The 288,358-nt window shown below is 41.2% G+C and overlaps 1 protein-coding gene across 4 annotated transcripts; it reads left to right on the top strand.

The window, feature by feature from the left end:
- Positions 1–85,247: 85,247 nt before the first annotated feature.
- LOC115775209 (receptor-type tyrosine-protein phosphatase delta) lies at positions 85,248–224,279 on the top strand. Of its 4 annotated transcripts, XM_030722763.1 has the most exons (36): positions 124,114–124,299; positions 151,043–151,188; positions 153,188–153,329; positions 172,208–172,396; positions 173,583–173,591; positions 174,388–174,405; positions 176,397–176,507; positions 177,775–177,786; positions 180,885–181,154; positions 182,310–182,891; positions 183,165–183,310; positions 183,880–184,024; positions 185,709–186,014; positions 186,960–187,153; positions 187,554–187,580; positions 188,302–188,419; positions 188,827–189,414; positions 189,865–189,965; positions 190,062–190,318; positions 191,464–191,557; positions 193,397–193,606; positions 194,932–195,092; positions 197,660–197,671; positions 198,437–198,549; positions 202,165–202,262; positions 205,314–205,437; positions 208,748–208,923; positions 210,528–210,647; positions 210,761–210,915; positions 217,530–217,815; positions 218,758–218,936; positions 219,110–219,236; positions 219,765–219,890; positions 220,860–221,014; positions 221,245–221,380; positions 221,841–224,279. In XM_030722763.1, the coding sequence occupies exons 1-36, from the start codon at positions 124,197–124,199 to the stop codon at positions 221,907–221,909; spliced, it is 5,805 nt and encodes a 1,934-aa protein (XP_030578623.1). In that variant the 5' UTR covers positions 124,114–124,196; the 3' UTR covers positions 221,910–224,279. The 4 variants fall into 4 exon arrangements, with proteins under 4 accessions (XP_030578625.1, XP_030578626.1, XP_030578623.1 ...); XM_030722764.1 differs by lacking the exons at positions 173,583–173,591; positions 185,709–186,014; XM_030722765.1 differs by lacking the exons at positions 173,583–173,591; positions 174,388–174,405; positions 177,775–177,786; positions 197,660–197,671 and adding an exon at positions 85,248–85,592 and having other exon boundaries at positions 189,868–189,965.
- The last annotated feature ends 64,079 nt before the right edge of the window (positions 224,280–288,358 follow it).

The raw sequence follows: 288,358 nt of genomic DNA, 5'->3' as shown, positions 1-288,358 counted from the left end.
TATTGCAGTGTTATTACCAAGCTGTTACTTAAAACAACAATAATGATAATAATAATAGCAGCACTTTATATTATAGCTCAGTTACCATGTATTTACCATGTAATATACTAATTAATGTCATGCATCATTAATTATATCTAATCATGGTAATAACATGTAATGTTATTGCATGTTATTCATTTCCACTATTACTAAGATATTGCATAATAATTGAGTCCATTGCATAATAACAATGGACTCTTCAGGGTAACAGGCACTTTTATTATTCTTCATTATGAATATTAATTTATGTAGGAAACACATAGTGCCTTCTTATCCTATCTGAATGCTTTTATTCAAGGGAGTGGGTGTAGCATCATGCTAATGTGTACCACTGAGACTGTGGTTGCTGGTGTAAAGCATTCATTAACTTCTAATAATGTTACAATGGACACAGCGTTGTTTTTAGGAAGACACAGTAAGTAATTATTTGCCCATACATTTATATTTTTGCTGTTTTAATGTGGATTTGAGGAAGGTGCTTAGAGGTGATTTAATAGAGAAACTGTGTCATTGTTATTTCTCAACTATTACAGGACCAGAAGTGTTATATCTTCACCACTGCAGATGCTACAAATCCAGTAAAAACCCTGCAAATTGTCTGCATGGTGAATGTATTATACTAATGTTACTGCTATGGGTGAGATGATGTTTTCAGTGACATTTTGAGGAACAGTGTCTTTTCTCTATTACACAACTCAATGCAGAGTTAGGCCCACTACATGTACACTTTATGTAAATGTGTTAGTCACTGGTAGGTAATTATTTCTCAGTCCTCCAATGAAGTTTTATTGGAATGTATAGGTTTTGTTTTTCTTGACTGGCATTCCAATTCTACTCACACTTCCACTCTTTAATTATCGCTGTCATGGTATCTTGAATACCCAGGTTAAACATAATTCAAAAACGGAATGGACCATTAGCTGGCAAATTCTTTTTTGACTCTCTCTTTCATGCACCCCACCTGCCCCCAATGGGACTATCAATCAAAATCTGATTCAGCTGATAATCGCATTCACCGTTGCACATATTTTATTCCTTTTTAAGTGCCCAGCCATCTTTTGTATCAATGTAGACGTGCTGTGATTGCAGTAGAAACTTTTCATGTTTGAATTCAGTGGGGTTTGAAGGACTGCAGATATCAGCAGATTCTTGCTGATGCAGAGGTCAATACCTATTATTGTAAAAGCAGTAGTCATTGTAGTGCTCCCACATTACCAGCTCTAGATGTTGTTGCCTTCAAAAGCTGTGACACTTTCTATAGTGATTTGGTGCTAAATCTGATGGTTTAAGAGCAATGTGATTGTTTCTCTGCTCCATTTTTTTTCTGGAATATGTGAGCAGAAAAATAAAAGGTATGGACTTTGAAAGAGGAGATTCATGTCTCCACTATACATAGAGTAAATTATTTTATGCTTGGCTTTTCTCAAAGTCTAAATTGACTGGGTATTTGCCGTCAATGCTCTTTGAAAGTGTTTAGAATTGCCAAAACATTACCACTTCTCTGTTTTCTTTCTTTTATCATATTTAAGTAATTGTTTTTGGTTTCTGTGTTATTGCAGTACTCTAAATCCATTAGCATAATGGTTAATCGCCAAGGTTGGGTTTGTCAAACACCAGTGAATTACTTTACTTTCCCATCAACCTGCATTTCAAAACGCACTTGAGGAAATAATTTTCCATTACAACCCATCCCTTCATTACTAAAGATCATAAAAGCTTCACTAACTTTTATAATCACATTTAAATTAAATCTCAATCCGCTCATCAATTTACAGTGACTGTTTTGATATACGTCTTGTATCTTGTGACAAATCTCCTACATGAGTAACACAGTGTTTTTCAGGAATATCCAAAAGTGAGTATATAAGTCCAAATTTTCATATAACGGCATTGCAGTTTTTTAAGCCTTACTGCTGCTTCTTATGAGTTCATTGATTTTTTTTTTCTTTTTTTTTCCCAGCCAAACTTTGCGTGTGCAAATTTTTGCTGGGTACCACTACAAATGAGCTATAATCGTTTTACAATAAATTATGCCTTCTTATTGAGCCATACTTTAAATCTAAGATTCCCACTATGAAATTGGTCATTAATAAAAAAAAAAAGCCATTTACTTTTTACAACACTTAGTACAGAGTATTTTTTACATTTCATAGAGTAAATATTACAGTGAATTAACTTATGTCTTAGATCACTTAAAATTGCAATGCCGGTTTACGCCGGACCAACTTACTAGTGAAGTTGAGTTCCTAGCAATGGTGTTAAAATTGATTATTTCAAGATCACGTAATACACTGACTAATTTTCAGTACTAGTATATATTAGATATTAAACATGTTTAACATGTTTTTCTCTAACATTATCAAAGTAGTTTTAGTTGCATATTTGCTGTGAAAACATTGTCTTTTATGTAATTTAGCGAGAGTTGTAATAGTTGTTGTTACATGGGGTGCATTAGTAGTCACAAAAATGGAACCAATTATTGTTTTTTGTGTGTATCACTTGTTAATTCTTGGTTGTACATGGACATAAACTACTACAAAAGAGCAAGACTGGAACATTTTAATATCTGAATGCATTCAAAAAAATTGTTAAAAAAAGGGAAAAGAGAGAAAGAAATGCTCTGATTTATACAAGAGAGCAGGGGAGTGCAGACAAGCATGAGCGACTTTAAAGTTTTTTAAAGGAAATGAGATTTGGAATATGACAGGGCTCCTAATATCCTTATGCACAGCTTCACAGCATGTATGCTAATGTCCTGCCCTGACCACTAATACATAGGAGAAAAAGTGGCTAATAAAATGAAGGTGGGATCTGTGAAATATAATTCTAAACGCCTATAACGACTACAGTATCGGCCGTCTTGGATCTGTACTTCTTCATTCGGATGTTCTCATTTGTATCCACACCTGTGTCATTCACAGCCTTACGTCTTAACCTAATTTCATGGTCTGTGGGTTTGGATGGATGGCTCTGCTGCAACCTTACACTGAGGGGAAGAGAGAGAGAGTACCAGGAGTGTGTGTGTGTGTGTGTGAGCATCTGTGTGAGTGTGCACTCACATAATAGCACAATTGTGGAAGAGCAAAGGAGAGAGAGGGAGAGAGGGGGGGATGCACCGCTACAATAGCACAGAGAATTGTAGTCACTGGCAGATATTAACCTTTTAACCTTGCACTTTCTGTTAACAAAATACATTAAGCTCCTCTGGATAGCTGACAGTGAATTGGGGTTTTACAGACTTTGACTGAGCATGACTGAATGATGAGGTTAATCTGTTTTGTGGTAATGCGCTTTAATTACAGAAACAAGTCTGCTACAAACACATAAACTAAATCGAGGTATATTAGAGAATTTGGTAACAGCAGTTATTCCTGTTCATGATCTGAATGATCCTCGAACTGTGCCCAATCTGGGAAAGGTAGAGCAGGGGAAAAAAAGGACTACTGAGAGCAAACAACATTACACACAGGGCACCGAATGACCTGAGAATCTCAAAGTGAATTTATCGTTGATTGCTGTTGATTAGTTAACAGGTGTTTTTTAAGTAAGTGTGAGTCATTCTTATTAAGAGCTCTGCATCCAAAAACCTTTGGGGTCAGTGCAACTACTCAGGGTATTCTTAAGCAAAATGTCAGCGTTGCCCTTTTAGTTTGCCTGAGTATCTTCTGGTGTGACGGCTTATTTAGCCAAACCATGCATGGCACCAATTATACTGGAGGGAAATCAATTCCAACAAAGCTCTCTGCTTGGACAAACAATAAAATGATCAAAGTAACTGGATGGTTTTTTTTTTTTTTTTTTTTCATTTCTTGCAACAAGCAACAAAATTACTTTGTACTTTAAAGCTTAGTTTTTAACCCAGTCCAAATGTATAATTCTTGAAGCTGTTAAGAGTATTCTCCAGCATGACATGAACACATGGATGCAAAAAAACCCAAAAAAGAGCGAGATAAATAAGCATCAAAAGCAACAGAGGAAAAAAAACATGATGAAAGGAGAACGGTGTTATGTTGTAACAACAGAAGGATAATAAATGCCCATCTTACTGTTTTGTTGCAAATTGTCTTTTCCAATTGAGTTTACAGAGTTCTGCTGTAGCCAGGAGACAACTGTGTTTGCACACAATGAGTGACGTAGCTGGTCACAGTCCATTTCGAGAAACTGCGACACTTAATGTAGATTTTGATGTCAAGTCTTTTCATGTTTCGCATATCTTCAGTTTTGATGCTCTGTCAAGAAAACGAATGGTAGAATAAAACAACAATTAAAAGGTTGTATCCAATAATAATAGTAATAATAATAATAATAATATTATGTCTTTTTGGGTCATTTATTATCAACTTAACAAAACCTTTCACCCTTAATAATAAAAGCAACTCTAAGATTCCTAACCCAGTATGATGAAGCCAGTTCTTCCTGTGCTCGGTATAGCAGCAATGTTTTTCAGCAGATTATTCATGGGTACATTCTGTGCTCAATTACAAATACGCAATTTTATAATAATTAATGGTTTACCTTTTTTTGTTGTTGTTCTAAGACACCACCGCTGCTGGATCTAATCACCTCTTACCTTGTTTTTGAGACATTTCATTTCCTGTGTCGTTGTTATACATGTGCATTTTGTCAAGTTCAGAAGAGAGAAGAAACAGAGTCACCCAGTTTGCACAAAGCTTTTAATTACCGTAGTATCTCACTTGTGCTCCAATGCTACAGTCCTCACTGAAAGTACAGTACTGTGAAACATATTAAAATCATAATGAATATGCAAATTTTTCCTTTATATATATATATATATATATATATATATATATATATATATATATATATATATATATATATATATATATATATATATATATATATATATATATTCAGAATCCAACTGTGGTTTCATATTCTAATGATAAAAGCATCTTTTTATGTAAGCTATAATAAGTGCATATAATTGCTGATATTAGTATAATGGATATCTATGTTACGATGCAGGAGTTCATTATGCACAGCTAAGCTGCAAATCTGCAGCATTGCTTTAATCCATAAACCGTAACTTTAACTCATAATTGACCACATATGAAGTATTATAATCCAGGGGTTTGAATTAAACACCAGGCCAGCACTGTTTTTGATTTAACTGGTGTCAGATTATTTATAAATCTGGCCAAGGTGTTCATCAAGGAGGAAAGATTTTGGAAAGTATGAGAATGTAATGTATAATTTAGAATACAAAAGGCACTCCACTCCAAAAAACAAAAAAAGAAGAGATATTCACTCTATGATTGTGTCTTTCTTTTTCTTTTTTTTCTTACTGGAAGAAAATAATAATAATGCTGGCCAAGGTGAGCATTCATGACAGTCCAGAACCACCCTCAGGACACAAGGAGTTGTACCTGCTGCTCGTGATGGCTGTCCAGTTGTGCTAGTAACTTTTTATTATAAAGACTGTCTACTGCCTGGTGCCATTCTTCAATCTTAGATGTTAGTCTGTCCAAGAAGGACATGCAGTCATGCAAAAAAACAAAAAAAAAACCCCAAAAAAACAGGGCTCCATGAAGTGCTGTGAAAAATACATACACCCCATGACTCAATAGCTTGCAGAATCACCTTTAGTAGGAGTAACTTGAAGAATCATGTGATTTTATCAGTCTCTCACATCATTGTGGAGGAATGTTGGCCAACTCTTCTTTACAACATTGCCTCAGTTCGTTGAGGTTTGTAGGTATTTGCTCATGCACAGGGCTCTTAAAGTCCCACCACAGACTTTCAGTCCAGTTGAGGCCTGGACTGCGTCATTGTGACACCTTGAGTCTTCTCTTTTTTTTCAGCCGTTCTGTTGTAGATTTGCTGCTGTGCTTGGGACCATTGTCCTATTGCATGACCCAGTTTGGGCCAAGCTTTAGAAGTTAGACTTACTTTTTCACAGGATTGTATGCCATATGCCAGAACCACACAGACCATTTCCTGAAGTCTGCTGTGACTGTCAAGCTCCATGGTCCAGGAAAGCCTTATATGTGATTACCTCATCATGCAGTTCTGCAGACTCCCATGTTTGGCATGGTCACAGCCAGAGACCAGAGGCGCCAAAAGCTCAGTTACACTTTTAGGTAGTTCTTGCCAACAAATATAGCAGGAAGTATTTCATATTCTCAGGCAGGATCATAAAATAAATCAATTTTACACTATGTGGATACGAATTGGGCTGGACATGATTTATCATTTTACTGGTGTCCAGGTCATTTTAGGCTAAATTAGAGATTTTGCAATGAGGAATGACGTATTATTTACACTTTTTAAGGCACCGAGACACCCACAAAATACAGAACCAGAAATGCTGTAAATCAGAGGGAATATTTGGAATGTGTGCTCTAATGTCACTACTCAGTCTCATAATCTGTCTCCTGTCTTAACAAGAGGTGTTTGACGCAAGAGTGGGGAAGAAACCCAACTCTCACTGGTACAATTATAGAAGTGCACTGCAGTCACTTAGCCTCCTAATACACGGTGTGATATTAATTACTGTTTGTAAACAATGCACTTTGCAGAGATTATTGCATGCACTCGGCGTCCTCCATTTGTGTTTGGTAATTCTCACAAGTGATTAAGTGGTGCAGCAAGGACAGCTGTTCAAGATGAGTTCATTGGCATGTTTAATTAATTGCACTTGAGATAATTATTCAATCATTACTTTGATTAATTTTCTGCGTCCCAGATAATGCATCAAACGTCTGCTCGATGTCAATAGTTTTGAAAGCACGACTTAAACAAGGCAAACCATTTTAGGGGGTTTGATTTAGGACTACATTCTGCTTTGTTTTCTGGGTATTCGTTGCTTTGCCTGCATGGCTGATCTGAACAATGCTAATGCTCACTTAACAGGGATACCCTAATACCTGTCAAGCCTACAGTACATGTGTCTTAGTGTTTTCTACACACGAGCCACACCCTGCCACTGCTCACTTCTCTGTTTGAAGTCATTTCAGTCTGCGTTGTGTTTAAAACATGCTTATTCTTCACCTCCTCAGCTATGCAGGGTAGTGGCAACATCCAACTGAAGGAAAGCCAGGCAAATCATTTGTGAGAGATCTTGTCAAACAGATTAATTCCCACCCTGGGCCTTGGGGTTCTGGACCGTTTTTCTGTCATGCTGCTTTGCCAGGCTTCCTCTTGATAATACCCCAAAGATAAAATTAATTGTGCAGGGAGATGTGGGATGGGGAGTATCTAAAAGGACCTTGAGCAACACATGAAGCTCTCTTTTCCTCTCCGCTCCTCTGCATGTGAAAACACAGAAACAATCAAACCGTCAAAAGCATGACAGATTGCACCGATGATCGCTAACTTTGTTAGGAAGTTTCTGGAAGTAGGAGGTCCTGACAGAAATGTGAAGGGACAAAATCAACCCTCGTGGAATAGCCTTGTCTTAAAATGTCTGCGCTCAAATTACCATCAAAGTGGAATCCCTCACTTCATCAGCAGTTTACAAAGAAGCATGCCGCACTAACGTTTGCCTGCAACTGTACATCAGCGGGCTTAAGCACATATTCTTCTCTTTTTTGAAACTGACATTCAGAGTTTAAACAAACTAAAGATGTGGCAGAAATTCAGCATTGCCATAGAATCTAATACAAGAATATGAGTCATGCTAACAGCAGCACTTAGGCACATCACTGTTTTGTGTTACTATCATAAAATGTTGCCATTACTAGGGACTGGAGCACTATTATATTTTTGCAGACATTTGGTCAGAAATGTAATACTAAACGAATTAATTTAGTGCTAAATGAAAACTCGGAGGATCATTAAAGTCGTTAGCATACACGCTTTGGGAAGCATGACTGTAAATTTCATTACAATCCACTGGATAATTGTTAAGGCATTTCAATGAAAAACAAACCGCTTAACAGATTTTCGTGTCTTTTATCCCGTCTCTTTACCCTCATTCACAACCGGTCGCAGTAGATGACTGCCCCTCCCTGAGCCTGGCTGTTCCTGTTAAAAGGGAGTTTTTCCTTCCCACTGTCACCAAGTGCTTGCTCATAGGGGGTCATTTTGACTGTTGGGTTTTGTCTGTAATTATTGTATGGTCTTTACCTTACAATATAAAGTGAGGTGACTGTTTGTTGATTTGGCGCTATATAAACAAAATTGAATTGAGCTGAATGTTATAGAAAAAGCCTGAAGACAACCACAGTCTTAGAAACCACCCGCCTTACACCACTGGATATCGTGACAAGCCATCCCTTCATTTTTGAGATTTTGTATCCACAATGCTAGCGTGGCTAAAAACTGTTTCTCTTCTTGATGCTGTGCATTCAACCATACAATGCTGGAGCCAAATGCAGTCACATTTTAAGTGGAGCAGACCTTTCCCACAACCTCCTGTCACCATATACAGCTCACAACATTACCCAACAAATGCTAATCCCTGCTGTGACAGTTTCTCCCTCTTCACCATTGCCCTTCAAAAGCCACCCAAGCCCAATTCAACCAAGAAGAAACAACAGAGGACAAAACAGAAAAGCTGGTAGACTGTGGCAGCTGTACTTTTGCTGAATTTTTTTTTTTTAATAGCCCCTTGGCACTTGAGGTGCCCCTGTCACCTCTACTGCAGATGGTGCAAATGAGCCTTTATATGCTGCTGCTGGAGACTGTGGACAAGGAGCCAAAGCACAATCACAACCCATGTTTGCATGGGGAGATGACTCAAACAAAAGTGTTGCTTTTAGTACTGTCAGAGTCAAAACACGTTTTCACTGCCTGAGGTAAAAAAAAATAAAAATAAAAAAACATGTTACTGCTAGTGCTTAAATCAGAGGTTTGTCAGGTATATTTTTTCCTGTGACAAATGTAGACTGGAGTGGCTGTTGTCGCAGCTGTTTCTGTAATCTGTATATTTTTTTAGCAGCATGTACGGCGATGTTGGTACTGTCAAGAGTTGTAGTACTTTATGAATAAGAAATGAGATCGTTGAACTGCTTGCTGCACATTCGCATCTTTGCAGAGGAATCCGCAAGATAGTCTGACTGTCGTCCGAGAACATGTCTTAACATACAGCAAAACAGTTGCGAGCAATATTGTTTGGTGGTTTCCATGGATGTGCATTTGGGTCTCATTTTAGTAAGCATTTCACACACATACTCTGTGCACATTCACAAAGGCAGCCCTGTGATAACCCTCACAGTCCCTGGGCAGTCCACGTCCAACAGCTTTGAGCTTAAGAAGTTGCCGCTGTCACAGTGTGACATCATCAGCTGGGCTAGCAGTGTCCCAGTGGTGTCCTCCTTTGGAGCCAGAGATATTCTTCGACAGAGCTCATCCTGTGATGCCGCAGTGTCACTCAGGGGCCCAGACAGCCGGGATGACAGCCCTAGAATGAGAGCTCAAGAACAGGTAGAAACTATTGACAGGACCCTGGGGAGCAATTATGAGTAAACCCCATGGGCTTGCTCAAAGGAAACCACAGTTTGTTTAAGTCTATTAAAAACAAACCCGCACCCCTGTTAAGGGATAGCAGTTCTTGCTAGATAGTTGGTCACAAAAGTTTGATGCTCAACTGGTGACAGATTAATCACAAAAACTCCAAGGGGTTGTCAAAACTAAAGAGTTTAGCTTCAAAGTAAATTACACCATTTGGGTTTTCTGTCAGCAAAATCTTGTCAGTCGTCATCTGTGAATCAGTGAAATAATAAATGTAGGGATGTGATTAACAACTTGACCTTTTTGTGGGCTTTTCTACTCCTCAGCACTTGTATTTTTAAGCTTAGAAAATCCAACAGGAATAAATTCAATAGCTACCTTTGACACTCAGCACTTCACTCTCTTTAAAATACCTTCAAATAATCAAGGCAGACAGGTAATGGCTTGGAATAGGACTCGGCTTGCTGCCCTGTGACAGACATTTCCAATTAAAAAGGGTAAATAACTTGAGATTCATCTATTTCACCCTGTCCCAAGATATATCAGTCTATCGTGCTTTAAATCCGTTCAGCCCTGAAATGGTAATATCACAGATTTGGATTTCCTAGGCAAAGAAAAATGTCATATAGTTCCAATATCCTCACACTGCTACCCTGTCTGTGTTAGAGCTTTCACGTGGCAAACGGAGCATGGGAGGAAGCCAGTGATATTACCAACATTATATTGTAGCTGGAACTTTACAAGGAGTTTGTTTGCAGGACTTTTGGATTTGACTTTTTCCAGCAGCAGTGTGCCAAGGCGTACATTGCTCACAGGTGGTAATGGGCTCTAATGCCTTAGCTTCTACAACCCACTGTTTTACTCGTGGGATGCAAACTCCTTGTGTAACTTTCACCAGCTGCTACTATGCACAAGAAGTTGAGCTACTACATGTTACACAAATATGAACATTTATTTAATATTTTCAAAATCCCCATCATTGATGGGGCTTGTTTAATCAGAAAAAAAAGGGAGTAGTTGAAGTTGTGCTTACATAAATTCTTGGTAAATAATATTATTTTGTGTGTGTTGTTGATTTTAGCTACAATTTCTGGTTTGGCTTTATTGTTATTTAGAATTTTCTAAATGCACAAACTCTAAATATGATTATCCCCACTGCCCACCCCGTAACCTTAACTTCTTGTCTGATTATTCAGCTGACATGTACTACACAAACCAACTTTTTCCTGGCCTGAACATGATCTAAATCTGGCACAACTGGTTGCACAGATTAATGCTGCAAGTGTGATGAATAGGCCGCCTTTGGCCCAAAGCTTGCCCAAGTGCTAATAACCGGAGCTGATTTCAAGTCCAAATTGCCCCACATCCACATATGCATACCAAAAACCTGGCCAAATTTGGATTACTGCTGTCCGAATACAAGTGAGCAACATTTAGCCATAATCAGCTCAACTTGGCTGGCTACCTGTGTTACTGTAGACTAGAGTCTCACTGCTTTTGCCTCGATTAACTTCAGCCAGCATTGATGAAACGCAGCATCATGATAGCGGGGACCATCCAAAAGATGAAAAAGTCTCCCTTTTTTTTTTTTGTAAATAAAGTGACATGACTCATTAATGTGATGGATGACTATGCAATTTCCTAGGACCTCAACATCAAGCCATCTCCACCAACCCCCTTCAAGTGTACACCTTGTGGGCCATTCCCAGGTGAAAGCCGGACCTTTAAACATGTCGCTTTAAGCGCTGAGGCAAGGTCTGCTGGCCAAATGATTGCTCTTTTAGGTCTTGAAGCTCCTGAAAACCCATTTAACTGTTCAAAGAAAATCATTATATCCACCTGAGATTTTTGAAATGACAAAGACAGGAGCTAAAAATAAGGAAGAAATATAAATTAAGTTAATTATTATCTGTAACAGCTAAATGGAGCACATTTTACAGATTGAGAACCAGTGGAATCAAAACAGACTCTCACTAGTTTGACTTCATCTTGTGGACCACAAATGTAAATTAGCCAGGGCAATTTTTGTGCATAAAGGAGATCACGGTGCATTTAGCTAATGTCAAAGCCCAATACTTTTATTCTATGGTATTCAAATTCTAATTGCACCTTAGTCGTGTTTTAAATTATCTGATAGCATCATAGCTCGAACTTGAAAGAATTCCCATTCATAAGTAAGCTAAAAAAAAAAAAACATTTAAACCTTTGTCGCAGATTCATGAACATTTCAAACTAATTTGCTTGTTCCATGAAAGGTTCTGAGGCTTATCAAAATAAAAGCAGCCCAATGTGTGTGGCAATTTCAAACTATTTGCAGCAGATGGCGTGCTCATTTATATGCTCAGCCTCTTTGGTTAGAGGTAACTGTGATGCGCACCAGCATCTTCAGATTTCACAGTGTCACAGGACCTACTGCATGCTCACAGTATGTATTACACTACACTTTGTATACAGTGTACAGAAAATTGCCAGACAAAGAATGAGTTTGTAGTTAAATGATCACAATACGTAGGCTTGCGTGATGCATGATTCTTCTTCTGCTTACACTTTTCTACGGCACTAAATGTTCACAGGTCCACAAAAGTCACCTGAGGGAGTATCGATCTATATGTGGCAGCCTGATGTTGCATAACACACTGCCCAAGTACTGATTACTTGCAGTTATGTCCACAGACGGCTGACACAGTCAAATCTATTATAATGCATCCACTCTAAAGACACTCACAGAGTTGTTGTACCTTCGCTATGGTGGCTGACTGGACTTAGTTTCTATGGGAACCAACGTGCAACGCAAACCGGTAAAATGAGAATCCAGCTGTTTGCCGTTCAGATAAACAGTATAAAGGAAAACTAAAGTCAGCTGTAAACTGCTAAAAGCTGAGCAGCTATTATGTTTCAGATCACACTGAAGCTATCCCATCGTTTTTTGCTGTTGGAGACGTATGGGTAACAACAAACAACACTACAGTAGATGCCAAAACACACTACAGATGTGTTTCAATTCCCACTTTTGCTGTGCAGAGCTCTGAATGTTCATAGATAGCAGAGTTGGGTGACAGTTGTTCTTTAGATAGTTTTAAATGGTTATAGTATGAACTTACAGCTACTTGCAGTGCATTTTTCTGGTTTGCGTCACAACTTTTGTTACCGCTTGGCTAATAGTCAGCAATGTTTGCAGAGAAGTTGGTGTTAGCAATATGCTATCAGCCAAAGCAGTCACAAGGAGATATTTGGTGCAGGCCACTCTTTGTGAGGGATTTGCCTCCAGCAACCGCTCGCCAACTGGTCAGGGAATACACATTTTTCCCTCCCAACCAGTGGCTGCCAGATGATGAGAAACTTGTCTCCAGGCATGTGTGACTGGGGGCCATGGAGCTCAACTTTACATCTTCTGACAACTGAATTCTGAATTACTCGCCTGAATTTCCTGTTTTAAAGAAATATTTTAAGAAGTTGTGTATGTGCGTGCACACAACAGCATTCTGGTGTTGATCCTACCATGATTCTACCTCTCCTTCTGTCCTCTTATTTGCAAATATATGTCGTCATGGGAAAATGTGGAATCATCTGCTGTATCAGAAACTACCACAAAAGCAGCTTTGAGGCAGGGATATTTATGTCTCTCTGGATGCCCGTGAACATTTTTTTTTTCCACACACATGCAAATGACTTGTGTAGCTAAGTAAAACTGAATTATAGAGTTCAATGAAAGCCCAAGACCTCCCTGCTATAAGTTTAATCCCGCTGCAAAATTACATCTACATTTATTAAGTTTTTATTACACTGATTTGATAAAACTGACACTTTTTGAATAGTGCACCCTAAAAACATTCTAATAGGCTAAAATGTTATGTGAAATGCAGCTGCACCTATTAATAACACATAAGTGGTGCTTCTTAATTAGTATCTCCAGTGGCCACATTCTTCGCCTCTTTGGCGGTGTCAACATGTGTGTCTCCATATTCATCTTTTTGTCTCTTTTTGATAATCTGTGCACGTGCCTCAAGGGTCAGTCAGATGTTTTGCTTGAAGGGCTGTCTGGTTTTGACAAGTGCCCTACTCACCTGTGTACATGGCAATGAATAGAACACAGAGTAAATATGTCCTCCCTTATGGTAGGTCAGACTACAAGGCAGTCCACATTTTTTCACAGAGAATATTACGGGCCTGAATCAAGAACTGAATTTCAACACAGTGGCATATGAAGCTTTTGCCTCAAGGGCCTGATTTCCTTGTTCTCTGGTGTTTTAACAATGAGGCTGTTCTTGACAGTCCAACTGAGGCAGTCACATTTAAGTAGCTCTTGAGTCCAGCCTGTTTTGTGTAACAGAGTTAAAAGTACCGTAGTGCATCAGGACCAGGGATGTGTGCTTAATAATATTTTCAAGCCAGTCTTTTCAAATGCAAAATCAAAACAAGTTAATAAATAGAAATTACCTGATAGATTACTCTGTTGATCACCTAAAGTTGACTGAAAAACTGCCTTATTAACATCCATCCATCCATCCTCTTCCGCTTATCCTTTCCAGGGTCACGGGGGGGGGCTGGAGCCTAACCCCGCTGCCAAAGGGTGAGAGGCAGGGTACGCCCTGTACAGGTTGCCAGCCTGTTCCACGGCTAACACAGAGAGACAGACAACCATTCACACTCGCATTCACACCTATGGGCACTCTAGAATCACCTGTTAACCTAACCAAATAACTGTACGTCTTTGGACTGTGGGAGATACTGCGGTGTTAAACAAAGGAGCGTGTTGCATGTTTCACAACACGATGGTGTACTTTTGGTTAAAAAGATAATGCTTTTGTGCCATGACCACAGAGCCGATGTGACTTAGCACAACGCTCCAAGTTTGTTTCATCTGTCGAAAGGAAAAACTCACCCAGAAGCACTGTGGCTTGAAGCCCACTTTCATTTAGAAAGTAACATATGGTGCAGCTAGATACTACTAAGCCTCAATCTCAAAAGTCAGCTTGTATCCATCTTGAAGTTTTCTTAGCTTTTAGTCTTGCAGTTTAAACTGTCCTTCTGTTCAACCTGGGGTCAGTTTTCCTCGAGGCCAGAGGTGGGCTATTAATTTCCCCAAAGGGCCACATGAGAAACTAGGAGCTGAACTCAGTCGAGATGAGTTTGAATTAATTTGATGTCTTTATGACTTTATTGTGTTGCCCTGCACAGCAGTCCCAGTTTCTCATGTCCACACGTCCTGGGAATCTTTACTTTGACCATGCATGGTTATCAGAGTTCTAGCTTCTCTGATAACTCTGCTGGATGTTAAATGTGGCAGACAGGATGATAACAAATATCACAATTATTACTTTTTTCTATTTGAATGGGCTGAAGATTAAAACCACATGTTAAACTAATTAAAGTCTGCTTTAAATATCACTACAACATATTATTTAAGGGGCGATTTTGTCCATGCTTTTTTTAGAGCATGGTTCAATTCTTTGCACAAATTCTTTCTTTAAAATGAAAGCAAGCCATAATAATAATATACCTCCTGCCATGCCACTCCACATGCCATAATCCTGTGCCAACCAGTTCACAAAGAAACTTAAAGTTGAACCAGTAAACTCTGGATACTTTAAATACTCTCAGAGTTAGCATTATGGGTAAGCATTTTCATTTCAATATGGACACATATTGTAGATATTTTAAACGCCCACAGGATGGCAACACATTCAACATAAGAGCTTTATATGCATTTAGACATTCAAACCTGCATTCATTAAATCCATCTTTGCCTGTTATCAGCAGTATGCTTCTTGGTGCATTGTTATATTTCTTAGCTTATCTCTCTACCATCCTTCAGTCGTGTAAAATCACAGACAAAACTTTGTACTGTGTCACAAAACATCTGAAGATACTACTCCGTAGTGCAAGTAGTCTCAAATACTTCCCACTGCACAGTTTTAGACTGTAAAATATCTATTTATGCACACTGAAAAAATTGCGCATATAAGTGTACTATCTGATTTTCAATTGTCCTGACAGCATGAATTCGTAATTTGAGAAATTATTGACAAGATTTGAAGTTGCATCATCAAGTAAAATAAAAAGAATATAGCCACAATGGACGAAATCATAATCTAACTTTTAATAGTCTTAAAGTTAATTTAGCTTGGGCTTCTGTTCCAGCTGTATAAAGTCAGGCATATACCCGTGCGTACTGTGTTCCTCCCACTACCAAAGACCTGCTGGCAGATGGGATGATCCTCTTAGTGCCTCAGCAATCTGGGACGCTATTCCCACTTCTTACTTTTGCCAATTTGCTCCTGGAAGCCCCTGAGTCCTTGTCTTCATTAAAGGAGTTCCTCATTGATCAATCACTGTCAGAGGAGTTGCTCTGTAATTGCACTGAGGCCTAATCATGACTGACGTCTCATCCCCCCCGCTCTGTCACAGGTCTCAGGAGAGAGAATGTTCCATGACTTTCACACCTTCAACCTCAAGGTAGGCCTCTCTAAGGATTTTACTCTTCTCACTGGGGTTTATCATTAGATTTATCTGGTTTTATGCTGGTTATCATAACTCATTTATATATTTGTGTACTGTATGTATATTAATGAAGATGGGGACAGGTAAGTTTAGATGGGGAGAAGATGGGATGGATATTTGGAATACGTAAGAGACCTGATGTCATCACAATATGTTCTTCTCTGAAAATAAAATGATCACACTATAGACCAATGATATTGAGGAACAACTTACTTTGTGTATTTACAGCAGAGTATAGTGTATATATATATGTGTATATAAATGTGTGCATATATATGTGTATATAAATGTGTGTATATATATATATATATATATATATATATATATATATATATATATAATATATATATATATATATATATATATATATATATATATATATTGCAGACACACACTATACTCTGCCAATTCTAGATATCCAGAGGTTCTTCACTCACTTGAAGAGAACACTTAGCAGACAACAGCCAAAGCTGATCTTGGCCCCTCATCAAGTTTCTCATGGAGCTAATGTTGTAAGATTAACTGTTGCTATAACCTTCAGCTGTCATTTTCACAAGCTAAAGTGGCTGTCAGCACTCTTGTTGTTTGTAATTGCTGTTCTTTGCTTATAAGAGAGTTTAGATAACCCACTGAAAATCAAGTATTTGTACCCTTTGTGTTTAATCTTGGCATTTACATGCTCTAACTACACAAGCAGGCTGAGATATACAAAATTGAATACATAAACTTCAATGAATAGTTTTAGCTTATTTATTAATTTATTTGATACCAATTTGCAGATAGCCTCTCTTGACATTATTTAATTGTGGTGGGTTTTTTTTTTAAGCATGATGAATAAAGTTCAGAGCTGTATTTTTTTTTAATAAAACATAAGTTAATGCATACAGTATATTCAGTGTTTTATGTGCATTAGCCATCAAATGTTTGGAAAAGGACATTAATACATTCCTGCTCACAGTCAACGTTTCACAACTGCAGCACACAGTCAGAAAGATGACATGAAAGTCTGCCATCAGCTCTGTAGTGTGTGATGTCAAGCCAACATGTGGATTTTTTTGGAGACTGAATCGCAAAAGATGCAAAATGATAGAGTGATTTTCATGGAATCAAAATGATACCTCTGCCATGATATTAAACCCACCAGGATGCAAAAGTTCAGAAAGGATAATATGATTTTGTAAAATGATTTGTCACTCTGCACATTTTTGTTCAGAGGTTTCATGGTAAAGATCATACTCGGTCCTCTCATGATCATGTTTTGTCGTAAAGCTTACAGCCGGTGATTGCCATAACACCTGCTAATGCCTACAATACAGGCCTGTAAGATTTAGCTTGCAGCCATTACAATATTTTCAGTTTTATTCTCATTTTTACATTTAATGTACAGTTCACTTGTGTATCTGACAGCAAGGAATAGCCTCACCTCTGCCCCCTCCCCACAGCATGCACTGTATATTTTCAAACGTCATTCATGTGACAGTTGTAGTACAAACATCCATAATGTTTGACCAGGGGGAGAATTGTAACGTGGATCTCAGTCATTGGGAATTCAGGGCGCAGTCAAAATAAAAGAAGGTCAGCATTGCTGAGCTCCCTCTCCTAACTTTGAAAACACGCTCATGATTGCTGCTGCTGTGGCTAAAAAAAATAAACAGAATACTGTGGAAAATACTTTTTCTCTGGCAAATATACCAGCAGTTCCATTATTTGGGAATAATTCAGCAGTACAGGTATGCTTTAATGGTAGAGGTAGGTGGTGTCAAGTAGAAAAGTGGCTATCTACACATAACTAACACAGACTGCACAACAACACATATAATAATCCACTTGTAACATAATAATATAAAGACTCTTAAAGATTCAAAAGAACCAAAGCAAAAATAAAAGTGTTGTTTTTCACTGCCAGTCTATGCAGGGACCTTGGCATTTACTAAGCCTGCTATGTCATTGTCTGGAAAAGTGTTCAGGACCATGTACGAGGAGGAAAGTTTTAAATTTAAAATGTAATCAGCACAATCACCACAAGCAATCAGTTCCTCTTCATTTCACCTGATCGAGCCCCCTGCTAAAATGAGCCTGTTAAATAGAGCATCTTATCAGGCCTGGATTAAGTTTTGACTTTGATTAACATCTGTAGTCTGAGTTTAGAATGTCAAAGTTCAACTTCGGGAGTTGCGTGAGAAAACTGAAATCATACAGCAAAGCTGGAGCCAGAAGCTAGTTAGCTTAGTTTAGCATCACGTTTTGTATGGGGGGGGAAGCCCAGCTGTGCCCTTTAGTAACAAAACCTGCATGTGAGCTTTTTTAAAGATTGCTGTTCAAAGCTCACTTTGTTATTTTGGTCCAATCATCAATAATTGTGAAGTAACACTGTGTGGGATCAAAGAATGGAAGGTGAATTTTAAAGATGACATGATTACATACAGAGAAACAAGTAAGCTGTGATTAAAAAAAAAACAGCCTCAAGATACTGAATGACATATTTACATAATCTATAAATCTGATGCTAAAGGGTGGGGGGAGGGGTGTACTGGCTCCCTCATTGACTCTGCTTGTTTTCACTTATTGTAAATTTGTGCATTGTTAGCAAACTGCCCGCAAAATCATTTTTGCCACTCTGACGTTGATCAATATCCAGAAAGTTAACTCTCTACCACATTTTGAAAGAGAGATATGAAAAGAAAATGCAGATATAAATAACTGGAGAAATTCATAAGAGGGAGAGTGTTTAAAAAAAAAACATACAGAAAAGAAGATATAAATTAAACAATTAATTAAACAAATAGGGAATTAATGTAAAGGTACATAAGAAAAAAAAAAAAAAAGAAACTACACAGATGCCGTTCCAGGTGCTTAAACTAGCTGCACACTTGCCCATCCAGGAGCTAGACACAGGTGATCGAGTGACACACAGAACAGCGGAGGTGGAGACAATCACAGATTGGTTTTTGTTTTAGTATCGCAGGTCTGGCTTTAGCCTGCTATATTAGGATGGACTCCTATAAATAACATACGGGTGAAATGAGCACTAGCTGTACTTGAATCCCTGAAGTAATGAAACGAAACTCGTTAAACGGGTTATCCAAAGGTTGCTGGTTCAAGGCGAGATGTCGGTACAGCCTCCACTTTCTAACGTGTTTTATTTGGATAAAATAGCTGAAAAATATAAGGAGCACAATCTTAACAAAAGTTAAACACTCAAACACTAATTTCTTTCCTTCCATACATGACTTTGAGCAAATTATGCGTGTGTGATTTTTCTCAAGCAGTGGGGCTGTCTGTGTGCATGCTGAGCCATCACAATGAGCTCTGTGCAGTGGAGGAATCTGCCAGCTTCAGCGCTCAGTGTTTCTCGAGCAGTGGGCATCTTTGAAAGGCCGGCTGCTGGCTGCCCACCCAATCAGAAGTTTGAAACAGACAAAATTTTCTTTCCTACTTCTCCATTGATGGTGCTTTCTTTTTGTTAACTTTTGACTGCGTGGGCAAGCGGCATGAGAGCAACAAAGGCAAACCTTCAATTTATGTGATTCTCCTTTACCAGAGACATATGTTTGTGAAGGTATTAAAATGTATACACATTTTATTATCCTTCAAACTAAAGGGCATGGATTTGTCTAGTTTATATAACCTGCATGATTCAGTTAATGAAAAAGGCCTAATTTTCAGGTTAATTCTTTTTTTGTTTAAAATCTTGATACACTGTGGCAAGAGTTTCACACCCGTTTTAAGATAAAGTTATTTACTTGATTTGCAAAAAAATACAAAAAGAACATGTCTAAGTGTTTGGCGTTGTTCAAATTTCATTATGAAAGCCACAACAAGCTGCACTGACTGACCAGCTATGAACATTTTGTGAATTTCAATGTCACTACAGCTGAGCTCATTTGGGAAAGGCAAAGCGAGCACACGCAGGCTATATCCAGACATAATAAACTGTCTCCCTGTTCACAGAGGCGTGGAAAGGAGAGAACACCACCCCAGCACATCCTCAGACACATCTGTGCCCAATGCCCCTACAATGATGTTTCTTTTGCGCTTGAAATAGGTCAGCCGTGAATACCTGGATCCTTCCATTTCAAAAAATCCTTTAGCACACTTAATTAAGAACGTAACTGTGCGGATTATTGAGTGTAAAATGTAACAATGCCCGACTGTTTTGTTGTTTGAACTTTTAGCAACGCTGAGGAGCTGTGCGTCTGATATGTGAAAGGAGGTGATGCCATTCTCGGGACATTAAATATTTCCATAAATCTTACATTTTATAAGCAGCTTTGTTAGGAACTGCAAAGGCACAATAGTGCCACTTGGCCCAACATTTAGACACTGCAACTTGGCCCTCATTTAGACACTGATCATTCAGATTGCACCACTGTGATTGCTTAATTAAATGCTCGACCGTGTAATGACTTTGCTTGAGAGGGAATTAAATGTCTAAATGCTGCAGAATCTGCGCCGAGCTGAATAGAAATCAATGGGACATAGTGCAGGCACCGAAGGTGTTTTCCGACTTGTTTAGGGTGAATGTTTTGTATTGATGCCATCCCTCAGTCACTCAGTCAAAAGCTCATTCCTCTAAGTCCACAGCATTGATTGCTGGCATACAAACAGTGTGCTTACTTGGTGCTTTCTTGCGAGATCGAGGAAGTCTATTACGTGCATGTCTTCGGCGTACTGTATGTGATATTCGATCTACTGTACATCAAATACAAATTAAGCTTCTTACAACATTGTGCATAATGATTAGGGGGCTACAAAATGACAATATATATATATATAAGAAATGATCTACACTTGCTGCATTAAGTGCAGCAAGTGTAGATCGTTTCATACGCCTCGTTTCAAATGCGGCCCCGGTGATCCTGTTTGTGTCTGTTTATGTTACGATCACATTTCAACTGGTTTGAGTTTACAGTGTGTATTATTCCTCACTGGCTATTAAATGGCAGCAAAACATGTCTGCATTGTTTTTTTTTTTTACTCAAAATAACTTTCAGAGTCCAAAAAATTGTCACTCTTCTTTTTACTATAAAAGCCTAAAGGCAGACATTAAAACCCATCCACATGGAAATAGTTCTTGAAAGGAGTGCAGCCAACTAATCTCACAAACATTTGATTGAACCGAAGACCTTTAGAAACCGCCAAAGCTGGGAAGGGCATACAACTCCTAAAATGACAAACCGATTATCAAACTGCCTCTGGCTCGAGACACTGTAATCCCCCAGATGTTGCAGTCTATGAAATATGAGAGTCTGAATTAGTTCTCTCAAACAATGTCGGCTTGTCTGCATTCGTAAACCCTCAGCATTTAAGTCACAAAATTAAGTTGACCCCGTCAGAAAGCTTAAGGACATGTAACAAAGCCCCCAGCAGTCTTATTACTTCATCTGCTTTCATCTCATCTACTCTGTGTAATAAGTTCCCACTCTAGCAAGACCACTGGGGCTAATAAGGGTTTTATCTGCTTTTTGATATTAGATATTAACACCTCATCAAAGTTAAGCCAGCTGTAGGCTCTAGTCCTCCCTCCAAATTTACATTAGCCTAACAATGTCTCAAAAAGAAATCTTATCAAATTCAAATTAAGGGCGAGTTGAATAGCCCGAAGGATACCGCTACCCATCACTCAAGGAGCGAGTCATTTGTTTCTGCTGCAAAAATACAAGCAGGCTTTGTAAATCACTGGACTTTTCTCTTTTTTTTGTAAACATTAATACTTTAAATTTGCCCCTCACAATCCTGAATCAAAACAGCACACATTTGTAGCAAATGACTGATGAATGCTTAGCCGCCGGGAATGAAAATAGGTCTGACTGACACAATCAGGATTTGCTGTTTTGAGAACTCCATAAATAGCGTCCCTAGTCAGCCAGTCTTTGTGAACTTTACCTGAAGGGGAGATGCATTTTGTAGCACGTGTGTTGTTTTCCTTGTTTTCATCAGATACTCAGTGCAGGCTGTAACCCAGTGATTAGCTGGAATCACCTGTGAACCCAACGCGCTTGCAAGCATCCGTCATTAATCCTTACTATTTCTGCGCGACATATTCGATGAAGACGACGTATAGCTTTTTATGAAGCTCGTGAAGAAAACACAAGCGTCTGAGTTATTTTAGAGGTCTTATTTCTTCAAACATTTCTCAAGGTAAATCCTGTATCTAGAGAGCGGGTGCAAAGGTTTCAGAATTCTTATCATCCCTCGTGGCATCCTTTGTCAGGTTGTGTGGGACAAAAAAAAAAAAAAAAAAAAAAAGAGAAATATTAACTGGAAAATATAGCTCGGAGAGATAGAAAATAAATTACTTCAAGTGTGGCAAGGAAAAGAAGATTGTGAGATTTATCAAGTCGAGATGGAATGCCTGCTAAGTCTGTGCCCCTACCTTGAAAAATTAAAGAAGGAAAAAAAAAAAGAATGCCTCAGAGTGCACAGCGATTGTGATGTAAAGGCATGTATGCGTGCCTACATAGTTGTTTCATATGGAATTTGTTATTGCCTTGCATGTGGCAAAAGATCATCCAGAAGATTCAACTAACACGCACACACGCACGCACGCACGCATGCACACACACACACGCACACACACACACACACACACACAGAGTCCAAAATAATCCAAGCTGCACTCCCCAGTCTTTTAACACTTAACAGATTTGGTGTGAAACAGCTTGACTGGCAAAATCTATAATTGTACAGATAAGTGAACATGTTAGCTAGATAAGGTTAAACTATCAGGGATATGTTCTCCATCCGTCTAAAGCCAATTTTACACATTCAGCTCAAGCAACAGAGGGTGGGAAAGGAGGGGGTGGGGGGGGGTGGGGTAAAAAACTGGCAAGTCAATATTGATTGATCTGGAGCCTTAGCAATTACCTCCATGTGCAGAAGACCATGTTAAGGTCAGTATTATCTTAGCTCATTTTATGGGTCAGTGCTCTGGCTTAGCTGAAATAAATTAATGGGGGTAAACACTTTAGCTCACCTTGATGAAATTTACAGCAAGTGGAAAAGCTTTGCATAGGTGGGAGGTACAGTGCTGCAGAGTGACCCTTGATATTTTCCTGAACCCTCATAGGTAGTAAATCCCAGCATCAAATAACACCTACGAAACCGTGAGGACAATAATGATGTGTTAAGGTGCAATGAAGCTATTAAATTCATCTAGTTTACAGGTTAACCAAACCCGCTCGCTAAAAACAGACAGCAGTTATTGTGATACTTTTAATGAATGAATTTACTCGCATTTTGAAGTTGATTTTTGCTATTACATTAATAACATTATGTAGACTGTTATGATGAAAATAAAACAGCACATGGCCAAAGAACCATGTTAAAAATAGTATTAATACCACCAAGTATTCCTCCTTCTACCTCCTGCCAAGCAAAATAAGCCGTATACTAATGATATTATACAGCAGGGACCACATGGCCGTGTCAACAGCTCTAGTTACATTCATATGCTGTGCGTTTCTTTTATGCATCACTGTGCCAAAGGCTGCCATTATCATTTCAAACTAGGCAAACAGCATCAAGTAGCCTACTGTAAACCACGACTGCAGCACCCTCCATCCATAATAATAGCGGAGTCGTCAACTTTGCGTGTTATTTCTTGACACCTGTGTGTATTTAACTGCAGGGAACGGAGAGCGTTATCAGTCAACCAAACATTCCATCAGCTTCGTATCGGAATTCTCCTCTGGCCTTCGGGCTGACTCACAAACAGCTCTGTTATGTTCTTAAGTCCAAAATAAATTCAATTTCCAATACAGTGATCTCCTTAATGAAAAGTCAATGTCCCTCACTCATTGGCAAGCTCCCACAGGGACAGTGAGAAAGATGAATTTATCAACAGGCCAGAGACTGCACCCTAGGGGACACCGCACCTTATGATCAAATAGAATACCGCTAAGTGTGTCCAACCAGTCTTCCATTATTACCCAGCTTGTGCTTTTAATGTGAGCTGACGACGGAGCGATGACAGTATTGATCTGACGAAAGTGCTATTTATGTACTCACAAATCCTGTAATCAGTGATTACAAAAGCACTCTACCACTGAAGCCAGCCCGTTCTCAGTTTGTTGAATGCAGAGGGGGACATTTTGCTCGTGTCGCATGCATGCGGGGTTTGTCTCAGTATGCCCTGTTTGCAGCATTTTCTCGATTAAAGGTTAGCATACGAGCTCCTGCCACATGTCTGGCTTCAGATCAGCGTCTATTTCCGAACAGAAATCTGAACATAAACCTGATTTTACTTCTGAACACCTTTTCTATCTGCAGCATAGATTTTCGGTTTTTTAGCAATTTTACTGCAAATTCTGCATTGTTGCGCTGCGTTCCTGTGAACGCTTCAGAGGTTTTTGATTATTAATAACAGCGTGTCTTGTCAGCAGCATAACCTCCTGATAAGGGGGACATGAGGTTGTTGTCATGGCGTATGGTTAACAGTATTATAGATAAGCTTTAATCCCCACCTCGGCTCACTGTAATGCATAGCAAAAGTGACAGGAGCAGAGAACCCGCACATGTGTAAACATCAGCCACAGAAGAAGAAGAAGAAGAAGAAGCGAGGCACTGAAATGACACAGCAGAGAAAGGAACATGCAGCCGGCTGCTCGCCTACGACGCAGATTGTAATTCACGCTCATCAGATTCATTATTCCATGAGCGCAGCTCTTGCGAGGCTTTCACTCACATGAGGTACAAAAGTAAATCGTGTGTAGTTTAGCATGCATGAGCATACTCCCACCCCTGACTGCACATTCATGAATAAAACTAAAATATGGATTTATAATTATTGACCTCATACATTTAGGCCTGGACCTCCACGCAGCAGAAAATCCATACATAGTCACTCGCATGAGTCCATACTGTGTTATGCTATAAATAAATAGTGACAAGAAGAAGAAAAAGTAATCAAATTTAAAATTTTTTATCTGAAACTGTGTTTATACAGTGGGTTATGTATGCCAGAATAATTATGCATTCCTTATAAAGTACAGATAAGGTATCATAGTTAGAATATGCTCTGAGGTTTGCTATATTTAGGGTTATGGGATGGCTTTAAAGTTATATGTAGCTCACTTACTGTATAGAATCCAGCTGACACAGACAGCAGCAGGCTGACAAGAGTGACGTGGATGCAGGATAAACAGCTGATTAAAACCTAAATTTAGGCTTGATGAGGGGTTTTTATTTTCCCTGTCTGGGATCCTTCCCTTTACGCTGAAATTGGATTGTAGGACTGAAAGAAAAAAAAAAAAGAAAGAAAGAAAAGACTAGCACATTTAAATGCGCAACATCAGTGATATAGAAAATTAGTTCCGATGTATTTTCTGTTGTCCATTTTACTCGGAATAATGCAAAGTGTAATTTGGAAAGATAAAAACGGAAACTCATTGTGTGAAAAATAAATAAATAAAAAACTATGAATTATGCCCCCCCAAAATTAGTCTGTTACTTGCAGAAAGCTTTTATTGAGATAAACTGTAGAAAACTGAGCTTGTAGCATTTTCATCTTTTTCTGGTTTGTAATTTAGAGTGACAGAAAGTACCCAGAATGGCGAACATTTGTTGCAATTGGTGCAATTTTTACTTTTATTTTTTTATATGTGCACTGGTTTTATTGTTCTTGAAAATCGCTGTCATCGATTCATTATGTTTAGCATAGCACGCACACACTAGCACTCACAACAAATAGTTAATGCATTGCTGTAACAGTGCGCATTCAGTATGAAACTGTACAGTGTATGTAACTTGGTATTTTTAAAAGGAATATTATAGTATCTTTATATTCCTGGGGGCAAATGCAGTCTGTTGAGACTCTAATTTATTGGATCCTTCACTGATAGAAGATCTCTGTTCATCTCAGTCTTCACTGTGTGAGTCTCTCCCTAATGTGGCTGTACTGCCCATAAACAGGCATTGAGTGATTAGCGCTGTTCTGCCATTGACATCATTTGCATTTTAATAGACCATAATTACAACTCAGGGAAAATAAATTGCAGTTTGAAGAATGTTTGAATTACTCCAACTCCCCAGCTCTTCTTGCGAGATAGCAGCGAGCATATGCAGGGGCTGCTTGGATAGTTAATGTCAGGTTCAGAAATGTACAGAGAAGCAGGATTGCAAACTGAACCGAATAGAGGAAGGCATTGTGTTAATGTCACTCGTAACATGAGTGATTTGGAGATTGAACATTTTCCATAATAAGGCTTCAAAATCCAGTGTCAGCAAAGCTGTGGTGAATTTTTTTACAGGGTCTATTTTGAGATATATCACTGTGCAAACAGCTGTTGATAGATACACAAACTGTTTCTGAAATCAAGTCTCTGAGCACTCTGATACTGAACGTGTCCCTAATCACAAAGCCACCCTGCCAGCCTCCTGTAGTTTCCTGGCTTCTCATTAATGCCTGTGATAATTGCAGTTTGTCCATTTAATATCCCCCGGTCTGTCTTATCACCAGACCTCACCTGCTGAGATGTGACACCTTCCTAGGATTTGCCGAGGGGTGTCTAACCCTGGCAGTTAAAGCCCATGTGACCCTGTAAGCAAGAGTGACAACACAATAATACTCCCCACGTCTAATCTTTCATTGGTGGATTATCAGATTAGAGGCCCCAGTTGTTTATGGGTGCTGCGACTATCGAAAAAGTTGATCTGTCAAGTTTATCTTACACTTGTCGTATCATGGCTGTGTTGGTCCATACAGTTGGCTGTGGATGGAAGATAAGGCCAACACAGCTGAATGAAACCTTTGGAAAATGAGAAACAAGGCTTTTCGTTTTTTTTTTTAACTCTGACAACAGTGCACTTTATCTAGTTTAAGAAACGGACCCCTGCAAAAGCATTACTGCTCCTTCGGATTCACTTGATTTCACTGACCTCTTTAGTGTGACAGAGCTGCCCTTTTGACTTTGAAAGCACATATCAGAAATCATCCACCAGTTTAACACTCAGGTTAGTGGTGTGGAATCACAAGTTTCAAAGAGGACATAATCCATCCTCTTTCAAGCTGCCTCTTTGTGGCATTTCAAAGACTCGAACTGATATAGGTTCCCTATCAATCAGCTGTTTTCACAAGTAACAGAGTGGTGGAAGTCCATTGTGTAACCTTTGGATGCGGTTCACTAATTCAGGCTAACTGTTTTCTTTCCATTACAAAGCAGGGACTCTGAAGGTTATTGGCTCTTCAAACAGGACTGTGACAAGATATCTCTGAATACCAGATTCGAGATCGCTATCCTTTTTAATCTGCTCTTATCGGATTTGCAAGCTAGGGTGTAAATGTTTTGACATCATCACCTCTGGTAGGATGGGAAGTTGAGTTTCAAATTTCCGAAGAAACATCTTTATTTGAGCAGAATAATAAACGAGCATATAAACCTTAATGACAGATAAATATTTTGATACCTTTATGCAAACTAGTTGACCGAGGTATTATTTTATATACAGCACATTTATCATAATGTGAATATTCCAGTGTTGATTACCCAAAGTTGAAAAGTTAGCACTGACAAAAAACTTGAGGAAAAAGCTGAAAATCCCAGTTTTACTTCTTTATACGGGCCGTGTCAACAAACGTTCGAGTGGCCTTCATGAGAATCCTGAATTCCTTTTTCCAAAATACTGGGTATTGTGCGTGATAAGTATATGCTTTCCCTAACCCAGATATATATAATTATATATCTGAACTTTATTTCAGCCACATGTACATGGGTTGCAAGTAATATTTCATAAGAAAAAAGTTAAATGTTATAAAAAAAAAAAAATCATTAACTCCGGGCAACCACTTTCAATTGCAAGGCAGTTGCGCAGTTCCCCTGGCGACTGCAATCACTGTCAGACAGATTGGCACTGAATCAGTACGAGTCTGCGACAAGTGTCTTTGCAACAGAGGACTCAATTCAAATGGTTGCCATCTGGTTGTACAGTACTGTGCATAATTTTTGGTTCTGTCATCACTAGGGATAAGTGAGAGCGTCTACAGCTATCCACAAAATACAGGGGAGGCTCTGTCATGGTTTGGCGCTGCATTTCAACCAGTGGTTTTGGAGAACTTGTCAAAACTGACTTTCAAGATTGTTAGAATTGTACAAACTCTTCTTTTGCCTTTTATACTTTATTTCCATGTGTATTTGCACTTTTCAATAAATCGCTGCACCTATTTCCCATTTCCCTAGAAAAATATAAAGAAATGAGTGTGGCTCAAAGCTTTAAAAAAAGTACTGTATTCTGATTCTATTCGTATATAAAAGCAAGACTGCCAAGCGTCGATGTCATTTTGAAGTTTAAACACTGTCCTGCAGCAGCAACATCACTATTCACGATTCAAATCTATGAGGTTCTGGCTTAACGTGAATTTCCGTGCATATACTCGGCAACAGATTTGCGATTTTTGACAGTCTATCACAGTTAATTTCTATATTATCACAAAATGTAAAGTAACTGACCTTATTTAATTGCAAACTAATAGCAGGCCAATAGCAGAATGATTCAGTCTTATTACTGTTTTATCACCATCTTGATGCACCTATGTGTCGCTTTGGCAACCATTTCAAAAGCAACGAGATCACCGCAAGTTCATCGCGCACAGTCGCATTAATTTTGGCCATGCCACAGCCTTCAGTCAGTGTTTTCCCTGGTGTGACTCGAGCATAATCAGCATGGGAACTGCATCACTTTGGTCTGGCACCACAAACTATGTTACTACTACTGTTTTCTGTCTTTTAAGAGAAAAAAAAAACATTGGATTAATCTAACGGCCTTTGTAGATTCAGCACACTCCTGTATCAGCTAACCTTTGCCAGCCATTACCTACAGTCACTGTGTGTGGTGAATCACAGTTATCAAGCAGTGGCTTAACTATTTAGGACTACTTGTCACCACAGTTGTGAATTATCTAAAGGGCCTTTGAGTCTTGCGATAAAGTGCCAAACAGCGTTAGTTAAAATTTATATGTATAAGCACTAGTCTTATATCTTAGACTGGTAACAGCAGAACACTCTCCTAAAGGGGAAATAATATTTCCTCTGTCCCATTCCCATTTTATTTATGGCACAGCACACTGGTTTGTCATTCCCAGCCAGTGTGATTATTCACCTGGTGAGCATATTATTCTAGCAAATACCACAGCTATAAAAATTCTTCATATTTCATTCCAGGGGTTTGATGAGAATGCGCTGAATCCCATTTTCCAAAATATTGGGTATTCTGTGCAACAAGAATATGGCTTCCCTGATTACATTATGCCTCTGAGCTGTGTTTAGCCAAATGTGCATGACTTGCAAGTAAAGTGTACAATAGACTGCTGCTGGGGTGTCATATTAAGGGGGAAAAAAAAAAAAAGGATGGAAATGAAGCAGAACATAGTGGTCTGCCTTCATCAGAGCTTTTTTTTTTACATGTAAATGAAATCCTATCCACAAGTTGATTTTTTTTTCTTTCCCCCATCACTGGAAATTAAAACTGAGCTAAGGTCATGTCTGCTCAGTAACAACAGAGTGACAGCAGGTTGTTAAAATACTTGAAGGTCTTAAATTACTGATTCTTAACTCGGTGTTTCAGTGTGCTCGATATTAAATCAAATACTTAAGCTTCAGAGAATTGTCTCCTTAGTCACAGTGGTGTATTCCCATTTTCTCTTTGTGTGTTTACTCTCGCAGGTCTTAACATCGCACAGAGCAGTTGCATGCCACTAGTTCTTAATTCAATACACGTGCACAGACACACAAAGTCCAAGGTAAAAATCATTTCCACCTCACAAACTGGACCCTTTTCCTATTTTAAAAGCAAGACATTTCAGCTTTAAGAATAAAATCACTCTTTGACACTAAACCGAAAGGACCCAGCCACAACTAGAGGCAGTCTGCAGCACAGATGTCCACCACATGGAGTGGACGCATCTCATTTGTTGCACTTTGGAATTATTTATTTATTTCCTAGGTCTGATATAGGGAAACATCTGTCACCTTTGCCTAAGTGCCTGCTTGCATGATACGCAGACTATGTTAAACACCCTCCTATTGTTTGGCTCTTTAGTCCAAAGCTCAGGTGCAGCGTCCTTTGAGGCATTTGGAACGCCCTGCTGTCGCACCAAAGCATGCACTCACTCCCAAGCTATCTTTGTTTTGCAGCGCTTTTCAATTACATCACTCTTTTTTTTTTTTTGATTATTTTTCACTGGTGTGGTTAAATTAAAGTTGTGGCACACTGGTCTAAGTTATCAATACAAATAAAATAATCATGGTTTCGCTTATAAGGGGTCCTGTTTTGCTCATTTCCAGCTCCATATTTTAATAATTAGACTAGCAAATGTAGATTTGCTTGATTAACAGTTAAAAATAATCCTTATCTAAGGCCATCCTTTCAAGCCACCTTTATTCTCATTGTCTGCCCTTTGCAAACAAATCTGAACAGGAGGTTTGATATAAAGCATATCTGCTCTCAGTGACATCATACAGAGCAAGGAGGGGATAAAACTGCCTGAAATGGAGCATTTAAAACGGCCTGAAGCCTGAGCAGGTCATATTTAATATGAGTACTCAATTAGTCCTATTGAATCAGACACATACATACAGTAAATGAGTGCTATACATGAAGATGGAAACCAAAAGACTTCAGTTTTGAGCGCTGCCAAAAGCCAGCACTTGCTGGTTGGCTTTTCCAGAGCTGAAAAATCCCTAAACTGCTCTTGTGCTCCTTCTCCTAATGACAGTCACCCCACCCTCCAAAGTAAATTAATTAAAATGGCATAGTGCCACACTTGTGAAAGAAAATCTGATGCTCATGTCTGAAGTATTTGAAGTGTCACCCAAGATAATGGATGTAGGAGAGGTTTCTAATTCTCAGAGCCCAGCCCCAAATAGCACCAGTAGCCATCTGTATTCTCGTTTCTGCAGCACTCACTAAATCAACACACTCGACACAAGCCTGAGGATGCCTCCGCACAATCATGCATGACAACATCAAAGCTTTTCTTTATTGCCTCTCCTCTTCATTTTCCCCCTTCTGAGCCCCCCTTAACGACTATCTGGAGCTAAAAGCAGTGGTACCATTGCAAATATTATCTCGAGGTTAGTGCAAACCCTGAAAATACGAGCTGTTACTTGTCAACAGTTTTAGTCGGAGCTGATAGCCGTGTTCGAGGATGATTTCATCCTTTCACAGGTACGACTGTGGGAGAAAGATTTGTTGCCTGATCTGCGAACCCGTGGTCCTCAAAAAAACAACAACAAAAAAACTAAAACTGCTTCTAAACAACAACAAAAAATCACTAAACTCTTCTGCATTCTTTGGGATTTTCACTTAATTGCCTCTTTTGTTCCTGCATCTACAAATTCACACCCATAAATCTCTAAAATGTCGGATGAGTCAAATCCCCAGATTTCCATGAGCAGGATGTTTCAATGATGAGCTGGATCTGTCATTGGGGAGCCACTCAGCACCCACAAACAAATTGCGCAGGCACCCAAGATGGATCTGTCGACACTTCATTCGGCATCTCTCTATTTAATGATATTATATTTCATTTCCAGAGCAAAGAAAACACCATTACCCAAAGCAGCGAGTCGTAACGAGCCATTCTGCCACAGATTCCATTCCTCCTTGGTGGTACAGTAATTGAATTACAATCGCGTATGATAAAAAGTTTGAAAACAATTGCATTTGTTTCCATTTGTTCTTTCCATGTTACATACAAAGCTCAACAGAATTAAAGGCATTGGAGCAGACATAGTTCTGATTTCAAAACATATTCTAAGATCTTGATTGGAAACATCATTCAGATGCAGCCTTACTATGAGCAGAAATTAAAACGTCACATTATCTGTAGTGTGTTATTTGTCCCCATCAGCTTTGAGAGGTGAATACTGTTGATCAACCAGCAGAGAGGTCAAAAGAAGTGTGCTGATTTCTGACAACCCCTTTGCCCATATTGATAACTAACCTAAAATTTATTTGTCTGGTAACTGTGCTTAAGTGCGCTGAGAGCTATCGGGCTCTTGAATGGTACGCCCAATTGTTTTGACCAGAGACTGAAAAGCAGTTATCATTTCAATGCGAGCAATATGCTCTGAGGGGAAAGGACAAAGAGGTCAGCAGAAGTGGAGTAAGTGCTCCCTCAGGCACAAACACTAAAGGCCATTCAAAGAGAGACCAGGGGAAATTGATTTCGGCTTTATTCCTGGACAGATGCAGGACTGTACTGGTGGGTGACCCAAAGATGGACCTGTCTGCTCAAATTAAGAAACCATTTGGAAGATATGGCCACATGTGAATGGCCAGTCACACTCTATGAATTTTGTACAGCGATAGCATTATTTCACACATCAAAACATCTAGAGGTCATCCAGCACTTTTGTTATGCGGGCGTTGATCTTTTTGTTGGGGCAAACCCCATTTGCTAAAGTAGTTTGCGAGAAGTGCACTGCATGGTCTCCATTGGTGAAACTCAGCAGTGATGCTGTAAAATTTCTGGGGCACTGTCAGTGGCACAAATTACATAAAGACATAAAAGCTTTTGCTATCGGCTGCATGCATTTCGACAAAAGTGGGAATGGCACATATTTTTCCCAAAAGATAATGGAGAGTGCTTTGAGCTCCCACCATCCTCCCTCTAAATAAGACAAAAAAAAGATAGACGTGCAGTCTGTCTGACAGTTTGACAGCAGCTGAGTTGGCTGATTTCAAATCTCTGCTTTATTCGGTCAGATACAGTACTGTACAAAAGACTGGAGCCACCCCTCATTTCTTCATATTTTGCTTGTTTGTTTGCTAATCCACATAACATGAACCTGTAAATAATCCAGCAATAGCAAAGGCACCTAACTTAAGGGATGAACCAGTGTTGTGTCTATGCAAAACAGACAGCTTAAACAAAAAAACCAAACAATTTTAAACTGTTCCTAAAGATACAATTTCAAATTAGAAGACAAGAACCCTAAAAAAAAAACTATGTACAGCAGATGAACAAGACTTGAGAGTTGATCCATCTACTGTTTGCTGAAGCCTCTTCAGAAATGGCCTCAGTGGAAGGGTGGCTGTCAAGAAGTTATTTTTAAGGAAGGAAAACAGGGAGAGCTATGTCAAATTGTCATAACCATGGATAATTGAGCAACTGTGAGTATCTACAGCCATCTGTAAAACACAATGGAGGCTCTGTCATGGTTTGGGGCTTCAGTTCAGCCAGTGGTGTTGGGATCTTGTCAAAATTGGTGGACTCGTGAGCACAGAGCGGTATTTGCAGATTTTGAAAATGTCTGATGGGCAATGATCCCAAACAGACTGGCAATGTGAAAGCATACCAGTATACAAAACTCCCACAATGAAACACTGTCAGTCATGGATTGGCCTCTTGACAGAGAACAAAACAAAAGGCAGCAACATCCAAAGAAGAGCTTTGAATGCCCGTCAAGAAGCCTGGAGAACTATTCCTGAAGACTGCTTAAAAGAAATTAGAAGATAGATTGCCTAAGAGGGTTCAGGCTGTGAAATATAATAAAGGTGGTCATACCAAATATTGACTTTCAAACTTGTTAAAATTGTGCAAACTCTGTTTTTGTTTAATATACTGCATTTCCATGTATGTTGGCACATGTTTCAATGGAGCCACAGCACCTATTTCCCATTTCCCTACTAAAGTATAAAGAAATGAAGGGTGGCTTGGGACTTGCACAGTACTGTATTCAGTTATTCACAAGCAAAGAGAATGTTGCACTGGTTTCTTTAGAAGAAGAAAAAACATAATACTTAACAAAGGTTAGGCTCCAGTACTTTTGTGTCTTAGACTATGTATGTATATCAGGGTGAATGCAAAGTGTGCATATGCTGCCAGAACTGCGTCTTTGTAAATCCCATTGATGAAACATCTTCACTTTTTTCATTACGAGCCATTCACCTAATATTCTTCCTCATCAGGATAATTTTCCAGTCAATGTGGTGCCCTGTGGGAGCTCTGTGCTTATAGCAACACACTGTGTATATACTGTACATGATTCATGCATGCTCTGCGGTTATGTTTGCCATGTTTACAGCTGCGCAGATCAGGTTCAGCTAAATGCTGATTTTCAGGCCAAAAAAAAAAAGAAAAGGAGAGAAAAGAAAAAACTCTTGTTTTTCCTGCCCCTTCAGGCGCCATGTTTATACATTATACCACACTATATGAAGCAGGACATGAGCACTGCAAAGGAAAAAAGGGTTGTACCAGCCATCGCTATGTTGCTTCAACACCACGAACCTCAGGGCTTTGCTGACTGCCAAGCTGCAATCACCCACAGAGCCGTGTGCTTATTTTCTCTGCCCTCTTCTTGACCATATGGAGCATAAGGGTCACAGGGACACTGTGTTTCACAGATTTGTCTCTGTGTGTAAGAGTGTGTGTCTACATGTTTGTGTGTAAATGTATTGCCTGCTTGGAAAATGAGCCAAAATCTGCTTGCTAGTGTTTGTGGATTTGGCAGTAGGGTGCACTGATTTTGTCAGCATTTGCTTTTCCCTGCCAGCTAAGAATACTTTTATTAGCTCCACCAATATAGATGCAGAAAATGTTCATAGTCTTTTCACATTCTGCTGTGTTGGAACTCGTACAATGGCAGTGTTCTTAGTGCGCTGGGATTCCTTTTTCTCATTACATCCATAACCAAGAACTGCCAACCGTGTATGAGCTGTTTCTATTCATGAGAACGTCTGACGAGCGTTAGGAAAACCCCAGATGATAAATGTTAATGCCAAAGGTCAGACACACTCTAAAGGTGCATATGATGAAGTATCTTTTACTGCATTGCCAGCTGATATTGGGTCAGCTTGTCAGAGCTGACATGGTAACATAGTAGCAACCTCTCGTTTAATCACCGTATTAATTCACCCATCACAAAGCCCTAATGACACTGCTGCTGGCCGATTAATCTCTGAATTTGATTTAGCAAGTGTCCATTCATCATAACTGACTCTTTCAGTATGCAATCAATATGGCCCTTTTTTGCACTTCAGTCACCTAGACCTCAAGAGGTACACAGTCATGCTGTGGAGAGTGTTATGATAAAATAATGCTCGCCCAGGCCAAAGGGGAGAAGCATCAATCACGCGTGAGTACATTTACTCAAAGCGCTTTTTCCTCTGGTCCTTCTGATGTGCACAAGAAGCAAAAGCCCACTCATCGACAGTCTCATGGACGCTAAACATGTGGCTGACTATTGCTTACAATAAATGACGGTGACGCTTCAAATTAACAATCTCTTCTTAAATGCAAATTGTCAGTTAATTCAACTTTACTAACGTTAAACAATGAAATTAGAATTGATATTAAGTTTAAGTTTTGTTATGCCTGCCTCTTTTAGGGGAAGAGAGATCCACACAGCAAGGATTTAACTATGGCAAAATGTATTTTTAGTAATTAGTAATATATAACCCAAATAGAACAAATTAATTGGTGCCAAGCTGCCAACTACTGCAGCAGAATTGAGTCACAGCAAAGGAAAGCTGAGTTAGGAGCATGAAAGGCATTGGCCTTCCAGGAAGCGTGAGAGCGCTGTGGTAGGAAACCAGCTTATTATAGAATCGGAAGCAAGTTGATAGCTCCTCCCACTTTGATTAAGTGGGAGGGCTAATTATTCATTTTGTGATAAAGCTTTTGTAACTTATACATGAGCCCTTCCTCAGCCTCCCTACTCACACATCATCCTTTAGTGTTGGTCCTACTGCAGTTATCCTCTAATTATCACCCAAACTAGTTTCACCTAAACCTACCAGTTGTCTGGTGCCAAAGTCGAACCAAAAAAACTAGTGAAAGGAAAAATAAATAGAACAATATTAAAACATATTCTCCAGGTTCATGCCCTATGAACCATACCACCTCAACCCACTGCCTTACCTATATACTGTAGATAATAATTCTTCATAGTTGCAGCCTGCTTGCTTGTGGCTCCCTATTTACTTGTGTACAGTTGTTTATATTCCTGTATCTTGGAATAAGCTGTGTTGCTAGTGCACCTTGTCAGTATCCCCACATGCTTGTGCTTGGACTCACACTGGCCCATACATACACGCGGCATCAAGCCGCCAGGCAAGGCAGCTCTGCTCACTCAAGGGGAAAGTGAACAGCTGTGCCTGTGACAGCTGGAGCAGTCATGACATCCCTTCACCAAATATCAGGGATGGCTTTGGACACAATGGCGATCAGCCGAGAGGGGTCCATTTACAACCTGGACGAGATGCCAAGGCTTTAGCCTGCGAGCAGGCTGAGCTCAGTTTTTTCCGCCACGCATTTCCAGTGATAATGTGAGAAGTAATGAGTTTCTCCTTGGTCTGCAGCCCATATAATAGTCCCCCATTTGCTTCAAAACAAGCCCAATGGAGCAAATTAGATAATGTTGTGCCTGTGAAAAATGAGCTGAATACTAATGTTTATTTTTGGACGTCCAGTTTCAGTGATTTCTCATCAGATTCTCACCAGAATCTTTCCTTGCTTACGTTTCCCAACCGATCCTGAGCACCGTGGAGGTAATTCACTCAGGAGAAAAAAAAAAAACATCTGCCAGATGCCTTGAAAATAAGCACTGCACATTTAGAATTAAGTCTGTTTCATTAACTAACATGGGTGGCATGTCAATCATTTCGTCTTACCCTGGAGATACATTAAGAATGCAAATGTTATCGCGCATAAACACTTTCTCTAATCATCCCCGAGTTTGGGTTTTGTTGAAATATTAAAAATGATGGATGTCTAAAATGTGTTAGAACTAGTCGTAATTGTGGAGGCAGCATTAAAAAAAGAAATCTGTGTACTATGCAAATGAGCATAATCACCTTCAGCCCCTTTAGCACCAGACCAATTTTAATTACACCTTAATTTCATGTATAAATACCCCCAATTCAGGCAAGCCGCCGCAGTAAGCACCAGCAGAATAGACTGTGTGGGAGGACTGTATAGGTACAGATAATTACAACTCACTGTTATGGACTCCTGATTATATGGGGTGGTGGCCAACATACTGTCTCCAAATAACACCAAATGAACTTCGCTGAGGTGATAGATTGAAGTATGCCGCAGTTTTGGCAGAGGTGTCATGTTAACTGAAACGCACTTCACAAATAGCGAGGGCAGTGTCTTTTTATCTCGACAATACAGCCCGATCAGTCTGTTTGATGTTAATGCGAGATAACTAAGACAGCAGTCTTGCCACTCCAGCAGCCAAGAACGTATGACTCCAGGTTATTTAAAATTAGAGTTAAGCTGAATCTTGGTTCCAATTGATGGTACAGTTAAAAAAAAAAAAAAAAGTAGCATGGAGGAGCTGGCGTTTCCCCTTGGTATATGTAGGATTGTTAAAAAAAAAAAAGATACTCATACACTAATCAGTACTGAAAATTAATTGGATTAAATACTCATTTGTAACAGTATCAACACCAACAGTGCAGTCATTGCCTCCTCCAACTTCACACAACACCTCTGCAGACAGGCAGCCGCTGCCATAGTTGACATCCATGATACTGAGCAACACTTTTAAAGGATGCTTCCGTTTCAACAACATTGAAGCATTAAACAGTTTTCATAGATGTTAACTTGACAGAGGCACATATTAACGTTAGCCGCTTAACTATTAGCACACAAACCCAGCCGCAAGCTAGTGTGCTTCTTGTGCCATTCCTTGTCCCAAGCATGGATAACTGGGAGGGCTGCATCAGGACGGGCATCGGACATAAAATCTTGGCCTAATCAAACGTGCGGATCCATCCCTTGGGCGGATAGATCCGCATTCAAACATATCTTTATCCGATAGCTACATTCGCCGTCTGTTAAGTTATCATCAAGGTAGTGGCTACGGGCTATGGCTAATAAAAAACAATAACGTTAATGTGGGAGCTAGGCAGCGAATTTTATTTTATTATTTGTGTCTAAAAAGTTATTTTTATGTTTCTACTTACCAAATCTATTTGATCAGCAATGAAAATAAGGTGCCATGTCACCAGTAACACAGCGCTACCTCAGACAATCTAAAAATGCTCTAGACTTCTGGTTTTTTTGGCACTCATTTGTCACCTTACAATTATGATACTTTTTTTTTTTTTTTTGCATTAATCAGACAACTGCAAAATAGTGTTGTCACTGATGTTAATGTTTGTATTGTTGGAATCAGGTTTTTTAATCCCTCTTAATTTTTTTGTCATTTTCTGCCCGTGTGGTTTCAAAAATGGCGTCGAGCATTCTCCTGCGTATTGATAACGAGCTTGAAATTCTGTTATCGTTACAGCCCTAGTCTGATGTTTTGGAAAGTCTTGGCTAAGCAAAATGATGTTGATTTATATGTTGTTTTTTTTTATGTTAAACAGGCCTCTGAAGTTTGTCAAGTTTATGTTGTTTTGTTTTTCTCCCCAGGAGAGGTTGTGTAAAAAAACTCCAAAGACTTATAGTTGTGTTTGTGAGTACATCTGTGTTTCCAATTATGGGCAACTTAACTAGGACATTTCCGGGTTTAATTAACTTGATAACATCAAGCGATTTCACAGCCGTATCCACATGTTTGCTTTTTCCTTCGTTTCCCACACAAATAACAAACAAGTATACATGTATATATCATTTGGTACTTCACCTTATCCATAAACAATATTGCTGGTGAAATGAGCCCACACTGACAGCAGGAGCTACAGTCCGTCTTAAGGAACCATTAAAGTTGGATGAGTGGATTTGCTCTATAAATAGAAGCTTTTCTCCTGCAGGGACTGAAGACTGAGCATTGTTGAGAACACAGGCGCAGCTTGTTGTGGTCTCAGATGTTCCTTAACACTTGATTTCCTCAAGTTGCTGTTCCTTTTTCACCACGCTATTGTGCTAATTATTTTTCGGCACGTTCCACTTGGGTGGCTCGCAGCGCTGACCGCACAACCTCAACCCAACAAGAGTGCTGCTGAATATCTGCCCAAGTGCGTGACAAAATAGTTTCTGAATATTATTGGCTGTTTTTAAATGCTTTATGAGAGCTGATTGAGCATTTTCTTGCTCGCAGCTTTTGCAGCCAAGTAAGATTTCTGTAGAGAATATTTCTTGCAGTGTTGCTCTCACAGTAACTCACTCTGGATATTCAGGAAATTTCCTGTGTACACACACACACACACACACACACACACACACACACATACATATATATATATATATATATATATATATATGAAAATCCTTTTCGTATATGCTGTTTAGGATTATTGGTATGGTATACACTTGAACTTCTACCATGCTGCAAGGCTCAGAAAATATAACCCAAGCGCTTCCATTATTCAGCAAGTGCACTGGTAATTGCTGGAGACAACAGCATCCACTGTTATACCGGCAGAACAGCGATGCAGTCAAAAGAAGAGCGTCATTGTATTGCTTGTCACGCTGAATTTTTCGGCTGTATATTTTTTACATTTTTCCCTCAAAAGCTTCAACTTGCGGCCTGGAGTCATTGCTATCTACCATAATGTGAAATGGGTTTGTACTTTGTGTACACATGTGTAAACCAATGTTACAGTTGGAATCTGAACTCGTATTTTTTTTTTTTATTTTTTATGGAGTGACTTCTCTGTTTTGATCTGACTATAAAATATAATGACTGCAGCGCTGCAGATACGATCTTAGCATGGAAATTTGCACTGAATCTGCCACTCTGTGTGATGATTCTGATCTCTCTCTCATTTTTTTTTTTTTTTTTTTTTTTTTAAATCGTATAAGCAACATGGGGCTGGGGATGGAGATTTTCAGCCAATGCATATTTCAAGTTCTTTTAGGAGAAAGGAAAAGTGCTGTCTGGCGGTTCTGAAATTTTTAGCCTTGCCTACCGAGGTCAGGAGTTCCATGCTTGAATGCTCATATTTGCATCTTTGACTCGGTCTGGCCCAGTGAGGAAGAATGAGCTGTTGCGTCTCCTGTGATGTGCTGAAGTGAGAATGTACAACAGCATTCACTGAACCGCACGCGCTCCACTGATCTCAGCGTGAAAGTATTTCACCACAGAAGGGGTATGCCTTCTCCCAAAAAAAAAAAAAACTACACATATGCAAAACCGCATGAAAATGTGGCCAGGCCTTAATGGGAGCACACGAATAACTCCACTGAGACAAGATAAGCAATATAGTCGTGCAAAAATGTGTTGACTTTATTTATATTTTCAGTGTGGCAGCCTTTTTGCCATTTATTTAGATTCCATTGGTCATGTTCGTGCTGATCTCCTTATCGCCACAGTTTTTCATTCCCCAATTATCATGCAGGATCATAACAGCAATACTAACCACAGGCGTTTGGCGTGTCTGGGCTACGTGACCCTCGTTTGTCATTCCCGAGCTACTACACTCTCAGTCCGTGCAAGGCAAGGTGAAATCTGCATCACTTTCTCATATTTACATATGAACTAATGATTTCCCCGTGGGCTCACTGCAGCCTTCCAAATACTCTGCATGGTGCAACCAAGGGTGATGTATGGTACTAGTGGGCAACTAAAGCTGGTGACTAACTCAGTATGATACATGGTTTCGCAGCGTAATTGCAGCTCCCAGCTGAATAGGCCATAAGCCAACAGAGACCTACTGACCTTGGAAGAAGTTAAAATGGGCCCCATGCCTCTACGTGACCCATTTTGTCCCTGAAAACCTTTCCTGGGCATTAAAAAAAAAAAACTGACAGGCTGCTGTGAATGGAAATATTTGCTTTCAGTTACTACATACTGCAGGTATTTGGGATGTCAGGAAAGTTGCTTGTGCAGCACACTAGAAAAGACATCACACATACATGAAAGTCAGTACTGTAAAATGATGGTTAAATATGGCAGTAGTTTCAAGAAAAGCGCATTAAAGATTATCATGCAGTCAGCTGCTTCTGTGGTCTCTGTACAAACTGTTAGCTCCAGGAAGCAACATTAAACAAACCAGACGTCTGCGTAATTCAGCCAGTACTCGTGTATGCGCTCCTACTTTATTAGACACACGTGGAAATCTGCTCTGGTGGTGGTATGCCACACAAAGATCTTGTCGAAGAATTATACGCCGTCTTTCAAAAAGCCAGATGCTGCCCTCTTTGTTCTCTATCACCCGTCTTCCTACCCCGTCGCCGCTAACAGCTGTTCCCTCAAACAGCAAAGGCAGGAAACAGATAATTGAAAATGTCGATCTCATTAATTATTGTGGTGAAAGTTGAAGAAGCAGCTTTCATTTGGAAATAAGTAGCTCATTCTGATTCAAGCCTGAGTGCTTACAAAGCAAAATCATATTGCGTGGCAAAACCTATACCCAATCCTTTCAGCAATTGCTTAAAGCACCAATAATCAATGCTTTAACATTACATCAAGTGACTGTGTGTGAAAAGGCTTAGTCATACCTAGAGGGAATCACCACCCAACCCTTTATTCCCCCCTGCAGGGTAGCTGCTTTCTGCATATTTTTAGGTTTTAAGGCTTGTTAACATCTGGCTGGTGAAAATACAGTACTGTGCAAAAGGCTTGACTCACCCCTGTATGCCAAAGATTGCACAGTTGTACAGTTAGTATTTTTACACCAATACGTTGATTTATAAGGAGCTATTAGCCAAAAACCTGGCTTCTCTCAGCATAGTGTGCAGTTTGTTCTTTGAGGAAACTGGACAAGTGGAGGACAAAAGATGCAGTGGCAGGCCTAAATATCAATACGTACAGAGGAGGTCGGAAGAATGGTACAACAGTGAGTGTACACAGAGTGTACAGCCATCTGTAAAACACAGTGGCGGCTCTGTCATGGTGTGGGGCTGCATTTCAGCCTGTAGTCTTGGAGATCTTCTCAAATTGATGGAATTATGAGCACAAAAATGTACCATCAGATTTTGATCCATCATGCAACACCATCTGGAAAGAAGTGATCCCAAGCACACTGCCCATGCAGTAAAAGCATACCTGAATAGAAAAACACACAATGAAGCCCAAGGCATGGATTGGTCTCCCCAAAGCCCAGACCTCAACATTACTGAAGCAGTGTGGGATCATCTTGACAGAGAACAGAACAAAAGACAGCCAAAAAATATTGATTTCCAAGGTCGTTAGAGTTGTACCAACTCTCCTTTTATACCACAAGATGGTGAAGGGAGTGAATATAACCTTTATTTAACCATGCAGTTCATCAAGAGCACCTTCTAATTAACAAATGGAGGAAACTGGGGTAGCTATCAAGAAATATGAGAAAGAAAATTAAACAGCACACATATGAAAGCGTCTCAGCGCAGCTAATAAATTTTAGATGAATTTTGTAGAAAGTAATTGCAAGAAGTACCTTTAAAGTTTATTTTATTTCATGAGTTGCTACTATCACAGACAGACACAAACTTCCATACAAGACTTAGAAAACCAAAGATGCAACACAAAATCAGCGTAAGCTAGTGTTCCTGCTGTAATAACATCAGCGAACAACTCCACTTAATGTTAACGGCAAAAGCTAAAGTCTTTTATCTGAGCGCTGCATGCCTTATCTCTGCAATACAACTCTGCTGTCAGAACTTTTTAAAGTTTCTAGCAACTCAAAACAACAGTCCGAAGCATTACTCACAAAGAGAGGAGGATTTTGTAGAAATTTGGTGACTAAGTGGTGCAGATTACAGTCTCTTGCATGGCAGACTTAAAGCTCTCTTCCTGGTCCATTTAGAGAGGTGCCAGCCACTCTTGTACCTGTAACACACACTACAACTCCTAATTGATTTTACAAGGCAGCTTAGGCTCTAATTGCTGATTTGCCTGGGGAGATTCTTGATCCAAATGGCTTAGCAAGTTCTTTTGTGGCATGCTGTTAGGAGATTTTCATTCATGGGAGAGTAGATGGGACGGGGATTGAATGAATGCATCAAGAGGCAAGTTGTGTACTGCATTTAGAGTAAACAGATGCATTCCATGTGGCCTGCATTCATTCTATATCTCATTTGAAAGTTATCTTTTTTTTTTCTTTTTTTCTTGGAGTGACAGCAAATGTAAGATGATGATGATGATGATGATGATGATAACTAGTGATAATTTTCCTGACTGCAAGATTAAGAGAGGAAGAAATCACTGCATTGTGGTAAACAAATGCAAAAATGCTTTTAAGGATTACATTTTGCAAACTCTTCAAGGCAAATCTCCTTGAATCAGAAATTAATTGGCTCGAGTTTAGAGTAAACGTCACTGTTTTAACTTTTGACGGGGCAGATGAGTAACAGGATAACAATATTAAAAAGATCTAAGCGATACAGCACTTTGAATTCCAGAGTAATTGATTTAATTCCCTTCTCTTAATCAGCAGCGAAGCACACCAACAATAAAAATTAGATTCTCTGCATGATCAAAACTTATCTCTGTTTCCTTTTTGTACTTGATGAAGCCTAAATCAAAACACATCAATAAATTGTCTTAATGGTCATCAGCACCGAGCGAGTAAATGCATCAATCGGCATTAATCGCTGCGGCAGGAAATCTCATTCAGATTCACATTACCGGCCGGCCATTAAGCCGATGCAGTTCGTTTTAACACCGCTGTGTTAAAGCAGTCACGTGACGCTGTAGTAGCGAAGGGCAGTGGAGTCGTGTGGCTTCAAACACTGTAGCTAATCCACAGACAATGAGAAGGTGAACAGACGCATTTGCCATTTTCTCTTTTATGCTCGACTGGGCTTTTTAAAGGTCCAGAATTATCAGTGTTACTGGACGGTGAGGCTTATTTTAGTGTAAGATATCAAAAATGCAATAGCACAAAGGTCAGTGTCCCATTTTTTTTTCTTTTATTTTTTTTTACTTTTGAGAGCTGTGGCAGCTTTTCAAGTTATGTGACGTCGCAGTTATAGAATATATATGGATTAAGTTAATCCAGAGTATCTTATTCCACTTTAATATTATGGATATTCCTCTTAGGGTGGCATGGCACTGCAGTGGTTAGTGGTCCTGGCTTCTCCCTGTACTTGTGTGAGTCCAGTCCAAAGACATGCATGTTAGGTTAATTGGTCATTCTAAATTTTGTGGCCATGAGCATGAATGTTTAACTGTATGTCTGTGTTACCCATGCAATAGTATGGCAACCTGTTCAGGATGTACCCCACCTTTCACCCTATGACAGCTGGGGTCATATCATTTAAAAAAAAAAAAAGTATTTTTGTTTGTTTGTTTTAAATATGAAGTTTTTCATATTTATTCTCCCGTCCGTGTGGCTCAGATGTAGTAGGGGCCTCATGCAAGGTGATTTCCTGCAGATAAAACCAGTTTTACCCCGTTAGTTCTGCCCGGATACACTATTCTATTCATGTGCATTTTTATTAGCGATTATCTCTCATGCAGCCATTTTTATGCACAACACCAGCTCAGGCTCAGAATAGAGACATTAAGGTAATTTCCCGGCAAATGAAATTTTTGCAGTGATCTTTTTGTGCAGTCGGTTATACTCCGTGCACTTACTGAAAATCTTTTTTTTTTCCTTCTTTTATAAGATACTGATTAGAAAAAAATCTTAATGAGATCCTATTAATGGACATTGCAAGCAATTAGCCTAGCCAAGCAAATTATGAAACTAAAGGTCTTTTAATTTGCTCATTGGTTTTACTGAAATTGATGGTTTGCCTTTCAAAATAAAATGCATTGCAAGGAAGTTGCAAATATGAACTGGGAGAGGTTGAGGTGATTTTCACTCATGTGAAAGTGAGAATCGCAGTGTTACAAAACTCACGTTAGAGTCCTACGGTTAATAAATATGTAGTTGAACTTGAACATACACATTTGTCACTACTACTACTATAAACCGTATAATCATAGGCATCTTTTTAGAATTGCAAGAACCGTGCATTACAATTTTAATACGATTCAGTTATAATAATGTGCCACTGAGGCTTTAAACACTATTCCAAATATATGCATCACATCACAGGATCAGAAAACCATGCATTTAATATTTTAAGCACAAAGGTCCCCTACTAAATCTCCAGGGTGTAGCATGTCTCTGATCAGCTCACATATCCTGTGTTGTTTTGGCCCTCACATCCAAATCTGCTCCTCAAACAGCCGAGAACTAAACAGTATGGGAATTTGATGGTAGTAATCTGACAGAATATATGCAGTTTCATAAGACTAGCCAGGCAGAAAATAGATTTTGGGGAGGGGGGTTGATTTGGGGAGAGTCAGGATGGGAGGGGTGGAGGTTACAGAGAAATAATGTGTCACTCACAGTGGTGAAACTACTGCTTCTGGAGCCGAGGCTGAGGCATGACCCAGTGCCTCTTCCATGTGATAAAAATGGGGCATCTGTAGCTTAAATGTTCTTACAGAAAAAAAAAAGATACAAGAAAAGAAGATATGAAATTTTATTTTATCTCTAACACTAACGTAATCACAGTGTGTGCTTTGACAGAAGAGCAGGGTAATTATTGAAACATATGGATGGCTGCCCCTCCTCTTAACCCCCTCACTAATGATGCTTGGCTATTACAGAAGGGCATGGGAAGGACACTTCTGCCATTAACTGATATATAGTACCACAAGTCCATGTCTTCTTCTAGACTTGTTGGCTAGAGAGAAGCACTGGGAAAAAAAATGAAGAAAAAAAAGAAAAGACATATACGACCTTCTTTGCGCTCAAAGCCATTCATCAAAAAGGAAAGGGAACCTACATCCTGCATGTAGAAACTTAAAAACTTGTCAGCTGTGTCCCTTTTCATTAAAATCTTGCTTATCATCATGCTGGAGAAGGAGTGTGTTTGCTTGTTAACACCCATAGATTACCAGATCAATATAGCCACAGTCTGTGTACAAAATGAATATGCAACATATATCTTCTACATTAATATATGCTGAAGAGTAACTATATTTTTTACCAATCCTTGATAGACTAAGAAAAGTTTAAATAGGTTGCTCTCAGAGGATGCTGGCACTCTTGGTTTGAACTCAAAAATTACAACTGCTTAATCTTTGCCACATCAAAGCCTTTACATTGGCAGGAGATTCAATTTAACTCTAGACGACCCACTTCAACTCCATTAACTTTCTTTGTTGTGAAAGGGATCGGGGGAAGATGCTTTCTCCTAATGTCAGCTTGCTTAGGGCAATTTTTTTTTCAGCTTGGAAGCTGCAGCTCTCTCATGCTAATGGACCCAACGATTACCCTCCACAGTCCATGCAAAACATGCATACATCCCCCAGGTGCATCGCAGTGTGACCCAGCCAACTGGCGCTTTTGTTCATGCAGTCTCGTGGCTATGGGCAAAAGTGATGCTGCTACACAATGAACTAAAAGCTTTGGCGGACAGCAAGAGTCCCTAACACAATGGCTGAAGCTGGTCCAGAAGCAGAAATTGGAAATAACTTCATTCCTTCAGCAAGACACAGTGACTTGTGTGATTCAGCTAAAATGGATTCAGCAGCAGTTATTTGGAGAACTGGTAAATGTTTGTATAAGACCAAAGCAATGCAATACTGTGAAAAAGTCTTGAGCCAGTCATTTCTTTGTGTTTTGCTAGGAAAATGAGAAATAGGTGCAAAGATTTTTTGAAACATGTATAAACATACATGGAAATGTAGTATGTAAGTCAAAAACAGAGCGTTTATAATTCTTTTATTCTTTTTTCTTTAATTCCTTTATAAGTCTAACAAGCTTGAAAGTCAGTATTTGTTATGGTTGCCTTTATTCTGTAGCACAGCCTGAACTCCGTTAGGCAGCTTTCTTGTCATTCTTTAAGCAGTCTTCAGGAATAGTCCTCCAGGCTTCTTGAAGGACGTTCAAAGCTCTTCTTTGGATGTGGACCACCTATTTTTATGTGCCCTGTCACGATGATCCCACACTGCTTCAGTAATGTTGAGAGCTGGGCTCTGGGGAGGCCAATCTATGACTGACAGTGTTCCATTGTGTGTTCTTCTATCGGGTATGCTTTTACTGCATTGGCAGTGTGTTTGGGATCATTGTTGTGCTGAAAAATGAAGCATGGTGCATGAAAAACTGAGCAGATTTTTCTGTGTTCCATAATTCCATCACTTTTGACAAGATCTCCAACACCACTGGCCGAAATGCAGCCCCCAACCATGACGGAGCCTCCACCATGTTTTACAGATGGCTGTAGACACTGTTGGACCTCTCTTCTGACCTCCTCTGTGCATATTGCTGACAATTTAATCCCAAAGTTTCAAATCAGTATTCATCACTCCATAAGACCTGCTGCTTTTCAGTCCAGATCTTGTTTAATTCAGCATACCTCAGCCTTTAATCCATGTTTGAGATGTGTCATGTGTGTGTTTATATGTGTGCGTTTATACAGTAGGTAATAGACTTTTAGGAATCACCTGTCAAACTGTGTTGTCTTTGGCATTTTTCATAGAAATGGGAACACACGATGTGTTTCTTCGACAGGCTGTTAGCAGCAAAGTTGACCATTAAGTGTAAACACGACACTGGTGCATCCCTTGAGTTGTGTGCTTTTTATGCACACAACTCATAAGTCAGTGTTAAGTGGCTTAACAAAAAATGATTTGAAAATGATCAGGTACAAGGAGTGGACTGAAAATAAGTGAAAAAGCAGCCAGTGTCTGAGACAAACTTTGAAAGACCTTCTTAAAGCCTGAAGCACTATTGCTCAAGACCACTTTTTTAAAAAATGAAGAGATAGTCTGGCTTCTTGGAGGCAAAATATAAAGAAATGAGGGTTGGCTCTAGACTTGAGCACAGTACTATACGTCACTTCAAAGGCCTGTTTGCAGGTGAAGTCTGAGTTTTGGGATTAAAGTTACAATTAGGTTTACATTACAGAAAATACAACATTACTTCAAAATTGTTTTTCTTGTTTATTATGACATTTTTCACCCCAGGGCTGGAAACAGGAAACCCCCATAATGGAAAAAAACTTAAAGCCAAATTATGAGTACCCCTCATCCAAATGAATGCACTACACTTACTTGAGTCCACAGCAATACCACTGCAAAGGTTAAGCTGGACCGAATAAACAGTGATCAAGATAGAGCAGACAGACATGAAGAGATTTTTTGGAATTACTAATAAGAATAATAGGTTTCTAGTCCTTGCTGTATTTAACATGTTCCACTGGCAGACATTACTGATTACCATTCTACAATACGCCTTAAGAAGTATATGTGGAAGAACTAAATATTATTTAAGTAGTTTGCTGCTTATCATGCACTCAGTGCAATTCTTAAACACTCTACAGAGGACTATAAAAAGTCTAAGATATTTAATAAGGGCTGTATTTATTTAGCTGCTGTATGACATAACTTTGACACATGATGTCTTAAATATCCCCCAATGGTGAAACTAGGGGAGGTAGACATGATGACCTTCTTAAAACGCCATCTGTTGCGCAGCACAACCACAGCACGGCGAGATTAGACAGTGAGATTGAAAGACTCGCATTACATGACACCTGCTCTGCCACTGCACTGTAAATGACAAAAGACAGTGTTTTCACTTCATTTCAAATACTGTTGTGTGTTCACAGTGATTCCATTATGAAGCCAGTGGAAACATGTCTACACTTTTGTAATTAATGGAATTGTAAGATTTGATGGGCACAAAAGCTAATGTGAGCTGCTATGAAAAGGAAAATGAGAGCACTGTCCTTTGACATTTTCCATTTGTATCTGGCAGGTGATTAAGCTCCAGAAGAAAGTGATATTATCCTGCTGTGTGTAAACAGCCTGGGAATATTACACTTGATGAACAGAGATGATGTGCAGCCTACCTAAATTACCTTAGTGCTCCATTTATTCCAGCAACATCACCCCACACCATTATTTCACGGCCTTCAATTTATACTACCTTTTTTTTTTTTCCAGGATTTGAAACCTTTCTTTTTTTTTCTCTGAACCTCAGTGTCAGGGTCGCTGTCCTCCGAGCTCGATACTCCCTCTACCCTTTTCTCCCCGATCTCTCCCCCCGCCCTTCTTTCGAAATTCTCCATCCATTGCCCTCCTGACAGCCACCCATCAACCTGGGTGCAATTTAAAAAGCCCTTCAACAGCTGCCATTCCAAAGGACTGGCTATCAGTCCAGCTGCCAAAGCCCAGACAGGGACTCTGCTTCAGCAAGCAACTTTGAACGTCAGGTTGCCCCCCCCCCCCCCAATTCCAAATGGACTGAAGGTGAAAGACTCTATTTCTCAAAGATCGCGTCAGCTGAAGACAGGTTGACTCAGGTGGAGTTTTGATACAGTATTGCTACTTCCTTCCTGACGAGGTAGAGCTAACATGTGGCACGTAGTGTTCTGGTCTGGAGACGAGTTGGCTTCATTTAGACTGATGAATACCACTTTACAGTATCACCATTAAAATAATGCATTGAATTATGTTTGAAAAAATTACGATGCTTTGGGGGAAATAAAAAAAAAGGAAAGAAAGGAATATTCCTGGGAGAATACTGTGAAGAGGGATATTTGTGTTTCTGTAGATATATCACTTTCCTCAATGTCAGGCTCAAGCAGTGTGTGTTTGCTCACTTCCTTGCCTGCCTGCCTTACTGCATGCAAACAACGCATACATTGCTTGTCTAAATGTGCGTGTTGCCGGAAACTATCAAGTGAAAACATCTCAGGCAAGAGGCTGGGCGGCCTGCTGTTGTGCACTCCTCTCCACCATATGTCTTTGTCAGAAATATTTGGTGTGCACCGGATGAGGGATGAAATCAGTCCAAAATGCTATTTTTTTTTCCAGTTGCTCCTCCTTGAAGGTGGCAAAAATTGTACTGATACTTGCCAGATCAGCCAACATTGTCAAATGTAACAACTGGCCGCCGGTGACACTCACAAACAGACCATCTGGTCTCCGGTGTCCAATAGTCGTTTAGGGAAAAAAATGGAACGTCTGAAGCTTTTTCCTATCTCAATTAGCAACTGGGTGAGATGGATGGGAAAATGACTCTGCTGCTGTTATGGAGCACTCAAAGATGAATGCTATGTGCCACTTGGGAAATATGTTAAGGTGCTCCACAGGCACTAGTGGAGTGAAAAATATCACTTAGAATAACCAAACAGATGTACTTGCAGGCTTCCTTTTCCTAACTTTCATCCACTCTGCTGGACTTCTTCTCGGCAATTCACTGCCTGAAGATAAAATCAACAGCAGAGCAAAATTGTGTCAAACATAACACAAATATGGTCATATTGTAATCTTTTCTGAGTTCTTTTAATTTGAGCTTTTCAAAAACTGTTTTTTTAAAGTGGTCTGGAACAATTGTCCTGCAGGCTTTCTGAAGGTTTTTCAGCATTTTTCTATGGCAGCTTTTTCACTCATTTTCAGCCCAGTCCTTGTACCTGACCATTTTCAGAGGATTGTTTGTTTGTTTGTTTGTTTGTTAAGCCACTTAACACTGACCTATGAATCATTCGAGCTTAAAAAAATAAATAAATAAATAAAAAACACATAACTCAAGGGATGAACCAATGTCGTGTCTACACACAACAGACAGCTTAGCAAAGAACTAGTTTTAAATTGTATCTTTAGGCACTTTGTTACAGGACCCTGCTGCAAAATCACGTCAGTTGTTTCCATTTTTTCTACATGTTCTACATTTTGAATCTAAAAAAGATAGTTTGACAGGATAACCCAGTCTGACAGGAACAAAATTGGATATTTTGCACCAACAATGTAATTCCCAAAGAGAAATTACCTAAAAGCTTGGCAAATCTCAGCATAGTGTGCAGCGTGTCCTTAAAAATTTGGAGAAACTGGACAAATGGAGGAAGAAGAAGTGGCGGGCATAAAAACAATGTACAGTACAGCAGATTAACAGTATCTGTCATGGCAGGCCGCCGTGCAGGCAGGAAGGAGGACCCCAAATAGCAGACTCGGGACAGGTGTAATTCATTCACTCGCTTTATTTACCCCAATCTGACAGACATTAACATGAGCTCTCCCTGGCATACACTTAACGGAGAGACGTGAAACTAACTAGACTTGACTTGAGCAAACAGACGTACATGCAGGACAGCAGAGAACAACCATCAATGACGCGACAAAGAACAAAGCAAACCCAGGGGCTTAAATACATACAGAAGGCAATGGTGGGTAACAAGAAACAGCTGGGGAACACAGGGCACAGGTGAACAGAATCTACCTAATCAACAAGGGAAGACAACTAGACAGGACACACAGGGAGTACTAAACTATCAAACTAAAACAGGAAGTAAACAAAGACATAATGCAGACTAAGCACAAACCCATAACCAACTGAAGACCCACATGAGAGAAACCAAACATACATAATCAGAGATAACCAAACATAACCAAAAGAACACAAAGCACTGGGCCACCGGCCCAGGATCATGACAGTACCCCCCCCTCAAGGGCCGGCTCCCGACGGCCGCAACGAAAAACAAAACCCCAACCAGGGTGGGAGGCGGGGGACCAGGACGGAGGGCTCGAGACAATAAGGCCAAAAGGGCAGCAAAGTCCAAAAAACGAACTAGTACAGAAACAAAAGCGGCAGCACAAGGCTGGAAAAAGAGTCCAAAAACAAAACACGAGTGACCAAACACCCCAAAGACACCATTCAGGGGGCCTGCCAAGGAAACCACAAAAGTGGCAACTCAGTCTTGGGGGCCGCCCGCGCCTCCAGCGGCGGCGGCGTGGACGTGGCGTGGCTTGAGGCCGACCGCGCTCCCAGCGGCGGCGGCAGCAACGAAGAGGAGTCACTGGAGGCCGACCGCGCTCCCAGCGGCGGCGGCGAAGAGGAGTCACTGGAGGCCGACCGCGCTCCCAGCGGCGGCGGCGAAGAGGAGTCACTGGAGGCCGACCGCGCTCCCAGCGGCGGCGGCGAAGAGGAGTCACTGGAGGCCGACCGCGCTCCCAGCGGCGGCGGCGAAGAGACGTCACTGGAGGCCGACCGCGCTCCCAGCGGCGGCGGCGAAGAGACGAGACTGGAGGCCGACCGCGCTCCCAGCGGCGGCGGCGAAGAGACGAGACTGGAGGCCGACCGCGCTCCCAGCGGCGGCGGCGAAGAGACGAGACTGGAGGCCGACCGCGCTCCCAGCGGCGGCGGCGAAGAGACGAGACTGGAGGCCGACCGCGCTCCCAGCGGCGGCGGCGAAGAGACGAGACTGGAGGCCGACCGCGCTCCCAGCGGCGGCGGCGAAGAGACGAGACTGGAGGCCGACCGCGCTCCCAGCGGCGGCGGCGAAGAGACGAGACTGGAGGCCGACCGCGCTCCCAGCGGCGGCGGCGACGACGACGACGAAGAGACGAGACTGGAGGCCGACCGCGCGGCATGCGGCGCCGACGAGGAGGGGTCACTGGAGGCCGACCGCGCTCCCAGCGGCGGCGGCGACGAGGAGGGGTCACTGGAGGCCGACCGCGGGGCATGCGGCGGCGGCGACGGGGAGCAGACACTGGAGGCCGACCGCGGGGCATGCGGCGGCGGAGAAGGGCGACCCCGGGCTCTGGTGGGGAACCCTCGGGTGACGTGGAGCGCTCGGACTGAGCAGAGACCCCCACCGGCTCGGACTGAGCGGGACCCCCTGGCTCAGAGCGCTCGGACTGAGCGGAGACCCCCATCGGCTCGGACTGAGCGGGACCCTCGTGCGCGGAGCGCTCGGACTGAGCGGGACCCTCGTGCGCGGAGCGCTCGGACTGAGCGGAGACCCCCATCGGCTCGGACTGAGCGGGACCCTCTGGCGCGGAGCGCTCGGACTGAGCGGGACCCCCTGGCTCGGACTGAGCGGAGACCCCCATCGGCTCGGACTGAGCGGGACCCTCTGGCGCGGAGCGCTCGGACTGAGCGGGACCCTCTGGCGCGGAGCGCTCGGACTGAGCGGGACCCCCTGGCTCGGACTGAGCGGAACTCCCTGGCTGCATTGCAGGGCGCGCAGCCGTCTCCTCCGACGACTGGGGCTGCTTTGCAGATAGATCGGGTGAGTCAGATGGTGAGGATGAGGGTGACAGGAGAGCTGACTGAGGGCGAGCTAGTGCTACAGGAGCGAACTGCGTGGAAGCAGACTGAGACTGGGAGGTGGCTGGAGCTACAGCAGACTGAGGCTGAGGGAGAGCGGCTGGCTGAGAGCTAGGGAAATCAGGCTGCGTGGAAACTGACCGAGAGCTAGGGAAATCAGGCTGCGTGGAAACTGACCGAGAGCTAGGGAAATCAGGCTGCGTGGAAACTGACCGAGAGCTAGGGAAATCAGGCTGCGTGGAAACTGACCGAGAGCTAGGGAAATCAGGCTGCGTGGAAACTGACCGAGAGCTAGGGAAATCAGGCTGCGTGGAAACTGACCGAGAGCTAGGGAAATCAGGCTGCGTGGAAACTGACCGAGAGCTAGGGAAATCTGGCTGCGTGGAAACTGACCGAGAGTGAGGGAGAGCTGACTGAGATGGCTGGGAGTGAGCTGAGGCTGAGGCTGACTGAGACCCTGCTGCTGCAGTTAACGCTGAAAACCGATGCGAAGGCTTGGACCTGGCTGCCCCCACCCGCGGAACAGGAACGGGTGCAGAGGTCAGCCCGTCCGTGGCTGCCCCCACCCGCGGAACAGGAACGGGTGCAGAGGTCAGCCCGTCCGTGGCTGCCCCCACCCGCGGAACAGGAACGGGTGCAGAGGTCAGCCCGTCCGTGGCTGCCCCCACCCGCGGAACAGGAACGGGTGCAGAGGTCAGCCCGTCCGTGGCTGCCCCCACCCGCGGAACAGGAACGGGTGCAGAGGTCAGCCCGTCCGTGGCTGCCCCCACCCGCGGAACAGGAACGGGTGCAGAGGTCAGCCCGTCCGTGGCTGCCCCCACCCGCGGAACAGGAACGGGTGCAGAGGTCAGCCCGTCCGTGGCTGCCCCCACCCGCGGAACAGGAACGGGTGCAGAGGTCAGCCCGTCCGTGGCTGCCCCCACCCGCGGAACAGGAACGGGTGCAGAGGTCAGCCCGTCCGTGGCTGCCCCCACCCGCGGAACAGGAACGGGTGCAGAGGTCAGCCCGTCCGTGGCTGCCCCCACCCGCGGAACAGGAACGGGTGCAGAGGTCAGCCCGTCCGTGGCTGCCCCCACCCGCGGAACAGGAACGGGTGCAGAGGTCAGCCCGTCCGTGGCTGCCCCCACCCGCGGAACAGGAACGGGTGCAGAGGTCAGCCCGTCCGTGGCTGCCCCCACCCGCGGAACAGGAACGGGTGCAGAGGTCAGCCCGTCCGTGGCTGCCCCCACCCGCGGAACAGGAACGGGTGCAGAGGTCAGCCCGTCCGTGGCTGCCCCCACCCGCGGAACAGGAACGGGTGCAGAGGACAGCCCGTCCGTGGCTGCCTCCCCCCGCGAAACAGGTACGGGTGCAGAGGACAGCCCGTCCGTGGCTGCCTCCACCCGCGAAACAGGTACGGGTGCAGAGGACAGCCCGTCCGTGGCTGCCTCCACCCGCGGAACATCTCTTGCATGGAAATGGGTGTCTGCAGTCTTTTCTGTGGCCAAAGTATCAGAAGTAGTTTTATGGGTCTTTGAAGGAAAAGGGAGTTCAGTCCAACTCAGTATTCGCTCTACATAACTATGAGTTAATGGTGGTAATGAGTCCGTAAGCCAGGGGTGTTCTATTATTAGTCCATGAAGTCTGTGTGCTATGGCTTTCCCCTGCTTGTCACAGGGTTGCCGAAACCACTGAATGCACAATTCCAAAACATGTTTACAGGAGTCCTGCTTAAATCCCTCACTGGGCTGTTTACACAGTGGTTTACAACAATCTGGTTCCATTATTTTCTTTTTGGGGTGCAAAGAAACAGGCATAGACAAAGAGTCACTCACGGACATGATTAATGGTGTATGAAGCGGTGACGGCTGTGTGGAAACCTGAAGCTGTGGTGACTGACTCCGCGGCGATTCTCTCCGATGCTGCCGGGAGCTTGGCCTTCCTCCCTCAGCGGCAGGCAGCGGCGAAGCGGAAGCGCTGGGAGGCCAGGGACCCCTGTGTCCCAGGAACCGGAAAAACGACTCCTCCGGAGTCATTCCGGGCGGCGGCTCCGGCGAAAAGTCTCTTTGCTTCCTCCGGGTTCTCGTCCTCCGTGGCTGCGGCGTGGAAAACCGCGGCGTCATACCGCACGGCTCCGGGGACGAATCATGCAGCTGCTGCCAGGAATTCCCCTTCCGCCATGGCTGCGGCGCCCGCTGAGGAGGGGAGGGACCAGTGAGCGGAGTGACAGGTGAGCGAGCGGCAGGAGACAAAAAAATTCCGCCAGTGCGGATAACTCGTGGCTTAGGAGGAGGAGGTGAGTGGCGTCGCCGGGGACCGTTCCAAAAAGCAGGTCCCCCCAGCGCCAGGCGAGTGCCACTGTAGGGGTCGGAGTCTGCGGGGTCCATTCGTGGTCGCGTCATTCTGTCATGGCAGGCCGCCGTGCAGGCAGGAAGGAGGACCCCAAATAGCAGACTCGGGACAGGTGTAATTCATTCACTCGCTTTATTTACCCCAATCTGACAGACATTAACATGAGCTCTCCCTGGCATACACTTAACGGAGAGACGTGAAACTAACTAGACTTGACTTGAGCAAACAGACGTACATGCAGGACAGCAGAGAACAACCATCAATGACGCGACAAAGAACAAAGCAAACCCAGGGGCTTAAATACATACAGAAGGCAATGGTGGGTAACAAGAAACAGCTGGGGAACACAGGGCACAGGTGAACAGAATCTACCTAATCAACAAGGGAAGACAACTAGACAGGACACACAGGGAGTACTAAACTATCAAACTAAAACAGGAAGTAAACAAAGACATAATGCAGACTAAGCACAAACCCATAACCAACTGAAGACCCACATGAGAGAAACCAAACATACATAATCAGAGATAACCAAACATAACCAAAAGAACACAAAGCACTGGGCCACCGGCCCAGGATCATGACAGTATCTGAAAGTCATTTCCTTAAGAAGTGGGAATAACTCCAGCAAAGTCCTGATACGGGACCTGAGAGATGTATCTGACCCTTCAGCTGATCCATCTACTGTTTACCAGGAACGGTCTCAGTGGAAGGGTGGCTGTCAGGAAGCCATTCTTAAGGAAGGGAAACAGGGAGAAAAAAGCTGAGGGATGCCAAATTACACAAGAACTAGACTGAAAATCAGTGGCTCCAGGTCTGTTGGAGTGATAAATCAGTGTCTGCAGCCATGTGTAAAATGCGATGGAAGCTCTGTCATGGCTTGGGGCTGTATTTCAGCCAGTGGTGTTGGAGATCTTGTCAAAATTGGTGGAATTATGAATGCAGAAAAGTACCATCAGACTTTGGTCCACCATACAGTACCATCTGAAAACGTTTGATTGGCGGCAGCTTCAATTTTCAGCATGATAGTGATCGCAAACACTACCAATGCAGTAAAAGTGTACCTGGATAGAAAAACACACAGTGGAACTCTGTCAGTCATGGATTGGCCTCCCCAGAACACGGACCTCAATGTTATTGAAGCAGTGTGGGATCATCCTGACAGAGAACTGAACAAAAGGCAGAAACATCCAAAGAAGAGCTTTGAATGTCCTTCACAAAGCCTGGAGGACTATTCCTGAAGACTGCTTAAAGAAATTAGAAGAAAGCTGTGCTGAAGAATAAGGGTGGTCATATCCAGTATTGACTTTCAAGATCATTAGAATTGTACAAACTGTGTTTGCCTTATATACTTATATACTGCATTTCCATGTATGTGTGGTTCAAGAAATCTCTGCACCTATTTCCCATTTTCTTAGCAAAACACAAAGAAATGAGGTGTAGCTTAAGATTTTTGCACAGTACTATAAAAAAATTGGAAAGTTCGTTGACTAAATGTAATCATTCTGATTGTCTAAAACTCAAAGTGGTTCTCACAAAGATAGCTGAACATGTTTAGATGCACATTTTTTTAAACTGAATTTGCAGTTCTTAAAAATGTGACACACACACAGGTTCATTCAGTGCATCGTTACAGCCATCTTCTCAAAACAGTACCTATAAGGTTCTTTCTATGTGACACATTTAAAGGACATCTGTAAATTGTAGCTGTAAAAAAAAAACATAACCCGGCTTACACTCTATTCAAACAAGCTCTGCACTAACTGCTATCAGTTTTAAGGAGGGAACTTTGGATCGTGCACCATTTCCAGTTTTCTACATGTTTGAAATTTTTCAGTTCATATTTTAAGCATTCCCTCAAACTCTCATAATGTTCTGCAAACCCCACTGATTCCCTTCTATAAGGCTGTGATAGTAAGCTACCTGAGTGGCTGCATTCGTGGACCGTTATTAGCCATAAATCTAAAAAGGGCAGCAGAACCTCTGACAGGTGGCTCTCTTATTGCCTGCTGATTGCTGGAGTGTACCTATTAATCATTTTCTGTATCCCCTCCGGGTCAGGGAACATTTTTAGGTGAGGGATGGATCAGACACAATGAGGCAACAGATTTTCCCTTTCCTAACTCTGTTTTGATTCGCTCTTGCGTTTGCTTCACCCCAAATTATGCTTGCATCAGATTTTTTTTTTTTCTACTGCGAGATATGACTGATGCTGAGAGCCATGCTGAAGAGAGATTAATGTGAAATAGTTTTTTTTTTTTTAAAGATTTGCAAAAGATGTCAGACACAAACAGACATGTAGATCAGTATTAAGTTCATGATAATTGCAACAATGGTTTACAGCTGCTTTTGCATTAGAAAATGTAAAGGACTTGTCGTGTCCTAGAAAATGACTATTTGCTTTTATTCCATTCACTGAATCTAGGCACAGCACCCATAAGCCCAATCACAGTTCCATGATTACACACCAGAGAAATGGCAGCGTGCTGTACATCAAACTGTAGCCGTTTAGTCTCAGTAACTCCATGATATAGCTTGCATATAAACTAGAAATAAATTCCCCTTCAGCATTTTGACAGCAGCTATTCAGACACTTAGCCCTCATACTCTGCAGTCGTGTTCCTTTGCCAGAATCAATTGTTCTGGCAACCATTGCCAAGCCTAAATTTTATCTCCCAGCTGGAAAAGAAAAAAAAAAAATGGGTGGTGGGAGGGAGTACAGAGCTGTTTATCAGTCACACCACTAATTTTCTCTCCCAATCCCCCTTTTGAAAGTGAGCTTGGTAATAATCTACAAGACCTTGAGTGCCTTATGCACGCCATCAGCAGTGACATGTCCAGATTTTACTTTTCTTTCCCTTTGCTCGATCCCTGACCTTTTTGAGCGCCTCCCGCATTTAATTAGCACTAAACAAAAAAGCTGCTCAGTGCCCGTCCTGACTCTCGTTTTCCCCTTTGTTCTCACAGCTCATTTTTTGTGCCTCAATGAAATCCATGGGAAATATACACCATATCCACGCGGTGATTGAATATCAGTGGTGAAGAAGGGGTTTTTGTAACGGCTTGGAAAATTACAAGTGTCAGACACATATGCCTGCCAAATGTAATCAGTGTGTAATAAATGTTTGCCCTTTACACTATAAAAGCAATGGCGGGACTGAATTAGTGCAGCTCAAGGCTGCACATCATTGCGTTGCTGTAGCTCTGATTAAAATGATTTCCCCCCCAACAACAAGACCTACTGTCTTCACCAGATCCTTTTTTTGAATCTTTCCCCAAAATGGCATGAACCGTTTTATAATAATTGCTTTCATGACAAGAATATACTGTATTCTAACATGCTTTTTTTTTTTTTGTCCTTGTTGTCCTGCAGCCCTTGAACTATTTGAAAGTTTGCTTGAGTGCTGAAAGGTAAGCGACTAAAATCAATTCTCATGCAAGAATCACTGAATACATACAGAAGATGGGTTCATTTCATTTTAAATTCAGTTGCATTCTCGGCTCAGTCTCAGAACTGTGCTAATGTTGGTTGCCTCTTGCTCTTTTCTCCCCACTATTTAATTAGCATGGTCTCAGAAACCAGGGTGCCGCTTAAGCAATCACAAATCCTGCTCAGCCAACAAAAAAAAAAAAGAAAAAAAAAAGCTATGTCTGGCAGAGATAAATGGCATACCTCACCCATCTTCTCTGTTACCCATGCAGTATTGCATTGTGGGAAGACGTGGCGTGGCAGAAATCTAAGTGGGCATGTGGGTCATTCAATAATGACAAATCTATGTGGGCATTTTCTGTTTGTTTCTCTCGTTTGTTTCCAAAAAGAACCAGATCTGCTTGTCTTTGCATTGTATGCATGGTTTGACATGTTGACGAGACTCAACGAGTGCACTGTGGACAACTGAGGTGAAAATACACTTCTCTTATTAACCTGAACCACAGTGCTGTGCTGCATTAAAAAGGAGAGAATATTCCCTAATTGAAATGCTATTCATTTGCTCCAGTTCACCCAGATCAGATTCTAGGGCTTGGCTAGTTCAATACATGGGAAAGACTCAGTGAATGATGTATTACATTCTGCTGCTTGATCAGAGAAAACTGAAGATTTCATTAAATAAAGGTTTTTGGGGTGACTGCGAGAAGAGCGGTGCAATCTTTAAACAACCTGTTCATCCATGAAAGACAAGATTAACAGATACATTCCACTCAAATACAGTGTGCAAAATATATACAGTATTGTGCAAAAGTCTTGAGCTGCCCCTCGTTTCTTTACATTTTGCCAGGAAAATGGGAAATAAGGGCAGGGATTTATTGGAACATGTGCAAACAAATAGAAATGCAGTATATAAAGCAACAAGAGAAATTTTACCACTCTGACAAGCTTGAAAATTAATATTTTGTATGACCACCTTCATTTTTCAGCACAGTCTGAACTCTCTGAGGCAGCTTTCTTCTAATTTCTTTAAGCAGTCTTCAGGAATAGTTCTCCAGGCTTCTTGAAGGACATTCAAAGCTCTTCTTTGGATGTTCGCTGCCTTTTGTTCCATTCTCTGTCAAGATGATCCCACACTGCTTCAATAATTCAATTCAATTCAGTTTTATTTATATAGCGCCAAATCACAACATTTGGTGCTGAAAAATTGACCTGTTGCCAGTCGGATCTTTTTCCAGATGGTATTACACGGTGGATTCAAAGTCCGAGAGTACTTTTCTGCATTCATAATTCCATAAATTTTTACTTTCGTATCTAGTGATGACAATTTGATCCCAAACTTTCAAATTTGGATTCATCACTCTATCACACCTGTTGCCACTGCAGTTCTTGTGTACTTTGGCATACCTCAGTTTTTACTCCCTGTTTCCCTTCCTTAAGAATGGCTTCTTGACAGCCACCCTTCCACTGAGGCCATTTCTGATGAGGCTTTAATGAACAGTAGATGGATCAGCTGAAGGGCTGGATACATCTCTCAGGTCTCGTGTCAGGACTTTGCTGGAGTTATTCCCACTTCTTTAGGACATGACTTTCAGACCTTCAGATACTGTTCATCTGTTGTAGATCACTTTTTGTAGCCCTGTCACTTTTTTTGTCCTCCACTTGTCCGGTTTCCTCAGATGTTTTTGATTTTTTTTTTTAAGGACAAACTGCACACTATGTTGAGATAATTGCAGTTTCAGCTAATAGCCTTTGCAAATCACCTTGTTGGTGCAAAAATACTATTTTATTCCTGTCAAACTGTGTCGTTGTTGTCAACTGGGCAGGGACAAATGGTACAGTGTGAAAAGTTATCTTTCAAGCTTAAATCACAAAGTAGGGTAAGAACAGAAATCAGAGCTCCATATACTGAGAGTCCACAGATCTGTCCAATTTGTGTTGGTTAAACTATTTTTAGATCGAGACGACATATAAATTGGCACTGGTGAAATGACCAGATACAAGTTAAAAATGTTAGCATGAATTACCTGCAAGCAAATGCTGCATCCATAAAAGTTTGAACTGATTAGGCTGAGCATAATCAAAGTATCTAGCCCAAACAAGGTCTGCGAGCCATTAAGCTGACCTAATGCAGTTTTATAGAAGAGTTTCTGGATTCATAGGAAATTTGTCTTCCATGAGGATAAACAGTAAGATCGGATCATTCCCGGTGTTTATTTTCTCTCCAGCAATGCACAGTATAATAACAAATAGTAATCTTGCTACATGAAGTAATGCAACATTGCCAGAAAGTAATGTATTGACTATTTATTTCAATCAAATATTGTTTAAGGCAATTTTTTTCACAACATAGCATGAACTGTACATTCAACACGCATTCATACTTACAAAGGAAATGAAACAAAAATAATACTGAAATCAACTTTAGTTTAAATCTTAAAGTTTGCAGTTTAGTGCCACTGGGATCTCAAACTCTTTTATAACGTGCAGGAAAAAAAGGGGGGTTAAGAAGAAAACACACACTTCCCTTATATGGTACTTTGGCAGTATTTGCTGGAGCCTTTTGTTGCTGTCTTGTGTTTCATAGGATCATAGTGAGGAAGCAGTTTGTAGCAGTGGGGGCATAATTAGTGATAGGCTTTGGACATGTCATACTCTGTTAGTCAGCCTTGCTTTAATTCCTTTGTCTCCTCTGTGCTCCGAGCATTTATTCAGGTTGTGTGCCTTTACTCAGGCATCGCGGTGCATGAGCATACTTAATGTATTTAGTAAAAGTTTGTTTTCCTTGTGTCTGTGTAGATTCTCAGTCATCCAGGTCATAGTAGTCTCTGGAGCTTGAAAAAGGCGACTGGACTTCTTTTTGTTTCTTGAAGACAGTTCACCTCTCATCCGAAAGGCTTCTTCAGTTCTCAACCAAATGGTGGAGAGACCCAGGTATTTAAACCCCTGTGGGCGTAGTCCCCTGGAGGTGGTTATGACCCTCTATTGATCATGTGCTTGAACACATGTGCCCAGGTGTGAAGGGGGCGTGGGTCATATTTAATCAGTGGTTTCAGTTGAAACCAATTTAGGACTCCGCTCCATTGTTTCCTGTGGCCTATTGAGGTCACTGGAACAAAGGTGTGAATGGGGGTTGAGACGTCTGGGAAGGGAGCTCAGGACAGCACTGTAAGCGGGGGAAAGTTGGTGACGTAATCCACCTCCTCTGTTCAATGATGGTTGTTCACAGTGGACATAGATGGCTTCTTTCACTCCTCTTTCAAACCATCTGTTTTCCCTGTCCAAAATGTGGACATTGGCATCCTCAAAAGAGTGCCCTTTTTCCTTCAGATGCAGATGTACTGCTGAATCTTGTCCTGTCGAGGTGGCTCTTCTATGTTGTGCCATTCATTTGTGAAGAGGCTGTTTGGTTTCACCAATGTAGAGGTCCGAGCACTCTTCACTGCACTGAACAGCATACACTACATCGCTGATCTTGTGTTTGGCGGGTTTGTCCTTGGGATGAACCAGTTTTTGTCTTAGGGTGTGACTTGGTTTGAAGTATACTGAGATGTCATGCTTGGACAGCATGCTTTGTTTTCCTTATACACTTACCTGCTGCTGAAGTTCAAAGTGACATTCAGAATAGGGAAGAAAGGTGGTTTAAGTGACTTTGGATGTGGCGTGGCTGCAGTGACGTGCGGTGAGGGTCGTGACTGGTGAGGCACTGACGTCATCACATCAGATTTACAAACATATAGCTTATTCACCATTTGATTGGCAACAGTTGTTTTGTTTAACATTAACATAGTCTGAAGCAAACCTTTTAGCTCCGGTGTTGGTCTTCCTTTAATTATTATCTTCTGCTTCGATTGAAAGTCCAGTTTAGAAAATTCTTTCAGTTGAGTTATGTAATCTTCCATGTTGAACATAAGGCCAAGCAACAGGAAAAACTAACTGGCCTTGCTAACTGTTTATGGTAGCTTGCCGCCGAGGAGTCGTAGAGTCCCTGGGATCACCAGCGCCCCCTACCATGAGGCACGAGAACTGCGTGCCTCACCTAGAGTCTCTTCGCAGCAGTTTCATGATCGCTCAACACAAGAATGCATTACACACACATACAGTTGTTAATGAAAAAAACAAAAAATAAACTGTGCATTATATACACCAGCTAAAATATGGAAATTTAGTTCATATAGTAAAAGTGCAGTGAGACCGGAAAGTAATCCGGTCTCACTGCATAGCATGCCAGCACAGTTAGTAGTCATTGGCAATGACTATACTGAGCCGCACCACGGATTGCGCAATCCGTGGTGCGGCTCGCCGGGCTGGTGCCTCACTGTTCGTCTCTTAGTATTTGACCGGCAAATGCGAAAATTCAGCGATTTTGAAAAAAACTAATCTAAAAATGGTGTAGTTAAATGGAAAAGAACTTTAAAATACAAATCACTGAATGAATATAACCATTTAATTTATTTTTTAATTTTATATTTCCACGATGACAGGTGAGGCCGTGCCTCACCTGCCTCCCCTGACTGCACGTCACTGCGTGGCTGTCTGTGTTTCAGAAACTGCTGACCTTCTGGGATTTTCCCACACGACCATCTCTAGGGTTTACAGAGGATGGTCCAGGAAAAAAAATGGTCTCTGGATGAAAATATCTTGTTGAGAAGTCAGATGAGAATGGCCAGACTACTTTGAGGTGATAGGAAAGCAACAGTAACTCAAATAAGCACTCGTCACGACCAAGATATGCAGAAGAGCATCTCTGAACACACCACACATCAAATGTTGAAGCAGATTGGCTACAGCAGCAGAAGACCACAAAAGGTCTTGTCAGCTAAGAACAGGAGCTCAGGCTAAAATTCACAGGGGCTCACCAAAGTTGGACAATAGATGACTGGAAACATGTTGCCTGATCTGATGAGTCTCAAGTTCTGTGGCGACATTCGGATCTTAGTGTCAGAATTTGATGTGAACGACATGAAAGCATGTTGAAATGCCTTGTGTCAACGGTTCGTGCTGGTGCTGGTGGTGTAATGGTGTGGGAGATCTTTTTTGGCACACTTTGGTGCCCTTAGTACCAATCGAGTAATATTTAAATGCCACAGCTTACATGAGTATTGTCACCGACCGTGTCCAAGCCTTTATGAGCACAGTGTACCCATCTTCTAATGGCTGCTTCCAGCTGGATAATGTGCCATGTCACAAAGCTCAAATTGTCTCAAATTGGTTTCTTGAACATGACAGTGAGTTCTCTGTACTCAAATGACCCCCGCAGTCACCAGATCTCAATCCAGCAGAGCACCTCTGGGATGTGGTGGAAGGGAGGATTCACCTTCATAGACATGGAGCTGACAAATCTGCAGCAATTGCATGATGTTATCAAGTCAGTATGAACCAAAATCTCTGAGGAATGTTTCCAGCACCTTGTTGAATCTGTGCCATGAGTAAATTAAGGCAGTTCTGAAGGTGAAACAGGGTCCAACCCAGTACTAGGAAGGTGTACCTAAAAAAAAAAAAAAAAAAAAAAAAAGTGGCTGATGAGTGTATAGTACTGTTAATTTAGAAAATGGAATTTATCTGAATTAATATTTGCTATTGCATGCTCATGTTCATCTTTTCTTTGTCTGTGTGTTTATCTGTACTAATATACCTTTGTGAGTGTCCCTTTGATTTCCAGCTGAGCAAAAGAAAAACAAATCATTCAATTTTGGCCAAGTCCTACTAGCTAGAAAGGCTTCAGTGTTCAGCTGGCTCATGAAGCACACTTTGTCTATAATTAGAGGAAACCTTTTGGGGCTTTCCATTTTCCTTTTTAAGTAGGTCCTAGTGGCAATGAAATGCATAAAAAAAAAGATTTTGTATGATGGCAAAAGGTAGACTGGTGATTACCGTCAAAGGCTGTTTTTTTTTTTTTTGGCATGATCAGCGTGTGACTATGTGTGGAGTTTGCAGAGTGGTTTCTCAACCTAGGCTGATGATGTGAGGGGTGGATGAAAGTTGCTTTGAGGATACAGTATGTGGCTGAGAGGAAAAGCTTTTCCTTTGCTGCCTTCCATTGCGTTTTCTCCAATTTTCCCTTTCTCCTTCATCCCCCTCCTTCATTCCCCTTCTTTCTACCCTCTCTCATTCTCCTGCCACTCTACCCTTGCTATCTCTTCTTGCCTGCCTCTCCCCTCCCTCTGTTGTTTCCATATCCAATTTTCCCCCGTACATCCAGCCCACTCTCTCTGTAGCCTCTTTCCCCTCCCATAGCTGTCTTCATACCTGCACTCATCTGTAACTGCTCTGCTCTGTTTGCTCCCTCTTTCACTTTTTTTCCCATTAATTTCTGACCCCACTTTCCCCCATATGAGGCTGGCAGCAGTTAAGGACACTGCTCACAAATTGATGATTAGACATATTTTTAGAAAGTGAAGATTACACTCTTCCATAATGTAGTTTTTTTCTGGTACAAAATTCACTTTGCACTTAACTCTAGTTTGTGTAGTTATAGTGCAGCATTGTTTGCTCTAAACCTACAAGTCATTTTAAGATGCAGATTTATAAATGTGGAACATGGGGTTCAGGTGCATGGCCAGAGCCATTTTAAGGAATACTCCTGAAGCCATAACACATGGCACCTATGCAAATAATAATCCACGTGCTTCTGCTCTTTCATCACGTTATATTAACTCTACAGAGAGAAAGGAAAAAAACTTGTGTAAGGTCAGAGAACATTCAGATTCTTACTCTCTGCTCTGGTTAACTGAATTCATTACTTGGGTACCGCCCTCAGCAGACCCTATGTTATATGATTAAGAAGCAGCTGGAGTGAAACAGAAAATCATTCTTGCGAATGCTTGAATAGTTAGAAAAATACAGTTTTGTTGCACTGCAGCACGTGTGTAAATTATTAAATAAATCAGGTTTTGCAGCACCTGGATTTTGTGCATAATAATATTATTGTTTAGCATAAACAGAAATGTCATGTAAAAAAAAACAAAATGCATTTGGATTGTCTTGGTATTACCCTAGACCTTTATACTTTCCATTAACCATCATCACAAGGCAGGCTTATGGCTTATTCAGGCTACAGATACACATCAAAGTCCAGTGTTTGCACAAAGCTTTCTTGTTGTTGACTATCTTAAGTAGGACTAATTTTCTCTGTATTCGGGGTAAATTAGGAATGCTTTCAAACTAACAAATATGGCTGACTGAGATAAAGCTCCATGCAGCCAAGCTGGGCTCACTCCAGGGGAAGGAAGAAAAAAAAAAAAAAAAGCATGTCTGCTGAAAGAAACATTTTCAAGTACATTTTAAATTCACTATTTAGCAAAAATGGCAAACCGAAATATGCCTTTTCATTCGGGTGACTGTGGCAAATGACAAATTAGGCTCCTTGCTCCCGCTTTTGTGTAAGCTGTCAACAGGTGTCTTTGATTCTTAACACCGAACAACAGCAAAAAGCATTTACAGGACACAGTAATAAGTTTCCCTTTTAAATTACCGGAAAGTACTGGCAGCTGCATTTGCCAGATTTTAACAATCATTTTTTTTTATTGTGCAGCAACAGTTTCTACTGTCAGCTGTCCGTTCGCCAGGTTGTTTTGATGTTTTTACTGCAGTCTTCATAAAGGGTTTATTACTGTAAAAGTACAGCTGCGTGTCTTTGCTTATGCACCTTTAAATGCACGTTTTCTTGTCTTCTCTTAAACTATCACAATATAGCAGCTGTGTTGAATTACCATTAAGGTATTATACTGTAATAATGTATAGTAGTCTGCCGTCAATATTTTTTCTTCAATGACATCACCATTTACAGTATTGCACTGTAATCCCAAAGATAAATACTTCACTGTATAAAATTCCTCGTGTTTTTATATTAGCAGTTTGTTACAGTATACTACTACTACTAATAGTACTAATACTACTACTACTACTAATAATAATAATAACAACAACATGTCATGGGTAGGCTACATTTTGAAAGGTGGAGCATATGTTTTTATGCTACCAGAAAATGGACCTTTGCACATATTTTTAAATTTCTCACTCAGACATCAAACTCAGGCAATAATCATTCAATAATTCTTTAATTTAATTCCTATGAGGTGTCTCATCAGCCCCTTTAGCTTAAATCTGCATCTTATTCTGCATTCATGGAACACGTTGTAATCCCTCCCCGTCCATTGCCCCCCCCCAAACCTCGAGCTTTATTTGCTTGATTGTAAAGTCTAGGCAGGTTTTACTGGTTTTATTTTGAAGGTTTCTACATTTTAAACTGTATTATATATTTTACTTCTAGAATTTACCATGCACAGCAGAGCAATCGGTTACAAGTACATGCATGAATCAATGATTCCCTGGAACCTGCTCTGCCGACCGCATGCAGTTCAATACCTCCAATTTATGCTTTAATTATGATGATCTACTAAGTGTAGTGAGCTCGGGCCTGCACTCACAATCAGCAGCAAGCTCTTCATATTGTACTAAATTTTACTGTCTATACATGCATATATGCCTGTCCAGACTATGATTTATAGCAATTCCCTTTCACTGGCACGAATACAGCTGATCGAATGTTGGAAGAGATGTACACAATGAGAATTTGGTAGAAAAACTTTGAATACATGGCTAACTTTTAGGAAGCTACGCATGAAATTAGTTGCGCCTAATTTGACCATTTGCTATCACTTGTTGTTTAGAGTATTAAAAAAAAAACACACACAACTGCTCAGTTCTGATATTCTTCTTTGGCAGTGTAGCTCCAAACTGGGCTTTATACCCCACCATGTTTGTTCTGTACTGTTTTTGTTTGGCAGTACAGTATATCATTTAATCAGTTGCCATTAGAAGTGATTGCTTAACTCAATATGCCATATAAGTGGATTCTGGCAAGCCTGGAAGCCATAAATTTTATTGACTCAAGTAATTAGGATAGATCAATAAAAAGCAGTTTCTTTCACAGCCCTTCTTTCCCAGGACTGCGTTTGTTAGTGCATTTCTCTATTTCTTGGTTCCACTGCAAAGCATCAATGCGATGACACCAAACCATTTTAAAAAGCTGAACAAAAGGTTTATGGTGCATTTTATGAACATACAGATAGCGCAAAAACCTTTTACAGTATCAGTCTGAAGTCAGGAAGAAATATGATTCTATTTTGAAGAGAAACAAACCGCAAGGGTTCCACTTTCTCAACTTCTTTGCAATTTGTTGCTGTTGTTTTATCTCGTGCCATTTGCAGACGCTCCACCAGTAATACCTATTATGATACAGTAGAGAAACGGCCCCATAGTGTGTTCCTGTCAAGTCTCTTAAGTTGATAGCTGTGTCTTTGCACACTGCGGGAAGAATCCCTTTCTGTCAAACAACAGCTGGTGAAGACAACATGATGCGGAGGCCACGGACGAGTGAGCCATCAAACCTCCGTCTCTGACAGCATTTTGGCAAGCCACGTTTCATAAGAGTCTGTCTCTCTCTGCTCTGCCTTTATGCTGCATGAAGCAATAATAATTGTGCTGTGTCCTCACTTGAATGGTAGACGCATCCCCCATGTGGCAAAACCAGTCAAAAACGGGAAGTTTTGGAGGGATGTATGAAGGAATACCCACGAATTAGCATGAATGAACTGAATCACAGTTCTCTGGGGATTATGATTCATTAGCTGGAAAATGTTCAGAGGAGGCATGGGTGGCAGCCAATAAAACTAATATAACTTGTGCTTTATAAGTCTGAGCAGCTATCAAGAGCAAGGTTACACTATACATGATGCAAGTCTTTTGCCGACATGGGTTCAAAGAAAAATCTTTGCAAAGCAATGGATGTACAAGCTGTTCGAGCGAGCTGTGTGAATGAGAAAATCCATGTAGGGGCAGCTAAAGCATTTAATTTTTTTTAATCATTGTGTTTCACCCAAGCTGGATAGCATTTTCCATCAGTATGCTACTTCCAGGCTTTGCAGCGAAGTGCTATTGAATCAAACCCCAACAACCTTATCCTCAGCTTCATCAGGGCCTGATTTCAGTCCAGACCAAGCCCCTATTCTCTTTTCCCTTATCCCCTCTGAAAAGCAAAGTGATTAGAAGTAGACTTAAAGTTGACTATAGCAACCCCCACCCCCACCCCAGTGTGCCACCCATTCCCAATAGGACCTCCTTGAATCCCCAAAGCCTTGGGCATTTTATCAGCATCAAGGGATCAGGCAATCTCTCCCACTCTCTTCAAATGGGTAGCCCAGTGTGTTCCGTGGCCTTGTGTGTAATCTCTTTGGCTGTCGACAGATCTAGCAAAGGGGTCAGCTGTGATAACAGGATCACTCAGGTGGAGATGGGGGAGGAGACCACTAAAGAAAGGGACAGAAGCTAAAAGGAGAAAAATGCAGGAAAGTGTGCCAGTTGAGCTCTCCTTGCTTAGTGGGGCTGGTACTTGTGAAGAGAGCGAATGCTTTTTGTGCGAAAGACGCAAAGAAATGAGACATGCATGGAGCTGCCCCCCACCCCCACCCCCATGTTCATGCTGAAATACAAATGAACACCCACAAGGTTGAAATGTGTGAAAAATAAGAAAAAAAAAACACTTGGGTTATGAAAATCTCATCTCGAGATGTTTGCTCATTTTAGACACTGTATAGACAAAACAACCAATCCCATAAAAATTAATAATCAACGGATTAATCAATAGTGACAGTAATACCCAGCTGCAGCAGAATGATCAGCAGGCTTCAGAGCTAAATATAATACAAAAAGCTATTGCTGAAAGAAATACAATCATGTCCAAGTTATTATAGTGGAAATAATAGAAAATCCAATATTTGGTTACAAACTGAGCCCTATTTGACATGGCTGGATGCCTGACAGAGCAGTGAGGCGCCCTGACAAGGCTGTTTGGCCCTGTCTTGCCCAGTCTGCCTCTTGCAAGCACTCTGACCTGGCATCGTACTAAAACTGCTATTACCCACGGACGAGAAAAAAAAAAAAAAAAAAAGAGCAGCAGTGGACAAATAGTGGGGAAAAAAATGGAAAGGTGAAAGTTCGTAGAAAACTCGGGAGCTACAGTATCGATTTTACGCTTGGGCATCCAACAGATATCAAGCAACAAAGACACGTTAGCCATTACTTAGGCCCTATCACACATTCTAGCTTATACACAAAGAAATGTATGTATACAGATGCGAAACATTCACACACACACCCCAGCACCCCCCCCCCCCCCCCCCCTTTTTTTTTACTCTCCCTCTCTCTCTCTGACACACACATGCTGAGAAGCAGCATGGTAGGCAGTGACACAAAGCTAATGCCTTGTCACACAGGCTGTCAGCAGATTAGCCAGTGGATTACACCCCAGCCATTAGATGTGCACAGAGCGAAAGGCCACAAACATGGTAGCAAGAGAGTAGAAGAGGCGAGAGTGAGGCAGAGTGTGAGACTGCCAATGGAAAGGCATATTCTGGCACAAGGCATAGGGTCAGTTAATGGAGGACAATATAAACTAAAAGAAGAGAAAAAAAATAAATGGCGGCTCCAAAAACCAACAAGTGACACACAGTAGATTTTGAAAAAAGGGGGAGGGGGGGGGGGGGTGTAAGGATAAGAAAAAGTGATTGTCAAGAGAATTTGTTGCTAGAGCACTGGTAACAAGATAATCACACAGACAGGACAGAAAAGGTAATAACAATAGTGAAGGGAGGGAAAAACAGAAAATAGAGAGAGGGGTGGGAAAGCATCCAAGAGCACATGAGAGTCCAGAGAAGAGGGAGAGAAGTTGTGTAGTGTGCAGGTGGATGGAAAAAGAAAAAAAGATTAGAGGAGTGGAGGTTATGAGAGAGACACGAGAGGGGAGAGAAAAGGACGCTTGAAAAACAGAATGGGAAGGGAGGAGAGGGGAGGGGAGGAGAGATGGAAATGACAGAAGCAGGAGTAGAGATTAGAGGGGAGAGATGTGAAGCATCAGAGGACAGGGCTGAGAATTCTCTGCAGTATATTAAAAACAATGCAGCAGGCAAGCAAAAGAGATGGACCGTAATATAAAGGATTAGTGGCCAAAAAAATAAAAATTAAATCTGAGTTCACACATTTTTCACCACAAGAGTTTTATATATATTATTATGGCCGGGATTTGGTGTTTTTGTGCAACACATCGCTTACTTAAATTTTAATTTAAAGAGTGAAACAAATCCTGCTGTGAACACCTGTCGCGATCTGTTCATGTCAAAGCGAATCGTCTCGATTGTCACCGTTAGTCTAAAAGACTAAAAAAAAAAAACGGTGGCTGATTTCTGTTTAGAGACATCAGTTTTAAAATCCTGACGCTGTGTCGTACGCAGCGCTTTCGCTCTATGATAAATCAGTTTTTTATGCCCCAAAAATGTTTCACCTATTTAATAACTCTGTCTTTTGTTAAACGAAAGTCAAAAACTAAAATGTGCTAAAGCTGCATTAACTGCAGGAGGCAATGCTGCTTACAGAAGACTCAGTGTCTGAGTATCCATGTTCTGCTCATTTGCAGACTCATAATTGTATTAAGTTTTTTTTTTTTTGGGGGGGGGGGGGGGGGGGGTCAACTACAATAGGTTTACATGCTTTAATGTTCAAAACACATTATTCTTCTCCTACTGTGCATTACTGCGTCACCTCTTTTCACCCTCTGTCGTTAATTGCTGTGTTTCAGTGAGGAATTTCCTGTTTATTTACCCTGCAGAGAGGAAAAAAAAGATTAGTAATGGTATAGCCTCATGTTTGCAGTATTAAATGTGCAGTGTTACGCTCATATTTGCTCTGTTTTTGCATCCACCAACTTCTAACAGTGTGTTTAAGCTTGCCAGGCGTTTGAGAGCTTCAGGTAGGTTGAAGTTCTGAAGCAGAACAGTGTGTCAGGAGTTTGAGTTAGTCTCTGTGTTTTTGTTAGAATGACTAGCTTTCAGATGGCACAATATATATATTAGTGTTTGAGCCTGATATTAGCTATTTAGCAATATATCAGCATCGGCATTTGTAACAGCCGATAAATGAAAACTTTCAAAGTAAAGCAGAGACGGGAGAAACACTCTTCAACCATGTTATGAGTCTTGATATTGTGTACGGTAGTTTGTGCAACAGAGAGCAACTTCCCCGTTGGGGTTCAGAACGCCACAAACTACAACTTGCTGAGTCGGGCAGAGCAGGAACAACTTTGGGCTGCTCCCTTATTCAAAAGGGGTTGCCACGGTGGAGGTTGGGTCCACATATTTGATTCGACTTCTTTCTTCTCTTCTTTCTTGATGCAACAAAAAGGGATTTGTGTCTCCTCCTGGGAATGTGTAGTTATTTATAAGGACTCATAAGCAATTACACATAACAAATGTTAGGGAAATCTGTTTATGTTTGGTGTGTCTCAAAGAAAAAAATATCACAGATTTTTAAAATCACCAATATCACTATTGGTATAGATCTTAAAAATCCTGTATCTAATTAGAGCCTAATTAATTAGATACTAATTAATTAGTGCACTTACTGTACAAGTTTAACCCAGATGTACTGCATGTTACTTGGATGTACAGATCCCAAGCCTCCTCTAGTAGTTTATTTAGAAAATACAAAAATTACCATTTAAAAAAAAAAAAAAAAAAATATATATATATATATAAAAATTGCACTTCTATCTAATTGTAATGATCTGCTGCTATGGATATAATCTGATATGATTTAAAAACAAAGTGGATTTTGATGCAGGGTTGTTTTGTGAATGGCAGTATGACTCTGCCTTTTTTATTTCCTGTTCTACCCCCCGCCCATATTTTTTTTTTTTTTTAAACCAGTCTCTTATTCCTAGTGGAGAGGTGTCAGGCCTCCTCAGTTGGTGTTTCATTTTACAATAATCTACTTCACTGCCCCTACTGCCACTGCTACCTACAGCCCCCCCACCACCACCACCGCCACAAAACCACTTTGCAGATATAATGACACATAATTGTCTGCTGGATTTGCCTGTTAGGGGCTCCGTTTTGAGCTGGTATTTGTACAAGAATGGAAGGGGAGATGTCAAGTTAACAGGGGCTAATGTGAAATTCTGATACCCATTAAGACTGGGAATTGTGTTCAGAATAGCCATAAGAAGTCTGTCATACTGTGCTAACACCAAAGTCCTGTGTTTATGTGTGCTTTGAGTCTCTAGCAGCGCATTTACCAGTTGGTGATTGAGTCAGGAATGGTTTAAATGTGTCCGTGTTTGCATGTATGCCAATGTGTGCATGCATAATGTATGTGCATGCGTGCATACAGGAGGGCATGTTTGTGTGTGTGTTTGACAGCAAGGCTGATGTCATTCAGGACGCTTTAGCTGGTTGAGTGATCCGAACGTGTGCCGTGGAACGAGTTGAGACTCAGAAGTGCCGGAGGGAGACGAGAGGGAAACTAAATGTGTGAAACCCCGCAGGATATTTAGACTGTTTATTATGATAAGCCTCTGTGTGCACACATCCTCTATATAAACATACATAAATACACACATAAACCTGTGACGGAAGAATGAAAGGGAATGATGAAAATGCAAAAAAAAAAAAGGGGGGGGGGGGTAAGGAGACAAAGGAAAGAGGGAAAAGGAGTTAGAAGATGTTCTGAGACATGTGATTCACATTTGCACAGCGATAGGCTCGTAGTTCACAGCCTTTAAAAACTAATTCCACACCAAGCTATCCATAGCTATCTCATATGGGAGCCATTCCACCTTTTAAACCGCCTCTCACTTAAAGCAGGCCCAGATGTAAGTCAAGGGGCTGCTTTGGATTAGCCAGCGAGAAAAACTCATTTCCTTTGCCATTTTACGAGCATTTAATTTGAAACAATTAAGATACTACGCTGCTGCGAATTCACTACACAGGGTGACAGCTGGGAGCAATCCCATAAACCCCTGAACCAGTGAATGAGGCACCTTGCAACTCTTTTTTTTTTTTTCCCTGCTCTGCTCGCCTCCTCCTCCTTTTCCTCCATCTCCTCTGTTGTTTCATTGAAAGTCTTTGGCTCAAGGCTCTGTTCAGGTGAATGCTCTACCTTTGCTTCAGCTGACATCTCGCCACTGCCGCCAATTAATTTCGCAGCTTGTAAATGCACCAGTTGGCTGATGAAAGAATAGCCTAATTTCCAGGCTACGGGGAGGAACAGAGTACAGAGGATGTTTACCTTCTGGATGGCTTTTATTCATCGCGGCTTTCATTACATTATTGAAGTTTTAGCACAAGTTGCCTGCCTCATCTTTGGAGAAATACATGAGAAGAGTGCTAACTACAGGGGGCAGCAAATGGTAAGCTGAGATTCAGATAGCTGGCAGTGTGGTCATCATCGTGTGACAGTGTTTTTCAGATCCCCACCGGACGCATTTGAATCGGAGCACTTGTTTGACGTCATGCAGCTGTTTATTTCGTGGACTTTGATAACACACATATTGATTACCCTCCATGTCCTATCTGTCCTACACTTAAATAACTCTGCCACTCCCCGACTTCAAATTTGTGCGAGCTTTGTCAGCTTTCACCCATCAATTCACCTCCTCCTCCTCCCACCTCCCACACTGGCATAGAAGGGCATCGGAGGTGTGAAATTGATGAAGGTGTGCTTGTGAAAATGTCAGTGGGGGATCACTGGCCAAGAGAGAGTGAGGGAGAGAGAGTATATTTTTTTTAGGTAGTGGGGGTGACAGATAGGAGTGGCAGACACTTCTTTTCATGAACGCTGGACTGTAAAATGGAGGACCTAGTGCAAACAATGGCCATGATCAATCGGCTATGGTGAGAGGCTCCTCGTAAATGCCTGGTGCCCACATGTGCTAAAAGAGAGAGAGAAGGGAAAAAGCAGGATAGAGAGAAAGGGAGAAGGTGACAGAAAGAGACAGAAAGAAATGAGGTATGTGTCACTATTAGTTTGGCAAAGAAAAGTCAGAGGGGTAGCGAGCAGAAGAAGTAGATATAGAGAGCAAGACAGAGAAAGGGCAAATAAATGAGCAACCGGGATAAGATGATGGCAGGAGAAGGTAAAAGGCTTTAGGAGTAAAGGAAGAATTTAAATAAATGAAAAGACAAGGATGGGAGTGGAGGGAGGGGAAACAGACAGAAAAAAGGGGAATGCATGATTTGTCCTCCGACTCACCTATTTGAAAGGAAAGGAAACTCACAGAAATGAAACTGAATAGAAATGTAAAACAACAGGATCATAACTATATCACATTATCGCATCATGATAATACTCATCCTGTTTTAACTCCGTCTCTCTGCTCGGTCCTGTAGATGGTTTGCTATATCAAGAGCCATCCCACAGGCAGTTATTTTCATATCAATGTATGTTTTAGTGATGTATCAATACATAATTTCAATAGAGAGAATTGGTACGTCGGGCAAAATTTTCCAGAGTGCAGGTAATTCTTTGTCGTGGCTGTTCTCAGTTTTCCAATGTTATACAATACAAAGAAAAAAATAAATAATGACACATGACTAAGAGGATTAACAAAACTGCTGTCACTAATCAACTAAACATTGTAAACCTGACTTTTAATTCTCTAATGGGCATTTTAACGTCACCGTCTGTGTGGAGTGGGGCAGTTTTGGATCCACCCTCAAGTGGCCACTCCAAGAACTGCGGATTTTGGCACTTCTGCATTGACTTGATTTTTCAGCAGTTGCCATATAGTGAATGATTACCTGTTTTTTTATGTATATTGGATGCGCATACGAAGCACACAGACCATATGTTCATTGTTTTGAGAAGCTTTGTATTTGCATGAAAACAGCACATAACATAACTCAAAAGCACAACAACTTAGATATCAGTCTTCACTGTGACAGCTGTTTGCCGCTAATGGAGGAGAGCAGAGAGTCCTCACAGCTTACCTGCATATGCATGCCCTCCATGGCTGCAAATGTGACTTCATGCTGACTGAAGATTAGTCAAGTGCTACTGGGGTTAGATTAATTTGAGGGGAAAGCCCCTGTTATCCTCCACCTATATCAGATGTATGAACACAGTATTGTTCATCCAGACTTGTACGGTATCACTGTGCGCAACTGATTTCTCTCTCATAAATTTAGCATACATCTAAATGCAAATTTTAACCGGTTTACTGGACAGTGTCCCGAGCTAGGTTCCACAGAGTGACTCCATCAGGCAGGAGTTGACTCAATCTGTCTAAACCTCTCTCCCTTGCTACCTTTATCTCTCTCTTTGTCTCTCTGTGCAGGCTGCTGCACACCGCGGCTGCTCACGCCATCCCAGTTGATCTCTTAATGGACCTAATTGCTTTTCAGCTCATTGCACCCCATGCCAGCACTAAACTAAATCAAACCGAGGTCCCATCCACAAGCCTCATTGCAAATCTGATTCCGCTTGACATCATAATAAGGTGATATTGACTACTCATGACTCAGCAGGTTCAGAAAAGATGACTAAGTGTGCTTTTCCCATCATGGCATGCCCTGTGAAAGGAAAAACTGTTCAGGTCATATAAGAGTTCAAGTTACCCTCCTTAGGAGTGCAGCCCATTGTGTTCTCATTGTCAATATGCTTGTGACCCTCTGTGCGGAGGGCAATATTTGATGCATTGTTACACACTGAACTATGGATTATACAACTAACGCAATCTGTGCTCATGTGTGCCTCTCTGGTCTCGCTACGGTGGCTTTTACATGCCATTTTGATGCTGTGTGTTGCACAGTTGATAGCAAATCAAAGCATTTGAACCTAAAAAAAAATGTGCCACATGTGTCTGTGAGGTTCGTCAACAGTGATTCAAAATGTGTTGATGTCTTGCTTATGTTCCCTGCAGTGTCAATCAGATCTGATCACATAGAGCCACATACAGCTGTCCTGCTGAAACAGATCAGCTGAGTTATATGTGACTTCAAGAAATCATAATTGTCTCCAACTTCAAATAGGGTTATTACTCGTTTATTCAGGATTATTTAACACCGCAGAGAACTATTTAAAATTTTGAATTCATTTTGAGGTTGCGAAGTTCACTGATTGTAACAATTTTTTTTTTTTTTTTGTGTAGTCATGACTATTCTTTTAAACTAATAATAACACACAAGTTTCACCCTTCATCATTAGACTGCCTTCTTAGGTCAAGGTAATTCTCGAAGGTATTAATTTGAAAAGATAAATAGGGTTAATTTAATGGTCTGGCTTCAAGAGACATTAAAGTGTCATTTGTCCTCAGGGACATGTGATATGACTGTGTAGTCTCCAAGTTATGTAGGTCAGTAAGTGAATTATGCAGGCATTATCTGTGATTGTTTAAGGCTCTGTATATAGCTGACTGGCATCTGACCAGTAAATTAGTTACTTCTTCCAGATCATGTTCAGTACCAGTCAAAAGTTTGGACACACTTTCTAATTCAGTGGGTTTTTTTTATTATTTAAAATTTGACTGCACTGTAGCTTAATACTAAAGTCATCCAAACTATAAAGAAATACATGTGGAATTATTACAAAAAAGTGTTAAACAAACCAGAATATGTTTTATAATTTAGATTCTTCAAAGCAGGCACCTCTTGTTTAGATGACAGCTTTGCACATCTTGGCATTTTCTCAGTCAGCTTTATGAGCTAGTCATCTGCAATGGCTTACAGCTAACAGCTGTGCCTTGACAAGAGTTAATTTTTTTGAATTTCTTGCACTCTAATATGTTTGAGACCTTCAGTTGTGTTGTGAAGAGGTAGAGTTGGTATCCAGTGAATAGCCCTGTTTGAGTAATGTTCTAATCCATATTATGGCAAGAACTACTCAACTAAGTAAAGAAAAAGTTACCAGCCTTAGAAACTGCAAGTTAACAGCATCCCAGATAAGAGCCCACCTAAAAACTTCACAGAGTTCAAGTAGCACTCACATCTCAACATCAACTGTTCAGAGAAGACTGAAGTGAATCTGGATTTTATGGCTGAATCACTGCAAAGTAGCCTCTTCTAAGGAAGAACAACACGAGGAAGAGAATGCCTTCGCCAAAGGAACACAAGGAATGGACATTAGACCAGTGGAAATCTGTCCTTTGGTCTGATGAGTCCAAATTTGAGATTTTTGGTTCCAAAAGGCATGTCTGTAAGACACAGAAAAGGTGGGTGGATGGTTCCTACATGTGTAGTTCCCACTGTGAAGTATGGAGGAGGAAGTGTGATGGTATGGGGGTCCTTTGCTGCTGACACTGTTGGCGATTTATCAAAATCCAAGCCACACTTAACCAGCATGGCTGCCACAGCATTCTGCAGCAACATGCATCTGGTTTGTGTTCAGTGGGACCATTACTTGATTTTCAACAGGACGGTGACCCCAAACACCTCCAGTCTATGTAAGGGGCTAATTGACCAAAAAAGAGGGTGATAGAGTTTTGCGTCAGGTGACCTGGCCTCCACAATCACCTGATGTAAACCCAATTGAGATGGTTTGGGATGAGTTGGACAGCAGAGTGAAGGCAAAGAAGCCAACAAGTGCTCAGCACCTCTGGGAACTCCTTCAAGACTGTTGGAAAACCGTTTCAGGTGATGACCTCATGAAGCTGATAGAGAGAATAAGAGTGTTCAAAGCTGAAATCAAAGCAAAAGGTGCCGACTTTAAAGAATCTAAAATCTAAAACATATTTTGGTTTGTTTAACACTTTTAAGTTTACTACATGATTCCTTATATGTTTGTTCATAGTCTGGATTACTACAGTATTAATTTACAATGTAGGGGAAAAAAAGAAAAACACCGAATGAGAAGGTGTGTCCAAACTTTTGACTGGAACTGTATGTAATTATGGCAATCAATCTCACTCTCAAACTTTACAATGATTTCATCCACATCATAAAAATCTTGTTTTGTCTGTGATGAACTCTTTGACTATTAAGTCTTCCAGTTTTGACTAAATGTTAATTGCTCATGAAGGCACGACTGTATGCTTAGCCATTCATCATGTCTGACAGATTCCAAGAAGGAGAGAAGTATTAGATGTCTCGGCCAAGGACTAGAGTTGGGTGTTGGTTTACATTTTTCGTGCCTTGGAGATGTGTGCAGTATCACCTTGGCATTTGTTGCACTTAGCCCCCACCCACCCTCCTCTCTTTCTCGACTGCTTGGGCAGCGGCCATAAATAAGTCAATCTCCATCCGTCTCAACACATTGGATTAAATTTATCCGCTTAAGATAGATTGTTATCCCAAAGAGCGTGAGTCTCGCTTGATGGGGAAATTAATTTTACGATGACTGGTTTACTTGATCGGGATTGTGGGGGAGGTAGGAGCTGTAAATGTATCAACTCCTGGGCGAGAGGAGCTGAAAACAACAATCCTTGTTTTTGATTCAGATAAGTTGTGGCTCTTCTCTGCAGCATTATACATGGTGTTGTCTTTGGGTCACATAAACCAGAGTAATGATTTGACAGACAGTCATTTGTAAAGTGCCAGCAACTTGTCAAGGGTGAGAAGGCCTGAACCTCGGGCTATGAGAAGATTGACAGTGAAAGATATTGTATGTTTTCTTTTTTTTAAGCCTGCCTGTCTAACATTAAATGTGAAATTCTCAATTGCGCTTGCAGAATTATAAATAAGCCGCATGATCAGAGGTACTCTGCAAATTATCCACAAATGCTATCTGTGGAGGAGTCCTCCCAAAAGTGTTACTGATACAGCAGTTATTGAATTGAGTTGCACTGGAATTGACCCAAACCTGTTGAGCAGTGACAGTCTGTGCCAACAGCAGCCCTTTTGCAGATTGATCTGACAAACATTACTGAGAACCTCTTTAAACAGACCAAAGGTAAAGCTTTTTTTTTTTTTTCACACAACTTATAAAACCACTCATCTAGTTCTTTACCTGTGTTGCACATTTGTTTCTGAACCAGACAGTTTAAAGCTGATACACTACAAAAGAATGTGACTTAAAGGTGTTATCTCAAAGAGATAAACAATGCACCTAGTAAAACGAAACCCATCTGATGAATCAATCTGCTTTGTACAGTACCTTAAATTGTCTACAAGGCCACTGCTGAAGACTTCGCTGAGAGAAAAGGTTTCATTTCAGTATAAATGATCCACCAACTCAAGCACCATGGCACAAAGGAGCTGTCAAGAACTAAGATGGTACACTGTTAAAAGGCAGTTGTTGTACTTCTGATACAGAATAGCTCTACAACTATGCTAGTGCCCCTCTGAGGCATATAGGGACTAAATGCTAACATGTGCAATGCTATAATAATATGCTTGCAGTGGCATGACTAACAGATCTAAGTATCCCAAGTATCAAAATTCAATGTTCAAAATTTCAGGACATTTCAACATCACAGCAGTATAAGTTTGAAAAGTCACGGGGATATCCAAAGTAAGTAAGACTCATCCTGTAAACCAGCTGGTGCTAACACATCAGCTAGTTCTGAGAGCTTTGACTGGATGGGTGAACGATTTTGACCTGTCGGTGAAGCTGCAAGAAAAGTCACAGTCGTCTCGTGGGGGCCGTGAATGTTTGTGTACAATTTGATGGCAGTACCTGCAATAGTTGCAGGTACTGGTACTGGCAGGTACTACGTATTTCAGATGAATTCTGATAGTTTGCATGCTTGTAAGTAGCACATCATTTAAATATCCACAGCGCTAACGCTGCTTATAATTGAATATGTCATTCAAATTATTCAACAGCCTGCTGCTGATTTTTGTCTGCTCACAAAGAAAAAAGAAAAAGAAAAAAAAACAGTTCACCAGAATTTCAAAGTAATGGGAATATTCAATGTTAATTAGTTTTGTAAAGTCAAAAATCATCCCCAAAGATTTACTGTGTGGGTATGTACACAGGGAAGCACATACATCAAAGGATTTATTTACATTATTCATCTAAAGCAAATGCATATTGAAACAGTATAACCTTTAACATTGTTACTAGCATTTGCATTGTATTTACATAGTAAATGTCAATCAGTGCTACACTTTGCATGACCCCCACGCACGTATGAATGTAAATATATCCACGGCAAGATATCAAACACTGCTGATGTACGTAATATCAATGTATTATCACTGCCCTACAACAAAGAAAACATTTTCCATGTTAGAGTCTTTTAAGTACTGTAAGTGGCCCTCTTACTGTCACGAGTATTGAAAGGTAAACTTGCACCGGGTGGGAATGCATTTTCTCAGCTCTGTCTTGGATCCTTCCCATTGAAGGACAGTTGGTTTATAGACTACGGTGTCTTGTTGGGCAACAAAGTTCAGCCACAATAGGCAAGCGAGGCAGCCTCTTGATAAATCCTACCCTTGCCCCCATTTATCAACAAGTGCTGCTGTATTACTGCTAGATGGTGCCAAGAATATAAAAGAACAAGGTTAAAAGCAGAGCTGAATTGTAAATCTGCTATCTAGTGGCACACAATTGTATTCAGAGATCAGGAATATTCTTGAGAGATTTGAAAAAAAAATCCCTTGCAGTCATGCATCAAGTATGAATGTCAACAAAATTGTTTTAGTAAAGCAAACTGAGTTTTATCAATGAAATTCAGTCTTTAAAGGTTTGGGACTGGCGCATCATCTTTACAACCAAAACATTCCTGCTATATAAGAATAATCCAAACAAATGCTGCTGTGGTATCTGCACATTTGTGGTATCAAATATGCAATATCAAGGTGTCTTAAGCTGTGTTGTGCCTTGAGACACAACAGTCTCACTCCCACAGTACTTTCTCACAGCCAGCATTTGAGGCCAGTAGTTCACCTAACAGTAAATTCATCAAGTTTCTCCATTGTTCATTGTCAGAAAACCAACACTTTCTTTTGGCCTATGAATCTACATGCAGAGAGTGAATCAAATTCTGCCCTTACAAAATCCAAAAAATGGGTATAATTTGCAGGTATAAATCACCATCACAGTTACTCAGTCAGATACATGAAGTGTCTGAGTGCAGGTAAGAAAACAGATCTGCTGACTGCAGTAGTCTGTCTCTCTGTCTCTCAGCGTACTATTGTTGGATGCTAGGTGTACGTGTCTGCAGGGCCAGGTTGTTCATCAGAGGTTTTGGCTTCCTGCCATAGAGGCAACTTTTCTCAAAACACTATTGGTCATAGTCATCTGTCTCCCCAGGCCATTGCTGTTATTTTCTTTAGCCCTACATGAGGGGTCCATGCACTTCATTGCATTATAAGGAGCAATATTATCCCTTTGTTGTGCAATATTATGTCTTGTCAGTGACATAGGTGTGCATGAACCACATTTAGGAATTCTTACACAAAATGTGTATTCATTACACTTGGAGGTTTATGATCAGCAGGCTGGCCTTGGTTTAGTTATTTCAATATGTGAAATTTTTAAGGTAAAATTTTAAGATAAATTAATTACAAAAAAAACCCCAACACCTTTTTTGCCCCAAAACATTTATTTGGGTGTTGAAGTTACAAGTTTTCAGATAATTAACTGTATGATGTAGTCATATCAATCAAATACAAGGATGTGAAAGAGTTTAAATTAGTTTTGTCTTAATATTAAGAGCATTGCTTACGTAATACAGCATCTATACAAATATTAGAACAGTAACTTACTAATAAAGAGGTATTCTGCAAATCATTACCTTGACCCGATATTAAAGGTGCAGTGTGTAAAATATTACCACTAGATTGCAGTCAGCTGAACTGTGTTTTCCTACCCCTCCAAATTCAAAGTGCATGATCCTAGCTATGGTGGCCGCTGTAGGACAAACATCTTTTAGTCAGCCAAGAAAGATCAAAAATATAAAATTTAGACTGCACCCCAGCACTAACAGCAATGGCCAGCCGATGTGTTTCCACTTCTGTTTGTGTATAAAAATATTTTTGTACACACTACATTTTAACATATTTGAATAATATCAACAATTAGCAATAAATCAGGAATAAAAGAAAAAATATCTCTCAAATATATATATTTTTTTAATACCTGGGAGCATCTTAAAAACTCTGGCCATCGTTCATCTGTAGTGAGTGTAGGCTGTCAGTTCGCTGTTACCTCAGCTGTCAGTTAGCTAGGTGAGAAGTGTCCACGTCTATTTACTCTGGAGGCAGCTGTAAAACTTTGTGAAAGGAGTCCGACACAAGTTGGTGAGTCAGTGAAGCTCACTTCTGTCTGATGACAACAACAGTTATTGGTGTGGAGGGCCGCACCAATGAGCTGAATTTTAGCTGCTCAGCAGTTCCTCCTCTGTTTTATTGTTTAGGTTTTTTTAATGAGATGGTAGCTTTCGATGGGTGTCAGGTCTGAACTGCAGACAGGCCACTTTTAGCAACCAGTCTTTTAACATGTTGTTGTGGTTTAACATTGTCTTGCTTAAAATAAGCAAGGCCTTCCCTGAAGACAAACATGTCTGGATGGATTCCTCTATAAAGCTACATCCACAGTGGAAGCAATTCACAGGGACCATAGAAAGAGAATGACATTCTGTGACTATGGGCCAAACAAGCAACAGTGAAGTGAAGTGGGCAGGACCCGAGATAAAAATTTCACTACTTCTATGCCAGTGAGTGAAGTGACTACCAGTGAGAGTGATGAATATAATTTGTCTCCATATGACCTGGTAGTATATACACTATATTGCCAAAAGTATTCACTCACCCATCCAAACCACTGAGTTCAGGCGATCCAATCACTTCCATGGCTACAGGTGTATAAAATCAAGCACCTAGGCATGCAGACTGCTTCTGCAAACATTTGTGAAAGAATGGGTCGCTCTCAGGAGCTCAGTGAATTCCAGCGTGGTACTGTGATAGGATGACACCTGTGCAACAAGTCCAGTCATGAAATTAATTACCTCACTACTAAATATCCCACACTCAACTGTTGGTGGTTTGATAACAAAGTGTATGCGATTGGGAACGACTCAGCCACAAAGCGGTAGGCCACATAAAATCACAGAGTGGGGTCAGCAGATGCTGAGGTGCATAGTACACAGAGGTCACCAACTTTGATGTTCGTGACCTCAAAACTTTCACGATGTGGCCTTCAGATTAGCTCAAGAACAGTGTGTAGAGAGCTTCATGGAATGGGTTTCCATGGATGAGCAGCTGCATCCAAGCCTTACATCCCCAAGCACAATGCAAAGTGTCAGATACAGTGATGTAAAGGACTCTGGACTTTAGAGCAGTGGAGACGTGTTCTCTAGAGTGATTAATCACGCTTCTCCATCTGGCTATCTGATGGACGAGTCTGAGTTTGGCGGTTGCCAGGAGAACGGTACCTGTCTGACTGCATTGTGTTTGGTGTTTGGTGGAGGGGGGATTATGGTGTGGGGTTGTTTTCAGGAGTTGGGATTGCCCCCTTAATTCCAGTGAAAGGAACTCCTAACACTTTTGGACATTTTCATGCTTGTGGGAACAGTTTGGGAATTGCCCCTTCCTGTTCCAACATGACTGCACACCAGTGCACAAAGCAAGGTCCATAAAGACGTGGATGAGCAAGAACTTAACTGGCCTGCACAGAGTCCTGACCTCAATCTGACAGAACACCTTTGGGATGAATTAGAGCAGAGACTGTGAGCCAGGCCTTCTCCTCCAACATCAATGTCTGACCTCACAAATGTGCTTCTGGAAGAATGGACAAAAATTCCCATAAACACACTCCTGAACCTTGAAGTTGAAGCTGTTATAGCTGCAAAAGGTGAGCTGACATCATATTAAACCCTATGGATTTAACTTATCATGTGCGTATCGTTCAGCATTACGGGTGCCCTCTAAGATTCAAAGATGTGTATGTGCCATGTGCAGCTCCATACCATAACAGGTGTTCACTTTTAAAGTGTACAGTAAAAAATAAATAAATAGAGCTCAGTTCAGCTTAAATAGGCTGGGACCCAGAAAAGGAAACAGGAAGTTTATGTGTTGCAGGTCTGGGTAGGATGGTATAGTAGAGTTTGACTTGCATTTGTTGATGCAGTAACACACTGTGTTGCATAATGAAAGTGTTGGAGGGATGTTCCTGACCAAAATGCAGTGCAAAACCTCTTGTTTTTATTGTACCGTCTCCTGAGGCCCCAACAGCTACAGCCATTCAGTCTTTGTTTCTGACCTTGTACCTCGTGACAAATTTCTGTGGATTCTCTTAAAATGATGGACGTATACATGCCATACGTGCACCACAGACCTATTTGTTTATTTGCAATACACAGTCTTTGGCTGATACATATCATGCTGGCATCTGATTCAAACAAAGAGGAAAAATAAATCTTTACAACACATTTACAACTCTAAACTAACACAGACACATAGGAGCTAAGACATTTAGCATCTGAAAATAATTACCAGGTCAGACCTAAACACTCACACCCACTCCGGCTTCTCTCTTTCATGCAAATCCTCCTCTAAAATAGCCACGTCCAAGTGGACATTCCTGAAGTGGACTTGGGAGGGAAAGTTGATCCAGGAGAGCTGGCAGAGTGGGACCTCGCCGAGTGACGTCACCCCCACCCCCAACCCCCCTCCTCCCACGCAACTCCCCTAACCCACCTACCCACACTTTCACACACAGGCACACACACTCACCAAGTTCGTGCTCAGGTCTCTGTAAAGAGCGAGAGAAAGATTCAGACAGACGTACCGAGGGGATGAGTGAGGAGAGAGAGAGAGAGAGAGAGAGAGAGAGAGAGAGAGAGAGAGAGAGAGAGAGAGAGAGAGAGAGAGAGAGAGCAGTGTGTCCCAGCCTCACCGCACTCTCCAAACACAACCACAGTCTCGCCACGTTCAATTCAATGAAGATCTAAAGAGCACAACAGAGACAGACCCAAACCAGAGAATATATTATACACGCCCCACGTGCGTGTTTTTGCACCCCCCCCCTACCCTACCCCCAGTCTCTCCCCCCTCGACAATCACTGATGACGGACAACTCGAGGAAAGACGCGAAATAAGAGCGAACGAGCGGGGGGGAAAGAAGAAGAACCTGAGGACGGATTTCTTTCCTCCACGGTATTTTCTCTGGGACTCGATTGCCATTACTGGATGTAAAACAGAAAGAAGAAAAGAAAAGAAAAAAACAAACAAACTCGACTTCTCTTTACACAGAAAAAAGGAGAGTTTGAAAGTGACTGCAAAATGGTGATAAGGTAAGAGTGTGTGACGAGCCTGCGAGTTTGGAGGTTGTGACAGTCGGAACTGAAGTCGCTGCCGCAGTGATTTGAGGTGTGCGCACAGCCTGGCGAAGTTGGTTCAAACATTAGCGGCGTATGAAGACGGGCTTCTCTGTCCCCGTGCTGGCACGCTTAGGGAATAAAGCAGCGCATTCATGTGTCCAACTTATTTAAACCTATATGTTATTACGAATTCGCGGGGCATAATATTGCTTTCAGTGCCACATTACAGTAAGTAAAAAACGCACGGAACGGCACAAAATACGTCCGTTAACTGTTTGAATTTTTATCCTCAGTATGCACCTGCAAGTAAATCACGTGCCAATGTGTTAGTGGGATATTTTTCTCGTTGCGTGGGGTTTGTGTTGAGGCCATCACGCGTATTAACACTTGAATTGCAGTAAATTATCCGCACGCGTAACAAATCGACATTGTTTGTGCTCGTGTCGCTTTTTCAGTGAACTGGCAACTATTTTATATATATATATATTTTTTTTTTACGGCGTTGTGTTATCAAAAACAACAAAAGCCGGCCAGTTCACGCGTTACTTTAAGCGCTTTTTAAGCCGAGTGGCTGTCATGCAAATGCAGTTCGTTTAGTGCATCCTTTTTGGAGTTATGGGAGCCTTTTCAGCGAGTGGATTGTGAGGAATTTTCAAAGTGCATTCTTACAACTCTCCAGAGGTCCCTCATCTTCCGTGTCTTATTTTAGAACATTTTTTCTTTTCTTTTTTTTTTTTTTTTGGTGTGTTTAGTGCGGGTTTAAAGTTGACTCTGTTTTTTAAAGCGCGTATTTAAAAAGCAACAAAACAAGCGTCAGATGCACGAAGAGAGTCGGTGTGTCGGTCACGCAACAATTCTGTCAATCAGGTGAAAGCGAACCTTGATTTCCAGTAGAAGTACATACCACCTGTGCTCAGTGTGCCAGTTGGGCCACTAGGGGACTCATTCTCTCTCCAGCCATTGAGGAGAATGCAGCAGAGAAGGGCTCCAAGACACAAAGAAAGAGCCCTCCTCTTAGCTTAAAAAAAGAAGAAAAAAAAAAAACTTTATATAGGTTTAGGTATATAATTTTAGAAATGTAACAAATGCCCACAGGGTCAGCTTGTTGGATATATATATATATATATATATATATATATATATATATATATATGATCAGCAATTTATGTTAGGCAGTATCATGAAAGGGTACCTTTGGGCAGTGATCGAAGGCGGAGTCAGCTTCTGAGGTGACTGAAAGGCCAGTGTGTGTGTGTGTGTGTGTGTGTGTGTGTGTGTGTGTGTGTGTGTTTAAACATTCAAATTAGAGTGAATGTGGGTGTTTGCTTGAGCATTTTCATAGCACAGAGAGCACTCTGGGAGAGCACAACCAGCATCTCCGCTGTCCTACATGTTCGACTGTTCCCAGCTCAAACAATTAGCCCGATTTTGACACAGCACAATTAATGCTGTCACCACACATTCGAGTTCCACTTTCACCGTTGAGGCAGCGGCACTCAAAAGAGGAGGCAAAATGGATACGCACCAAGGTGGTGCTCTTTTTTTTTTTTTTTTAAGTGCTGCCTCCCAAAGTCGCTGAAGGGAGCAAAGCGCCTCAGTCATCGAAAAGTGGCACTGATGCGGCTCGAACCCTCATCCTTCACCTTCTGCTGTTCTCAAATCCTCCCAAATGGTATATACAGCTCATGAGAGAAAAAATCTGAAGTGGTGAAAACATTAAATGTGTTTGCGGGCACGTGCCTCGGGAAAGGATGCAAACAGTTCATGGCATTCAAGCCATTACACTGAAAAACGATCAGCGGTTAGAATGTGCCTGTAAGGCCATTTTTTTTAGCGTGGCTGACGATCTGCTCTTTTCTTCAGTTTTTGTGCCTGAAGCACATCCTGAAATCATATCCTACATTTTTGACAGTGTCTGGAAGAGACAGAGGGTATTTTCAAAACTTAATGTTTGAGGGAACTCAAGAGCTTTTATATCTGTTACTTTCCCAGCGTGCATTTGCTTATCTTTGTGATTTCATAACACCGGTTGGTTAACTGACAAAAGCTAATTGACAGCAGTTCTTTTAATGTAACAGAGATGTCTGGAAGGACTACAGAAGCTTTAAATATCTCCTTATCCACCATCCGTAACTGGCACAAAGCCGATGCTGGTAAAAAAACAAGTGTGCCTTCTCCTCACACTCCCATTGTCTCAGCACAGCTAAGTAGCTCTGACTCACTGCTTTATTTTCAAGAGAAACAAAAAAAAAGAAAGAAATGCAATAAGAAAAGTTTTTTTTCTGTCATTGTGTGTTTGTGCCTGTGTGTGAGAGGACTACTTCAGGAATTCCAAGGCCAGTGCCCCTATTACAAGTGTGGAATGAGAAATCAACACTTACATTACAAAAATGGATACGTAAACATAGAGGCCGCAATTATCAGGCGCCACGGAGTTGGAACCGGGTGAGATGGAGTGCCAATATGTCTGTTAGCAATCACCCCCCTCACTGCCTGCCCTCTGTAATCCAGTGGGTGTATTCTAGCTTGTGTTTTTTTTTTTTTTTTTTGCCAACAATGGCCCTTAACAGCTACCCACTGACTGGCAGGCAGGCTAGCTGGCAGGGTGGGTGGTTGGTTGGTGGATGCAAGAGAGAAGTTTGATGGGCTCTGAAGTGTACGTGTGAACCTCACGCTGTAGGTCAAACGTCTGTGCATGCATGTATGCATTCTGTATATTGTGCACTTAAGTTTCCTCCTGCTAATCTGATGTGTGTGACTGTGCTTCGGGGGCCTCCTGTCGACTACAAAACCCCACCTCACAGAGGCCAGCTTGATGCATTGTGACAAATGAGAAAGCAGTTTGATTTCGCACAACACTGAGCTGCACCGCGGCATAATGAAGTGATCATGACTTTACCCTTGGTTCACTTTGGCCGTGGTCCCGCGGTGTTTTTCCTCTCTATTCAATCGCTTCACTCACTTATTTACTTGGCAAGCATTTCCTCCCGTAACCTCTACTACTGCATAACTAGCGTCAAGGGTGGGTTGCTTGATAAAAACCACCGCTATGGGGCATTGGTTTTACACATAGGGGAACGCTAGCAGTTTTTATTGATATTCAAGTTGCCACTGGGTTGGAATAATAAGAAGCCTATTTTCACGCCCAAGCAAAAATCACCTCTACTGTCCATCACCCTGTCAGGGCAGAAAGCTGAGGCGTAAATATTTTTGGCAGTGGAGGGAATGGAGGGAAAAGCTGAGCTTGTTCTTTCCCCGTTTACCCTCGTTCGCCTATTTTGTGGACTGATTTCAATGTCTGGGCTTCCTTATTTTCTAATTTTCACTGTTTCAAATTAGGCTCTTTAAAAAGAAGTATAAGTAAAAAAAAAAAAAGTTCCTTTCCTTCCCCATTCTTTCATACTGATTTCGTCTGCCTTTGTAAAATTTACTTGTATGTAAGAGCCAAAAACCTTAGTGTCATTTTTAACAGCTTGGAGCGCCTCGCCTTGAGGCTCTGCCTCCAGCCTTTACATACAGGAGAACTCTGGATGTGACAGAAACATGGAGGAGCGCTTTCCTGTTGCAGCTGTCCTTTGCTTGCAGATTGGGTTTCAAAAGATATGATGGATGCCAAACGCCTGTAGCCAGTTGTGAGGACGTACAGGGGGTGGAAGTATGCGGGCATGGATTTGGATCGGGGTCAGTGGCACTGGCAGGGTATTCTAAATTTGCCCTTGACCTCCATTTTGGATCATCCCCCGTCTAGCAACTAGGAGTCTGTCGCTATCCGCACTTTTGAGAGAGCTGAGGCTAATTATAAGAAAGCTGAAGTCTGCTAGTGAAACATGATAATTCTGGTTTCAAACACTGCAAGAAAGAAGGTGGTGGAGTATAAAATGGTAGCATGGTGATATTTTTAAGGCCTTCATTTTGATTGTACTGCAACCCAAAAACATCATTTCTTTTTATGCCCTTTCTATTGTCTCATTTCCTCTTATCTTAATTTTTGGGAAGGCTGAGAGCAGAATCCACCAAGGTTCATTTGAATAACCGGCAGAATGAGGAAATAAAAGCTGGGGGAAGAAATAGAAGTGGCGGGCGGCCCTGTGCATTCATGTCACACAGCTTTATCAAATTATTCCACAATAGCAGCCACACAAGTGATGGAATTTCAATTAAACTATGACAGTTTCAGAATTTGTTTCTGCTCGCAAGAGAGCTACGTTACATTTCGGGGATTGGGGTTGCTGGAGTGGACGGGGAGCGGGGTCTTGTACAGAAGACATATTTTCCAGTCTGTATCCTCTGTCTACTCACCTCCCTTCTTGCTCGCCCCCTCGTTCTCCATCAAAAGGGGGGAATGACTTAGCGGAGACACTTTTGTTCAGAGGCACTCTGTGGTTAGAGCCTGCAGCCAGGCAAAAAATGGGGTGTTATGATAAAGGTCTTTTGAGACGAAAAGTCAAAAATGGAGGCTTTAGTTGATAGGCTCTTTCCAAGAACAATTACGCTACCTGCTGCGCCAAATATAAGGGTGCAAGAGATAAGTGCAAGGGAGGGGTGCTCAGCTCAGACTGGTGGCTAGCTCATAAACTGGTAAAGAGCTACGTATATATGACCCTCAGGGGTTGTAAACTGTTTCAGGGCTGAGATTGTAACACACGCAAGCTCACAAACACTTCTGTGCACACCCAGACACCTAGTATGTGTATACGCACACACACACACACACATAAAAGCAGATTGTAGAACCCAACCTAAGAATAGACTTGGCATACAGGGTTTATTGCAGCAGCAAGCAGCAGCTCGACAGAAAAAATATTTGCATACATTATGCCACAAATAAAAGAACTTTTATCTTAAATGAAGTTTAGGAACAAAGGGTGTAAAGATTAGAATTTGTCACCCATTTGCATTTCCCGGACTCCTACTGGAATTTGCAAAGAGTGGAGAATTCCATTAAAAAGTTCAGTGACATTGCCACATAGCAATTTCACGAATGAGGAATGCATTTAATAGGGGATGGATTTTTCATAATTTGGAAATGTTTCCTCGATTTGTGCTATAATTCTTGAAGTGACACATGTTTTAGTGGAATCTGGTACCAAGCGGTACGCCCGCGTATGCCTTGTACCTACATGTGTACAGAGATCTCGAAAGATGTGTAGAAATCTCACGCAGAACGTGGTAAATATAGTTAAAAGAGAAAAAAAAGGCAGCATATGTGGACATACTGACATCAGCACTGTGTGAATATTTGCTCTTTATTATTAATCATTTATATTTCTCATTTTAAAGTCTAATTCAAATTCCTGCATCACTGCAAGGTTAGGAGTCAATGTTTAAATTCTGTGTAACCCCGGCATTCTCTCTCTACTCACTGTGCAATTATAGCTAGCTGCTTTGAAGAAGCCAGGCGGAACTAAAATGACTTTTCATGTCCGGTATAATGACTGCCATTTGGAAGCAGACATGGAGAGAGAGGGCGAGAGAGACAGAGCTACAGAGGGGAGAGTGAAAACGATGGAGGGAGGTGCAGAAGGAGGGAGAAAAGGGGCGGGGGGGGGGACAATCAGCGGATGAAAATGGCTTAGGTCACCTCTGGTTCTGCCCAGACGGCCCAAACCAACCACCTTTCATTCCTCACAGTTGAATCAAACATTTTATCACCCCCCCCCCCCCCCCCCCCCCCCCTTCCGAAACTTCCACTCTCCTCTTTCTCTGTCTTCATCTTTCTTGCCATTGGTCACCATTCATTTGCCTTCAACGGAAGCTTAGCAGCTTTAAGGCGGATTACAAGACGAATTGCAAGGAGCTAGACGCTGTATATTCTCTTTAGGGTGGGCCACTACAGCCAAAGGCCAGAGTTGTGTGCCATCACCTGGGCTAGCAGCTGGCTATCTTTTACACCCACCCACACACACACACACACCCTCACTAATGAGGCCAGACAGTTGGGGCTGAAGTTATAGCACAGGCTGGATGCTGTGTTGGTAATCTATTATTTAGACTCTCACGGGGAGACTGGTCGCAGGAATTTCATGCATGCATTTTGCAGAGCAAATGGTAGCCCAGGGGGAATACAGAGCTCTGTGTGGGAAAGAAATGAGTGCATATTAGACATTAATGTGAGCGAGTATTAGGCATTAATGTGAGCTGCAGTGTTTCCTTGTCCTGCCTATTTCAGACCCGCCTAAACCCAAAGGAAACTTTGGGCCATTATACTAGAATAATAATATTGGTTAAACAGATGTGCTTCAGTGGTTCTAGCAATGCTGACAACTTAATTCGACGCATGAGTCTTTTTTTGTCTTTTTCTCCCTTCCATCCTTTATTTCTTACCTCGTTGTGATATTTTAGGGATGACAGATCAAGGTTGTAGCTGGGTCTTCAAACAGCCGACACAGAAGAATGGGTATATCTTTCCGTTCCCTTTTCATGTATATTTTAGGAAGTGTTTCAGAGGGGTTTCGGAGAGTTGCATCACACTGTTATAGATAACACTGTGCAGACAGCCCTTGTTTTTATTTAGTCTGGCTAGAAAACTATGCCACACATGACCCCACCGATGTATTTATAGTTAAAATTCCCTTAGCTACCAGGGATGCATAAAGTCACTTTTAATCTGTTTATTTATTTATTTATTCATGCGTCCCTGAACCATTCCATTCATCTACATCGAGTAAGCATAACGACCTGGAACCAGTTTCAGAATCAGCGAATGAGGAGTCAGTATCACTCCTCATTCAGCAGCCGCACGGACCCTTTGAGCAATTAACTATATTTGGCGCCGTACATATAGAAAATCTACTGGGAGATGAGATGGCAACAGTTAAACATAGAAAGACAGTTTTAGCGAGCGCTGTTTAGCAGACTTGGGTTACTCTTAAATGGAGTTCATGGGGAATGGCTTAAGATACCTGAAATGGTTTAAGAGTGCTACATAGCATAAATAAGCTAGGCATACCAAACCCTGTGAAGTCACCAAGATATCCTTGGGTGCATACATAACACGGCGCTTCATCTTCATTAAAGAAGATGGGTGTAGCGTTCTGGTCCGAGAAGTAAAGCTAATGCGGAAGTGCCTTCAAACTGCATGTCTTTTTTTGAAGACAGCGGGGAGGTGACTCCTCTGGCTCTAAAAAGATTTGTGTTTATATAGAAATCTATGGAAAAACTACCCTTTGCCTGACCTCAATGCTTTCCTGATGAGTTCATGGTCTCAATCACTGGTTTAGAGTATTATTGAACACAACAGGATGTTCATTTTGTAAATGATGGTAACTGTTAGAGTCAAAAAAAGATAAAACAGTTTATGCTTTACAGTATGTCTTGCGATTGGCAGGTCACTAACATGTAATGCACTGTTTCTCCACAGTTTCTCGGGCAGATCCGCCCCTCATTTGTCACGTCCAGTTTCAAAACACCGAGATCAGCTCAAGGCTTTAAGGCAGGACTTCACCAGTGGATAATATCATGGTGGTGCTGCCTGTCCTATAAATTCTGTTCTTGAATCAGACATAGTGTGAGAACTCATGGGGTCATGCCGCCTCACTTAAAGATACAGTTTGGAAAATCTCACTGCTAGATGTCAGTAGATTGCAGTCAAATGAATTCTGTTTTCTTACCCATTCTAATCCTAGCTACAGTGGCCGCTGTAGGACAAACATGTTTAAAAGGGAAAAAGAAGACAAGCTTTCTTTTTTCAAACTTAGTTTGAATTAGCTGTCGAGGAGAAAGCAGAGAGCGACTTCATTTTAAAATCCTTCTCTCTCTCTGCAGCTCCTTCCATCTGGGAAAGGCTACTGTGCGAATATTTACTCTCGTTTTATCCGTACACCGGTCGCAGTTGCGTCTTTGGTGAAGGAGGACTCCTTCTTAGATGATAACACATGGGTATAATCATTCATATCTTGAGTCTGAAGGTGCAGGCACAAATTAAAATTTGCCTCTACCTACGAGTTCACATAGTATGTTTATGAGTACAACCTTCTTTTTTTTCTGTTAAATAATCTAAAAAAAGACTGACTGTGCCTTTTAAAGCATGGAGCATATGGTACCAGCCACACTAACCACATTTTTCAGTTTTATTCATAGGCTTAATAATCTGTTTTCAGGGACGCACTTCACACTGCATACAAATCTCGCAGGAGCGCACCTTTAAGCCATCATCCATCCATGGAATTCACAGAAACTACATAGTACAGTAAGCTGGTTTCTGTGACCTCTAATATAACTGTTCTCCACTGAATTTCTCATGCTGTTCAGGGGAAGTCCATGTCAGGTGTAGGGCACTGTAACTGTAGCTGCCATACTTAATCCTCTACCTACCGCTACCTTGTCCTTGCATGTGTTCTCCTGTCGGGCTACCCTGAAGAAACATTCCAAGAGAGGTTCAGCATCACTGTAACTGGACACCATCGCTTCTCATTCTTCTTTAAAACTGAGAAAGGGAGAGTTAAAGAGCTGGCACGCACAACTGAAAATTCTTTATAGAGTCATAGAGGTGCTGACCTGTAAAATCGCAAAATAGCAAATAAAGCTGTCAGCACTCACAAGTTTGTAAATGGGAGTTGGAATGCTCACATACACCTTTTTTTCCCCCCTTTTATGTCCGAAAGTTTAACATAGCATGGCACTTAAATATCATCCAAAGCAACAAATAAGCCTGAGATCAAGTTCCCCAGATTGCAAAGGCTATAAGAGTCTGTCTAAGATTGGATTTAAAGATCAGCTCTGTGCATGGCTGCAGAGAGTAAAAGCTAGAGACAGCATATAAACATACATAAACTAATCACCAAGACATAACACTGTATTCTTTTGGGAAACCTTGGGTCCTGGCATTCATATAGATGTTGCTTTTACACGTACCACCCACCTAAATGTTGGTGTAGACCAAACACCCCCATGACAAAGGCTCTCCCTTATGGCTGCCAGCTGCAGCCTCCCCCAGCGGGACAAGTGTCCCGCCACCGCAAAAACTGGTCAGGAATGCATGTGTGCGTGCGTGCGTGCGTGTCTGCATTTGTGTGAAGGCAACTCAGGGAAAAGAAGTGAAACCTTACCACTGTGACTGTCACTGAAACCGAGATTTAGACTTACTGTAAAACGGCTTACTAACTATAAGTGCTACCCATGTTTGCTTGCCTCAGGTCTAGACAAGGAAAGGTGTCAATTACAGCACGTGTTATTTTAAAGTATTAATTCTGAAGGAAAGCTAATACATTTAAAAAAAAAAAATGTGTGGCTGAATGGCAATTTAGCTTTTGATGCTGGCCATCACCCCTCTAGCTTTAATATTGCAAATAGATTTTTTTTTTTTTTTTTTGCCGCAGCTGATTCTCATTCCTGTGACAGCCCATGTGTATGTGTGTGTTTGTGTGTGTCTGTACCAGTCTTTTTGTGTCACAGTCTATAGAAGGCTTCATTTGGTAGCCATAAAAACACATATACAATGCAGCCGCTTCTTCCCCTCCCCTCTGCTCCCTCTCCCGTCTTCCCACCCTCTTATTTGGAAACCATCCCGACGGTCTATTGTGATAAGCTAAACACAAAGCTGTGTGGAGGATGTCCTGCGCTAGCTGCTAGCCATATTGTTGTCTTGCTCCTCCGCTTGGATTGCCAGCCTGCATAACGCCGCACCAGGGAATTAACCTCTGCTGTCGTTTATTTCATATTGTATAACTTTTTTTTTTTTTTTTTTTTTTTGCGATGGCCACTCCAACAGAGCCGCGAGGGGAAAAGTACTGTAAATGTTGCCAAATTACTGACAACTCCTCTTGAGCCCGGCTGCATAAATGCACTATGAATGTGATAAACAGCTCAGTCTCTCTTGCTTGTGGCTGCCTCTAGCGCAACCTTTACAGAAATAAAAGGGCACGACATATTTTTTTAAAGGCAAGTTCGTTGACGTGAAAGCGCAAAGTTAAATAAAAGAGAGTGCAGTGAATGAGACATTACTAAATTGTCACAGTTTGTGACCTTTCCTCTTTCTTCTGACAAGCCAGGGTTTCGCTCTGTCAAAATGGCCTATGCCATTTGTAAGCGATTCCTCTCTTCCTGTCCCTTTTTCTTTCTATTTTTTTTTTCTCATATCTGCCATCTGCAGTGACTGCGTGACGCCACAGCTTCTGTGTCATCACTGACAATGCTCACACGCACACTGGGACTAAACAAGAGAGCGGAGAGGAATAAAGTGGGGAGACAGGAGAGACGGTGAAAAGAGAGCTCGCTTCATCCTTTAATTGTAGCTCTGAATGTCCCAGTGGACTTCATTACCAAGGCATCCTAAGAAATCTCTCTTGTTTGCTCTTGGAAATATGTAAAATGTGTTTGTAGTTCTTTTTATGTCTCTATAGCAGCATGAAGTGTTTCAGTCAGGCGAGTCAAAATTTTGCGGCGTATTTCAAGCAGTCAGTAAAGCAAAGGACTTACGTTTAAAAAAAGTAACAAGTTTGATGGTTATGTGTTAAGCTAATGGGTGCCAGGAATTAACGCACATTCTTAATTAACCTGAAATAGTAATTTTAGTTTTTGGTGGGTATTATGTTCATTTCCAGGTCTGTACTTTTATTTTTGAACTCATTATTTACATTATATTGGGCTTTAGTGCAGACCCTTTATGAATGTACTGCCTGAAATGAGCTGCTTTAGCTCCTCTTCCTCTCACATTAAGCCAACTTTCTTCTGATTGGCTGCCTCTTGCAAACAGAAGGTTTGGACAGTTGGTAGGTGGGGCTTCTGTGAGCACAGCTGTGTGCCTAAGATGACCAAATCAAGAGCCCCCCCCCCCCCCCCCCCCCTCGCATCATTCATATCCAAGAGTACACTAGCAATGCCAGTAGAACAGTATGACAGTTATTAATAAGGTGATGAGTTAAAAAAAAAAAAAAGATTAATATTTTGCTCAAAGAAATGTAATAACCTATTCCAGATTTAACTTTTTTTTTTCCTGAATAGGGACCTTGAATAAACTGTCAGCATTTTATGTGAAAATAATGTTTTTCTTTAAAGATTTAAAGAGAAATTTCAGCGTCTGTAGACCTTTACCAGAGTACTGGAGGTAATTTTTGACTTCATTAAATCCAGGGCTAAAAATCTACAGCATCACTGCATAAAAACACAGCAGGAGAGGTGATTATCTTTGGAAATTAGCTCACTCATTTAGAGCTGTGTGGATGCAGATGCCTCTGTTCAATGGAAGCCTATTATTCCAAACGACTCTCATTAAGCCATAGTGAAATAAGGCAAGCTGTGGAAGCAGTGAAATAAAATCTTTAGACTGGCTGTGTAGAACTCGGCGGCAGTGAGCTACGCTGTCTTCATTAAGGGCTCTGACGTCAGGAGTGAAATGCCGAAAACGATCAGTGTAAAAGGAAAATTGTATGCAGCTGATTTCTACCTCTTATGCCCTATAGGTGGGTTATTTCGCGTTTGTGCTCCGAGCCGAGGGAACCGACAATGTAGTCTGAGCTTAATGAGTGACTTTAATAAAAACCTAACACTGAGGAGCATGAGTCATGGCTGATCTGTAATTTCTGTATCTGAATGGGGTGTTTAGAAGCCCTTTTAAATACCATTCCTATCAGGGCCCCTTTCCTGGTTAGTCAAGATGTTCTGTGCTTTCTTTTATATGATACAAAACAAACCAGATCACATACTCTCATCATGGCCTTTGACAGCTGTTCACACAGAATGCTATGAAAATCCCCATCCACTTTATTGCCACTCATGGTCTCGCTACAGAAAACACCACAGAACCTGTTTAAGGTACACAATAGGGAAAAAAAAAAAGCAGAAGCCTCTATAATGCCTTGGTTAAGTGCTGCTTGTGCTGAGCTAACAGCATGGATTGCAGAACAGGGTCATCCGCCTGCTTTCTTTTCCAGTGACCACTCCCCACCCCCTTTCTTCTTCACGGCACAATTTATGTGCATTAAGAGCCAACTGAGGTCAGCCTATCAATAAGTTAGTCATGACTCATTCCATCCATACATGCAAGTGCACAAGTTGATTAATGGTGCTTTGTTTGGGATGTAATTAACATAAAAACATACATTTCACAAATGTTGCTTAATGCAAGTGAAGGGTCCTCTAGCTTGAAAGCAAGACAGGTTTAAACCAAGCCCCACTTTAGGGGAATGAGTAACGTCAAATCTCAGTTTGGTCAGTTTGCAAAAATTTGCATGAGCTTCGAACTGCATCGAATGCACTATTTGCATGAACTAAATCTATATGGTGGGAAAGCAAACTTTTCTTTAGTCCTAAAACGGACAAAAAGTATCCGCTAAAAAGTAATCAAGCTGGTTTGATCTGTTGATAAAACACTGACAAATTCTGTAGTTAATCTGTTTATTTTAGGGCGCACAGCTTAAATGGCAGCAAAACCAGATGCTACAAAGCAAAGTGGCGTGGGATTATAGAACGTGGACTCCCAGGGATCTGTTTGTGTTTTTTTACACCAGGGGTGCACAGTTTGAGGACCTAGCGAGGAGGGGAGAGTCGATGGACTTGTGTCAAATAAGGAAAACTACTTGTGGGTCTCAGTATTCCCCTGGCCACAGCCGCACAGCAGGCGGCCGTCATTTGCATCTCCCATGAGCTTACCTCCGCCTCCTCCGTGTTGTGTTTATTTATTAAAATAGCTGCAGGAGGAAATCAGTTGACTGTCAAATCATCCTGATGTCTACCAGTGTTCTATAACATGTGCCCTCATACATATATACACACTATAGTTGGAGCACACAGGCGCTGCACAGTGCTGTTTATTATTGCTCTATGATAACCTCCATCCAAAGATTCATGTACTGTTTGGCTGGGGCCCTAAACATCAGTAGCCTGTATAAAGTGATGGAACGTGCACATTAAAATTCGATCTCCCGCATCAGTACATCCAGTGCTGGTCGGAATGGCAACTATAAATTGCTGGCCATTATTTTCGATTAACCAGGCTGACACTACGCCCCATCACATTTCTTCCCATTTTTACCCCCTCCGTCACAGTTGCACCATATTTCCAGCGCTGTTTCATTTTAGATTGTCCCGGAGCACGATAACACAGACCAGCAAACCTCGGGACACGAGCTAGCAGACGATCTTATTAATAGCGGAGCTGCGATAACGGTAGCTGTCAACATCCTCAGCTGGTATCTCGATCTTCAGGCACATCCTTTCCGAAGGCCTGAAGAGCAGAGGCGTCATAGTGGGTGCAAAGGGGCAACAACTTGGCAGTTTATCATTGATGTTGTGGGAAAGTTTAATTCCCTGCATTTCAAATACAGCAAACAGGATTCCCTGAGTGATCGTGGGGAGGGAAGGGGGGGGGGGGGGCAGGTACAAAAAGGCTGTCTTGGGTAGCAAATACAGTTTGAAGTTTCTTGTAAAAGATGTCCCGAAACAGACACCAGTGCACTGGTGAAGGAGGGGGTGGGGAGAGTAATTAACATAAAGAAAATGACTAAAATAAATACAGTTAATTGCTTTCTGCCAGATTTCACAACCTTGAAAGCTTCATTTCATATTAAACATAAAACGCAGACAGGATGGAAACAGCTCTGCTGGTCGGCTGCCAGCTAACATCAGGCGAAACAGATGCGCAACACAAGAGGAGCAGATATATGACATTGTTATCAAGTGCTCATTCTGTGAAATAATGGCCACTGTCTCAAAGCAAGAAATCACTGTGCTGTTGACTTTTTATAATGTTAGGTCCGTTTACCTAATCGTCTAATGGGTTTCGTGTAGTTGGGGGCAGTTGCAATTAAAATTGTTAATGCGGAATGGATCCATACGTTATTTTCCAAAACAGTAAACTGACCCAGTGAAAGCAGTCTGACTGCTAAGCTCTTGTTTTGACAGAAACGAATTGATGTGTCTGGCAGAAAGTCCTCCTCTTAGTTCTTAATGAATTTATTGGTAATCGATATCCTTTACTTGTTCGCTCACTCGTGACACTGAGGCTGTGACCCCCCCCAGACGGTGGATTTCAGTGTGTGAGTGACGACTGGTAGCTGGTTTTTCATACTTAGGCAGGCAGGGATTGCCCCAGTTTCACCTGGGTGAGATGAAGGCTAAAAAAGTATCTTTTGCTCTGTAGTAGCTGGAAAGCTCGAAGTCTCTCTTCAATAAAATAAGACTGCTGCCTTTCTTATTTGGTTCTGTCACAACTTTAATTTCCTTCACGACCTTACACTTCTACACTCGGTGGCACATGCTAACTGATTTGGCTTGGGACCGCTTCTCTGAAAGAAAACCTCCTCAAAGAGCTGGTTATGCATCCCTGTCAAATACTGCACAAAATGCTAGCTTGCCTGTCAATCAAAGCTTCTTAGCGGAACCTCTCTTGCAGCGATTCTGTGAGCATCCTGCTGATGCAGGCAGTTTTGTTTTTGTTTTTTTTTTTTCCAGAAAGACGGGGCCTAGCCTCCCGGTGGGGGTCAAAGCGGTTGACCCTGCCCTGGCAAGCTCTCAGTCTGTCTGCAATGATTTTATTCAGCCCCATTCAGTATAACAGCGGGGTGCGACCCAGATCGATGTGGCACCGCCAATGCTGATTCCATTGAGAAACCCAAGGCCTATTGAAAGGCGGTGATCAAGGGTGCCGGATGTTTTTGCTTCACACTGTTGAGTCTCTGTGTATTCAACAGTCAAATCAGTCTGCTAAAAGTGTGTCTCTTAAAACGTATGACTCAGAGGAGCTGGCAGAATGTAAGGGAGCTTTGCTATCTGCAAAAAAACTATATAGTCCTCCCACTATGGTTGTGTGCACACATCATTCAAGGTCTGTGTCTTTTTGCTATTATTTAGCATCATACAAAACAGGATAAAGGCAGGAGAGAGGAGGATATCTGGCAAATGAAAAACAATTGGGCCAGATGCCAGACTCAAATCAAGCATGTGAGCTCAATAAAGCACACGGTATCGATTTGCGAGTTATTCATTATTTGTTTTGGATGTAGAGAAAGTTCTTTGGAGAATGATTTTGGTTTGCAGTCCAGACTCTGAAATAAATGGTTTGACAGTTCATCGATGACCATAGAATATGATAGTAAATGGCCTGATATTGATTTATTTCCCAATGCCCTGCTTCTTTTTGCAGCACTTGTTGTGCTTAAAGCAAGACCAAGCACTCTCCTGTGTATTGGATTTTTGTCCGGCCTGCTTTCAGATGTGAAAATGAGGATTTATTTTGCCCTCCTGCCTGACTGATGCTGGTAAGAGAGCATGGATTTGACTAGATAAATTGAGACAGAGAGAGGATATACATCACACTGCATTTAATAGCTCTCATGACAGCAAACAGCCTCGCCCACGGTGATATGCAAGCATATAGACCCCCCAAAATGCAAAAATGGCAGCTTTGTTTACTGCATTCAAAATAAATGGCTTAGGCCCCGCTGTCACTCACAGATGGCACTTCCTTTGAGGAGAAAAAAAACCACACACACACACACACACACACACACAAAAAACAAAACAAAACTGCAGAGCCAGTGACACGTAATAATGCACTGGCATGGCGGCAGCCATTTTGCACAACCTCCGGAGGCACTGAACATCACAGAGAGGCGTTGGCATTGTCTTGGCATCGGCCCGACCCCAAGCCCAGAGTAGTAACTGATAGCTGAGCTGAAGCTTGTCAGGCCTGGCACTTATCACTTTTGACATCTGTCCACGCCATCTCTCCTCCCTCATCTGTAGCTGGCCACTAGAACGCTGACCTTGGGGGGTCTCTTTCTCTGTTGCTCCCACGCCCCAAACTGCTCTCTCCCTCTTTCAGTTGTCCCCATTTGGCACTGCTTCAATTTTTGTTGTTTTGAGACTTTCATTTACCCTTTTAGACTTTGTGTTGTGGTCTGACATGACTTGTAAACTGATACACAAACGCTTCCTGTTTGACTTCTGCGCTTATGTAATATAGAGTGGAAGTAGCCGATGCCTATAGAAAGTACTTTCTAGTAGGTCAGGGCGGTTTGATTGTTAAGGAGGGTCCTTTGTGATACATTTCACAAATGAAGTCTTAGACACACAAAAGAGATGCAATTACAACAATAAAGAAAAATACAGTATACACACTAAACTGAGTTTTTCCTGCTGATTGCGGTTTTTATTGCCGCTTTCGTCTACATTAAAGAAAGAAGAAAACAGAAGTTAAACTGCCAAACACATTCCAGTTTTGACAGGCCGGCAGGAGATGTCTGACACCCGGTGTTGTGACAACGCAGTGACAAGGCAGTTTGCCAAACAGTCACAAAGTTTCATCTATTCATTGTTCTTCATGGACACAAATTGTAGAGCCTCCCCCTCAAAGTGTGAGTGATGGTAGCAGTGACATAAGTCACAGGCGCTTCACCTAAGGCGCTAAAGTTTGAGCCCACCGTGGGACTGCTGCCTTCACACTGGTTCACTGCATTGACTCGCTGTTGTCAGGCAACAGTCTCCCAAGAAAAATGTGTTTTCTATTGCTACATTAGTTTCAAAATTTGGCCATCCACAAGACCAAATAGATCTTGTAACCATTTCCCAAATTGCCATGAGAGCAGAGCTGGTTGCAGGGTTGTTGTTCAGTAGCCTAAAGAAAGGGTCAGCGAGGTAAACACGTCCGGACACATGCTCATTATGCATCCTGAATAAACATGTTACACTTGACAGGACACATGGAGAGCCTACCAGTTTAGAAACTCGTGCTGCACCCCCATGTTGTAACGAGTCAAGTGGAGTCTTGTTAGTTTGTGTTTGCGCAAAGCAGCTGAGATACTGAAAGCGCTGGTTAGACTCCCACACTGCTTGCAATCACAGATATTGTTTTTTTTTATTATTATGAATCTTTCCATCCGAGTCACCACTTTTATCAAAATCCACACACCAGTTACATTTACAGCATAGCTTTACATTTTCCCATGTAACACTGCACATCCTTTATGCCCCTGTGACTCAACAGCAGCCCTCACCCCTGGCCTCACTTATGAGGTAATTAAGCCCCTGGTTGTTTGTTTAGCTGTCTGCATTTGTGTCCTGTATAAAACACTGGGGGGGCATATGTTCTTCCTACCATAAACCCATTGAAACAGCAGGGCATGAGTGGTGAGGAGGGGTCGACTGTGCATGCCTGTGTGAGTGTGTGCTCTAATTAGGCAGGCAGAAGTGTATTAGCCTCACTGGGCAACAGCCAGCTGGGAGCATCTGGAATCGTCTTTCATACTTACCAACTTCCCCACTACACACATAGTTGTCCACACACACACACAGACACATGCGAAATTAGAAAAGATATCTATGGAACAGCAGTGTGATAAGAGAGTGTAGGTCAGGCATGATGGGTCATATGAGCAGCTATTTAAGTCTGCCAGCATTTTAAGCCTCCCTCACATCATAGCCAGCGACCGAACCCCAGCCTGGAGTCCTTGTTTTAGAGGTGCCACTCTCACATCTCTCTCGAGATTGGAATGCCAGCAGCCAAGAGGGGAGGACCTCATCCATTCCCAACAGCTTCTGCACCCAAGCTGCATCAAAGCTGTTCCTAAGAATACAAAGAGTATCTAAAATAATCCAGTGCCTCTTGTAGTCACTCTGCACTTTTATTAAGAGTTAAGAGTCAAAAGAAGATTATTTTTATCAGTCATTTATATTTGGTAGCACGGCTCTGTTCTGGGACCTCCCCGACCTTTTTGTGTGCATACATGGGAGGCTTTCCATGCATGCGGAGAGAGCAGCAGCACGACACTGTCGGAGCAGAGAAGGCATCAGTGGCAACAGATATGACACATGATCGGGCAGATTGAGGATGAAAGGAGGAGCTGGAGTGGAGGTGGGTTGCAAAGCAGCATGCATATGCGTAGCGACTGTGGGCAGGCTAAAATAGCTTAAATAGCATATATGACTGCTAGTTGGATGTGTAGAAGGGCGTAAGCCGGGCCATCAGCTGATGGTGGCTGGCACTGAGATCAGCTGATTTGCCTGATCTCAGTGGGTATGCTTGATTTACTGGAGACAGTTATTTGAGTTGCCTCTTTATATATTTCTTTTTTCATAATTGAATTCTTTTGGAATAGCTGCACTGTTTGCCAAATCTTTGGAAAAGCTGTAGTCCATCCTATATGAACAACAGAGCCTTCTCTTGTTAATATCAATGACACACTTCAGCTGCTCCCACCCACTCCCTTCTCTCTGAAGTCCAATTCAGGTTCTGCGTAGGTGCACACTCACCACTTCACAACATACATCACTTCCTGAGTTTAAGCTAAATATATTAAACAAAATACTGCTGTCACATGCTGGGGAGAACAAAACAAAAAAAGAAAAGAAGAAAAAAACAGTTGAGACCAAGTTGGCACTCGTGGTATTTCTCTCCTGTGCAGAGAGCTCAGTCAGCCAGCTGAAATAGTGTTTCTCTGTGCTATTGATTAGCTGGTTAGGCCATGAAAAGCTGGGGACAAGACAGCCACTGAGCTCTCTTCCTACCAGTGGATGCTTGTATGTCTGTTTTTTCACTTTACTCTTTTTTTTTTTTTACGCTCCCTCTTTTTTTTCTTCTATTTATCGAATTCCTCTCCATGTCCCGAATCCATCGCCCTCATCCTTGCACTGTTCTTATGTGTTTACTATTCTGCTCACAGAGAAAAAGGCCCAGCAAGCAGCTTGTCGAGTTAGATCACAGGATCCCAGCTGTTCGCAGTCAAGGGCCGCTTCTTTTATTAGCCGTCAGCAAGCCGACCTGGTAGGGCAGTAAGAGGGAGAAAGAGTGGGTGGCAGGAGTGCAAGGGCAGTAGGGGGGCACAGATTTCCCAGCTGTTAGTCCGCAAGCTCTACCTCTCTGTCAGAGATTAAGTAGATCAGCGGGAATGCAATAGGTGAGACAAGACAGCTCAGAAAATGGATTGAGATGGCTCTCTTCAAGTGTGATAGTAGCTGCACATGGAACACCCAACACTTGAAGTTGTTTGTAGGATGAGGACTATAAAGTTTTGCACACTGGGCCAGTGGAATGTGCAGTGGGATAAGGCACAAGCCAGCAGGCGCGCAGTGCCTTAATACCCCTACAAATCCCGTTCTCCTGCCTTGCGCCCCTTTTATTTTTCCCCACCATCTCACAAACCCATGCCGCCTTTTAGTCTGTGGAGGACTGTTTTACTAGTGAGCGCTGGCCTGGAGGGACGCAAAGAACCTGAGTGTAAAATTATATTTCAAGCTACTGTATATAACCAGACCTCCACTGTAGCATTTTTATGATATTATTTTCATTGAAATTGCAGTCTTCTCTCTTTGTTGTCCCCCCCACACCCCCCACCCCTCCTCCCCCAACATATCTGCTTCAGTTCTAACCACATTGGAAACACAACCACTCAAAAGAAGTGGCAGTGATGAGAGCAGCACAGAGTGCTCCCATTTTTGTATGATTGAATTTACTGTGACAAGCAAGCATGCTTTGCTTTGGCAAAACATGTTGCTCTGGGAACCTCGAAACTTCACAGTTTGTGAAGAGCAGTGCCCCACGTGAGGCGCTCAGTGGACTTGAGATTTGAGAAGGGGTCTTCGGCAAGTCTTTGCCTAAAGTCACTTTTTTTTTTTTCCTCTCGAAGTACTCAAGATGTCTGTATTGTATTTGCATATTTATGAGAAATGGGTGTCACAGTGATTAAGTTAACTGGGAGCCAGTTCTGCAGAGTGTGGATAATGAAATCATATAAAATGTGAAAGTCAAAGGACGTTTTCTTAAAAATATCTTTTAACCTTTTCCTGACTTGGTAAAGTCGGGTGAAGAATTGGTCCCTTGTATTCTGGGAAAAATATCAAACTATGAGTCAGTAACTGATTGTAAAATGGTAAAAAAAAACAAACAAACAAACAAAAAAAACAATATCCACTTATACATATAGTTTAAACTATATGTGTCTGTGCTTATATTAGCTTGAAAATCTATTATGTTAATTTCCAGCGCCATATTTTTTTTTTTTAACTTTACAAGAGCACATTTGCATCATTCATAGTTCAAAATAACCCTTACTATTTAATGTCTGTCCTTGGTGCTGCCTGTCGATGCTTCCAATGCCTGAAACAAGTCATTTTAGCTCTCTTCCTCCTCCATTTAAGCAAGTTTTTCTGATAGGTTGCCCCTCGCAAACAGAAGGTGCAAACAGCAGTAGGGTAGAGCTTCAGAGCTATGTACCTTAGAGGACCGCATTAGCAATATCTGTACATATCACAGATCAAACAAACAACAAAACTTGAAACAATGAGTACAGAGATTGAGCAATCAGGATATTCATGTTGTGTTTGATAAACATGGACCCAATATGGACTTCATTACTAAGTGCTCAAGACCAATGTAGCTTTGTGGCCCCAGACAAGTAATTAGAGTTCACACTGAGGCTTGACTCTAAAATACAGTCATTATCGCAGCAAAAAATACAACCTTTCCAGGTCACATCACTTTGTTTACAGCAGTAAAAGTAGTTTATTTCTGTATTGTGCCACCATTATAGTAGCCCCAGTCCACTTGCCAGCATTTTATGGAGCACAGAGTGATTGGGGGCGACTGAGAGCTCCAATAAAAATGTGGTAACACAATTGGCCCAACAAAAGGTAACTGAAAGCGTGACAATTTTTTGTGTGCAGTTTGTGCTTGATTATAGCATAATTTTATATACCAGTGTATGTGATCCCTGCACGCAGTTGTTGTCATCACCCGAATTTAACAAGTGTCTTGTGACTGAAGCCCCGAACCAAGGCACCAAATCCTTTACAGTCCCCCTAAGAGCTAATCAGCCATCTCGCAATGAAACACACAAGTTTATATTGGCTTTTCTCACACAATAGTCCCAGTGTATGCTTGTTGTTAAGCTCAAAGGTCCTGGCAAGAATAAAACTCATCCTGTTGCTGTCATGGTGATCACTGCATGTGGACAGGGGAAAATAATGCCATAATCTGAGAGGAACACACACACGAAAAAAAGGGGGCCCAAGTATTTTTGCCAGCTGCAGGATGAACAAAAGTTTCACACAACCATGACTAAATGTCCCTTGAAAAAAATTGTCCTTGGAATGTGAGCTTACAATCAGCCGGACTCTCTTCCTGCACAACTTCTGATTCAGCAAAAACATCTTGTAAATATGATGTCAAACCATTTTTCAGGGGCACAGTTTGCAGTGAGCTTTGGAGTCAGATCTGTTTTCTGTTTAAAATGTATGATAAAGGTAAAATACACAAATCTGTTCTATTTGTGTTGAGCTTAGTTCAAAATGATACCTGTATAATTATTACCTCACCCACTGATTGGTGGATGGTGGTTGTTTTTGGTTGCATTGATCTGTCTGTTTCTCTGTTAGAAGGATAACTCAGAAATAATGGATTATAATGAAAATTTCTGGAGTTGTTGGGGTTGGTACAAGGGACAATTGATCACATTTTGTGGTGATTCGGATCACGATCTGGATCCAGGATTTTGTGAATAGATTCTTTACCATTGTGACATAAGGACAATATTCACATGTTTGTATCTATCCTTATGAGGATAAGTCAGTATCCTCTAAAAAGAGTTAGTGTGCAACATGACCATAAAAGTTGTCATATAGCAAAGTTTGTTCATGATCGGAGGAGGAATCTGGATCTAATGATCCAGAATGCTAAAAATTATTTATGATGGAGTATGACAACATTAGGTAGTATCTATTGCAGTGCAGGATCAACATAGAAAATTTGGGGTGGGCGAGGTATGCACTCTATTGAGTGCCCTTCTAGATTTAGCTCAAAAAATTAGATAAGTTTCCCATAAGGGTTCAGACTAAGCCACTAAAGATCATAAAAAGACATAATGCTGCTTAAGCCTTTGGTGATTCTGGCCATATTGAGCATTTTAGTCTTGGACCAAATCCAATGATGTACTCCCCCTTGTTTTTCCCAAGAGGCACCACTTGAATGAGGACATGTGGGAGGAACCTGCTCGAAACTCTGACTTTCGGCATGCCGAAGACACGGGCTGTGCTTTCCAAACCTATACACTTCATCAAACACACCAGTGAAGGGGAAGGGGAGGATGACCCTCCTCACATATACACAACACTCCTGGCACCAGCACCAATTTATCACACGTAATTTCCTCAGCTCTTGACCTCTGACCCCTCCCTTCGGGCTGTGTTTGTATTGAGGGCAAGGTGCCACTGTCTGAGCTGTCTGTCTGAAATCTCTCTAGAGGGACCAGCAGTATTTGCAGGAAAAAAAAAATGCCGCTTAAGCCACCGGTGGTGGATCCACCCTTGTGCCCAGCATGTGTTGATGTCTCTGCATGTGCATGTCTGTCATTGTCTCCTGTGTGTTTTATGCATGCTGCTCATTAGCCAGACAATGGCTACTTACAATGAAATACCATTCAGAGCACTGTGTCAGCTAACCCCTGGGATGAAAGAAGGAAGGGCGGCAGGAGAAAGACATGTGCTCAGAAAGAAAGAGGGGAGTAGAATAAAAGAAAGCAGAGGTGCATGTGACAGGAATGATGGGGAGTGTGTGTGGAGAGGAAAATGATCAGTGTGTTTAACAAATGACGAGTGGGCCTGTGTGTGTTTTTACGTTTATAGAAGAAAGGACCAACAAGACTTCAGTTCAACCCACCACCCTGCCTTTCTGCACAGCGATCTTAGAAGCGAGGCCAATGGGTCAGACTGCTCTGACCTTGTGTGCTTGTGAGATGTAGCAGAACGAGACAGTGCCGCTGCTCCGTGCATGCACCCGCCACGCTGCTGCAGCCCCTAACTGAGGCACTAGCTCCATCCAGTGTATGCTTGCTCTCTTCCTCTTACATCACTGCGTCTGGAGGCAGAAGGTGGGGAGGGGTACAAGATTAATGATGGTGCTAACCGCGTATTTATCATCCGACTGGAGAGTAATGTGACACCTTTCTAATCTGAATATATTTCATTGGGCTGTTATGGCACTCAGCCCTGGGCCGCATGTATGTGGGAGAGTGTGCTTTCAAGCCTTGTATGTGTGTGACTCGAAGTGTATTTGAATGTTAATCATATCTGCATGAGTTGCGTGCGTGAGAATGCGTGTGCTCGTAAAAGGCACGAGATACCAAACAGGCCGCCATAAACGCTCGTGCTATCTACCCTGGCAAAACAGCCCTGTGGTAATTAGATAAAGATGAAGTTCCTCTTTCCGGCACGCTTGGGCCACGCTCCCCAAGATCTTCTCTTCCGATTCTGAGCTGCCTTATCACCCTTCTTCCATTCTCCTCTCAATCTCTCCGTCTGCTTCTCCTACTACTGCTTTTTTGGCACTCAGCAAAAATCAAGATAGATGTCTCCCCAACAGAGATGGAGAGATATGGAATGCGCAATGCCAAGATAGGTCCTGATAGGACCCACATTGGGCCTCCCATTGGATTGAGTACACCGGGGCTGCCAGAACTATTCAGGAACTTTGGAATAGAAACGGCCTATTTTAGAGGATGCTCTGCGGTGGGCGTTTTCAGATGGGGAACACAAGTTGAGTAGGTAGTTTGTCCACACTTGGGATGTGCACAAGTCCACACACAAATGTTAAATTATACAACAGCTTGGCTTTCTTGTTGTGTGCCATATTCAGTGTTACTCTACTAATCCATTAATCTAGAAGAATATCAAAAAGAGGGCAGCAGATGAATGTCTGAAATCTCTTCCGCATTCATGGTCTAAATCTAACCAGGTGTTTGGGCTTGCTTGTGGGGTAAAAAATGTGGTCACATGCACATGTGTGATAGGATTAGCTTGAGGTGTGTTGCCAGTCATGGGAGGAGAAAATAAAGAGTTGAAGAATTCAGTGACAACATTCAGCATCTGAATAAATACTGATACCAAAAATTAAACATGTCCATGGCCTAAGCACAATTAGGCACAAGGTACAGCCTTATACAATCTGTTCTCTCAGGATTTTAGTATCTTAAGGGAACATACAGAGTATACAACCTTATATTCTATTCGACAGTCACTGCAGTGACATAGCTGTCAAAATTTTATACTGGAAGGAAATGCACACATGGGCACACTTTCTTGCACAAAGAGCTTTTCTCTTGGAGATTATGACTCTTGCTTTCGTGTGTAGCCTTTGCCAATCTGCCATTTATGTGAGTGAATATATTTCAGACTCCGAAGCTTATTGCGCGTTTCATTGTTCGCGCTCATTGTAAAGCAAAAAAGGCAGAGAGAGAGAGAGTCGTACGATGATTCTTCAAGTAAAAGATTTGGATGAGGCGTCCCACAAACTAACCTACCCACTTACCCAAGCTTACATTAAAGCCAGCGCAGAAAAAAAAAAAGCAGCACCATGCACACCAGCTGCAAACTCCAAAAGATTATTAACCAAGGTTATGCTGACAGCATCCACTGCTGCTGAGTTTGCCCAAATGTCCTTATTTCTTGGGATTAAGTCCAGGTCATCAGAGGTTGCTAAGATAAAGAGAAGCTATTATCCTTTTCCTAATTTTGTGTCATATAAATACTGCTATAATGGCAGATGCTCATATGCAACATAGCCAGATTTTCAAATAATGATCCCATGCACAATTAATCCATATGAGCCAAATCTCAGGTGTCAGTTGATCTGAATGCTTCGTTTCAGATTGTTTTGGCTCTGTACAGTGTCAATAAGAGTGGTTGTCTCGTGCACACAGCTCTGCCTGTAAGCACGCCCACGTGATGTTAAAACCTTCTGTTTACAAAGGTGAAACCATTCAGAAAAAATTGGATTAAAAGAAAGAGCGGGTTTGAAGAGATGGGCAGAGGATGAGCTGAGGGGCTGCAGTAAGGCTCGGTGTAAGATAAATATCAAGGATTTTGAACTGTGAATCATGCAGAGGTACTTTAGCAGAGTCCAAGAATAAAAATGTGGTGTTGGAAGTGAGCATAATATGGCTCTTTTAAAGAAATGGCTTTGATTTACAGTGGCTGAAGATGCCAGAGATTCATTATTATTAATAAAAAAATTTTTTAAAAAGGAAAAGAAATTCCAATGGCTTTGAAGCAGTCTAACAATGACACTGATATTGTGCAGATTTCTGAGTTTGTTACCGTTGGTGGTTGAGCAACAGATTAGTCCTCAGTCCTGCACTAAATCCTGGTTCCTTTTCCGTGTAGCACAGGAACTTTTTCAATCCCTGGCATGTCCAAAGAAGAATAGTAAAGTCTGGTGCTTTCCCAGCACAGACAACACATTATGTTTCAGTGTCATCACAGCCCTGAGCATATTTGGCAAGACTTCAACACATATGAATCCCGAGAGGAAGGGACGGTTTATCTGTTGCAGTTAGCAGCTGGTGTCTCCCCCAAAGACTCTGACAGCCTCCAGCCAGCATTGCCACTTCAGATGCTAGTCATTTAGCAAACAAGTCAATCATGCACAAGCAACTGCTAGTGACTTGCCAGCGTCCCCAGTGATCCCCGATATAGCGACAAGGGGGCAAAGCAGAGTTGTGGCCTGCTGGGTGATAGAAATCAGGTCAAACTGGTCATCAGCAAACTGTTTGGGTCTAGCATTCTCCGCTCGTCATAGTCACTGTCAGGGGCCAGTACAGGATTGTAAAGCTCATATTTACAGCCTGATTATGATTCAGACTGAGATTCATATTTCTTTTTTTTTTTTTTTGCCCCAAGACAAAATGAGTAAATAAACTACAAATGAATTGATGGGCCACCCAAAAATAACTGTTTTATATGCAAAATAATGCCGCTCTCTCTGCTCCAAGTGGTAGTATTTTTTTGTGTTTTTGCAAAATACTTAAGGTAGAAGTCCAACCTCAACAGCAGAAACAGAGTTTCAGTATTAAATTGAAATAAAAGGCATGTATGTCTTGGATCTCATCTCTTGCTTGACAGAGCTGCCACTGGGAATCTAGGAGCTGGCACGAACTTGACAGCTGACAGTGTTAATGGCAGTAACTCATTTACTGTCTTTTACTGTTGGGATGAAGGACATTGAATATGAAAAAAAAAAGAAAAATGAACATGCACACATATTTGCCTTGTATTGGATTCAGTTGGCTTCTTAGGAATCGTTATAGCTTTGTAGTTTTTCTCTTTTATCACGTGTTTCAGATCCTGGTGTTAGCTGTTAGCCTTTGGTTTGTAGCTTTATTTGCCTGGCCTTGCTGGTGTTATCCCAAAATAGAAGTTGGAACAACTGGAGCAGAATTTGCATTACATAAATACAAGGACTGAACAAGTTTGCTTTAACTCGAGTAAGAGGCAAATACTCGAGTCTGTCACCTGTAACAATATAGATTCTTATTGATGTAAATAAATTATTAATTTGTGTTTGCTTACTGTTGAGCAGCAAAGTATCTATTTATCCACTTTACTCAATTATGCTGTAGACAAGCAAAGTTCATTATCAGTAAATTACGGAATAAGGTGATTTGTTGAATCAGGTGGGTTCACAAATATCTTCATTTTGTATAGTCCAGCCAAATATCCATTTCCACATATTCACTTAAAGCCATCTAAAGTAGCACTGTTACATAAAGATGTAATGCAATGTAGATTATTCAAGGTTGAATAGTACTCTTGAATGGAAGGGTGAGTGTCTCATGGATATTCTTGCACAATCGTGTGGCAAACAGTCCTAAGTGCAATGTAAACAAAACTAAGTGAGAGACCTTGTTGCTAACAAGGTAACCCTTGAATTCAAGGTTACAGTCTGCTGTGGTTCCAAAGTGCACACTCAAGCATATGCACAGCAACGTCCTCACACACACACACACACACACACACACCCACACATACATACACATCAGTACACAGCATGCATGCGCAGACAAATACATCTCTCTCCCTGTAGTGCCCTCCTTGGCAAAATCTCAGTGCCAGTCTCTTAATGAAATGCTCAATTAGGGTCTTTAAATAGGTAATTATGCAGAGCCTAATCCCCTAGCTCCTAGGCCCTATCTCATTTAGATGACACTTGGGCAGGCGAAATGGGAGGGGCAGGCACTCGGGCCTTAGTTTCTGTCATCAAAGCCCCTCCGCGGTGGCACGGGCGGCCCTGTTAATGATAAGGCACATCCAGGCAGTCAGTCAACAGTGAGGGCCACTGGCAGCACGGGAGACGGCAACGTCAGGCTTGACAGTGTCTTAATCATGTTTGTGAGTGTTCGGGGGTGGTTTTGTATTGGGTTGGGGGAGCTTGTATAAAGGTTTCTGAGAGGGTGTTGGATGGAAAGTGAGAGCGCAAAAGATTGTTTGTGTGGCGCGGGTTCAAATGCAAATCTTTTTCCGGACAATTACTAAGTTAATTTTATATGAAACAAAGACACGGAGAGAGAAAATCACTCCCAAATGTCAAACTGTGCTTTTGTGTGTGTGTGTGTGTGTGTGTGTGTGTGTGTGTGTGTGTGTGTGTGTGTGTGTGTGTGCGTGTGTCGCTTGAATCCAGGCATTGACAGAACAGTTCTGATTTTGTACTCTGACATTTGTTTGAAGGTGGCATTTGATTTGAATTTCAATCTTCAAACTGTGGCTAGAAAAAGGATTATCCATTTGTTTTCAGCAGCATAATAAAATGTCTCGTTCCAGTGCTACAATATACCATCACTGACAGGGAACTACACTTTTTTTTCTTTTTTTTTTGGTCTGGTAACATTGCAATGGCAAACATTTGTCTTGGTGAAACGACAAAGGGGGAATTGTTGCTTTTGCCTTGGGGTGAAACATTTCTTTCTCTCCACTGAGGTGCACGAGCAGCCTGAACTGCTTTTCATGAGAACAATAGCTTAGCTTGGCTAAAAACACCTTTCAAGGGCATCCAAGAACTAATAAAAGTTATAATCAGCAGCTCCCACATCAGAGTGCTCAGTAAACTTTAGTAAGGATACTTGAGCCGCAGAAATATTGAAACAGCTTTCTAAAATGATGTTCAACCACCCCCCACCTAGTATGTCCTCTGACAGTCTTATCAGGATATAGATGGAAAGGCAGGAACAACACAATTTCACCCCTATCTGTGTATTCAGCAAAAACATTTCATATCTGTGATAATAATTTTTGGCCTGTTGCCCTCCGTATTGGCGCTGATGAATTTTCATGCAGAAACACTTTGATAAGCTGCTGGTTCTGATGCTTCCTGCCTGTTCTTTTACTTGTTGACTCAGGCTTTCTTATCAAATCTGAGTCATGGCAAAAGCACCATTGGCTAAAATGCAATGAAAAACAAGAATGGCTCTCAGCTTCGGAAACACTCAGCCTACAGTCAGGCAGGGGCAGTGTCTATGTCTTGTTTGAAGCCTGCAGTTTAAAAATTATAGCTCAACAAAATAGCCACCATTTACTTTCGAAGTCCACGTGTTTTTCTTCTTGGATGTACTCAGATATGCCTCACTCATAATTAAAAATAATCCTTATCGTATACTGGGCCTTGGTGCAGCCCCTCATTTCATCCACTGTCTGAAATAAAGCATTTTAGCTTCACTCCCTTGAAGGCCAACCTCCTTTTAAGCTAACCTTCTTCTGATTGGCTGCCCCGTGCAAACAGAAGGTTTGAAAAAGCAGTTGAGAGGGGATTATGCGCACACAGGGCAGTGCTGTGTCCCTGAGATGACCATATCAGGGATATCTGGTGTAACTGACATACAAAGCTGAGAGTAGAAAAGCAGTATTTGAAAATTTGTTTAATCTGAGCATCCACCGCTATAACACACTATATACATTATAGTAATATGGCTTTGATCATATATGCATGAACATGCCTACATGTATGAAAAGAGGTGCCAGGAATCGACATGGATTTGTGCAAAGGCACCTTATGTTTTCATAAGCCTGGCTCTTCAGTTCTGAAAACATCTCACACTAGGTAAATGTTAGTGTACAGTGCGCTAGGCTAATTGAAGGGAAATTCACCCATCGTCGCCTTATTGCACAGCCATAATGTGGCGTTACATTTTAGCTCAGGGTAAATCGAGGCAAATTAGCATTTAGATAATGGAAGACACTTGGCATTTTAATTATTTTGCTGCCCTATGAGTATAGCGTGTATGCCCCCAGCGCCTCCTTGCATCCTTCATGTACGCTTAAGTAGTGTATTTACATACCAAACGGCTTGGCGTGTGTACAAAAGCTACTAAAATGTCACTCGTGCACAATGTACCTTGGTGTTTCAATTGTTTTGTAAAGATAAGGAGGCACATTGCTGTTGACATACGCCATATGTATTAGGGGTCAACACAATTCCCGCACTGTATTATTCAGTTATTTTCAATAGGGCTCTGTTCTAATGTTTTGTGCCGTGTCGGCGAGTGGCAGTGGAATGCTGTTTTGTCTGTTCGAGGGCTCTGTACTTTCCATAAAACGACATGAGCTCGGGCTGGGAACAACCTCCCTCTCGCCCTCCTTCCTCTCTCTTATTTCTCTGCCTCACGGAAGTGAAATTATTCATCCTCCCACAGACCGTTGCTGTGTTGGGGGTAGATGTCAAAGTGCCAGGAGCATGCAGTGCAAAGGGTATGCGTGCCTGCGCTTCGGCTTGTATGTGTCTATTTGGGCACATGAATGCCTGAGTCCACATATGTGAGCATGTTTGTGTAGGAGTTGTGCATTTTAAGCTGCATCAATTTGTTTGGACGTGGTCCTGAATCGGAGTATGCGCATTTGAGGGTGAGAAGAGTCTGCCATGTGTTTTATTCACATTTTTTTTTTTTTTCCCACCTACTGTCATCTGTCCAGTTCCCTCCCTTCAGGAAACAATACCTTTACACTGCCAGAGTGGTCTCGCAGCTACCTCCTCTCCTCATCAGCATTGCCCGATTTTTCCTCTCCCTCTGTCTCTCATTCCTCTCTCCCATCTCCCTCACGCAGTCTCTGTGAGGCGTACAAGCACAGACGGAGTGTGAAAAAAGCTGGCAGTGAGTTACATTCCCTTGCTTCCCTCCCTTGGTCTCTGCCTTTCCTGCTCTTTACCCTACAGCGTGCTTCATCCCCCCCTTCCTTGCTTCCTTCCTCTCCCTTCTCTTGCCACCTCTCTGCCTCGTTGCTCCCCTTATCCATTATATTTCCAGCCCTCTGCTCCGCCCTCTTCTCACTCCCTCTTCTTTTTTTCTGGTTCATAATATGTAACATGATTTAGCCCTCCCCAGTTCATGCGGCGTAAATTTAATCCCATCCATTCCTGGTTGGCTGCTGCTGCTCCTGCTGCTGCTGCGTCTACTATTTTTCTCTTTTGCCTCCCTATCCCGCCACACTTTCTGCACCCAACACAATAGTCCCCTCATGATTCAGCCTGTTTGCATGATAACAAGTTCTTTCCCTATGCTAAATGCTGATATGCAAGGTCAAGCACAACCCAAGTGGCACATGCTTGTACTATAGAAGGCGCCCACGCTGTGACAAGCAAATGTAGCACAAGAGAAGGCCTCCCAAAGAGCTGGCAATCATTTGAATAGTTTACGCAGCTCACATGCTCCCCAAAAGGCTGATTGTACTCTGCTCTGGTTTTATATGCCGCCCATTCAAAAGGCATTAGTGGCATCCATTAGCGTTCAATAGAAAGTGTGTTTGTTGTGTCAACAAGGTCAGCGGAGGTGATCCAAAAATGCAGACAAAGATGAAATAGATTACTTTGGCTTTTTGTTTTTCCCCCTTTGAATTCCCCAGTGTCCCTCAAGCTTACCCAATAGCTCCATAACCTTGTGTGTGTGTGTGTGCCAGCGTGTGCGTGCACTGTGTGTTGGTATGCGTTCAAAGAGCAGCACAACAGGGCACGGGGATAATCAGTCACTAGACTACAGGTCAGGGTCTTGCACTGCTGGTACCATCCATCTGAACCAAACAGCTGCTGGGAAATGTGGCGGGAGGAATGAGATGAGAGAGAAAGATGGGCGAAGAGGGAGAGGGCGAGAGAAAAAAAGTAGCGAGGTAGATCAGGTGGAGAGAAAAGTCAAGGAGAGGCTGTTGAAAACAAAAGGAGCACAGACAGAACGAGCGCAGAGAAAGAAAAAAAAAAAGAAAAACTAGAAATATTCCTGAGCTGCTGTTTTGTGCTCCTTTAAGTCGTACCGAAGTGTCAAGGTCAGTCTGGGTGGGCTGAATTCACACAATGATAAAAGCTTTCTCTTGCACCCAAACAAGGTAATGGTTTTAAAACTGCAGCACCCCGTCCTCAGCTTTTGCTTTCATCTACCGGCTTACGTTAAGTTTTTTTTTTTTTTTTTTTTTTCGCTCAATGAAGATGTGTAACCGCTCATTTCAGTGATTAACGTAACAGAAAAACAATCACAGAAAAGGCCCAAAGAAATCATTTGTATTTTACACTATTTCTGGTGTGACATTTTAAAAATCCACAATCATTTTGCTGACAGAGAAGGTGGGGGGAGGGGAGGGGGGATTGAAATCTCCTGGAAGTAATTTGCCACGGACACACAATTGAGATGGGATTGTGATAGCTTCAGTGTCCTACAGCCGCAGCAGGTGCTTTTAAACCAATTATTAGACAGACAAATGTCATCAGACCCAATTAGCTTCCCGCTGTGCATTTCATGTTGGGTGATCCATTCACAGGAAAACAAGATATAACCAGACATTAGCTGCAGCACTGGTAGCCTTTTGCTCATTCAAAAATGAGTCAGGCTTCCATGGCAGAACAGTAAACCCTTATTTTCTCAAGCAAAAAAAAAAAAAAAAAAGTCCAGTGGAACCACCCAAAGAATAGTTTATGGCCGTGAGAGGCTTGTTTGAGGGAGGCAAGAGGAAAACAAATAAATAAGTATGGAAAATAAACTCCTCTAATGTGTAGTTGTCAGGGTCTTTCATGTGGAGGCTGCACTTGAGGGCATAGCTTAGCTTAGCTTGAGGAATGTTATTACACATGCCGGCTGATCGAGAGCGATGTGTGAGAAAAGGCCTTGTCACTCGGTCTTAAATCACATCGCGGGCAGAAGAAAAAAAGTAGCAGTAAGGGGGGGGGGATCAGGAAAAACAGAAAGCAAAAACACAAGGGAGGAATGTTTATGAAAAGATAGAAGTGCACATAAGAAAATGGCTTTTTTCCCCTTTCCAGCAAACAGAGACTTAAAATTTACAGTCTTTAAAGACGGGGGGCATGAGAGAAATATTAGCTGTATAGCTGTGCATCTGGTCATTTGATATTTGGAAAAATCCTAGGGGCACCTTTCACAGCTATCCGTGTTTTTCTCTACACCATATTAAAGAAGCAGTGGTGCTAGTTCACAGTAGCTTGTGATGTTTTATATGCCCTTTGACAATGATGCCGATATCACTCCTGTATATGCTGCTACTCCACAGGGCTTTTGTGCTTTTGCTTTAACTGTTATTTACTTCTTAAAAGGGAGCATATTATGCTTGTCGTTATATATGATTTGACAGTGGTGGATGATAATATCAGGATGGCATGGATTGAAATAATGACCCTGGTCTATGTAAAGGTCATCAGTATGAGACGTATGAGCAGTTTCTACTTCTTTCAGTTCCTACTCTTAGACCTGTGTGATGTCAGCGAGAGAGGATATCCCTAATATGGTCATCTTATGTGCACAGCTTTAGCTGTGACTACAGATGCCCCGCCCATCTTCTGTACAAATCTTCCGTTTCCAAAGGTTAGCCTTATTAGAAGCTAAGATGTATCATTTTCGACAGTGGATGGCGGGTACACCAAGGGTCGGTATGAGCTAAACGGGTTACTTTGCAAAGCTACTCTAGTCAATTATGAGAATATAAGCATGTACCTGGAAGCTAGTGTAGTATGCCCGCTTTGAGCAAATTTTATTGCCATCCCTGCTATCCTTTGAGCCATCTCAGAGCAAGGGATCTTCCAAGTGTTCAAAGAGAGAAATAGGTCACAAGCATTTCCACAGACAAAGCAGGAGAGTTGTGCTTAGCGGTTATATGTATATGCTTTGGTTTAAAGTGAAATTCCATGCTGAATTTTATAGGAACTGACTTTATTTTGGGCTAGAGCATTCAGGAACATACATTATCTTGCCAAAAGTATTTGCTCGTCTGTCTTCACACGCATGTGAACTTGAGTGATATCCCATTCTTAATCCACAGGGTTTAACATGATGTGAGCCCACCCTTTGCAGCTATAGCAGCTCAAATTATTCTGCGAAGGCTTTCCACAAGGTTTATGTGAGTTTTTGACCATTCTTTCAGAAGCGCATTTGTGAGGTCAGACACTGATGTTGGATGAGAAGGCCTGGCTCACAGTCGCCACTCTAATTCATCCCAAAGGGGTTCTGTCAGGTTGAGGTCAGGACTCTGTGCAGGCCAGTCAAGTTCTTCCACACCAAACTTGCTCGTCCATGTCTTTATGGACCTGCTTTGTGCACTGGTGTGCAGTCATGTTGGAACAGGAAGGGGCCATCCCCAAACTGTTCCCACAAAGTTGGGAGAATTAAATTGTCCAAAATGTCTTGGTATGCTGAAGCATTAAGAGTTCCTTTCACTGGAACTAAGGGGCCGAGCCCAACTCCTGAAAAACAACCCCACACCATAATCCCCCCTCCACCAAACTTTACACTGACCAGTACTGTTCTCCAGGCACCCACCAAACCCAGACTCGTCCATCAGATTCCCAGATGGAGAAACGTGAACCACTGCATCCGACAATTTGCATTGTGCTTGGTGACGTGAGGCTTGGCTGCAGCTGCTCGGCCATGGACACCCATTCCATGAAGCTATCTATGCGCTATTCTTGAGCTAATCTGAAGGCCACATGAAGTTTGGAGGTCTGCAGCGATTGACTGTGTAGAAAGTCGACAACCTCTCATTCTTTCACAAATGTCTGTAGAAGCAGTCTGCATACCTAGGTGCTTGATTTTATACACCTGTGGCCAAAGAAGTGATTGGAACACCTGAATTCAATGATTTGGATGGGTGAGTGAATACGTTAGCAATCTAGCGTAGTGTGTGATGCACTGATATATCAGCCCAACATCAGTATTGACCAATAGTGGTAGAGCTCAACCGATAAAGGATTTTTAAGATTGTCACCGATATTTGTCCACATTAAGATATTATGATATTGCAGTTTTAAAATATTCTTGTTTTATTATCACAACAATCATGGATTATTCGTTTGCACACTGGCCAGCTCTGCACTGATCAGCTGGTTGTCATGTTTGTGGCGTTCCAAACTTGTAGAGTGGCCAAACTATGGAACATTAACACTCACAACATGGTTGAAGGGTGTTTCTCCCATCTCCTTTACTTTTTAAAGTAAATTTATTGGCCATTATAAATGCCCATATAGCATCAAATAGCTAAAATCACCCCCACTAATATATAATCATATACTAATACTAATTAGCGGCCTTGCTGACTGATATGCCACATCAGCATTCTCAGACAAATACCATCCTGTCAGTATCACACCAGGATTTCATCTCTAGAACTTATATTAGACTGTGTTTAAGGGAACCACACTATGCCGTATTTTAATTAATATCTAAAGTAATACTGCATGCCTTGTATATAAACATATTGCAGATCATTCTGTTGAATACCAATGATAGATTAATGATGAATAGGTTAAAAATCACCAATGACATGGCTAACATCGGCCATTTCAACACAACTTTATCAAAACAAAGTATTTGCCAGAATTCTTTGAGTGTTATTCCCAGCCATCTATTATGGCGCCTTCTCACAGTGCTGGAGCATATTTTACTTGCATATTAAAGTCAATAGGAATTGAAGAGTGGTGGAATATGTGTCTTCTGCAATTCTGACTCCTCTCCACCTTGTGTCCCCTTCACTGCCACTTAACTTCACAACAAGAGCTAAAGCAGTTTCTGAGGCGTGGGTTGTGTCTCCTAGCATCAGGGCAGAAATCAGTGCAGCCACTGCAGTTATAACCCAGCAGTTTACCTCAGCGTTCTCACTACTACAGCCCTGCATATCATTGTAGTTTAAAAGTGTGGCTGTGGAGGATAATTATTGCATTCTTTAACTTTCTCAGTCTGGAGGGAAATAGAAAGTCCTGCCTCATAAAAGGAAGCCCATTCTTATTTGCTGTGCCTGGCTGGGTATGATACTACTTTTTATAACCCAGTGCAGTTCAGTTCACATCCGTCGTAGTTTTGCCGTGCTTTGTCCTTGCATGTGTTGAGCTAATTACAGAGGGATTGGCCTTAATAGATTTGGTGGCATTTTTGTGGCTGCTCTGGTCTGTTAGGATAACATACCATAAGTCTGCTGTTTCCTTTGAGTTCAATTCAGTCTGTGTATGAGCCTGAAATTAAAAACACCCATTTAAATAGTCTACGGAGCAGGCCAAAGTGAAATTAGTCCACTTGCACCGAGGATGAGCATAATAAGGTCCAAATGCTACGCTCAAACTCATGTTGAAAATGTTTAAAAATTGCACCCTTCTCACGTCTGCTTCGGTTTTGCCCTCGGTTTGTATGGAGCACGCTAAAATAGTAAAACATGGTGGAGAACACGCAAAGGCACATTTGGTGTAACGCTGATGTTATGAACCCGCTGTTCTGAAACTCATAAACTATTCTGCCTGCATTTGTTCCTATAACAAGTTTATTGGAGTATGGCTGGAATATGAGATAAATATGACAGATTCTTTGTTGTTGTTGGTTTTTTTTAAACCCTTAATAATATTACTTGTCTAAATAGACCAGAATACCAAACAGGCATGCTCAAATGAGAATAGAGCGCAGCCATTAAAGAGAATATAAACATCCCACCCTCCTTCTCTTTCACATTTCTGATAAGGATCATGGAGAAGGAGAGAGAGTAGACAGCTCAACAGCCCCTTTCTTTTTCTTGCCACACACTCCCCCCTTTTCTAATTAACATTGTGCATGTTGTCAGGCTTTGTTTAATAATGCATGATTGCTATCAGCAGCAAAATCCTTTGAATGAAACACTACTGAATGAGAACACAATAATACCACCGGGGGCTCAGGAAGAAAGACAAGACTGCCCCCCCCCCCCCCCCCCCCCTTTCTATTGTAATAAATGTTCAATGACAAGCATCAGTGCCACCAAATGTATGAAACTGAAGGTGTAGACAGCGATGCTGAATGGCCACGTCAGGGATAAAATGGGCAAAGGTAGTGCTGCCTTTGAGCGACCGTATACAGAGAGGCTGATGTGAACTTGCGTGCGCACTCATATATGTAATTGGGGAAGCTTCCGCTCAAAAAAAAAAAAAAGAAAGAAAGAAAGCTGCAGTATTTAGGCTAAATCCATTGTCGGTTAACAATGCAGTTGGCAAACTGCTGCTTTTCTGCCAGGTCTGGCAGGTGGCTCGTCACCCCCATAGCACATTAGGAAGGAATCTGCAGCACAGTTTACTTGTAAAAATGAACACTACAAATCAACACCAATTATAATTGCTTTCATTGTTGGTATAAATTATGGCTGCGCTGGGTGCATTTTAGCCTACATTAGCTTCTCCTTCTATTTATTCACATGGCATCGCCTCTCGGTTGTCTCAATAGTGGTTACACAACATACAGATGGTTTTGTTTGCCTCTATCAGCATGTGTGTGTGTGTGTGTGTGTGTGTGTGTGTGGAAATGGGTGTGTATGCGCACAGGGTGTGAACAGAGAAGTGGAGGGCTGCCGAGTACTGTTTCTTGTGTGCTACCTAATGTCATGTCATTATGGAAATTCACACTTCATTAATTAACTCAAAGGCTATCACTTAGATTTGGAGGGGCAGATGCGTGAAACAATAACCGGAGGAGACAGACAGCCGTGCCCGCGCCGCGTATGGATCCCGCTGCAGCTTCAGCCCCTCACACCGCTGCTCAGGGCTTCTCAGTCCAGTTGATTCTAATCAAATTCACCATCGCTACAAACGCTGCTCATGTGACAGTTCTGTCTAGTGTTCTCAGATGTATGTTATATGCATACACATTTTTGTTTGTGTGTGTGTGTGTGCGTGTGGTGTGAGCGGGAATGAAATCGCCTCAAATTGATTCCCTTCGCCACCCTTTCCCCGCTCTTGCGCTTGCTACTAGCCCCGCGGTGCTTGGAGACAGGTAGTCGTGTCTATCTCCCCCCCAACACAAATCGAGTGTGACAGGTGTGCTATCTTCACATCTTTTCTGCCATTTACAGCCCACAGAAATGAAAGAGGGAAGGCTAAGAAGGAGACAGAGGATGATTGGTAACAGGGAAATGAGGTACTTTGTCATCATCGGGCCTAGTGATTGGGCTTAGGGGCTGTGTTTTTCCTTTCTTCCTACTAGCAAGTGGCGGTCAAATCTGCAGATAAACACCCCAGTGTAATAATATTTCTAGCAAAAGCATTTATGTGCACAGTTATCTAAAGTAAAACAAAAACAAAAAAAAAAACCCCTTGGCGATCTGATCTCAGGGTGCATAAAGCGTCTGAAATTTCTTGCTACACATACTGTGTGCACATCAAACTCCATCAGCCGCCACAGCTGAAACAACAGCGGCTTCCTGCAGAACAATGCAGGCGGACGAGCTAAGATGCTAACCAGCAGTACAGTATGTCATCAAAGCTCACACACTCGGATTAGCCGGGAGCCGTGTTATGAGCCGAAGACTACCGCACAGCATCCATCACTAAGGATCAAGCTCCGGCTTAAGCAAATGGATGACAAGGGATGGAGCCAGTCTGCGGCTAATACTAGCTCACTGTATCACATTGATTTTCACAGCCATGTAGTGGTCCTGAGATAAAAGGCTGAAACATGAATGGCAACGGCTCGCCGCTCTGTCTTATAGATTTTATTTGTTGTTTGTGCGGCATCGGATGAAAGACCAAGCGTGTGTGTGTGTGTGTGTGTGTGTCTTAAAGTTAAGCTACTCCGCTTTGTATAGGCACTTAGAGCTATTAAAGAATTGATGGAAATGCTGTGTATGAAGCCTTGTATGGGTTACAGATGAATGGGTTTAGTGAACATGTACAAGATACCACAATGTTGTTTACAGACAACTTTTAATGTCTTGTACTGTTAAAAGTTTAAGCAGTTTTACTTAAACACCCAACTGGATAATAAAAAAAAAAAAAAAAAAAAAAATCGCTTTTAGAATTTGGGATTATTACTGTTTTTCCTGGCTCTTCCTTTATGGAAGAGAGGCGTTCCTTACGTGAAACAGATATCACTTGCTGATCTGAGGCGGACTTAGAAGGTACTCATATTATGTAGCATATTTAATTGGTGCTCGTGACCGGAGCTGTGAAGACAAAATCATATTAACTCGCCCTTTCATCTGTGTGGTTTCTCCCTCTCTCCTTCTCTCTCGCTTGCACTCTCTCTGTCTCACTCCTTCTCATGCACACGTGCACACATATTGTGTGAAGTGACTATTCCATTTAGAGAACTGTCAGAACATACCCTGTGAGCACATCAGGCTCTTCCTATCCTCTGTCAGCTCCAGCCGAGTCTGTGTGGGGGTATGTCAGAAATGTGCAGGAATAGATAAAACCCGTGGAGCCAAACAGCTTTGTTTCATTCATTCTCCTCTCTCTCTCTCTCCCTCTCCTTTTTTTTTCTTCATCCCCTCCTTCTTTCTCCCTCTTCCTATCCCTCCTTGCCTTGCATAGGCTGTGAATACCCTGCATCTGAGAAATCAGACCAGACTGACTCACAGGGCTCTGTGAGCCAGTGCCACCGAGGCTGCCAAAGCATGCTGGTGCCAAGCTGTCCCACCATGCACAGAGCCAGACCCACGCTGCTGCTGCCGCTGCTGCTTGTCCTGGGTCTGCTCCTCCACCTCGCCGACGCTCAAAGTAAGTACACCGTCCGCTTTCCCGTGGGCCTCAAGTGTGGCGTCCTGCTGGGTTGGGGACAGGATGGCAAGGGTGGAATTGGTTTTTTTGTGTCTTTTCTTGTAAGTTTTACTTTCTGTTGAGCATCATTGTGGGCATAAATACTTCATGTACAACATGTGCAGCCTCAATAAATACTTAATGAAATACATAAAACCTCTTCATGAAACACACAGGCCCAGGTCTCAGAGACATGTGCTGGATTAAGAATGCCACCATCACCAGAAGTTAGTGTCATACCACAGCTTTACTAATAAACACTTTTAAAGATAAGAAATTCAACTATAAAAGCTAATAAATTCTTAGTACTTTGCTGTGATGGTCCATTATAAACCTGGTATAGTTGGAGACACTGTTTTTCCATGTGCTATGATTTATTTTAATAAATTCATTTGGAGAAAGTGGTATTTTTATGTCTTGAAACATATTTACAAGATATTTAAAGACACTCAGTTAATATCTGGAAAAAAAAAACTTCCTCTTGTATCAATCCCACCTTACTGTTCCCCCCATATCTATCCCTCCTTCACACACCCCTATCAATCTCTCCATCTCAAGTCCGTATTTTCCAGCTACTTTTTTCCTGCAGTAAAAACCAGAAACACTCACGCCTCAGCCAAGAATCTCACAATGAGAAATCTTTGGAATTGAGTTACTTGACATCAGACACCTGCCCATTGATGTGTGACAGCCGTTTTCAAACCTCATTGAGCTCTGGTCCTACACCAAAGACTCCCCTCCCCATCTCCCCCTCTCCCACCTTCTCATTTTTTACACTAAGATCCATGAATCATTAGCTACTGGAGTCACAGTGAGATGAATAAAAAATTTTATCGCTCCCTTTGCACTGCCTGAAATCCCCTCAGTTCAGCTGAATATCTCTGAATGAAGGGATCGCTCACCCAAGGTCACACACAACGGAGCCACGCAAAGTGAAATTGATGGGCGAAATTTTCAACTTTGTGCTTGAGAAATGTTCCCTGCAATCTGCTCGAATGTGTTTTATTTTTCTCGTCTGCCTCCCGCCACATATGTCTCACAGCAGGGAAGAGGCAAATAGAGAAAATTTCTTCCCCGTTTATCCCCCCGTTTTATGTGCAGCTCCAGGATTTATTGACACAATTTAATTATGGCACCTTCCCAAAATGGCATTAACGGTCGATAAACGTTACCATTGAGTGGGCTCTTCAGAAGCCATCTTTTCGCAAACTCCCATCTTCCACGGTGTAGTGTGAATTCACATAACATTTGCTGAGAAAAAAAAAAAAAAAAAGTCCATTGCAAAAATCTTCCCTCAGACAACTGCCTCGGCCAAACTTCCAGACATTCCACAGCAGCCCCCAAATCTTGACGCCTCGGTGCTCTCTGCCCCCCCCCAATTAATTCCCTTCCTTTGGCCGTCTGGTTGTTAGCAGCTGCTGCTACCCCATACCCTACTTAAACAGCTGTGCGGGGTCATCATTTCAAAGCCAAAACAAACTTATCACGAGGTAGCCGCAGTGCCTGTCTGTTAATGACTAAAGGGGTGTGTGGTAGCCAGAGAGGTCACGGAGACGTGGTGCTTGTTGTGTCTGCAACCGAGGTGTGCGAAAAGATGGCTGTTCATATCCAGAACCACTTCAGGCAGTACATATTAGCTCTGGGATTTATATTTGCTCCTTTCTGTTCCTGCGCTGCCTGATCTCCCACATGCACGTGTTTGTTCCTTTCTCTCCCAGCTTCTCTCTACTGTTTTTCTTCCTAATCGCTCTCTTGCCAATTTACTCCTCATTTCTTACTTTGGCTTTTTCTTTCTGCTGCTTTTTTTTTTTTTTCCCCCCCTTTCTCCTGCCGGCATCTTTGTCTTTTCCCTACCTTCCTCCTTTGCTGTTTGGAAGCAGTGCAATAGCCCCTTCCAGCGCCTCAGAAGCTCCTTAATTTCCTCCACTGTGCCAGTGCTTGTGCATGCCCAGCCCTGACACTCTAAGGCTCTCCCTGCATGTGCGGTGTGCATTGGGGACCTCAGTGCACATCAGTTTACTCCATTCCATACTAACCCCTCAGCACCAAAACCCTACTGTTTCTGCTCTGGATCCATTTGGATGTGAGCTAGCCTCCGGCTGTGGACATGGTGGAGGATATGAGACACACGAGTGCAGAAAATGGCTGAGTCTGCCTGTTCAACAGATGGCACGATCCTTAGAGCCAGTCCTACCTCTTTAAGAAAATTGACAATATTTACTCCTCATAAACATACATTTCTCTTAATATATACATATAAAGAGGTATTACCGTATCTGTTTCTGGAATATGCTGGAAGAGGATTGTCTTGCTGTGTTTTGTCTGTTTGGTCTGTTATTGTGTGTTCAATCTGTCATTGTTTTGTCTTTGGCCTTCTCTCTGTTGCTGTCTGTTTTCTCCTTCACCTTACCCCCCCCCTGCTCTTCAAATGCAGCCCGTTTAATTTGTGTGGCAAATTGGGCTTGGCAATAGTTTGAAAGGATGGGGGTGGGAGGGGTGTGTGTGTGTGTGGGGGGGGGGGGCATAATTGTCACTGGCGAGCCAAGGGGGGACAAAGTGCGAGAGAGGCAACAAACACTTTTTCTGTCTTTCACTGAGCAGTAATACGAACAGGACTCATTGGAGATGAGTGGAGAGCCTCAAGCATTAAACATCTCCACCTGCGCAGGGATGAAGCAAGCTAAAATTTTGGTGTGGGCACCAGAACGAAATAACTTGGATGTTCTTTAACTCGATAGAGCGTTTCCTTCATGAGACTGACACCAATATGAAGCAAAACCAAACCTGATTTTGTCACCACAAGATGTGGGATTTTGCTACTGAGCAACAGTAAAATCAAGTCAACATAAACTTAAACTACAGAGAGGACGCAGAGTGAAGCAGCTGAACTGTTCAATAACAATTCACTGCTGGCAAATAATATACAACAGTATATAATATACAATAGAAATATCCAACAATATTCTGTTGTACTGTAACAATATACTGTTGTAATAATATTGTAATATACAGTAGAAATGGTTGTATATTACAGTAGCTGTGCTTTCAAATGAAAGTGCTCCTACTGTAATATACAACAGTTGCTTTATTTAAAGAAATACTCCACTAGGCTATATAGCTTTACTATATAATACTTCCAGTTTTGTTGTCATTATAATGTTATTTTAATATTTATACTGTCATTTCTGGAAACAGATTATTACTGTAAAATGTAACCACATGTACTTGCCTATAAAGTCAGATGTGTCTATTCTATATTTGATGGTAAAAATATACAGCAACTAAATATCTTAGATATCCAACTAAAGAGTCCTAGAAATGTACATTTTAAGGCATTAGCATTAACATTGCTCAACTGTGATCACATACAGCTATATGTTACTGTATTTTTACAGCAGTTTGTTGTATAATATGTAAGATGATTTAGCTACATTTGGCTGAAATGCAGATGTGTCAGGGACATCTGTAGGGAAATCCAACGCACACGCACTCTAGCCCATTTTTAGCCCATGCTGTGTTGGCCCATGCCAAACCCTTGGCCTAATAGTGTTTTAATTGATTGCTCCCGTTGCTGGTGAATGGCGTGGTGAGTCACAGCGAGCCAGCAAAATTCTCTTTAACACATCAATTGAATATCGACAAGTCTCCTCCGGCCTCTTTAAACACAAAGATGTCAACACCCAAACTTCACCGCTCTCGCTCGTGCTTATTTACAGGCAGCTGCATATACAGAACCAAGCGCGCCCAAGCACTAACAACATCCACAGGCACCCAATCTACTGTACGTGCAATCCTTTTGAGCCTGCAATCAAAGGTGAACCACATGGGAGGAAAACAGCACATCATCTATTGATGTGGTGCTCCTTGTGAGCTGCTGCAGTGTGGAAAAAAAAAAAAGAAGAAGAGTGAACTGTGGTGGTGTGGGGGGCAGTATTAAACAGAACAGCATCCACAGGCAGCCATGTTTCCATGTTAGCAGATAATGTGAGGAATCAGTTTACCATAAGTTAACTAAATGTAGAAGCAAGTTATGATCCAACGGTATCTACTGCTCTGTGACAGCAGAAGAGAGGATAAGTGTCACTTGTTTAGCAGTACTGCAGCAACAGAATGTGAAAAAAATGAGAGGCATGCCTGCTGGGATGGACAAGTTATACCAAATTATGCACACACACACAAAGACACACCGCGAGTGTTAGAATGTCGTGAAATGCAACAAAGCCGCAGCAGTAGTGATGCACACATATAAGGGGAGACGTCCTAATGCATACATCCACCCCACATACCCACTAAAAAGCTTCACCTTATTAGAAGTCCAAAAGCTAATGATACTCAATTCCCCAGATGATGTTAGGATGTAATGTGTGTTTTATGCATGCCTGGCCTAATATGAATTATTGTAAAATAGTATTGTATTTGCATATAAGCTTCCGGGCTGTACTGAAATTAGCATTTTTACAACAGCTCAAATTAAATCCGTCTGCTTAATTTGCCTGCATGCTAATTTGATTTAAATTGAGTCTATTCCATTCCCTCTTACAGTCGTACCCACACAGCGCTAACATGCAAACCAGGCGCGCGCACATGCCAACGCACAGCATGCACTCTCAAGAGCTGCGGCCTTACACGCTGCCGTGCACACATTGAATTAAGCACACAAATAAGCGCGCGCAGAGGTTACGTGTTTGTGTAGCCACATGAAATGACATCAAAGCGGGAGGAGAGCCGTACTCGCAGAGGGGGTTTGATCCAACTTTAAATCACTGTAATTCTTCAAGTCTACCACCTCGTTCATCATTCTGCCGGACGCTGCTCATGTGGAAATCTCATTGTTGGCTCCACTCGTTCATTTCAAAACGTATCTTAGCGCAGTACATCCTTAAAACTAGCGTCGATATCTACAAGGGGGAGAGTATGCATCATGTTCACACTTCAAATAAATGTGGTGAGAACACCTTCGGCTGAGAGTGCCAGCATTTAATTACCATCTAGTTGTTTGGATGAAGACCTTGTGACAAGGCTGGGAATCTGAGATAAAACAATGTTATCAGTGCAATGCAAGATGCCTCTTGCTTGCAGGTTGAACTAAATGAGTAAGAAGTCATTATCATTTTCTTTGGCTGTAAAGGCTTGTACCAACTCCTTGTCAACAATGTGCTATGCAATTATGTGTAAAGGTTGTATCAGGCCCATTATTAACTCCATGAATGCCGATTTCTCCAGCAACTTTGCCCAAGTGTATTATTTAAGGCCATTAGCCTCATCTATGGATCGCAGTCATTTTGCCTCGCACTTAGACCGCAGAATCGCACAAAAGCCGAGCAATTTTCATCACACCCCTGACCCTCCCACTCTCAAGAAAAGCAGATAATCACGTACGATATGGAGATGTTGTACAGGCTCAGATGAAGGTAATTAAAGGCTAGTCCCCGATTACCAATGCCATATCTAAGTGCACTTATGTCGTTGAGAAATAACTGACTTAAAAAAAAAAAAAAAAAAAAGTGGTGGTGGTGCAGTGTAAGCGTGCTGTACCATTCACGCCTCAGAGTGGGAATATTGACAGAACAAAAGCACCTTAATCCAAATTGTAAATCCATTGGAGTGGCAATCAACAAACTCCCCAAATCCCTTTTTCTAATTCCACATATTTAAATACATGAAACGACAGGGTCTGTCATACTGTGAAATGGTATGGATTTCAGTCAGCGTGGCACCTCCTTATCTGTCCATTGAGCATTTAGGGTGTCAGGAAAACAATGGAGGGCCACGTTAACACAGTGTGTCATACTAGGGTTTTTTTTTTTTTTTTTAATTCTTACACAGTCTCTCTCCTTTCCTCTCCCTCATACACACACTCTCACTGAAAGGGTACCTTGTAGCACGTCTTTGAAGCTGGGATCAGCCGGCGAGGCGAACACAATGCCAGCTGTTCTGCATCTGCTGGGCTTACGCTTGGCACGATCCTGGCTTTGCTGGCGCACGTACTAAAATCTGATCACCCTTCACACGCTGTGCCAGTGAACTGTATAACAATGCAGGTGTTTCATGACATTGCCACAGTGACAGCGCAATTATTAGATTGATGCTGTAGCAGCGGCGATGGGATTACTCGGCTAGTCAAGTCTGAAATGCACGAGCATTCGCAGACCAGGTGACGTTTTACTGCAGTGTGCGGTCTGAACAGTCGAAGAGGGAGAGAGCAAAACATCGGTGCGTGCGCGACAGTCTGAGACGGAGTCTTTACTCAAGATCTTTTTATACTCGTAGCACAGAAATTTGCATTCAAGTCATTTAAAAAAGAAAAGACAAGTAAAAATGTTTCCATATGGATTTGAACCATAATGCTCCCCCAGAACATGCTGGAGATTGCCTGTTGCCCATATGGTACCCGATTTATCTCCCAACTTTGGATTGACTTGTTAATGGAGAGAGATGTCCTTTATATGGTCAACTCAAGCACACAGCTCTGCCCCCACCCACATGCTGTTCAGATCATTTGTTTGCAAGGGGCTGCTGATAAGATGAAAGTTAAAGAGCTGGGATAAGGAGCTAAAACAGCTTCTTTCAGGCAGAGAATGAACCGAGGGCCTGCACCGAGGTTAGAATACAGTTACGCAAAGCTGCAAACTGACACTGTGTCGAAAACATTTTCATTTTGAAATTTCAAAATCTACTTCTGACACGTGACTGGGCAGCACGGTGGCGCAGTGGTTAGCACTGTTGCCTCACAGATAGAATACCATCTGGAAGGCCTGGGTTCGATTCCACCTTGGCCCAGGCCTCTCCCTCTCTCTGTGTGGAGTTTGCATGTTCTCCCTGTGCTTGCGTGGGTTTCCTCCGGGTACTCCGGTTTCCTCCCACATTCCAAAAACATGCACTTACTGGGGTTAGGTTAATTGGCTAATCTAAATTGCCCATAGGTGTGACTGAGTGCGTGAAAGGTTGTTCGTCTCTCTGTGTTGGCCCTGTGACAGGCTGGCGACCTGTTCAGGGTGTACCCTGCCTCTCGCCCTATGACAGCTGGGATAGGCTCCAGCCCCCCCGCGACCCTGACCAGGATAAGCGGAAGTGAATGGATGGATGGATGGATACTTCTGACACGAACGCTCCATTTTATAACAATTCAAACTATTAAAAACTGAACTAGAAGGAAACTTTCTCAAACAGTGAGAACTAAAGTGAAACGAACTGCTCTGGAAACGAACTGGCAATAAAGTGATTTGAAAACAAAACCTCAGAACAAAATTTTTAAAAAATGGCAACTAATTAGAGAAAGCAAAATTATAATAATTCTGTTCTCTCGGTACTAGATCATTATTTTTGAACTGTGAATCATGCAAAACTCGTCTAACGGAGTCCAAGAATTAAAAACGTGGCGCTGGAAATGAGCACTTTTCTGGATACATGTTTCCCAAGATAAATGTTCACTCAATGCGATACATTTGGCCAGACTGCTGCTTCGTCTACTCTACATTCATGGCTTGTTAGTCAATTTAGCACTACCAAATCAGGCCAATGTGATTACCAACACTTTGTGATTTACATAAATAAAAGTATGCGTCATTAACAGCAAAATACGTCCTAAAACCTGTTTTTAATTTGCCATACATAAGTCAGAAGTAGCTCTACACTAGGACTGCGCCTCAGTTACAAGATTTACTTGTCATTCCATAAATTGTTGTTCGCTGAAAATAAAATAGATGCTTTTGGTTGCACCCTTATTTCCCAAGGGTTAGCAACAGTGGATGGATCTGCATATTTGATTTTTGCACAGTTTTTACATCGGATGCCCTTCCTGACCCAACCCTCCCATTTATCTAGGCTTGGGATCTGCAATGGGAGTACACCAGGCTGGGTTTGTGCCTCCTCGTGGTCTCGAACCGGGGGATCTTTAGTGTGTAAGGCGAATGTGTGAACCACTTTACCTAAAAATCAAAAATTCATTCATTCATTTGTTTGGTGAAACACAATCTCCCCGATTGGTGAGGGAAGAAACCCCTTTTGAATTCTCCACATTAGAACCGATGCTTCTGTACGTGTGCGGTTTGTGCTCACAGGTGTAACACTCGGCCCTAGGCTGGAGCTTTGGTCTCACACCGGGGGTCCTAACAGTGCGACGTATTGCACTGATCTCAGTGCAGCACTTTCGTGGGCCTCAGGGGTATGTTGGGATTCTGCAGTGGGGGTTAATGGTCTAAACCATTCATCTTCATGAAGCGCCTCTGGCCAATCTCTCTGTCCTAGCCAAAAAGCTTACATCTCAACCGTCTTACCTACAGCGCTCTCCAAATTTTGATGCAGATTGGGAATCTTTACGCCCCAAGCTCCTCCTGTCACAGCTGATTTACATTCAGTGGAGTGATGGAGTGAGTGCTCAAAGTCCGTCTTAGGAGAGCCATCCTTCTCACCTAATACCCTCTCACACACACTACATCTGTCAGTCTTTTCCGTCACTCCACCCTCTCTCTTGTTTGTGTGCTTGCTCACTCATTAACTCACTCTGGCGCACACTTACTCACACACCCCGCGCCTTCCACTCTGTCTCTCTCTTTGGCTTCTCTGCACCGGCAAATGAGTCATGCCATTTGAGGAGCTGAGATTTATTGTGACACACTGCTTTAGTGTGGTTTATTAGTTATGGCAAATGAGAGTGAAAGCCTCCATTGAGAGGTGAAAATGCTCTCACGCCACAGCCAGACCCATAGGCTTTTCAAGTTGAGCCTGAGCCAAGCTCTTGTTTCTAATGGCAGAGCACTCTAAGTGCCCATCCCATCACATCATATGTATTCACACAAAGAGATACACACACACACACACACACACACACACACACACACACACACACACAGAATTACAGACGGGTCCCTGGACATTTATGCAGTGTTTAGACAGCATTCATCATAACATCCATAACCAGTCTGTTTCCCTTTAGTTTTAATACTCCCTTGGTGCTATCTTTCATGTCATTCATCACCCTCTCATCAACTAATTAATTACCCCCAATCACCTCCCATCGCTTGAGTCATGATGAAGGATATTTCAAGTTAAGTGCAGATAATTAATGCACAACAAAGAGGTAGGAATGACCGTGGAATCCTGAGCCAAACGGCAGGACCTTGCTTTTACAAGCCCCATTAAGGTCAACAAACAGTTCAGCATATTTCATCAAAAGATGCTGGACCGCTTCAGTCCTCCTCAATTCAACCTCGTTCACTCCTTTCCTTAAACAGTCCTCCCTTATTCTACTCATCCCTCCACTTTTATCTTTCCCTCAGTCTGGTAGTTAGTATCAGAGTGTACTCTCTGATGTCAGGATTTGTGCCTACATGGATTTCTTTAAGTACACTTTCCAAATAAGATTTTCCCACTCTGACTCGTGCCCCTCGGAGAGACGAAAAATACACGATCAGAGAGTCTTGCAACGATCCCCTTTTCACTCCTTCGCCCTTCTTTCTGCAACTGCCGGAGTGAGCCAGAAATTGCACACCGCATGATCTGTTGCCTCTCATTACACGGCACAATTTAATTGGCTGTGCTTACACCCCAAGCCCTCATTGCTGTGATTCAGGAGAAGAAGAGGCTTTAGTTTTGCCATCAGATCCCATGAAGACATCCTTATTTGTGTATCTGGACAGTTTATTGCAACTTCACTTGTAAAAGAATGAGAACACCGACATGAGAGTACTCAGGTAGCAAAGTGCCAAATAATGACCTGGTTAATTAGATGCAGCAAAAAAATAAATACATTTAAAAAAATGCACACCAATCCTTGTCTCTGCCTTATTCCCAAGCAGAGTATTTGCATGGTAAGTCAGAGAAAAAAAATTAAGAAATTAAATACTGAAAATAAATTAAATTGTCCCTATGTAAGTACTGTGAAGGTGTGTACCTGGGGGTGTGAACTCCATCTGTCATTTCATTTTCTTCCACTTGGGGCGGAATTAATATCCCTTCGCATCTGGTTTCAGAAAGTGACTTCACTAACCAATGGCTGGCGTCACAATAGCTGTACAGGTAGAGCCTCTTGATTATGTAATACCATCTGTTACCCTCACCTGTTTGCTAATTTTGAGGCTGCAAGGTGGTCTTCATGTCACTGCTTCATTTAGGCCCCTTGGCTCACCTGTTTTGTCCATTTTAAAGCAAAAATAATCCGTAATAGGTGTATTCTTTTTTGCAAAACACTGTGCAGGGAATGGTAGTTTATCGGCTCAGAACACATTCCCCAACCCTAACACTCATTCCTAAAGCATATGGTGCTGGACACAGCTGCTGTGCAAGGCTGAATTACACATATTCACACTCTTGGTGACTTACGTGTATATAAAAAAGACATTTTCTCCACACACGCATGCTAGACAACTAATGAAATGGACAGTATGCATAAACTGCCAAAGAGCATTGCAGATCAGATGGTGTGCTAACAGTGTACTAATGAAAGAGCAGCTTATTTTTTTCCAAAGAAGGAAGATAGATAGATAGATAGATAGATAGATAGATAGATAGATAGATAGATAGATAGATAGATAGATAGATAGATAGATAGATAGATAGATCAGTGTTTTAACTGCCACAGAGATGAGATGTCAAAGTGCCATGGATGCTGAGCGATTACAAGTTGGAAGACAGAAAATAAAGCTATGGGAGAGAAAAGAGCTTAGATGAAGATTAAGTAAAAGAATGGGTGGATTGACTTTCAAAGGCATTTGAACCAGATGAGGTGATAGGAATGAAGTGAAGGGGAGGCTAATACAAGTTACAGGGATTTCTTTCACATTTCTTCACTGCTTAGTGACTTCTTTTTTTTTCTTTTTTTTTTTTTGCAAAGCTCAGAGATAATTTTGAAAAAAGTAATCCTGGAGCCTACAACTTTAATCCTGCCGATATGATTAGGTTCCCGGCATCTTATGAAATGATCTCAACCCTTTTTATAGGGATCTGAAATTTGGTAATGAAAGTCAAAGGTAAACAGATTAAAGATATTGCAGTTTGGATTGAATGTCACATTTTGATCTTATTTTAAGTCTCTTGTCATACACAATGAAGGAAAAAAAAAAAGTTGACTTTTATCTAGAAAGTATACACCATTACATTTAACTTCAGCCAACTTCTGTCAAAGCTGGGAGTCAACACGGCAACACTATGTGAACTGAGAGAGTTTTTATTTTCGGTATTTGCACAAAGAGAAGCACTTTGGCTTGTGGTCCTCTTGGCGTGTTGCTGTATTTTAGCAAATATACATTGAAGCATTACAGGAAAAAAAAAGATAAGAGTACTGCAGGTTTGTGATGTGTGCTGGGTAAGAAAAAGTGCTCTGAAAATGCAGCTGTATGCCAAAATAATAATCCATGGCAACACACAGTAAGGCAGTAAATAGTGAAAATAACCAAGGTCCAGGCGACTTAGTAGTAATCAGTTGGCTGTGTAGCTGAAGTGATTCAGTGATGGAGATGGGAGTTACAATAATAGCAAACAAAAAAGCCAAACCAAACCATGGGAGGGTATTCTTATCTCAGATGGCTGCTATCTCATAGAAGACAGCCACTTTTGTTTTGCCATGCCTCATTGTGTGGCGTCTTTGAAATCCACAAGGGCCTGTTACACAGCATTCATTTTGTTTCATCACTCACACAAAGCCTTGACTGACAATATTTGAGATAGTTTGTTTCAGGTACAATGAGAGTAATTATTCTGGCTACACTGAGAAAACAGAGTACCAGCAGAAAGTAAGCAACATTACTGGCAATGACACAATATGACAACAAATTACTAGTAAGAGCTGCACAAATAATGACACGGGGCTAGGGATTGAGGGGGGAAAAAAAAAAAAAAAAAAAAAGGGAAGAAAGAAAACAAGCAGTCAGTACACCGCTCCTGTGATGCATTGGCTTTCTAAGCTTTGCTAGTTTATGACAAAGTTTGAGTCGCGCAGGGCTGTAGTAAACACAAACGGAGCCTCGTCTTTGGTCAAGGTCACTTGTGATAACAAGATTAGAACAAAAGAAAAACGTATGGGTCAGATTATGAGCAAAAATCAAAGCACCCACAGCTCCTGGGTTTCCAGGTGCTGTTATTCTTTTATTTTTCCCTAAAGTATTCAGGTGCAGTGGAGCCGGTGCCCGTCCCTGGGAGAAGCTGTAGTGTGTGCCCTGGGTCGGCCATGCAGAGAAGCACTTTGTTGTTTACTGCCACCCTGCTACTGTTCCCAGCTGCCTCGTTTTTTTTTTTGTTTTGTTTTGTTTTGTTTTTAATCCAATAAAAGGCTTCTCAAAAGGCGGATCTATCCATCGAGTCACTGCTCTACATCTGTACAAGATCTGGAAATATTGATTAGGTGATAATTAAATTGTCCACCCCAGCTTGATATGGATTAATAATTGTCCACTAATGCCCTCCTGACATTTTACTGCATTGACTCAATACTGTTTGCAGGGGGTGCATCGATAATTTTGATGATTAGTATTCTTCATTTTGTCCCTAATGAGACCAATCAGAGTTGGCTCGACTTTTGCCTAAGAATTAGAGAGGAGTGAGAGGGAGCGAGAAGGAAGGATAGATTTTCTCTTAGGACCCATTACTCAGTGCTTTGGGCCTTATCACAGATATATTCCCTTGCTTTACAGGAACATTTCTTGTCTTACAAACCCAATTCTTGATGCGTAATCGGTGTATTGTCAGTCTAAATATAAACTGTCATTCTGTGTTGATCCAAATCACGTAAAGAGGACATCTTTGGACAAACAACAGCACCACTAGGAGTACTATAAATACTGAGATGAGAAGGTGGTATGGGCAGTGTGCCACATCTCTGCTTCGACTTCCTCGCTGCCATCTGTGAGTGTTCCTCCTCTGGCATTCTCACAAAGACCTTTTGTGAATTTTTTTTTCCCCCCTTTGTCCCTGTTTGCTAGGTTTAATTAGGTTATTTACTTGAGCTTCACCTCCCAGTGTTTCATTATAGTGGGCATTGCAGATAGGGCTTCACACAGGGCAGGGGCAGATAAAAACTTAGGACAAAAGATGATAAATGTCGCGAGCGGGGACTGGAATGCAATCTGGCCGCCACGATGCAGAGATGCTCTAATGGCTTCCCAGCAAGGAAGGGGGAAGGCACTGTCGAGATGGCACCGTGATAAATGGCACTGGGATGGCTGTAAGGACTGTAGGCAAGACAAAGAAAAAGAAAAGAGTCATGGAAGTGGGGGTAAAAAAAAAAAACAAAGATGACCGCAAAATGGAATCTAATTAATCTGGACTTGGTTCCCTCTCCTGACAAATTCCGCGCAGAGGAAGAAGAGGAAGCGAAATTGTTTTTTAGGGATGTGTTCACCCGCCGCCACCCTCCTTTCCATTCTACTTTCCACCCAGGTTGAAAAGGCAAAGGGACGTATGAGTTCTGACAATGCTCCCGCACCTGTGGAATGATTAATGACAGCTCGCTCGCCTTACGTGCCGCAGAGTGAAAATATCCATTCCAAAAACACAAGGAGAACTCTGCTATAAACATAATTCTTCTGCTATTTACCGGTACATTACACAAACGGAGGTTTTAGGCCTCCTTTAAAGGCAAACAACATTCATTGCAGGCCTGTTTTTTTTTCCTTATAATGCTGCATTTTCTGTACTGTATTAACTTTCCGCATGGTTTCTCACTGGTGAATATACTACATTACAACGGATTCATTTATTCTTAAAGCCATCTATACTAATGTATGATGATTACTATAAAAATGGATGGGGGGAAAAGTGAGCATGAGAGAAGAATGGAAAGAAAAAGCCTCTCACACGGGCATGAATGAGTGGATAAAACTGCATTAGCACTGATATCTCATTCAATGAGATGCGTGCTGAAGTGATGTCAGTACTTTTTAGATACACAAGTGTTAGGGAAACTCATTTACAAGCTGCATTCAAGTTTTATTCATATGCGGAAAGCTGTGGTAGCCCAGAGAATTTATGGATGCGGTTTGTAACTTTGACTATTAATTGCAGACACTTTATATCCTTATGTGATCTTACGCTCGAATCGTATCCCTGTAATGAGTTAGATAACTCCCATTTCATGCCATTATAAAGGACACTTGTTTGATGCGGTGGGCTCAGCACTGTGACCAACTACCTCCGCATCAGTTCAGTCCTGCTCAGTTTGACAAGTCACTCACTTTATGCCCTCAAGTGCACTAGATTTCCTGGAGTATTCACGGTGTTCACACCAAGTCAATTTGTAGGCTTACTATTTATCCTTTAATCAATGCGAGAAGATAAATGAAGTCATTACTTACCAGGGATCATAGTACCTTGTGGCATTTTGTGACAGCGCCATTGGCTTTTAACTTTCTCTCTCTCCTTGGCGGTTTCACTTCTCCATAATAAAATAACTCCAGTTAATACTCACTTGTGCTTTTAGAATGATTCGGATACGAGTGAAAAAAATGAATGGCAGATTTAAAAAAAAAAAACAAAAAACTTTTTCACAAGTACTATAATAAAAATTGAAGCCCAGCAGAATCCCGAAGAAACAAAAGTCAGAGCACATTTCAGCTCTGATATTTAAACATTATATATAGATTCAAATAAGGTAAATAAAGTTGGACATCCAAACTTTTATGGCAAATAATCCTCAGTGTGGAAAATACAAGTGATACAAAACATTCATAAGAGTTAGCAACCTATATATTTTTTGTTTTTTTTGACATGTTGTGTGGCTCTGTCTTTCTCTTTCAACCCACCAAAGTTAGATTGGCCAGATGTTTGGCCAGATCATAGTTCTTACTTTTCACCTCTTTAGAAACTCTTGTGATTTTTGGCAGTCTGCTTTGGCTCATTAGATTGCTGGAATATTCCTCTTCTTCCTGGCTTCAGGAAACTGAGAGGAGTCTCGTCAGGCATTAGCTCGGTGTATTCACAGGGATCCGTGGTGCTGTCTGTAAATGTGATCGCACAACACCTTTTGCACTCATTCAGCCCTATTGCATCACGCTTCCACTTTCCTACCTCACTGCTGGGATTATGTATTCACTGTGGTGGTCATGCCAGATATGCTGGGCCCCATCTGAGCTGAATTCATCTTGGCACCATCCAATCAGAGAATGTCCTCAACGTAGTCATCAGACTTCTTTTCATGATCTTTATCAAAGTTAGTCTTGCGGTTTTGTGCCACAGAGTAAGTTTTTTCTTTTTTGGTTTGTTTTCCTATGCGCAGTCTGAGCTTTCACAGAAACCCTGATTTCTTTGGCTGACCCTCGTGACGAGTTTGAGGCGCTTGCCCATCTGATTTTAAGAAGTAGGGCACAGTCCAGGGCATCACTTTAGGGGTATGGCCTCCTGATTACTGCTACAGTTTTGTTTGTGCTGATTTTAAAGTTGGTGCTTTTCCATCTTCATTAAAGAGAAGGATTCTTTTTTAAAATTTATCTGGCACTTCTTCACAGATAGAGGTACAAGGAAATAATCCAGTTAAGTTAGAAATGCTTTGATTGAAAGGATCATTAAACATTTAAGTGATATTGCACAGGGGTGTAAACACTTCAGTTTTATGCTGTACGATGAAAAATACACAAGTACGTAGTCTAGATGCACAAGTAAATGTGGTCTGTACAGTATTTATATTCACAGACACTTAAAACACACATTAAAAAAAAAACAACCCACATTTACTTGCCTAGTGGACTAAAGCCTATTACTGCTGGCAAACATTTGCACTTGAGGCTGCGCCTTTGTGTGCTCTCTCACTCTGTCAACTGAGGCTCAGTTTGGCGAAGGGTGAAAAGGACCAAGAAGAGAAGCGTAACCAACTCCATCAGTCCAGAGGCCACATCTCCGGTCCCCAACGGTCTTGTGTCCCGCGGAGGCTTCAAATCTTTAGAAATCTCCTCCCATATTTTTCACATTGCCTCCAAGAAAACACCACAGAATATTCTGCTAAATCAAAACAAATATGAAAAGACATAATATGCGCAAACTCAGAAAAGCTTTTGGTTTCGTATTCCTATAAAGCAAATGATTTTGTTTAGTGTCCTTTTATTTTGTTTCGCTTCATTCTTTCCTTCCCTTTCTTTTTTTTAAAAATGTGATTGCTTGTGTAATTCACCACTTTGATCGTGTCCATTTTAACCACCTTTAAAGTGATGCAAATATTTCCAAGGTTAAAGCAATTATTTGGGGGGTAATCACAACATCCAAGTTAGGAGTTCAGGGGAAAACAGACTCGTTTCAAAGCTTGAAACAAGCAAAACATTTTGGAAGCAGAAGTGTGATGAAGTGCCACGTCACACAGATATGTGTGGCAGCAGGTCGGTGATTATATTAAATACAGATACTCTAAAAGCAGAGAATCCTGTAACACACACTCACTGTAAACAGACACATGAACACACACACACACACAGAGCCATACCCTTTACACCTCCCTGTGAATCTTCACCCTAGTGCCACACACACACATCAAGAAAGAGTCTTTCCAAAATGATCTGAAGAACTTAATTTTAATGGATTATTTTAATTATGCCCCCCGAGGGTTGGTGTTTTTTTGCTCCTGGGGTGACATTGCACTGTTTGTTTCCAAGTGAAAAACCCCCATTCGCTAGACTGACCCTGATACCACCCGCCCTCATTTGTTTCCCATCTGTAGCTCTTCAAAGAGTTAGACACACACACACACACACACACACACACACCACAAGCTCAACTGTTTTCTTCAGGGCTTCGCAATTAAGAATTCAAAGACCTCATCTTAGATTTACTGCATGCGGTTTAGCTCGCGACATATTAATAATGTGTAGCTGACAGGAACAATCCACTAATACACAGCTAATGTGTTATCCTGCAATAGGGTATGTTGCTAAGTTAATCTAAAGCAAACTAATTATAAATGCTAATTATTTTGGACAATAACGTACCAGTTTGACGTATACATATGGGTTAGTTGTACTGTAAGCATACGTCTCACACAGTAAATTAAGCTAATTTACAATTTCAGATGGTTCATTATCTGTTGGATTCTAGCGTGCACAGTTAAAAGTTCAAGGTTTCCAAATCTGTGTTCAGATTTTTGGGTTTGTTTCAGCCCAGAAATGCATGTCATATCTCCTTTCCATCAATAGTACAATCATTTCCTTAGATTTAGACAGATGCCAGGACCAAAACTGGGACTGGTGTGATAGTAAAACAAAACAAAACAAACAAACAAAAAAAAACTCCTGGGCCCAAAATTGGTGAACAGCTGATGTGAGCGGCTTTGGGAGCTGATGTGAGCACCTCCCAAAGCCGCTCACATGTGAGCGGCTTTGGGAGGTGCTATCAACAGGATTGGCAAAGGCGGCCAACAGATTTTGTCCGCTGTGATTTTCTTCTTCCAATAAAATGACCCCAATTACCCAAACCTGTCAAAATGTAGACTGGTCCTCAAAAGGCACCAAGGCTGAATAGGAACCAGACAGTGCTGGCTTCTGCACCACAGTGCTGGTGCGATCTTATAGGATGCAAACTTTCTGGACATCTCAAGCCGTCTGGCTCTGGTTTACTGAAGGTTCCTTAAGTTCCATAAACACGACGCATGATGATACCTTAAGTTTCCACTCTGCTCACATGAAGAGCAAACTACCTGAAGATACCAGAATGGGGACAATACTTTTACATCTTACTTGAAGACTCACCTGCTTGCAAGACTAAAGTTGCACTTTGTCTAATTTAAACGTATTTTTAATGCTTCACTACTCACTGATGCTTGTTCCTTATGTTCCTCTGCTCTGTATAAAGCATATGCTTGTTTATGAAATGTTTTACATGTATAAATAAAGTTGCCATGGTTTCCTAGGAGGGTCACGACACTGACAGCATGTTTTTATGCTACTGGACTCTGACAGATCATACTCATTGTTGGCTTCATAAAGGAAAAGGTGATTTTCACCTCAGAACCATTTCTCTTACTGCCATTTTTCTTCCTCTCTTTTATATGCAATACTATTCCTTCACTGCTGCATAAAATTAGTGGCCTGTGAAAGGTCACTTTGGTCCTTGAGTGACTGTTTGTGGTACCTCCCCTTCATATTCTTTGTCCCAGTAATAGGTTTTTGGTCTGAGGATAGCCATTAATACAAGTGGTTGCAGAGAACAGTGTTCAGACAAGTTCATTTGGATTTTTTCAATGTAAGGAATTGTATTTTATTTTAATGAGAATGCGGAAACTAGCAGAATGTGATGGTTGAGTGTACAGAGGATGTAAGGAAATGAGTAGAAAAGGTCTGTTTATTCTTCCTACAAAGCTTGCTGTTGGTGTAACCTGGTTTGCTGAACTTAGGAGCAATTGCAGGATAGCTGAGCTGCTGAAAAGAAGCCAGTTGTCATCATGCAGGATTGCTGGAGCACGGGCTAGTTTGCCTGTAAGGCGCCTGAGAAAACATAGTGCAGGGGAATGTGTCACTTCTTATGGCCCGACAACTGGCATCCATCGGAAATGGCTTGGCACTGCTTATCCATAAAATTAGAGTCTGTTTAAATATACAATGTTGAATCCGTGGAAATGATTTGCGCCATAATCCATCTCCGCTCCTACGGAGACAAATATGAGGCAAGCTTTTCCGCTCTGTGGTTGAGGGCAAGACAATTATGTGAAGTTTATGCTTTAAAGAAAGAGGACAGGCCCAAGAATAGTGAAATTCTCTCTCGATTAGAGCCAGTTCAACATGGTGGATATTTGATTTCCTGTGTATGTCTTTTGATGTCTGCTGTACGTAGTGGAAAGCCAGCAGCTTTGGAGATTGGAGTCTGATGATATTTTCTTATCATGCTCATCGTGCATGTGTTAGAAGCGTCAGGATTACATAAACATGTTCTCTTACTATCACACGTGTCAGTATATTGACAATAATCTGACACGGTCAAAGACTGTTTATCACTTTTGCCATTTTTTTTTTTTTAAACATCTTTTCAAGTCTGTGCAGCCTCAGCATGATAACTACTGGCCATTTTGGTGCAGCACTGCCATTTAATGAATCGTTCCATTGCCTAGTGGATAACAGAATGAACGAATGGCTTTCTGTGTTAGTGGCTGCCACTGCCTATCCTATCAGATAATTAACTTTTTGCAAATAGACTGCGCTGACTACCAAACAGAGTAAGCCTGCACAATTAGAATTGCTTATCTATGTTCTTTTCTTTTCTCTCTCCCCCCCCCCCAGACGTTAGAGGGAAAAACAAACAAGACAAACAAATTTCATACTTCTTGCTTGACTGTTTTCTTCTCAAATGGTCACACACCAATTGGCCCTAGATTTGTGTATCCACACACAAATGAACAAATAATGAATGAGCACAGATGAAAATGAAGTCTTATTGAAAGTGAAGCCTCTGTATTATTTTGCAGTGGCGTTTGACAACCTCAGCCCAGATGTTCGGAATTTCCAACAGGGGACTCGAGTGTTTTCCACACACACACACACACACATACACACACACATCCCAAGCCCCCACCTCTTCTTCAGCCTTTTTCTATTTATTTATTTTTCTCACAGGCGGATGGTCTCGCACCAACAGCGGTGCAATTCAATATTTATATGTTTCCTTCTGTTTGGTTTCCACTGCAAAGGGAGGTGGGCATTCCTGTGTCTGATTTTTGCCTCAGCAGCGATTCGGTCCCAGGCTTTAAAGCATTGGGGGGGGGGGCCGTTTGAACAAAGCCATCTGTTTGAGTGGGCCGTTTTATTAAGTGACAAACTGGATCCCTCTGCCTTGCTAATGTGCCCCTTGGGAGATGGCGGTGGCTTGTTTTTCGTGTGCGTGTCTGGTAGAAAGATAAGCACAGGAAGAGACAGAGCGGGTACGAGTTTTCCTCTGCAAACATCGTAATGTACCTCAGAAGAGGCAACATCGCCAGTGCAGCTGTCTTTCCAGAACTGAGAGGTTTTTGCCTTTATGAATCCACACTGATAATTGAACAGGGACCCTTTCAGCTTCCATCTCATCCAAACTTGCCACTCTTCAATATATAACCTTTTATACTTATTTAATGGACCCCTCCACAATTTTCTGTTGTCCCCACATCAGTCAATTTATTAACATCAGTCTCCCATTTGCAGCGCTTCCGCCATCCATCAAGAATATTCTAATGCAAACTATTCAAGTGTGCGTCTGTGCACATGCATCTGTTCACATGTGTACATGCACATGATAGCTTATGCTTGTGCCCCCCTTGTCAGAGAATCTATCAGTGCATTGAATGTGGGACAAGAGCATTACCCATTCTTTTTGAAGCTGTTGCTGTTGTGAGTGCACAAGTGCCCTTACTCCAGCAGAGTTATAGCCAGAATCTCAGACCTTCCATAGGAGCGCCACTGAGCATGAGTAATACACACCGACTGGGGTTAAGAAAGTCCCATTGGAATATGTTTTTTTGCAGCATTAGTCACTGGGTTGAGTATTTGGCAAGGGTAGTTGTATATTATTATGCATACTACAGTTTTTATTCTGGCTTTAAAACCGCGTTCTGTGCAGTGATATACATTTATTTATTCATATCAGCCTCTCTTTAGTTTGTGAGCCAGATAAGAGACCATGACCCTATCACAAATTGGACCTGGAGTTCTGGTATCTATATGCAGTCTCTATATTAATGTGTCATTAGGCTGCATTTTTGTATATTCTATTGGATTAGTTTTACATAATGACTGTTTGAAATTTTGCTTAGAGAGCACATTTAAGCAGTGGAGAGGGCTTGGGGGGGGGGGCAGTGTGGGAGAAGGCTTGTATTATGAACTTCATTATATGTGACAAGCAGCACAATATTGATGGAAGAGTGGGTCCCCATCATTGCACTGCATTAAAACCTCTGCAGTGAATTAATGTACTATTCCTGATCCAGTAATTAACAATCATTCAGGGGCCATATCCCTTCTCAAGTAATCACTAATTGCAATAAGAATTTCAGATTCCATTTAAGGCAAGATTACCGATGAGCATGCAGTGCAAATCAGCCAACAGTTCTAATTAGGCTCCAATTCTTTCTTCTTCTTCTTTTTTTTTTCTGCCGAGATCCTTTGTGAGCACACACAATGTGGAGTTTGTTTCCTCTGCATTATAAAAGATACATTTTTATCATAATGCTGCAGATAGAAAGCTGTGAAGTACCCAAAGAAAACGATTTCTGCTTTTGTTTGTTCCATTGATTAGCATGTGTGGTTTATCTTGGTCCCCCTCACCCCCACCCACCCACCCACCCTTTGCATTGTTTGTCTCTGTTATTGTGCATCTGCATTAAGACATTCTGTTTTCGCTTTGGTGTGAGGTCAGATGTTTCTGAACTCTGTACAGGCAGTTAATTAATCGATAGAGAGGTTGTGGTTTATGCACAACAGATGCACAACTGAACTACAGTCACCAACGAGCCCATCACTCTGTACCTCCCCCAACTATTATAACAAAGCTACTGCTGCTGTTTGACTTACACAATACTCAAAGGATTATAAGTCATAATTAAGTCAAATGTCCGAGGCATATATATACCACATGTGTCACTTTTACCCTCTCCTGACATTAGCCACCCCTTTTCAGTCTAATTTGTGTTGCTTGCTGCCTTTGTGACAATTCATCAATATCGCAAAACTGATATGCTGGGGCTTAAATGTGTCGAATGAGGTTAATGACATCTTTAAATGTCCCTTTCTTCCATGCGTACGTCCAAAATGGAGTAGGGTATTTGCAGACTGCCACCCAATGTGTTAGGATTAATTATCGCCCTCCACAACCCCACCTCACCCTGCAAGTTAAAGATTCAGAGAGGAAATGGCCCCTTTCATGCAAATGAAATTGAATATGTCAGTCAGTATAATTGTGAAAACCGAGCCGTTTTGGACTGGTGTCTGTGCCCAATAGAGGTTTCAGCTAAAAGTCGGTTTATTAATGTTCTTCTTTCCACTATTTGATTCATGCTCTTTAATGGCTTGGCAGATCAAACTTAAGTCTATGGCGAATCCTGATAGCTGGAAATATTTTGGCCATTGTGAAGGAAACGCAGACTCGGATCTCTTTGTGTGTTTGACTCTGAGTTAAGCCAATATCAAACAGGCTTGTTATGAATGCAGATCTGCAAGTTCCTCTGAACTCCACTAGGATGATTAAAAAAAAAAAAATCGATGTTATTAACCCCTGTCCTCAGTTTTACAGTCGATTCCTCTTATATCTGCCCTGTAGCAGGTACGCACAGCAGAAACGTCTTTTAAAAAATTCAAATCAGACCAACAAATACCTGAAGGTACAAGGTTATTTATGCAATTCCAAGTTACTAACAGTGTTCCTTGAAATGCTTCCCCTTCTGTTATGTCATAATTTGACTTTTAATTAAAGGTACAGTCAGTTGTTTTTTTTAGTTTCTTTAATAGAAAAAAATATTGTATTCATAAATGTACGTTGATTAGTGTGTAATTATGTCTTCCAGCAAACTGATGCATTCTCATAAACTTAGAATGAATTAATTAAAAACACATAGGAGCGGGCCCCAATTTATGGAAGCCGCAACGTTGCACCGCCATCTTGAATACAGTGGCCGAGACGGACATCATCATTCCGCCTAATCATGTTTTATGTACGCTTTCCCTCTGATAAACAGTTTGATTGCAGTCTCGCAATCAAAGTTTGAGAGTTTATTCGCCAAGTGTCCCAGTCCAACAGTGTTTGATCCACTTCATAGACAGTTTCACTAACGCCAGTTAACAGCAGCTAACAGAGGCTAATAGCAGCGAAAACAGCAGCGCTTACCGACAAAAAAGTTCAGGATATCCTCAACAATTCACCTCAGTGTCGCTGCCATCAGACAGAAGTGAGCTTCGCTGACTCATCGACTCGTATCAGGCTCCTTTCACAAAGTTTTACAGCCTCTTCCAGAGTAAATAGAGGTGGACACCTGACATACTGACAACTGAGGTAAACAGTGGACTGACAGCTTACACTCACTACAGATGAAGCACAGACAGTTTTGTTTGTCCTACAGTGGCTACTGCAGCTAGGATTATGCATTTGAATTGGGAGGGGTAAGAAAACAGAACTCGGTTGACTTCAGTCTGCAATCTACTGGCATCAGTGACAGTTTATGCACTGTATCTTTAACACAGTCACATTATTTATTCTTCGTAATCAGGAGTAAGCTGGAAGAAAAGAAATATAAAATTTATCTCATTTGTATTAACAGTCAGTTGAATGGGGTATTTACCCTAAACTTGGATACTATTCAACAGCACGATGCAGATTTATTAAGTTTATATACAGCCTACCAAAAGGCATCAATCACAAGCTTACTCTTTAACATCTCTACATTGTGTTTGATTCAAAAGTAGGTAATATTTTGTCACTGCTGGTGCATTTGTGGTAACCATAGAACTCAAATTTAACTCCTGGTGGTTCCTTTTTTTTTTTTTTTTTTTTTTTGTATAATCAACCAATTAATGGTTTAAAAAAGCAGTTTTAACATTTTAAGACCTCACAAAGGGCAAAATGGTAAGGGTAGTGTGCAGCAGCAGAAACGGTTGTATATTTTATCCTCTACCCACATTGTTTAAGGCTTCCAATTTTCATCTCAGTCCTGACATTAAAAACAGATATTTAAAGTCGTGGAATGGTCTGCCCCCTCAGCCCTGTGGACATGGATGTTCTGAAGAACAATCGAGGTTCTCACTCAAACATCAAATTATTAACACAACACTGAGCCATGAAAAATGGAGCTGTGGGATGCTTCGTCTTTTCCTGTGGCTATGTATGGGATAGGTTACATAATGACCTCAAGGGAAGGCAGGCACAGGCCCATGTCACAAGCCTTTTAGCTTGTGACACTTCTCATTTGTTTTGCCGGTGACAGCTTAGCATGGGATTACCAGGTGCCTAGCCATGGCATTAATTTATGTAGATTGTGGTTACCTCTCAGAGGAGGTGTGTACATGCAGCAGAGGTAAAAGTAGCCTCTTTAATTTTAGCTTCGTGTTGAAAAGTTAATCTTTTTTTGCGTGTGTGTAAACGAGCATGACTTACAGGCAAACAGGTGAGAAAGCGTCCTGCTTTCTTTTTTGTGAGCTTTTATACTGTAATAGATGTTGTCGTTTCCTGACACAGTCGCTGACAAAAATCTTTGGTAGGTTTCTTTGTGCTGTGTGAAATTTGCACGCAGTTTGCTCAGAGACCATGCCTTTACTTGCTGCCAAGGTTATAGCCGTGGTATTGTTCGGACAGAGCCGAGGTTTCAATCAGCCTCTGTCTACATGAAGCCATACGAGGAGTCTACCAAAATGGATGTTTGTCAGCTGCAGATCTAAAATGGGGGTATGATGGCGATATCAGCGGCCATGTCTGTGAAAACACCATTACCTCCATGTCACGCCTCAATCACTCCCCATTGTGCGATGACTCTCCCCCCTTCCCCGACCCTCTTCCCCTCACCTCCAGCGCTGATCTCCCGTACATGTCGTAGAAGTCTATTACAGGCAGCATAGGGAGACGCACCGAGCCATAATGGATGGCCTGGGAGCGAAAACAGCCCCAATAGCATATCAATTACCCATCAGCGCCCTCTTGGCTGCATGCCAGTGTGCACCACACCCCAGCCAAGTCAATGAGATAAGGTGCAAATGCAGATATAATGGTGCTTTAGGCCAAGTACAAATTACACAGTGTCAACTCTGCTACCCACCTGTCTGATCTGTCAGCAGGTGCACGAGAGAAAAATTCTGAGAAGGGTGTGTGCGTGAGCGTGAGGGGCGATCAGGCGATTTCGCAGACTCTCCGGCCCAGTGGAAGCCCAGCTGCTTGCCCGTTTATCTGTTCACCCTTTTGATTGCCACTCGCATATCTTATGTCACCTCTCCACGAATCCCGCAAGCTAATTTGTCCCACACTCGCAGTGCCGTCACCGACACTGCTGCTGGGCAGTACAGGCTGAGAGGGGAAATCAGTCTGTGCACAGGCAGACACGCGAATAAGCACAATCTCACACACACAGATGAGGTGATTCAGATGGTTGGCATTACTGCAGCTGTGTGGCCTCTAATGGCCTTCTGAAGTGATTGATAAAAGGCAAACAGTTGCTCTGCAGGGGGACAGATGGAGCTGCGCCTCCCACTGAAGCCGGCACTCTAGCTTCAGAGGAAAACACTGGCGGCGGGGGTCTGACTTAGCTCTGACATTATTGCTACTGAAATTATAAGAGCCTTGATCATGATAAAGCTGGAATGTAAATCAATCAAAATCTCATCAGGGGAAGCCAGGTCCCTTTGATAACCAGTCACTTTCATGCGTTTTGATTTTTGTGCGATTGTAAAAGAAACGTCAGCTTGTGAGCAGAAGCTGATTAGCCTGGAGGGGGGCGGGGGGGGGGGGGGGGGGGGGGGGGGGGGGGGGGTTGGCAAGACAGGAATGAATTGTTGCGAGTGAATGTGGATTGAGATTTGCTGTAATGGCTGACAAAGCCTGACTTACACTGGCGGAACGGTTTTACAGTAATTCTAAAAATGCACACTGCGGGAATAACGTTTGGGGTCTCATTGTTGTGCAAACCGAAGCAAAAACTAGCGCACGGCGCCGTAAAAACCGCATCCGAGATCGAAAACGTCCCTACCATGACCACAGAAAGCACACACTGTTCCACTCCTCTGTTCTCCCCACCTCCACTCCCTTGCATTTTTTGCATTTTTATCCTCATTTCCTTTACACTTGACTTGTTGCGCCAAATTAAAGGACCAATTAAGAGCAAAAGAATGGCAATCAAAGAATTTCAAGGCGCTTATCAGGTTTATGTCGCAGTGTCTGCAACTAAATGGATTTATAAGCCTCCCTTTTTTTTCTAAAAAGAAAAGGGAAATGTTGGTCTGTGTTACTACAAAAAAGGGAAATGAATTCATGGAGAAGAGCTCATAAAGGACCTGATGAGAGACAACCAAACTGTTACACAAGGCAAATTTATGAACAAGTAGTGATGATTAGAGTGTAGGTTCAGTTAGCAAATAGTTACAATTCAGTGACCTAATAACTACCCCTTCACAAAGCGAAGAATTAAGAAAACAGAAGTGAATGACTCTGCAGCCTCGTTTGAAAGCCTTATTGTGAACAACAGACTCACCACAGGAGTAGCTCCATGCCTCTAGCTTGCATTTCCAACCATTCATTATGTGACAGTATCACAGAGCGATCACAATAGCACAGTTTACAGGCAGAGAAATGAGAGGTGGTCTTTTTCTGTTTCTGCCTTGACACTACTGAAAGGCTTTATGTCTAAATAACTGGCAATTAAATCCAGATTTTTAGAACAAATGAGACACCAAGTGGAAAATCATTTTTATAAGCCTTCTTCCTCCTTTTTTTTTTTTTTTTATTTTTCCTTTTTTTCATCACAACAAAATCCACCCTAAGTCTCAAGTCAGTCATCCTTCAATGGAGATTTCGCAAAATCCTTCCAGGGTCAGGAAAATGTTTTATACATTCTGCTCCCAACACCTCTGTCCTTTTACTCCTGATCTCAGCAGCTGATCTGTTTCCACTTGCACAATAAAGTCTCCATAAGCTCTTGTCTTGACTTCCAAAGTCAATCTTCTTAAAAGCCACATGCCGAAATCCGCAACTTTATTTTCTAGCGTGTGTGGCTTGATAAGAGATTAATTGCTCATTCTTCGATGCTTAGCATGCTCACATTTTTTTAAAATTGTTTTTCTCCCTCTCTCTCTCCTTTCAGCACCACCAAAGTTTTTAAGAACCCCCAATGACCAAACAGGCGTGCAAGGAGGTGTAGCATCCTTCATCTGCCAAGCTACAGGAGATCCACGGCCGAAGATTGTGTGGAACAAGAAGGGGAAGAAAGTCAGCAACCAGAGATTTGAGGTATTAGGTCTATTGTTCTGATGTAAAATGCTCGACAAAATGGGAATGCTTCAGCACTGCTTTTGGCTCTGCTCGCACATAATCCATTCCGCCAAGCCTCCCTCGCTTGCTTTTGCCCTGACTTGCCACCACGCATTAGCAGGCTCTAATAATCATGCTGGCCAGGCTTTTAAACATGCATGAGGTTTAATGAGCAAGTACACAAAAGATCTGGGGACAAATTTGTAATTGAATAAAAGACAAGGAAAGAGCAATTGGATAGAAGGGGGGAAAAAAAAAAAAAAACCAAACAACTTGTGGTGTGACCCAGATACCTCCATTAGCATCACGCCACATTTGCCAGCTTCATGCAAAGTGAAAAGGGGGAAGTAGCGCTTTCACTTCGAAAAAATCCTTTTGCTTTGTGGCATCTTTATCTACATGCATGTCGTACCCTCCTTATTTTGGCTGAAGCTTTGATTTCTGGTCAGCTTTAATCTGCGCTGGGGCTCAACACCCATGAGAAACAACACATCGCAGAACACTGATAAGATTTCTATTAATTTCTGTGTCAGTACTTGGGACTATCATGGTGTCACCCCACCCCCCCGCGCCCTAGATGCCATATTTGCTTGCTACTGCACAGCAGGATGGCTTAAGGGAGCTTGGAGACCTCTTCCCACCTCTTCTTTGCATCTCATACCCACAGAAATCTAATCTTATCAGAGTTCATTGCATTTGCATCTCACGTTGCGCTGAATGCTAACACACTAGTTTTCATTCCTTCATTGCCTCACAGGACTTGCTGGCAGCCGCCATTCCACACCGATTCAATCATGCACTGCCGCTTCATCTTCTAACAAAAACCCATTTCCTTTGGAAGTCTCACAACTTCCTTTTTAATTTGCTCTTTGGCTTTGACTAAGAAAAGAGGCTGTTCCTGCCATCACCTGCTGACAGCTTGAATGCCAACACCGCTGCAGCTTGGCCAATGAAATGTTGAAGTGTATTGTTAACTAACATATGCTCAGATGTATTGTGAATTTTAAAAATGTGCGTAGGCCTGTGTGTTTGTGTGTGCGTGCGTGTGTGTGTGTGTGTGTGTTTGCGTGTGTGCAGCAGAGCTCTCAGGCCTATTTTTATTGAAATCTACCTCTATGCTTAAAAGAGATTGAGTTATGACAGATCTTTCTAAAATCAGTGAGTATACAACATGTAGCATGCAAAAAAAAAAAAAAATAGCTGAATAAGCTACAAAAAAAAAAAAAACACACCTGTTTGTCAGCATTTTATGTGTCGTTCGTCCAAAGCAGTCGATCCTGTCTTTTGTACCACTACCTCACCTCATGGTACAACTGTCCGTAACCGTTTACCAAGCCACCTTTAACTGTTTGTGCTTGTTTCTGTCCCATTGACACAATTCAGTGTGATGCATTTTCTTCAAATGATAGAATGTTAACTTTAAGAGTGGGACATATTCAAGTTTAAATTTTCTACAACCCAGTGCCCGAGCAAAAAAATTGTCTGACCAAAGATAAAATTCCCCATTCTTAAAGTTAGTCGGCTCCATTGATTATTTTACGAGTTCTTGCACAAAGCTTAACTAGACATCAAATCGACTAACTTGCCAGAAGAAGCCAAAACTGAACACATGACGAGTGGACTCCGTGCATAGCCACAGTGAACATGCTAGCTTTTGTTGAAATCAAATATGTTTCGCACCTACGTGTTACCCATGGTAAAAGGACACTGCATAGATGCTATGCTACATAACAACAAAGTGCAACATTCACCAGAACATAAATCACTAGGGTTCAGCGTACGGTAGGCAAGCAGCTTTCGTTTCTGTCATAGAAAGCACATTGTGTCAGTCACCATCAGTGTTGTTAGCCAAATGTCCTCAACAGTGTTGTTTCCTTTTCTTTTTGTTGTACTTTTTTTTTTGTTTCCTGCAGAAGGTCCCTCACCCATTGTGAACAAAAAAATCTCCTTTAACATATCCTGTCTCTCGCACCTGCAGGTGATTGAGTTCGACGACGGCTCTGGTTCAGTGCTGAGAATTCAGCCGTTGCGCACGCCCCGAGACGAAGCCATATACGAATGCGTCGCCTCCAACAGTGTTGGAGAGACGAGCGCTACCACCAGACTCACTGTTTTACGTGGTAGGTCCCTCTCAAGAGCCCAAAAAGAAAAGAACCCCCCCCCCTTCTTACACACACACTCGTGCACCACTAACATACTCCTTTCTTCCAACTAACCCAGGTAAGCTTGCTTTTATCTGTTTTATGTCTTTCCTGCCTGCTTCTTCTTTGCTTTTCACTGTCACTCTGCACCGTCAAACGCAATTTCAAACTCTGGTTACACTCACGTTGTGTATTCTAACTTGATAAGATTTAGTCCATTAGCCATTTAGTCAACTAAGTTTCCGTTTCTAAGTGACTTAAGTCATTTGCATACAGATTTCTGACACAATAATTAAGATGCCAGTTAAATTATGCAAATAGCCATCTATTCCTAGCCTCCAGTGGTTTAATGGAAAAGCTCAGCAATAATTTTCAAATCAGTCATTTTTCATCTCTGCACTTCAGCTTTGATATTCATTTGACCGTGCAGAAAACAAAGCAGGGCATTCTCATGTGATTAACAAGCATATATTGTTTAGAGCGGTGTTGCAGTGGCAGGCTGACTCAATGTCAGCGTCTTCTAGCGGACCGGTGGCCGTTAATACCCCGCACTCCTCTACACAAACATGTGTAGCAATCCAGGCAGGAAAGGTCGGCCACTTTGTTTACTTTCAGTGAGCAGTGAGAATAAAAGTCAGATGACAAATAAATATCAAGTTGGATGACAGTGCCTCTTTTATAATAAGCAGTGAGCAAAATTTTATCTTGATTACACATAACATCCCATTCAAAGGCAAATATGTGGTGGCCCCGAGCTCAAAAGGCTGCGTAATATCTCTCTAAAACATGACTTGTTTGACTGTGAATGGAGAAAATGGCTTTAGAAAAGAAAAAAAAAAAAAAAAGCCTTGGGCTGCTTGAATGAGGTGCGCTCCATTATGTGCCACAATTACACAACATGGCAAATGAGTTCCTATTGAGAGGGGTGCTTCCATCCTATAGAAAAAAAGCTGGCTCTGCGAGTCTCTGAAGCCCCCAGCCCTCCCTCCCCTTGCGTCTTATCTCACCAGTGAGCCAACAAAAGGCCCTTTGCACTGTCTCCAGAGGCCGATTGAAAGAGAAAGGTGGCACGTTCAAATGCAGCTTTCTCCTGTTTACTCTGGAGCACAAAGTGAGGGTGTGTATGTGGCACGCGTGCGTGTGTGCGTGCTCTCACTCACATGCAATATTGTGCATTTCCTCTTCCCTTTCACTCTCGCTCTGTCTCTATCTCTGTATTTTCCCTCCACATGCACGCACACACACACACACACACACACACAAATAGATAGCTGAGGGATGGGTAGAAGCTGCTCTTCCCGGCTCCACGGCCTAGCATTAGCATGTTTATTACCATTTCCATTTTGCTCTTCTGCTCGCTCTCCTTTCCCATCAATGTATTGAAGGTGAGTAGAGGCCTATCACGGCTGAAAAAAAAATTGAAAAACGGGGGCAAGCTTTTTCTTGCTCAGCTTTGGTGCAAATATAAAGTTGTGCTCTCTCACATTGCCTGCTGTGGATATAAAATATTGGCTTTGTGAAGCATTTGGCTGATAACCTGGAATTTCTTTTTAATATAAATATATGTTCATTTCACTTCAGTATATTAGCACCACTGTGGAATAACAGGAATTTTATCTATACTGAGTTTGAGGATTTGCTTGGCATCTCCTGTCTGACAGTTCTCAGCACTGGTAGTGATGCCTTTATAAGACTAATAATAAATAAAATAAAATAATAATCAATATCAACAGTAGTAGTAATTGGAGACATAATAGTCACAGCTTGATGTAAGTGTGTTGAATATCAGGTCATTTTCCTTTATTGTTATTGTGGGTTATACCAAAATATAAATATATAGTAGACTATGCACGTGTTCAAGTTGTAGACGTTACTCAAAAACCAAAGATAAGCTGATTTGGACTCTCTGCAAGATGGAAATGTGCCGACATACTGCACTGTAAGAGCGTAGTACTATATAAACAACTTACCGTTACCTCAAGCATGTTTTATATATTATTTAGAAGCCCCAAAAGCTTCCTACTTCCAAAAGTACTTAGTACAGTACGATGAACATGACACTGCTGGTTCATTCCACATGACATAAACTTCAGCTTGAAAAAAATGCTATGCTTCTTTTTTTTTTTTTTTTTTTACACTCGTCTGTCACCAAGATGAGCAAAAAAACCCCCCAAAAAACAAAGAATTCTCTTCTCCTTTGGCCGTTTCACTGGAGAAATACTGAAGTTACACGCAAGTGTGTGATGCAGGGTTGGAGAGATAAATAAGCAAATAAAGATAAGTGCTACTGCACCAGGCCTAATACATATAAAGTGACTGTTCGTTTAGTTCATTTAGGCTCCAATGGTCTGTGGAAACGACTGCAAAGCATCTGTTGTGGGAAGCTCGCCACAGGGGGCGATGCCTAATTCCATGAAGGAAAAGCACATTCTTGTAATTGCTGTGTTATGAGAAGAGGGGACTTGAGGTGACAAATACCAGGGGATATTAGTATTCCAATGGGCCTCCAACTTGATGGGAACCGCCATTAGTAATGAACTTCCAAGCTTTAGAAAAGCGATTTGCATGAAAGGCGAACTCTGAAACGTAATGATGTTCCAAGTCAAATCCGCGAGGCCCCGGCATGAGGTATGGCTTTTCTTATTGCACTTTTTTTTTTTTTTTTTTTTGCACTCTGCCTTTTGATTAACTATGAGATGACCCGACTCATACGCAACTCATGTCTTTGAATTAAGGTCGTCTTTATCTGCTTGGTAATTGAGAATGACATGAAGGGATTGAAAAATGAAGGAGCTGCACATTTTGGGTGTCATGGCCAGAATACGATTTCAGTGAAATGGTATTTAATCTCATTCATGAATGTGTGTGTATTCACGGTGAGGCGTCTAAAACAAGTATATATATCCTTAGACAGTTAACCATAAGTAAACACGAAAAATACCTGAAAAGACAGACAGAACACCACGCGGTGTCGAGACACTTTGCTAGCAGTACTTCCCACAGAATGATGTGTACATTTGAGTGCTGCAGTTCATGATTCAGGCATGATTAAGGATTTGTATTTCATCCTCATACTCCCATTATGCTGTCAACAACCATTTCCTGTGCCCCACACACAAGCAGGCAAACTTATGCAGCTGTGCACAACTTGACAGTGGGAGCGGAAAATGGGAAGCCGCTCTCCTGTGACGGAAAAATAGAATGCATCATTTCCATTTGTATGGAATGGTGCAGTGCCGTGTAGCTGAGACGGATCTTTCCACATGCAATGAAAGCGCAGCTACATGATCAGTGATTATTCATAGAATATATATATGCTGGGATCTTTGTCATTGTTATGAGGAAAATAGTCTGTACTCTCAATAAAAGACACCAATAGCTGCCTAATTGATATTCTGCACTGCGCTTGTGTGGTGATATCCACAACATGTGGGTCAACATAAACTGTGTGTGTGGACGTGCCTTCAAAGCAAAAAAAAATAAGCTAATTTGGAGTTATGATAAGGATTAAAATGTACCTTAATACAGTACTTACACCTAAATGCCATTTTTTTTTTCATTTGTATGCTCTTGCGCCACCTCTAACAAGCACAGAGTGCAAGATGAACAAAAACCGGTCTGCATGCTCAAATTGCTTAGGAAGATAAATGCTGTGTCAGCTGTCTCAGCAGAGTAAGTGTAGCAGTTGGTAGAAAGCAAGTGACCATTGTAAAATTACTGTGTTTGTGATCAGTGGCTTGCAAAAGTAAGGAGAGGAGGGGGAGCAGCAGCTACCATGCAATTCTCTGGTTTACTGGCGGGAGCTCTATAGAAGGCAAGACCTGAGCTGCCGCATGGAAGCACTCAATTTTGTCAGGAAAATACACTTTCCCTCTAACAAATGGAGCTGGGATGACATGCTGACTCATTGTAAGAGTTTTTAAGTATTAAACTAACTTATTCAAACGCAGTTTACACAATCAGTGCAGATTTATCCTTGTACAATATTTAGGATTGTTAAACTTTTTTTTTGTTGTTGTTGTCGTTGTCTCTGGAATTTCAGAGGCTACCAGGGTTTTACATGGTGCATAACTAGTCATTATAGCTGCGGCATATTTGTCTCAGAAACAGCTTTTCTCTCTCTCACCTCAGCATGCTGGAACCGTCACAGGCAGTCGATTATCATCATTAGATGTTTCATAAAATCTCCCCATTGCTTGAGATTTGGCCTTGATGGTGCTTCTCAACTTCTCACTCCGCCATACGTCACAAAAATGGAGCACATAATGACAAGTTATTCATTATTGTAATTAAAAAGATGGAGTTGACTGTCCTCACCGAAATTGATCTTCTCAGGAAAAAAAAAAAAATAAAAAAAATCCCCCACACCCCTCTATAACTTATTGTGTGGTTAATCATGAGAGCCAATCATTATCTGTATCATATGCAGCATGATTTAAAACAAAAGTGCTGCTTGCAAGATGGATGTTAGACTTTATAGTCTATGTAGTACGTCACAAAACATCTGCTGGTGCCTTAGAGGTTCTTGGACTGCGCTCCGACCATGATAGATAATGCTGCACATGTTGTGACTTTGTATTTATTTTAATAAAACTAAACACAGTCGCACAAGATTAATAATTATCGATTCCAACAAATGAGGTATGCAAGTTTTTGTGGGTTTTTTTTTTTCCCCCTTCCTGGCCGTAGATGCTGCTGTCATCCACTGTGGCCTCACAGCACTGGCCTATAATAGGGTCACGATTGATTTTACCTTGCAAATAGTTTCCTCACATAATATCGAAGTACATTAAAAGAGCACCGTGAAGAAAGGTTAGTCACTGAAACAGTAGTTCTCATAAGGCTAAATCCAAGACGTGCACATATCTATATAATAAATTAAATTTTGTAATTTTTCTATTTAAGCAGCTTATTAAAACTAAATGTATTCAGCTGTGTCATGTTTTTTTTTTTTTTTTTTTTTTACTAACATGTATGATATAGTGTAAAGGCTCTGTGTACAAATCTTACTGTGGTGGTAATCATTTAGCAATATTTTTTCACTTTTTGTGCTGAATTTCCATCCTGAAACTGAGAATGGCCTCTGTGTGACAGCTGAAACATTGAATAAAATGCAAACCAAACTAGACATAAAAATTACTCAAGTTCAGTCCATATGTGCAATATTCTTACGTCCAATCTTATTGGTTATAACCATTCTAATACATACATATATTTATATACATTTTATTATCTTCTGAACCTGCAATCATTTTACATCCTGTCCAATACTATACTACTGCAAATTCATCTGCACTCCTGTTGTCCTTTTTAATGATGTAAGTCCAGTATTTTATAAAATATGTATATATACTTGATACATTTTTATGTGTCCGTATTTGTCTTATTTAAGTGTTAGGCATTATGTGAAGTCAGTATAACAAATTTTGTTATACTTGCATAATGACAACAAAGGTCCACAAGCACTTCTGAGACAAGCAAACCACAGACAAAACACATCAGCTCAGTTTCTTACAGCCCCCAAATTTTTAATAATAATGTACAATCAGCCCTTTGTTATCAGGACCTTTTCAAAAAAGTCCCTGGGGCAAGATGTTAGATCCATCAGGCTCCAAATAGTTCAAACAGGGTCCCCAAACTTTATCAAATTGGTCTGACTTTGAGTGTAATATGCATGTAAGGTATTCTAATGGCACCACATCAAATGCCAGCCTTTAATACCCGGTTCTTTTTCACTAATTCACTTCAATAAGATGTTCTTCCTTGCAGCATAAGTAAGAATCCAGTACAATCTGCTGTTTCATATTGGAATAAAACTAACAGGGAGACCTAGTCCAACTCCAGTTTTAAGCCTAATTATTTTCTACTTCTGATCATACATTAGACCAGTATCTTTGCGGTTTATGACATGGCCAATGACAATGAGTTAGGGTACCAAATTCTTTCTTGCATTTCAGACACATCTCTGAATTTTGGGGGTTGAAATTATGTGTACGGCTGGGAGGTATATGCTAAAAAAGCTGTTTAAGTGAACCTTTTTCATAAAGCACTGGCTTTGAGTCTTCTCTTATTTGATGTGAGATTTGTTTGGGCATCACAAGAACAATATAAGGAAGAGAAAAGCGTGTCTCACAAGTCAGAAGTCTGGGAGTTGGCAATCATGCCAATATTCTTCAGTAGAGGTTTGTACGGTTCAGCTTGAACACTGAGCATAATGCAAACTAGCAGCTGGCAGCCTGTTTAGAAGAGCCTGCCCTCCTTCAAAAAAATGACCTCATAGGTCGTTTTTGCAAGCACATTTTACAAGCAATATCTACAAAAAAATCAAATTAAGCGACCTCTAGCAGTCGTAAACGAAAGGGTGTGTGAGTAACATGTTTGGGTTTCTGAAAAAATATGTAAATATTTTCTCAGATTTCTGAAAAGTGTGAGGATGAAATGGCATTATATGCAACTGGAAAAGTTAAAACAATAAATACATAGTGGTTCTTATATAGTGCTTTACTACTCAAAAGCGCTTTATACGACATTCCTCATACATACAAGCACTTTAGGATCTTGCCCGCGGATACTTTGGCATGCCGACTGGAACAGCCTGGGATTAAAACACATGGCACGCGAAGCCACATGTAGGAGCGCTCATTTTGGAACGCTTGTATGGATCGTATTTCAGGGTCTACACAAATGACTGATAATGTCGTTTGGATTGGCGGACATGTTGGTTGAGACGGCGTTATGTCTAGGATGTGCACCACCTTAGTTCAGCCTGTTAACATGCTAACATCTGCTATAGTCTCTAAACATTTATGTTGATCATAAGATCAGATATTCATTCATGGATTTTCACCATCTCCTATTTTAGCGCGATAAACCACAGTCAGTGTTTGTGCACATTGCGTCATGGTATTACCTGTGAGAAACCTCCGTTTTTCAGGCAATTAATTCTAGCATGACTCGTAGGCTAGCTTTTAAATGCAATAACTGTCATAATGAAACCCTAGGAAACACTTTATAGCTGTCTGCAGTAACGTAAGTACCCCAGTCAGCATGCTTTGCACAGTGGCTGCCGCTTCTTGCTGCTACTTGTGATGCGCACTGGGAAAAACAAGAGTCTTCTCCACGACCTCAAATACACAAGTTGCCCAACGGCCATCTTCCTGTGTTATGCTCTGCACTATAAGGCAGAGCACAACATATATTTAAGAAGGAATATTCCTTTGGCTAGACTAGGAGGGACACAAGGTCATGAAATGAGGAGTGTGTGAGTCTAAGCCAGGTAGTCGAGGGGTGCTAATGTTAGCAGCTTTGATCTTAGCTGCACTCAAAAGTAATTTTCTGCCAGATTAATTGGTACTGCGGGGTCATCCTAAATGCATCTAATGATCTTGAGAAACTTCTCAAGCCGTGGAAGGTTGCTTGCTAATTACAACCAAACAACTTTGGTGAAAAGTGATGCAGCAAGAATTAATTTTGTGCTATTTTTTCCCTTATACATATGTTATATTAAGAATGGGTGCAGTGACTAATTCAAGGCAAAGGGGGATAAAACCGTAGATTTTCTCATTGCATGCTTCGTCAACTTTAAGCCCGCCTGTCAAATCTCAAAACTTCTAGCAATATAGCAATATCCATGATAAAATGATGTCAGAACCTGCCTGCTGTGACACCCACCGTCTCCCACAGTCACTTTTGGAGGAGAATGCCTGTCTGCTAAATTTGAAAAGCCTGATACAACCCCATTTTCCATTAGGGCTCTTTGAGAGCCAAGAGGTCCTCTCCGCAGGATGTTAGCAAGCATGAATAATCTCTATACCCTCCTCTCCTAGTAGTAAGCTTTTAGATATATAAATTATTGAAATGGCTGGTGCTAGGTTTTTCCTTTCTCCGAAGCAAGTGAACTTGTATAAAAGTCGGCCTCAGACATTTATACCACTCCCTTTATATGTCTCCCAGAGTGTTCGTCTGAGTCTGCTGATACCAAGCTGTGACCCTTAAAGATATCCGCCACTGTCGTGCAAAAAAAAAAAAAATGCTAAAAGTGATTAAAGTTCTGACAATTTTGTGGATGGGATGCCATTTTGCTAGTAAAGAAATACACACCTCAATAGACGCATAATATTGAACACTCGCACACAGACTTCTGAAGACTTGCTTGTGCCAAGATATTAGAAATGCCTCTTGGATCAAACTAACCCACCTGCTTCTCAATGTATGGTACATGAAGGTTAATGAAGCAACTCAGTGTCTCACAGTTTTGCCTTCTGTCTTTTTTTCCTGCCTGGTAAGAAAATTCACCTAGTCGCTGATGCTCTCCTGAGCCCCCGCCGGCTCCAGCTTCTGGCCTTGGCCTTTTTCAGCTGCCCCTGAACAGATAAAACAACTGAATCAACCTACTTTTATGATAAATGTGGATGCACATTTATACTTTATTAAACTTTGAAATTTCAAACATCATATAGTTATCCCAAGTGGGCGGCAAGAGGCTAAATATACAATGAATAAGCCCGAAACATAAAAGCAGAACAGATGTCTGTGCTTCAAAGTGACGGGAGCGTTGGTGAGAATGGAGGCGTCTCTAAGGAGAAGGTAGTGCGTGGTTGTTTATATATTCCCTTCCACATCCTCTTTATTTGTGAATGCTTAATGCACTCAAGAGGATCAAATGAGGGTTGATGGACTGTTAAGAAAAAACTAAACAAAATAATAATAAAGGAAAAAAAGAAGAAGAGGCTTCATAAGGTGCATCTCATGATGTTGAGAGGGACTAAATTGTTTGCTCCCTCCTCTGCTGATTACTAATAATAACTGAAATAAAATTGTGGATGGAAGACAAGATGACAAGAATAATTTTTTTCTTTTTTTTCATCCTTTTTTTCTTTCCCCAACTAAATAAATGGGACACTGTTTTCTGAATAAATGGAATCATTGCTCAGGGTAACAATCCTGAAGAGGGCGGGAGACGGACAGAAGGGAATGAAGGGAACGAAGGCGGGAGACACACAAAGACAGATCGAGAGCGTCCTTAACATGAAGCACATTTAAAGTCTTGGATGAACTTGGATCAGGTCTGATGAAACCGGTAAAAAAGGGTGAATGCAAAAGACAGTGGCTGCCTGAAAGAAAGACTTGATTGTAGGTAGAGCAGGTTTTGAAAGAAACCGCCCTCTCTACCTTGCCCCTAGGTGATCTTTACTCAGAATAGTACATCTGGCTGAGCTGACATGTAGTCTGTAAAGCAAAAAGAAGGGGGGGGGAAGGGGGGGGCATCTGAGTGTAAATGGAGCTTTGTGCTTGGCTTCCTGCCTGTCTTGCTGCTTGCCCAGCCAGGCCTGTAGAGAAAGGCCCCCTCTCCGCCCTTCCTGCTTCATCTCTCCTTTTCATCTCCCTCTTTACCCATCCATTTTAGCACTACCCCTAAGGGGCATCCGACACTAACACTCCCTCTCTGCTTTCATTCTCTTCCTCCCACTCCCTTCACTTATGTTGTAAATGGAGGAATATCACAGCTAATCCGTCATGTTTATGAATGACATTGGGCCTACGGAGAGTTGGGTCGCCTTGCCAGAAGTGGCGTACATCTCTGTTGCATGCCCTCTGCTTGGCTGATCCAATCTGCCCCAGTTGCAGTGGCCATAAAAAAAAAAATGTGTATGGGGAAGGCAGGCTTGGAGGAACATTATGCTGGGTCAGTTTAAAGCTTTTTTTTTTTTTTAATCTTATTTTTTTTCCTCACTGCTTTCATATTCTAGCAAAAAAAAAAAAAATCCCCAAACTGTTTTCTGTGGACCTCACTTGATGTCAGTGTAAACCTTCCCGTGGTGTTTTTGAGGCCGTAACAAGAATATTCTAAGAAAAACTTAGGCTGAGCATTTCGGTTAGAGGGGCAAGGCTGAGATGGTTTGGGCATGTGCAGAGGAGGGACAGTGGATCTGCTGGACAAAGGATGTTGAGTAAGGGGCTGCCAAGCAGGAGGAAAACTGGAAGACCACAGAGAAGAATCATGGATATAGTGAAGGACATACAGATGGTTGGTGTGGCAGAAGAGGATGCTCGGGATAGGGTGAAATGGAGGCAGATGATCCGCTGGGGCGAGCTAAAACGACTTATTTCAGGTAATACAGGATCTGAGGGCTGCAGTAAGGCCCAGCATGTAGATTAACTAAGATTATTTTGAACAGAATGAAAGAAAAATCTTGACTTTTGCAACTAGTTCTCCAAAGTCACTCAGAATGAAGAACGGCTGAGATTGGTCATCTGTGAAGGTTTTCTTGGGGGGGCATATGATTAATAGATCGACTCTACAATGGTTTCCTCATAATTTCAGGCATTAGGTGAGGGTTTTTAATGACAAATAAGCAGCATTCAATTAATTACACAATCTCAAAGGGGATTTATGGAAGAAACAATCAGTGCGGGGCAAAGGGGGAGCAGAAGCTATTTTTCACCGAGACAGACTGCCCTGAACCTTGGGTTAAAAGAGCTTTCTGCGCCTTCGCCTTCCTCCTCCCATATTTCGTTCCAACATTCATCATCACAGGAGTTTTAAAGAACACACTGGATAGTATTTCACAACCAATTCGTTTTTCATTGCTTTAGGCCACAATGGGAAAATAAAATTTTAGTGGATAGTCGATGGTCCCTCGTTGTCTGCCCTGGGGTTTTAGCAGTTTTCTCAAAGAGACTGTATTTGTTCAGCAAATTACTGAACTACCTTTTAGAGGCACCAAGCAGGAGAGACTTAATGCCACTTTGTGTCAGAGTGGGAATGTTCCTCCTAAAACTCTATTACAGCAAATTGAAATTAGCGTTTTGAGCCAACTGTGGCACATTCACAGTAATATTCATTAGCATGCTCGGTACCTGTTGCATCAACTAATAAACTAGACTGAAGCGTATTTTCCTCAGCCAAGCCAGGATTCTAAGAAGCTGCTTTTACTGCACAAAATCCATAATAAAGGAACAATTGCAAAAATATGTTTTCTTTTTTGGATTTTCTGACGTTCCTCGTGTGATTTTCTTTACCTCAAACCTCCAAGGTGATTCATTAATGCTTGACATGAGGCTTTGGCACATACATCCTACACACACATGCAGATATAAATCCAAAATGAGAGGGGCCACTCTCAGATCTTGGAATATTGAACACACAAATGGATCTTCATTTGAGATAAATGAATCATGGGCTTCCATGGCAAACATGAACCCTCGGGCTCTTTGCTAGATACAAAAGGATTAGATCTGACATGCAGGTCCTTCACAGATGCATTTGCAAACCTAAAGTAGAAAGCAGCCATCCCTTGCCACTTAAGATTTTCTCATATCAGCTTATCTAAGGCTTTGGGACAGAAGGGGAAATTTCAGAAGAAGTATGGCCCCAGACATAAATTTGGGATGCGTTCTCATTTGAGGAGAACTCTTCCAGTCTGGACAATCTTAAAGATGCTTGCCATGTTTTAAAACAATTTTAAGGTTGACTCAGAGTTCAGTAGCCTGAATCCTTTAGAAAGCAACACAGGAAGGTGAATTTCAGAATTATCCCCTTCTACACAGCAGCGTGTGCTCTATTAGACCCGTAGTGCTGAGCATTTTGTTTTCCATTATTGGATTACTTAAGCAATATCTACCCAATGCAGGTGCCAGGAGGCTTATTTGGAAAATCAGGCTCAAAGGAAGCTCTAGGGGGAAAAAAACCTAATCTTATTTAGACTGGACAACATATGTGCCAAGCAGCACTGGGATGTATCAATGAGATAAATACAGGCTTTGAATTCTCTGAGGGCATTTGGGGAAAATTTAGACGCCTCAATTCGTAATTTCTTATTTTTGTTTAGCGGCAGTGCATGCACGTTTGTCGTACTTATTGCCTTAACAGCTGAACCTGCCAGTCATGAATATTACTTTATGCTCCCAATCTCAAGGGTCATTTTTTTTTTAAATGTTGCGTCATCTTGAGCTTGAAATCTAGGCCTTCGTAGCCTCTGCTAGCACCTTATCTTAAAGTAGAAAAAAAAATAAAATTAGAAGGAATATTTAAGAGGTCCTAAAGTAGAAAAATACCATCAAATGTCCTGGTTCCATGATAAAAAATTAATGTGAAGGGAAGTTTCACCTCTGCAAAAGTTAATGGGCAGAATGATGGATGGTGTGTTGAGCTAAGCAACTATGTCCAAGTCCAAGTTTGAGATTGTTCAACCAAGCTGTAGGTAGCTGATAAAGCTAAGGGTGGGCTCAGATTCAGAACCTGTCATTCATTTGGAGCTAGATTGTAAGGTCCATCTTTTTACCAGGGTGTAAAGTACACCTTGTAAACAGAGCAGGGAAATCAACAGTGATGTGGGTGAAAGTGGTGAAACATTAGAGCGGGGTGGGGAGAGAAAAATGGAACAGATGCCGTCATAGAATTGGCACAAAATGAAATTGCTGCCTTCCTTTGTTAATCAAGAGCTCTTACGTTTGGTTGAGTAATTTTGTTTGTGTGAAAACAAAAGCATAATTAACAGTTCTCCCTCCATGCCAAAAGGGGGGGGGATGAATATGTCAGTGGAAAAGGAGCCCAACAGAACATTTTATTGATGAGGATTTAGGTCGTCTCTTGCAACATTTTTAGAGAACCATGAACAAATATACTGGTCACCATTTCTAAATTAATGTGCTCTAAATCAACTTAAAACTCTTTATTATTTTTTTTTTTTTGGGGGGGGGGGGTGTTAATGTTTGTTTAAACATTAGGAGCATTAACACAAGTGATGTTTAGGCAAAAGCCAAATCAAAACCGGAAGCTAGCCAATATTTTTAAAAAGGGACTTCACATATGGGTAGTCCCAAGCCTGCAGTGTTGGATCAAGTCTGCCTCTTTTAACGATTAAAGTTACTTATAATCTTTTTCCACTTAAATGATAACCATTTGTCCCAGTCCAAGTGCTCTTCCTTCATTCCATGAGTTTTTCCATCACCAGGATCTACCGCTGTCTGTAGCTCGGTGTTTCAGTCCAGTTTTTAGTTACTATGTTCTTTGCCGTTGCCAGAAGAATCAGTCCCAATTCAGTCAAGGCAAGTTAATGCATTAGCAAGCCATGAAACAAGTCAATTCCAAACAATACACTTGTATTCAGTAAAAGCACTGTATGATTAACATGATTAGCACTCTAAACCTCCTAAATTCTCTGATCTTCTTTCTCACTTCTTTTGGATTTTGGAGCATGGAAATAGCTTTTCATCAGTGTCCCTCAACTTCAAATTATATGCTGTGGTGTGGTGGGAAAAATGGTTTGGGCTCAGACTGCTGAGAGAAATAAGCACTGCTGTCACACTCTGTGGCTGATGTTTTGTGGCTTCTTCTTTTTTTTTTTTGTCTGTTAGTCTTATCTTGGGAGGGGTAGCAAGGATCAGATGAATTTGCCGAACTGGGTACACATCATCTGTAGGACAAAGGAAAGAAATGGTGTCAATTTTAGGAGTGAAATCGTTAAATGCATCTGCCTGACCCAAATTCCTATGTATTCATAACTGAGCATCTTTTGCTAAGATGGGATACCAAAACAACAACACGTCTTAACACAGACTCTCATGCCGCCACAGTAAGTGACCTGTGACAGCCTCTTAGAAGAGATTGTATCCACTCAAATACGTCCAACAAATATATCTTATTATGTCCTGCGGGGATTTTCCCTGAAGAATAACCTCAACCACGAGGGTGAAAAGTCTTGTTCCGCTTGGGGAGAAAAGGGGTCGGACCAAATCCAATCCTTGTGCAGCAACCACAGAACTAAAGCCAGAATGTGACTGGAAAGGTTTATGTTTTTATGGCTTTACTTGGAAAGTCCGGTGCAACAAAGGTTTATTTTCTTCTCAGATTCCTTCATAGGGTATTTTTGGAGCCGGTTGCGATTTGCCAAATGTGATTTCAGTGTCACAAAAGAGCATCCATAACTCACACAATCTGTGGGATTTTAAATTTACACTTCATTTCACAACCATTGTGTGCTACTTCTCGGTTATTTTTAGAACACTGCATAGCTTCTTGACATCTATAGTCCACTGTGTAAATATCAAGATTTACTACACACAAATTGTCAAACTTACTCTACTTAAAGCTGCGACGTTGTTAGCTTAACTAAATATGAAATCAGGCACCACCAACACACACGGTGCAACATTGCTTTGTTATAAACCTGTGCTGTGTGCGCAGCTTGACGTTCACCGGATAAATGAAAGTGATAGCAAAGACACGGTTGAACGTCTGCTGATCCTGTGTAGGTGCTGAGCAGCAGAAACAAACAGGCTTTTCATTTTGATGCCTGAACCCAGTGTCACGTAGCTGTCAACATATAAGTGCATGCCAAATTTAAGCAGTGTTTCTGGCCTTATATGTAGGTCCCATGCCTCCCTTACGAATTTTCGTCCATAGATGTAACATTAGTTTTCTAAGACACTGTAAACATGGCCTTGTGCAACTACCTCAGTGTTGCAGCAACTAAGCAAACTTAAGTAACTGATCAGCTAAATGGTACCTTTATCTGTTGAGACTCTATTAAGGCTATTTAATTAGATCCTGAGAAGAGGATTTTTGTCTCTCAGGTCACTATATTTCAACTGGCAACTGAAGAATGACAAAAAAAAAAAAAACTTTTCCTGAATTTACTGCTGCACTGGAGCAACATTTTTAGAAACTCTTAACGGCCACTGTTGTCATACGAGGAAAATGTGATTTCACTTATGCTCGTATTTTGTATGAGTGATCAATAGATATAATTTGCTAATGGGGTGAGTTTATGTCCAATGGCCTTATGTCTTCTGCAAAAATCTGCTCACTGAGGTACTTTTTGAGCCAACGTCCTCTTTATGCTCATCCAATATTTGGCACCACACACTCTTATGGCCTGATAGCCTGGCAGTGGCTAATGTGTGCAAATTGTCATTGGGAGCCTTTTTATATCAAGCACCAGTGCTCAGCACTTCTTTAGAAGGTGACTTCAGCATTTCTCTCCCTTCCATCTCATTTAGTGTGCAGATCCATTGTTGAATATACAGTATGGGTCTTTAAAGCAGAAACTGCCCTTGTCTTAGTGTGTCCTTGAGATTGCGGTCCTCGGCCAGGTAGAACAAGCGAGCAAAAAAAAGAAAAATATGTAAAACCCAATCTGCTTTTTTTTCCTGTTAATTTCACCCTTTGGGTTTGACTTTCATTTATTGCACAGGGTAGCTTAGCGCTATATTATTATCGCATAGGACATAATATATTCACCCCAGCCTACACATTCAAAAAAAAATACACGCACCCCAAAGTTTCCTCTCTTAACAGAATGCACTTCAGACCTCTTAAGTGGCACTGAAGCAGCTCCTTACTGACAATTTATGCAAGTCGAAAACCACCCTCAGACACACCGCATGGGCAAAACTGCGAGCCACTAGGGCCCCTGCTTGACTAATTATTTCAGTCTTTACCTTTAATGCCTTGTCAATAACCCGTGTTCTTCAAAAATGTGCAACATGTGTGATTAAACGGTAATTAATGTGATTTCATTTTGCTCTCTTAGCCTCGTAAGGAGAATGCCGCAGCAGCTCCGTTGACATGAGTTGTTAATCACAGCACTAGCTTCCAATTGTGTTCAATTTCCCCTTCCTTTATTTATTATCACAATGGTAATTCACTTCACTATGAAATAAATGAGGGTACAGCTAAGAGTTACTAACAGCTTGAGAATATGAATGCAGTTTTGTTTGTTGGATCTGAAGTTCCAGATCTATGCAAGGAAAGTTTTTCAAATAACTCGCTGCTGATGTCATGACTATGTGACCATTCTAGATGAGCTCGAGTTCACAAGACAGCTGTAAATTACATTTCTGGCCTAAGCAGGAATGCATGCAGAAGGCCAGAAACATTTGTAACAAATCATTAATTTTGTCTGGACGCGTACCGGCTGACTGCACTGAAAATATGGGTTAGCAAAATGTAACACTCATTTAGAAAAATATGGGTTTGGCAAAAGTGCATGTTGTTCCCTTCACCCCCCCGACACACATACACACACACACATATATATATATATATATATTTTTTTTTTTTTTTTTTCCCTCCCCACTATTTTTTGTGTGATATTGTAGTTAATCAGTTGGCTGAATCAGGCATAGTACTATGGTTTAACATGATTTTCCAGGGTATACCACTTACATTTAAAATGAAATGCCCCCCCACCCCTCTTCTGCTCTCCTTAAAGCTGAATTGCTGTAATATCCCATGCTGTAGCAAGAGAACAATTCTAACATCTTAAAGGATAGCTAAATTATGATCTCTTGAGCACTTGGTTTTAGAATACATTGCAATTTCACAAGCGTTGCATTTTAGTTCGCATGGATTGTCACATCCAATTACTATATTCAACACGCATCCGTGCTCCTAGGCTTGCCTCTGGCTATTGTGTTTGATCAGGTATACTTTGGACTCACTGTAGAATCAACTAATTGTCTGTTCGACCTTGAACAGGCTGGAGGGAACTTGGACAGGAGCTACCATGTACAATTAATTCATTTCCCCTCCCTCCGTGTCTTTCTCCATTTGAATGAGCAGTGCAGTTTCTCACATTAAACTGTCCTTTCATTCCTTGATAGTTGTTAACCTGGAGCTTTTATAGAAGCTAAGTGATCGGTGACCCCCCCCAAATCACATGGAATTACAAATTCATATTTGTAATGATAATTGAGATTTTTAGTGTGTGTTCTTAACACTTCAGACTAATTCAATGTTTAATTTGTATACCTCTTTTTGCCTCCCTTTTAACTAAGATGATATATATACATATTGATGGAGAACGTTAATAGTTCTTGGAAGACTATTAAATGAACATTAAAAAACAGTAGACTGAACATAAATCATTCATCCACAGTCGGAGGGTTATCAATCATGGTAAATACAAGTTCCCAAGGGAAAAAAAAAAACGGATATTTGAATAATTTCTAAATGCTTTATCCAAAACTCAATCCTGTTCTTCATCGTGTATACCTTCCTAGTTTATTTATGATGTAAATAAGGCCACTGTGTGACTGAGGTGATTTGACTGAGTGCTTGTTGTTTTTATGAGCATCAGTTCTGTGCCAACAGCAAGCAGACACAATGCCAGATAACTACAAAAGTTTAACAAGAGTAAAGCCAGAGAATCTTTCATTACCTTAATGGATACTGAGCATGATAAAGATAACATATGCACTCAGCAGCCAAACCTCTGACAGGTAAAGTGGATAACGCTACAATCCAGCGTTCTGCCGGGAATCCTTTTGTCCTGGCATTTAATTGCACAGTACTCCACCCAGCTTAATATTGTTAAAGACTATATACCAATTTCAGCAGCACTCCCTGATGGCAGAGGCCTCCCCACAGCAGAACAAGGTGCTCAAGGTTTTGACCCAGCCTCCAAACGCCCCAGATCCCAGTCCGAGCAAGCATCCGTGGGACATGCCAGAAAAGCCCAATTAACCCCGCAACCCAGAGAACCCAAAGGATTTGCAGTCATTGTTCCAGTGCCAGAAACCACATGCCACCCATGTCTGTGCCCTGACATGATGTCTTGTATATCTAAAAGTGCACATTGGCAATGAAAACAACTTCTTTTAAAAGTAGTGAGTGCGCTGTATAGGCTTAGAAATTATTAAAAACCAATTTAAAAGCCTATAGTTATCAATTTCCAAACATGCAACGAGCTTTACCTTACACATCAGTTCAGGCAGGGACACAGAGTTGCGTTGGAAACTTTTGCAGCACAGTTTGAAGTTGCTCATTTGCAATACTGTGTATTTCTGAGAAGATTTATCCATGGAGGTGGCTTCTCATGCCAGATACCCAAAAGCATTGTTGGAAGGCAGCCATAATTGTCGTTTGGCTGCGCTGCAGACTACGGCATCTCAAAGCTGTTTCTAGTCTGATGTCGCCTCATGAAAATTTAATGAAGAAATAGTTTCCAAAAAGGTGGCGTTTACGAAAGCAACAGAAGACACTAATTAGCCATATCACAGCAGGGAAAGGAAAACTTAAAGATGAACATAAACCTCATTGGCATTCATAGTAAGCAGGTCTTGTTTGGCAGGTTAATACTTAGCCAACATTGTAAAGAGGCAGCTATTTTGCATATGGGGATCTTTTGCGTTTGTAGACAGTATTCCAGTCTGCAGCCTCTCAGACATTATTACGTGCTTCAAACCAAAAATACTTCCTGTTCAGAGCGGTGAGCTTCACACAAAGCTGCTCTGGGCTTTGATTTTCTTTGTTTTGCTAAAAGAACGTGGCTGGGGCACAGTGCACTGCGACTTATTTTCTTTCACTTCCCAAACGGAAGCAATATGTTGCTCGCCCTTGTTCAATCAGAAAGTCGAGACGTACGTAGGAACAAGCTTTTTAAAACACAGCAAAGCCACCTGCCATCACCGAAGGACGTCAAAGCGCCACTGCACCGGAACACGTGTAGCCGCTGAAGCTACGTCCTTTCTCTCACTGAAAGAAAGAGTCTGACATTTATATGCTGTCTCAAAGCCTGACTCAAAGCATAAAAGCAAAACCTAGTTTGATTCTGTCCCAAGCTAACCGAACATTTCAAGCTCACCAATTATCAAATGAATGCAGCCTATTTAAGGTAGCTGCCTCTTAACTTTTTATGCTAAGTTAAGCGAACTAGCTGTTAGCTGTAGCTTAATATTTAATGGACAGAAATGAGTGGTGTTGATTTCAGTATACTCTTCTTCCAAAAAAGCCAATACATATATTTCTAAACATAACAGCTGGTTTAATTCCTTGATTACCTCCACTAGCACAAGGTTTGATGGTATGCTCAGGTCTCATATTTGCTACAATGTCTCCAACCTATTTCCAGAGGACCAGCTGCCCCCTGGTTTCCCCACCATAGACATGGGCCCACAGTTGAAAGTGGTGGAGCGAACACGCACTGCCACCATGCTCTGTGCTGCCAGCGGCAACCCAGACCCAGACATCTCTTGGTTCAAAGACTTCCTCCCTGTCAACACCAGCAACAACAATGGGCGCATTAAACAGCTCAGATCAGGTAGGTTTCCTCTGCTGAAAATCTAATTACCGGACAGGGAGTCTTCTTTCTTGTTTCCTTCTACATGATCTGCTCCCCCTATTGTATCCTCTGTTCTTTCATCCACTTCTTCCTCCCATAATTTAACTTCTCATTTGGCTTTTAATTTTGTAGGTAATGGCATTGTTTCTACTATTTCCTGTCCTCTACTCTCTGTACACCCCGGTGTGTTTTGTCTGTATTTGTGTCTCCCGTTGTCTTCCAGTGTTGTCATGGGCTGTTGGGATTGTCCCCCCCCCTTCCCCCTCTGTGTTTGCTGGCTTCTGCCCTAACTTCTGCCCTCATTGCTCACTGCTGTGACTTTTTTACAATGAATTCTTTTGCTGTTTTGTGTTGATTTCCTTTCCACTGCATTGGTGCAGAATTTTTTAGAATCATTTTCTTCATTTCTTATGTCTTTCTTTTAACAATTAATATTCAACATTCGGCTTCATTCAGAATCTGCAACTTAGTGTGCGTACTTTTAAAACAGGAAAACATGCCAAAAAAAAAAAAGAAATCTAATTAATGTGCTTTTGTTGAAACTTTACTTTCCAAAAGGTACCTTAAACTCATTTGAACATTTATTTGCTTTGTTTAAGGCCTTTTAGGTTTGAGAAATACATTTAATTCTGGACAGTAATCAGCCACAGTAGTGCGTAAAACTTCGTAAAGCTTTTCCCTTACCCCCTTGATTCATTGACTGTATAGTCCCTGCTTTAATGTTTAGAATCCAGCTTTGCTTTTATTTGCCTGTGACACACCCCGATATACTCATTCACCTCAGTATCCCAAGTTTGATTTTAATATCTCAATAAATAAATTATATACATATATATATATATATATATATTATTCTCTAAAAAAAATGTTATAGCTTGCAACTTTATGTGCCAGCTAACGACAACACATTAGCGTAACTACTTCAATTTTAAGTCTTGTATGTTTGACCACCTGTCTTCACAGATTCCACAGCTGTCCTTTGTTAAATCATCGTGTTAACCTTACTTCCTTGCTGACTTGTTTTCAACAGAACTGTGTAGAATTAATCCTTATTTCTAACCTGCGACTATAAAGCATTAACGAAACCTTGTTAACTAAACTTACCTAAAGAATATAATCATATTCTTATGCTGTCTTTCTTCTCTCTATATTTTTAAATCTACAGAATCCTTTGGTAAGTGCTTAGCTCTAAAGCACACATCACCTCCACTAATTTCCATGTTCCAACAACTATTAAAATGCATGGCATGCATTTTACTAACAGATAGCTTAGTCTCAGGGCTACTACTAGAGGCACACACACTCTTCCCCTCACCCCCCCCACGGTGTTTAAGTGTCCTGTCACTGCCAGCTGTAATGTCACCTAATCTAGAGATTATAATCACCAAGGTTTAGCTTTTAGCATTTTCATATACTGACCTGGGTAGTGATCTTGTCCTCACATGTTTGTAACTCACTTACTGACCCACCACTTACTCACTTACTTAATCTTTTAACACCAGCACCTTAGGTATGGAAATTTCAAGAACCTTTAGAGAAGTGTCCAGCTCTTCTTAGCTCAGGGCAAGCAAAGGGATCCACACTTTTTTTTTTTCTTCTATTAAATATCTCTGCTCTCAATCTTACATACAAAGTCCTCAAAGTCTTTCCCTTCAGTAGATGGTCTTCAGAAGGCATTGCCACTTCCAAAATGGCACCTCCCCGTGGTACACCAATGTGTCTCTCTGACCAATGATTTTTCTATGATGAATCCTGTCTTTCTTTGCCAGTAGAGTACAGAAAAAAAAGTTCTTATTCTCTTTCTCTCTCTCTCTCTCTCTCTCTCTCTCTCTTTCTCTCTTTCTGTAGTACCTTTATTTACGTACCCTGTTAAATCTAATTTGATTCTTCTTCCAAAGCCCCCAGCCTCTATCTACACGTACTAATGCTTCTTCTTTCTAATCTTATTTGCATTCATATTATCCACCCAGGTGGTACACCAATAAGAGGTAAGAGTGCTGAACTGACGTTCACAGAATGAAAATAATACAAATTCATTCTTGCTGTCAATCCATCCATTCACTTGAATCACCTCCATTTCTGTCCTGTTTACCAAGACCAAATCCCATTTCGTTCATATGGACCTTCCTTCTTATTTGTCCAGTTCTGTTGACTATGTTTGTATTTCATCTTTCCGTCTATGCTTTATTTACTCCTTTGTGTTCTCGTTTTTAAAAGCCCGTTTAGCTCAGTTGCGATATGCTTGCCCCAGCTCAAATAAGCATATCCAATGACAATTATTTTTTTCAAACTCTATTTTTTACGTTCATTTTTGTTTTCTTTTTGGCCATAGCGAATCATGTGTCCCTCTTTTTGTCCAACTAAAACAACCAAGCATTTTTCCCCCCTTAGCTGTTCTTGTTCAGCACTAAAAATATGCACAGATGCTGTGGAATCACGCAGGCATGCTGAAGACAACATTGCCTCTCCTCTGCTTTTTTCTCCCAAAGAATTCTTTCTATCTTTGCAAACTATTTTTTTTTCCATTTCTTCTATTTGCTTTCCTCTCCTGTACCTCTACAAAAAAGCCCAAACAACCACTTTTTTGATAAAGTTTCTACGGTGCTTTTTTTCTCTTTCACCTATTTTTCTTACTTTTCTTGGGTTTGGAGACTATTTTACTTTTTGACTTTTTTTTCTTCAGGGTTTGGGAAGGCAAACAGTAGAGTCTGGCGAGGACCCGATTGGCTCATTTTTGCCGTGTGACATGGAGCCGGAGAGTTGTTGATGCATAAAGCCATTTTTCCCTGGGTCATGTGACACCACACTGCTGATCCCATTGGTGGATTTTTATGGGTGTCTTTTGTAGCTTTCACAAGCTAAAGCAGTGGCTGGTTACCTTCTTGTCGGCTCAGGCCGGTATTTTGAATTTTGTCTTCTAATACAATTGCATTTTATTTTTCAGCTAAGGGTTGTCAGAAGGTTGTAAGTTGTGTCGACATACATTTCTTCGCTAAGATTTGCATGTCAAAACTTTTGTTACAGAGGGTTATGGTGGTTTTGCCTTGCATAATACGTTCAATTACATTTTTTCCAGATATCTGAGCAGCATTTTTCAATTTTTTGGTACGAGCTGCATCTTTTTTTTTTGAGAAAAAAAAAAAAAAAAAAAAAAGTCGCTTCACTTAGATGAAGTCCAAAATTATTCTGCAGGCAGAATAATACACCTGATTTGTGATTGAATATGCTAAAATTCATACCTAAATTTCTTTTGTTCAATTGTCTCCCCTTGTTATGCTGCTTTCTTATACTGTAAACCTTTTTTGTTTGATCCATGTTTCCCTGAAGTAGTATCACTCATCCCCATATTGACCAGTCCAGTGACATGTTGTATATTGATGGGCTTGCCCCTATTCTTCAAAGTGATTTTTTTTTTTCCATTGGCGCTAGGATGAGTGTCATGTTAGACCCTATAAGTAAAAAGGCTTTTTTTCTTAAGAGAGCGTAAAGAGGGTAAATACATTAGTGACCAACTTAGGTGTTATTTTTCTTTTCTTTTCCTTTGGATTTGGTTGACAATGTTTTTTTTCTTCTTCTTCTTCTGTTCTCGTGTTGCTACTTTAGGCTTGTTGAAAGAAACGATTTATTTGTATTGCAGTGTTTTGCAATTACAGCTACCCCTCACCTACAGTACGATTGCACAGTCTCAATTTCACCTCAGCCAGTGGATCGGGCTGTGACTATAAATAATAAGATAAAATGTTTATAGAAATGAATGGATAAAAAATGTAGCGTTTTATTCATGCATTTAATTGGATATTGATCAATTATAACTGTCCTTACACTGATCTACTGATGCCTAAAAGGACAAAGCAATCTAGAAATGAAGGGTGCTGACGTTGAGCCCGTTGCTTTTTTTAACTTTTGCTTGTGAACTCGATGCCAACGACATAACTTTAACCAAATATACTTCGCTACCCCATTTGCTATTCCCAACCAGGAGCCCTCCAGATTGAGCAGAGTGAAGAGTCTGACCAGGGGAAGTATGAATGTGTGGCGACCAACAACGATGGAACCCGCTACTCTGCCCCGGCAAACCTATATGTCAGAGGTAGGAGGCGCGTGTTAAGCACCACCAGCATGCTTCTGCCAAACATTACATTAACTTTCTCTTTACAATTCGTGAGGAATCTTTAAATTAGCCGATAAAGTCTACAGAGGCCATATCGTGTGAGGCATTTGTAAGTATGCTTGACTTGTTAAGTTTTGTTTTCGGGTCTTTGTGTTGGGTTTTTTTTTTTTTTTTGCACTTGACTTACCTGCACTGATTTGAACCTAAAGTGCTCTTTAACATGTTTCTGGCCCTTTCTCTTGATTATCCTGAGCCTAACACTGCTTGCTGTTTTTTGTTTGTTTTTTTAAATCTACTAATTGCTTTTAAAACCTAACTGTTGGAGGTGGATATCCTCTCCCGCCATCAGCCCTGACTTTTTTCCCAGCAGTAAACGGCACCTTTTTCTACCCACTGGTCAACAATGGAAGGACACTTTAACCCCATTAATTTTGTTACTGACAAATACGTTAAAAAAAAAAAAATCAAGAGTTAAAACTGGAATATAATAATTTTTTTTATGTAGCAGTGGTAGGTTGTTGTCCTGCATTAAATATAAAATTAGCTAGCAAAAAACAGTCACAGGTTTGGGTTGCCTAATGATTTTGGTAACTATGATATAATTCAGGAGCAGCTTTCAGTGAGCTCTTTTTTTCCCCACAGACACTGCAATCATCTGTTTTTGCTTTATTTATTTTATTTTATTTTTCAAATCAGAACATGTAGCACATTTGGTGTAACTCTTCTTACTTATTTCTTACTGCACTCAACACTTGAGGCTTCTTTATGTACAAAACCCACTGTTGTTGTTCTGAAAAATGCTTAGAGTTGACCTAAATGTACACATATATATTTATTCATTTTATGTATTTTTCTTCTAAATATTACAATGCTTTTTAGTCCTATGGTTAGCTTTTGTAATGATAAATTATGGTTTCACATTAATTTTTTTTATAAGCTATAAAATCAACTTTAATTAATATATACTATTATTTAAGCTAACCATGTGACATGGGCAGAATATATGTTAAAGTAGGTGTTTTTTATTATTATTAGGATTGCAATTGCACAGGTTAGACTTTGCTTTGTAACATGGGTGCTATGGGGATACAAGGCGCTCCCTGGCCCCTCGAAACAGAAGGTCCTTCTAATTGTTCAAGTCGCATTTGAACACCTAAAACATGGCCTTTTTACTCTCTGTGTTTCCCTTGTTTTTCTCCTTTCCTTATTTCATTTTGTTCTGCTTCAAATTCCCCACATCCCTCAGAGCTGCGAGAAGGTTGGTCTGTTTTTTACTTTTTGAACACAACAGAAACAAGTGATTTTTTTTCACATCTTATAGACATTCAAAATAAAACACTGATGTATTACTATAGCCTATATATTTTTTTTCTCCACTTTTTTTGCTTCTATGAATATTATTTTCTCCGCTGCACATTCAGTGTTCATGTTCCCATTGAGAATGCACCCAGTCCCTTGCTTGACTGTCCAATAGGTGGTGCATGTTTTGCATCTTGAGGTTGGGTTTTAGGGATGATATTTGCATCTGTCTGATGGTCTATTTGCATGGTCACCTGTTAATGTTTGAACTAGCCATCCCTTTTCCCCCAGCCCCTTACCCCGTCAGTGTTCCTGCTTGGTTTCTCTGATGACTAACAACACAGCAGGTGAATAGTAGTTAGAAAGAAAAGAAAGGGTTAAGTGGCATGCAACATTAGCAGGATCAGTGTCTTTCATTTATGCGTGCCTAGAACTAAAAACCTTCTTGATTCACATGGATGTTAAAATCTTTCTCTGCTTATAAGAGTTTAAGTCTTAGCCTACACTAAAAATTTCCTCTAATGCAAGTCTGTCATAGATAACAGTATGTTTAAGCAAAATCCATCCTTTGTTGTAATTGGAACTAAAGGCAGGCATCAAGCTGCAAAAACAATCCTGCCCTTAGAGATTATCCGCTTCCTCAGATGAGGATGTTTCTGTGCAGGAAGTCATGAAAGAATGATGTATTTAGAGCGTTATCCACAAGACTTGACAAATGTAATGATATTCAAATGAGCAGGATAATATTATGTCTGTGGGGAGCGTGATCCAATTGGATATTAATTAAATATTGAGTGAGAGAAACGTTGTATTTAATAATGCAAGCAGTTCCCCTAGATTTCCTCTCTGGAGAGCTGCAGCCTGCTGAACAGAATGGGCTCCGTGAATTAGTAGCAGGCAGCCGCGAGAGCGTGCCTATGTTCTAGTCAAATATAGCGCAAGCAACTAGTTTAGACTCAGCGTAAGTATAGCTGCAAATGTTCGATCTCTACAAGTGATTTATTCCTTAAAGGTTTTCTTCAAGGTTCTCTAAATAATTTATTGAGTAATGTAACCCAAGCTAACAATAATGCCATGAGCAGTAACACTGACTTTATGCTTTATTTGAGTCCTCGCTAGAAGTTGTATAACAGCACCTGGTAGTACCAGCCTCATGTCCTTTGTGCCTACGTCCCTTGGATGAACCTGAGTCATAACATGTTTTCTTCTTCTCTGTGTCTCTCTGTTCTCCCTTTAGCTTGTGCTAGCCACAGTTAGAGCAGTGTAACAGTGTCAGACTAACCTCTCCATGTACACGGAGTGACACAGTGTCTTCCCTCTGACCCCGTTACTACTTCTTTTGCCTCCGCAGCCCTCCTTCCCCAGACTCCCTCATGTGGTTGCTTCCCAAAGTCCATATTGTTCTTGTATGCATGATGGACTCCTCCTCTCCTCCAGCAGGCTTTGAAGCCATTCATGTGTTACTGATGTTACACATTTACATTCACCTAAAAGTGGAAATATTTTTTTAAAAATTGTAGCCTTTTTAAAGGTTTCTTTTTTTTTTTTTACCATCACCATGGATGTAGTATATCATGATTCATTGAAATAAAACTGCAGAATTATGATAACAATATTGAAAATAACTGTTCTTCTGAATGGTAGCAAGACCACATGTTTTTGCTGCAAAATTAGTATTATAAAAAATAATAATATTAAGTGGAGTGGTTAAGAGGTGATATTCCCTGCCAGAGTCCAACCCGATAAATACTGCATATCGGCTGATACTTTATTTTCTTTCAGACACATGAAACATAAAAAGATTTCCATAAAATTTGCTATATACAGTCATTTATGACTCAGTAGTGTCATTTAAGAATAAACATGTTTTATTGTTACAAAAAGTAGCCGATCACTCGTTTACGCTCTGCCTGACTGCTCGCGTCAGGCATCGTGCTGCTAACAAGGAGATTGCAGAATGTCCTCTGGTGGACCAGCTATGCAACATTGACACTTATAACACTGTTAAAGAGTATTTCTCCCATTTCTTCCTTAGTTTATTTTCAATTTTCATTTATTGTCATTGTAATGGCAAATAGCTAATATTGGCCAATATATCAGCCACACCAAACTATTGGTCACTCATCTGCGGGGGTTAAAGTCTGTAAGTGTCTTATGTGCCTACTTGTAAGATTGAGTCCTTTCCTAGAACTCCCAACATATGGCACATCATCATCAGAGCTGTCAAACTGAATGACGTCTCTTAGCCCTTTTTGTTAACATGTACCAAGAGGCATGCACTCCGACTGCAGTAGTCTGAATTAGCATCATAAAGAAGGTTTATGGTTTTGATTCGTCCGCGGGCATGGATTGAATTGTAGAAAGAATTGACTGTAATGTGGTGAGCTGCATTTGTTCTTTAAGCAGCAGTATAATTGTTCCTCTAAAAAATGTAGTCAGTTCACCAGCATAAAGCCTGCATTACATTTATCTGAGGTGTTTAGCGCAGCACAGTCTAAAATCAGTTAATTTTATCCCTCTTTATGGCATTGTTAACAGTTATGCTAGCACAAAGCAGTGTGGTAGCCTTAAAAACACAAAACGCATTTCCTGTTTGTGGCGTGTGAAGCCTTTTCAGTGTATTACCTACATCTCCATGTGATGTGAGGATGTGATGCGGCACATGATCTCACATCAGCTGGAAGTTTGCAGCCTGAAAGTTGTCTCATTGCATACAACTGTGGAGTGCTGTTGACTCTCCAGCACTTTGTGCAGTTCTGTACATCTGTACTGATGGTGACGCAGTTTTTTTGTGCATGGTGCTTGTGTTGGTGTTAATCCATTCGCCACTAAGTCGAAGTCTCGGCATGAGTTTATAATGTACTTTCTTAACCTTTATCAAACGTTCATGAACGGAGAAACAGATTTAGTCTTTTTGCAGTTAAGCCTTTAACAGTCTCATTAAATAATGTTTCTTTTTTTTTCTTTTTGGGAGAATACAGAGTGTTTTTCTATAAAGGTTGCTCCTGTTTCTGCTTGGTTTTCACTCTGGGTTTTTTTGTCCTTTTTTTTTTTTAGTGCGTCGTGTGCCACCACGATTCTCCATTCCACCTACAGACAATGAGATCATGCCAGGCGGCAGTGTCAATATCACATGTGTAGCTGTGGGCTCCCCCATGCCATATGTCAAGTGGATGCTGGGTGCCGAGGATCTTACGCCAGAAGACGATATGCCCATTGGACGTAACGTCTTGGAGCTTACAGACGTACGGCAATCAGCCAATTACACGTGTGTAGCCATGTCAACTCTTGGGGTGATAGAGGCTGTGGCACAGATAACAGTGAAAGGTAAAGGCACCTTCAGTTCTTCTTATTAATACTGTAATTAAACACTAATTTTAGTAGAAATACCAACGCTAGAAGCAAATGTATTAATAGTTCAGTTAAAGAGCTTTTCTTAGAGTCTGCATTTACTTCAAAATACAGTATGTATTTCAGTTTGCAGCTAATATTTATTAGTAATCTATCCAAGCAGAGACTACTGGCAGTGCTTTAAAGGAACTTATTTGCCTCACACTGCCATGATAAGTCATCTGTAGAGGATTCCTTAAAGCTTTAGACAAGCCCTGGCACCAGCCTCAGTGCATTAGATGCCAGGCTGAGAATATAGTGAAGTGCTTATCTCTCAGCTGGAGAGCTACAGAGCCAAAAGCTCACCATTTCTGCTAGCCACTTGTAGGAAGGAGGGGGGGGGGGGGGGGGGGGGGGGGGGCATGTTGGAGAGGTGAAACGTAGCGAGTATACTTTGGTGTCCTCTGTAGACATGGTACTTATCTGTGCGTAATCATATCTACACTGCAGCGTGTCAGAAAGATACCCCCGATTGGTGCTGCCATGTTTACGAGCACACAAGGGACAGACCCACGTACACAAACATTCAGTTTTGTTTTTCCGAGACATAACACACAGATATTAGTCACAATATAACCCACTGGCAGGAGCTCCCCCAGAAGCATACTTCAGATGGTGTATAAAGGCAATCTATTCCCCTGATTTCTTTTTTGCCATGTGCCACAGTGTGGGGAATTAAAGCAATAAATTTACCTGTTTAATTATTAAAGTGATAAACACTGGAAAACCTGAGATTAATGGCAGCTACACTCCAAAAGGCTGAACGTAGGCTGTACAAGCCTTAAATCTCATTCATTAGTTCATATGGGCCTTTTTTTTTTTAAATATACAACTGTAAACTAGATAACTGAGGTAATATTAAGACTATCCAGGCACCTGATCAAATACACACAACACGGTCTCTTATGACTCCACATATACTGTGAATCATCAGTATCATGTGCAGTGGTCTGGTAAATGAAAGTTATCAATAAAAGCCAACCATCAACAAATTAAAATAAAGTCTCTAAGGCTTATAAAATAAATTACAGAGCTATGATTTCCGTATATTTTGCATTTTTATTAATATTTATGCTGTAATTATCATCACAGCGTTGCCCAAGGCTCCCGGCATTCCTGTAGTGACAGAGCGCACAGCCACAAGCATAACACTGACTTGGGATTCTGGCAATCCTGAACCGGTTTCCTACTACATCATCCAACACAAGTCCAAGTACTCGGACGACTTGTACAAAGAGATTGATGGCGTAGCCACCACTAGGTACAGCGTGGGGGGCCTCAGCCCGTACTCTGACTACGAGTTTCGCGTGGTGGCAGTGAACAACATCGGCCGAGGGCCACCCAGCGAGAGCATTGAAGCCAAAACAGCTGAGCAGGCACCCAGCACCGCACCAAGGCAGGTCCGAGGTCACATGATGAGCGCTACCACCGCGGTCATCCAGTGGGATGAACCAGAGGAGGCCAACGGACAAATCATGGGCTACAGAGTCTACTACACCATGGATCCTAGCCAGCATGTCAACCACTGGGAGAAGCAGATTGTTCGGGGATCTAACTTTGTCACCATCCAGGGCCTCATCCCAAATAAGACCTACTACATCAAAGTTTTAGCCTACACTTCAGTAGGTGATGGGCCTCTTTCTCCAGATCTTCAAATCATTGCTAAGACAGGAGGTGGGTTTGTCTTTAATCATTAAAGAACCAAACTGACAATGAAAATGCTGTTAAAAAAGTGAAACGCTTGAGTCTGACGAACATTTTTAGCCAAAGATCTCAAGCTAAGTGAGAAGAAGAAATTCAAATGTCTTGTTGTTCACTTCTCATGAAATAGTCAGAATATGCAAAAATCTTCAAAAATCCAATGTGAAGACTATTGCAATAACTCAATGAGAGTGGATGGTGCGGGACGCGGCGAGTAATGAATTCATCTCTTCATTCTAATTCCAGTTCCCTCCCAACCGACCGACTTTAAAGGCGAAGCCAAATCGGAAACAAGCATTTTACTGTCATGGAATGCCCCGGCGCAAACTGGACAAGAAAATCAAGTCACGGGATATGAGCTTTTGTACCGAAAGAGAGACGACAAAGAGGAGGTAATTATTTTCCAATATTACATCATTTTGTTAACTCTTCAGACTTAAATGCCCATAATGCTCCTTAGCACAGTAAGATGCCCTTTCTAATTTTTGAGGATTGTGTTTATAATATCCTTATTTGCCTACATACCGTATTATTACGCTGAGTAATGGGCAAGTTGATGAATTTTTAACAGGTAAATTTATGTATATGCAATTGTCCCATTGTATGATATCTTGGGTTGCAAGGCATTTTAACACAGTGAGTCATATATAAAATAGGTTTTATACTACAACAATATAAACTTGAATTAAATCATGCAGCGTTATTATTTCTGAGCTGTGGTTTGTTTCAAAGGTTTCGCACCATAAAAGGAATTTGCAACATCAAAAGTGTAATAACTGTTAATTTAAAAAATTTCTGACTTTGGTGAGATGATAACTTAAAAAAGTAGAGTGTCTCTTTCACGTATCTCTCAGAATAAAGCTGTGTAAACAGAATTTAAAAATGATTGGAATTTCTTTACCTTCAGTTGCATTTTAACAAATCTTATGCATAAAGTGACAATGTCAAACTTTCCTCCCAGAAACGAGTCAGCTTTGAGCCGACAGCAACGTACCTACTGAAGGACTTGAAGCCCTTCACTACTTATACTTTTCGGCTGGCTGCCCGAAGTAAACACGGAGTTGGAGCTTACACCAATGAAATCTCTGCAGAAACTCCACAGACACGTAGGTCTTCTTCCTTATCTGACAGAGTTGAAACTATCTGGGAAGGAACGCATTTTTCAAATGCATTCAAAATTTTAATGTGTGCAGCAAAATCAAAAATGTGACAAAAATGTCATAAAGGTCTTACTGAGCACAGATAAACCAAATACAATTTTTTTTTTTTTTTAAATGTTGGATGCATTTGAAAATAGCAAAGCTGCAAAGGCTTAAAATGGAAAATCAGTGTAACAAAATCTACCTGACTATGCTGTATATCCCTTTGAAAAGGTTGCATGGACAGTGCGCCGGGGCTTTCCTGTAAAGTCGGGAGATGAGGTTATAAAAACTACCACTCCTCACCTTTGTTGTGCAAAAACAGACGTAAATGAATGATAAAAGCCTTGAATTATTTATGTGAATGCCCACATCTGTGTCTCCCCTTTTTCCATAAAGGAAAGGGCAAAGCTGGCCTTTAGGAAGCCTCGTCTCCTGAAATTGCATGTCAGCCAAAAATAGGAGAATAGAAATGTTTTGGGTCTGTCTGAGCTTTCTATGGGGCTGCAATGGCACGAACCAAAGTCCCCCCCAATTTTCTTCAAGAACTCTCATGTTAACGCTCAATTCAAATTAGAGCGAAGAGCGTTCACGAGTTACAATATCATAGAAAGCTCAAAGCAAGTGCTGTCTTTGTAGTTAGAAATATGTTCACTCGAAAGACCTCAGATTTATGCAACGGGACAAAATTGAAAAAGAAAAATTGGAAATCCAAAGAAATTTCCAGTCTCAGATTTCTCATAAAAAAACAAAAAAAAAAACCCCCAAAAACTGCTTTAAAAAGAAGAGGAAACTTTTGTGTATCTAACCTAAATCTGAGGCCTTTGAAAGATCAGGGCAGGGATCAGGTAGGTATAAAAGCTCTAACTCTGCCCATATGATGTAGTAAATGATGTAGTTAATTAAGAAGAAAAAAAAAAGTGCATGCCGATGTCATCAGAATCTAATAAATCAGTCATGTCTCCTTGGGAAGTTCTCTGTTGTACAATCAGGCTTTTACCACAAACCAACAGGCTTCGGAAAGGTTGGTGACAAATACAATATTTTTTTCTATTTTTAAAATAGTTACAGCATCAACCTTTATGTTATTGGATTGATGGTAACTGCTTGCCAAATTTTTCTTAGTTTCTTTTTGAAATGGTTTATCTTAAATGTCATTTACAATAGGTTTAGGTTTTTCTTTAATATTTAAGGGATCTAAGGATATTAGGACATGTGATTTTTGTCTTCTTTGTTTTTTTTTTTTTATACATTTTTTTTCATGAAAAAAGGTAGGTCACATATGGCAAAGCTGTCCTTTTTTCCCCCCCAGTCAACACCTTCCATTCACCATAATTGTGTACAATTTTGTGTTTTGTCTTTTCCTTTCATTTTGTCTTTATTTTTTATTCCATGTTTCACTGATTTAAAATGTTTTTTATTTACCCACATAAGTCCTTGTGCTTTTGCCTCATTTTTATCATTTTTATTTCCCTCTTCTTTTTCCTTGGTTTGGTCAATTCTACCATCATCACCCCGATCAAAACAAAAAAACGAAAAAAAACTGAAACTCCTTTTAAAAAAACCAAACACATCCAACCCAATGAATGGCCTCACCAAACCAAAACCAAACCAAAAACTGCTCCTGCTCCAAATCCAACCCAACAACCAGAACCCTCGGGGCCACCTCAGGAAGTCAAGTGCACTAGCCCCAGCTCCACCAACATCCTGGTAAGTTGGCGGCCACCTCCAGTAGAATTACAAAATGGGATCATAACGCAGTACACCATCCACTATGCTGCGACCGAAGGGGAGGATACAACCACTCGTCAAATCGTCAACATCCCTCCGGAAAGCACCCAGTACCTTTTGGAAAACTTGGAAAAATGGACAGAGTACCGTGTGACAGTCACTGCTCACACAGATGTTGGAGCAGGACCGGAGAGCCTGCCACAGGTCATCCGCACAGAGGAGGATGGTATGTGTTCGCTCAAACAAAGCTCCAGCTGCAATTCCAGTCTACCCTTCTTAACCTACCCTACTAACAGCCTTGCCTATATCTACAAACCCCCCCTCTTCTCTTCTACCCTCTCTGCCTGCTTTTAATATGACTGTCAACATTCAATACTTTTAAACCTATTTTGGACAGTGCACTTTTTAAAAAAAACAAAAAACAAATGATGAGCCACTTTGCATAAAGCACCTTTTTTGGCAATTTTTTTTAACCCCTCTGTACGCTGCTCAATTTCAACACATGGTATGGCGTTTTCAGCTGAAGGCCTCCAACTTCCAATCCCAACTGTCATTTTTGAAACTTTGTTCTCTGAAATTTTACTGAATGTCATCATTTTGATGCAAGTCACTTTTTTTTTTTTTTTTTTTTTTTTTTTTTTTTGAGAACTTGGCAAAGTGACAAGTTCTGGACAGTGGGAAAAACAAAAGGTGGAAGATTATATTTTTTTATTTTTGAAGGCCATTTTTTTCTTTTTTCAATTGTTTTTCTCCCCTCATGTGATAGTCATTTTTAATTCATTTTTTTCCCTCCCTTGCTCCATAGCCAAAATTCTTGCAGTGCTTCAAGCATTTGAAACTCTTGAAGCCTCTTTTGGCTCCACTTTTCTATTTTGGCAAAACACATTTTTATTCCATGTTTTTAAAATCCACTCTACCCATTTTTAATGTTTCAAGATTAGGTCAGTTGTCAGACCTGTTTTTGCGGTTGGTTTTTCCCCCCCTTACCATTGTTGAAATATTGATGTCATGCAGTGCTTGTTGCAGTTTGCTGCACTTTTGTGATTTTTTCATTTTTTTTTGTCACTGCAGCATTTTGCGCTACGGCTTTGGGCAAGAATCAAGAAAAAGAGGGTGAAGGGGTTCTCTATAATTTTCACCTTTTTTCTTCTATCCCATGGTGTTCCTCCAGTTCCTAGCGGGCCACCTCGTAAAGTTGAGGTGGAGGCTGTCAACTCCTCATCAATTAAAGTGATCTGGCGTTCACCGATGCCCACCAAGCAGCACGGTCAGATCCGAGGGTACCAGGTGCACTATGTCAGGATGGTTAATGGGGAGTCCACAGGACAGCCAGCCATCAAGGACATCCTGATTGATGATGCCCAGGTACAACACCCCCCCGCCCACCACCCTCAGGCAGCCAGCTCATCTCAGACACATAGTAATGCTTTCTCTCTCACACCTTCACATGGGCTAAATCAGTCTTTTATTTGGAGTGAAAAAATAACTCTTATTACTTATGTCTGATTGTTTATTCAGCTTAGTGATGACTTGTTTTGCCACTAATCAAAATTCAACTGGATACACGAGCTTGCTGCATATTTATCTGTACACATCAATATGTATGATCATTTCTACTTTGGTTGTAAATATTTTGTCTAAAGAAACAAATGTATTTAGTGGTTGCAGACGAACTGTGTGTGTATATTTTATCACCAGTGATTAGTGTCTATACCTGGCCTTATTTGTTGTCTCTTTTCTCTCCATATTCTGATATCAAAATCAGTGGGAATATGATGATACAACTGATCACGTGAGTAGCTCAGTTTCACAGAATACAAATATTGTTTTCTTCTGCTGTCATCCTCTGCATGAATGGCATGTGGTGCATATCTTAACTGATACTTTGAGCATTATTTCACTATCACACAGTGTTTACCCTTAAAAACTCTTATTAAACTAAGCAAACTGCAAATGCTGACCTTAAAATATTAACTTTCAAAAGGAACATACTTGTATTTATTTACTACCCAAAGCTTCTCGACATCATGTTTGTCAAGTGTGCCTAGAGTTTAAGTATATGCGACGCAGCACGTGAAAACCAGGCCAAACTGATTGTTTGATTGCGGTTTAGCAATAATGCAAATAGTCACTTGTATCACTTTCGGAAATAATTAAACTTCTGATAAAAAAAAAAAAAAAAAAACCTCCAAGAGGTTTACAAGAAACCGCTGATGGATCACACTCTACTCTGTGTTATACCCACAGGCGACAGAGGTTTGCTGGATGAGTGAGCTGTTTATTTGCAGACAGTGAAGTTAGGATAACAAACATTGGAAATATTGGAAAGAAAGGCTGATGTCAGGATTCTCGGTCTGCATCTTTAGCCAGCTTTTTTTTTTTTTGTGCTACGTCACATATGCTAAAGGAATGTGATCATGAGGATTATTTTAATATCGCATCCCGCTTCTGTTTGCTTGTATCTGCATGCTAACAAGTGAGCCTCCCACAACTAAAGTCCCGTATCTTTACAGGAAATGATCATCACAGAACTGCAGGCTGAGACCACGTATTCTGTTACTGTCGCAGCCTTCACGACAAAGGGCGACGGTGCGCGCAGCAAGCCCAAGCTGATCACCACCACTGGTGCAGGTAACGTAGCCATCAAATCTCTTGCTTTAATATATAAAACTGTATGTTAATATAAAGCTGCATTTCAACTTTGCAGAGCTATAATGCTGCATCTAATAATGATGAAACTATAATGTACTCTCCTAAGTATTATTTACACTTGTCAAGGAGCATGATTACGGCTAATTACTGTCTCATTAAGAAGCAATAAGTCTTACCCACTGGTATGACATGGCAATGCTGAAGGCACTTTTAACATAATGAAAAATAAAGTGAGGAAGGAAGACAAAACAGAAAACAAGGACACCACACTGTTGTTGTTATACCACACTAAAGACGCACATAAGCTGATTGTAGATCGACTGATGCTAAATGCCTGCGCGCCACAAATATTTCTAACTTGTCCCTTTCTCCATTGCTGCTATTAGTTCCTGAAAAACCTCGGCTTATGGTCAGTACAACCAACATGGGCACAGCTCTCCTCCAGTGGCATCCTCCAGCAGTAACTCACGGGCCCCTGCAAGGCTATCGTCTTCGCTTTGGCCGTAAAGATGTGGATCCACTGACCGTTATTGAGTTCGCTGAGCGAGAGAACCACTACACAACCAAAGAGATCCACAAGGGAGCCTCTTATACTTTTCGCCTATCGGCACGCAACAAGGTGGGCTTCGGTGAAGAGACAGTCAAAGAAGTCACCACAAATGAGGATGTTCCAAGCGGCTACCCTCAGAACATTAAAGCAGAGGGCGCCACCACCTCCACCATTCAGGTTAGCTGGCAACCTGTGTTGCTGGCAGAACGAAATGGGCAAATAGTGAAATACGCTCTGCAGTACAAGGACATCAACAGCCCACGCAGTCCCTCCGAACTCTTCATCACTGCCCCGGAATCAACAGTCATCCTGGATGGCCTTAGGGCAGATACTACTTATGATATTAAAATGTGTGCCTTCACCAGCAAGGGCGCTGGTCCCTATAGCCCAAGTGTCCAATTCAGGACACAGCCTGTGGATCAAGGTAGGACCAGTCCCTGAACTTTTTTAGGCCTTTCCCTTAAAAAACATAATAATAAGCCAACCTTTCCCTGCTTTGCCCTTTCCAATCACTTCTCTAAAAACCTCAAAAGGCAGAAGTTCACAAAGTATGGACTCAACCAGAAGACTTTGGTACTGACATATTGCCCTATCATTAGTCTCTTTAATCTAACAGTCATTTAAGAAATTCACGTGGAGTAAGTATGTATGTCTCTTTGTCTTGTCAGTTAAGCAAAGGTCAGTCATTAATTGTAAGAGCTGGTGTGGGTAAGAAGGTAAGAGGGTAGTGTTGAGTTCAGCGTAGTACTGCTTTCAGCCTGGTTTTGAAGGAGGACTCAGGTAAGCAGTGATGTTGGGCCTCTGTCGGTACATTAAAAAAATAAATAAAAGAGGATGCTTTGTGTCTAAATCACATGCTCCCCCTTTCTTTTAGCAGTGTTTGCAAAAAATTTTCACGTGAAAGCTGCCATGAAGACATCGGTGCTGCTCACATGGGAAATTCCAGACACCTACAACCCTGCTCAGCCTTTCACCGTGAGCATCGCCTAGCTCAGTATAACATGTTCATGTGTACTGCTGTGCTCCACGAAAACCAGTGTCTACATGAAACCGCAACTCCTTCTCCAACAGATCCTCTACGACAATGGGCAGAGTGTGGAGGTCGATGGCAAGTTAACCCAGAAGCTAATCACGGGTCTCCAACCTGAAACTCAGTACTCCTTCCTTTTGACTAATCGCGGTAACAGCGCGGGAGGTCTTCAGCATCGTGTGTCCACCATGACAGCTCCGGATGTCCTCCGCACCAAACCCTACTTGATTGGCAAGACTAACTCAGATGGTATGGTGACCGTGGAGCTACCTGCCGTCGAGACATCTGAGAGAGTAAGGTAAGCAGAACAAAAAGGTGTTTTTTTTTAACTTGCTTTTAATTTGTGCTGCATAAATCATAAGTATTGATTTCAGTCCTGAATTTTAACACCACTGTGTCAGCTTGAATTCCATCAGTCAAATGCACTACATTTATTGTAGCTGTGCAGCTGTATACATAATAACAACATAAGTCAACGCATTAGCTCGGAACAGCGTTCCCGAGTCGACTCTGCATATCCTGACCTGGGTACTGTATCAAAATGTGTCCTGTTGGATATTTAACTTGTTTCTCCATCCACATTACTGATTTGTATTTCCTACTGTTGCTCTGTGAATGGAAATAAACAAGTTAACTTGATAGCTGACCTTGTCAGGGGTAATTCTTCCAAAACAGTCATTTATATTCATCCCTGCATTTCAGTGTAATATCCACTTCACCTGAGTCATTACACAGTGGAGCACCCCAGCTCATTTAAGCACACTCCTCTAAGCCCTATAAAGTCTCTTACAGCCTTTCAACAAAGCCCAGGGTTGTCAGAAAGCCAAGGAGCACATCCGATTGCAGACTAAAGCTTCAAACCCATCTTGGGTTTCTTTTATTTTTTTTTGATCTTGCTGGTTGCACTTGGACCACTGTTTCCCATGCCAGAGCTTAAGCTAATTAGTTTCCCAATAGCTGGCCACACTGCTATCCTGGCTAATGCTAGCTAGATCAGTGCCCAACCAGGAAGCCCAAATCTGGCCGGAGGTCGTTATCTCTGTTGCCACCCCGATGAAGAGATGAAAAACCCATCCTACTCTGTATCTTTTTACATTCACTGAGCTCTCCTAATTAGCCCACAGGGGGCCTCAGTGAGATATAACCATATTGCTTGACTTCTCTGAACATGCTTGAATTAATGCAGAAAAGAATTCCCCGATCAGGTGATAGTCAGGAGATCATATAAATTGCTAAAAGCATGATTTAGTGCCTTTGCTTGTCAGCAGACTACCCTTTCTGATCCAGGCAGACATCGAAGGAGCCGCTCAGTGCCGTGGTTCCTCCTGCTGTTTGTTTATTCCATTGATTTGCAAATGCGCCGAGTGTCTTTTGAAAAGTGGCAGATGTGTTTTGACCCCGTCCAGAACGTTAACACGCTTTACTTCACGTTTTATTTTCCAGGGGATATTACATTGTGGTTGTACCTCTGAAGAAGCAGCGCACTGGCAAGTTTTTCAAACCCTGGGAGAGTCCCGATGAGATGAATTTGGAGGAGGTATGCTGAAAGGATGTTCTGGTTATAATGACTCGATTTACCAGAGGGGTGGGGGGAAAGAAGTAAAATATTTTTTCTCTATTATCTAGTTATGCTCAGCTTCATAACAAGACCTATAAACTTTGTGCATATACCACACACTTCTTTTCTCAAACTAGGAAAAAATAAGGTGAGGCAGTTGGGGGGAAAGGGGGGAGCAGAAAGAATAGCAGATGAGTCCCACTGATTGACGCAAATAGCTGCAGAGAGCAGTGTTCATATGGAAATGAGAACATAAAGTAGCCATCAAGTGCACTGCAAACTCAAACCCCATCCCCACCTCCTCCTCCGCCTCCCCCTCCTCCTGTGGTAATTACCTGAAGAGCTGCATCAGGCCTTCATGTCTCTTCTCATTCCAGGCAAAGCTAGGCTACCGCATCGCCACAAAACACTTGACAACTTTTATATTTAGCCAGTCGGGATAATTCGGGAGCTCCTATGTATTGCGTGCATGACTAAATGTGTAAGCAAATGAAAGCTTTTACCACTGTGTACCGTAAGCTGTGAATGCATCCGAGGTATTCTTTAGTTTAGGTGGAACATACACAGACTGAAAGCAGACAGTTTTGCACATTCAGTGCAGCTTATTTCAACTTAAGTCTTAAATTCTGCCAGGGAATAGCACTTGTGAATCAAATCCTCTTCATAATTATAGCTCATTTTTAACTTGTGAGATATAGCTTATGTCTGGGAGGCTAAAAAAACACACATTGTCTCATCTGGTATCGGCTTTGTAGCTCATGCCTATAGGCCCATGTCTGCAGCCTTGACCGATTGGCCAAAAGTCACCCCTCTGTCAGAATTTATTTGTTTGTCAATATTGGCACTCACCTTTTCACAACTTTTCCCAAGGGCAGCTAGATTTAGCTGTGTTGACAGGAGAGATGATTGAAGACATTATCGGGCAGCACCAACAGCCCCGCAGCCAAAACAGAGCACACACAAGAGCGCACCCTCTCTAATGTGAATGACAGCCGCACACACACGCACGCATACACAAGTCGGGGATGTGCCCTCAGACAACGCAACAACTAGCCAGGCTTGATTAGCATAATTATCATCATGCTTTGTACTAGGAAACTTAAAGTCTGATGACTCGCATGAAGGACACGGCCCTTCAGCCCATTCGGGTTAGAAGCGCTAACGCTAATTGGCCGAGGAGACAACAAAGGAGTAGAAAGCAAAACAAAGCAAAAACGGAATGATCTGCTTTGAAAAACAAATTAAAAGCTAATTTTAACATTTTGCTAATTTAATTTTGACCATATATGTAGATCTACAATTGACAAAATATTGAGTCCATTTGGATCTAGCTTTGCGCGTCTTTGATTCAAATTTAAGACAAAGAATTAAAAATACATAACTGTACAGCCGTCAAAGGGACAACGCTTCTATTTGTCTACATAGTTGATCAAAAACGTTTCCGATGGTATCAGCAAGAGAAGAATAATTGAGCTGTGTAAGTTCTGAATTAATTTGGTGCCTTTTTTTTTTTTTTTTTTTTTACTGTTTGAAGCTGTTGGATAATCCTCAGCTGTTTTATATGCTGGAAATCCGCACAATCTTTTAATCTCACAATCTTTTGTAGTCCAAAAAAACATGAACTAAGTCATTGATCTTTTCTTGTAATGTTCTGCAATTTTGCAATCAGCATTTTCAGCTCAGCAATCAGACAAAAAAAAAAAGAAAATCTAGATAGAGATATTTGGTTTGTGTGGATTTGTTTTCATGTGTGTACTGGAACGTGTCCCTGTGTGTTATCAACTGTCTGCTTTTTTTTTTTTTTACCCCTCGCTGTAGCTGCTGAAGGAGATAAACCGAACGAGCAGAGGCCTTCGGTTCCAGAGGCAGGCAGAACCCAAAGCCTATATCGCTGCTTACTTCAAAGACCTGCCCAAAGATTTCACCCTGGGAGATGGCAAGATCTATGGGGACTTTGAGAACAAGCAACTTCAGAACGGCCAGGAATACATCTTCTTTGTGCTTGCTGTTCTGGAGATGTCTGAGAATGTAAGTCTGTTCTGTTATACTAGAGTATAAGTTTTCTTCCCTTTGGGGAACCCCTTGCTAGTGATTTCACATTCTTTGTTCTAAAAAAAAAAAAAACTGCCCATGTTAATAAGCAGAGCGGGTTAAATCCACTGTGTCCTGGCAGAGTGTCGGAGTTTGCTTCTGGTCAGATGTGTTACTCTGAGCCCTTGTGAGGCTTTGGCTTGAAAACTTAAAGCTGCAGCTAGCCCAAGAAGCTGACCCTTGCTGCTTTAGGGAGAGAAGCCCCTTAAGACCTTAGCTGATCGCAAGAACACCTCGATAACAGAGCTCCTCTTTAATTGCATCCTATGTGCGGTCCACCTTATCTCCACTGCTGCAGCCAGTGTGTATGTGTGCATTTGTCTGCCTGGACGGAAGACCAGAAAGCTGCATGATTAGGCAGCTGCAGGCAAGATGATGGAGTTGATGAGCTGCAGGGTCTACAGTGCTGCCTCACACTCTCTCCGCTAACCCTGAGTTCAGGTAGAGCAAAAACGATAATGACGGACAGAGGGAAATCTCTAATTTGCCCACTGAAGCATATATTTTCTTCCCACAAGACCATTTTTTTTTAATCTTCACATGGAATGTGAAATGGTTCAATCAAGGCTCCAGTATAGGAGAGATATTAAAGATAATTCTGATTGGTCAGACTGCAGCTTAGAAGAAACTGCACAGAAGAACTTTGAATTAGCATTTAATTTGTATTGTCGGCCATGCTGTCTTTGTTAAAAGTCACGCCAAGATATGCTCTGTAGTGGTCGCATATTAACTCAAGGTTTAAAGTACTTCTTGAAATACCTCAGGCTCCCAAAAATAGCCCTAGATGTACTAACCAGCTCTCGTTCCCCGGGCGTGAAATACGGACGTTTTGTCAAAGCTGCCGGCGTCTCAAAGATATGCACAAGGTGTCATTTAGCATCAGAGAATAGTGAGAGTTTCTAGGTCCTAACTCGCATATGGAACATGTTAGAGACTGCTCCTTTGGTACATGTCATTTTTTAACATGTCCTAATGCTATTTTATTTGTTATACCTAAATCTAACCAATGAGTTAAAAAGAAGCTGAAACAAACAAACAAAAAAAAAAAAAGATCTGAGTGCAGGGTCTCACACTGCAGCCACCTGGATTATAGATGTGCGGCTTTGACAACCTGGAATGAGTTTACATCGGGTCTGTTGTATCTGTCAACATCAGTTTTGATGTGGAAATGATACAAGGGGAAGATAAACTGGATAAGAAAAACAATTAAGTAATGGCGCCTATTTCAGAACATTTACCTCTGTTTTACTCTTCCCTAACAGATCATGTATGCAACCAGCCCCTACTCGGACCCAGTTGTTTCAGCCGACATCGATCCCCAGCCAATCATCGACGAGGAGGAGGGCCTTATCTGGGTGGTGGGCCCTGTGCTAGCTGTTGTCTTCATCATATGCATCGTCATTGCCATCCTCCTTTACAAAAGGTGAGGAGTTAAGAAGCTAATCAACACACAGGAAACACAAGAATCTAGTTTGGAAACGAACCACTTACCTTAGCAGTGAGCGCGCGCACACACACACACTGTGTGCAACAAGTCACGCTCTGATAGCCACGCCCACGAAAGGAGTTGGCCCTTTAGTGGGCGTGTTTTGTTGGTGCCACATCCTAGAACATAGGGCAAGAATAGGGAGACAGTGTAAGCCAAGCGCTACTGTATACACACATTACTACTTAGACTGCATATATGCACTTCAGATTCAAGCCATCTATAGCCACTATTTATGTGTGACCAATAAATATTTAAATGTGTAAAAACCGACGCTGTACGACACAAATCTGCAATTAGCACGTATGAATGCAGATGAACGTATGAACATATCTAGAACCATAAGGTGCGCTGATCTTGAGACAAGCCATGACCATCAAAGTGAGTGACACACACACACACACACACACACACACACACACACACACACACACACACACACACACACACACACACTTTTAATCTCTTATAAGTGAATTCAAGAATGCAGCTACCCAAGCTGTCAAGCCATGAAGTGCAATCGCCCACGATCCTTCAGAAACGTGCGTTGACTGAAAGTTAATCAGACACATCCCTCCAACTCCCCTGCACACACAAACGCGCACTCACAAACCCATGTAACACTGTAAAAAACAAACAAAAAAAACCCACACTGCTGTAGTGCATTTTCACACTGAATCAAAACAGCATTTTATTATTTATTGTTTTGTTTTTGTTTTTTTTGCCTAAAACCCCCTAGTGGTAGTCAGACCTCGTGCTGTCACTGCTCATCAGTCAAGCGTAGGAGTGGAGAGCTTTGACTATCTGCTGCATGTCACTGCATGTGTGCACAGATTTTGAAAGGCCCTCGGGCCTGGGATAGCTTCCCAGCCACCCCCCAATCCCTTCCCTTATAGCACTACCCATTCCACTGTGGGGGTGGGATGGGAGGCTCAGCTCTAGATCCAGGCTTTGACCTTATGCTGCCCTCCTGTTTTGCCAGGACAGGCACATATTCAACATTCACACACATACACATCTACACACTTTGCTATCTTGTCCCTTCTCACCTTTTACATAAGGGAGATTTTCTGCAGTGTTCACTCAATCAAATGTCCAGGCCTAAGCAGAATTTAACAGTAGTCCTCAAGGTTTAATTTTGGAAGGGTAAGATTAGTAACTGAGGCGTCAGCACAAGCCGAAATCGGTAACGGTACCAATACTGAAGACAAAAAAAAATCCATCAATACTATCAGTGTAGTGTAAGAGGTTTATAGGTACAGCTTTATTCCGGCTCTTGCTTGCATCTTATTGTCCTTGGCATCCATTCATATGAAATTTTAGATAATACAAAGGTGACTTGAAAGTGAACAAGGACCGCATATGCGGCTGGCTTCAGTTTTTCCATTCACAGCAGGCAGATTTACACATCGATTACCCAGCCAGTGTCACTGCCACATTAGGGAACATTTAGTGCATAACCAGCATATATTTCTCTTGTCAAGATCAATTTTTATGTGACAAAAGGCACCTCTTGTGCAAAACAAATGGAAACAAGCATGCTCTGCTGAGCTATAGGAAAGGGCATGGGTGTGACCATCAGAGAGAAGTCAGGGTAAACTAGGGTTGTGAGTGATTGCAATCAAAGTATTCTCATTAATGCATTAACTCACTGTTATCATTATTATTATTATTACTAGAGTCATATTAAATTAATCTGCCTCACTTTAGTTTCAGATACTTGGGACTGAAGGAGGTTTTAAATTAGAGCTTAATGTAACTGGATTTGCAGAGATGCTCGTTTATTTCCTCTCCTCAACTTTTTACTGCTGCTCTCTATCAGCAGTAGTGCTATTCTGTTTTTTGGGGGGCTTTTTCATGCTCGGCCCACGCTGTATATATTATGGAGAGCGGATAGCTGAAGCTTAACGAGTGCACATTCACCCCGCTGAAGCTATCGTTATTAGCGATCTCGTGAGGGGGGGGGGACGACCGGATGATTAGACTACCAAATCAATAGAGTGTGATCATTTTTGTTTGAAATAAAAACAAAATTTGAACCGATTTATATGCTTAATTTATACACATTCATTCAAGATGATGATCCCACTTGAACATGCATAAGTCATGCCTTTAATAAATGCAACAGTGGTAGGCAGGAGAAGGCAGACACAGCAATTAAGAGTCAAGAGATGACTTTTATGCTTGAACAAGAAGCAATCAGCTGAAACTGCTTGAAATAGCAGAGATACAATGTACAAATCTTGGATGCACCTGGGAAACTGTAGCATTTGAAACAAAAGAGCCCCAAGGCTGCATAATTGAGCATCATCTCTGAAGTGAAGCATTACTAATCTTGCACGCAAAGCAAAACCGAGATATGATTGGTATCGTTTGTCTCTCATGCAAGCCAGTCATTTACTTAGTCTGAGGAAAGGTTTCTGGCATTCTCCATTCTACAAAGTCAACAGTCTTACCACCTAATGTTGTGTTGATATTTCTTTCCTTGCTCACCAATGGAGCAGCAAACCGGACAGGTAAGAGAGAGAAAGAAATAGATGAAAACCTAATTCCTTTCAGACCCCTTTTTTTCCTCCTTTTTTACTGTGCATATTATATCTCAGCATATGGAAACCGGTCTCTCATTTGGAGCTGAAATGACGAGGGAAACGTGTTGCATACTATTAGCAGTGTAGCTGCTGTCTTTGATAGGAGGGAATCAAAGCACAAAAATCTTGACCTTTCCAACTGCTAATTAACTTTGAATTCAGAATGCAACATAATCACCACATAATCTATGAATCTATGAAAGTGGAACTAGATTCGAACAATATGTGAGTCTTAAAATGCATTCAGAATACTGAAAAAAATACCAAAAATAAAAAGGGAGTGGAGCAAGTTTCAAAAGTATATATGTACATATGTTAAACTACAAATATATAATGAAATGCACCCTAAATAGCACCCTCAGTTACAGCTTCCAGATTACTATAAAGTTATATCCAAACCCTACCTGACATTAGAAGTGAAAAGTGAACAATAGGTTTTGCTAAAGGTAGTATTTAATGTCTAAGGGCTATTCTGCTGGATGGCTTTATAAGTGGTGTTATTTTGCCTGCCTCTTATGGCCTTATGTACTGAACGAACGTAGTCCTGTCACCTTCTTAATTACATATCTGCCTTCATTATTCATGAGACCGCAAGGCAAGTTTTGAGGTTATACAATAACAATTAAGAGGTCTGAGTACAAATTAGAAAAATAATCTACCTGAATTAATTAAAATTGACAATTTGTTCCACAGAAAACGAGCTGAATCTGAAGCTAGAAAAGGTAGTCTCCCCAACAGCAAGGAAATGCCTCTTCATCACCCCACTGATCCCGTTGAGCTGCGACGTCTCAACTTCCAAACACCTGGTAAGTGTCCTGAATGATGCCATCGGTGCTGTTTGGTGTGAGTTTGAGACTGAAAATGCATCATGGAAAATGATGTCAGTGCTGCTGAGTTCTTGCTTTAAGGGAAAATTATTAATTCAGTTGGGTTTATATCACTCATTGCACACAAAGGGGCCTGATATGACCACCCTGTAAAAAAAAAAAAAAAAAAAAATATATATATATATATATATATATATATATATATATATATCTCACATCATCTTTGCAGTGAGATTGGCACAGAATGTGTGAGCAGTTTGGAGGTAGATAATGGACAGGTGCTTGACAAGGCACAGAGGGTCAATACTGACACAGGCCTCCCTGGAGACTCTTCTCAGGGGGAAATGGAGAGGCAGAAATGCAAGCTTGACAGTTTCATGACATCTGTCATCTTCCTCTGCACCTGGGTTATCCAGGTCATCCAGACCTGTCACTCTCACAACAGGTGTAGTCCTGTTAGAACAAGGAGCATCGCCGAAGTTCAGCAAAATAGAGAATGGCTGTGTGCTTCATTGGGTATGCAGGCCGTAGGGATATGAAAGCGGTGACAAGCTGTAAACACTAATGTTTACTTGCGCCAAACCTTTAGTGCTGAGGCGAGTGGTCATGCCTCGGCTCAGTCATGTGGCCGTTTCTCGCCTCGGGAAAAGATGGGAGTCATAGTCCATTTATCGCCCGGAAGGCAGTATGCATCTTTGCCTCCATGCTGACCAAGAGTGGCACACTTGACTGCCGTTTGAGTTCCTCTGGCGCTCACTGCTTTGGGACAGGTGTTCAGAGACTGCCAATAATGTTGTAATATCAAAGCCATATTTTTCAGGTCAGCTAGTATGAAAGGAGGATGAATTATCCCCGCAGGCTCATTTTTGTAAAAGATTATGCATATTTATGAATGTTCTTCACTGATTTTAGGGCCATTACAGACTTTTTCATCCCAGCAGAGGGGTATTTTTCCTTTTGGCTCGGAGTGATCTCAACTATCCTTCCACTATTTTGCTCACCTCTCAAGCCATCATTTTTTCCCCGCAAACAGCCTTTTTGAGAGCTGGTATCTTGGCTCAAAAAAGGCCCAAACATTTCTTTTTTCTACCACCCGACCACTTTCTCTTAAGTCCCGAAGGGCTTCTACATTAGACCACCTCTCTCCCCTACTCTCCCTCAGCTCTTTACCCCGTCAATGGACATTTTCATCTTAAGGACGCTTGATGTTTGAGCGACAGTGTGTTGGAAAAGGTACTTTCATTGTCCCCCAGTGGTGGAAATGGATTTTGAGTAGTGGGTTGCAATAGAAACAGCCTTTGCCGTCTTTCAGAGAGACGCTAGAGTGGGTGGGAAAACGGTGCAGCTTCCATTAGCTAATGCCCACTTGTGCCAGAAACCAAAATGAGATATCACCTCTGCAGATAGACTAATGCCCAGTTGGTGTGTCATAATGGCACATGAATTCTTAAGGTGGAGATCTTTTGCCATAGAGTGGATTTTGACATTGTAAACAAAAAAGTGTCTTGTTGAATTTTCCTTTTATCCTTTTATCTTTTTCCTTTTATCTAAGCTTTAAATATGCTGACACCTATACATAGACCATCAACTATATTCAACCCACTAAATTTTATACTGCCAAGCAAATAGTAGAGCCCAATAGACATATGATTTTTAAGACTGATGCTGATACTGAGATTGGTGATTTAAAAATCTGATATATCGGCCAATATTCTTTTTCTTTCAGACGCATGAAACATATACAGACTTCCCTAACATTTTGTATGTGTATTTATGAGTCCTTACTAAGATAATATGACAATGCAGTTAAAAAAATAATCTTGCATTGTCATGAAAAGCTGCAAACTACTATTTTCAGCTCAGTCCGACTCTGCTCTGATCAGCTGGTTGTTGCGTTTGTGGTGTTCCAAACACGTCATGCAAACAACAAAGTTGCAGAGTGCCCAAACTTTGCACCATCAACGCTCATGGCATGGTTATAAGGTGTTTCTCCCATCTCTTCTTCACCTTTTTAACTTTCATTTATCAGCCAATATAAATATCAATATATTGACAAATGATATATCAGCAGGGCTAAAATAACAGTCGAGTTACTGCCATTCTTTCAGTTCCCCCCTCCCGTAGCAGAGATGTGTGCAAAGTGGTCCTTTGGCACTGATGCCTTGATGCGCCGATTGCAGCAATACTGGATCCCAAGCAATAATGATGCTCTGTAAAGAGTGACGAAGTCCACATTTGGAGTTTGGAGCGTATGAGAGCGACATGAATAAGTTTGTCAGCCAGGAGATTGTGCTTTGTGTCCTGTTTGTAACCCTGTGTTGCTTTCTTTCATTTGCACTTGCTTTTTACCTACATTATGCTTCTTAGTTTTATGCACCAAAAAAATCTGCTTGGTCAGGTTTAGAAAAAGATTGTAGTTTGGGTAAATACATGCACTTCTACAAGACACTCTGCATGTCGAAAAATGATGACACTTATCAAGTGGGTTTAAATGTGACGCCAAAGGGGTTCGTTTAAAAGCACCCTTGTGTGACAAGCTGGGACTGAATGACTGGTCTAACTATCGTCATAATCCACTGTCATCCCACCACCAAAGGCCACCTGTGAGACATCGGCAGTTTTTACAGAGCAGTTTGAGGGAGGAATGAGAATCAGCTGATACATTGCCACGTCAGCACTCCAAGTTTCAAATGAATGGCATATAAAGCAGTTGCTCTGGTTTACGATTCTGGGATTTCAGTTCTCTGTATGTTTTCTTATTTCATTGAAGTACGCATGGTGGCATAGCAAAGCTTCTAGCATGGTGATTTGTATGTTACTAATGAATGTCCCATTTAGAATACGCATAATCATTCAGCTACTTCTTGTCACATTTCAATTTCTACCTTCTGTTTGTAAAGACAGTAGTCATCACATTGCTGTGACGTCTGCAATATATTTAATTCCAGCGCCGTTTCCTCCACAGGTTCAGGTGCGCCCAGTCACCCCAGTAACCTCCATTTGTCAAGTTAGTTGGTCTCGATTACACATTTGACATGATTTGTTTTTGGATTTTTTTTTTTTCCAGCTTTAAATCCTTTCTTTTCCTTTTTTTTTCTTCTGCCAAGCCTTGTATCTCCATTCCCATCTAATCCATCTGGTGTTAATGCTGTATCATCACAGGAGGCGGAGTTTGAAATGACAGCCTGAAACCATGTCATCACTCAAAGCAGACGTCAACATCTGGCCTAACATTGAATGTCTTTTTTGTTTCGTTATCTTTTTTGGGATGTTCGTTCGTGTCTGTGCTTTGCTGTCACGCTAACTATCCGCTGCAGCATTCCGTGTGAATAACGTTCTTCTCTCTCAATAGGGAGAGTCCCAGTGAGGCAAAGTGTGCTCGGTGACTTCTCATTGGCTTCTGTGTCCATATCCTCTTTACGAGCATGGTCACTGCTTTGAGTGAACAAACTAGCCTAACAAAGATCCACTCTTCCATTTCCCCTGTTATAACCACATGCTGCTTACCTAATGATTCACTGTTTGCTTGTTTGTGCTTGGGTGATACCCTCTCAAAACACTGGGGGACTGACCTTGGGTCCATCTGATTGACAGGTATGGCCAGCCACCCTCCGATCCCTGTCATGGAATTAGCGGATCATCTGGAGCGCCTGAAAGCGAACGATAACCTCAAGTTTTCACAGGAGTATGAGGTGAGTGTCAGAAAATTCCTAATGTTGATTGAGCAATTTGAAAGCTCTGTGACAACACACGATTAGAAAGGTGCATGCATCACTTACTTAAACTGTAGGTTTAATGAACACCCCCCCCACCCCCACCCCACCCAAAAAAAGTACTACTACTTTGTGGGCATTGGCTAAACCACATAGTTTTATTTAATTAATATTAAATTAATGATATTTACCTGCATGTATTTGGTGGCTGACTTTCCAGTAGGGGTGTTGGCAACTACTTTCATCACCAAACTCAGATTTATAATGATCCTGTGTTCTTTTTCACTTCAGGCTGTTTGAGATGTCAACACAGGTATAATTAATAACACTAATAATGGCACATTCCATTTCTAGTTCCAGGACCCTGCTATTGTGCCTGCTGGCTCAGTGACATTGTTTCCAGAGGCAGCTGAATGGATTATTAATTTCATTAGTAGCACCTGTGCCTACACTTTGACAAGTGTAGGCTATAAAGTAAGCCTATATGACTAAAATGTCATTGTGACAGCCACAGCATATATCATTTTATGATTTAAAGGTGAACTCTCTTCATTAAAAATTGTGCTGTTGGTAATGGTAAGGAGTGGGAAAACAGACACTAAAGGGTTTGAAATATGTTGGACAGGGCAAACATACAGTATGTATAGTGTATTATAGACAGAAGTTTAGCATTGTTTCTTCTCCAGAACTCTTGTTTTTCATACATAGGCTCTACCCAGCAGGCTGCCCGGGTATATTAACAGCTGCCAGTACTGTATATTTGGTGGCTCATTTTTCTTTTTTGTTATGCATCCACCCCTTATTGATTTATAATGGGTGGGGTTGAAGGGGCGAGGTTTGTTGCTGCAGACCTCTACATTCTTCAGCTGCCTCACCAGAGTCCCTCGTCCCCCACACGGACAGACTCCAACTCCACTGTCCTGGACTGCAGCTAGCAGTGGTAGTCCTTGCTCTGATCAGGAGGGCCGCTCTAACCAGAACCTGGGGACAGTGGAAAACTGGTTCATGTGCTGCTCCACCAAGATCACCAAGGCTGCAGAGCGAGAAGGACTACCATCGTCGGCTGCAGTTTAGAAGGTTGGGTTGGAGTCTGCTTGTGGGGCAACAGGCCACAAATTGGGTACATAGCAATGAATGTATTTACAGAGGAGTACCTCAAAAATAAACCATAGGTATATGTCTTTTTACATATGTGTGCGTATACATGCTGTGGGAAACACTGAACCCTAATGGCTTAATGTTTAGATTAGAGTAACTAATCCATTACATCAAATCTAGGAGATTTCTGAAGCTATGAATCACTGATGTTTGTTAAACATGGCAACTATCAGGATAAAAATTCATTAATGAGCAAAGCTGAAAGTTATCTTCAAGCATCATGTGATCGGGCCTTCAATTCCTCTGATTGCTGACTGTAATTCAGGCAGTCATAATTGTTACCTGCATATTGCCATGTAGACGAAATTATACTGGCAGAACGCTCGCGGTACCTCAAAATACATGCAAGCAAGAGGTCCTTTCTGTATGAGATATGAGCGGTCACCTTTTCTCTGCCAATTTCTCTCTGCAGGTCCTTCAACAACTCCAAAACCTATGAGGTCACCATATGGGTGCCTGCCAAGCTGCCCAATCATTATTGCAGCTTAAGTACATTGAATTCCAATTTCATAGTGCTTACTCGAGAGCAGTGGAAAGCAATTTTGCGAGCACAATGAAATAAAGATTCCCATTATGAGCAATGTTGCAGCCCACTGTTTCAACATATTCTGATAAAATATCAGGCTAAGCCTGTGGTTTGTCTCCCACATATTTCTGTTTAGGGGATTTCTACAGACAAATAACTTAGTGCTAAAATAAATTCACACTGAGATTAAATGCTCCTACATACATCTAAATTTTGGTCATAGCAAAGTGGCTAGGTAGCATTTTTTTTTCCATCATCTAACATTAATGTTAGTTTGGATGCATTTATTCTTCATGTAGAGCAAAAACTTGGTTTTCCACCACCTTCAATGGAGATTAACTCACAACAAAAGCAGTGTGTTGTCATTAATAGCACAAGCACAATATTTTCCCGTTAATGTGAAATGGAACGCTATCTGTCATGCCTTTTATATTTTCCCTTTGTGATACTACATTTTATAGTTCATTTCTCAGCAACGAGGGACCGTTATCTACCCCTGCTTAACAAAGCTGAAGGAGGGCTCGGATAGCAAGCCGAACTAGTCTCGAGTGTGGTCGTCTACCATGAGCCATAAAATCCTCCTAATCAAATAAAAGCTGATGGAACACAAGCAATTTCCTTTGTGACCAATTCAAAATACATTCTTTTGTTAATCTAATCTTTTCTATCTAGAGGTTATTTCATGCCAGAGCCAACACATAGTTCAAATACTTCTTAGAAGTGGAAGATTCACACTCGTGTCAAATGTGCTCTTCCAAAATGCTCTCCATCACTTTTATTTTAACATTCGCACAGCAAAAACAGTCGACTTTGTTTCCAGTGGGTGTTCCAGAGTAGATTCTTCCCAAATTGAGTTTGCTGCTCGGAGATTGAGTGTCTGGGTAAGACTAATCAGTTACAAAACAATCATTTCCTTTGGACTCGACAACTTCAGGTGTAATTGTTTAAACAACACGACACGTTTCACGCTGTAACTCTTAACAGCAGTCTCAAATCTTCTTACACACAAAGCGTGCATTATACCGTACTCACTGGAATAAAGTATTTGCTTTAAATCAAGTGTTGCGCACACATGACGTTTCTACCTTTCGGCCATCACCGTTTCGTACTCTTGAGGTCTGACAGCAGCACCAGGTGTGACCTCAAGTTTCAAGCACACTCTTAAAGAGACTTATTTAAGCACCAGTATAATCTGCCAGATTATTTCAGGTGAAATGCATTTTTCTGTGGGCTTTCTGATGCATGCACTAGAAATCGCCAAGGAGTGAAATTCAATCTTGTTTTACGTATAAATGGAGCAAAAATAGATCACTGCAGTAACAAAGCAAATATCTTCTCTCTTACAGTCTATCGACCCCGGTCAGCAGTTCACGTGGGAGCACTCCAACCTAGAGGTCAACAAACCAAAGAACAGATATGCCAACGTGATAGCCTACGACCATTCCCGAGTCTTACTCTCAGCTATTGACGGTATGTCGCCCACCTGCATTTTCCTTCCTAACTGCTGTTATTGATTCTACACGCAGCCGGCACGGCCTCGTCTTTGGGAGCTCAGGAGTGCAACCGCACTGTACTTTTAAATTATATTCCTTCACAAACATGTCAGGCTATTTATTGGTTTTGATACCTTAGGTTTTTGCTAAGAAAAAAAAAATGGCCTCAGGGTTACAAATATAATAAAATAAGGCACTTCTGTCTTAAAATGCTGAGGCAAGCATTCAAATGAAACCAAACATTCACCTGCAGTTCGGAATGCAAGTATGTTTCACCAGCATTGATGTCTTTGCTGCTTTGTTGTACTTCAGGGTTACATGTTGTATGAAGCCAAGGCCATTTTTTTTAAGCATAATTTACACCTTGAATCCAGTGCAGTGAGGACAGCAGCAGATAACTGCAGACACAGACACGCGCGCACACATGAGCAGGACTCTTTTGTGCCTATTTTTTTTCACCTGGCTGAACTCGACAAACTCACAGCAACCCACAAGATTGTGTGAGCGAAGCCCTGGTGCTGATGCAGTGCTGATACAATTATATGGAAAGGACTCGTTCCTGATTTTGTACTTTCAAAATTGAACTCGAGCCCATTGCAGGGTTGATTTGAACCACACCGGTGCGTTCCTTACTACATTAAAGATGTGCTGCACACAAAGTTTCTAATGAATGAAAGCGGCATTTTGAAATGGACAGTTAAGTGCTGACTCCTTCACCACTTTATTGGAGTAAACACAACTTCACATGCAGCTATTAATTAAGCATTTCCATTGAACTGCTCCCATTCGGGGGGGGGGGGGGCAAAGGGAAATAAACAAATTAATAAATGGATAATGTGACAACAACAGATAGAAACAGCCTTATAGAGCCCTTTTTGCAGTCTCTCAGAAACAGCACACAGCTTGAGTGCTGATGGAGCTCCATTAGCCAGACGTATAAACACATCTGTACAACCACATTGGAGGCTTTGTGCTGTGGAAAGTGAGTAGTTCTCAGCCAGGGGGACATGAGGGACTTCCTCTATTCCTTCTAAAGCTTAAACAAAGCCTTTCGGCAAGCAATGTGTCTATTGTTTACTTTGATTGAGTTCTTTGAATAAAAAGGGATTTGGGATTTCACGTCAGAGCTTGAAGACGGAATTCACTGATGTGGGGGGGGGGGGGGGGGGGGTGGATCAACAGAATCTTTGGCAACCAGGCGGCCCCGACGCTTCGGCGCATTCGCGGGCTTTAATTGTGGTGACCTCACTAAATTTGCTCTACTTTTGCTGACTCTTGACCGTTAGCCTGACCACACAAAGCATGCGCTCGCGGGATTAAACAGGAGTCTAAAACTTTTCCTTCCATTCACTTGACAACATTTTACAAACGGGCCTGAAATTTCCCGTTTACTGCAGAGCATGTTAATATGGCTAAGTAAAACTTAAAGGTAAAAGTATTTTGAAATGAACAAACCAAATGCAGTGTCATTGCATGCTGGTAAAGCCTAATTAAAAAAATATGTAAATAAAAATAAACAGGAATTGTCTTTAATTGTCTTTTTAGTCTTTGAGTCAGTTTGATCAGATTTGTCAGCGCAGCCACCACGAGGAGGCATCGGCGTTAATTAAAACTGTGTCACTGTTCTTCAAGTATTCGTATATGTAACCGAATATAATACAAAAAATGGAAACTTAATTTTTTTTAAAAAACTTATGGAAAATGCCAAACTAAAAGAACTGCGTTCCATTTCCCATCAGTTCTGTTAGTTCAGAACATTAAAGGTATGCATGAGCTCACTAGTTTTCCCACTGATCTATATTTAGTGTGGAAGCTGTCATAAGTAATAAAAATACTCTGCTCTTGATTCGCTCGCCGCCTGACTGACAAAGAGGTCGTTTATTAAGAAAATAAAGCAAAAAGTCTCACAAGAAAACTGCTCACGAGACGTGCGTTCTATAATAAGAGTGTGTGGGAACCTGAGAGTGTGTTACATGTGTTAACCTGTTTGAAATGCACTGTATCTTAATCTGACTATACATATACATATAGTAGTACCACTCCTATGGCTACTCCTCATTAATATAATAATTACAGTGTTGTGCTTAAAAAGCTGTCCGTATTTCCTTTGAGATTCCTTTGCCTTCCTCTGATGGCGGCTGAGTGCCGAGCGGCACCGTAGCCATGTTTATTTCTTAATATTGACAGAGAAAATGGTCGAATTTATACAAATCCTGAGTGACAGAAAGCACAAAGGCAAAATCCATTTGCAAATGTGCATTAAACAACTTGCTTCATTCTCATTAAACCACAGTGATGTCTCTTTTTTGCCTTTTTTTTTTTTTTTTGCCTTTTCAAATTGAAAACACACTGGGCTTAATTGTACTTATCCCTTGTCCATCACAGAAACGCACAACCGCCTGGCTGCGTGGACAGCTTCAACAGCAAAATGAGAGGGCGGTGGACAGTTTTGGGAAAAAAATAAAAAATAAAATAATGTGTGTGTGGGTTTTTGAATGTGTTCATATTCCATTTTCTTTCCCTTTTTTCTGTTGAATAAGTTACCTGGGAGTAAAAGGGAGTCTGAGGGAGATGGGGGGAGAGGAAGCAGTTGGAGTGAGGGGATTCTCTGAGACGTGGCGCCCATGCAGATGAGACTTATCTTGGTCGACCATGTGTGCACGAAGCCCCTAAACTGCCAGTCCTAAAGCATTGACTAGCTGTCAGCTCTGTCTCTTTCCCCTGGATTCGAAAAGGCTGCTGTGCCTTTCATTTAATATAAGCAAAGGAAAGGAGGAGAGAGGAGTGGCGGGGGGAAAATTGTTTTGCTAGTTTTTTGTTGGTTTGTTTTTCTCTATGTGAGGTGATAGACTTCTAGGGACCGAGCTTTATCTGTAAGTCAGTTGCAGATATGAGGGGGGGTTGTGTGGGGCTGTTGATTTAAATGTGTTGTCGATGGCAAATACAAATCCTTTTGGGCTGTAACACGGGTTCCAAAAGCTTTTTTTTTTTTTTTTGTTTAACACAGAAAACACTGGCTTTCCTGGCATAAATTTAGGACACACAGAAGATAACACTGTGTTGTCTGAACACTGTGTGTGGGGGGAGAATGACCTCCAATAAACTGTAAGGATAATAAAGACTCGGACCAACTGAGGAAGCAACAAATGCCACTATTCTATGACATTTAAGGTTTTCCTCACATTAAGTTTGACAGACAAAACAAAACTTTAAATTTGAATCCATTTCCACCCATGTGAACTTTTTAAAACTCAATGCTACATCTCATCTCTCTTTTTTTTTTAAAGGTATCCCTGGCAGTGACTACATCAATGCTAACTACATAGATGGCTACAGGAAGCAGAACGCCTACATCGCCACTCAAGGTTCTCTACCAGAGACATTTGGGGAATTCTGGAGGATGATCTGGGAGCAGAGGAGTGCCACCATCGTCATGATGACCAAACTAGAAGAGAGATCCAGGGTAAGGCCTAAAGAGGTCATTTTAAAGCCTATGATACAGTTTTCCCCTATCATCATGCCATTTTGATGTTGTTGTTGTCATCCCTTTGTTATGACACTGTTTAACACTTTCCCCACCAGAGATATAGCAAAGAAACAGCACCAACTTAGATTTTTAACACTGTCGCACTGGAATCACTCATTGCAGAAATATTTCATCATTGACAGGAGCTTAATTGGTACACTGTCCTATACTCTGGCCCACTCTCAATGCCTGCGTATTTATTCACCACAAGAAGCAGCCAAGCTGCATTCTGTTACCCACTGATATCGTCGATCCACACACACACAGTTGTCTTACAGTCCTGACTGATTAGTGGCCAGACTTACTTCACTGGCCTCATACTGCTTAAGGCACCGGATTACAATCCGTGATAAAAAGACAGACCATAAAGCCACATCACCCTGCAGTATGCGCTTGCTAGTCCTTTAAGGTTGACACAGTCAAAAGCCATTATTCCCCTCCCCACCGCCAAGAAAAACATCTTGACTGAGCATATGAAAGCTTCCATGGACTCCATCAGCTACTGACCTTCACACTTGCATGCCTCTTTTTAAGAGCCCGGTCTAGTGTTAACAGGAGTGTGGACTCAATCGAGAGAGCAGGTTTCACTGAGCATTCATACAATCTGCAAAGCAAATAAGGGCCAGGTGTCTGTATTACCCTACAGAAGCTGTGCTATGTTATCACATTACTTTGCTGTGTGCTGGGAGACCCCCCCTCCACACACACACACCCAGAGCTGTCTATATTGTTTGACATTTGCAGCAAATATTGTGCTTTTGTTACTGCTAAAAGTGCATGTCTTTCGTATTAATCAGTTAAATCACTCACTCATGCTGCCTTTGTATGTTTTGCATATCTAAAGCTCGACTATTTGCAAGTAAACAATATTATGAATCATTGCATTACTCCTGGTGTCACAAACACTTCATTGCGCTTTGTGTTAATGTTATAACAGATGCTCGGGAAATTGAATTAGCGGTTGGTTGAAAACCCGATTATTCCAGAATGCTGTTCAATTGTAATATTAATCAGTCACAAAGGATCATGCAACAGGAGATGTCGGTGAGGCACGTGTCCTAAAACCACGTCAGCGCCGGTGGACAATCTGAAGAATAACAGTTTAACTGAAACCCAGTTTTTCCCCTTCCCCAAAGCCAATAGTGCTCTTTGTCAGCTAAGCAGTAATGCTGTACAGTGTTTTATTGGCCGTTTACTGGGAAACAGAGTACACTCAAATAGCAATAAAGCTGAGACGATAATATGAGTGGAAACTGTGCTTACCTTTGTAATTATGGAGTACGACGGGACAATTAATAGCGCTGTTGGTTCAGTACAAATATCTCAAGCTGTTACATCGATTAGAAAATCAAACCTAGTCAGCAAGAATACGGGGAATTTGGACATTTATTTAGCCTTTGTTTGACTTTGTGCACTCGTAGAAGTGTGCAGCTGAGAAGCAGAGAATTGCTGTAAAGAGCCTTCATGCTTTGTGAACAAACACCAAATACATAAAGGTTTTATTGACGCCTTGCCTAATGTGATTTCTCTCTCCACTACAGGTAAAATGTGACCAGTACTGGCCTACAAGAGGGACAGAGACATACGGTCTAATCCAAGTGACCCTGCTGGACACGGTGGAGCTGGCCACGTACTGTGTCAGGACATTTGCACTTTTTAAAGTAAGGATTTTTGTTATATACTGTGCAGTAGCAGCTTAAAGCCCCGCAGCATCGTCAGAGTATTTGATATAAGTTGCGTTCGGTCACTAAGCTTTCTCCATCTTAACATTCAGAACGGCTCCAGTGAGAAGAGGGAGGTGAGGCAGTTCCAGTTCACGGCCTGGCCAGACCACGGGGTACCAGAGCACCCCACTCCATTCCTGGCCTTCCTGAGACGGGTGAAAGCTTGCAATCCTCCAGATGCAGGGCCCATGGTGGTACACTGCAGGTAAGAAACAACATGGTTTCAGGAAAACATCCTGAAGCATGAAATTGATTTTTTTCTCTCCATTTGCTGTAATGAATATATGAATACATATGGCAAAACAGGACATATTCATGGTTATTTAGCGGTGGATGTCTGAGTCATTTTTGTACTAACAATACTTGGAAAAGAAATTAGACATGAAATATTAGGGAAAAAAAAACTATGAGTGAAAGGGAGAATATTTGATAGGATGTTTAAAAAAAAAAAAAAAAACAGCCCACCAGCTTTCAAAGAAAGCACTTTAAAATCAGAAGGTGTTTTTCAGCATCACGGAACAAAGAGTACTAGTGTCATTGCCCTCAGCAAACTTAAACATCTCCTCCCACGCAGTGACACGCAGATACATGCGGACCTGTCGCCTTCCTCGCTACACCGCTAACATGTCGCGCATCTGCAGCCCACAAGTCCTCGGCTTATCCCTTGGGTTATTGCATCTGAAACAAATAACTTTCATGCCAACTTCACTTCCCTCAGCGACATAAGAGGCCAGACTCCCAGCAGAGAGCACAAAGATATAACACAGACTTCTGGCTTCTCTTAACTCAGGACGTCATCAGAGGCGCTGCACAGAGGAAAAAAAAAAGTGACAGAAGGAGAAGGGGCGGTGGGGGAAAAAAAAGAAAGTAGAAATTAAGTAGCAGCGATAGTGAGTGTAACAGATACAAACTTTTGTCAGAAAGTGACAAAAAGGGTAGAGGGATTACTGAAGAATTAGAATTACCACATGCTGAAGTTAATTAGCGCTAGTTGCCGAATCGCTTCCAATTGAAAACCCTGACTTTTTACAGTGAAGCAGAATGCAGGAATTAATGTCACTCTGCAGATGGGAGTTTTTAATTCCTTTGGCACCCTATCAGATACAGTCATGTCCCAGCTCCAAATCCTATAAACCTAACTTTAGGTTTTACCACAATTTTAAATAGAGCTATCTTTTACATTTACTTACTGCCAATATTTTTTTAGTTATCAATAAAAATTTTAAAAAATATCGGAGGTGTTGTCAGGCAGCTATACTTATAATCAAATATAGATTTTAACTGTAGTTAATGCAGGTTTATGCGCATTTAAAAAAAAAAAGGCCAAAATAAAAGCCCAAGAATATTATTTTCCTTCCCAGAACTGAAAGCGTGGTGCAGTCTATGGAGCAGTTGGCTGATTAGTTGTAGCCTGCATGTGCTCTGGCGCCTTATGTAAAGACCATAAAGACATAAAAAAAAAAAGCAATCAAGGGGTTTAGGTTTTTTATTTTTATTTTTGTGTGTGTGTGTGTAGGGGAATGAATAGGAGCTTAAATGGGAGAACTTTTAAAAATCAGCTGCACAGGATTTCCTCCCTCACAAGTCACTAATTAGAAAACGCGTTCCTCTCGCCTCCTGTCGTGCATATTCTCAGATTTTAGATGAATCCATGCAGACACCACGAGTCGTCTTCACACTGTAAAATCCATTACATCAAATGCATGTTCGCAATCTATACCTCTGTTGTGTAAAACAGTTGGGCTAAGAAATGTCCATTAAAGGGAGCACTCTTTTTTTTTTTTTTTTTGCACATGCTTATGAAACATCATTAATATGGGTTTAGTGGGTGGCTAATGCATCCCCCGCAGGAGTATTTAAGAATATCAATCAAAATACATTAATCTGTTTTCCACTGCAGAACGAACGCTTGACACAAGGTAAGACTGGAGAAATTTTCTTCCAGGGACATTATAGCGTGTCTCTCGCTTTCCTAGTTCCTGCTGTTTTCAGTAACCCACGGGTCACGGGCTGTTTTGCGCTTGTAGCTAAAGGGCTCGTCAGGCATTGTGAGGTCACAGAAGAGGTCAAAAGGACATGATTAAATGTCATGGTGATCGCTGGCCTCTCCCAGTGACTCAGAAGGAAAACTTTATAGAACAACTCACAGTTTCAAGTAACACCAAAACCATTTCCCCCCCATTTTTCCTCTCAATGATTGTACTGTTCTGTAGCAAAGACAAAATACAAAATGCAGTCTTCTTAGCTATTTGCTTTCACTTACGTCAACTGTATAGACTGGAAGTCCGCCCAGTTGTGAAGGTTCAAATCTGGAATTTTAGCTGTGGCCATATTGGTTTGTTGGAGCCCAAAGTGACCATATTTGGAAAAGAGGGTGAAGTGCCAAGCTATCAGCTAAAGATAGAAAGCTCAATCAGCAAGCTGCTTGATAGATAGAGCAGGCGATAAAGAAAAACACAACAAGCTGTGTGTAGGGTTGTCACAAAGGGTGAAATAAGCTAAAGGAAATAAACCCGTTTTTGTACCGTCTACTGTAAAGTTGGCCATGGTAAAATAAGATTCTATGGTGAATGCAAAGCTAGTATAAAAGGTGGTCACAGTCACCATGAAGTCACCCACTGGTTTCAGAAGTCCCGTTTTTAAGCCTCGAGTTAAGCATTTCTGCTGCCGGCATCTTGGTTGCAAACGGATGTGATGAGTAATGGCAGGTGTGACTGTGAAACCGTACGCTCGTTGTCTAATGTCTAATTGTTAGAACAGCCAAGATTTACAAAACCAAAACAGTCTTTTTTTTTTTTGCGTTATTCAGCATGACCCAAAATGAGTGACTCACAAGTCTGAAAGCTGTTTTCCCGTAGATTTTTAACAGCTAGAAGTTGTTAGTGGGTTTTTTTGTTTGTTTTTTGTTTGTTTTTTGCAGCCACAGCTATCGCCATCTGGTGGCCTTCAAATAGAACGGATGTTTTTAGTCATTTTTCAGACCTGGAAGCTACATGTATTATATCCGTGTATTATACTGTCTATGGAGCCAATGGTAAATGACCCACTTTTAGAGCCAGCCTCGAGTAGCCACATAACAAAGTGCACTTACTATATCAATAGCACAAGACTGGATTCTGCTGCAGATTTGGTTCGAAAAGCTTCAGCAGACTATCTTTCATTGTGAAAAACAATCGCTGATGGAATTTAGGGACACAGGCAAGCAACTTTGCCCACTAGTGCTGACTACATATCTGTTTCACGGGCTGTGCAGTTATGACGAGGTGTGACAGCAGCAGGGCGTGGTGAGAGTAAAACAGACCTAACTGCACCCAGTGGCATTCACGGATGTGGTCTGAAACTTATAACTTTCGATGAGCTGCATTCAGTGCAGCAGGGCTTTTTTTCCTCCACACACCTGGTTGGAGTCATTCTCTAAGACCAGTTCAGACTTAGTTTTTAAAACTAGTAAAACTTTAGCACTGGCTTCTGTGAAATCAAAGACTAGAGACATAATGACATGTCAATTTCACTGCTAGGTTAAGTAACGTTGGGATACACATCCTTTACATGAAGCTTTACACAGTTGCCACAGTCTTCTCATGATTCCAGTGCAGTTACACAAACGGTTGGCACTACAGTCATCCACTAATCTTCCAAAGCTAAATTAGTGGTCAAAGTGTGTTTTAAAGAACAGCCTTCTATATCTCCAAGCTAGCAATGCATTCTGATTTTGATATAATTTCCACATTTTCAAGTATTCATGCACACACACACACACGACTGAAATGATTATCGACTCCATTAACAGCAGTGCAGTGGTCCTGGAGAGTCTCGCTTTATGTGTGCATGTTTTATAGGCAGAGTAGCAAAATGGTGACAGGTTAGCTGACAGCCAGAGATTTTCTAACAATACATATGTAATTGCTTTCACTGCTGCTCATGCTTTATCTTCACAGGACTCATTGCAGCTGTATTTTTACACCGCACTTTCTTTCCCATCCCTTATTCCCTAAACTCCTGGAAAGCATATTAGTCTGACACTTAATGTGTGTCGACGTCCAGAGCAGCTGGTTTTGACTGGTTGAAAAGGCAGTGTCAGGTCATTAGTGCAGTCAGTACGCCAGCTCTCCTTCAACTGCCAAATGTGCCGACAGCTTTCTGCACCATCTCAGCCCACCCCCACCCCCGCACACACACACACACACACACACGCACACTTGTCAATAAAGAAATGTTACACTTTCCTAGCATTTCCTGTTTTTTAATTAATAAAGATTCCAGATGCGGCTTGAAGATAACTCGGAGCATCTCTAGCTTACACGGCTCCCCCTTCGCTCTCATCGCCCCCTCGCGCATTCCTCATCTTCCTCTGTCTCCTTCTCTCTGGCTCTGTGCTGTCACTCTGTCACTTACTCTCTTGCAGGTCATCACTCTCCCACATTCAAGTCTGCACTGTAAAATGTCTTCAGATTGGAAACAGCTGGGGTAGAGGGAGAAATCTCTACTTGTTTCTGTATCCCACAGCCAAGAGCTGAGGTGTTCTCAGACCTGGAAGTGATTCATTCTTCAAATAACCCTGAGACACATTTCACATTTCTTTGCAGCCCAGCTCTCTCTCTCTCTTTCTCACTCATATGGACTCTTTTTTTTTTTTTTTCCACCCTAAAGGTGTGAAGAGTTTTGTCAGGAAAGAAATAAAAAAGTTCAGTCTCATTCAGCCAATGTCAGCCATTTTGAAAGTGATCATCAGATCATTTGTTAAAGCCAATGACTCCCATACGTGTCTTTATTCCATTTGCAGCACAGTTCCAGTGCAGCATGGCACATTAACCAGACTTGGCCCCCGGGGACTGACTTTACTCCCTCTTGAGTTTTCCTTCTCAAGCCTTCCCCTGTTCCTCAGAGCAAATGAAAAACAAATGCTTCATCAGGAGGAGGCACAAGAGCATGGCTCACACCTCGTAGGCATGTCAGCTTAATGAATTGAATAACCTATTTACTTTGGAGTGCCAACTGCAAGGACTTGTCTTGTCAACGCTGAGCTTTGCGGGAGGTGGGAGGAGAGTTAACGAACAAGATTTAACAGTACCCTGTCGCCCGGCGGTAAATAAATTGTCATCAGAAAACATCTTTTGTGCTGAACCATGCAATATTAAAATATGTAATGTGCAAGGGTGAGCGTTCGTCAGCAGTCCGCATAAGCGCTACATTTATAGAGCACGTCTCAAGCTGGCGTGCAAGGAGAGGTCAAAGTGAAACAGTAAAACATTTTGTCTTTGCTGGAGTACCCCCCCCCCCCCCCCCCCCCGTGCCTTTTTTGCTCACTAATGCACCTGCGTGAATCTTAATGAGGAGACCCGGCTTTCAGCGCCTCTTCCAAACCTCTTATTCCATTTAGGTGCACTGTACTAATCTAATGGCATTAATTGTAGTCAGCTGCACTCCTCAGAAGTTGCCCGGCACATTAATAAAAAATGTTCACGTCAAATTTGCAACTCTGGAGCCACATTTGTGTTCATATTTGTTCTAGTGGCACTTTTCCCATCAACGAGATAAAGGTTAAATGTTGGTGTTGCGTAAGTTATTAGTCCTGATAGGTTGAAGAGTGCAGGTGGGGTCCAAAGGGGAAGGACTAGATTGCGAAGCCAGTGTTGAGCCCGCTCAAGGCTGTGAGTACCAAGCCCTCTTCTCCACATAGTGCCACTTGAGATATAATTACACTCCAAGCCAAATGGTCCATCCTACAGTGGCAAACTTGGTACAGAGAGTTTACCTTTTGGCCTCATCGCTGAGAGAAAGGAATTTCTTCAAACTTCATGTCCTTGTTTTGAGAAGACACCGCTCCTTCCAGTGGGCTGATGTCTGATGCTTTGTATATGGTTGCCAAGTGCAGGCTGCATATAAAAAGCCAGTGCAGAAATGCCTTAAACCTGCAATCTTTCTAACAACCAGCAGGGTGCCGCTCCTCTGGTTGCTAAAAGTAATCCAGGTGTATAAACATCATTGCATGGAAAATCACCTGACTTCTCATTTGATGTAATACTAGAGCACGACCGACTGAGCAGTGGGTCGATGTCATTGGCCGATATTAGCTATTTGCCAGTATATCGATATCGGCATTTATAACAGACGATAAATGAAAACTATAAAAGCAGAGATGGACGAAACACTCCTCAGCCGTGTTATGAGTGTTAATATTACATAGGAGGTCCACCAGAAATGCAACTATGCGACTTCGTAGTTGGCAGCACTCATGTTTAGAATGTCACAAATGCAACAACCAGGTGATCTGAGCAGGCAAACAGAGTGTAAATAAATAACTACAAATAAATGTTAGGAAATTTTGTTGAATGATGGAATGTTTTGTGTTTCTGAAAAAAAAAATCTGCTTTTTAAATGATCAAATATCGATAACAGGCTTAAAAATCTTCAGTACAGCACAATGTTGGTCCTATGTAAAGAACAACAGATGATAAATCAGAGTATAATTTAGCGGTGGGGCGACCTTGTAATTGACAAGGCGCTTATGTCACTAGCGAGTGTGTCAGTCACATCAGCCCATAAACTCGTGGCATATGGCTTTAGACAACTAGCTGGTGTCAGCCAAAATGCTTCAAGGCTTCAAAACCAGTCTGCAAACCAGTGGGTGATGTCACGGTGGCTTCATCCCAGTTTTATATAAAGTCTCTGATGCCAACAAGGGCATGATGTAGCTCATAAACACATGAGATTACAGAGCCTGGTGTGAGCTTGTCATGAAATCTGTTGAATAAAGCCTAAATCTATATTTCATCGTTGAATAACGCTCTTCTGTCTTTGTCTCATCCGTGGCTACAGTGCTGGCGTGGGACGCACAGGTTGCTTCATCGTGATTGATGCCATGCTTGAACGTATCAAGCACGAGAAGACGGTGGATATCTACGGGCACGTAACGCTAATGCGTGCCCAGCGCAACTACATGGTGCAGACAGAGGACCAGTATGTCTTCATACATGACGCGCTCCAGGAGGCCGTCAACTGCGGCACCACCGAAGTGCCCGCCAGAAACCTATACGCCTACATCCAGAAACTGACCCAGATAGAGGGCGGAGAGAATGTCACCGGCATGGAGCTTGAGTTCAAGGTACGAAGTATTTACTGGTGTGGGTCAGGGTTTGATTAAAAAAATAATAACACTAAAATTAAAAAAAACTGTTTTATCTTATCTTACATTCAGAATTTTCCCAAAAATAACTGATAAAATTATTCTGCAGTATATAAGATTTACCTGCACCCCATTGGCACCCAGTATCCCAATTCACACCAAGGAGTCATAGTAATTTATTTGCCATTCCCTGCACAACTCCCAAACTATTTTCCAGCCCCCTTTAGGCCCCGCTAGACAGCAAGGGGCCTGTGGTTTCCTCTCTATTCCAGTTAGTTGACTCGCTTGTGTAACATGACATAGGGTAAATTTCCCCCCTTTCTGGTTTCCCCTTCCATAGCTCAGTTTCCTTGAAAAACACAGGTCTCCGTTTATATGAAAACGCCGAACACAGGTTTTCCCCACCACAGAGCAGTTGCCAGAAGAACTTGAGCAATATACTCTGCATTTACAATGAAAGGCTCCACCAGCTTCATTCAGCCCTTTGCAGTCTGTGGCGTTGCTGCATGTACACTATTGCTTTGCTTGTCACGCACCTACCTTCTTTCTCTTTTGATGGATGCTGATTCCACCGAGAGATTATAAACGGTTTAGATTACACCACAAATGACTGCTTAAGGCTTCCTTGTGTATCCCTTTCTCTGTCTTTTCATCATAACATGGGCAAAGGGCAAGCTGTGATAATAATAACTTTATGGTTACATGACCCAGCTATATGCAAGCATATTATACTTTGGATTCTTTCTCACTTTCAAGGTGTGCAATTCTCCAGACTGCTCAGATCTTTATCACTCGCAACTTACCTTTGTTGTCAAACACAATCTGTTGCCAGGAAAATGAAGAAACATCTGAATGCCATTGTTCCTACCTGGCACCAGTACACTCAAGGGTATCTCTTTTTTTTTCCTTTTTCCCCTGCAGCGTTTAGCTAACACTAAAGCCCATACATCACGATTCATCAGTGCCAATCTCCCCTGCAACAAATTCAAGAACCGCCTTGTTAACATAATGCCATACGAGTCCACGCGAGTGTGTCTTCAACCCATTCGAGGAGTTGAGGGCTCTGACTACATCAATGCCAGTTTCATTGATGGGTACAGGTAAGTGCTAAAAAACAAAAACAGCTGCCTCGAATCGGTGAATCAATACGAGGATTGCCGTGTTTCACGGCAAACATAGTTCTGTGTTTCATGTTAAAACCACTCACGGTAATGTTCAAATTTGTTTCCATGCTGATTGTTTCCCACCTTTCTCATGTGATTAATTTCTACAGGCAACAGAAAGCCTATATTGCAACACAGGGACCACTGGCAGAGACCACGGAGGACTTTTGGAGAATGCTCTGGGAGCATAACTCTACTATTGTTGTAATGCTTACCAAGCTTAGAGAAATGGGCAGGGTATGGAAACACTTGTTTTGCTATAATTTTGTTTTGGCAACCTTTGAATGAAATTAAATACAATAAGCTGTTTTCACACACGTCAAAAGCAGGCGATCGTCCGCTTTAGTCGTGTTTTGCTCTAAGAAAGACTGTGTGGTTTAGGGGTAGAGAACACAGGCGCTAGGACACAGTCGCGAGCTGGGAATTGACTCGGCTATTACCTCTGCTATTCTCATATTGACACAAACAGACATCATATGGACTTTGCACTAGGGAGCCGGCATGTTAAAAGATGAGTTATTGTCCAGGCTGGCAGCATTGTGTCCTCACATCCACCTCCATCGGGTAAAAGAAGTCTAGAAAAGTCCAGGGCTTCGGTGCATGTGTGAAAACAGCCATACTTAGATTCAGGAATTGGGAACATGAGCTTTCGTTGAGCAGATACAGTGTGAATTGAAAGACATTTCTGGGAATGGACACAATGAAGCTAGTCTGTGAAGAGAATGTTGTGGTTCATTGTGGTATTCTATTTTTCACTTCCCACAGGAAAAGTGCCACCAGTACTGGCCAGCAGAAAGGTCAGCCAGATACCAGTACTTTGTGGTGGACCCCATGGCTGAGTATAACATGCCCCAGTATATCCTGAGAGAGTTCAAAGTGACTGATGCCAGGGTAAGCAGATATTGTTTCATAACACGGGGTTTAAAGATCAGAGGTTGTGGGAATGGAGCGCGTCAGATCAGCGCTGTTTACAGTTTAGACTACAATTATTGTTTTTCCGTGTCTGGGTTGTGACCTAGCTAAGGGTCATGGAGGACACAGAGTGGATTACAGAGGAGTGCAGGTGTAGACAATTTAGAAAGAAGGAAGGGAGTGTTTGAGCACACAATAGGTTATTTTAATGTCTCAAATCCCATAATGCAATTTGTTAATCACATGATTTTATTTACCAAGAAAGGAGATTTGAATAATGGGGTTGAACACGCTGGATGATGAAGTGTAATTAACTAAATTTTATATTTATTTATTTTTTTTTTGCAGCAGTAATTTGCTTCAATTTTGGCATTGTATCAAATATTTGTTTACACCACCATTATGGCCTTAAGTGTAACATGGGAAGAAATATAAATATATGGAAATTATGACACATGTCAATGTGTTAAAAAACAAATGTGGTGCCGGAAGCACTGAGCTGCCAGAGTTTTTAATTCCATCAAAGGCTTACACAGATAAATGGCACAGACTCCCCTCCTTTGTAGAGCGTGTTACACTGTCTCGTCAATGGGATTGCTTTCCTTATCAAGGGGATACAACATCACTAAAGTAATGCACACCCTCAAAGTCGATTCTCCAAGCACCCTGTCAAGGGTAGCACATCAAAGGAATTAGCATCTTTAGTGTTCATGTTAAATACATTCAGGTAAAATGACAGTCATCTTTAATAACAAAAACACTGTCTCTGATGCTTTACACTTGGCACCTGTGCTACCACCTTTCTTCAAGATTTCAAGATTGCACTGTAAAGCTAAACAAGGCCTGGAGCGTTATGATGGCACGCGCTATCCGCCGAATACCCTCGGCTAGATTCCTAGCTTCACTTCTGGGTCTCGTGACCGTTTTTCGACATTATTTCTCCCTCAGGATGGACAGTCACGGACAGTAAGGCAGTTTCAGTTCACAGACTGGCCTGAACAAGGAGTGCCAAAATCAGGAGAGGGATTCATCGATTTCATCGGCCAAGTACATAAAACAAAAGAGCAGTTCGGCCAAGATGGTCCTATCTCGGTGCACTGTAGGTAAGTGACCGACCAGCGTGATCCACCAAACCATCTGCATCTTTCCTGAAGTGAAAGCATATGCATGAAAAAAAAACTTGAGCTGTAAATCTTTAGATGAGCAGTGCAAGGGCACATAGGCATTATGGGATAAATTATACACATGATCAAATTAGCAATTTTGATGTAGAAAAAAAAAAACTACTGGCCACAGCATTGACCTCTTTGCCATGCTGATCTCTCCTCCACAGCGCGGGTGTGGGTAGAACTGGAGTTTTCATCACCCTCAGCATCGTCTTGGAACGAATGAGATATGAGGGTGTAGTAGACATCTTTCAGACAGTGAAAATGTTACGGACGCAAAGACCAGCCATGGTGCAGACAGAGGTGAGCTGTCTCCACTCCCCTAGCCTTTGTTTTGTTTGTGTACTTTCACAGTCTAGGAAAAACCAACTTGCATACTGTACTATAGGTGCTTGAGAGACTGGAACCAGCGACTGTGTTACTAATTTGATAGTTTGCTCCAATTGCCTGAAAGGTCTGGAAGGATTCCAAGTAGCCTCTTGAGCCAAACAGATTAACTAAAGCGAGGCTCTGTTAAAGACTATGATTAATTTAGTAGCTGAATTAAAGTAGTCCCGTCAGCTCTCCACTGCGTTCTCATTTTATCATTTCAGAACAACTGGCCAGCACACAAATTTCAAGCTTTGAGAATTAATTTTCATTTGTATCTTAAGAAGACGCAAAAAAGATTTTGATTCGAAAGTTTCCACGTAGCTATAGCAGGGACAAAAAAATAGAACCATCATCCCTCAACATGTAACCATCTTTTCTTCTTTGTTTCCAGGATCAATACCAGTTCTGCTACAGAGCTGGCTTGGAGTACTTGGGAAGCTTTGATCACTATGCAACGTAAAAGACCCAGTATTGGAAGATAAAAGCAGAGGGCCCTTTGGAAAAAGAAAACCCAGTGAGCCTCTCTTCTGAGCCATAAATTCCTGCTTGAGAAAGTACTCCTTAACTCCTTGCTAACAACTCATTACGTGTTGGATGTGCGACATGACTTGTCAAAAAACGTAAAAGAAAAAAAAAAATGATTCCCAGGAGGACCAAGTATTTCCCCAACCCCGATAAAACCTCGCCTTGACTTAAAGTGAGGGAATCCTGACTGTTGAAGCAATATACGGAATTACCTTTTCTTTTGCTTCAAGGATTCATTTTGGGGCTCGTAAAACTGAATGAAACCAACACAACAAAAAAGTAAATGAACAATAATGACATCGTCAGAAATGCATCAGTGATTATGAACCATTACGAGAGGCACTGGAGGCACACAGTATTGCGGGGGAGGAAAAAAAAACAAAAGAACTCAATGCACATTGTAAAGAAAAAAAAAAATCTGTTTCACAATCAAATACACACAGACAACCCATCGCAAAAGAAGACAATGCTTGGTCCACAAGAGGAGGACAGACTTAAAGTAACAATGAATAAATACCCCGTTTTCTGTCACAATGTTCATCGTCTAAATTTTGGGAAGAGGGTAAATGATCTATGAAATAAATAAAAAAAATTTATTGATTTAGTTTTTTAGTACTTTATTATACAGCTGATGTACTTTTTTTGAAATGTGGGAATTTCATTTTTTTACACAAATTTATCGCTTGGGGAAAAAAGTGATAAAATGTATTTACGTAAATGTTCTTTTTTTTTTTTTGTTGTTTTTTTTTTAAAGCTGTAGAACTGTTCTAACGTGCTATTTTGCAGAGAATCTCTTTGCTTTTTTTTTTCCCCTCTCCCTCTCATTTTGTTGCACTTGGTGCACAGAACAGAATCCACACAACCAAAATTTAACTTTGTTCAGGAGTTATATTTTGGTCTTGATTTTTCTGGGGGGGGGGGGGGTTTGTTTAATTTTTTTGGTTTTTTTTGTTTCTGTCCATGATCACATACATGGTAACTTAATTACTCCCGTGAGATAAACTGGGGCTTTGTGGAATCAACAGGGATGAGCAAAGTATGAAGTTGCTGCTACCGATTATCTTAGTTCTTCCATGTTACAATGATGAGAGAACCTGATGAATCCAATGACATATATGACTATATAAATATATGGTATAGATTGTCAAATATGTGAAATAAATATATATATATTAAAGTAAATAACATTCTAAATATATTGATAAAGTACATAATTTATGAGTAAAATGTATATGAAATATGGATCGTCTATGAAATCTTTTAAATTGAGAGTATGTGTGCTATGGGGGAAATGAAGAGATTTTTCACTGGAATGCACATCAGTAGGACAAAACTGTATTCTGATTCAGTGCATCTTTTCTTGTGCAATAAATATGTGTATGTTAGGTAGGGTTTTACGTGGATATGTTAATCACTCATTGACATTGTTGTTTCCCCCCGCAAGTGAGGTGTGGGAGTGGGAATGTCCAGGTGCCAGTCGAAGCATCACTGGTGCATTTTTTTCAAGCTCTCGTACACTTTGTATTTAGAGACAGAGGGGTCACGCAGCCGCACTCACGTTCCACACAATAGGGCAAGGTACAAAGACGTCACTTTGTCGTGGTTCTTTAAAGCGTTCAGTGGTAAGGACATTTCTTTCATTTTGCATTTAGAGTGCCTTATATTTATGCCTGTTTTTATAATGTTTCATTTAACATGTTTAATGTATCCTTTGAGTAATCAAGGCATTTAGTGTAAATGTACAGTTTATTTACCTTTAGTATTCATTTGTCACATGATGAGATTATATATGCAAATAAGAACATTTCAAAGGTCATATGTGTTATTTTCAGTGGCCTTATTGTGGCTGAGTGAATTAGAGGAAAACAGTTAAAAAAACAAACAAAACAGCCAACATTGCAAATAATTACCAGACATGTTTCAATTTTTCAGACATGGCGTCAGGGAAGAAGAGACTGCAGGAAAGTGGTCTCAGAACTAAACAGGATAAAGTAATATCCATCGTGTCTCAAGGCCCAACCTACGGTTAATGAACTTTTTACCATTTCTAACTACAGTCACATTTGACAGTATTATTTAGATAAGAAAAATGGATTAGGCCAAAAAAAAAACAAACAAAAAAAACAAACAAACCAAGGATGCCCAGTGCACAGGTCGTCACCGAAGGGTTTCTTCTTCATGCCTTAGGTTTTTACTTTATATGTAGAGAAATACAAACTGCAAACAAAACATCATTTATGTTATCCTGACAATCCTAAATGGTGTCTCAAGCCCCTTTTTTTTTTTTTTTTTTTTTCCCTTTTGTTTTTCCTGACATAGCAGTTTGAGATTGGGGGGGAGGGGGGGGGGGGGGTAGTTCAGTGATGTTTCAGTCTTTATGTTGAGCAGCATCTTTAACTTCTCAGTACCCTCTCTGATGGCTTTGTGGATGTGCATTCCAGGTGCTTTCTTTCCCTTGTTAACTGAAGCAGCTATGTGTTACATTTGTGTCGACTGCTTAACTGATTACTTTTGTCCTAATTTTGAGATATAAAAGTGCTATTATTTAACCTCATGGTGGCTAACGTTATATTATGTTCATCTCAGAACACGTTTGTTTTCTCATCTGATTTTTTCCCCTTTTATTGATCTTCTTGTTTTTTTTCATATGCATGGTTAAATGTTGCAGAACGGCCAAAGCTGGCCTGGTAGGAAGACTTGCACTTTCTCTATCTTTGTACTATGCACTGCCCTATTGATTCTAAACCCAATAATATATTACTTGAACCCATCTATATAAAAAAAAAAAATCTCCTTAAACGTTCACTTTGTGTGTATGTAAATAACACAAAAAGGTATCAACTTTTGAAAAAGACAAAAAAAAATAAATAAATAAAATACGTTTGTGGCAAAAAGAGCATCCATTCTGATGCCATGGTTACTCCAGCAGATGACTTCAGAACAATCTGTCCCCCCCGACCATCTGTTCTTGTGGCTTTGCCATTCAAGCTTGGAGTGTCATTAACAGAAATAAACGTTGTGTTCTCTGCTCTCTCTCTCTATCTATCTCTCGTCTGGATGCATAGACTGAAAATTAAATAATGAAATTGTAAAAAGAAAAAAAAAATGGCTTGTTAAAAAGATCATACAATTACCTCTGATTAGTTGTTAGCGTAAAATGTTTCTTTCTCTGAATGAAAGGAGTGCTTTTTATTTTCTTACTTAGGTTACATTGGTGGCGAAAGAAGTCTGTACGAAAACCAGTTCTTTGCTGACACGAGTTCCATTTGTTATAAATGAATTCTATTAAAAAATGTCAGTGTTATGCATCGGCGTTTCACTTGTTTCCCTCCACCTCACTTTGACTTGAAAAGACTGATGAAGCTATTTTACCCCCTACTGGTCTGGGTCCAACATATTATCCACCGTTCTCTCATGAAAGGGGAAATTGAGCCTCACCACATTTGAATAGATTTCCATCGCTCTGGTTTTTCTGTCACTGATGTCAGCCACAATGAATCATCAGGGGAACCTTTGACGGATGAAGTGCAATGTTTTTGAAGCTGCTTTGTTTTTTAACACAGAATTTGTTCTCCCTAGTAACACAGTGGTTTTTAAATGCAGCTCTGTGTCGTTACACTGAGTATTTTGTTGTAAGTTCTTGCATTTAATCTATTGTTTAAGTGTTAACTTAAAGTCCTTATCCTGGCATTGATTAAACCTCTAAAAAATGCTTTTCTCTTCATCAAATTTACATATTTAGTAGGTTTTTTTCCCTCTTAAGTTATAATCCCTTTAAATGTTAAAGTGGTTTGTATCTTTGCCTTATTTAGTATTCATAGATCCATGAAAATAGAAATTAATCCTTGCCTCATCCTTCTGCTACTTGAATACATCCAATGGAGGGAGATATCGCAGGTCCACGCTGTCCAGGTGTGTGTATTTTGTTAATTTGTCAATCTGGAAGTCTCCCAATGCCCACACAGTGCTGTTCTGAAAGATCAGAGAAGTCACGGGATACATCAAAAAAAATCCACAGTGGCCGAGTATCTGTTAAAACTAAATAAAACACCTCTGCTCGGTATGTGTTTGCTACACTGTGTCACATGTGGAGCTGAGGGGGCGCACAGGTGACACACGTGGTGAAACAGTGAGCAGAGGAGAGCAGCAAATAAAATGTTGACAAGATTGATTTCTTAGGTTTGTGACCTGAAACCCTGGCTACCTAATGCTACAGGCACACTAGGGAAAACTGGTTGGAGAGTGGGTACGATAAAAATGATTGCAACTGTGTGCCGTGAACTTGTAACCTCACCGCCTTTAAAATGGTTGCTTCAAAGACAGGGGGTCTGCAGACGCTTGGAGTCAGTTGCTGTCTTCAAAGCAACTTTGGTGTGTCAAGGTCAGTTTGCTATCAGTCTTCTGCCAGTTTACGTTTGAATGGCAATTGCATGCAATCTGTTTATTTTCATACTGCAACTAACTGTTGCTATCTCTAAACAGAAATTTGCATTAAACTGAAATTCACAATAACTACTTGCATTCAGTCTAGCCAGAACCTCACAGTTGAGTCGAATCCCCTATTGCAAAGAGACATTGCAGAAGAATTGCACACATCAGCGCATCAGACTGACTCAGGTTGTTTGCAGTGTGTTGGCAATCTGTCTGCATTTATAAATTACACAGCAAACCTTCACCAGTCTACCTGAGAATGAATGCAGTCAGTCTGAGTCAGACCCTAGTTGTCTGGAGACAGGTTGCCTCCCAGCAGTCGACCTATGCAATCACCTTGGTTGCTGCAATTATTTAAAATCAACTACAGGTTTTTGCTACTTTTTCCAAGTTACAAGGAGGTTACTGTCGTATTTTTACTCTAGTGTGACTGAGAAATAAAGCTGCATTTCTGAGACTGCCCCAGCTGGTCACATTGGATGGCTGCCTCTCTGAGCCTGGTTCTTCTGGAAATTTCTTCCTGTTCAAATGGAGTTTTTCTCTTTCCACTGTTGCCAAATGCTTGATCATAGGGGGTTGTGTGATTGTTGGGCTTTCTAATATTGTAGAGTCTTTACCTTATAATATAAAGCACCTTGAGGCAACTGACTGCTTTGTCATTTATGACATGTTAACCATGTTATTTTAATTGGAGGAGGTCTTTAATAATCTGTATATGTATTTAACAATATGACTGGAAGTATGTATTAGTTATCTATGGTGGCCCTGAGAGGTCAAATGCGCTGCAACTTAAGGAAGCACCAACAAATAGAAAAAATGCTGCAAAAGCACATGAAACACAAGGAAAGCTGAATAAAAAGCTCACCAAAAAAAAAAAAAAAAAAAAGAAAAGAAAACTCACAAAAAACAAAGTAAATATTTCCAGAGAGACGGAGCAGCTGCAGAAACAGTGAATGGCTAATAGCAAACATGTATATACAGTATTATATAAATCATGCGATTAAAACACATTAAAACAAACATTTCTGCTGTGTTTCATGAGATTTTATTTCTTTCTACTTCTACTGTGCTTTATTCAGGATCCATTGTGTTTTGCGTTCTTTTGCAGTGTTTTTCTATTTGCTGGTGTTTTCTCAATCTGCAGTGTGTTTGACCTCTCAGGGCCACCGTAGATATCTGCTACTTTGCATCAAACCTACTAAGACGTTTTTTAATCAGCAGCTGGGCCAAATCTGTGTGTTGGACATTGTTCTGCGCTACATGTCATTTCCCAACATGATAAACATGTGCATGCAGAAACTCAATAAGTATGTAGAAATGCACAAAATGCACATTCCAGGTCCAAATATTTATTCATTTAGGCTTTACATACTGATGTGTACCAAGCTAAGCACATTTCCACACTTCAAATGTACATGTGAAACTTTATGGATTGTGTATGGAGCTCTAGAAAGAGCCACAATTACAGGTGACCTGCTAATGTACTGTGCTTAAATGCATCATCTGTAGGTACTGATAGAATGATGAAGCAGGGCTGCTGCAGACTAAATGACCAAAATAACCACAAAAAACATTAAAGTAGCAACAACAACAACAACAAAAGCATCCACTGATTTAAATACACATACTGTGGTTTTACTGGTAACAGTTGGGCACAAATTTTCTATTACAGCCAGGAGAATTACTTACAATAACTTCCCCGAGTCACCATATACTAGAGAATTAGTATAATTAGTATTAGTATATGTTCCTCCATCAGTCAGAATGTCACAAGTACAATCAAGTGTTGATAACGTGAAGCAAGAGCAAGTGCAGGAACCAAAAAGAGCTTTTAAAATAGTATCAAACTACTCGACAGCTGGGGAACACAGTCAATAACTGCTTGCCGGGAGAAGTTACTCAGGAAGCTCTCCATGCGCTCAATTAGAAAACATCATTCCACATGATAGCAAATGACAGACGCTGTCAGGTTTGGCAGCGAGCTGGAGAAACATTAGTCCTGAGTTTACTATTGAATGTGTTGTTTGATAGCAAGCTTAACAAAGTCTTAGTCCACGTATCAGATCATAGCAGAGTTGAAATGCAGCAAATAACAAGCACCTGTCTTAAAGAGGACATCGTGTTGTGTACTGTGTGTCAGAAACAATGATACACTGCAAGAAATAGAGATGATGTTCTGCAATGATTTCCACTGGAGTGACACGTTGTATTCCGCTCTTTGTTTTTACAAATCGCACCTCAAACTGAACATGGAATGCAACTCATATATAGAATAATGTACAGGATGTTGTTTACTGCACTTGGATGTTTCCTGTTATGTTATGAAGCATCAGAATTACATAAATTTACATTAATTTCAGCCTTGCTACCCCCACATATGCTTAGAACATTACTCCCTATGGAGCAAAGCACCGTCAAGACTTCAGACAACATTATGGAGGCTCGAATAAATAGAATGCTCTGAATGCTCGAGTATTATATTACCATGCATGCACAACTGCATATGACACGCAGGGAAATGTTCACAGATTACTGCATGGGAAGACCAATTATTGCTTCACCTTGTTTCTGACAGTTTCATGGAAATTGGTTAAAATTAATTCCCAAACTTCTTGAGCAATCATGCCGGTGCAGATGTCTGCTTCACACTAGTCAAGAGTACAACAAAATAAGGAACTTCTACTGTCATCAGATTTTATTTTTCACCAGAGACTGCACTTCAGATGTGTCGAGCAGATGTTCCGTCTTCGTCTCTCAGCAGTTTTCGCAGAATTATGAAACCAACCAGCCAGTCACAACACTTTGCACAAGTCATTTCTCATTTACACCCCCACCCCCCACCCCCCACACACACACGCACGCCGCACACACTTTCAACAACGACAGCTTGCCTCAGTCCCCTAGTGCTTTATTCTCAACATCCTAAATTTGATGAAACATGTCCAAATGCTGCATGGCTTTGTTGTCACCAGTACTGAGTGGGATTTAAGAAAGACATTTCTTTTAATTCTCTCAATTCTGAAAGAAGAAAAGGCCGCCTGTGCCTAATTCTACGGCAGCGACGCTGCATAATTGAGTGTTAAAAGAATTCAATTATGTTGTCACTTCAGTTCGATCAAGAACTCAGATGCTGACTGTTCTTGATGCGCCATCCCTGTGTTGATAAACAGTCACCTGTTAGCACTTCATCAACTCGTGTATTCTGTGACTCGTTTTCACTCGATTTCCAGTAATGTGGAAATTGGCATGTTCCTGCATCAAATATAATGCTGCAGGTGCATGTGAGGTTTAACCCTTTGCCAAAACAATTGGCTTTTAAATCTTGGTGTTATGATTTCATTTAAAAGTTGATTCACAGTTCAGTAAATACAAAACGGAGCACTATTGCCTCCCTGTCTGTTGCTGCAGAGTATGACTAATAACTAACAGATCTAACAGCAGCACATCTTACAAACAAAGATAAAACTGTAATATCAGGAAAAATATAGGAGGATGCTAGGGAAAAGGTGAGCTGGAGGTCCTAAAGGGAGCAGCCAATAGAAGAAGAAGGAGGAAGAGGTTTTTACAGGCTTTGCAGCTGCCAAAGTGCTGCTGTGTTAGTGAGTATGATTAAAAAACACAAAAGCAAACAAAAAAACAGTGCATACAATGTGCATGGTGTTAAAACACGCTGCATGAATGTGTGTGTGTTTTATGTGCAGCGGTCCCCTATGGCTGTAACAGCGCTATATTAATAAAGTCTGTTTAAAGCCTGGATGGAAAGCTCGCAAAAATATTGCAGACAGTAAGACCTGATTATATTTACAAATATTTATTCCATTAAATTAGCATGTTGCTTAAATTAAAGTATTCCTGTGGCAAAGATAGCCTTATCCTTTCAGCTGCGCTCCTAGTAAGTGATAATCAGTCACTTATAAAGAACAAATCTAAAAACAGACTAAGCTGCCATTTTTTCTCCAGTCTCATTGTACATTCTGTAATAATGACAATAAAGGCATTCTATTCTATTCTATTCATTTTTACACAGGGTTAACCTAATGCTATATTAAGGCGTATACAAAAATAAAACTATTTTTAAATTGCTTGCAGGCAACAAATGGGGGGAAAAAGCAAGCTGCTGCTCCAAAGAATCAATATTCGTATTGATGCTTGTGAAGAAAAGACAAAGACTTAAGACGGATGGTGACTCTATTTTCCAGAAAACTGACTGATCAGTAGGCAGTAATGTTACACGTGCTGGTCTCTCAGCTCAAATGAAATCTGCTCTGGTTAGGTCTGCAGCATGAGTAACCTTGGTGGTGCACCCCCAATAAGAAGTGAGTTACGCTCATAACCTTAAAAACTGAAGGATAACCCCCCCCCCCCCCCTTTTTTTTTTATAAACAATGTATTAATTGTTTATTAATACATTTATTTATGCTGTTCCCCTCCGTGAATCTCTACCTTATCATGGTGGAAGGGTTTGCATGCCAGCATGAGCCCAGGAGCTACACTATATTGCCAAAAGTATTCACTCATGCATCAAAATCACTGAATTCAGGTGTTCCACCAACTTCCATGGCTACAGGTGTATAAAATTAAGCACCTAGTCATGCAGACTGCTTCTACAAACATTTGTGAAAGAATGGGTCGCTCTCAGGAGCTCAGTGAATTCCAGCGTGGTACTGTGATAGGATGCCACCTGTGCAACAGGTCCAGTCGTGAAATTTCCTTGCTAGTAAATATTCCACAGTTATAGCTGCACAGGGTGGACCAGCATCATATTAAACCCGATGGATTAAGAATGGGATGCCACTCAAGTTCATATGCGTGTATGAGGCAAGCAAATACTTTTGGCAATATAGTGTATGTTGCTGGGGCAAATTGGTCCTGGCTAAGGGGCCAGACTAAGAACTGATTCAGAAAAAGCTGTATGATGAAGAAAAAAAAAATATCAAGGTATATGACTACCCCATACAGTATAGGGTTACTGGGGTCTCACCCTGGAGTCTGACCTGAGGGAGTGATCACAGGACAGCACCTGGTGGCCTGGCCGTGCGCAACCCAACAATTGCAGTATTTTGTTGTTGGACTTATTTGCTAACCATAACAAACACTTTGTTAAAGCATAAGGATGTCCACAAGTGCACTTGGCACTAGGACACCCTAGGTTGCGGCTGTATGTGTTAGGTATCTCAGGCAAAGTGAGAAGCAGAGCTATCACCTGATCACCACCTGGTGGTGAGTTGGATACTGGACAGGGAGGATACTGGACAGACCTGGTGTACCCACACATGTAGTGAGGGTGCATTGGGAGAGTCTGGCAGAGGCCTCAATCCAAAAGATCTTCAATTTCCACTTCCAGCAGAGCCTCAACCACATTTCAAGGTAAGCTGGGGACACTGAGTCCAAGTGGACCTGCTCTTAGCTCAAACAAAACCCAGGTCTGTAGTATGAGTAACCATGGTACTGGGTACCACCGGTAAGAAGTGAATTATGCTCATAACCTTGAAAACCAAGGGATAAACCTCAAGTTACCTCAGTAAGGGTAGGTCTATGCCATGTTCCGCGCCTTCATGTTACACTGTTGTACGGAGCTACTGCAAGGTGGTTGGGACCTGTTGAGAGATTTGTCATGAGTTCCCTAAGGCCCTGGATTTTGTAGGGCTGTCTTGGTTGACATCCCCATTGCTATGGGCCGTTCAGATTTGAGAGTCAGAGTTTGACTCCACCAGGACTCCCCTTTGTCACATTCATGGACAGAATTTCCAGGCATATCCAATTGGCAGAGGATTTCCATTAATATGGCCTCAGGATCATGTCTCTGCTCTTCGCAGATGATGTTGTTCTTCTGGACTCATCAGGCATGCAGCATGCACTAGGGTGATCAGCAGCTGAGTGTGAAGCACAGGCAAGAGAATCAGCTGCTCCAATTCTAAGACCATGGTCCTCAGCCCGTGGGTTTTCTCCGGGTATTCCAGTTTCCTCCCACAGTCCAAAAACATGCAGTTACTGGGGTTACGTTCATTGGTGATTCTAAATTGCCCATAGATGTGAATGAGAGTGTGAATGGTTGTCTGTGTCTCTGTGTTTGCCCCGCGACAGGCTGGCGACCTGTACAGGGTGTACGCTGCCTCTCGCCCCATGACAGATGGGATAGGCTCCAGCCTCACTGCGACCCTGAACAGGATAAGAGGATGGATGGATGGATGGATGGATGGATGGATGGATGGGTTGGCTTTGGTGTGTTTCTCCATTGTTGTCATAGCTATTTCACAAGGTTCTGTGACATGATTTTGAGCTCCTGTTTTTCATGCACCGTGTAAACATTCACTCATGTCCACTGAGTGGCAATATGAAATACAGTACAATGTATGGTAAAAATAACTGGCCTTGATTACAGCTATTTTTTTGATCAAGAATCAAAAAGACAGACAGAATCTGTGGCAGAGCAGGATTTTAAGAAATATTTTAAAGATTAATTACATTAGCCTAGAAATAACCTGTCTCCTCTCACTCACTGTCAGCTGGAATCGCCTCCAGCCTTCCTGTGGCCCTGGTTGGATAAATAGTTAAGAAAAAGGAGGTAAGTTCTTTGTTTACTTCAACAGCAATTATTATTTACAAAATATTTCATTTTTGTCTCACAATGCAAGTTATCAAGTCATTAACTGCAAAACATTTTCAAATGTTTGCCCTCAAGGTGAAGCACTGTTTAATTAATAGTTTCCCATTAATATTAATGATGCACAGAGCCTATTTCCTGAATCTGATTCTTATACTTTATACTTCTTATAAAGTATAAGAATTGTGGATGTTTTTTCTTCCACCTCTTCTCTTAGATGCTCCTGGATTGTTTCAGTGCCTTATCTCATTCATAATCTTTTGATAAGATTTGGCAATGAACACATTTGCACTTCCAACAAATTTAAAAAAAAAAATCATGTCCTTTTTAAAATTCTTTGATTTAACATCTTTGATTTTGTTTTATAATAACTGATAGAGCTTTGGTTTGATCTTTTAAGCCCTTTTCTCCAGCATTTTAAAATAGTTTCTTCCACATGTTAAAAATAACTAAAGAGAAAGATCACAGTGAATTAAGTGGAGCACTGCTTTCTACTGCGGCCTATAAGTTGGAATGATATTTCAAGTACTCACAAAGTCAGGTACAATGAATACCTTGGTAAATTAAAGTCACTGTATACTTCATGTTTTGTTTAGAGTGTACAATGTCAAGTGCAAAACCTTAACAGTAATTTTATACACTTGTTAAGGGCAGGCTCAGTAGTTCACTTTTGCCGCTGGCTTCCAGCAAAGCTAATATTAAACTTGGAAGCTAAGCAGCTGAGTAAACAGACATCACACTTCCTGGATTCTTGGCTTGAATGGACTAAAGGTACAATGTAGACCAAGTGGAGTGACTGTGTGCTACAAATGAAACACAGCTATGGGGCCTTTTGCCAGCAGAATGGTGAAGATTGTTGTTTTGCAGCAGCTAGACCGGCAGCGTGCCCTGCAGCAGACTGATGATGATGATCCATATGGGGATCCTCAATCGAGCGGGCTCCCAGATCAACAATAACGAATCCAGAAAAGAGTCGACGCTGCTGCCAGTGCTTTGACTTTGTGTGCACATCATATTAGAGCTACTTCAGAGCCAAAGGGAAGGTTTGACCTTTAGTTACGACTGCAATAGGAATGAAAGAGAAGGAAGATAAAGAAAAAGGGTGCAGCTGTTGGTGTGATTGCAATTTTTTTGTTTGTCTTTGAAGTGTAAATTATTAGCAGATACCTCAGTGAAAATATATTAGCAGAGTGGGTTTCTTCAGCTGAGTGACAAAGAGGGGGAAAGAGAGAAAATAGAGAGTTAAATGATTTAAATCAAGACGATAAGGAAGAGACAACTTCAGTGAAAAGGTTGACTGGAAAAACAAGAGATGGAGTGAGAAAAGGGCTGGGGAGCAATCCAGCATGAGCCAATGGCTGCCGCAGTGTATAAACCTCTGAAGGTTAATTTCTCCAGCTCAGCATCTTGCCAATATCCCTGCGATCAGAACCTCTGTAGGCCAGCCATCTGCTTCCCCTTTTCTCTCTGCCTGCTCTACTGATTCCTAGCTGGCTTCACGTGGGAGTGGACATGCATCAGGGCTGTTTTAGGAACTAATGTCTCAAGCAAAGAAGAGAAGGGGATTAGCCAAAAACTCACACTTTAAACCAGTGAGATAATTCCAGACTTGCTGTTAACAGTTTGTACATAAGTTGAAAAAAATAGAAAAGGAACAGATTATGTTTCTACTTATTTGCTGTCATGGATGTAGTTTTACAGTAGTGGTTTCAAGTAATGAGGTGAGTGTATGTACAAGTAATCACTATGAGCCTAAAGAAAGCTCTTTCTTCTCTTGGCTGTGGTGTCAGCATGAGTGAATATCTCTAATGTAGTCGTCTCAGGCACACAGCTCTGTCTGTGAGCACAGAAGCCCCGCCCACCTGCTGTTTGTGTTTATGAGGGGCAGCCAATCAGAAAAAAAGCTGACTGAAAGGAAGTGGGAAGGGCACTAAAACAGCTTGTTTCAGAAAGAATGACTTAAGGAGCTGCACCAAGGCTCAGTATAAAAAATGTTTTAACATATTTTATTTTTAACTGTGTATCATGCGAAGCTCCTTTAGTAGCTGTCACCAGGAATAAAAATATGGAGCTGGAAATGAGCAATAATAGGTTTATTTTAATGAATATACTTCATTTTTAACCCCTAAAAAATGGTGTTCATTCCCTCCGCACTGAATTAAAATTTTGAGTCTTTAAAACAGAAGTTTCTTAAATGGCGAACTGTGACTTTTCTCCAGTGACCTATATTCAAGCCATCATCATCCTCGGTGACTTCTTAGATCTGTCTGACAACAAAAGAAAAATATACAATATATAGGCTAGTTGAAGCCCGCGGCTCACATCAATTATCCTGTCAAGTGTGCGGGGAAAAAAAAAGAAAAGAACAGGAAATATAATTTACGAGCTCCCCGACAGTTTTTTTTTTTTTGTTGCAACCTAAAGCAATAATACACTTTCAGTTCAGTGCTCGCTGCAGTCTTTTCATACACTGCCACTTCACCAAGGGGATAAGTACTAAAGGTATATTTTTCTTGACCTAGGAGGACACAGTGTCAATTATTCGGGGTAGGGCCCGGCGGAGGACTTCATTCTCTAATCAAAATAAATGTCCAGGGCAGCAGAAAGTGAATGGAGCTAAGCCCTCAATATTCCTAAGAGACGAGGTGGGGTGGGGCTGGGGGTGTTAGGCTACAAACAAATCCATTACCACAAGGTAAACAGGACGAATCAGCATTCTTGGCCCATTTGAATGGTTCGAACCCTTTGACCACCCCCTGCACTGGATTCTTCCGTTTTAGACGCGGGAGCTGATAGCAGGAGTCGTCCCCCCAACCCCACCCCCCCGCATGCATGCCACCTACAATCAGTCTTACATAATAAAATTCTGATGATAAAACTCATCTGTTGTGTATGGCAGCCCCACAACGGAAAGTAGCTGTGACTAACTCACTCTAATAGGAAAATTTAGCTTACTGCATATAATGGAGAAACGTGGAAGAAGTTCAAACTTGAATGCATTATTGTAGCTTAGTGTGGTCTTAAGCAATTTATAGAGGGGTGAGGAGCTGGAGGTGTGGGGGGTGGGATTTCATTAAAAGCAGTCATAAAATTAGACCCATTTTTCCCCCATCACCAGCTGCTTGCATTTCACTGTCAGGTTGGACATAATTTCCGCTGATAGTGGAGACAGTTCCACCTTTTTTTTCTTGCTTTTAGGGGGCTCATCATACACAATGAGGCTTTCATGTTGTCCTGTAGAGGGTTGCAGAGTCTGTTGGTGATATTCTCAAACACTGAAGCTACAGAAAGGCTCTTGCTATAAAAGTCAAGGTTGTAGAAAGCGCAAACACAACTGCAGTCCCATCCTTCGTTTCAAAATTGAAATCCTGCTAATATTTTTCACTTTCAAAAGTATTTATAATGTATTTTCCGTCAGGTCATCATAGATTTTGAGGACACTGAATAAAAGACAGAAATCACCTGTTTTAAAAGTACTGCTTCAATAGGATTATTGAGACAACCTTTAATCTATTTCAGCTGTTATAGTTTTTTTGCCCTGCATGTCCAGTATCCAGTGAACACCAAGGCTAAGGGTTGCCGGCCTTCAGTACAGTCTGTGGCACAGTCCAGTTTCTACCTTAGTAGGGTTGGATTCCCATTGAAGCTGCTAAAGCACAGAAATTGTGGTCAATTAAAAAAAAAAAAAAAAAAATTTCTGAAGCACCTTCATCTGTGAGCGTACTGCCCTAAAAGTCATCAAATCAAAAGTGATGATTCAATAGGTGGTCATGAAAATGTGGGTCCAGTTTGTTATACGGTGTCAAGGTGGCACAAGGAGAATGAAATACAGAAAAAAATTAAGCCATCTGATAAATTTATGCTGTTTAACAGGAAACATTAAAGCCACAAAACTACAAACAGTAGACTGACTTGTAGCTGCAATGAATTTTAATCACTTTAACATAGCTGGAAGTGACTCTGAAGTGTAGTGGGTAACACAACTGCTTAACATGCAAAAGATCCTGCGTTCAGGAAGGACCCTTTCATGTCTGTCACATGTGCTCAGGGTGAACCTGCTCCCATCTGTGTAAAGCACAGGGCGCTGGTATTCTATGGCAAATGCTAATCGGGCTTCACTGTGCCGGGCCATGAACACAGGGCCCACTCAGGCCACCCTCATGAAGTCTGATTGTTTGGTCAGAGACATTCAAACCAGTGACCTGCTGGAGGTCATTTTGTTGCTCTGCCAGTCCTTCTTTTACAGAACCAGATACCGGTTCTGCTGATGGGTTAAGGATCTTCTATGACCCTGTCCAGCTCTCCTAGAGTAACTGCCTGTCTCCTGGAATCTCCTCCATGCTCTTGAGACACGTATTGATGTGCCATCCTGGAGGAGTTTGACTAACTGTACAACCTTAAAAAACAAAACAAAACAAAAACATGTGAGTGTCCTCCACCTGTAAAACCATTCCTGTTTTCGGGTTGTCTCATTGTTGCCCCTCTAGTGCACCTGTTGTTAATTTCATCAACACCAAAGCAGCTGAAACTGATTAATAACCCCCTCTGCTACTTAACTGACCAGATCAATATCCCAGAAGTTTAACTGACTTGATGCTGAACTCTGATTAAAAAGGTGTTCCTTCATTTTTTATTTATTTATTTATTTTTTGAGCAGTGTATGACGATCCATCCACTGGCGCGACCCCCCTCGTGAATAAGGCAGCAGCCAAAAGAAGCTAATACAGCGCAGATACAATAAACAGGATTTAAAAAGAGAGCTTTTCTTTCCATATATAACACATTAGTACAGAGCTGAACAAATGCCCCAGAGAAAATGTAAAACACAAAAGAGTGGATGGTTGACTGCTATTGCTCGGGGCCATACAAGAGCATTTAACTAGCAGAGATTAACTACTGTATTCCCACTGATAGTCTAGATGTCCTAGTGTAGCACCTCGGGGAGGAGAGATACCAGGGAGGGAGCGGTGAATGGACTAAGAGGAAAGGGATGTGGGGTGACGTGCTCATATTGTGGTGACAGATTTGAAAACTTGAGATTATAGAGTGGCAGGTCGCACAGAGCAAAAGTACTCAGCCTCCATTTGTTTTTTACAATTTCAGTTGCACTGTAAGGTGATGATTATTTTGTCATAATGATTATTGCATGCCATCGCAGTCAAAGAGTAAGGATGGCGTCAATGGCTTCTGTCTATTGAGAATAATAATAATAAAAAAAGAAACAGTGGAATACGGTTCCTTTTGCAGACGTCAACTCAAATATACCTTATTTAAACTTTAAGCATCTGTGTTCACAAGTCAATTTATTCCCTCCCGAAATATGTCTTTCATTTCCTCCCGCTGTCTTGACCATGCCTACAGATGACAGCAGTCGATCTAACTCAGATGGACATATGTGTGGAACTTCCTCCGATTTCTCCTGATCCATCTGTGACATCTTCTCAGGCCATTTCTCGTTAGCATTCATAACATCATGGCTATACCCACTGCCATTCATGTTATAAATGCTGTATGATATGTTTCACTCAAATCAGTCACACACAAAAAAAAAGGAAAAAAAAAAAAATCCAGGGTTGCAGTGCCTTGCAATCAGCAGTCATCCATTCAAATGACAAAAATCCCACACTCCCAACTTTAAGATGACTGAGTTAATTTTGAAAATCAGGCGTCGGGGCGGGTAATTACAGAAGCGAACCTCAGCATTTTCCTGTTTTGCAGGATTTTTTTCAGTTCCATATCAAGCATAGTTTGAAAGTGTTAGCACACAATAATCAATAACACCTCAAGATAAACACATGTGCCTCTCACATAAAAAAAAAACAAAAAAAACCCAACAAATTTTAGGTGCAATCAAGTATAATCCCCGGTTTGATCACACAAACACAAATAATAATGCATTGCAGTGACATTATCATTGTCTGACAGGATTGTTGATCATATTTTCAAGTTTTTCCTGCCTTTGTAATTACAGCTGTATCATTCTCGCAGTTCTTTTGAGTGTTTTACAGGAACTCCAACAATCACTGCCCTCAGTCTGGACGGTGGATGTTTCTGTGGGAGCACCCTTAAGTTGTTTATTGTATCAACAGCTTGTGCCACGCGCTATCCCCATATCTTCCATTTTCCAGGGAATTTATGAATACAGGAAACATATAGCGATGATACGTTGTCTTTTTTGGCCTCCCTCAACCGCCTACCACTTTCCCCTTCATCCTTCCTCCTCTCTTTCTCTATCTCTGCTACCCTGCGTCTTCCCTCTCCGTGTTTCTGCCTGGAAGTGGAACCGATCATTCCGGATTCTCTCCTCCATCACTGAATAAAGCTCCTCTACTTGTGATGCAGAGCAGGAGAAAAAACACAGGAATATGGCATGTATCCAGCAATGCTGGTTCAGAGAGAAGGAGTGCAGCATTTTGTATGCAGGCAGGATTAGCCTAATTGAAGTGTCAGCCTGAGAAAATTGTGGATGCGTGCGGGTTAATGTCTGGGTATAGCAGAAGCTTCACTCTTCTCAGTGATGATGAGAAATTTGGCTATCATTGCAGGCCTCATTTGATTGTGTGTGTGTGTGTGTGTGTGAGTGTGTGGATGTGTGTTTGACAGTATGGACGTCAACGTATGGTGATAGTTATTGTAAAATGTACCATCTAGTTTAATTATGATGCTGAGACAGCAAGTTGGAAGCTGTTGGCTATATAATTACTGGGCCATTACATTAATGCCCCCCTCAAATTAAAATCACGTTTTAACCTTGTCAAAATGTCCATATATATATATATATATATATATATATATATATATATATATAAAATCTTTTTTAGATGCAAGAAGACATATGACCAACCAAACAATCAACACCATGGCTAAGCATTACTGCCTTGGAACTGGGTTCTAAAGGTAACCTAAGGAACAAATCCCCACAGCCTACAAGGTGGGGCTAACTACCATGAAGGCTTCATGAATGGGATGCTATGCTATAAAAGCTTAGCAAAGATGCTGTATCAGTGCTGGAGACTAGAGATACAGCACTTGTGAAATTCTTGGCCATTATACTAAGGTTTAAAATTCCTCCAATTATGCCAGGCGGCAAGAATCTCCACTTTAACTGATGTTTTAAAGACTTTCAGCTCTTCATTCCCCTTTCTTTGCATATGTGATGCAACACAACAGATAAATATCGGCCACGGGCACCGGTAAGCATGGTTTCATTTGGTGTTAACCCGATATAGGTCAACAATGGTTGTCTGATATATCTCTGCTTCCCTAGTGAGGATGAATTTGTGTATTCATTGACTGGAACATTGTAAGTGAGGCACTGAGTTACATCTCAGCAATTTTAAGGCGTCAAGGGATAAATTGATATTTTAATATGCAATTCTGATGATCACAGAGAATGACAGCAAATTTACAATTAAACACAGCAGCAGTCTTGATTAATTAAAATAAGTTGCAAAGTTGTGGACAAATACAAAGCAGCCTTTTTTAAGACCCGGCATTAAGGTGGTCTGAGTTAAATGATACCATATTTCTTGCCATCTGTCTCTGCTTCCATCAGTGTCACTGTAATTGAAATGTGTCAGTGTCACAGTGATAACAGTGAATTAACGCTGAACCTCAGAGAGGGAAATGAAATCATACAAGCTGCACCGAAGCCGCACTGTCGAGCAACACATTTTTCTCACTGCAAGTATGTGCCAGAACTGTTATTGCCTTGTCGAGGCATGAACCAAATGACTACTTTAAACAGGTCTCACTTTTCACAGTATATGCAGCAGAGATCAAACTGAATGCTTTAATGTTTTGACCAAACTTTTAGGGGAGAGAAAAAAGTTACATGGCATGACAACAGGTCTCTTTTTTTTGCATTTTTGGCTACAGCGGCTTTTGTCGGCAGTGGAGGGAGACAGGAAATGGGGGAAGGATACAGGGAAAGACATGTGGGCAGGTTGGCAACAGGCCGGGACTCGAACCTGCGCCACCCGCACCGCGGCATGGCATGGCATATGTATGTGGTTGCCGGCTCCACTAAGCCACCCGGGTGCCCCACAGTTCTCCTCTTCTGTTTCCAGAAGTTTTGTATTGGTTTTATTGGTGGACAGAGAGCCAGAATGCGTGGAGGTGGTCATCAGTTGTGTTAAGTGTACAGTGTGTGCAAACATCCCAGTTCCTTAACAACTGAAAAAATATATTCCACATTGTCAAGTGCTTCTAATTTCTGCCTTATACAGGTAGGCAACAATAAAGTGTGTGTCTATATATTTATATATATATATATATATATATAGACACACACAGTTTTTGTCATAGTACCAGCAAGAATTTAAAACTAATTTCACCCCTGCGTATATGCATAACTATTTGATGATCTGAAACGTGTTGCATGTTTGGCACAAACATTCAGGAAGGGGGGAAAAACTTTTTTCACAGCACTGTACATTGCTTCTGCAATAACTTTGCTTTATTATTTGCAAATGTATAACATTTACAGTTTGTAGGAAGGTTAATTAGCTGATCATCATCAACATGTTTTACATGTTAAAAAAAAGAAAAAGAAATGGCCACCGTATGGTTATGAGGATGTCATGAGCTGCTGGATCTGCTAGTGGCAAATTTCATCATCTGTGATTAATGCCTTTCTGCTGGCAAACTTGGCTGTTGTCTATTTTGTGTGCTCTCCGGTGAAATATGCCTCTTGGTCACAGATGGTTTACTTGAGAAAGAAACAGCACACTAGCTGAATTAGATGAGTGTATAGGAACCCATCAATATTAGTCTGGATCTTGCAGAGCATAGGTAGGTACAGTGCAGCATCTCAGTCAAAAACAAACACTAAACCCAAGCAGACAAATCTGATGCAAACCGAGCAGGGACTTTCACCCTCTTATTTCCAGCTGAGAAGCAACAACATGCCAGTTTGCTGCAGTGAGAGTCTGTAATACACAACAGTTGTGTTGAATAATAACTAACATTTATATAGGCTTCCTTAATGGAGTTCATGTGGCAACTCTACAGATTCAATAAGGTGAATCAATGCCATTATCAGCAACAATAATTTAAGTGTCAACAAAAAATACTGTGCAAAGCCAGACACAATGACAGATGCAATTATCTGCACCAGTCTAAGGCATATGTATAATGCTCATGTATATGTGTGACCAAACTATAAAGTATATGCAATGAGAAAAAAAAAATGTATTGTGACAAACTGCTATGCAATACAGCAAACAGTCTTCATTTGTGAATTTAAATGAGCAACACAGCCACGCAGTTTAAAGCTATAGGGCTTCACCTACATCAGTCATCACTGTCAGACAAATTTGCATCCTTCTGAGCTTGAGGAAATCATAACTTAAGCATAAGTATGATGTCATTCACTATAGCACAGAGCATTGCTGATGAAGTCAATTTACTTAATACGTACGAGATGGAATTGCCAGTTTTGCTCGTGTCCACAGAGGGGGTTACCCCACTGGAGGACCACCTTGCAATTTAATATTGCTGACTCATGCGATCCTGACGATGAGGTCGGCCTCTAATGTTGCCGTAGGGACTGTGGCACCAGTAGTGATGTCACTAAAAGGTGCAGCTGTAGCGGTAAAGACCTCTGTGGGTCCTTTTCACACTGCACGTCAGCTCATCCTGGTGTCAAAGAAATTCCAACAATAGCTGCTGAGGCCATGACCCTATGTTCCACCACACTGCTGCAATCACATGACGTTAAGTGGCTTTTTTTTTTTTTTTTTTAATTGAATAAAACATTTTTTTTAACCTACTTTCCCCACCTGCTTACCATTAAAACATAAAAAGGCCGTTTTCATCCACCTGCATCCTAAAATTAACTGATGGCTTTTGCAGTCTTGTGTTCCAAAATCCAACAGAGCTGATTGAAGTCAGGCAACGTCCAACAGTGCTATACTAAACATGAAGCGCATCTAGTAGCCCTATCTGAGAGCATCAAGCCCACTTTGCAGTACGTTAGCACCTAAATTACTGTTAATTTACACTGATGAGAAGGAGTGGGCGAGTGACTGGTAAATACTCAGTACAACTGTAGCCAGTGTCTTACCAAGAGAGCTGGGCTGAGAGTTGGCAGAGGCATGCGTGGGATGGATTAGTGTCTTCTTGTTTATTGCGCCTTAATAGGATTTGATTTTATAGATTTTTTTGGCAATTCCTCCTCCTCCGAACACACCATCTGAGAGCTGAGAGATATATAATATGGATTAAGAAATGCCTTCTTTGAGAAAAATGTGTCTGTTGCTTTGCTCCAGGAAGATATTATCCTGCCTTTAAAGTAGACATGTATTACAGTTACTAGTGTGTGTGTGTGTATATGTATGTATATTTTATATATATATGAGAGAGAGAATTTGGGCCAAAAAAGAAAAACATGTTAACATGCATCGCCCTCGGATGAACAAGAACTATCCGTTGATCTTTTAGGAAGTGAATTATTGCTGACAATGAGAACTTGAAAGTGATGTCATGTCTTCTTAGCGTAACACTGTGAAGATTACAGTAGCAATTCCACCCAGATATTGGATTATGTTACTCCCAGAACAGATGAGTCAGTTAAGTGTTTCCAGAAGTATCTAAAAAAGTACCATGGTAGCTGTAGCAAGAGTCAGTCTTTGTAAAGCGGTGCAGTAAAAAGCCTCACTGAATACCCAATGGCATCTGTCACATTCGGAGTTAGGGCAACTATTTCATATTTAAAAATAAAACTGCTCCTCTGCAGAGTTCATCCTGCAGCTGCCTTTACAAAGCGCTGCTCAGAAGATGTCTGGCTCTTTCTTTATGGGAGAAAAGCCATAGAAAATAATTCAAATTAAAGGTCATGGGTAAAGATCACACAGCTACGTTGAGAGGAAGTGATACTGTCGTATGCTGTAATGTACATGTGAGTGAGAGCAAAATGCTTGAGGTTTCAAACAAGAATGTTATTTATCTAGTACAAGCAGGCAACATACAGCAGCAAGGATGTTTGGATTATACGCTTAGGAAAACACACCACAGACTCCCCTCAGGAGAAACATTGACAGTCTGCTTTCTTTGCTGTGAGCCTTACACGTTCAAATAGTTTTCTAATTATTTGAGTGGATGATCAGGCAGCAGGAAGACTTCCATTTAAAATTAAATGTAAATATTTCAAGTTTTTTTTTATTTCCTTCAAACATTACAACCAAATGCTTCAGAGTGCTGGGACTCATGAATTTGAACTACAGTGTAATGGTGATAAATACTGGGAATGAGACATTGGATTTGTTATCTGAAGTGGAAAGCTTTTGCCCTTTAACTTGACACTCATTTTACTGCAGCCATTAAAAGCCTGAAGAGCCAAGAGTTGTTAAAATAAGAGAAACAAACAAAAAAAAAAAAAGTCCAACAACTCGGGTCTCCCATCACAAGAAAAGGAGAAAATGAAAACTGTGTCATGACAAACACGTTTCGTAGTGTGTTATAGTATTTAATGTATAAGCCCAAAGAGCTTGGGGTGCTGATTAAGTTTGGCTACAGTGCAGATATAATTGGCTGTGGGTGTCGTCCAAACTCTGTAAGCCTGCAAATGCTACCCATTAAAGATACGGTATACTCCCCCCACCATCCTCATGGCCCCCACCCCCCTCGGTCTTACTCTTTAATATAATGAGGCATTGAGAGAGCTGCCTTTCGACTACAGACTCCCAAACTTTTGTGATTTTTTTTTTTTTTACCTTATCTGTGTTAATTCCAGTGACAGCCTGCAGATAAACTCAGAGCTGTCTCAGAGGTACAACGACAGCTCCCGGAAATCCTCTGTGGTGGTGGGAAAAAAAAACAGTTGAATAGGGTTGAAAAGCCCTGTTCACCTAAACCTGCTTATTGTATGCAGATTCCTCAGCGAGAATTAAGAATAATTCACTGTCACCCAGAGGCTTACTGTGTACTGTTACATGTACATACATCTTACATATGAACAAGGGATTAGGGTTAGTGGGGTAGAAACAGTGAGTGAGGTTTGAGAGAAAATAAATGGAGGCTCCTCACTTATTTCTTGCTCCAGTGTCTCCAAGCAGCAGAGAAGAAAACCCGTCCTGTGTGTACATGTCAAATTTGTGCTTGGGAGTCATCATAATACTCGCTATTTTTAATGCTAAAATATAATTATTGTTGTTATCCACACATTTTGGAATTTACTCTTTTACAAAAAAAGCTTAAAAAAAAAATTAAAGCATATTATTATTATTTTTTTTTGGTCATCCTATTCTCTTCTGTGATTGAGCCATAATAGCGACACTAGTCTCTTAATTTGATTTAACATAAACCATTATCTTTCCTTTACCCAGGGCCTACCTAACCAAACAGGAAGCAAATGTATAAGGCCTTTAAATCCAGCATTATTTATATCATATATATTACACATATCAGTTACGACCTTTTAACAGACATCTGGATAATTTGTGTTAATACTGTAAATGCTGGACTACTGCGTAGTATTTATAGTAAAAACTGATTACCACAAAAAATCTTAACCAAAATTTAATTAACTATTTATTTACCATTTTATATATATTGATATTGTTAAGTGTTACTGTTACATCTGTGTTTGTGAGCAATGTGACAGCTCCCACCCCCCTAAAAAATAAAAAATAAAACTGCAACCCAATTTACATGAGTGGAAATTAGAGTAGATAAAAGTTAAATAACAGGATAGAGTGGTTTTAATAAAATACCTAATTAAAAACTTAATGTGAGTGCAAAATACCCATATTACACCCCAAGCTTTCTCTTTAAAGATTAATATTAAATGACCTGCTAATGGAGTGACACTGAATTCTCTACTTATGACAGGCTTTTGTTTATTCAGGCTTACAGCACGATGTAGTCTATCTTGGTGTACTTTTAGCACCTGCTCGATCTCGGCACTTTAGAGCTGATGGATGACGTAGCTCAAGCAAATAAATTTAAATCCTGTGACTGTTATTGCTCTGGCTGTTGGCCAAGCATATGGTGACCATCAGTCTAAAAAGAAATACAGGAAATCCTGGGTTTCATTCAAAAATGGACTGCGAACAGCTGCTGTCTTAGTAGTGGGAAATAAAGGTAAACTGAAAGGGAGGATAAATTCAGCACGGAAACTAGGCATTTTGCCCCAGTGATGTCATGGTCTCGTCCAAATAGAAGGCTAGCACGTGAATGGGAAGGCAAAGGTCTGTCGTCTCTCACCGTTATTTGGGATGACACGTGCTTAACAACGCACCATGACCCCACTGTCGAGGAATGGCGACTGGGAAAGAAAGAGGGGAAACAAAAGTGGGAGCAAGTACAGTTAAGAAAGGCTAATCTCTAAGGAAAAGTATAACGAATAAAAAAAACCAAAAAAACTTGGCAGACCAGCAAGCACTATTGCAGAGGGATTCACTTCGCACAAACATGGAATTCTACATGGAAACTGTAGGCACAGCGAACCTCATTTTTGACCTTTTTCCCCATGTCATGATTTTATCTTACTGGGCATTTATGTCAAATTTAGCAATGTAGAAATACAGTAATTTCTTTATGTACTGCCGCAGTGACCTTGCCCTTTGACCAACAAAATGCAATCCATTCATCCTCGAGTCCCAGTTTGTGCCAGATAGGAGAAAACCAGAATGGGCTGGACTGAACCCTGAACACATACCTCCTCCTGCCAGGCTGTCAGGCCATGAAAATGTGCTCAAAGATTGCAAAGGCCAGGATATGTAAAGGGTGGGCAATGTAAATCTGGACACAGGTCTACATGCAGTCGCGTGAAAAAGAAAGTTTTCACAGAACTCTACGCGGTCCTGTGAAAAAGTCACCCTATGATTCAGTAGCATGTAGATACACTTTTAGCAGCAAAAACTTCAAGTAACTTCTGTATTTCTGTAGTTTGTCTCAAATCACTGTGGAGGAATTTTGTCCCACTCTAATTTACAACGTTGCTTCAGTTCATTGAAGTTTGTGGGCATTTGTTTATGCACAGCTCTCTTAAGGTCCTCTCTTGATTCCAGACCATCTGGACTTTGACTGGGCCTTTGCAACACCTTGATTCTTTTCTTTTTCTGCTGTTCTGCAGTGGATTTGCTGCTGTGCTTGGGATCATTGTCCTGTTGCATGATACAGTTTCACGTTTGACTGCTTTGATATACAGAGGAGTTCATGGTTGATTCAATGACTGCAAAGTGTCACGGTCCCGTGGCTGCAAAACAATCCCAAATCATCATCTCTCCACCACCGTGTTTGGCAGGTCCTGGACGAGTGATGCCAACTGCTTTGAATGTTTTCCATTTGTGAATAATCTCACTGTAGAATAACGGACTTCACATTGTTTAGAAATGGCCTCATAATGCTTCCCAGATTGATGGGCAGCAACAATTATTTCTGTAAGATCAAAAAGCCGATGTTTGCTCCAGACCAGCAAACTGCTAAAACCTCTGCCTTTACAGAGGTGCTCACACTTGCTGATGATCTATTAATCGAGGGCATTTGATAATCAGCACCTGGCTGCTACTTACCCTCTTAACTCCTTTGGAAGCAGTAAGAGTGTAGTTGGTCTTTTACAGGGCTGTATGGAGTCATATGAAAACTTTCTTTTTCACATGACTGTACGTGTACAGCAGCATTTAGTTATGTGAATAAACACTGTGAATGGGAAGACAAAAGAACCAGTTTGGAGTATATACATTTCCATGCAATCACTGTAACTGTAATGGTCAGGGAATCAGGAAGCTTTAAATACCCGACTGATTTACAAAGCACTTGGTAATTTGTCAGTCTAAAACAAAGAAGATTTTCTGGACTGTTAACAGCAAATCTATCTGAGGAATTTTCCCTGATCGATAAACTTAAGAGATGTTTATTTCTGTGTGCTTTGTTTTTTTATATATATATTATGGTGAATACAAGCAGGCCTCTGTAGTTTAGATGCACATAAGACAATGTTTCCTCCAGTTAAGTGAGCAAATTCTTGAGGATGAAGCACGAGTAATAACATCCACAGTGAGAGAGCTACGCTGCCGGGAGAGGCTGAGAAACCGCAGGTGTTTCCTCGTCTAGACTTCTAGGGTTCAGTTATTTAATGTTTCTGGTGCTTAATAAACACAATAGAAATGCAATTATTCTTGGATATTGAGTTATAATATTTTTTAAATGACAAGAGAAATCTTTGTTTATTATTCTGGAACAATCAATCAGCAGCTTTCATTAATAAACACAATTATCAAACAGCCCAAATGGAATGACCAAAGACTATCATCTATGCCACTGGTCCTTCATGTGTTAACTGTAGACAATTTTGACTCAGATTAATGATCACGCGTCTGTCTTTGTGGTGTGCAACCTGTTCATATTTGCAATGATTTATTACCAGTGCAACAAAGTGATGGAAACGTCTCAGGGACTTATTAACAACACACAAAACGAAAAGTAGAAAGCAGAACTCGGGGAACTCGGTCTGTCTTCTGATGCTTTTTCAAAAAGAAAAAGCATCAGAAGACAGAATGTCAACATTAGCTCTTTTTGCATACCATCAAACTGCAAACATTAACAATTATATGTACATAACAGGGAGCTGGATTGTCTTGCAGGAATTGAAAAAGAAAAAAAAAAATTCACATTAAAAATCTCATTAAAATCGGGTAATCATGCTTCGCCGCAGGTCTGGGGCGGGATGGAGGTGGGGGGGTGGGAAAGGAAATGCTTACAAGTTGAATCAGCCTGGGGAAGAATACATCTGCTTTAGCTGCATGCCTTAATGCTCCAGAGTATTATTAATGTTGAGAGGAAATAGATCCCATGTGGCATTTTTTAAAATTTTTTTTAAAAGGACATTGCCTCTTCTCATCCTGCATTAGGTCATCACTTGATCAACCACAGAGGCTGCTTCGTATTACAATAGTGAGCACTATCCAGCATTGTATTCACAAACTGAATGTGGCAGGCAGCTTGGGGTCAAAACTATTGTGGAAAAGCAATCAATGTCAGTATAATTTTTGATCCCTGCCTCTGCTCACCGGTGGATCGTGATCGCGCAGTCTGTGAACAGCAACACATTTTATAAATCAACTGACAAAACTGGTCTTATAAAAGTCTGGCTGGAATGTTTTTCCCCTCCTAATTGTGTGCACCTGAATACAGTAAAATGCCACCCATCGAGGGTCATATAAACCGTAAGGTTAGCATAATAAAATCTCAGTGAAGTCATGTTATTCAATATGGATTTTATTTATGTGGTTTGATCTTCACTGGCCTGTAATATCAAAATGTTATTGCCAATACTGAATTATCAGCCCCCAGACTTTTCTTGGAAATTGTACATTAAAAATATTAGCTCTCTCTTAGTTGTTAGCAAAGAAAATCTTGAAGCTTTTGAACCCAGCTAACTCAGCATCAGTGGTGCTTTTCCACAACTTATATGGAGGTAAGAGTCAAACACAGTTTAAATAAAGATAAATAAATACAATAAACCGAACCGTGATGAAAGCATGTTCCACATTAAACTGATTTCCTGCTGCTCGTACCCCTCTTACAGTATTCCTGGAACTGCATGTTTCAAACCTTCTTATTTGCTTTGGCCTCCTACAGGTCATGGCCATTAATACAAATAACGGGCACCGTGTAGTTTTTTTTCTTTTTTTCTATTTTAATCATTTCAGTATTTCAGTGCCACCTGTAACCTTTCCCTGAATGGTGCCAGAGTAGACTTCAAAGACTTTTTAACACTCACCAGAACCTCTTTATTTAAGATAAGGTTGTGCCTGCCACAGATAATGCTGCTATGTTAATGCTCTGGATTATTCTAATCAAAGAGAACACTATAAACTACCTAGCTTTCGCTTAAGCTCCTCATCTCTCCTTGTTATGACTACAGCTTTTTATTCTAAGCCTTAACTATAGATTTTTTATTTTTTTTATACAGGTGAGATTTAGACATGGTAGTCTGTAGGCTTCCATTTACATATGGCTAAAAGTGAGAAATTAATTGTGGTTAATGTACATGTTTCCTTTTTTTCTTTGTATGCTGAAATGTATACACTACATACGAGAAATAAATCTCGTGTCACCCTTGGCCCGTGGCCACTGCACACAAATGTTGCAGCACCCACTTTAAGAACCGCTGCTCCAAACTGCAATATGGTACTATTGTCCTACTTTCTTCTAATGTAAACCAGGACTAAAGCCCCATTTACATGAGAACGTTTTCAGTAGAAACAGTGTTGTTTTGCCATTTGCGTTTTCCAAAAGTAGCACGTTCAGACGATCTCCCTTTACACGGAAACGCACGACGTTGAAAACGCTGCAGTTCCTATTGCCAGGCCGCAAGTTGCCGCTGTGTATATAGGAGCTGCACCCATAGTGCACATGTGCCAGTGCTCCTGTTTTCAAAAAGTAGTGTTTTCGCCGGTTTACAGGGAAATGAAGACCACAACATTTCGAAAACGCTCCACTCAGGAGCCCGTTCTCATGTAAACAGGAGGCCGAAACGCATCAAAACTTCACAGTTTTCATGTAAGCGGTGCCTTAATACCAGGCACTGACAGTAATGCTACATGACAGTTATATGGTAATTAAGTTAGTTACTTTGGGTCTTTTGAGTATGAAGAATTTGACAAAAACAAAACAAAATACTTCTAAACAATAACTAAATCTGAAAGGAAAAGGCAAATAAAAACCACTAGACATTTGAAAAGATGATATAGCCACTATCATGTCTCAGCAATGTTGTGGACACCTGTGGATTATTGTGTTGAAATGCTGAGTATCTTTTCACCACTGATGGCAGTGCTGGGGAGTTATCAAACAAGGCTAGCTATCTGACACCACAAGTTGAAAAGTCTAAATTGGTGGCTCAAAATAGCTGAGTGAGGTCTAGAAGACCTTGTGCCCTAACCTGCCACTCAAAACAGCCATGCCTCTAATAACAGTAACACACTTTCAAAATAAAAGCTTTTGCTTTGATGGTTAACCTTCTTCGTGGTAATGCGGCAGCAACCAAAGCAATCACTAGGAGGTTTTTGGTGCAGCACCTTCCTTGGTACAGATTTCACCGCACAAGAGCCAGCCATCTTCAGGAACCACTGCGAGCCAATTGGGGAATACACATTTCAGTAGCAACCGGTGGTTGTATCACATCCAATTTGGCGGATAACTCTTGAGCAATGTGTGCATGACGTAACATGAGAAATCTCAATTCCCTTTTGTAGAAGGCCTCACATGGCCCATGCAGAAACTGAAGTTTTTGTTACTTTGGCATTTCCTTTATTTTTTTTTTGCCCCAGAGGTTGACACATGTTCAAAACACTGGTTAAGTGCATATCTGCAACTAATTCCAATTAATATCTCCATCATTTGTGCGTGTGTGCGCGCCAAGTTCAGAAGATGACAGAAATGTCTTTATTTCAGAGGTCTTCCAGCTCCAGCTACTGAAAAACCTTATCCTCTTCCTGCCTTTTGTGCTTGACAACTGACATTAATTACAGTACTTGCACTTCCTTTTAATTATGCCCAATTATGTGGCATATGTAATAAGGGTGCAGACACGCCAAACAACAAATGCTGTGATGATAGGTAGATTGATAGTTGGATGGATCGGCAGAACATCTTTTTTGTGCTTGGCCCAAAATTAACACAGTAATTACAGCTCTGTTATAGCTCACTCATGGAAGGCTAACTTGGACATCTCTACCATTACCTTCCAGTGAGAAGGGAAAAAAACACCCATAAATCAACCAAACCATCTACAGTGGAATATCATACACAAGGCCGCTGTAAACTCTAGAGACATTAAGAAGGATATGGGGACCTAAAAGTGTGGAATTTATGAGCATGAATTTATATTCTCATTGCTGCAGTGGGCCTACTTTGAAAGGATGATTGATTCCTCCTCCTCATTACAGAGCTATTCAAACCCTACTATGGATTTTTTTTCCTTCCTCATAATGATGCAAATGGGGAAAGATAAACAAAACAAAAACAGATCTGATAGGGCTGGAAATGAGTTGCGCTGACATAAAATTGCCGGCTTATTCATGTAAAGACAGAGGATTTTGTTTTTCTGTGGGTTGACTTAGTGTCACTAAAATAACCATATGCGTTTTCTTTAACTATTCATGTACGTATGATCAAAGTTAAATGTTTCATCGTGGGCTCACTTGGCATAGAAATAATTATTCTGGTGGCTTCTTTCAAGGTTTCCTAGTGGGAAACAGACAAAGCACAGTTGGAAGAAAGCATCGCTCAAAATCAACAACTGGCCATTTCGAAAGTAAACACTTTCTGCTACATCAAGTTCAGGAGCTCAACAGCATGTAAAGTTAACTTCAAAGTTAGAAAGCCCCTTTTTCTGTGATTTTTTTTTTTTTTTTCTTCCATGAATCATCATTCGTGGTATAAAGTTTCTAACCTTCTAGCACTTCCATGTCACCATAAATTCTCAAAACACCCGCAGTGATTTCGTATTGGTACATAAGCATAAAATAAAAAAAAAAAAATCATTGTGGAACTATTAAGTATAGGTTCTTTTGACAGAAAGGGAAGTTATGAACTAGCTGGAGAAATTATGTCACTTGAAAGCTGTGATTGCTCCTCTCTGAAAATGTACTTGAGAGTTGTTCTCAATTTAGAGAAAGAACAGGCACTGAATGACAGAAACAGCTGTGGCTCGCCTTCAGCTGTAGATGTGGGACTTAATACCTTCCTTCCTCTTGAATCTACACGCATGGTATAAATTCATTAGAAAGGCATAAAAATCATATAGATGTAAAATTTCAGAACAAGCCGCAGAACAGGATCTGTGCTGAGAAAGATTTCTGCGAATAGCTTAAGAAATCTTTACCTGTATTCAAACTGCAGGTGTTAGTCTTTTTTTCCCCCCTCTCTCTCTTCCTGTCTACTGCTGCCTCTCATCTCCCAGCCTTTGGTGTTTCGCTTCTTCTCATTCATTTTTAATGAATTGTTTCAGGTGCCAGCACAAGAAGAGCAAATCAAGGGGACAGTTAGCACTGGGAGAAAGGGGGTAGCTATTGAGCCGATAAACCAAAGTAATGAAAACAGCAGCTCCAATCTCAATGCTCTCCGCAGGACGTTTGTCTTTTTCTCATAAGCGGCGCGCCAACTCAGTGGCTCTGCCTCTCGTGAGCCATTAGAGTGTCAGCCTTAAGATTGTAAAAGGTGAAACTTGGGCCTTGGGAATATTGTGTGAATGAATTCCCACATTTCTTGTTCACTTCTGCAGTTGCATTGCATCATGTCTGATGAATATTTTGGGTTTTTGTGGGTGCCTGTGTGTACACTTTGTGGGTGGTCTAAAATTAGCCTATTTGTGAGAGATGGAACACATAGAAAATTCACCGTGAAGCCATTAGCAATGATCGGTGGAGGGTATGTGTGTGTGAAACTATTCAGCGTGGAGCAGCAGGACACATTTGGATGCATAAAGGATATAGCGTGCCATCATTCACTTTCCTCACACAGAGAGTCCCATAAACAGGGAAGGACTAACCTAACAGTGCAGCTCTCCAAATGGTGGTTACTGTACAAACAATGTGATTATGTTGACATCATAGCACTTTGGTTATATGAAGCACTATTACTGCCTGACCACACTGTCCTCGGACTTGGCCAGTGGTTGGGGACACACTTACGTAATGGGAGAAGCTGTGTGGGATCGCACTTGGATCCAGGGCTGCTTTGGCAGCAAGGAAAAAATGAATCATTGTGTGCCAGGGTGGCAATAAGAAACTCAGCATTTGCTTTGTCTTTGGGTAGTTTAAAGCTTGATTGAAAGTAATGGCCATTTCAAGACAAATACTAATTTTGTTCATCTTGCTTTGTTTCTGCCCTGTTTTGCAATTTAATAAAATAGATCAATCTTTGGAAAATGTGTTTATTTGCTTTCTTTTTGAAAGATATCAGCCAGAAGACTGTTAGCTTAGCTTAAACACTGAGAGAAGGGTCCAACAGTCTCACATAGCGATCACTCAAACTAAATTCAATTCAATTCAATTCAATTCAATTTTATTTATATAGCGCCAAATCACAACAAACTGTCGCCTCAAGGCGCTTTGTATTGTGGGTAAAGACCCTACAATAATACAGAGAAAACCCAACAGTCAAAACGACCCCCTATGAGCAAGCACTTGGCGACAGTGGAAAGGAAAAACTCCCTTTTAACAGGAAGAAACCTCCAGCAGAACCAGGCTCAGGGAGGGGCAGTCATCTGCCGCGACCGGTTGGGCTGAGGGGAGAGAAAGACATGCTGTGGAAGAGAGCCAGAGATTAATATCAATTAATGATTAAATGCAGAGTGGAGTATAAACAAAGTAAATAAGGTGAATGAGAAACAGTGCATTATGTGAACCCCCCAGCAGACTAGGCCTATAGCAGCATAACTAAGGGATGGTTCAGGGTCACCTGATCCAGCCCTAACTATAAGCTTTATCATAAAGGAAAGTTTTAAGCCTAATCTTAAAAATAGAGAGGGTGTCTGTCTCCCGAATCCAAGCTGGAAGCTGGTTCCACAGAAGAGGCGCCTGAAAGCTGAAGGCTCTGCCTCCCATTCTACTCTTAAGTATCCGAGGAACCACAAGTAAGCCAGCAGTCTGAGAGCGAAGTGCTCTATTGGGGTGATATGGTACTATGAGGTCTTTGAGATAAGATGGTGCCTGATTATTCAAGACCTTGTGTGTGAGGAGAAGAATTTGAAATTCTATTCTAGATTTAACAGGGGGCCAATGAAGAGAAGCCAATATGGGAGAAATCTGCTCTCTCTTTCTAGTCCCTGTCAGTACTCTAGCTGCAGCATTTTGGATCAGCTGAAGGCTTTTCAGGGAGCTTTTAGGACAGCCTGATAATAATGAATTACAATAGTCCAGCCTAGAAGTAATAAATGCATGAATTAGCTTTTCAGCATCACTCTGAGAAAGGATGTTTCTAATTTTAGAAATATTGCGCAAATGCAAAAAAGCGGTCCTACATATTTGTTTAATATGTGCATTGAAGGACATATCCTGGTCAAAAATGACTCCAAGATTTCTCACAGTGTTACTGGAGGCCAAAGTAATGCCATCCAGAGTAAGTATCTGGTTAGACACCATGTTTCTAAGATTTGTGGGGCCGAGAACAAGAATTTCAGTTTTATCTGAATTTAGAAGCAGGAAATTAGAGGTCATCCAGGCCTTAATGTCTTTAAGACATTCCTGCAGTTTAACTAATTGATGTGTGTCATCTGGCTTCATTGATAGGTAAAGCTGAGTATCATCTGCATAACAATGAAAATTGATGCAGTGCTTTCTAATAATACTGCCTAAGGGAAGCATGTATAATGTAAATAAAATTGGTCCTAGCACAGAACCCTGTGGAACTCCATAATTAACCTTAGTGTGTGAAGAAGACTCCCCATTTACATGAACAAATTGGAGTCTATGAGATAAATATGATTCAAACCACTGCAGTGCAGTACCTTTAATACCTATAGCAAGCTCTAATCTCTGTAATAAAATGTTATGGTCAACAGTATCAAAAGCTGCACTGAGGTCCAACAGGACAAGAACAGAGATGAGTCTACTGTCAGAGGCTCTAAGAAGATCATTTGTAACCTTCACTAATGCTGTTTCTGTACTGTGATGAATTCTGAAACCTGACTGAAACTCTTCAAATAAACCGTTCCTCTGCAGATGATCAGTTAGCTGTTTTACAACTACTCTTTCAAGAATCTTTGAGAGAAAAGGAAGGTTGGAGATTGGCCTATAATTAGCTAAGACAGCGGGGTCAAGTGATGGCTTTTTAAGCAGAGGTTTAATTACAGCCACCTTGAAGGTCTGTGGTACATAGCCAACTAATAAAGACTGATTGATCATTTTTAAGATTGAAGCATCAATAATTGGAAAGACTTCTTTGAACAGTCTAGTAGGAATGGGATCTAATAAACATGTTGCTGGTTTGGAGGAAGTAACTATTGAAGTTAACTCTGAAAGATCAACTGGAGCAAAAGAGTCTAAACAAATACCAGCAGTGCTGAAAGCAGCCGAACATGAAGAATAATCTTTGAGATGGTTATGAATAATTTTTTCTCGAATGTCTAAAATTTTATTTGTAAAGAAATCCATGAAGTCACTACTAGTTAACGTGAAAGGAATACTCGGCTCTACAGAGCTCTGACTCTTTGTCAGCCTGGCTACAGTGCTGAAAAGAAACCTGGGGTTGTTCTTATTTTCTTCAATTAATGATGAATAGTAAGATGTCCTAGCTTTACGGAGGGCTTTTTTATAGAGCAACAAACTCTTTTTCCAGGCTAAATGAGCATCTTCTAATTTAGTGAGACGCCATTCCCTCTCCAGCTTTCGGGTTATCTGCTTTAAGCTGTGCGTTTGTGAATTATACCACGGAGTCAGGCACTTCTGATTTGAAGCTTTCCTTTTCAGAGGAGCCACAGTATCCAAAGTTATACGCAGTGAGGATGTAAAACTATTGACGAGATAATCGACCTCACTGGGAGCAGAGTTTAGGTAGCTGCTCTGCACTGTGTTGGCACATGGCACTGAAGAGCATAACAATGAAGGAATTAGATCCTTAAACTTAGTTACAGCACTTTCAGAAAGACTTCTACTGTAATAAAACTTATTCCCCACTGCTGTGTAATCCATTAAAGTAAATGTAAATGTTACTAAGAAATGATCAGACAGGAGGGGGCTTTCAGGGAATACTGTTAAGTCTTCAGTTTCTATGCCATATGTTAGGACAAGATCCAGAGTATGATTAAAGTGGTGGGTGGGCTCCTTTACATTTTGAGAGAAGCCAATTGAATCTAACAATAGATTAAATGCAGTGTTGAGGCTGTCATTCTCAGCATCTACATGGATGTTAAAATCACCCACTATAATTATTTTATCTGAACTGAGCACTAAATCAGATAAAAAGTCTGAGAAATCAGACAGAAACTCTGAGTAGGGACCAGGTGGACGATAGATAATAACAAATAAAACAGGTTTTTGATTTTCCCAATTAGGATGGACAAGACTAAGAGTCAGGCTTTCAAAAGAATGAAAACTTTGTCTGGGTCTCTGATTAATTAATAAGCTGGAATTGAAGATTGCAGCTAATCCTCCTCCTCGACCTGTGCTTCGAGCATTCTGACAGTTACTGTGACTCGGGGGTGTTGATTGATTTAAACTAACATATTCATCCTGCTGTAACCAGGTTTCTGTAAGGCAGAATAAATCAATACGTTGATCAATTATTAAATCATTTACTAATAGGGACTTGGAAGAGAGAGACCTAATGTTTAACAATCCACATTTAATTGTTTTATTCTTTGGTGCAGTTGATGAAGCTGTATTATTTATTGTTTTTGAATTTTTATGCTTAAATAGTTTTTTGCTGATTTTAGCTTTGGTTTTTGGTGGTCTGGGAGCAGGCACCGACTCTATGGGGATGGGGATTTGGGGGGATGGCAGGAGGAGAGAAGCTGCAGAGAGGCGTGTAAGACTGCAACTCTGCTTCCTGGTCTCAACCCTGGGTAGTCAGTTTTTAGGAGGGTTAATAAATTTGGCCAGATTTCTAGAAATGAGAGCTGCTCCATCCAAAGTGGGATGGATGCTGTCTCTCCTAACAAGACCAGGTTTTCCCCAGAAACTTTGCCAATTATCTATGAAGCCCACGTCATTTTTTGGACACCACTCAGACAGCCAGCGATTCAAGGAGAACATGCGGCTAAACATGTCGCTCCTGGTCTGATTGGGGAGGGGCCCAGAGAAAACTACAGAGTCCGACATCGTTTTTGCAAAGTTACACACCGAGTCAATATTAATTTTAGTGACCTCCGATTGGCGTAACCGGGTGTCATTACTGCCGACGTGAATAACGATCTTACCAAATCTACGATTAGCCTTAGCCAGCAGTTTCAAGTTTCCATGAATGTCGCCTGCCCTGGCCCCTGGAAGACATTTGACTATGGTCGCCGGTGTCTCTAGCTTCACGTTTCTCAAAACAGAGTCACCAATAACCAGAGTTTGTTCCTCGGCGGGTGTGTCGCCGAGTGGAGAAAAACGGTTAGAGACGTGAACAGGTTGGTGGTGTACCCGGGGCTTCTGCTTAGGACTACGCTTCCTCCTCACCGTCACCCAGCCGGCCTGTTTTCCCTGCTGCTCGGGATCTGCTGGGGGGGAGCTAACGGCGGCTAAGCTACCATGGTCCGCACCCGCTACAGGGGCCTGGCTAGATGTAGGATTTTCCAGGGTGCGGAGCCGAGTCTCCAGTTCAGAAAGCCTGGCCTCCAGAGCTACAAACAGACTACATTTATTACAAGTACCGTTACTGCTAAAGGAGGCCGAGGAGTAACTAAACATGTGACACCCAGAGCAGGAAAGTGCAGGAGAGACAGGAGAAGAAGCCATGCTGGTAGTGAGTCGGCTAAGGGCTAAGCTACTAGCTGAGCTAAGCTAGCGAATTTCTAAAAACAAATAAAGTGAGTAATGTGAATACAGGTGATTCAGCAAAGAGTATGCTATTTAAAGTAGGTGAAGATTACACTAAAATATGTTATTATCCAGATAAATCGAGTTATACAGATATAACAGCTAACAGACAGCAAAACACTGTGCTCCGAAACAGGAACAGGAAGTGATACAATACCGCAGTGAGAGCCAACACCAAGTGACAGCGCCACCAAGCACAAAATGAAGTTTGGAGGCTCCTAAACTAAAGCAAAATTTTCACTCTCAATTTCACTGAATAATTTTTAAACTGTGATGTTGGCTCTTCATCACGTTTGCACTCTCTATTAACCCTTTAACAGCGGCGACTGCCGCCGATACACCTGTTACCTGCCCTAACCTGCCGTGAACAGCTGATTAACACTGAGCGCATCACCGCTGAAACGTCTGATCAAACGCACTTTGAATTACTGTAATTACGCAACTGTTGGTCTTATCGGAAAAGTTCAAACTGCGCTTCACACGGAACATGAGTTATTACGGTAAGTATTGCCGGAAGTCCGCGAATATCCGTCGGCTGATAGTCTTCATGTTTAAAAAAATAACTCAAAACTGAAAGTTGAACCAACATTACCTTGAAGTGAGAAGACCACAACATCTGTTTGAGGTCATTCTTGAACATGACTTGGGCACCCTTGGTAGACTTTCTAGCAATAGAGGATTTTTATTCAGTAATTGTTTTCTAGTACTGTATCGCTTTATAAATTAGAATAACACACACAAAAAAAAAAAAAAATTATGAATGAAGAAAAAACTTCACTTCAGTGGTAACTCAAACTTGCATCCTCAACACTTTTAGGTCCACCACCTATCCTACTAAACTAACTATACATGTAAGTTATAACCCTGACATTGCAGAGAGGTAATAATTGTAAGTCTGGTGCATTAAGTTCACCATGCAAGAAATGATATGAATAAAAGATATAAATTCTTAAAAACATGTATTTATCTTTGTATGTCGACATCTGTTCACAACCATGTACTAACCATATTTGTTGCCGTTGTTTTGTTTTTTTAAACAAACAAAAACAAACACATTAAAATCCATCTTTGCAGTAATCTGATCCATCCTTCTCACTTTGTAAGAGATGACTTGACCAGATGTTTACTCTATTTGGAAACAACAACATCTGTCCATCTGCGGTTCAGTTTTTTTTGCACACGGTGACCGTTTTTGACCAAGATCAGCCATGTCTGCCGGGGACACTTGTAAAAGCCAGAAGAGTCAGTGTTGAATGCTGTACACTGCTTGCCCTCAATGGTTGGAATCTTTCTGAGCAGCAGAAAAGGAGAGAACAACAAACCAACTCTTTAGCTAACAGAACTATGATAATATGTTCAGCATCACTCATAGATCTAACTGTAGCAGATTTTTTCTTTTCTTCCAGACATTGCAGGTAAAACCACACACTTTGTTTAGTGTTACTGTTAAAATGTCATTTTTACTCTACACAAATTTCGTATTATATGTGTTGAGAGGCCAGACAAGATGCAAAAGTTCAGAAACGTGGCTTTCCTGTCGAATTCATCTACATAGTGTACATAATAAATGGATGAAATACTTATAAATATGTACTAACTGAAGAAGGGTATGGAAAACTGGCATATAAAAACTAACTAATTAACAGTTTGCAGGTTCTTTGTTTAATCCATACAAAACCAGTAGGGTTAAAAAAAAAGCCTTTGCAGGAGGTTACGTGCTGGAATTTTATCTACAGAAAGAAAAAATATGGGGATTCCTATGATTCGTTAGCTCAAAGGGCCTAGCAGACGTATGTGAATGTAGGGAATAGGCAGCATTTTGGTAAGTAAGATAGTAAGCTTAGCTTATCACAAAGACTGTGAGCTGGGGAAGACAACTTTGCGAAAAGTTAAATGTTGAGTTTACCTATTTTTTTTAATCTAAAAAGAACAATAATATTAATATGCGTGACAGAAAGTCAGCTTACTCTACATGCTATAGTGTCATTAGAGAGCGAGTGTGAGTGCTATTTTGGTTTAAAAGTTGTTTTTTTATTTGTTTTTGTTTGTTTTTCAAAAGGCGCACACATGCCCACATCATAATACAATTCATGAAACCCCCTCACTTATTATAATTGTAATAATTTCATCTAATTGTCAACCTGGATTGCAGGAATTATGTTATTTTTGAAGTAGTTGTGGGATGTGTACCCACAGTCTGTCACAGTGAGTAGCACCAACATATTGTTTTTGTTTTTTGTTTTTTTGTTTTTTTGTTTGTCCGCTTTCTCTTCTCAAATACACTTCTTCACTCAAACCAACACAAATAGCGCACAAGAAATCCGTCTTTGCCCAAATCATAGCAGAGGCGATATTATGCTTTAAATGCTGATGACGATGAGGATCATAAAAATGATCGCTTAAAATAAAAAAAAATATATATATATATATATATATATAACCCTTTTGGGGAAACAGTATCCAATTCGGTGGAAATAAGACATTTCACCGCCTACGAACAAACATGAATCACAAAATTGAGGTGTAATGATGTCAGTTCCGAGAGTTTGCAGCAAATGGCGGTCCACCTGCTGTGAGAAGACAATCTGTTCCGCGGGGGGCCACCATCCACAATGCGCTCTATTATGAGCCCTCTTAACAAAATACATTTTTTTTTATGATAGAATTTCAATATAAAAAATGTTAATGTATAATCAACACTTTGAGACTGATAACATTTGCCAATCAACTTTAGATGAATTTAATCTATTTACAAGCACTTCCTCATCTCATTATTAAGCGTAAGATTTAATCCATTTAATGTCAAGTGGGAAAACATTGTTTATAGCCTCAGCAGTTACTGGTTGTGCTCTTTTGCCCGTTAATGGTTCACAAGTTTAAGATGACAAATCAGCTGGAGTGAATGCATTACATTAATGATCAAGAAAAACAGAGTTTGTGTATTTTTTGTTTTCTACTCGTGCTATTTGTGGTCTGTGTTCCTGTCTTTTCTGTGCAGTTTCTCCACGCTCAATTGTGTACACTCGAAACTGCACAATTGCTATAAATAAATATCTCATGAAAGACACCGTCCTGTGTCAACAGTATTATCAAACTTTAACCTTGTGGAATTCATATTTATGCATCTGCAGCACTAATTTCATTTACAGTAAGTGAGACATTATGTATTTGATATCAGAGTATCCCGCAGTATCCACTGCTGCTCTGTATGCCATAATACTGGTAGTACTGATCATTTACTCGACCACTTACTCAAGAATAGGATACATTTAGTGGGCAAGAGCAGCATGTTCAGTAGCATATAAGCAGATCTGTTGTGTAAGTTGAAGGCAAATATATCAAGAATTAATTAAGCTTCTCACTTAATTGTGTCTAACATTTATTTATTTATTTAACTTTCTAATTCCTTACTTTCTGCTTCCCAAGCTGGACTGCATTTCCAAAAATAGAACTTGAACGGATGGATAACACCCACTCCGTGGGTTCTCAGTAATTTGACAGGTTGGGCATTAAAATGTAGGCTGTGCAAAACATGATTTGCTCAAAATCGACCAGATTTTTGGACTTTGTTGTAGAAGCGTACAGAATCAGCAAGGAAGCACTTACATATTGTATCAAACAAAGTAGTTAAAAAAAAATAAAATAAAATAAAGAGCTGCATCACTACAGAGTGAGCTGCTGTTTGAGAGAGGTATGAAAATGGTGAGTTTGTGACGTCTCATATCTGGTCAAATCAATGCTTTACTAAAGCGCTGCAGCCAGTTTCTGAAAAGCATATTCAACTCCTAACAGGGCTGTATTGGGATTATTATTTTTTTTTTTCTTTTTAGCTTTTCACTCTGATTACAAAAGCAAAGCTTTCAACTTAGTGGTGCTTCCTTTTTTCTCTGTTGGCATGGTGCTTAATGCAACAAAACATCCGGAGTCCTGAAAACTGAAATGAGTTGCTCAATGGTTAATTTGCTCTCAATCAAGACAGGCTGTAGCCTCTGTACACTAAAGGCAGCTTAATCACTGTTTTTGTATATAAAGTGTGTATCTTTACAGCTAATTTGCATCTCTGCCATCTCTCTGAGGTTTGGAGACTCTGCCTAAGGGGAGTGTTAATTATGTCTAATTTTACACTCCGTCTTTTTTGAGAGGGACCCAATTTGGTGTCTGGCCCCCTTAGCTTCCTTAACCTGCCATTTACCACTCATCACTACAAAGTAAACAGCCCGAACAATGGATAATCAGAGAGGGGAATGATGAGGAGAGTGTAGCAGATGCGGCTCTGCATTGCAGATATCTGCTGCCTCTGCTTCAAATCAATCGGCAATTAGCGCCATTTCACCGCAGCTGTTATGGAGCGATTTATTTCACTGGAGTGATCCCCTTTTCTGAGCGCCCCCAAAAGTAATTGCAGAACCCTCCGAGGCCATGCTAAAAGAAGGAGGGAGACGGCATGGGCGAGAGGGAAGGAGAGAGGTGGGAGTGAGAGAGCACGAGAAAGGAGAAGGATGAGAAACTGGAGGAGGGGGAAAGAGGGGAGGAAAGCTATGGTTGAATTATCTGAGTTCAACAGCACAGGGACTGCTGCTCTGAATTGTAGCTGACGTTCCAACAGCCGAGCGCCTTTTCAGAGCACAGTCTTGATAGTGTTCTTTGAAAGTATGAAAGGGAAAGAAAGCAAATTCCATACTTCGTCCTTTTAAGCTAAACTGGGAAAAACAGACTCGTCTGTTGAAAACACTAGGGCTGGTTGGTCTCATTAATATCTAACCTGCTGTAATAGTCTCCATTCACACTATATTCTCAGTAATATAATGACCATTATTTTTTTGGACACTCTGACCTCATGATATCATTTATTACCATTTTATAGAACTTATATTTCAAATGTGTTAGCAAATTGTTGGCCTTTTTACACATTAGGATCTATGTTCAAAGGAGGGAAACAGCTGTCCTAGTTTAAACTCTACAATCTGAAAAAAAAACCCACTCCTGCTGTGTTTTTATATAACGAAGCTTCGCAGATTTGTAGAACCTGTAGCGTTTTTTTCCCCCCCTACTTTTAAAAAGCCAAGTTCTTACCTCAGACAGCACAAAGAGTGCAATTTTATATGAAAAATCACACACACGGAGCCAGAGCAGTTAGCAACCACAACCTACAATTATTGCAGCCCTTAAGTCATATTCTCCTTATGGAAGGAATTTGGTAACTATGGAAATGCTTTTATATACAGCATTGGAAGATATATGTAACTGCATTGCAAGGTTGGGTAGAGACAGAGTGAGAGAAAACAAGACGTATTAAGAACATTTTGTTGGGTATTTTTCTGCTTTTATAATGAGTGAGAGTGACAGGAAATACATGTAGCGCATGGTCTGTGTCCCTGCTAATGAAACTCAACATGTTCTCAACCCAGCGGTCTAACATTATGTTCCCATCACGAGCTGTCACATTGTGCCAATTTGTTGGGTGCTGCGTGGACACAAGGGGTCTCTTGTATGGAATTATATTTATGTCAAAAGTCACGTGCAAGATAAAAAAAAAAAAAACATAATCCGAGCAAATAATGTCATTCCTCGTGTAAATTCGACAACCTGCGCGTAGAACTCAGCGGCAACGCACTCAAAGAAGCCATGATGCACACCAGGGTATGTTTTGTGCGCGCTGCTGTAGTTCAGCGAGTTGGACGAGTTCTGAACACTCTGGTCCCGTTAATCTGTTATACAGCATCCTAGATTGTTTATGAGTTTAAAAAAGAAAATCATCATAATCAGGAGCACACGTCATCCCTGAGAAAAGGAAAAATAGTTTCCATAATCAGTTGGGTAAACTGAATTTGTTGGTGTCACATGGTAAGTAGCCCATTATTTTTGATCTGAAGTAGTGTCTGATAAAACAGTTGCTATCATTGTGTCTAAATCTAGAGTCTTATAGCTTACAACACACCATGCTTGTAGCTGACGTGTGCTAGGTATGCTGTTTTTATGGTTTGCGGTTATCTCTGTGCAGCTAACCAACTCCGGTATCTGCCCTGGCCCTGCAGACCACAGGGAAACACCACACGGGTCATCTGTTCTCACTGCTAAAATATTTCTTGTATAATTTGCTGGATTTTTTTTTTTATTTTAGTTTAAGTTTATATATTTGTTTATTTACAAATTATAATAGTGTTCATAACAATACTAGCAAGAACTATATTAACACTGGTTCTGGTAAGTAGATCTGTGGTTATTAGTAAAATTACTGTTTTGATAAATGGTGAAACACTAATCAAAGGCTGATTATCAACCTTTTCCATTTGTAGAAGTATCCTACATAGTCAACAAAGTTAGGGGGATGTTTGGGCAAGGGGGCGGAGTGCGCAGGGTGTGTGTCTGCTTGCTAATTGCAGTGATACGGAAGAGTACTGATAGTGAACCAATGAAATACTCAGCCCAGTGCAAGACGACCTCAGCGTGGCGCAGCGCCGGGCGATCAACCGCTGGCTAGAACCCTGACATAAGTTTATCAGTTACCTGCCCAGTTGGATAATAGACAAAAAAAAAAAAAAAAAATCATTAGTTTCCTTTTTTCTTGCATACATGTTACAAACAGCTAACTGAAAAACATTTCATTTATAGGAGTGGATATTAGATCATTACTCTTTTTTTGCATAAAAAGATGAGAACATGATGGCAAACTATTAACTGCTGCTAACAACACACCCATATTTTGCACCTGTAAAGACACTATGCTAACACTAAGCTAGCAGGCCCAGAGTGATGCCAAAGCTTGACATGTAACCAAAGTGGTAATGAGCAGTCAAGCGTAGCTTGGATGCCCTGCAGTTCTACCTTTACCTGTTTCTGCAGTAGGATCACAATCACAGTGGGCACATTTTTCCTCTTTGAGCCGGTTTACGTCTTTACTCTTGGCTTTCAACAGTAAAATTAAGATCAGCACAAAAGTAATGTAACAAATAGTATAATGAAATACTTTCCACAAGGAGTAAATAAGTATAAACCCCAACAGTGGTAACAGAGAAATACACAAGGTCTGCAGTCTTCTTCTAAAGAATGACAAAGTCAACATTTGGGGGATGAAAGGGTGGAGGTGCACTAAATCACAAGTTTGCCAGCCAGGAGACTGTGGTTTGGCTTAGACACCAAAAGTATAGTCTCCTTTATAAGGTTAAGGAAAACATTGTGGTTTAAATGAAAAAATTATGCCCTTTAACCCTGCACTTTGAAATATGATGCTTACCCAGCATGTTTAAATGTCACGCTAAAGGGTCCTTTACAGACATACTGGGAATGAGACAGGCCTCACTAATGGCATAACCAGGTGCATCACGGCACCATCATCGGAGGAGATACCAGTGGCTTTCACAAAAGTGAGTATTTGAATGTGAATTGGTGGTCGTGTAGTGTGCCACGCTCGGCTATCAAGTCACCATTCAAAACCACGTAAATCAGCTCCTGTGGATTTTTTCTAGTCAGATACAGCAAATTGGATATAAATATCCCGCATTCAGCATCTGCTAGTAATACAAGCTCAAAACATGTATACTGTAAAGGTTCTGCCAGGTAATGAGTAACAAAATGTTCAAGCGTCCTTTCACTTCTTTGAGCATGTTTTGTGAGAAGATGGGCATGTCCCTACATGCAGATGATGGAGGGGAAAGCAGCATGTTGGGAACTTGACATCTATACAGAGTCCTCATCTCAATTACATTTTTCAGTGTGATAACCAGAAGTCTCCATCTCCAGGGAAGCGTCTTTCCTTCTCTCTCTCTCTCTACCCATCATCCCATCCTATCATTAAGTCATCTTTGAAAATCAAACCCTTATCAGCCGGTTCATGAAAACGTATGAAATGAAGTTCTCGCAAGAACTGTTGATAATACGTCAACTGACTGCCAACACCCTGACGATTTTATCAGCCGAAGTGAGGAAAGTACTAATTAAACAAATGCTCACTTGGTCCTGGTTTCCCTCCACTTTTAAGATTTCAGACATGAGATGAATTCTGGTTTGTTTTGAATATACACATTTATTACGAAAAGTAACTGAGTGACAATCCTCAGCATAACGTTATCTGTATACTTTACAAGTCATTCAGAGGCTTGTTTTAGGTGGCTGCAGCAGATAATCACAATTTTTGGGAGTCCGCTCTTAAAAAAAAAAAAAAAAAAAAAAAAAAAAAAGCGCATGCCATTTTTTATAAAGCTGCTTTCATGTACTGCGTCTTATTCTTCTTTGCACATTTTCACGCAGTCTCTAAGAGGGCTGCTCTCAGTCTGAAACTCACAACTGGCTCTTGGTGTTTTCTTCTCCTCCTTTTGTCCACTTAAGATGACAAAAGTTGCCGTCTGCCAAGATGTATTGCCTCAAATTATGTCCAGAGGTTTTTTTTTTTTTTTCCCTAGCTCTTGCTGATGGCACTTTGGGAGGAAAGTGATAGCAAGTTGTGAGAAAGCAAAGTGGCTGAGCTTTATAACCTATTGCCTTGTCTGCCATCTGCAGAGATCAATTAGTCTTCGTTGTGTAATGGCTGAGAGGAGAAAAAGCTCAAAAATATATACTTTTTCTGGAGTAATAACTAGCTTCTAGTGGCAACAATGCAATGAATCTCGGTACTTGTCAGACTTGTGGCTCATAATACAAGTGTCCCCAGTAAAGTACACAAAAAAGGAAAACAACTGTGTCCCTACCCATGTTGAAATGTTGATAAGCATTATTGTAAAGCTTTATAATTTTACTGAACTATAATTTATCCCAGCTCCAGCTGTCCAGAAGAGAAAGGCGTGTCCCCCCGCTGTTGTGTCTGTACCGCTGTGATTGACTTGAGGAGAAATGGAGTGGAGTCTGTCGCACTGACACCATCAAAGCACCATATTTAATGGATCGCACCCAAGAGGTAAACATGTATCTTTCTAGTCAGATAGTCTTTTCCCGTGCTATATGTTCACTCAGAACATCACAAAGTAAATCTTGTGAGCTAAATAATCAATGGCTTCCCTTCTGGCAGCCTCAGGGCTATCTGGCAGAGGACACAGAGAGAGGGAAACTGCATATGTTTGCTATGAAAAGTGAAGAAGAAAAAAAAAACTGTCTGTAGCATTTTTGATCCTTGGAGGCAAGTGAGGACAGAACCATTTCCCTCCTTTACTAACTTTTTTTTTTTTTCCCCCCCTTGGGTGACAACTTGTCACTGGTATCAGGAGGACAAATGTTAATTGAGAGGGACACCCGGAGATGTTCTTCTGAAAAGGGTCATTGCACTGGGAAATAACTGCACTTTATCAATTTTCAAAATGTTTTTCAATCTACAGACTGGGTTTTGGCAGTTGAAAGAAAGCATTTTAAGACAATTTATCTCAAATGTATCCAGCTGGTTGCTTTAGAAAAAGATAAAAAAAACATCTAAGAATAACACATATTAATGTTTCGCTATTATAAAATAGATCCTGTTTGAGAACTCTCAAAAATGATTGTGTCCCCGCTCCATTTGCTGGACTGGAATTTACCATTTGCTCTCACTACTAATGATTCTAATCTCCATGATAAATCATGAACATATGACTTCAGGTCATTATAATACTTCACTTCCTGTTTCCTTAATTTCCCATGAAATGTATCGCCTGTGGATGCCTTTAGATAAGCCCGTTTTTATTTGAATTTCAGAGGTTTGTAATTTCACGAAGACACCTAGAAATCCAAATTCACACGATTCAGTGATAAATAACGCAACACAACTGCCCAGCGGCAGACTGAGCCTCGGAATAGCGAGTGAACAGTTTGAAAGTAACCATGAAGAGAAGGGAAAATAAAAGTAATAGAAAAATAGCAAATTGAAACATAAGATAGCGCTGCTTGGATCACACGGAGTAGTCGAGTGCGGCATCGGAATGACGTTAGTCTTTGGACTGTGCCACCCTCCCACAAAATGGATGGACCTTGTTCCCCAAGTGTTACATGATTACAACTGCACTTTTCTTGTCATTTTCCACCAACACTTTACACAAATAATTTTCAAAAACAGGACGTGTAAGCTCTTTCTGTATTTTGGCTTTTGCCTGCTGTTATTGATTTTGCACAATGTGCTGTGAAGCAATGATAAAGAGGGTTGAGTGTTAAAGCAGACATAAAAATACAGCTGGTAATAGATATTATTTTATATATACATATACATATATATATATATACATATATACACACACATTCTAACAGCCTACACAAACATGAAGGCAAACACATGACCCCAGGGTGAACAAGCTCAACATGCGGTCTTGCACACTAAAGGAGGTTATATGTTTAATCACTCATAAGGCTAAAGCTTCATGGAAAGAGTGACTGAACCCTTGACTTCAAACATGTAATAATAAACTTTATTAGATAGAATATATACCAGCTGTTCACGCTTACTGAAAATACATACCAAAAAAAAAAAAAAAAATGGCAGAAATTTGTTTTGGGCTCAGGACTCAGAGTGGAGCTGCTAGTCTTCCACCTTGAAAGGATCCAGCTGAGGTGGTTTGGGTATCTGACTTGAATGCCTCCTAGTTGAAGTGTTTGTCCTACTGAAAGGACAGATCGAGGCAGACCCAGGACATGCTGGGTACATTATATCGCTCATTTGGCTCAGGAACATCTTTGTGTCCCCCCTGGCGGGCTGGAGGTGCTGGCCAGAGGTAAGTCAGATGGATGAATGGATGGCTCAAACTTTAGTGTCTCGTTTTCCTCTCTACTCAACTTTATTTTTTTTTTTACATAATCATATTATTTGGATCGATCCACTCCTGTGGCTTACCTCGACTGAAACTGCTTGATGATCCTGTTTATTCATGTGAAATATTCTTGTGGATCCAGCTGCAGACAGCACTCGAGTCTTTAGAGATTTTACCTGCTGTTACATTTCTCAAACGGTAGAAATGAGACGGTAAACAAGAATGTTATTTCTGTTAAGTGGCACTGCCTTTATTCAGCCTCTATTTATACAAGTTGCTCGAGCCACCTGCTGCACATGAGGTAATGAGTTTTTACTACATAATTCTGTTTTTAATCACGAATACCGTTAATACTGTGGATGATTAATTCTACCACATTGCGTACCTTTTTGAAAATGACAGAAACACATGCAGCAATAAAGAAAATGGTACAGGAAAATCCTTCTAGAACGCACACACTACAAATGAAGCATTATGCAAAGGAGAATCTGACTGCTATTTATTAGCTCAGCCACAACCTCACTCATGGAAACAAATGGAAAGCCTTAATCTGAATGCCATTATTTTGACAACAGCCATTTGTGAAGAAATCTGCAAAGACCGCGTTTGAGCTTGCAGAAGGCACTTGGGTTGTTAAATGACTTTGGAATGTTCAGATTAATCTTGCAACTAAAAACTCAACCAAATCCAATTTGTTGGTAGGAATTAGCATCAACATTTTATTATACAAAACTCACAAATAAATGCTGTGCCGAAGTGCAGCTAAATTTACTTTATTTATCAGGAAAATGTCTTTATAATACTGTTTGTTATACTGAATGATGGAACTTCTAGCCTTATGTTCCTTTTTCAGTGATTTGTAGAAAGTTTTAAAATTGGCACTGGTGTAGTTGGTAGTTTTTTTTTTTTAAAGCCTGCCTAAGTTACAAACACTGGTTGATGTTTTACTGTTTCTTTGTTACTTTAAAAATATTAAATTTAAGGTATATCCTGCGCTGTCAAGTAAAACTATCTTTCAAATGCACATTATTTGGCAATTAATTTTAAGATGAGAGGGCACATGCTGTCAAAAGTATGAGAAGGCAATAGAAAGCAAATAGTTCAAGTGTCCCTTTTTTCATATGGTGTGCCCAATGAGGCCTTCCTAACCTCAGGGCAAAGTTATTTGCCCACTGTTATTCCCATCTTACTTAGTTGGAATAGAGCATCCATTTTTACGTCACATTTGCTCAGAAATCTAGACAAGGCAATTGCATCTCGACCGCTGGGTCCCCATATTACTAGAAATTACACCTTCAATCGACCACCATGCAGCCACACTCTAGGCTGCCTCTTTTGTGATGATCAGCGGGGACAATTGAAAAGACAATGGATTTTGGATGACAGGCGGTGGCTGTTGTGACTGACATCATAGACGGAATTTGATGGAGGTTCATACACTCAAAAGGTCCATGTGTTGAAAATGTGGTGATAAAATAACCTACATTTTTTTTTCTAATAGAAATATCACCATGCTTTATGGGGCAGTGTAGACATACAGTAAATACATGTGTAGCTATGCATTTACTACTGGTGTGAAAATTGTTGTTAAGGCCAAGGAAATCTGACCAGTTCCTGTACGTGATGTAGCTCAGTGTTCAAAGGCACGGCTATGGATAGCCAGCCTGAGTCTTCTTCACTCGCAGCTTTCTTTCTTTGCGTTTTCTAAATTCTCATTGTCCGTGTAGGCAAGAATTTCATTAAGTTCAGACTTCTTTAGTTAGGAAATCTACTTTGACATTAAGACTATTAATGAAAAAGTGTTAAGACAATGCAGTGTTGTGTTTGGCTCCTGGTAATGCAGTGGATCAATAGAGGGATCCAATGTGTTTCCACTGCGGAAGGACATTGTAAGGGAAGCAAGCAGCTCATCTGGCTTCATCTATTGTAACACTGGTAATCGCACTAATCGCAGCGGTCACAGTTGGTTGTCAACACAGGGTTTCCCCATTTAACTTAGTAGCACATTAAGGCATATAACAAACTTGCTTGCATCAAAAAGGAGGAGAATTGAAGAATAAAGGTTAAAGGCAAAGGTTTGATTGATGCTCAGGGAAAGACTTTAGATAACCTCTAAAACTTTCCTGCCATCTTTCTGCTCACCAAGATCAATGAGATCTCCCAGGAATGATAACTGGTCAGTGCAGAGTGGTTTTGTACATGCTAATGTAATATTTTGTAAAATAATCATAACCTAAGGAGCAGGTGTTGTGCATGAGATACCATCACGATGCAGTGAACAACCTTCGTAACACTGAAAAGCCAGCTAAATTTATTTAGCAAAGATCCTGATTCTGTTTTGTTGTAATGGCCTCAGCAACATGGATGTGTGTAAAACAAAACTTAAAATAACTTTAGAAATATATTCATTACACTTAAAGTAATTCATTGAAAACCCTTTTTTTTTTATTTTATTTTGCTGATTATGGCCTATAGCTCATGAAAATCAAAAAACTGAAATGACTGGAATATTTCATTTGTAGTTTAAGTAGCTTATTCTCCAAACAGCATAAATGCTGTGGCTCTCTCAGTCTAGCTCTGAACATAATGATTATCAACACCCTCCACAAGGAGGGTAAGCCACAGACGGTCATTGCTGGGGCATATTTATAGAACGTTGACTGGGAGGGAAAGGTGCAGTAGCGAAAGGTGCACAAGCAATAGGGATGACTGGAGATTGTCAAGAAAAGTCACATCAACAACTAGAAACTAGTTTCATTATGAAATTCATTATGAATTATGAAATCTCGCGTTTCCATTCTGTTACTTTATCCAGAGCCGCAGTATCAACAGTTCAAACGTTCCAGACAGTTTGCTGAGTCTGACTCCACTTTTCACCCAAAAAGCCACGCAGACTCTTTTCAGGGCGGGCTGTGTATGTTTGCGTGTTTGAGGGAGAAATCAGGCAAGTTGCCCTGCTCAGATTACAGAGAGCTCATGTATTTATTTTGCTGCCACAAGTAACTAAAGGGAAACTGACAGACCCCGCTTCAGTATTTGTGCGTGCTTGTGTTTTTCAGCAGATTCAAAGGATGTGCAGCTGTCGCTTTGTGGGGTGTCAAGTGAGCCTAGTGCAGGAAGATATTACACCAAAGCAGGCTGTACTTTGAAACAGTCAACGTGCCCCAGTGGGAAGGGATTTATTTGTCAAGGGAGGGTTGGGTGATTTTAAAACCTCAAGCACTGATCAATAATTTAAATGTTACCTGAAAATACACCATTTTTCTTTCCCTATTCAAGGATTAATAACAATCCCAAATACCTAAAAATTTTCATGATATTAGTTCTAATGACTGTTCCTATCTCAGACACCTTGACTCTTAAAGTCGAAGATTTTGCCTTCTGTGCAGATGTCTCAGCTTAACATTAAACTTGATCCTTTTTTAAAATGGGGGAAAAAAAATCAATCCAAGTGCACCCTGGCACAGTACCACCCTAACAGTCCAATTTGGAGAAAGGAGAAGACCAGCACTGACCAAGACTCTGAAACTAATCAGATCATCAGCAGACTAAGTGCTTCCTATATATAAATGCTGGGGGGATCTTTGTTATTCACAAACTAAAAAAACATTCACATAGTGAATAACAAAGAAGGCTCTGCTATATTAAATTTGAACACGGGTCCCAGTTGTTAAACATGTGCCAGTCAGCCAAAGGCAAATCCCCATCAGGGCGAGGGAGGTGCATAATAATGGAAAGCCAAGCATTTATCCAGTATCCCTCTACAAAACAGTTGGCCTGCTGAGTTAATTTCAAATGCTTGTTTGATTAAATAGTAAATGCCGACTTAATTATTCTGGGAATTCTGATGTTGGACATATATTTGCTTCATTTTTTTTTTTTAGTAGGTATTAAAAAGATTAAAGACCATGACATTAGCTGTGAATAACCAGTGTTGCTGCCACAAGGGCAACGCTGCCAAAGAGGATTCATCCAAACAGGTTCCTCCCCCATGTAAAAAAAAAAAAAAAAAAAAAAGCACTCTGTTATGTGCTGTGCCCCCAAATGCAGAGCTTCACAGCTGACTGGGTTCTATCATCGTTCCAGCTACCTAATGAGCGATTGTTTGTGGGCTGATAAAATTAAATTGCAAGCCTCGCTGATTTCAGCAACAGGTGTTTTTCTGTGTCTCATAATAATGTAAGAGACAGGGTTTTCACCACCTACTCAGGATGATAAGGTATTCTGGTTTACCGATTCTCTTGGTTTAACATCCCCCTCCCACAGGCAGCAGAAAATACATAAATAAATAAATAACCAATTATGCGTTACGGCATTTCATTATAAAAAAATAATAGTGTTCTCATGTGGAAAAAAACCCAAATAATTCAAAATGAATAAAACTTGCACTTTCACTTACTATGAATTTTATTTAAAAATCCTAAGGATATTTATTAAACCAGATCGTTCCCTTGATTCTAACATTGTGATGGTGTCATTTTTTCCCCCCAGCAGTAGACTTTAAAATACATTGAATTATTTCTACACAGTGGTCTATGGTTCAAATAGTCTAATCTAGAATGAGCACTCACTCGCCTACAAGGAAAAGTTTTCAAAGTTCTCAGATTTTTTTAATCCAACTGAATTTAGCCTTAAATGTATGCGTGCAGCTGTGTAACAGGCAGTAAAATGATGCAGAGCCCCATTTTTTTTTCCCCCAATGGTAAACAGCAGCAAACTAAAGAAGCCAGCAAGAGGTGCATCTTCAGGATTTTAGGTAAACCAACTATGATTTATAGTTAGAAATCATAGAGAAGGATCAGCAGTGAGAGAATATGCAACAAATATAACCTTTCAGTCAGATTTGGTGGAAACAGAAAGAGGAAAATGGCTTTGACAAAATCAGGGGCTTCTGAGTATCATATTTACATGTAAATTTTTGGCATATGTGTTTCTAGGAAGTTACTATTTTTCACTTATTTGATTACAGGCCCAGTATAGTGTCAGTGAATACTGAAGCTTGATGATGCCTGGCACTTCCAGTAGCAGTGTTGTTCTGGTTCTGCAAAGAGAAATATTGCTATATGGAAATATAGCTAGGCTAGTAATGATGGTGGATACCAGTTTGTGCCGCCCTGTGCTACTGAGAATTTCCAGTGCATATAGCTACCTACGTATGTGTGCGGAGTCAGTAAGAGCTGAATTTCAGTCTCAATTACTTTCTTCCTTGAAGAACTACTTTTAAAAATGAAGCCACAGTCATTCATGTTAAGCTCTATTCCAGGCCCGTTTCCATCATTTTTTTGTCCTCAAGTTTTTAAAGTTTGAGTTTGTGCACATCAAAATATTTTGATGCACATGGATCCTGGTGACTGCCAAATATACACAGTTCTCTGCAAAGGACGCAAGACAGGACAGACTGAGTACAGGAAATTGCATGCAAGGCCCCTGCGTGCACAGCTACTCAGGCACATAAGCACACATTGCAACCACCATGCACACTCACCGACTACACAGTGTACATCATGGATCCAAGCCATAACATACACACAAGTATGTGACAGTATAGCATGTCCTACCACTGTACCTGACCCAACCTTTGAAATGATTAAGTTTATGATTGTATTTACACACTGTATAGCATACTTTTTAACTACACTTGCTCCACTTTGGTTCCTCAAGTTACACAACAGCATCACTTCCACTGGCAATGTTTGTTTTTTTCATGCTTTAAACTTTACAAGATACTTTCCACATTTTAGAAAATTCAGAACTGCCCTCTACACAACTAATGCATGCTGTAAAAAAGAAGATGGCGTGGTCAGATACATCACGGTCGGTCTTCATCAGTCACCCAGCAAAAACCAAAATTTTACTTCAGCATAGTCTGTGCTAACATCCATCACAGAAGATGTTAAGTACAAAAACAGAGTGTTTCAGCTGTATTATTAGCAGACAATGGCTGGACAAAGCTAGACTGAAAGATAGAACAGAGGCAATAATCATGGCAATTCATGGAACAAACTCTAAGCTCAAGATTGAGAGAGGCTAGGGCCAGGGATCCCCAAAAGCAGGCCTCGAGGGCCGGTGTCCTGCAGGTTTTAGATGTGTCCCTGATCCAACACACCTGAATCAAATGGCTGAATTACCTCCTCAGTATACAGTCAAGTTCTCCAGAGTCCTGCTAATGACTTCTATATTTGACACATATTTGACACATCTAAAAGTTGCCCCCGAGGCCTGGATTTGAGGATCCCTGGGCTAGGGTCTACCACATCATGGAACACCATAACCAAGTCAAAATGGGATACACCCCCACCGATGGTTGTGAATGACTGAGCTAAGATCCTGTGGGACTTCCAGATAAAGACAAACTGGTGATGGCAACCGGACATAGTAGTGTTGGACAAGCAGAGGAAGAAAGCTGTAGTGGTAGATGTAGCCACTACCAAGTGATAGCAACATCAGAAAAAGGAACACAAGAAGCTGAGGAAATAATAAGGGCTGAGAGAATAGCTAGAGAGGATGTGGAATGTGAAGGCAACAGTGGTCCACATGGTAATCTGAATATGTGGGGAAGAGACCCCCAAATTAGGAGAGCAACTTCAGCAGATTTCAACAACGACAGCCGAGATCTTTGTCCAGAAGAATGCAGTCCTAGGAACAGCTAAGATACTATGCAGGATCCTCAAGTTCCAGGGCTCTGGTAGAGAAACTGTGCTTGGAGCTTGGAGGACAAACAATGACCGCCCGAAGGGCAAGTGTGGATTTTCTTTTCTTTTTAATATTATGAAATAGAGAAAAAGCCTTCAGGGTTTCAACTAAGGGGGATGAAAAAATGTTAAGACCAAACCCATGTGGCCTGTCACATAGTGAAGCACTTGAGTAGAATTATTCTTTAGCCACTCCATGTCCAGAAACTTTTTATGTGCTTATAAACATGCAGTGTCGCTGTTCACTCGTCGGTTCTATTATGTCCATACCTCTTCTTTATCTTTACCTGGCTTGGCATCAAATTCAAAAGAATTTAGGCTGTTCATTGATCCAAGGCACTTCTTAATGAAATCAAATCTGCAAGTACTTAATATGATAATCTCAATTACGATCAATTGTTGAGGTGTGAATATAGCATGACTTCTGTAAACAAAAGTAGTTCTGCTCAGTGGCAGGATTCACTTCCAAGCCTTCAGAGAAATAAAATGTTTTAATAGCCTCTTTTCCTGTTAATGATATTCCGTTCGTTCTTAACACACCATTGCACAGATATTGAAACCATTCATTTCTGTAATAGGGAAAAGGACTCCACAGAGAACTCAATCTGATGTTGTATTCTTGACAGTTAGTTTCCTGTGATAACAGTTTTAACATCCCCGTGCCATCATCTATTCAGTAGATTTACCAATTTTAAAGATTTCCCTACAGTTTGATGTTTTGGTGTTGGTCAGTTTAATTTTCCAGCCAGGAGATCAATTCAAACTGGCGTTCCTTATCCTCCAGTGAAGTGCTGAAAAAAACATTAAAGTGTAATATGCAGCTCTGGTGAGTCAAGGATTTAGCATCACAGGTCAGCAATGGCAGTCTTGTCCATACAAACCACAGCGCAGTGAGTGTGTATTTGCAATATGAGTAGTATTCACTGAAGAGAGAAGCCTTGTGCTCTTGCCATGACCGCAAGCAAGCATTTCTGAATGCCTCACCTAAGAAGAGCCACCATCCACATCAATATCCAAGTGTCCTTACTTGAATAAAATATTGCAAGTGCTGGTTGGTCCTTGTTATACCCTTATCATACCCTACCCCCATCTACCAGTTTTAATCATAGGGTCTTTGTCACTGGCACTGACTCACAGTGGAAAAATGGACATTCATAGAAACACTTCTGCTTCGTGGTTCCTAGCTTTCAGCTACTAGCTTTTTTTTTTCTCCCCCTATTAATAGTGTTGGTTACTTATAAATAGCTGAAATCACTGAAACCTTATGCAACAAAATGTCAGAACAGCAGCATCAGTACCGTTCCTAGAGTGCTCCATGTAATCTAGGACTGTGATGCAATGTATGAAGTCAGCAGCAGAATTCCCTCGAGCCGTGCACTGGATCCAAAATGGCATATCAGGCTAAAATGAGTTGAAGGCGCATGCAGCACCTGCGGGGCTTTATTGACTACATTATCTGCGGAGATATGTAAAAGCCTATTTCAGATCGATGGACAGCACATTAACCTTTGCCCCTTAAATAAAATCAATGAAATCACCCCACATGTCTTTGGTGGTAGAGTTCAGATGGGAACTAAATAATGGGAGGCCATGCAGGGCATCAAGATTTTGAACTGTGATTTTTGACTGGTGTTCTGAGTCACCCCACTGACAATGCAGTGATGTGTGTCACTAAAAACAAATGGAGTGACAAGCAGAGATACACAGTGCAGATGTACATAAGCAGCTTATGTCATTGTGATCAGTAATTACGTGACTGAAACTAAAGATTTTTTTTTTTTTTTTTTTTTAATAAATAAATATGGCAAGTTATGAGACACAGGGAGGGTAAAGAGACAAATACAGTCACATGAATGAGGAAAACTGTAAGCAAAAGGAAGCAAAAGGTGGGCACATTTTGGACGAGGTCTTTTACATCTTTACCGTAAAGCTCGGCCCTGATATCAGGACAATGCTTTAAGTGACCGCTGGGACAATGAGAGCATTCTGCGTCGAATTTACAGTCTCCCCATTCTCCTGATAAATGAACATTTTCACACAGTTTGTGATATATTCATCTGTCCTTGAATCTCTGGGGTATCCCCCACCCCCACCCCCGACAAATGTGCCAATAGAGACCATTTGAACACACTTATCTTTTTGTATACAAATTGGTTTGAACCACGAAAGGACAACAGATTGTACTTATCTAGGGACGATGTGCATGTGTGCATGTGTGTATCTGAGTGGCAGGAGCACACTGCCAGCACATTTTAAATTACACTGCGTTGCAGAATGCGAAACTGATTTGTCATAACAAAACAACTGTCAACAGGTTAGGATTTGTTATGTTTAATGCAGCTCTCTGGGGTAATGTTGTTGCTGTGTAGCATTGCAAAGTGCTGCGCTGTTATTGCAGTGCTCAGTTGGAAGGAATATATAATATAGTCGCCCAAATATCACCAAACTAGCAGCCAAAAGGTGGCCACAGAGGGGTAAACAATGAAATCTATGTACAAACACGCCTACACTAACTCCCCATAACACAACACATAATGACTTCCAGCTGGCATTTGCAATAAAATGGACTACCAGACAGTATTCATACATTTCCACTATAGTAACCCATGACATTGGTGGAACACACTGCAGGGCCAACATCACATCCACTTTTTTTTTTTTCTCCATAGGTGTTTTATGCCATATTTAATACAGACTATACTGTCTATACCTTTCATGGATTGACGCAGACCATTCTTTTCACTCTTCATGTACAGGGAACAATCAAGACACGTCATCTCATCAGTTAATTTCACACTTCACTTGATACTTTGTGATGCAATGGGAAGTGTTATTGCTGCGGTCTTGTGCAGTCAGCCCAATCACATTCTCCGAGAACATGAAGCAGATGAGTATGTAAAATAGCGGCTGGAATTAGCGAATGGACTGTAGGATAATAGTTTTGGACTGAAGCAGGTTGAGGGTAGGGTAGATAAAGTAAGGGCATTCTGTGTGCGTGAGTCAGGGAGTGGTGGTTGGGATGATCTTGAGGAGCTGCTCAAACACCCAAAGTAATAGGGCTCTCCTTATCATGCAGGCGCATGATTTTATGACTGAAAGGCCAGCTCATCTTCTGATGGCTCCTACTTTGAAGCAGGTGATGGGAATGCTACCTTTTCTCAGCTCAATTCCATACTTGTATTAACTTATATGCATTTATCCATCTGACATTTTGCATTCAAGGTGGACCAAATGACAAACACCATCCATTTTCTTTTGCTTATCCAATTGAAGGCTGCAGGGGTGCTGGAGCCTATCCCGGCTGTCGTAGCGTGAAAGGCGGGTTGCCAGTCTATTACAGAGACCTGTCTAGCTCACATTCACAGCTATGGCCAGTTAACCTAACATTGGACAGTGGGAGGAAACCAGATTACCCAGAGAAAACCCTCACAGGCATAGGGAGACTTGAGCTGGTGGGTTCAAACCAAGGATCTTCTCGCTGAGAGGCAACAGTGCTAACTACTGCAACACTGTGCCACCTGAAGATCCAACACTGTATTTTAAATCATGCCAGCAACCAAAATTCATTTCAGTTAGGTGGCTTTCCAGTTCTTTTTTTACATTTATTGAACTAATAAAAAATGCAGTACTTAATTAAATTATGTGACATCATAGCAATCCGACAACAGTACATTACATTACAGGTGGAATGCGCGCCAAGCAAAACAACTTAAGGAAATCAGTGTGTTACTCACTCACCTTTTCATGCTGCGTTTAGATGCTCTGATTGAATTTGTGTCAGATGTGGTAATACCATAGGAAAAGCAAACATTTTCGCTAAATATGAAGATCAATCCACCTCTGCTGTCACACACTCTGTGCTTGTTGTCACCGCAAACAGCGGTGGAACTTGTTGATTGTCACCAAAAGACAGACTAAAAAAAAACAAATAAATAACCCAGTCATCAAAGGAAGCCAAATCTTCACTTTGTTCCTTATTTATGCAGCTTTCTCATCATCTTAAAAAGAAACACCCCAAACATTGGAAAAAAATCAGCACTACAGTGCTCTGTTCCACTGCTCACAGTTCCACTTAATGGGATTTACTTGATTTACTGCAATCAACCTTTTTCAGGTCCAGCTTGTGTATCATCATACTAGATATCACAAAACGTGATGCAATAAGTAATATCATCCTGTGTCCTAGGGGTGTGTAAATACCTTGCACACTTGAGAACGCAATCAGCATTTTACTGGTGGCTGAATATTAATTCTAAAATTAGACAATTTAAGCTATTCAAAATAAAAATTTTTTGCACTTCGCCCTTAACTCTAACACTGAACGAAACCTCACACGGATGTAATGGCATGCAAAAAAGATCCAGTGTGGGAAAGAACATTAGAAATGACTTTCATACTTATGGACCATAAACATGAGAGCAAACTCAGATCAATGAGATTCCATTACCATCCTATCTCATTTCCCAGAGCTGAATTGGAAATGGGTTAGAGATGGATTGTGTCATTACCAATTCCAGCGGATCCACGGGAGCCATGCACGAGAGCGAGTGAGGGTGTGTGTCCGTCCTATCTGCACCCGCTGCCAATGAATGGGTTTTTAGTGGAAGGTGAGCAGGAGTTCATGCACTATCGCTACCATCACAGCTGTTATTACGCTTGCCCGAACTGCAGGAGGTTTCCAAGCCAAAAAACTTCGGACAGCCTTTTGTTTGGCAGCAGCTTTTCAAACATTAGAGTACTTTAATTTTGGAAATAATGTTTCTATTCTAATACACAATTTTCTGGTTAATGAAGGAATATGAAAAAGATCATATCACTAACTCAGGGCACCATTAATTATTTTATGTAAAAAATGTAAAATGTAAAAATGTCAAAAGTAAAAGATGAGTACACCTTCAGATATTTTCTCATTCACCCACTCTGTTTTATTAACAGCTAGTTCCTTTGTGGCACAGATGTCTTTAAGTGGCTGCTAAGGCCCCAGTCACACAGGGCTAGAGGCCATGTTCCAACCTTATGGTAAGCACACTTTGCAAGAGAAAAATGAGCAGTCCCCAAGCAGCTGGTAATGGTTGCTGATGCTGTAACTTTTGTTGGGTGCTACCTGAAGTAAACAAGCAAATATCTCCACTCATTTATAGTATGGGGTTGCATGTGAGGTTGAAGACCAGAGGGGGCAAGCAGTCCCCTCAACAGTAAATGCACAGGTGTACACTACAAATTTATTTCCTTATCCCATCCATAGAAAGTAGCTTTGGTGATTAAGTCATTTTGTAGGATGATAATAGATCTTGCCACTGAGGGAAAAAAAAAAGACTTTCTTCAGGAAGAGCAGATCAACTCAATGGCCAACAAACAGTCCAGCTCTCAATTCAAAGTTTGAGCTGGTCTGAGTATTTCAGAAACTGCAGATGGGATTTTTCCTGCACAAACGTCTCCAGAGTTTACAGACCATGGTGTGAAAATGGGAGAATATAACTGAGACTACAACTGGAACAGGCGCACCAAGACTGGAAAAATCAAAGATCGGAAGAATGTTGCCTGGTCCGATGAATCTTGATTTCTGCTGCGAAATTCAGATGGTAGGGTCAGAATTCAACATAAACAAAAGCATGGATCCATCATGCCTTGTATCAACAGTTCAGCCTGGTGGTCCTGTAATGCTGTGGGGGATATTTTCTCTGCACACTTTGAGCCCCTTAGCACCAGCTTAGTATAATTTAAACACCACAGCCTAACTGGCTATTGTTGACCGTGTTCATCCCTGTATGACCACATAGTACCCATCTTCTGATGGCTGCTTCTATAAGGACAACTCACCGTGTCACACAGCTTAAATCATCTCAAACTGGCTTTTGAACATGACAATAGCTGTGTCCAAATTCAGAGGCTGCATCCTCCAAAGGCTACATTTGTGGGCCGATTACGTCACAGCAAGGCGACAAAGGCTGTCCAAATTCGAAGAGTCCTCCAAATGCAGCCGACGAATGCATGTTTCTTTTCTTTTCTGGGTCTGGTATATACTTCGTGGCCTACCATATCCCATGATTCACTGCGCAGCAAAACTCAAATGTGGCAATGTTGGAGGAGAGTGGCCAAAAAGTTTGAAATAAGACTGTTTCTGTGATGCAAAATAAAATTTTAAGATGTTTTCAAATGAGAATGTAGTTGTGTAAACCTCAAATATCTGCTTGACTTATCAAGATATCGCTTAGTTACAAAAGTGCTCCGATGTTTTCAGAGATGTTCGTTCTATCTGCTCTACCAGCTCGCTGACTGGGCAGTCGAGCTTTACTATACCCAGAGAGAATGCCTGACTCCCAGCACATTGTTTTCAAACAAATGAAGGCTAGACAGTATAATTTCACAGACGCTCATTTCCGGCCTTCACGGTCTTTGTGGGCTTCGAAGGACGTGGTCTACGTAGACCAGGTCCTTTGAAGGATGCAGCTCCTGAATTTGGACACAGCTAATGAGTTCACTGTACTCAAATGGCCTCCAGAGTCACATGATCTCAATCCAATAGAGCACCTTTGGGATGTGGTGGAATGGAAGATTCAAATCATGGCTGTGCCGCTGACAAATCTGCAGCGACTGTGCGATGCTACCAAAATCTCTGAGGAATGTTTCCAGCACCTTGTTGAATCTGTGCCATGAAGAATTAAGACCCAAGATCCAAACCAGTACTAGCAAGGTGTAACTAATGAAGAGCTATGTGTATAACTTAGTACTAATTAGCAGGTTTCCGCATCCACACAGTCACAGTATGGCTGCACCTTGCTAACTAACGTAGCTTAAGATAGCTGAGAGTTTAGCACTCTCTCATCCAAATATTGTAAATTCTAGCTCAAACATGGTAAATTAAAAAAACAAAAAAACAATCAAGATGCAACAGCCATAATATGAAACTCAGCTTAATAATGTGAATCCACAAACCAATAGAGAGGCATGGCAACACCTTTTAGATCCAGTTTATGATTGTTGTAAACTAGTGCATCATCCCTACAGTACGGTATTGCAGAGGCAGAATTTTGAGGTGAGAGGTGATGACACTCATGGCCAGCAAAGTCATCCCAGACTTCAGTATTAGGTTGTGTCTTTCATTTTCTACATTTTTCATTTCACAAGCCTTATGCTGGCTGAATATAGCAAAGGCAGTTTTGGCGCAGGAGGCAAAATAAAGGCCATTTTAATAGAACCTTTATCACACAAACTGAGAGGAAGCTTATGAGAGATTTGTCATGTTCAGTGAAGCCAGCCACCGTTGAAAAGCCTGAACAATAAAACATTGATTTCATTTGGTGATACCGAGTGGTATCAAAGGGCTTACAAAGAAATAAGATGATGCGTGTGGGATGATGTGCATCTGACCCAGCCTGTCACGCTGAGCCCCACTCCAGTTTTGTTAAATAGCAGCATACTGTGAACTCTTCCCTTCTCTTTGTTCAGTGTGCAATATGTACACAGTTGTACTGTTTAAATGGGAAGACACTGGACAAGGACAAAAAACAAAGTTAGTTAAGTCACTTTGTGTATTTTGAAAAAATAGTGAGAAGTGGCATGCTGTTTACTTGGAACAAACTGAGTATATTGTCTCCAGACAATGAGGAGTTACGTCAAACCAATTTGGCATCAAACTTTGGACACCAAATACACACTGAAGGCAACTGCTTAATGGGGATATACGCTATTCTACTACAGTGAAAGATTGTATATACACACACATTTGTGATACATTTCATAAAATGTGTGTCACAGGCAAAGGGAAGAACGTCAACATGGATAAGTTCTTTACATCACTCTCCCGGGCAAACCTACTAATTGCCAAAAAGACAGGTCTGCTCACAACCACGAGTAAAATGAGACAGGAACTGTCACCTCCTTGCAAAAAAAAAAAAAACCCAACATGTTGTGAAAACTATATTCAACAACATGGCTGACAGCTGGCAAGACAACAATGACATTGTGCACATGCAAGCCAAGGAAGAGTGTCTGCATCCTCAGCACTGCTCAGCCTAGTGTCAGCACGAGCACACAGAAAAGAAAAAAAGCACAGACACACTGACAGACTTTCACACCAAGATGTATGTATGAGCCTACAGTACTCTATCCTGTCTGCCTGGCCGGCCTGCCGCCAGCGCCTACAGTTTATATCAGAAATGTCTGAACTACAACGAAAGCAGGAGCAGGAGAAATCATGGACCATCCCAAATCCCCTTAAAGGCTTTCAGAGCCAAACCAAAGCTTTTCTACTTCTAACCCTACCTGACATGTGAACACTTTTTTATGACACGGATTTTGCATATTTTAGATTTTCATATTCCTTTTTCCCACTCCTGTCAACCAAATATTTTATATATATATATATATATAGGGCTGCAACGATTCATCGATTAACTCGATTAAATCGATTCTAAAAATTTATCGACACAAATTTACTGTGTCGATGCTTCGTTTAAACTCTGCAGGGCTCAGCTGTCTCGGTGTAAGCGGCGCTCCTCACTAGCATTAGCAGCATTAGTGCTGACGTTTTTTGTGGGTTTATTGGGGGCTGGCAAACCAACATATAACTGCATTACCGCCACCTACTGGACTGGAGTGTGAATCACTCACGTATACACAAGCACACATTCTAAAAAGCTCTCCGTCGCTGCGATGGATTTCATTTAACACAGAGTGGATCATCTAGAGTTGCCACCTGTCTCGTAAAATACAGAACCCCGTATGTTACGGGACTCCGTGGAATACGGCTCCGTAACATGCCGTGTTCCGTACTTTACGGGACGGGTGGCAACTGTCGCTGACATGCATTTCCACGCCTCCACTGCTCTCTGTGTGTCTGTGTGTGTTGTGCTCGCTGAGAATTTCAGCTGCTATTTTTATCTTTACTTCAGCTGTAGCTACCAGAACTGGTTTGCTAGCGAGCGCGGGCCATTAGCACTAGCGATGGTTCGGTACCGGAAGGCCCGCCCCCCAGGACCGAGGGGCTCCTTCAAAATATTTTTTATACTTTAATCCCTTATTAGTGACTAAATGTAGACCTGCAGTAGAAACGTATTTTCGAGAATGCTTGTGAATACAAAGCATTACACCATTACTCACACATGCGCCATGGCTCCCGCAGCCACTAGTTTTTCAAAACACTCATAGCAGGCAGCGGTTTTAACTGCGCAAGCGCAAAGAGGCGAAGCTGTGACGGTGAGCTCAAGTAGTGAAAAAGGAAACGTTTTTCCAGCGTCCAAAACAGCAGCTTTTTCTTTTAGTAACCACAATTAAATCTGTGATCAGCAAGCGTTAAGGTGAAGAAAAGAGAACTTTGTAGCTGCTCCATTCACCGCTGTTTGTTCACATGGCGAGAAACTGCATTACGGAAGTTAAAATATGCAGATAAACTGTTAATAAAAAAAAGTATTTCTTATCCGATTACTCGATTAATCGCTGGAATAATCGATAGAATACTCGATTACTAAAATAATCGTTTTATGCAGCCCTATATATATATATATATATATATATATATCACCCGGATTAACAAGGTCCGCATCAGATGTTGAGGAACCAGGGCATTCTGACGATAAGTGGGCTACTGGAAGTAGAAGGTTATGGCATAAGTGGACACGAGATGAGAACCGGGAACTGTTGGAATGCTGCTATACATGTAATCCCAGCGAGAGGGGTTACATGAAGAGGATGTGGGGCCTATGGATTCTTCGAAACCCAACATCCACACTGACAATGAAACAACTTGTGGCTCAGTGTTCCAACATACGAAGGAAGCAGCTGCTTTCGCAGCTAGAGATTGATGAGGTACAACACAAGTGCTACGGCAAGGGGGAGCCAGGACGACAGGTCAGGGGGGAGATTTCATCATCCCCACACTCCGAGATTGGGTACCAAGCCCCAATAATAATAATAAGTACACTGAATACCAGAGCAGCTGACCTGAAAGATAAGAACAAACTGGACCCCTCGACGCGGACTACCAAGAATATGTGAAGTACTCTGAAGACTAGAAGATGCGAATGCAGCACTATGAAACAACTCAGTACCATCACTGAAACCAATCAGTTGATGGCAGCAGTGATCCTTGAGATGCTTGGCTATAAGATTGAGATGCTTGGCTATAAGATGAACAAGGAGCAGTACCCTCCATGGAAGCGACGTTTGGAGGCTAAGATCAAGGCAGCAGGGAGGGAAGTTAGCCAGCTCTCAGAGTTGCAGAAATGTGGGATGAAGAAGAAAACAGTGCCTAAGAAGTACAACGGGCTGTCCACAACAGCAGACCACAGCAACCTCCCAGAACAGGCCCCAGTAACCATCACAGTGGCAGACATCCAAGAAAGAGTCTCACACATGAAGAGCTGGACAGCACCAGGCCCTGATATGATACACACCTACTGGCTAAAGAAGCTAACTGCACTCCATGAGTGCCTGGCAGCACAAATGAACCAGCTGCTAGAGGCTAAGACACACCCAGAATGGCTGACTGAGGGCCGGACAGTCCTGATCCCCAAGGACCCCCGGAAGGGACCAGTCCCATCCAATTACCGGCCCATAACAACATGGAACCTCCTGTCAGGCATCATAGCAGCCAAGATGAGTAGGCTTGTGGCACAATACATGAGCGAGGCCCAGAAAGGGATAGGCAGAGAGACCAGGGGAGCAAAACACCAGCTACTAGTAGATAGAGCAGTCACTCGAGTCTGTAAGACCCGGCTGACCAACATGTGCACCACCTGGATTGACTACAAGAAAGCCTATGACTCGATGCTGCACACACAGATCCTGGAATGCCTAGAACTGTATAAGATCAACAGGACCCTAAGAGCCTTCATCAAGAACTCAATGGGTATGTGGAGAACAACACTAGAAGCCAACTTCAAGCCCATTGCACAAGTCAACATCAAGTGTGGGATTTACCAAGGAGATGCTCTGTCCCCACTGCTGTTCTGCATAGGCCTGAATCCCCTCAGCCAGATCATCAACAAGACTGGCTAGGGATACCGACTACGGAATGGAGCAAACATCAGCCACCTCCTCTACATGGATGACATCAAGCTGTATGCTAAGAGTGGAAGAGATATCGATTCACTGATCCACACCACCAAGATCTACAGCAATGATATCGGCATGTCATTCGGACTGGAGAAGTGTAGTCGGATGGTAACTAAGAGAGGAAAAGTAGTCAGAACTGAGGGGATTACACTACCAGAAGGCAACATTGCAGACATTGAGGACAGCTACAAGTACCTTGGAATCCCACAGGCAAATGGGAACCATGAAGAGGCCGCTAGGAAAGCTGCAACCTTCAAGTACCTGCAGAGAGTAAGGCAAGTCCTGGAAAGTCAGCTGAATGGGAAGAACAAGATCCGGGCTATCAACACCTATGCCCTGCCAGTTGTCAGATACCCTGCTGGGATAATAAGCTGGCCAAAGGAGGAAATGGAAGCCACTGATGTTAAGACAAGAAAGCTCCTTACCATGCATCCAGCACCAGCACCCTGAGACTGTACACTAAGCGGAAGGAAGGTGGCCAAGGACTAGTGAGTGTCAGAACCACTATCCTAGATGAAACAATGAGGATCAATGAAGACATCAGGAAGATGGCCACAAAGGATCACGTGCTTAGTGAGTACCTCAGTCAGCAGAAACCTGAGAAAGAAGAGGACGAAGAACAGGAACCATCATGGAAGGACAGGTCTCTGCACGGCATGTACCACCAGCAGATAGAAGAAGTGGCTGACATAGAGAAATCCTACCAATGGCTGGACAAGGCTGGACTGACAGACAGCACAGAGGCACTAATCATGGCAGTACAAGAGCAAGCTCTAAGTACAAGATCAATAGAGGCTGGGGTGTACCACACCAGGCAGGACCCCAGGTGCAGGCTGTGCAGAGATGCTCCTGAGACAATCCAGCACATAACAGCAGGGTGCAAGATGCTAGCAGGCAGGGCATACATGGAACGCCATAACCAAGTGGCCGGCATAGTATATAGGAACATCTGTGCTGAGTATGACCTGGAAGTCCCGAGGTCAAAATGGGACACACCCCCAAGGGTGGTTGAGAACAACAGAGCTAAGATCCTGTGGGACTTCCAGATACAAACAGACAAACTTGTGGTGGCTAACCAACCGGACATCGTAGTGGTGGACAAACAAAGGAAGAAAGTCGTGGTGATAGACGTTGCAATACCAAGTGATGGGAACATCAAGAAGAAGGAACACGAGAAGCTCGACAAATACCAAGGGCTCAGAGAGCAGCTGGAAAGGATGTGGAAGATGAAGGTAACAGTGGTCCCCGTGGTAATTGGAACAGTCAGGGGAGTGACCCCCAAACTGGAAGAGTGGCTCCAGCAGATTCCTGGAACGACATCCGAGATCTCTGTCCAGAAGATCGCAATACTGGGAACAGCTAAGATACTGCGCAGGACCCTCAAGCTCCCAGGCCTCTGGTAGAGGACCTGAGCTTGGAGGGCAAAATAA

This window comes from Archocentrus centrarchus, assembly GCF_007364275.1.
Source record: "Archocentrus centrarchus isolate MPI-CPG fArcCen1 chromosome 18 unlocalized genomic scaffold, fArcCen1 scaffold_23_ctg1, whole genome shotgun sequence".
Lineage (NCBI taxonomy): Eukaryota > Metazoa > Chordata > Actinopteri > Cichliformes > Cichlidae > Archocentrus > Archocentrus centrarchus.
This window is presented reverse-complemented; position numbering and strand designations above follow the sequence as displayed.

What these genes read in the sequence shown, in the direction of transcription:
- LOC115775209 (XM_030722763.1), top strand. Translation starts at nt 124,197, where the DNA reads ATGCTGGTGCCAAGCTGTCCCACCATGCACAGAGCCAGACCCACGCTG. An exon ending in GGCACAGATAACAGTGAAAG is followed by an intron (nt 181,155 to 182,309) that starts GTAAAGGCACCT and finishes TTATCATCACAG; the next exon opens with CGTTGCCCAAGGCTCCCGGC. An exon ending in GGACATTTGCACTTTTTAAA is followed by an intron (nt 210,648 to 210,760) that starts GTAAGGATTTTT and finishes CTTAACATTCAG; the next exon opens with AACGGCTCCAGTGAGAAGAG.